Source organism: Paroedura picta, chromosome 1 (assembly GCF_049243985.1).
Source record: "Paroedura picta isolate Pp20150507F chromosome 1, Ppicta_v3.0, whole genome shotgun sequence".
In the NCBI taxonomy this organism is placed as follows: Eukaryota; Metazoa; Chordata; class Lepidosauria; order Squamata; family Gekkonidae; genus Paroedura; species Paroedura picta.
This window is the reverse complement of record NC_135369.1, coordinates 175,655,542-175,899,334: the sequence shown is the minus strand read 5'-3', so window position 1 is coordinate 175,899,334 and position 243,793 is coordinate 175,655,542. Positions and strand designations below refer to the sequence as shown.

The following is a 243,793-nucleotide window of genomic DNA, read 5'->3' as shown; positions in this document are numbered from 1 at the left end:
TTTTCCAGAGCCCTGGGTGGAGTCTGCACGGAGCTTTTATCCCAATCCCAGGTCGATTCAGTCCTGGCCATCACCACTGAATGCGATTTCCATTTTGATTTTGTCCAATTTAAATTTTACCTCTACAACAAGCATGATAGATCTAGAGTGACCCTATGTTTATCCTGCAATATCCTAGAGTGGTTTAACTCTCAATATTTGAAGAATTGGATTGAGAAAGCATGAGAAAGCATGCGGAGCTCTCCCTGCTTCGAATTTCTTGCTGACTCCGCGGTAGAGAAGCCAAGAGAAGCCTGATTGGCCAAGGCTGTCCAGGTGACAAGCTTGCCTTAAAGGGGAAGCCCTAATTTTTTTCAGCAGAAGCTCCCAGAAGCCCTAACTTCTGTTGGTAGAGATTTGCGTCTTGGTTTTTTTCCTCCCTCCTCTGCTTTCTCCAGTCCTCTCCTCCCCCCCCCCCTTCAAGAAAAGAAAGAGGCTCCGGCTGTGCTTGGCTCCCCCCTCCCCTTCTGAACTCCCCTAACTACATGCAGAACACTTTTCTGTTTCAATGGGGAGGGGGGGCAAAGAGAAAGACCTGAGTTCAAATCGATCTGGATTCAGCAGGATCCACAATTGAATAAACAAAGTAAGTGCAGACTCTGCCCTAGACTGAGCTGGGAACATTTAAACCAAGTATTCCCCCCCCCCCCCCATGTCGCCAATGGGAGCTATAATGCCTGACGGCTCCTTTTCTGGTGCATGTCAAGTATTTGTAGATACTACACGGGGCCAGGTAGGGCTCTTGCCCAGAACTGCTCTGATAAGCTGCTGGAGAATTTTTATGAAGTTCCTCATCCACGGCTTCTACCAGAGTGGAAGGATCTTCCCCGAGTTAGTGTGTGTGGCTGCAAGAAACTTTTTAGACAATATATTCATTTAAAAAACAATAGTGTTAAAACGACTTTCGGACCACCATGTAGACAAGTTACCATTAGAGTTACACATGGTTCCACTCCCTGACCACTCTTAGTTGTGGTAGCCCTTTAATAGCTGTTCCCACTGCCCCGTGGCCTCAAAAAGGTTGGGGATCCCTGATTAAGACTGCCATTCTCCCAGCTGAGCTATTTGGGTTGGAACAAGCTATAATGGCTACGTAGTAGAGTTTTTTGTTTGTTTGTTTAACATTAGTCAGAGGGGTTTGAAATTTGAATTTTTACTGCTGAATTACTCCTGGTGCTCTGTGTCAAATGCATGAAACCACATCCTAAATGGAGAGCCACAGTTTGGCCAGCCCTGCTCTATAAGAGCCAGCTTGGTGTAGTGGTTAGGAGAGTGGACTTCTAATCTGGCGAGCTGGGTTTGATTCCCCACGCCCCCACATGCATCCAGCTGAGTGACCTTGGGCTTCTGACTTGGCAGTAATATCAGGGCTCCCTCAGCCTCACCTCCCTCACAGGGTGTCTGTTGTGGGGAGAGGAAAGAGAGGGCAACTGTAAGCCGCTTTGAGCCTCCTTCGGGTAGAGAAAAGCGGCATATAAGAACCAACTCTTCAGTAATATCAGGGCTCTCTCAGCCTCACCTCCCTCACAGGGCGCTACTGCTTCGGGTAGAGAAAAGCAGCATAGAAGAACCAACTCCTCCTCCTCCTCCTCCTCCTCACATTCACCTTCCCTTTCCTCTCCCCACAACAGGCACCCTGTGAGGGAGGTGAGGCTGAGAGAGCCCTGATATCACTGAAGCAGAAGAAGAGTTGGTTCTTATATGCCGCTTTTCTGTACCCGAAGGAGGCTCAAAGCGGCTTACAGTCGCCTTCCCCTCCTCTCCCCACAACAGGCACCCTGTGAGGGAGGTGAGGCTGAGAGAGCCCCTTCATGGACTAAAAATCCCCATGGGCCCCTGCCAACAAATGCTGGCAGGGACTCATGGGAACTGTAGTCCATGGACATCTGGAGGACTATAGTTTGACTACCCCTGATATAATCCACAGTCCCATTCCCTTCCTGAACAGTTCCATTATAATATAACCCTGCTACTTTTAACCTTTTAGGGGTATGAGACCAAAACATTGGTAGTGTGGAGCTTTTATTGTAATGGGGTGGGGGACAAGATATGGAATAGTTCCCTTGAAAATAACATTGTAGCATGTTCCCCTTTGCTATAAAAAACAATGAAACACACCCCCTGCCATTGTGATTCATATCTTGTAGAATGAATTTCTAAGATGAATAAGTTGTTTTTATACCCTGCTTTTCACTACCTGAAGGAGTCTCAAAGTGGCTCACAGTTGCTTTCCTTTCTTCTCCCCACAACAGGTGCCCTGTGAGGGAGGTGGGGCTGAGTGACAGGATTGCTCTGTGAGAGCAGCTCTAACAGGACTGTGACTAGCCCAAGGTCACCAGGTGGCTGTGGAGAAGCAGGGAATCAAATCCAATTCTCCAAAGTAGAGGCTGCCACTCTTAACCACGCTGATTTTAGATGACAAGGGAGAAGTGGCAGGTACTGAATGCTGAGAGTAAAGGGCGACATTCTGTGGAAAATTTCAGACACTCTCAGAAAATTTCAGAAAATCTCAGACAAATTTCAGTGTGTACTATGGTTCAAGCCATAGTACACACGCACGCACATAAAGAGATAATAAATATTCATATGCGGTCGCTATTCCCTTTTATTGTTTTATACTGTCACACACAGATGAGAGCTGACTTGATGCTTCCCTGCTGAACCATCTGAATTACTCTGAGGAGAACTGTTTATTATAGGTGCATCATCGGTGTATTGGTATGTACATTTACTTCAGTTCTCCCCTGCTTTTCTCCTCAGTGGGAGTCTAAGGAGGCCTATACTGTTGTCTTTTCCTCTGTCTAATCCTTGCATCTGCCCAAGTGAGGTAGGTCAGGTTGAAGAAGAGCTGATTTTTTTGTACCCTGCTTTTGACTATCTGAAGGAGTCTCAAAGCGGCTCACAATCACCTGCCCTTCCTCTCCCCACAATGGACACGCTGGGAGGGAGGTGAGGCTGAGAGAGCTCTGAGAGAACTGTGGATGGACTACCCAGCTGGCTTCCTGAGAAAGAGGAGGGAATCAATCCTGGTTCTCCAGATTAGATGCTGTTAACCACTACACCTAGCTTACCCACCACAACAAACTTGCTGCCCTTCCTCTCCCCACAATGGACACACTGGGAGGGAGGTGAGGCTGAGAGAGCTCTGAGAGAACTGTGGGTGGACTACCCAGCTGGCTTCCTGAGGACGAGGAGGGAATCAAACCTGGTTCTCCAGATTAGATGCAGTTAACCACTACACCTAGCTTACCCACCGCAACAAACTTGCTGAGAGCGTGTGACCCGCACGAGAAAATCAAAGATTTATTCAAGGCATGAACTTTTGAATGCAAGCACTCTTCCTCAGTCTAAGAACTGCCTACATGACAGTGGGAATATATAGCAAAAATTAATTCTGGTACATTAGTAAACTGTGTCACACATCCAAATGATATGATCATTCATAGCCAAAACAGCCTATTTTATTTTATTGCTTATTTTATTGTGCTACTTCAGACCCACACGGCTACTCATTTGAATCTGACCGGCATGAGGTCACTCAGAGACGATCTGTGATCCAGTGGAGATCTGAATAATCTCCCAGATCCTAGTTGATATTTATTTTATAATTACATTTGTATGCCGCCTCTCCCAGTCCTGCTGTCTCGTGGCTGTGGCCACTATCCCACGCTGCCTGTTACCCATTTGGACTTCGTCATACCCGTTTGCATTTTGTATTAAAGACTGTAGCCCTTTGTGCCTGTTGTCCCTTTGAGCCATTGAGTTGATTGCTGACCTCCCACGATTAAATCAGTGTGCGTTTTTGTAAATAGGGAGTTAACCTTTTGTGGCCAGAGAGCCATTCAATGGCCCTTCATCAGGATTCTCTCCTACCATGCATAAACTAGGTGATCCGGCCTCCTTTCGGATGTTGACTTTTAAACCTAGAACTTCCTGTAAAACTTTTCACTGTAAGAATGTATTCCCCCCCCCAAACTCTGTTTTATCAAGAGTTTAGAAATGTGACACAGGACTTATCCCTCCCCCCTCCCCCTACACTTTTTTGGTGATGCCAAAAAAAAAATATTGCTAAAATGCTACCTGCACTGAGATTATTTCTCCACTAGGTGGCGCGCGAAGTGTTTGGAAACTTTGGGGCTTGGCGATGAGTGGAAAACAGCTGGGATATGGGAAAATTGACTTTTACTGCGTGTGAAAAACAACAGCGACAAATGGTTTGATCTCGGAGTTAAGTAATATACCAACATGGAAAAAAGCAACGGCCACGAGAGTAAAAGGCTATCTTGTAAAAAGCCCTTGCTCTTTACTGGAAGTATTTATCTGCTGCTTTTCTATCGCCTCTTGGTAGCCGCTGATTGCGACAAACGGATATTTAAAACAGCAGCAGCTATTGAGCAAAAACAATTTCTGGAAATTCATCATCTTGTCAGTCCAAGAAAAATCTATCTCGAGAGAGGTCCCGAAAGCCAAGTAGAAAGAAAGAAAATTCCGCATCATCGGAGCTGCAGGTGTAAAGGCTCTTCTCCCGATGTTCATACCGATAAAATTGATGAGAGTTAAGTCAGGACCAGATTTGATAAACTGATCGGGAAGGGTCTGTGTCTTTAGGCATGATTTCAGTAAGGAGAATTGCTTTAAAAATTGTCTCTCTATTTGCTAGATGTCAAAGGCATCATTCAGGATTTGGGGGCCTTTCTTCTTTAGGCAATTCTTACCTGGAACAGCTTGATACTGTTTTAATCAGTCATTACCTGTGTCTGGTTTGTGATCAGCCAACTTACATACAGTGGCACCCTTGTGTTCAGGGGGCGTGTGTGTTTTCTTTCTCCTTCTCTTGTTTTTACAATTTTTAGGCAGAAGGGTAGTGAACTTGTGCTCTCCAGAGGCAACAGGGCAACCAGTTTTCGGCTAAGCTTCAGAGGATGGCAAGGAGCAAAACCCAAGCCCACCTTTCTGTCTTTTGAAGTAAATGAAGGCGAACATCTGTCACCTTGCTTCCCTGAGGTAAATGGGTGATTTCCGCAGACTTCACATTCTCTGTCTTTCTCTAACACACAGGCCTAGTTGCTCTGTGAGGTGACTGGCCTGTGTCTGGGATGTCACGGACGTACATTATGGAATGATCTTCTGAACCGTGTTCCCGCTCATAGAAAACTAGCACGTCAGGGGCAAACTTGCCGAGATTCTAGAAGCCCTGTGAAAGGATCCTCCAGCACAGAGTGGTAGAAGGTTTGATTTGAAGCCATAGTGAAGGGAGATTCACATTCTCCCTGCGGCTGTTCCCCTCCATCTCATCCCCCCCCCCACCCCCAGTTCCTTTTTGCCAGTACCTTTTTGCCCTGGTGTGGCCTGGAACAAGTAGCAGCTCTAGGGGAGGGGGAAATTTTCAGATCAGGCATGGAAAACCGCTCCACCCTGTCATGTGATGGCGCAAATCAGAGTTGTCTCCTCCCGAAATTGCATTCTGGAGATCCCTTGCTGGAGCTCATCCCATTTAATCCTCAAATCAAAACTAGGATTCCTCCCCTCGACATCCAGTTATTTATGTTCAGGGATTCCCCCCCCCCCCAGTGAGGATTATTTCGGTCATATACGGCCTCCACCTGTAGCCCGAAGCTCAAACTCCGCACTGACTTCCTCAGTGAGAACAGAGTCCGACTAATTGACTCCAGATTTCAGTCAAAAACGACCTGCGGTTGCTGGGTCCTGATCGCTTTCCCACAGGATCAGGGTCCTTATTTGCACAGTAAACGTTCCCCATTTGCTGTACAGTTTGCTTGTTTTTCTTTGAAGGCTGCACTCTGTTGTACAGGCTGCAACACACACACACACCCCTCCCCGTGGAACACAACGATCCAAATTGCAGTTGCTGGTCATTTGTTCAGGGCGGTATAATTCTTATCCCAGCAGGAGCATTCCGTGGAGTTGTGGGATGTGTCTTGAATGTCGTCCTGCAAGAGTTGCTGCCGTTTTTTTGGAGAACCTCTTTGTTTTTGTTCAAAGCGCCCCTGGGCAACAGGACGACCTGTCTTCCACACCCTCCCCTCTTGCTTATCCAGGGGTGGCCAAACTGTGGCTGGCCAGATGTTCATGGACCACAATTACCAGAAGCCCCTGCCAGCATGACCAGTTGGGCAGGGGCTCATGGTAATTGTAGTCTATGGGCACCTGGAGAGTCACAGTTTGGCTACCCCTGCATTATATAATCCTTTTAATTTACCTTATTTTTTTTTCAAGTTCTTGGAGGGCATTTTGGGCACGGGAAAGACAGTAGAGACTCTCTGCCCCCCCCCCCCAAGGCTATTCGTCCCTCTGTTGTGTGTTGGTCACAGCTGACATATGGCAGTGTATGGCAACATAGGCAAGAGACAAACAGAGGTGATTTGCTATCGCCTCCCTCTGTGTAGAAATCCTAGATTTCCTTGGTGGTCTCCATCTAAGTATTACCCAGGGCTGACCCTGCTCCACTTCTGAGATCGGGTCCATCCCTACATGACCTTAAAACATATCACACTTAAAGGTCACAGAATCACACTTAAAGGTCACACATATCACACTTAAAGGTCACATAGAGTTGGAAGGGACCTCTTGGGTCATCTAATCCAGGGGTAGTCAACCTGTGGTCCTCCAGATGTCATTGGACTACAATTCCCATGAGCCCCTGCCAGTATTTGCTGGCAGGGGCTCATGGGAATTGTAGTCCATGGACATCTGGAGGACCACAGGTTGACTACCCCCGATCTAGTCCAACCCCCTGCACTATGCAGGACACTCACATCCCAATTGCTCATCTACTGTAACCTGCCACCCCTTGGTCTTCACAGAATCAGCCTCTCCGTCATTTGAAGGTATCATAATGGGCAGAGGAGGTCTGCAATCTGTTGCGGTGCAGAAAGGCTAGTTTTCTTTCCCGCCCAGCGATTATCTCGAGTGCTCCAACTACACACTCCCAGGTAGAGATAGTGGCACGCTTCCGGTTGGCCAGCCTTGTGCTTCTGCCCATAATCTTTTGACTGGAATGCATCACGTGCTCAGGAGCACTCTCTACACAGAGAAGCATCCCTTTGCTCAAGGTGATATGCCCTGCTGGTTCTTGTAGAGGAATACAAGTACACAGCCTGTGTTGGTCTGGAACAGAGGCTGGATAGCCATCTGACGGAGAGGCTGATTCTGTGAAGGCTCAAGAGGGTGGCAGGTTACAGTGGATGAGCAATAGGGTTGTGAGTGTCCTGCATAGTGCAGGGGGTTGGACTAGATGACCCAGGAGGCTCCTTCCAACTCTGTTATTCTATGATTCTATGGAATGTGCCTTTGATGTCTCCAAAGGACTTCCTTCCACTTTGTATCCTGCTGTTCGTTGTTACGGCAGCAAAAGCCGCAGAACTGTATAGTCAAACATAATGTTGTGGGTGAAACATCCAAAGATTCATGGGGCCTCAAATGCCCACTCTCATCTATAAATGTCCAAGATAATAGCCTGATAAGAATAAGTGTGACCTCATTCAGTGAGAAGTTTGGGGACTGTGAAAGACATTGCAAACTTCAGCTCCCCATTAGCATGCAAAGTGCTTTGTGACTCTGGCCTTCCTGCCAATCTCATTTTTCAGATTAAAAAAAAAATGTGCCACGGACCAGGGTTGAGGACCTGGACCTAGGCTGTACATAACCTTCCATTTACTGCAGCTTTTTTCGACTTTTTTACCACTGAGAAACTCTTTCAGGCTTTGAGAAACACCAGAAGTGGCATGATTGTGCAGAATATGGTTGGGATGCATAGCTGTGGACACGCCCACCCGGGGCTCCACCCCTTCCCGCCCCCATCATTGGCCATTTTGGGAGGGGATGCAGACTGACATGACCATATAAATATTTAAGAACTTTTTGAAATATGAAAAGTTAATTAACTCTCACCCATTCGGGAAACCTCTCCAGGGCCGTCCAGATACCCCAGGGGTTCACGGAACCCTGGTTGAGAAAACCTGATCTACTGCATCACACAGATTGGGGACATCCAGGTGGGCTGGCTTATTCCCCTTTGTGTGACCCCGAAGATGGAGTCTAGGGTGCAACCCTTTGCTGCAGCCACAGCTGCTGTGAATGCAGAGATATTTCCAGCGGCAAAGAACATCCACACAGATATTTGCCCCTGTGTTTTCCTTGCCCCCAGGTGTCTATGGCTGACATAGACACCTGGGCCTATTCTGCACACAATAGAAAATGCCCTTTCAATGCACTTTAGAAGTAGATTTTGCTGTTCCGCACAGGAAAATCCAGCTACCAAAGCACATTGAAAGTGCATTATCCAATGTGTGCGGAATGGGCTGTGGTCTCAGAGGGCTTTAACCAGACGGTGACCCTAGCCCGGTGGGATACTTTTGCCTGCTGAGATCAGGGCCCTGTGGGACCGCAATCAGTTCTACAGGGCCTATAAGACAGGACTATTCTGCCAGGCCTATGACTGAGGCAAGGTGGGTAACATGTTTAACATCTATTGGCTGGCCTCCCTAGAAGACCTCTGATGAAAATCCACCGGAACATCAAGGGAAGATATACCCCCCCCCCCCAAACAAGGAAAGCTTCCAAAAAACAGGAAAACGGAAGGGTCGCATTTAGATACTTTTAATGAGTGGTGGGAGGGTTTGTTATAGTTGAAATGTAACCTATGATTTAATTTTAATGTATTTATGTGTTTATGATTGGTGTTGCCCACCCTGAGCCCTTTGGGAAGGGGGTTTAGAAAATTAAAGTTATTAACCATGATTATTATTTTGAAAACCAATGATATGGCAGGTGGTAGCTTTAACTTCTTCAGCAATTTTCTTTTGCCTCTATTTAAAGTGCAGCAGAGCGACGGGGAAGAACCGTGCGGAAGTTAAGGCTAAGGAAGTTGTTCCCCTGGAAGCAGGTAAGGACACTTGCTCAGTGCTCCGCCCACAGAGGCCGTGAGGCACGTTCTATGGTTGTTTACGGCAGGGGTAGTCAACCTGTGGTCCTCCAGATGTCCATGGACTACAATTCCCTTGAGCCCCTGCCAGCAAACGCTGGCAGGGGCTCATGGGAATTGTAGTCCATGGACATCTGGAGGACCGCAGGTTGACTACCCCTGGTTTACGGAACAGCTATGAGAATCCGACTTGCGTGGGCCAGCTTGCTGAAGCCAAACAGTGTAGGCCCTCTGGTTAATGGTTGGATGGGAGGTCTTCTGCAAGGACAAGCAGCAGCAAACCTCCTTTGTACATCTCCTGTCTTGGAAACCTCAGGGCAGGGGTAGTCAAACTGCGGCCCTCCAGATATCCACGGACTACAATTACCATGAGCCCCTGCCAGCGAACACCACAGTTTTGACTACCTCTGTCCCAGGGGGTCGCTTTCCACCACCACTGTGCATCTGGGAAGAGAAGCAGAATGGACCAGGATGAAAGGAAGCATAAGGATGGGGGGGGGGAGGGAAGGGGTGGATCCAAAATGGCTCCATGTTAAACTAGTGGTTCTCAACCTTAAGGCCAGTACCCCTTTGGGGGTCGAACGACCCTTTCACGGGGGTTGTGGCAGGGCAAGCAGCTTGGCCAGGGTGGGGGGGCGCCATCGACACAACAGCCTTGCGGGGTAGATCGAGATAGCGTGATAGACAAGAGCCAGAACCGAACTGAGAAACCCCGAAAAAAAAACCCAATTTATATACAGTCTGAACAATGGATCTTCGCGCCATGGGGCAGTTTCGGTTTAATTTCTGTGAAAGAACATTTGCATCATTTTATGGTTGGGGGTCACCACAAGAGGAGGAACTGAATTAAAGGGTCGCGGTGTTAGGAAGGTTGAGAACCACTGGTGTAAACGGAAGGCTACTCTACTGTGGCTGGAGGCTCCACAACCTTTGGGCTGTGGAACGGTTGCCAGCAAGACCCCAAAGGTCATGTGGAAACAGAGGCTAGGTAGTGGTGAGAATCAGGCAGAAGGATTCCCCATTCCAGATACCGAAAGCTCTGCTCTGTTAGAATGGGAAAAGACGAGAGCATTCGCTCCCCCCCTTCCCCCCCCCCCTTCCACTCCTCCAGACACACACCGAAAACGCAGGCACTTTTGCAGCTTAGAAATGGTCTAGCTCCTTCGGGTGGTCCCTGAAATTAGGTTAGAGACTTGAGTTTTTGGCTGCATGTGGGAAAGAATGGAATTACCTGCTTGTTTTCTTTACCATTGCCCCCCCTCCCCTCCCCTTCCCTCCTTGGAATTTCTCTGACTTGGGAGTTCCCGCTTGGAGTCCTGAGTTTTGCTAATGCTGCTAGTGAATTTTCTGGGGTGGGGAACAGGGCAGGATGGTGTGTGGGTGGCTTTCTCAGCCATATAAGAAGAGCCCTGCTGGAGAGCAAACCGAGGGAATCCCCGAGCAGAGCATCCCCTCCTCAGCAGGGGCCGAACACATCTTTTGGGGCAAGAGGGCAGAAGGGCCAGCGGTCCTTCTAGCCTCCAGAGGTATACTGCCTCTGAGCCTGGAGGTTCCATTCTGGAAATGCAACGGCTCTCTCTTTCCTGGCGGCTGGCGGCTGGCCCCTTTGCCGGGCTTTGGCTCTTCCCCCGCCATGGTCACCTGGCTGCCCAGGTGGAGAAGGCTCCATGGCTGCAAATGGGTCAGGAGGAAGCCCTCCCCCCATCTGTCCTTCGGTGCAGGAATGAAGATGAAGATGAGGAGGAAGGTGCCTTCAGTGAGGGTGAAGAGGAAGAGGGAGGGATGGAACCCGCTGGATCCCCCTCACAGGCAGCGGAGTCCTCCAAGAGCAGCAAAGAGATCCAAGGGTGGAGGGGGGGGAGGGAAGGGGGAGGAATCCACATGGGCCCTCCCCGAGTGCTCATCATAAGCCCGGCGGACAAACCCATCCCCTGCACCTTAAAGGAGGCATCTTTAGCCTGGCAGCCCAGATCAGGGCCGAGCGAGGGAGAGGACAGGGGAGGGCAGCCGAGAAAGCGGCAGGAGGAGGAGGAGGAGGAGGAGGAGGTGGGAGACCAAGGAGGGGAGAAGCCAGCCAGCCAGCCGGGCGTGTGCGTGTGTGTGTGTGTGTGTGCGCGCGTCTAGGAAAGGGGTGTGTGCGTGTGTCCTTGCGCTGCTTGCGGCTCATCGGAAGTTCCTGACAATCGCGCAGCACCTTCGCCTCTCCAAAGGCGGAGACAGACACAAATCCACCGAGCGGGCGGAGGAGGCGGAGGAGGCGAGCCCGGCCGGGTGTGTGTGTGCGTGGGGAAGGCAGCGAGAGAGACGAGCGGGCGAGCGAGCGAGAGGCGAGGAGAGCGGAGCGAAGAGGAGAGCTTGATGTCTACGGGACTCGCTCAGAGGCAGCCGAGCGAGCGGGGGCTCAACTTCTCGTGGCCGCGGAGCAGCGCCCTGAAGCGGCGGCAGCACCAGCAGCGGCAGCAGCAGGAGCAGCGCTGGGAGCCGGCTGGCGTCGCCCGAGCGGGACCATCCCCATGGCCGGCCTGCGGTTGGGGCTCTGACTCGGTTCCCCCGCAGCAGCCGCTTGACCTCTCCGCCGCCGCCGCCGCTCCGCCGCACTCAGCGATGTATCCGCTGCTCTCCGCCTGCACTTGCCTGTAAGGAGGAGGACGGCGCATCCCCCCTGGCCCGCGGGACCCTCCTGGGAGCGGCTTGGGAGGGAGGGAGGGGGGGTCCCCACTTGCCCACCCCTTTCTGAGATTTAAAGAGGGTCCCTTCTCCCCTTCTCCCCGTTTCCCAAACCTTCGGAGCCTGTTTTTTTTTTTTGGGAGGGGGGGTGCTAAAAGGTGGGCCGGTGGTTTTGGATAAACTTTTTTTTTTTAACCATTGCACCTCTGACCTGTTTTTTCTTCTTCTTTTCTTTACTCTTTTCCCCTCCTCTCCAGATGTTTACACTTCTTGCTGCTGTGCATCCAGGTACAGGTAAGGGACTTTGGGGGACTCCTCCCTCCTCCCTCCCCCGCCTCCGCTCCTTCTTCCCCGGGGACCGGGAGGATCTTCGCCTCGGTCTCTTGGGACAGGTCCCAAAAGAGCATCTTGTCGCCTCCCCTGGTTTGCCCGCTAGCCCCACGGTGGAGCTTTATGCTGCCCCTGGAGAGTCAGCTCCCTATGGGAGCTCAAGCCCCCCCCCCCCCCCCGTCCCTTGTCCCTTGTCTTGGCCTGGCTTTCCCTGTGTCCGTTTCCGTGCTTGAATCAATGAGCGCCGGAGGATGTCTCTGATTTCCAAGCTCCCCCCCCCCCCCCGACCCCGCTGCCCCTTCCTCACTGCCCCTTCCTCACTGCCTGCCGCGGCGCGGTGGAGGCCGGTCGCCTGCATGAACAGGATCCTCTGGAGTGCATTAGACGGGCTAATGATGTGAGAGGGAGAAATTGGCCTCGGCTGGCAAAATGTTGATGGATGCGCCTGCGGCGGGCGGTCGGGCAGCGGAAGGGTCCCTCCCGGAGGCGCTCGCCGAGGGGGCTTTCCCTTTTACTTTGCAAAAATTAAAAAGAGAGAGAGAGAGAGAGAATCCCATCTTTTGGAAATGCCAGAGCACCTTCATCCACCGGGGTGCGGGTGGGAGGTGGGGAGAGTCTCTTCCCCTCCCCCTGTCCTTCCTGAATCCGAGCCCAATTCCAGGTAGGGTGGGAGGGTGGGTGGGGGAGAGAAATGGGAATCCTGGAAAGCCAACTTGGCAACGTGGGAGGACCCCTCGCCCCCTTCCCGCGCCTCTATCGGTCCGCCCCGCGGAGATAAAGCTACAAGCGAGAGCGAGGGGAGAGAGTTTGGGCCGGGGCAAACGGGGTGTGGGTTTGTGTGTTGTCTAAAATCGGGTGGTATGTTGTTGGGTGGAGACGATCACATTATTTTCCATGACATTCTACTGTTTTGGGAAGAGGAGGGAGGGAGGGAGAAGGGGTGGGTGGGAAGCGAGCGAGCAAAGAATGTGGATTTCTTTTCGCATAGTTGGAACCGGTGTAAACGCAACACGTGCGTCCGGAGACGGACCCGCCCGCGATCTTGCCTCTTTCGGAGTTGGCAGAGCAGGTGCGGCGCTTCCGGAGCGCCCCCCCCCCCGCGCCCCAGTGCAGTGCAATGCAGTGCAGTGCGTCGCCCCCTTGCCCCGCCTGGTCTAGGGTGCCCCACTGCTGCGGGGGAGGGGGATGGCGGTGGGGGGCTCGGGCAGCCGCCTCCCCGCCCGCCCGTTCCCCCCAGATCGCCGCTCCAAACGAGCCTTCGCCCGGAATGCACCTGTCTGCCAGCGTTTCTGTTGCGGTTATTTCATGTCGGGCAGGAACGGATCCCGTACAAACGGATTAAAGCCTCTGAAATCCGAACCCCTTGGCGAGGCCGAGCGCCGCCGAGCGCCGTGCCATGGCCTTGCCTCCCTTGCAAAGGAAGGGGGAAAAAAAGAAGAAGAAAAAAAAAAAGTCGAGTAGGAAAAAATAACAAGGAAAGGGACTGGGAGAGAAAAAGAAGGGGAAAAAAACAGAAAAAGGAGAGAGAGAGAGAGAGAGAGGTCGGATCTTCGGCTGTAAATTACTCTGCGGTTGGAAGGAACAGGCGGCTGCTCTTCTTGCAAAGCGGCACCTTTGGGCCAGGAGAGGAGAAAGAGAATCTCTTTCTTCTTCTCCTTTTTTTTTTTTTTTGGAATTTGTGCGGCAACTGAAGGGAATCAACCCCCCTCCCCATCTCCTCTCTTTCTCTCCCCCTCCCCACTTTCTCTCTCTCCCCCCCCCCCTCCCGTATCCCCTTGTTGCTTTTAGTGAATCAGAAGATTTTGGCTCCCTGCCTGGAAAGCACTTGTTTAAAATCTGATCTCTTACTGCAGCGAGCAGCGGCAGCAGCAGCAGCAGCCCTTACAAAACTGGGGAAGTTATTGGCATTTATACAGTTGGAGCTCAGGGGGCTTTCCAAAGCAATAAAAGAAAGAAGGAGAAGGAGAAGGAAAAAGGGCTCTCCTGCTATTAGAACCGTACTTTAAGTGCTGATTGTGCAACCTTCGTACAGAGGAGACCTGACAGTGGTGTGTGTGTGTGTGTGGTTTCTCTGTAGGGAATAAAGAAGCTGCCAGGCAGGGGTGGCCAAACTGTGGTTCTCCAGATGCCCATGGACTACAATAACCATGAGCCCCTGCCAGCACGCTGGCAGGGGCTCATGGTTATTGTAGTCCATGGACATCTGGAGAGGCAGTGGCACTTCCTCCTTGCTCGGGATGCTGGTGAGGCTGATTCATAGGAAGCCTCGATAGTGGGTGAGCGCTCTGCAGGGCGGTAGCCGAAAGGCACACCTCTGTTGCAGACGTCTGCCTGCCGCGGGACATGGGTTGTAGGAGGGAGGGAGGCAAAGGAAAACAGGAAGGCTCCGTGACCCGGTTTGGTGCCAGGCCTTGCCGGCTTGGGTTTCGTGAGAAAGGAGCCAAGCCAGAGGTTTTTCCGTGACCTGCCTGCGAAGGGCTCCGTAGCTCCGCTGGTGGCACGCCGTGTTTTGCAGAGTAAGGATATGCCAAAACGCCAAAACCGAGCAAGGTCTCCGCCCCAAGGCGTCTGCAGCTGAAAGTTCCGCAGGGAGGGTTGAAGGAAGGGAAGAAGAAGCAAGGGAAGGAATCTGTGTTGAGCTTCGCTCAGTGTATTTAGATAGTTCCGGGAGGCGATGGAGATTAAGGAGTAAAGCTTCAAGGAGAAAGGTGGGTTTGGAGAAGGAATTTGAAGGATGGGAAAGGAGGCCGCGGCTTCCTCCCCCTCCCCCCTTTCGCTTCCTTCTGAGCTTTGTTGGTGGGTAATTTAACAAGAGGCCAGCTATTATGGGTATTAATGTACAAAGCCAAAACATTTGATTAGTCATACTCAAGGGCCTTCAAGTGAGTGTTTATAGTATTAAAGGGAAGACTTGGAGGGAAAAAAATGCGAACGTGTGAAGTTTCAAAACATCACTGTTATGATTGACCATTTTGCAATTGAGTCTGTCTGCATTTTATTTGGACTGGATTACCTGCGGCTCGGAGGGAAGGATTAGCGGTCTTTGATTATAGTGATCAGTTTGGGGAAGAGTTAGCCTTTGGCGAGCAGACGTTAACCAAATGCACCGTTCAGGCCTAATATTTATTTAGGGTGGGATCCACGGTTCCATTTTGCTTTAAGGATCTGCGAGTGGTATCGGAAGGGGAGATTTGTGGCTGCAGAGGATGGGTTTGATTCTCAACGCCTGTTCCCACCAATTCCCGTGTGAATTATAGCCAAGGCAGCCTCTTAAATATTCATGGGAAGGATTTTAGCTCCTGATTGTGTTGCTCGGTGGTTTATTGATCAAAATGATTTCCCACACACACATGTTGGACTGTGATTTTGGCCCTTGTCCGTCAATTCAGCACTTACTCAGACGGGTTTAATTCAGCACTTGATTCAGACTGGTGGAGACTTCAGTCTTGGCCTGCCTCCATCTCGTGAAGAAAACAAGGAGTTAATTATGGTGGGCCTGATCCACCTGGGAGCTGCATCAGACCCTTTGAACCAGCGGTAGTCAACCTGTGGTCCTCCAGATGTCGATGGACTACAATTCCCATGAGCCCCTGCCAGCAAACGCTGGCAGGGGCACATGGGAATTGTAGTCCATCGACATCTGGAGGACCACAGGTTGACTATCCCTGCTTTGAACAGAACAGGGAGTGGGAAAGTCCTGCTGGATTAGGCAGCGGGGGGCTGCTGCATTTCAAAGAATGGAGAAGACCATTTATTGATACGATGCTGCCTTTCTTGCAACTGGGGACCCCAAAGCAGCCTCCGTCATAGCTGTCCTCTACCTTAGCATCGCAACACTCTTGTGAGCTAGATTAAAATATGTGACCAGCCAGGCTTCCATGACGTAGTGGAAATTCAAACTTGGATCTCCTAGATCAGGGATTCCCAGCCATGGTTCCGGGCAGGGGTAGTCAACCTGTGGTCCTCCAGGTGTCCATGGACTACAATTTCCATGAGCCCCTGCCAGCGTTTGCTGGCAGGGGCTCATGGGAATTGTAGTCCATGGACATCTGGAGGACCACAGGTTGACTACCCCTGGTTCCGGGGAACCCTAGGGTTACAAGAGAGTTCCCCAGGGTTTATTTCCCGGAAGGTCAGATGCCCATAGACATCATTAAACATCATTGAAACCCACTTCCCCTGTTGCTTTACAAGCCTAGTGTCTTACTCCACAATGGAAATGTTAAATGATTGATTGATTGATTGATTGATTGATTGATTGATTGATTGGCTGGCTGGCTCCCACATCATACTTCCACGCCCACTTTTCTGAAGGGGCAGGTGACCACTTTCGGAGTCCCTCCATGTTCAAAAGGATGAAAAAGGTTGTCCCAGATCCTAGTCCGACAGCTTAACCCCAACACCCCAGTGGCTCTGTTTTATATTTAGGTTGATACGAACACGAGAAGAGCCTTCTGGTTGGATCAGGCCCAAATTCCATCCGGCTGATTATCCTCTTGCCAACATTGGCCAGCCAGATGTTTCGAGGAAGCCCTCAAGCAGGAAATGAAGGCAACTAGAAAAACACGGCGCTGCTACCGCGGCTCTAGGCTGCCAGCTGCGTGGATGGCTGCATTGTCTGAAGCGGAGAACGGACTGTCAGCAGCTCCAGGATCAATAACCAGAGAGATCGGAATAAGGAGAGAGTCTGTTCTGAAGGCCAGTGCCCTCCGAATCGGAGATCCATGCTCCATCGAAAGGTTTTCATTCATTCGCATTTGGTACGGACAGGTCGTTTAAACCAGGGGTAGTCAGCCTGTGGTCCTCCAGATGTCCACGGGCTACAATTCCCATGAGCCCCTGCCAGCATTTGCTGGCAGGGGCTCATGGGAATTATAGTCCATAAACATCTGGAGGACCACAGGTTGACTACCCCTGGTTTAAACGATCTGGCAGCATGCAAAAGTGAAGCCTGCATGTGTGGCAGGCCCAGCCCAATGGATGTTGGTGCTCTTGCCAGTCTGTGGCTTTTGCATTCCTCTTGTGATGACTTTGGGATGCGGGGAGTTGGTCACCATTCGTCTGGCTTGGTGGGGATGCACAGAGCCAGGCAGGCAAGGAGCTATTGCTGCCTGCCCAGTGGACTGACCTTTGGCTCTCGCTCCCTCTGTTTGCGGACAGAACTGGGGGATAAGGGAAGGCAGGCTGGGCAGGCATCTCTTGGGCTCCAGCACTGCTGGTGGTTGCGTGTTGCTCCTGAGGGTTGCCACTTGGACAACCACCCCACCTGGGCCTGTTTCTTGCTGTGGCTGTTCTGCCCTCCTGGATCTTCCTGGGCTGGTCAGTTTTGCTCCAATAACGTGCAAAAGGGAAGTCAAGATATCTGGACTTGTTGCAGCAGAAACAAGCGCAACATTCCTTTTTTGTAGGTGCAAGGGGGAGAAAACATTTGTTTAACCCAGGCTTTTAATCAAGGGGTTTTATCCTTTCAAGGTTTTATGGACTGCTTATCTGCCTTGTTTTAGGCAGTTCTCTGTTATGTCTTGTCTTCTTCCTTCCTGGTTTGTTTCACTGGCTTTGGCAAGCGCGGTGCAGTGGTTAAGAGCAATGGCTTCTAATCTGGCAAGCTGTGCTTGATTCCCTACTCCTCCTCCACATGTAGCCAGCTGGGTGACCTTGGGCTCACCACAGCTCTTGATAGTGCTGTTTTGACTGAGCAGTCCTGTCAGAAGTCTCTCAGCCCCACCTGTCTCACAGGGTGTTTGTTGTGGGGAGAGGAAGGGAAGTCACTTTGAGACTCCTCCAGGCAGTGAAAAGTGGGGTATGAAAAACAATTCTTCTTCTTTCTTCTTCTTTCTTCTTCTTCTTCTTCTTCTTGTCTAGCAGAAGTGGTTCTCCTATGTGGAGAAAAAGCCATTTCTAAGACTTTGCTCAGTAGTATGGTAGCCCACACGAGTGGCCAAACTGTGGCTTTCCAGATGTCTATGGACTACAATTCCCACGAGCCCCTGCCAGCGTTTGCTGGCAGGGGCTCAAGGGAATTGTAGTCCATGGACATCTGGAGGACCACAGGTTGACTACCCCTGGTTCCGGGGAACCCTAGGTTTTCAAGAGAGTTCCCCAGGGTTTATTTCCCGGAAGGTCAGATGCCCATAGACATCATTAGACATCACTGAAACCCACTTCCCCTGTTGCTTCTTCTTCTTCTCCTTCTCCTTCTTCTCCTCCTTCTTCTTCATTCTTCTTCCTTCTTCTTCCTTCTTCCTTCTTTCTCCCTTTCTTCTTCTTTCTTCCTTCTTCTGTGGAAACATATCCCCCCTAATATTTAGCCTATGTCAGTCAGGAAACCCTTCCAGGGCCGTCAAGAAATCCCATGGTTTCATGTCTCCCCAGTTGAGAATGTCTGACTTAAGAAAGCAACTATCTTCCCTCTCTGTCTTAAAACAACATATTAGATGATACAAAATTTCATAGAGGCGTCGTTGGAGTTAGGAATCCCCACTGGTATGACACGGGAAGGGCTAACTGGGGGAAGTGACTGATTTTGGACGATCCCCTGATCCGAGTGGTGTTTGTTGAAGACGCAGGCCTGCTCTCTTGACTACAGGCGGTGGCTGTTTCTTCTTTTTAAAAAAATCTCCTGCAGTAGTCCCTGTTCCAAGGAGAACATTTTTGGTTTTTCACAGTGGGCAGCCATTTAAAACGATGATTGGACGTCCAGTCAGCTTGGATGATTTAGGCTGTCTGAACAGCTGCGTGCTGGACAGAGCCAGAGTGTGAGCGAGCCATGATCTGTTTTTATTCCCGCAGCCCTTGGGACTTCTGCAATCCCATCAACAAAAGTTTGCAAATGGGAGGGACTATTTCCAGGAATATGCAGCGAGAGGCTGCCTTGTTGGTGGGAGAGAGCCAGCTTGGTGTAGTGGTTAGGAGTGCAGACAGCTGGGTGACCTTGGGCTCACCACGGCCCTGATAAAGCTGTTCTGATCGAGCAGAGATATCAGGGCTCTCTCAGCCTCACCACCCTCGCAGGGTGTCTGTTGTGGGGAGAGGAAAGGGAAGGTGAATGTAAGCCACTTTGAGACTCCTTCGGGTAGAGAAAAACGGCATATAAGAACCAACTCTTCTTCTGCTTCAGTGATATCAGGGCTCTCTCAGCCTCACCTGCCTCACAGGGTGGCTGTTGTGGGGAGAGGATAGGGAAGGTGAATGTAAGCCACTTTGAGACACCTTCCGGTAGAGAAAAACGGCATATAAGAACCAACTCTTCTTCTTCTTCAGTGATATCAGGGCTCTCTCAGCCTCACCTGCCTCACAGGGTGGCTGTTGTGGGGAGAGGATAGGGAAGGTGAATGTAAGCCACTTTGAGACACCTTCCGGTAGAGAAAAACGGCATATAAGAACCAACTCTTCTTCTTCTTCTTCTTCTTCTTCTTCTAAATATTTTTTAAAAATATTTAAAATTTAAAACCAACAAACATAATATAAAGAAACTACAAAAAAGAAAAATTAATTACACATAGCAAAAAATTGTTTTCATATAGGAAAAAAGAAGGAATCCAAAATATTTCTCCCCAGCCCCCTTCATTACATTACAGAGGTTTTGGGACAGTGTCTATAAAGTACAATAAAAATTCCTTCTGTCGTGATACATATGTTGGTCATTTGACATTCCAAAGTTCGTAACAACTTGTTTCTCAACTGAATTTTTAGTTTCTCCATTGCATGTTTTCACCATTATTGCAAACTCACTGTTTCTTTTGGCACATAGATCATATTAGAAAAATATAAACGGGAAAATAATTATACATCATATAATAGAGAATTGAAAATATTTCTCCCCAAAGCCTACTTCATTACACAAAAAGGTATTTTTCCCCCACTGTCCATAAAATACAGTAAAGGTAACTTCTCTTGGGCTACATTTAGATTGAACATGTTACATGTAGAACTCGTTCTTGTTCGCCTTCTTCATTACAATACATTTATATACAATATTTTAAATCATTTTTATTGCCTCCTGCTTGCAGAGTATACACCCCATCTTTCTTCAAATTTCGTAACTGGTCTGTTTCTTAAATATTCTGCACAGCACTAGTGTTGTCATAGACTGTGTTTCAGGAACAAAATGGCAAGGTATAGAAGATGGAAAGGAAGGGACGCTTGGCTCAAATTTAGTTCCCAACCCAACCAGAGTCAATTCTTTTCTTTTTCTTTAAAAAGAGTTTGATTGATAAATGTGATATCAGTAGCCTAGCACAGGCATGATCGAAGGTGGTATTTCGGCTTGTGGTGGTGGAGCAGAATATCTACAGCTGAAATATACTTGCAGTGTGACACTTTTGTTGTCATACAAAAGCATTACTAAGGCCGATTCCGCATGGATGAAAAAGTCTGGGAGGATGTTCATATGGAAGCGGGCTAATCCCTGCTTCCACATGATGTCGCCACCAAGCCAGCCCCCTCCCAGGCCTGGTGCATGTTAGGCCACCGTTTTAAGGGAACACAGATATTTTCTGCATTCCCTTAAGTGCTCCAGGGACCAACAAGGTCTAGTCCAGTGGAGGCCATCTGGACAGGAAGAGCCGGGCCTTGCGAGTCTGGCTCCTCCCTGTCCTATGGAGGCCCAGAGTGGACAAAAAATGCCCCATTCGTGGGGCTGAATGGGACATTTCTATGTGTGCAGGAAAGTGGGATCGCGTTCTTACGCAGTCCCACTTTCCTGCAAAACTCCCCCAGTGTTCCCCCTGCACTGCGGTACCTTTCCGCTGTGGCTGCATCACCCGGGGGGACACATTTCAGTGGCGGACCTGGTCCGCCACCAAAATGTGTCTCTTGTGGGGGATGCAGAAAGCAGCGGACCAGTTCTGCCACCGAAATGTGCTCCCCGTGGGGACACAAGAAGCAATGGAGCATGTTGCTCCTCTGCAACGCACTGGCAGCGCCCCAGAGTGGCGCCATTGGTGCGGAATCGCCCTACCTCTGCAGAATTGCAGCCAATCCACAAATCTCTTTTTAGCATGTTGTTATGGCTCTTGTGGCTTAAAGACAAAGTGCAAATCTAATAGGTGCTGTCTGAGTGCCAGGACTTCCCAAGTCGGAAGGGCTAGTAACAAGATTGCCTTTATGTTTTCACTGATTAGCATTAAAGATCTGGCAAACCAACCCACCCAAAGTAAACCACAGCAAATTAAATGCTTTGGTAGCAGTTCAAGTTAGTGCACAGCAATTCCTCCCCCTTTTAATGTTACAATAAGTTTGGCGGAATCCACAATGACACGCTCTACTGTAGGGGTTCCCAAAGTGGGAAGTACTGCCCCTGGGGGTGGTAGAAGGATCCTGGGGGTGGTGGTGAACAAGTAGGGTGGCAGCAGTGTGATTCTTCTTGCTGTGGCTGCATTTTCCAAGGCGGCTTGCCGTGACCTGCCTTTGAGTAATAACATCCCTGGACTTCTTTGGTGGTCTCCCATCCCAGTGGTGATCAGGGCAAACCCTGCTTAGCTTCCTGAAGGAAATGACAGCTTCAGAATCTGGGCTGGTTGCGATCATATTCTTGCTAAGCTCCTTCTTCAGACTCTGTCTTTCCAAGGCTCCAGAAATTTCTTAACTCAGGACTGGAAACCCTTCCCCCAAAGTCTCCATCTTTGGGAGGGTGGTGGGGTGGTGGTGGTGAACTTCAGCTCATCGAAATGCAAATGCTTGCCCGTCTTTGATGTTTTATGGATGGTTGGGCCACCCCCTCCCCCCTTTCCAGGAGGCTCTCTATCTTAAAATCCCGATAAAATCAGAGTCCAGTAGCACTTTTAAGACCAACACAGAATTATTCAAGGCGTGAGCTTTCGAGTGCAAGCACTAGTCTGAGGAAGAGTGCTTGCACTCGAAAGCTCATGCCGTGAATAAATCTTTGTTGCTCTTTAAGGTGTTACTGGGCTTCGAATTTATTGTGCTACTTCAGACCAGCAGGGCTACTCAATAACATCCCAAGAAACCCTCCTTTTGGGTTCAATTCGCTCTTGTGCTGAGGTCACATACTCACTAAACCCGAGGACAAAATGACAGTGTGGGCGAAGGACAACATCAGGAATCCATTTAGATTCTGTTGTAAACACATAAGGGATAAATACTATCACGGTCTCTGGCAGGCCAGGTGCGACCGGAATACCGCCGTCTACCTGATCCTCTTCCTAACAAATGCAGGAGAGATCTGATATCTGAGGAAATTACAGACTGTCTGAGACTGCCTGAATGACCCCTTATTGACATTCAGTAGCATCACCTTAGGCTGAAGAGCAACATAAAAGGAAGGAGCTTAGGCTGTCATGGTCCGGGTGTTTTTCTTTGTGGTAGTTCCTTCCAGTGATCAGAGTCTAGGAGGAAGTGGGGGATATGGGGGGGGGCGGTGGCAGGGGGCTGCATACTTTTTCTTCCTTGTTCAGAAAGAAAGCTTTGACTTGTGAGAACTCCAGAAGCCATTCCCTTTTTTGCTTCTTTTTGAAGGTTTTGTATTCTCCCTCCAACCCCCGCCGCCATGTTTAATCTGTTTTTTGTTTTTTTTAATTCTCTAACATTAACTCTCCATGTATTTCACAAGAGGGGTAGGGTAGTAATCAGATAGGCCCCCAGTTAGGAACCATGAAGTGGACAAATAAGGAATGAGAAGTAGGATATAAATTTGAAGACATGCACACCTCAGATTTAGACCGTGGAGATAAAAGGCCATTCTCCACAGGGAAAAGAAACATTTGCAGGGTTTTCTGAACTTGAGAGAGGAGACTGGGCAGAGAATCCTTCCCCTTTGTTCAGTAATTCTTAAATTTGCTTCATTGGATCGTAGAAACAGTGGGCTGATACGTAGTTTTAAAAAAAATCCACACTTAGCTCTTCTAAGGAAAAGTGCATTCTTGTAGTAGGTAGCTGACTTGGAGTTTTGTATTTTAGGTAGATGCAGAATTGTGCACTTAAAGCCGTCCCAGTCATACATCTGAAAAGTCAAATTCTGTGTTGTAACATGATTGAAACACATCATCAGTAGAAGACATTACTCTGGATAAGGAGATAGGGGGAGTCGGTTGTCCATTTCTGTGTGATTTGGGATTTGGAAGACAGAGGGAATGAGGTGGGATATGTCAAGGAGATGTTTGGAGGGCTGAAGGCTCCTGTTTTTGTGTGTGTGCAAGCAGGGTCCCAAAATCTCCTGGACAGTATCCTTCCTTTGGAGCCTTCCAAAGCCAGCTTGGTGTAGTGGTTAGGAGCACAGACTTCTAATCTGGCGATCCGGGTTCGATTCTGTGCTCCCCCACATGCAGCCGGCTTGGGCTTCCCATGGCACTGATAGAGCAGTAATATCAGGGCTCTCTCAGCCTCACTCACATCACAGGGTGCCTGTTGTGGGGAGAGGAAAGGGAAGGTGACAGTAAGCCACTTTGAGACTCCTTTGGGTAGCGGAAAGTGGTATATAAGAACCAACTCTTCTTCTTCCTTCTTCTTTCTTCTTCTTCCTTCTTCTTTCTTCTTCTTCTTCTTCTTCTTCTTTCTTCTTCTTCTTGTCTAGCAGAAGTGGTTCTCCTATGTGGAGAAAAAGCCATTTCTAAGACTTTGCTCAGTAGTATGGTAGCCCACACAAGTGGCCAAACTGTGGCTCTCCAGACGTCTATGGACTACAATTCGGCATCGGCACCTTGGTTTTATGTTGTCCTTTCTCAGAAGGTGAGAAAAAAGGAGTGCACATCAAGGCAGAAAGAAAATAGAGAAACAAATTGGTGCAGAGGGAAACAGACTCTTCAATAGTTATACAACCCCCATGTGTTCATGTGCAGCATCCTCAGGAAGAATCTAATGGCCCACAGCAACTTTAACACGTGCTTCATAAATATTTGAAATCTGTTTGGCTTTCTTAATGATGGCAATTTATTTTGTAGTGCACTCTGTACATGCTCTGTGAAAATGTCCAGTGTTTTATGAATTTTTAAAATTATGTATCAAATCTGTTCTATTTTTTCCCCATTAGATCCCCCAGACAAAGCTGCACATGAAACACAATGGAGTTGTATTATTATTAAATATATTCTTTCCCCTTCTGCACCAATTCGTTTCTTCATCTCCTTTCTCACAAGGGCCAATGGCAGGTTTTCGTGAACCCTTGAGGCAATCCTCCAATGCAGCCCCCCTATTGCCAACCCCCTTTATCACTTGTCTTCTCAGGAAAGAAAAGGGAGGGCAGAGGTTCATTGGTACAGCATCTGCTTTATCAGATCTCCCAACTTCCCTCTTCAGTTCTGAGAACTTACCTCTGTGTCTCCTGCTACCCAGAACCTGTCCACTATGGGGACCATTTACTGCTAAGGGCACCCCTGGAGGAATAGCTGCTTGCCAATTGCCAACCTCCTTCCCTTCCTAAGGCTCCCATTTACATGCATGAGATGATGGAGGTCTATGTGGAACAGTGAACCACTACCAGCATACAAAGTTATAAAATATTTATCAAAAAGGAAAAGTTTACAACCATACTTTAAGCACAGCACCAGATTGAGCAAGAGATTCCAAAAGAAATTGGGAAAAAATGAAATCCTTTTGTCCCTCTCATTCAACATGCCCTATCAGATGTTAAAATATAGGACAATCCCCATTAGCTTAAACTGTCACATATCTCTACTTTAAAGCTCTCCAGGTGAAAGCATTGTGGTTAATAGCTGCCTGACAGATCTCAGTTGATAGCTCTGTCTCCCATGATGGAATCTATGCAGAAAGGACTTGTCCCCTTCTTCGCCTGAGTTTTATCACCTCTCCTTTCCCCCACCCTCTGACCAAGTCAAGCTGGATTAAATAAGCATGTCTTGGAAAAGCACCAGGAATTAAAAACTTCCAAATCTCTGATCCCTGCTTGGAAAAAGGAGGGGTTGACCATTCACTTGCCTTTAGCTGGTCTTATTGTCATTTGGATAAAGGTGGGCTGACATGAGCCTGGAAAGTCTCCTCTTCTGCCAAAATACAACTGCCAAAATGCTCATTTCAATGCTCATTTCAAACCACTCATAGCAGAAATGCATTTCTTTACCATCTGATTCAGTATAGGGCAACTTCATATGTCCAGTGCTGTTGTTACTCTTCCATATTTTCTATATCCCTCATTAGTGGCAAAAGAAATGCAGAGTCAGGGTTTCCAAGAGAGAAGCAGTAGATTGTCATGGGGGTGATCTCTCATTTCCTGGTAGATAGGTTGCATGTTGGAGAGAGCCAGTTCTCCTGTATTTGGTTTTCTCTGATCGTGGGCCTTTTTTGGACTGTAGGCTCCCTGTCATTCTGGTCTCTAATACCAGGACCAGTTACTAACCAAGAAAGTGAACCAGAAAGAGGCAAGTTTGGCTTTGTGGCATAAACTGGAGTGTGTCCAGAGGAGGGCTACGAAGACGGTGAGGGATTGGGAGGCTAAGTCATAGGAGGAAAAGTTGAGGCATCTTGGTCTGTTTAGCTTGGAGAGAAGATAACTAAGAGGAGATATGATAACCATCTTCAAGTACTTCAAAGCTGACTTATAGAGGCTGGAGCAAAGGTATTTTCTGTTGCCCCAGAGGGTCGGACCAGAACCAATGGGTTGAAATTAATTCAAAAGAATTTTTGCCTAAACATCTGGAAGACGTTCCTGACAGTTAGAGTGGTTCCTCAGTGGTCAGGCTTCCTTGGGAGGTGGTGGGTTCTCCTCCTTCATAAATTTTTAAACATGTAACAGAAAAGCTGATTCTGTGAACTTAGGCAGACTGTGAATGGGTGGGCAGGAAGGGTTGTGGGCTAGGAACTTGCTTGAAAGAAAGAGAAGTTAAAGCTGTGGTTCTCAACATGATAAAAGAGCAGATTCTATACCACAACGGTTCCCAACCCCTGGTCCGGAGACCGGGATTGGTCCGTGGATCAGTCGGTACCGGGCTGCAGCTCCTCCTTGTCCTCCTCCCGGGCTGCTGCCTTGGGGGCTGCCCTGCCACTCTGCCGCCAGCTTACCTTTGGTGCTCTCCAGCGGCCACCATGGCTGGGGCTCCCCCTTGGTGTGGTACTGCGCAGCTGCTGCTGGCAGCGCCTCCAATGGGTGGTGGGAAGTCAAGGGCGCCGGCGGGAAAGCAAGTGGAGCAGGGGCTCAGGTGGCGGCATCCTTCAGGAAATGACTATCCCCCCCCTCCCTGGGCCTCAGTAAAATTGTCAAGTGTTGACCGTCCCCGGTGATAAAAAGGTTGGGGACCACTGATATGAGTCACGTTGATCTGTGAACTTGGGATCCAGAACCCCATATGCATTCTGAAGTTTGCATACTGTGGGAATCTATGGGAATTTAAGGAAGGTCTTTTGGGGGAGTTGCCCTTTTTGCTGAAACAAACGAAGAAGCCTCCGAACCTGGGTTAGTTTTATAACTAAAAAGAAGAAACTGCTGGATTAGCAGGTCTGTGATGGTTTTATGAGGATGGTGGGAAACATCTCAGGGGCAAACCTGTTGTCAGCCTGCTGGCTTCATCCTGCTTTGGGAATACAAGGGATTGTTTTAGTTGCTATCACTGCTTTGTAAGGAATCTCCCTTATTAATTGTAAGCAATAAATTATTTACACCACCTGATAGATAGAATAACAGCAGCATGTGCCAGATGTCTAAACACAGGAGTGGCCAAACTGTGGCTCTCCAGATGTCCATGGACTACAATTCCCATGAGCCCCTGCCAAACTACCAGACTATGGTCACACCCCGGAAAACCCATGCCAGCCAACCTGAGGGTTACTTGATTAGACTGATTAATCGGTAAAGGCTGGGTAAGGGGCAGCTTAATGTCACAGCCGCGCTTAGGCAAGGGCTTCTTCATACAAGGAACATCACATCACTAAGCTGAATTTGGGATAGGCACGTTCTCACAGCAAGTAAAGGAGAAAAGTACAGTCTTTTTAGAAAAGGAACACTTAATGTAATTCCTGGCATTTCGAACTAACTTCATGTCAACTAGCGTAGTGAGTTGCTAACTTTCAAGCTGCCATTCAAAGGATTGTAGTAATAACTAGGGGCAGAGCCTGTTGCATTCAGGAATACAACGGGTGCTAGATTGGGGTGGGTGGGTATAAGAACTCTGTAGATGGCCTCTCCTTCCTCCCGGGACCTGGAAAGGCTGCAGGATGGAGGCCCCCGGGAAGGGAACTCACTGGCAGGGACAGCTTTCACCCAGGAGGTGAACCTCGGAGGGAAGTGGAAGGAAGACGGGATAGTCAGGGGTGGGGGGTGGAAGGTGATTGGCTGGCCACAGGACAGGCAGGCAAGCCGGTTGGAGGAGGAGGCACTCAGGGGTGGGTGTTAAGCGCTGAGTGGCACTTAAGCCATGAGACACACTCCTCCTACAAGCCCTTACCAGAAATATATTATGTGGAACAGATATTATATATTATGTGGAACAGATCAAAGCACCAGGTCTCTTTATTCAGGCCTTGCAGAAGAGGAGGTCACCTAAGTTGTGGGAAATCCATCCTTAGGGTTGCCTGCTTTGCTTTGGGAAATACCTGGAGATTTTGGGGGTGGACGGAAGGGCCTCAGCAGAGTATAATGCCACAAGAGTCCACCCTTCAAAGCCACCAATTTCTCCGGGGGAACTGATCTCTATTGTCCTGAGGTTGGCTGTAATTAAGGTTGTGAGCTCCGGCAGGCTTCAGCCACTTCGGCGATCACTGAAGGCCGAAGCAGCCAGCACTGCAGCATGGAGGGGATAGGTGCCAGCGGCGTGCCAGCCGTGGCCCGCACACAGGTGCAGAGCTCTGCGCCTGTTTGTGGGTGCCAGCTGGTGCGCTGCCACCAGCACTGCACCGCCACTCTGCGCTGCGGTGCTGGGCCCTTCGGGCTTCAGTGATCACCAAAGCGGCCGAAGTGCACCGAAGCGCACAACCCTAGTTGTAATAGTGCAAAGATCTCCGGGTGTTATATGCACTGTGGCGGCTCTTGCTGGAGAAGACTCTTGAGAGTCCCTTGGACTGCAAGGCGAACAAACCGGTCAGTCCTAGGGGAGATCAGCCCTGACTGCTCCTTAGAAGGCCAGATCCTGCAGATGAAGCTGAAATACTTTGGCCCCCTCATGAGAAGGAAGGACTCCCTGGAGAAGAGCCTAATGCTGGGAGCGACTGAGGGCAAAAGAAGAAAGGGACGACAGAGAATGAGGTGGCTGGATGGAGTCACTGAAGCAGTCAGTGCGAACTTAAATGGACTTGGGGAAATGGTAGAGGACAGGAAGGCCTGGAGGATCATTGTCCATGGGGTCATGATGGGTCGGACACGACTTTGCACCTAACAACAACAACAGCAATCCTGTGTGCTTGTGTTTGTGTTTGCTCACAAAGAAGCCCCCCATTCTATCCAGTGGGGCTTACCCCGAGGAAAGTGTTCTTAGGATTGTAGCCATAGCCCTCTCCCTTCCATCAAAGTCTAATTTTGCTAGGTAGCAACCGAAAGGACAGACCGTGGTCTGACGAAACACGTGAACCGCTGAAATCCCTGCCAGTGAAGGCTTTGAAACAGCTGTTACAATCTGGGGTTTGTCCAGTTCCTATTCGCCCTTCCAAAGTGCTAAAGAGTAGCAGTGGGGAATGTTTTGGAAATCAGAAGTGTGGAAAGATTAAGATATACCAAGCCTGCTCCGTCAGAGGGTAGGAAGGATTGCAAAGTGTGCCAGACATCCACGGTGTGTTACACGTGTTGTAATATTGGGCCTTTCAGATCCACTCAAGCCGGTGATACTCCAGAGCAGGGGTAGTCAACCTGTGGTCCTCCAGGGGTCCATGGACTGCAATTCCCATGAGCCCCTGCCAGCAAATGCTGGCAGGGGCTCATGGGAATTGCAGTCCATGGACCCCTGGAGGACCACAGGTTGACTACCTCTGCTCTAGAGCACACACCACGGTTAAATGGGAGCAGGTGGGCCCCGGAAAGTGGTAGCCGTAGCTTTCTTTTGCCTGTGGGCAAATCTGCTTATATTTAAAAATCCAAAAGTGCTCTAGTAAACACAACATCTGCCCGCTCCCACTTTAATCCATGCTGAAAGAAAGCCTGTTTTGGTAATATGGGGGTATGATTTAATAGGAAGATGAATCAACCAGAGCTCTAATTGGTGGAAGCAAATTTAAAGTGATAGAGGCAGATTTTGATGGGTGGAGATGAGACTGGTTTGGGTTTTTTAAAAGCTTTTTTCATTGTAGTGTCTTTCTTTCTTTCTTTCTTTCTTTCTTTCTTTCTTTCTTTCTTTCTTTCTTTCTTTCTTTCTTTCTTTCGTCCGTCCGTCCGTCCGTCCGTCCGTCCGTCCGTCCGTCCACCTACCCTGCCTGATTTAGTCCAGCCCAAAAGAATAGACTTGGGGCGGGGAAACTGTAAGGGAGAGAATAGCAGGATATATATGAGAACCAGATACAAAATTCTCTTCTGGTTCTGTCTGATGTTACAGGGGAAATATTTAATGATGTAATCTCGGGTTCCTATAAAATAGAATATTTGCTTTAAAACAAAACAAAACTGCTCAATGAGAAAAATGATAAACTGATGTTTCTTTTTGGGTGTAACAGATGGAAGAACAGAGGGGTCCATAAGATAATATTTTTTTCAAGGTTAGGTGTGGTTTGGGTTAGTGCATGTATGAGACAAAGAGAAACTTTTAGGTATCCTTCCTCCATCAGGGTATTGTTCCGCCCTGCTTGTCTGTTACGCTGCCCAAGTTAGTATCGATCCTCTGTAAAAAAAATTATGATTAATGCCTTCTGGTCATGACCTTCCTTTGATCGGCAAGGCTTCCTTCTAGGTGAGATCAGAATAGTAAATAGCTTTGCTGCAATCAATAGATTGATAAACCAGATAGTATTGGCTGGTTGGTTTAGGTTAATGCTTTGTAGAGTTGTATGCGTGCAGGCATAATATACACACTCCAAAACATGAAGCAATGAAAGGGGAGGAATCCTCCAGTTTTTGGATTGTTAGCATTGACCAGCCGGCAGGGAAAGCTGGGCAGGAGGGTAGTTGTACAGCAGAGGGAATTTGGGACAGACACCACTTTCTCTGTGCAACAAACCACAGGGAATGACTGTCAAAGGTACAGGTCTACCCTCGTCCATTTGTGTCTTGTTATTCCAGGGAGAGATCATACAGCAGACTTTGGCAGTATCTAAGCTAAATCATCATCATGTGCCCTTCTATCCCAGCTTGGTTATAGGAAACAAAAGGTGTTGTTATATCATGATAATTTATGTGAGTGAATCCTGTCTGGCAATAATGTCACGACTATTTTGATACCAGAATCTTTCTTAGAAAAACACGGGCCCATTCTGCACACGCTAGATAATGTACTTTCAATGCACTTTAGAAGTAGATTTTCCTGTTCTGCACTTGGTGGAAGAGCTTTGTCTTGTAGTCCCCTTGGAACAAGGGCCTAGTCTGCACACATAGGATAATGCACTTTCAATGTGCTTTGGCAGCTGGATTTTCCTGTGCAGAACAGGAAAATCTACTTCTAAAGTGCATTGAAAGTGCATTATCTCATGTGTGCAGACTAGGCCTAGGGCCTAGTCTGCACACATAGGATAATGCACTTTCAATGTGCTTTGGCAGCTGGATTTTCCTGTGCAGAACAGGAAAATCTACTTCTAAAGTGCATTGAAAGTGCATTATCTCATGTGTGCAGACTAGGCCCTAGGCCGCTTGGATAGGGCCCTGATTAGTTGGAAAGGACTCTCTCTCTCCTCTCTTTCTATACAAAGTTGTATAGGAAGTTGTTTCTCTTCACAATAAAATCTTGTTATTCTTTTAGGCAGCCTGGTGCTAAGCCGCTCTTTGCAAGTTTGCTAGCAGTGAGGAGGATTTTTTCTGGACGACAGACAGGATGGGATGGAATGCTGTGGTCCTTCAGGCTGACAGAGTTTAGACATGCTAACAGGGGCAGCACACCCGGATGGTTAACATAATAAAATAGTTTTACAGTGAAGAGAAACAAACTTTGAAGAGAGAGGAGAGTCCTACAGTCTAACTGTTCTGTTGTCTTAATTTGGTCTGTTGTGGAGGTGAGCAGGGAGGAAGTATGAGAGAACTGAGCAGGAGATGGGGTTTTATATCCTACCTTTTACTACCCGGAGTCTGAAAATGGCTTAAAATCGCCTACCTATGACAAAGGAGCAGGAAGTCTCCAAATAACCAATCAGGACACTAGAGGAGACTATTGGAAATAGATCAGGAGGTTCCTAATCTAACTTTGCTAAATACACATCTCCTCTGATGTAGGACATTCTTCTTATGCTTTTGAATCATGCAAACTGCAGAGCTCGCCTGTTCCCACACGCGTAGCCCTGGTCTCAAACCAGTTAATGATAAGCTCCAGGAATTTTAATTATGTCCAGAAACAGTAGAATCATAGAATCATAGTGTTGGAAGGGACCTCTTGTGTCATCTAGGCCAACCCCCTGCACCATACAGGACACTCACAACCCTATCGCTCATCCAATGTAACCTGCCACCCCCTTGAACCTTCACAGAATCAGCCTCTCTGTCAGATGGCTATGGTCCTTCAGGCTGGCAGTTCAGGCTAGAAAAGAGCAAGCGTCAGTAGGGCCTTGAAGGCAGGATATGGCTTTCATGAATTACCGCTCACAAAAATCTCATTATTGGCCACCACTTTTTCTAGTCTTTAAGGTGCTTCTGGGCTCTTGCTCTTTCCTACAGACACTAGCAAGAGCCTCTTGTGGCGCAGAGTGGTAAGGCAGCCGTCTGAAAGCTTTGCCCATGAGGCTGGGAGTTCAATCCCAGCAGCCGGCTCAAGATTGACTCAGCCTTCCATCCTTCCGAGGTCGGTAAAATGAGTACCCAGCTTGCTGCTGGGGGGGTAAACGGTAATGACTGGAGAAGGCACTGGCAAAACACCCCGTATTGAGTCTGCCATGAAAACGCTAGAGGGCGTCACCCCAAGGGTCAGACATGACTCGGTGCTTGCACAGGGGATACCTTTACCTTTACCTTTACAGACACTAGCACAGTTACCCATCCTGATCAATGTCCAGAAACAATGCTGATAGCTGTTATGGGATCTCAGAGAGTCCGCATGCCTTTAAGGACATGCCTTACCTACAGAGCTGAAAGTATAATCCCTGCCCCTCTGGTTCTGGATAAGGGAACAGTAATGTATCTGAAATAAGTAGATGGACACAGTTCTTTACACAGTTCCCTGGCTGCCCAGTGGAATAAAAGGGAAACGGGAGATACCGTTGCAACCCATTGCACAAGGAAAATAACATCAAGATTCACTCAAAGAGTGCGGTGTGTAAGGGCAAAATTATGCAGTCTTGGCAGGTGGCGTCCTCAAGAAATTTCAAAGCTCCGAACAATGGGGAAAACTGGCCTTCTGTTTCCCTTCACGGTAGCCTGTTTAAGCTCTGCTCAAGCAACAATAAAATAAGAGGGGTAGGACCCAGGGAAGGACCTGACACAGGGCAAGTAAAGAGGCACTGGGATACCAATGTGGAAAATCAAATCTACAGAGCAGACTTTTATGGAGTCTTCAAATTTCCATTGTTCTTGATTCTTTTATATTCAACAAATCCCATTACAATAATTACGGTAACAAGAATCTATCTGGTATATAAATTGGTCATTGCAAAATTAAACAAAAAAAGGGAAAGCAGCCTAGCTCCTTCGTGCTGCTAGGAAGATATCGTGAAGAATGGATTGCAGTTTTCAAACCCGAACATCCTTATGGAAAATGGAATTCTTTTTTTTTGCCCTACAGCAGAAGTTCCATATTTTTGATGGATTCAGGAGGAGCAACTTCCTGTAGTGCGGCGATGGGCAAAGTTTCATTTTACTGAATTTTCATTAGCCTTGACCAACGAGCTGAAGTTGGTGTTTCTGGGGAATGCCCGTGTCCTAGGAAGCTGACTCAGGCAACTGTTTCATGTGCCCAGTCTGGTCTTTGGTGAACAATTCTCACAATTTCCACTGAGAGCGGAATTTCCCGCCACCTGATTTCTCACTTGCCGGCGACTGAGCCTATGACACTTTTAAAATATGCAACTTGTGGAGTGAGGCAATGATGATGATTTGTGTGTGTGTGTAAGAGAGAGAGTATTAGTGCAGCCTGGTCTCTGAGCCAATCAGGTCATCTGCCTTCTTCTCTCTCTTCTGCCTGGCTCCAACTCGGCTTTCCAGGCTAGTGGTCCAACAAGAAGCCTTCTGGTGTTTGATTGATTGATTGATTTTTGCTTTTATTGACTGCCACTCCTGGACCCTGCTGGCTCGTGGTGCTTTACAGTAAAATCATAAAAACCCATGTTTTTATGATTTTAGCAAAATCCAATCTATATCCAGGAATAGTTGGATGTGATTTTTTTAAAAAAAACTTAGATTGTCACATTACAATGCTGCTGCAGCGTAACAGGCAAGACACTAATTTTTAATGGTTAGAGACAGCGATCCACCCCCCACTTCTTTTTTAAAGAAAAGAAGTCAGGTGGTTTGCGGCAGAAAGGGGAAAAGGAAAGGAGAGGGGAGGGAGGATGGTGATGAGGAAGAGGGTACGCACAAACAAATCAAAAGGGCATTCGGGGGGAGGGAAACCGAACACAAGGATTTCTCCATTGGGCAGCCCCAAATTCGAATCTGCCTTTAAAAATGAAATTACTGTAACCGGGGAATCCTTACCTGCAGACTGAGTGAGCATGTAATTTGAGTCTGCGGTTGGAAAGGCAAAACTAGGCGTGGAAACGAACACCAAGTATGGCATCTTAAAAAGTCAAATGTGCAGGCTATCGCTAGTGCTGAAACAATCTCTGCCCCCACCTATCTCACAGGGTGTCTGTTTTGGGAAGAATAATAATAGGCAATTGTAAGCCTTTTTGAGACCTGCTGGGTAACCTTTAGCTAGTCACAGTTCTCTCAGACCCACCTATCTCACAGGGTGTCTGTGGTGGGGAGAGGAAGGGATGGCAATTGTAAGCTGCTTTGAGACTCCTGTGGGTAGTAAAAAGTGGGGTACAAAAAAAAAACAGCTCTTCTTCATAGTGCCACTGAACGCAAACTTTTGTTCTATACCTCCTCTCTTGATGTTCTAGCTGAAATGTGTACACCTCCCCTAGGAAAAAGTACTCGCTCAGTTTATGACCCCTGAGGGATGGTGCGAGATCTTATAGCAAACATCTTGGCAGTGACCCTCTTTTGCATGTTACTGTCCTCTTTTCTCCAAAGGAGAAAAACAAAAGGCGTAATGCGTTTTAATAGCTGAGTAACTTTCCATTGTTTGCAACACCTTCTATCGTCCTTGAAAACAACTGTTTCCTCTGGCTCACTCTGCTTCCTGAAGCAGCATTGTTCTTTCTGCCCACAAGGGCAGAACGTTCAGCAAGAAACCACGGTTTTTACGCTTCTCAAAATGCACTCGGCTGTTTTGACATTTGTTCTATTTTTCAGGGTTACAATGGCTAACCCTTCAATTGAAAAAAATTTTTTTTAGGGATGCAGGTTGGAGAACTATAACCAAGATTCTTAGGGACTGAAATGAACCAATTTAAAATCTGCTGTGCATGGCAAATTAGAAACTCTTATACCCCATGCAGGTTATCTGTTCCACATAATATATTTCTGGTCTCATGGCTTCAGTGCAACTCAGCGCCTAACACCCACTCAGGGTGGCTGTCCCACCCTTGAATGCCTCCTCCAACCAGCTTGCCTGTCTGTCCAGCAGCCAGCCAATCACGGTCCGTCCCCCACTCCTGACCACGCCTCCTGCTTCCACTTTCCACAGAGGCTGAAGATCCCTGCTGCATGAAAGCTGGCCCTGCCAGAGAGGTCCCTGCCAGGGGTATCCAACTTTTCCAGGTCCTGTGGGGAGGGAGAGACCATCCACAAAGTTCTTCTACCCCTCACAATCTAGTGCCCATTGTATTCCTGAATGCAATGGCCTTGACCCCTAGTTGCAGTACAATGCATGCCCAAATCTGCAGTAGGGCAAGAAAAAACTGTAGGACAGTCTTGCCCAACCAGGGTTTCATGAAACCCTAGGGATTCTTGGTGGCCCTGGAAAGATTTCCCAAATGGGTGGGAGTTCATTAAATTTGTATATACTTTTTAAAAATTGTTAATCGAGTGATATGACCATATGGTCATGTCAACCCCCATCCCAAAATGGTCAATGATGTGCCTGGAGGGGGTGGGAAGGGAAGGGGCCCTGGGTGGGTGTGAACACAGCTATGCTTCCCAACCGTATCCTGCATGATAGCGCCACTTCTTGGGTTTCTCAAAGCCTGAAGCCTGAAGAATGTAGGAAAAGGAATATCAAATATTATGGTGTCTCCCTAAGTAGGACTTCAATTACAGGCAAATGGGGTTTGCATTTGCTGAGGCTGAGAGGGGAAAAGATCTTGGGGTCGTTGTAGATAGCTCGGTGATAGTGTCAACCAAGCATGCTCCAGCAGTGGAAAAGGAAAACCCTATGTTAGGGAATATAAGGAAAGGAACCGAAAATAGGATGTCTGATATTATAATGCCCCTGTAGAGCCCTATGGTGTGGTCTCATTTGGAATATTATGTCCAGGTCTGGTTACCGTAGCTCAAAATGGATATTGCTGAGCTGGGGAAAGTATGGAGGAGAGCAATCAAGATGATTAGGGGGTTGGAGCACCTTCCCTGTGAGGAAAGACTGAAGAGTTTAGGACTTACCAGGTTAGAAAAGAGATGACTGAGGGGGGACACGAGAGAGGTTTCTAAAATTATGCATGGTGATGCTTGGGGGGGGGGGGAGCGTTTGAGAGCAATGGCTGTGTCCACATGGCCCAGCCTCGACATACACCCTGTTGGATCCTGCGTCAAGAAATGGAACGTGGATTTTGTTAAACATTTATTGGGTGAAATGACCATATATCAGGGGTAGTCAAACTGCGGCCCTCCAGATGTCCGTGGACTGCAATTCCCAGGAGCCCCTGCCAGCGAATGCTGGCAGGGGCTCCTGGGAATTGTAGTCCATGGACTTCTGGAGGGCCGCAGTTTGACTACCCCTGCCATATATGGTCATGCCGCTCCACCCCCCCCCCCCCCGTTTCCCCAGAATGGCCAATGATAGGCCTGGGAAGGTGAGGGGCCCCGGGTGGGCATGCCCACAGCTATGCTTCCCAACAATATTCTGCACGATCGTACCACTTCTGGGGGTTCTTGAAGCCTAAAGTGTGTTTATCAACCATAAAAATGTTGAGAAAGGCTGGGATAGATCAGCAGACTAAGATCTTGGAGGCCCATGTTTGAATCTCTGTTCTGCTATAGAAGCATGTTAAATTGACTTTGAGTTAGTTACAAATTTACAGACTACCCTACCCCATAGGGTTGTTGTGGTGCAACCTGAAATTGGAGGCGATGAGTGTGTAAGCCACTTTGGGTCCCCCTTGAGAAGAAAAGCAGGGTATAAAGGAAATTAAGAATTTACTGTCGTTCGAAGGTTTGCAAAAGTTCTCTTTTGGCCCGCAAGTGCCGGCGTTCTTATACTTTTCCTCCCATAGGGCCACAGCTTAATCTGTAGTACTTTGTGGAACGGTTTGCTGAGGAGTGCCTTTAGATTTATGAAGCTGCAAAGGGCTCTTATCTCTGTTAGTTTGGAAATCAAAATTGATTAATGCTGGACTGTAAGTTTTTGGATGGAGGGTTTGGGCTCTTCTAGTTTTATTGCTGCTCTGAAGCGGATTCCGCTGTTCCTTAGTTTTTATTTATTTCTGTCGGCCTCTCTCGCAGGGAGTATCCTTAGGCTTCACGAGTGCTGAAAGGAATGGTTGACCTACATTGGGCAAATGTTTCTGCTTTGGTTTTGCCATCTTTCCCCTGTGCTCTACTGTATTTCTACGTGATTTGTTTTGTGCTTCGAAGCTTTCTGTGATTATTTTTTAGTAGGATTTTGGGACAAGCTTTAGTAGGATTTTGGGACAAGCTTCCGGGTGGCCAGTGCCAGAGATTTAAAAATGAGGTATACAGCAGTGGTCCCCAACCTGTGGGCCGCGGCCCGGCGCCGGGCCACAAAGGCCATGGCGCCGGGCCGCGGCTCCCTCTCCCCGCCCCCCCCGCAGTAAAAAACTTCCCAGGCCACAAGCTTGCGGCCCGGGAAGCTTCTTACTGCGGGAGGGCGGGGAGAGGGAATCAGGGCTGGGCTGCGCCCATGTAGGCCGCGCCCGCGCGGCCCGATCAGCGGGCGCGGCCGGGCGTGGCTCGATGCGCGGGCGCGGCCCGATGCCCTGCCGGCCCCCAGCCTAATAAAGGTTCTGGACCACTGGTATACAGTACACCGTTGCTGTACGAAACAGGGAAAGCCACTGCGTAATGACAACAATTCTTGATAAGAGAGGGCCATTCCGCACCTGGAAAATATAGTGAGATACTTACCTTTTGCAGACGCCATATTTTTGGCGTTTCAAACATCATCAGCATCCAGCCTTCCAGCAGTGAACCGGCAGCTACATCCTCCATTTTAAAGCACTAGTTGGGGAATTCACAAAACTGGATTCCTCCAACTATGTAGTGCAAGCACCTAGCAAGCCACACACTAAGGAAATGTGTGGAGACGAAGTAGCATGATCTTTGCCTCCAGCACCCGCCCTTGCACCTGCTTCCCTCTCCCTTCTCCCGGGACGGGCTTTTATTTTTGGTAGCAAACTGCCTGGGGCAACGAATACATGTTGATTCATCCAGGCCAGTGGTTCTCAACCTTCCTAATGCGGCGACCTTTTAATACAGTTCCTCATGTTGTGGTGACCCCCAACCATAAAATTAGGCAAGTGTTCTTTCACAGAAATTAAACCAAAACTGACCAATGGCGTGAAGATCCATTGTTCATGATTGTATATAAATTGAGTTTTTCCCACGGTTTCTGAGTTCAGTTCTGCCTCTTGTCCCACCGTGCCGATCTCGCTCTTTTCCGCTGCTCCAGACAGACGAACACTGTATCTCAATCTACCTTACAAGGCTGTTGTGTAAATTACCCCCCCCCCCCAGCCAAGCTGCTTGCCCTGCCGCGACCTCTGTGAAAGGGTCGCTCGACCCCCAAAGAGGTCTTAACCCCCGGGTTGAGAACCACCGATCCAGGAAGAGCAAAAAAAATTTTCCCCACCAGTTGACACACAAAGCATGCCTCTTAAACCCGCCCTCCCCCAAAGGGAAAAGTTACTTTTCTTAAGCTTTCAAGGCTTATTATTCCAAAAGGGGTGGTGTTAAAATAAGCATTATGCATCTATGATCAGATTGCATAAGCATGGAAATGGAGAAGTTTTACTTAAAAAAAACAAACGCTTGCATCACAGTCCATTTAAAACAAGGAGAAAGATTTTGGGCTGCCTAGAATGATTGACAGGCAGGGGGAGAGTCACGTATATAGAGCGTCCCTATCCTCCGCCATTGCAAGCAGCCATGTGGAGTGCCAGGAAGCACCAAAAAGCAGCAGAAAAAATGCAATTGCGCTGGCGTGACGCTATGTTTTTAGATGTGCAGAATGGCCCACAGTAATGCAGGCTTTCTCAACCAGGGTTTCATGAAACCCTGGGGTTTCCCAACCCAGAGTTGGCAATTTTTTGTGATGTTTAGTTGCATGTTTTCATTTTTAGTTGTTATAGAGAAACAGGACTGAAATGTTTAAATACTACAGAGACAGAGGATTTCATCTTTGTGATGTTTGTGTATATGTGTGTGCTGTGTATGGTAACACATAAAAAAGATGGTAATGCACTAAGCCAGGCTTTCTCAACCAGGGTTTCGTGAAATCCTGGGTTTTCTTGACTGCCCTCGAAGCATTTCCTGAATAGGTGGGAGTGAATTAATTTTTAAATATATTTTTTTAAGTTTGTTAAACATTTATCGGGTGATATTACCATATATGGTCATGTCAACCTTCCTCCCCCTCTAAAACTGGTTACTGGTGGACCTGGAGGGGTGGGAAGGGGAGGGGCCCCGTGTGGGCAAGGTCACAGCTATGCTTCAAAACCATATTCTGCACAATTATACCACTTCTGGGGTATCTCAAAACCTGAAGATTGTTTCAGAGAGTTCTCAGTGATAAAAAAGTTGAGAGAGGCTGGAGTAATGTAAAGCAGTGGTCCCCAACCTTTTTATCACTGGGGTCCACTCAACGTCTTTTACTGAGGCCCAGGGGGGGGGGTGTAGTTTACTCCTCTACTCTCAACCACTGCCCTAACGCTCTCTGATCGCTATGGTAATGTTTAAACATCCCTTCAAAATAAGATACAGATACGCCACAACAATGAACATAAGGAACATTTTATTTTCATGGAAATTTTAACAATGACAATGACAAATCAATGGGAACCCTGAGTTTGTTTCTCTGCAACGAGATAGTCCCATATGGGAGTGATGGGAGACAATGACACCCGAAGTGTGTTGTAAAGGGCCGGGGGGGGGGGGGGAGGCGTCCTTCGGGGTCCACCTCCAATTAGTCGAAGGACCACATGTGGTCCGCAGCCCACAGGTTGGGGATCGCTAATGTAAAGGACTGTGAAGTAGGTGCAACCTGAGTTGGATATGTCCCTAGTGATGAACTATAATAAAACCACAAAGATCACTATTAGGACATGAATGTTATCTAGAGACCTCTAGGCCAGCCCTTTTCAACTTGTTTATCATTGAGAAACCCCAGAAGTGATGCATTTGTGCAGAATATGGTTGGGAAGCATCACTGCGTATATGCTCGCCTAGGGCCCCTCTCCTTCCCACCCCCTCCAAGCCCATCATTGGCCATTTGAGGAGAGGAGGAGCAGTCCGACATGACCATATATGGTCATATCACCCGATAAAACTTTAACAAATTAAAAAAATATCTAAACAATTAAATAACCGCCACCCATTTGGGAAACCCTTCCAGGACCATCAAGAAACCCCAGAGTTCCATGAAACCCTGGTTTGAGAAAGCCTGATCTAGGCTCTTGTGTAGTACTAGGGTCCACTGAGGAGGCAGTTGGTAGTGAAACATGGGCTTTACCGGTTCCTTGTTTGGATTTCCAGGGGCATTCCTACAGTTGTGCAATGCTTTTGTAGAATTGTCATGTTATGTTTGTTCTTTTAAAGTATCGGAGGAATTTTCTCTATATTGTGTGAATTGATATCAAGCCATGTTGTCATTACACAGTAGTTTTTCCTCTTTTGTACAGCTTCAAGGTGGCACCTGGGGATCTCCCACTGTTACAATGGATCTCCAGATGACCAAGAGCAGCTTCTCTGGGCAAAATGGCTGCTTTGGAGGGCGGACTCGACAGCATTGTACCCTACCAGGGTCCCTCCCCTCCCCAAACCCCGCCCTCCTCAGACTCCACCCCCGAAATATTCAGGTATTTCCCAACCCAGAGTTGGCAATCCTATTTTTTTTGTGATGTTTAGTTGTATATGTTTTCACTTTTAGTTGCAGGACTGAAATGTTTAAATACATATTTTATCTTTGTGGTGTGTTACATGAGTGTGTTGTGTATGGTGATGCACTAAACCAGGCTCAGACACGGTTTTGTGAAATCTTGGGTTTTCTTGACGGCCCTGGAAGCGCTTCATGAATGGGTGGCAATTAATTTTAAAATATATTTTAAAAGTTAGTTAAACATAGTTAAAGTTAGTTAAACATTTATTGGGTGAAATGGCCATATATGGTCATGTCAACCAGCCCCCCCCCCCATGGCTGCTGATGGGCCTAGAGGGAGGGGGAAAGGGATGGGTCCTTGGTAGGCGTGTCCACAGCTCTGTTTCCCAACCATATTCTGCAGTTGAGCCACTTCTGTGAATTCTCAAAGCTAGAAGAAAATGTCAGGGCTTTCGCAACAATAAAAAAGTTGAAAAAAGGCTGGAATGAACTATTTAATTGCTCCTTTACCGTTTGCGATTGCATACCTTAGTTAGGGAACAGTGAAGACCCGTGCAGCTAATTTAAGGACATGTTAGCACTTCCTTAATGAAATCATGTCCCTGCAGGGCTGCCCGTTCTGGGTTGGGAAATATGTGGAGACTTTGGGGTTGGAGCTGGGAATGGGTGGGATTTGGGACAGGGAGGGACTTCAGTGAAGTATCTACCCTCCAAAGCAGCTATTTTCTCCAGGAGAGCTGATCTCTGTCTTCTGGAGACAAGCTATATTTCCACGGGATACCCAGGCCACATCTGGGGACTGGCATCCCTATGTCACTGGGCAGTCTTTAAATTAGTGGGATTAAAAAGGAGGACACCAGATATCAGTACAGGCAGTGGTCCCCAACCTTTATTAGGCTGGGGACCGGCAGGGCATCGGGCCACTCCCGCGGGGACCGCGCCTGCGCATCGAGCCGCGCCCGCGAGCCGCGCCCGCGGATCGGGCTGCGCCCGGAAGCCACGCTCGCGGATCGGGCCGCGCCCGCGGATCGGGCCGCGCGGGCGCAGCCCGGCCCTGATTACCTCTCCCCGCCCTCCCGCAGTAAGTAGCTTCCCGGGCCGCAAGCTTGCGGCCGGGGAAATTTTTTACTGCGGGGGGGCGGGGGGCGGGGGGGGGGAGCTGCGGCCCGGCGCCATGGCCTTCGCGGCCCGGAGCTGGGCCGCTGCCCGCAGGTTGGGGACCACTGAGTACAGGGATTGGTTTTAAGAACAAAACTAAATAAATTCCACAAACTATTGATTTTGTTTTTAATCTGAAATTTCAAGGAGGTTCAGTTTTGCTGGTGTAACCCAAGCAGCTTAAACAACGTCAAAAATATATATATTTTTTTTTAATTGAAGAAGGGAGAGAGTTCACATCTATGACAGTGTGGTCCCACCTTGTGACACTTGCATTTATGGAAATAGCTATAACCCGACTTCAACAGCTATTATCTTTGGAACAATATTCAATACATCTTAACAGCAACCAAGAGTTAACAATTCAGGCCTGTTATATTTGGGCAGACCAGGGCCTCAGTCTTTCTGACTTCCGTCCACGCAGTCCCTTGAAGAAGCATCAATTTACAGCTGTGCTGTTAGAAAAACTGTTCTTCACTGACACTCTGGTATCTTTTCATTCATATGGAAGGCATCGGGATACAATTACCTAAAATATTAATAAATAGTTTTTATGCAAACTTCTGAAGGGAGAGGGCTTCTCCCTGCAGCTTCAGGCCTCCAAATCCTTCTGGGGGAAATTGCATATAACATTCATTTCAAATAATCCCAACAGCAATCAAAATCCAGAATAACAGACAATTAATATAAACACAATTCCCCCTTCCAGTTATTAGCATAATAACCTTTCCTACGTAAAATGCGAATAGATATAGTTTTGATACAAAGGCGTGTTTCTGAGGGGAGAGGGCTTCTCCCTGCAGCTTCTGGCCTCCCATCCTTCTGGGGAAATTGCGCCTTTTCTTCCTTATAAGGAATACCCCAACTCTTTAACTCCCCCTAGTGGACTCAGGGTTACACTGACACCAAGTATCTCTTGGAATGGAGGGTGAGGATCGCATTAAGCAGGGGTAGTCAAACCGGCCCTCCAGATGTCCATGGACTACAATTCCCATGAGCCCCTGCCAGCATTTGCTGGCAGGGGCTCGTGGGAATTGTAGTCCATGGACATCTGGAGGGCCGCAGTTTGACTACCCCTGGCATTAAGTATGGGATTCTCTGTCTGCTCCACCCCTTTTCTTATGTTGCGTTGCCTGGGAAGTCCTGCAAATATGGTCCTGAAGAATCATGCTTAGGTCTACCTAGTTTGGGTAGGGTTACCACTTGCCAACCCTTATGAGGGCTGAGTTAGGGCTGCCCTCTATGACAGTGGTCCCCAACCTTTTTATCACCGGGGACCACTCAACGCTTGACAGTTTTACTAAGGCCCGGTGGTGGTGGTGGTGGTTTATTCCTCTACTCTCAACCACTGCCCTAGCGCTCTCTGATCGCTATAGTAATGTTTAAACATCCCTTCAAAATAAGATACAGACACGCCACAACAATGAACATAAGGAACATTTTATTTTCATGGAAATTTTAACTCCTGACAATGACAAATCAATGGGAACCCTGAGCTTGTTTCTCTGCAACGAGATAGTCCCATCTGGGAGTGATGGGAGACAAGGACACCCGAAGTGTGTTGTAAAGGGCCGGGGGGGATGAAGTAAAGGGCTGGGGGGGGGGAGATGGCGTCCTTCGAGGCCCACCTCCAATTAGTCGAAGGACCACATGTGGTCCATGGCCCACAGGTTGGGGATCGCTACTCTATGAGACTGAGGGCAAATTTTATCACACTAAAATATATGAGAAAAACTAAAGCAACAAATACTGACTCCTACAGTTAGCAGAGCTTAACTCTTTCGATGGACCTAGAAGGATTTAGAACTGAACTGTTTAGGACACCAGAGGACCTCTTGAGTGATGGGATAACTGGACATGATCTTCGTGACTGGATTTATAAAATGCAGGGGTGGCCAAATGGTGGCTCTCCTGATGTCCACGAACTACAATTCCCATGAGCCCTTGTGGTAGGGGATATTGTAGCCCATGGACATCTTTCTTTACTTTTTACCATTGAGAAACCCCTTCAGGCTTCGAGAAACATGAGAAGTATTGCAATTGTGCAAAATATGGTTGGGAAGCATCGCTGTGTACATGCTCACCCAGGGCCACTCCCCTTCCTGGCCCATCACTGGCCATTTGAGGGTGGGGTGGGTCAACATGACCATATCTGGTCATAGTATTTGATACATGTTTAACAAATTTTAAAATATACATACAACATTAATTAAATCCCACACATTTGGGAAACACTTCCAGGGTCATCAAGAAACCCTAGGGTTTCATGAAACTCTGGTTAAGAAAGCCTGTCATAAGGTTTCCAAGGCAAGAGGCATTCAGAGGTGGTTTGCCATTGCCTGCCTCCATGTCATGAGCAGTTATTCCTTGATGGTCTCTCATCCTAATATTAACTAGGGCTGGCCCAGCTTAGCTTCTGAGAGCTGATAAGATCAGGTTAGCCTGGGCCATCCAGGCTAGGGCTGATAGCCTGTAGTTTGTTATACAGGAGTCGGCTCTATATGCAATACAGAGCTGCACATGCAGTCCCTGCACACTTATAATCCATATTCCTCTGTGTCATTTCAGGTTGGGGTAAAGGGCATACGGGAAGGTGGGAGACCCTCTTGCCCACACCCCACCATCCCAGTCTGAATCGGGCCTCTGTGGCACTTCAGAATTGAGTTTCTATGGGGAACTTGCCGCTGCTGTCCTTCTGTAAATCTCTGTGTATTCTCCAGCAAGGGAATAGGATTGCCAGCAAGCTATGGGAGACTTGCTTCATTACCTGCAATGCAGTGATGTCACTTCTGGCGTGACCTGGAAGTGATGTCATCACGTAGACTAGGGTGATGTGTAGACCAACCAAATTCCATAGTTTAACTATTTACAAAACATTTTAATATTGGTTTTATTTTCATTGTGAAGTGTTGCGATTGTATTTTTCAAGTTGCCTTGGGTACCTTTGGTTAAAAGGTGGCAAAGAGGCATTAAACACACAACTTTCTTCTCAGCTGGAGTTCAAAGTGGTACAATTCATTCTGCCATTGCAAGAGGGTCCCCTTTGTTCTGCTGTTGGTGTAGATCCAACCTCATTGTTTGCCACTCAGTCAACATCACAGATATATTAAGAAGAAGAGAGCCAGCTTGGTATAGTGGTTAGGAGTGCGGACTTCTAATCTGGCGAGCCGGGTTTGAATCTGTGCTCCCCCACATGTAGCCAGCTGGGTGACGTTGGGCTCACTACAGCACTGAGAAAACTGCTCTGGCGGAGCAGGAATATCAGGGCTCTCTCAGCTTCACCTCCCTCACGGGGGTGTCTGTTGTGGGGAGAGGAAAGGGAAGGCGAATGTAAGCCGCTTTGAGACTCCTTTAGGTAGACAAAAGCGGCTTATAAGAACCAACTTCTTCTTCTTCTATAAGAGTTGGGTTTTATACCCCGCTTTTCACAAGTATACAATTGATAAAGTGGCTAAATTCTTACAAATGGCAATTAAGCTACGTGAATTTAAGAACCAACTGACTGTATTCTGATCTGTCTTATTTTTTATGCCAATAAAGGTTGTTGTTGTAACTCAAAGGAGACTTACAATTGCCTTCCCTCCTTCTCCCCACAACAGACACCTTGTGAGGTAGGTGGGGCTGAGAGAGCTCTGACAGGGCTGCTCTGTGAGAACAGCATTATCAGGACTGTGATAAGCCCAAGGTCACTCAGCTGGCTGCACGTGGAGGAGCAGGGAATCAAACCCAGCTCCCCAGATTAGAAGGTGCCATTCTTTACCGCTACCCCAAGCTGGCTCTTCAGCATAACAGTAGTAGAGTGGGATGCCTTTTTTAAAGCTGAATTTGAGAGAAAACCCTAACATTTATTTCTTTATTTATAATTAAATTTTGATACTGCCCCTCCCAGTATTTACCTGCTCGGGGCAGTTTGCATCATTTAAACACATAATAATTTAAATATCTGAAACAGTTTTAAACAGTTGAAATTACATATAGCCCACACCAGTTAAAAATCTTGATTTCTGTATCCCTCCCATCCTACAGGGGGGGTTGTTGTTCTTAGGGATGGTCTATTTAGGTGGCATCATTAGTCATTTATGGAACCAAAACCCTCAGCAGCTCTGTCAGTGAGTGCCTGCAGAGTAGGCTGCAAGCAGTCCTTGGCCTACATGGGGGCAGGGAGACCGGCCAGAGTGGCGGGCACCCATGGTGAAAGGTGGCAGTGCTCGTCACCTGGTGCAGAGGAAAGAGCCTCTGATTGACCCCCAGTGGGGGAGGAGAGGGCCAATCAGAGGGCTGGCACGTCATCAGGAGTACCCTGTACTTTTTATGTGGCATGATAATAAGTGTTGTGCAAAATTTCAGCTGTGGTGCAGATAATGAAAGGTAGGTTCTCTGTACCTAACTTAAGACAATGTTTAGTTGTACTCTGCTGAATTCAGAGCATGTGGAGAGGGGTACAGACCGAAAAGCAGTCTGTACTGCAGGTGATATAATACATGCATATGAGTTATAGTTTTCTCCTGTGCGGGAGCTTGAAGCCTTCCAAGCTTCTGCTGGGAGGTTTCATTTTCACAAGGAAAGATCTCAAGAGAGCATGTTGGCTCCGACTGTTAGCAAAAGAACTGGTGTCGTTTGAACATTAGCTTCCCACAATTTATGCATTTTGGGCTAAGTGGAAATGAACGCATACAAAGAAGAGGATTTAGAAGGGAAAAAAAAGAGCAGGGAAGATTCATTGTGATTAAACTCTTTGGCTTTGCGCCAATCATTCCTCCAGTGAGCTCGAAAAAAAGTTCTCCTAAGACTCAGTGTTCAGCATTCGCGCACACGGTGGGTGCTGCAGATCTCGGAGAAAGCAGGGCATAGTCGATGCAGGATTATATGCCAGGCGTCGCTAACTAATTGGACAGACCAATCCTGAGTTTGGGGGATTTAAAAATGTCTTTGTTTGTACTAGTCTTTGGGTTGGAGCATTAGAAATGGAGTGCACCACCACGGCAGTACCATCTGGCGAGAAACCCCTGCATAAAGACACTGAGGGACACATCATTAGCCCATTAGGTATCAAGGGCCTGCGAAGTTGAACTCTGACCTTAAAAAGAAAATTGAGGTAAGCCTGAAAATATGTGCTGATTTCCCCAGTTAACATGCTTGCGGTGGAGAGGCGGGGTCGTGTTCCGTGCAGAAATCAATCATCAGTAACTGTTTCGGATTCTTTTCCCCCACTGTGAAATCCTCGAGGATTTCCTCGCAGGAAGAAACGCACAGCGGAATGCATCGGGCTTTGACATCATCGATTCCATTAGTCTCGTGGAAGCAGTGATGTCATGAATTTCCTCTCCCCGGCCCCTGCTATCTAATGCAGCAGACAGGGATGGCAGAAGGGAGGTAGTTTTGACGGGGCTTGAAAATACGGCAGAACTGTTCTGCAGGGAGAAAAACACAAGCTTTGCATTTTTGGTCATTACTCATTCTTGTGCTGAAGGTGTTTTTGGCCTGTCTGGAAAGCTAGTTTACAGGGACATCGTAGACAGATTTGTGGGCTCCATTCAGATCCCACCACAATTTTAAAGCTTTTGAGAGTGTAGAGTATAGAAGGGGTAATGGTCACTTCCCGAATCATATGTCATAATGGCTTTTTGTAGGTAAGTGTTTGTGGACATAAATCTAGGGCAGCCTTTCTCAACTTTTTCACTGTTGAGAAAAACCTTGAGACATTCTTCAAGCTTTGAGAGGGGGCATATATGGTCATATCATCCGATGAATGTTTAATGAATTTTATCAAAAACTAATTCACTCTCACCCATTCAGGAAACTCTTCCAGGACCGTCAAGAAACTCCGAGGTTTCATGGAACCCTGGTTGAGAAAGCCTGATCTCGGGATCTAAAACCTGACCTAGGGAATCCTAGTAGGGATTCAAAGGGGCTTACAAAATAATAAACGCAAACAATATAATTTAAGTTGATGGTTAAAAAGACATGCATGGCACAGTGCTCCCAACATATTGGCCTGGTGCTGAGTTCATTAATTTGGCTCATCCATTAAATGTTTAACAAATATAAATATATCTGTTCCACATAATATATTTCTGGTAAAGGCTTGGAGGAGGAGTGTGTCTCATGGCTTAAGCACTTAAAACACACTCAGGGTAGCTGTTCTTCCCTTGAGTGCCTCCTCCGACAACCGGCTTGCCTGTCTGTCCAGCAGCCAGCCAATCGCCTTCCGTCCTCCACCCCTGATCACCCCCTCCTCCTCCTTCCACTTCCCTTCGAGGCTTGTAGGCTGCTGCGTGAGAGCTGCCCCTGCCGGTGAGTTCCCTAACAGCTGCCTGCAGCGTTTCCAGGTCCTGGGGGGAGGGGACACCCTTCCAGGGTCATCAGAAACCCTGGCTGAGAAAGCTTGCTTTATTGTGTAATGGTTGTTTGAATGATTGTTTGAACAAACTGCCTTACAGTTTTTCCTCCTGCGTTGAACACAATGCATATGGAACATGTTATAAGTCAGCAAATGATTTGTACTCTGACTTGGATAGCCCAGGTGAGCATGATCCCATAAGAGCTCAGTAGCTAAGCTGGGTTGGCTCTGATCATTGCTTGGATGGGAGACCACCAAAGCATACCAGAGGCAGGCGATGGCGAACCATCTCTGAACGTCTCTTTCTTTATAGGGTTGCCATAAATTGGCTGCAATATAATGGCAAAATAAAACAAAATGAAGTATTCTTGGAGAGGAGGGAACGTGGAGAATTCTAACAGCCCACAAGATTTGGCATTAAAACAGTTTCTTGCAGTATAAAAAGCACATTTTAGCATTTGGAAATCCATGGGCTGGATCCAGAATAAAATTTCCACTTGTGCAAGGCAAAGCATCAGTCAAACCCAATGTTCCTGCCTTCCCCCCTGCCATTGCAACCCCATTGATCTCTCCGCAGGGCTCCCCTTGGGGAACGCCAAATGCAAATCTGGGTTCTACAACAGGAAGTGGGAACGGGTGGAAATGACCTCCTTTTCCATTCGTGGAATATTTAGTCTGGATCCAGCCTCATATCTCAAAACATTTGTTACTGGAGAATGTAAAATGTAGAAATAGGCTTTTTTATTTTCATGTTTGTTTTTTAATTTAGAATATAGTCATCTATGAGTTCCATGTAGATAATGTTTCAATGTAAACCGGCCAGAGCTGCAAAGAATGGGCGGTATAAAAATCCAAATAAATGAATGAATGAATGAATGAATGAATAAATAAATATTAACAAAGAGAAAACAAACTAACAACCATGTTAAAATTACAAAGGATTAAGCTTGTCATTGTGTTATACAGATGAGTAGAGTAGAAAGTCCTCCTCACTCTGACTTCACAGCACCAAATAATTTGTTTAATATACCTAACTTCCTTTCTTAAGATAGTCCATATAATAGCTCCATTGTTCTTCATATTCTTCCGCTGGCCTTCTATTAATCATACTGGTAAGTTTAGCCATTTTTGATAGTTCAGCTACTTTGTCCAACCACTGAGGATTAGATGGATTCCCGATCGCTTTCCAGTTCTTCGCCCATACCAACCTTGCTGCTGTTGTAGCACAAAAGAAAAGGATCCTTGTTGTGTTCGGCAAAGTGTCCGGGTGTACACTTAATAACAGACTAGCTTTTTTGAGTGGGAATCTAAGCTTAAATATTTCCTGTAATATCATATGTATAGAAATATCCTTATTTAAGAAGAAGAAGAAGAGTTGGTTCTTATATGCCGCTTTTCCCTACCCGAAGGAGGCTCAAAGCGGCTTACATTCGCCTTCCCTTTTCTCTCCCATTCCTCTCCCCACAACAGACACCCTGTGGGGTGGGTGAGGCTGAGAGAGCACTGATATCACTGCCCGGTCAGAACAATTTTATCAGTGCCGTGGAGAGCCCAAGGTCACCCAGCTGGTTGCATGTGGAGGAGTGCAGAATCGAACCTGGCATGCCAGATTAGAAGTCCGCACTCTAACCACTACACCAAACTGGCTCTCTTAAGCCTGCCTAGGTTGAAAGATGGAACGTGGAAAAGCAAGGATGTAAACCTGACTGCCAAATGTAGATTAGCTAGATTGATCATATTTCCAATAGCCGCTTATGTTTGTGAATGTTGGACGATGAAAAAATTGGCCAAGAGAAGAATCGATTAATTTGAATTCTGGTGTTGGAGAAGGCTTCTGTGGATTCCATGGACGGCAGAAGTCTCGAACAAGGAAATACTACAGCGGATAAAATCACGAAACTCCGGCTCACTTACTTTGGCCATATCATGCGATCCAACTCAGTGGAGAAAGCAGTTATGCTAGGACTGGTCAGTGGAAAAAGGAAACCAGGCCGACAGAGGGCATGGTGGTTGGACGCGATAGGAAAGGACATCAGCCAGAATATTGTTTGCTTGATGGAGGCACTGCGGGATTGGGGATCATGGCGCTGGCTTTGCCATGGGATAGCCAAGAGTCGGACATGACTGAATGGCTGTCGACAACAACAACAACAGGTTGAAACAGAGAAGACAAAGACTGTGTTCCTTTTACCACCCCCCAAAATTGCAGGATCCATTACAAATATCTGAAATTGGGGCTTATTATGACCTCTTTGTTTTTGACACTTGTTTTTTTAAAACACACTTCTAAGCTTAGAATGCACCCTCCCCTCCCTCCCCTCTCAGAAGGACAGACAGTCTCCAGGTATTTCCCCCCTTAGAAGGACAGCCACGAGCCTCATGGGAGTAGCGGGATATAAATCTAATAAATAAATAATAAATAAATAATAAGATGCCAAGAACAAAGCTGCAAGCTCTGGTTCAAATGACTGAAGTCACTCCACTGCACTGCCCCAAGGGGGGGAAACAGGTCTGCAGGGAGAGGGGGGGGGGTGAGGCTGCAATTTGCATCTTATGGGCGGTACAAGATGCTTGATCTTTGTTTCTTCTGTTTGGGATTTGACTGTGTACGCTGGATGAAGGATCAGATTTATAGCGGCGGTTCCTCAAGATAAGGCTCTGCACATTAACGGCAGCGTCGCTGGGGCGATTTGCCTGACCGCTCGGCTCTGAAAGGCTCCAGGTGCTAATCCTGATGAAATACGATGGCACTTTACAGTAAGAACGTGTAAATCAGTGTCTGCTAGCGAACACTTCCAGGGATTGATGCTCACAGAGGATTAATTTTATTTTATTTCTCTGGATTTATAGACTGCCTGCGCCGCTGGGGCAGACTCAGAGGAGTGAACAGCATATGCCCAGTGCTTCTAGATTAGGCTATCTCAACCAAGGTTTCAGAAAATCCTGGGGTTTCTTCACAGCCTTGGAAGGGTTTCCTGAATGGATGGGAGCTAATTGATATGTTGTAAAATGTGTTAAGCGTTTATTGGGCGATATGACCATATATGATCATGTTGACCTGTTCTCTCCTCTTAAAATGGCCAGTGAAGGGCCTGGAGGAGGGTGGGAAGGGGAGGAGCCCCAGATGGGCATGTCCACAGCTCTGCTTCCTTATTCTGCACGATTGCGCAGCTTCTGGGTTTTTTCAAAGCCTGGGTAATGTTTCAGGGGTTTCTCAATGGTAAATAATGTTGAGTAAGGTTGTTCTAGAGCAGTGGTTCTCAACCTTACTAATGCCACGACCCTTGAATCCAGTTCCTCGTGTTGTGGTGACCCCCAACCATAAAATCATGCAAGTGTTCTTTCACAGCAATTAAACTGAAACTGACCTATGGCATGAAGATCCATTGTTCATGATTGTATATAAATTGGTTATAAATTGTATATAATTTGGTGGGCGCCTTCAGGAGGAGTGGTAACAGTGGCGGTCCCACCCCCTCCTGGCCAAGCTGCTGGCCCTGCTGCTACCCTTTCCAAAGAGTTGTCCGACCCCCGAAAGGGGTCCCTACCCCAAGGTTGAGAACTACTGTTCTGGGGTGTGCAGGGGCTCTGATGGAGTGTCATTTCATTGTGTGGATAGGGAACTGCGGGTGACATTGCTCCTTTCCTCTCATGTCAGAGGGGGGGGAGCTGCTCTCAGAGATGGCCCTGAGTCTCCAGTTACGAGGTTGCTGTGATTGTGTGGTTGGGTCAAAAGTTCTGAGAAAATGGCTGAACATCAATCAGTTCCACAAATGTTTTCAATGCATGCTGTTGGCAGAGAAACATATTGGACTGGATCCAATGGATCAGTTCCACTAGTTTGAGGCACTTTCCTTGGGAGGAACAAGCCTTTGCCTGTGGGAAGAGGCATCTTGCATTGGTGGAGGGCACCTTGCCAGCAGAGCAAAATGGATCTGCTGCTTCCAGACCAAGGCTCTTCCCGGTGTTTCTTCTCAAAGTTAAACTTCAGCGAGGCGATCTCCTCAATCTCACCCATTTCTCAAGAAAGGGGAGAACAAACTGGGTCCGGTAGAAGATAGTGTCCATGCGTCCTATTTCCCTTCCGGGTTTCCATTCAGTGCCCCAATTCATTCGTGAATTCAACTCCCCAGTTAATTCCTGGATTCCTGTAAATTCTGCCTTCTTTTGGTGGGGCCTCTGCTGGATTTGCAACATGGGTGTTGTTGTGTCTGTAGACTTGTCGAGGACCGAGCTTGAGGTCCGAGGCAGGATCATAATCCTTGGAATGCTATTGGCCGGCATGTGGTCAGATCCTGACTGCTGGATCCAGTCAGTTCAAAGTGAAACAGACCAATAGGACACGCTGGCGGGAAAATCTTTTGTTTTACATTGGATATACGTTGGGGTTCCTAGAATCATAGAATAATGGGGTTGGAAGGGACCTCCTGGGTCATCTAGTCCAACCCCCTGCACTATGCAGGACACTCACAACCCTATCGCTCATCCACTCTAACCTGCCACCCCCTTGAACCTTCACAAAATCAGCCTCTCCGTCAGATGGCTATACAGCCTCTGTTTAAACATTTCCAAAGATGGAGAACCAACCACCTCCTGAGGAAGCCTGTTCCACTGAGGAACCGCTCTAAGTGATAGGAACTTCTTCCGGATGTTTAGACAGAATTTCCTTTGAATTAATTTCATTCCATTGGTTCTGGTCCGTCCCTCTGGGGCAAGGGAGAACAACTCTGCTCCATCCTATGCCAGCCTTTTAAATAATTGAAGATGGTTATCAGATCCCTTCTCAGTCGCCTCCACTCCAGGCTAAACAGACCAAGCTCCCCCAATCTTTCTTCATACGTCTTGTTCTCCAAACCCCTCACCGTCTTTGTTGCCCTCCTCTGCTCCAGTTTGTCTACATCCCTCTTCAACTGGGGTGCCCGCAGTTGGTATCCTTGTAGCATTGGCTTTTACGGGCCCCTCCCAAGGGTTCAGGTCTTTATGTCTTGAAGGAACACCGCAGTGACATTGTTCGTTTGACAATGACGGGGGAAGGGAGAACATGTCAGGGTGGCCTCTGCCAGAATTGGAGCCATCAGATTAAGGGGGTTAATGAGATTAAACGAGGCTGTGATTTTTATCAAGGAATGAAAGTAAGGTTAACCGCAGGTCAAGGTGAAATTCTTGCACACCCGCTCCTTCTCCCTCTCTCTGCACTGTTTGTGTACACAAACCATCAGATTATGTTTATTGCCACAGGGACCTGCTCCAGAAACCTCCTTGCTACTGGCTCTGTGCAAAAGGCATAGGTTCAGAGACCCGTGTGCCAAGTGCATACTGAACAGATGTCTATGTGCTGCCGGTTAGCCACCTGCAACACAGAGCGTGGATTATATGTTTTATTTAGCTGGAGCGTGTTGAAAGGAAGCCCCGTGAAGGGCCAAGCATGTGGCATAGCGCTCAGCAATGCTTACAACTCTTTCTGCGCTATCTTTATCACTCTCATATGCGGGAATTCATCCCTCTCCCGCAATCCTGCAAAGGATTTCGGTGCCTTGCACGTCATTTGGATTCCTAAGAACTTCAGCATTTATTTAATAAATAAATAAATGCATTTCTTCAAGTGGAAGTTGATAGCTCCCATAATTGTGGTAGGGATGCAGCTGCTTTGGAGGGTGGACGCCATAGCATTATACTCCACTGAAGTCCCTCCCCACCCCAAATCTCACCCACTCCTGGCTCCACCCCTGAAGTCTCCAGTTATTTTCCGGGAAAAACTGGGAACCTCTAGCCAGCACCTTTTTGGCACTTGAAATGCACATGTGGAGGGGCATAAGAAACACGCACTTCTTGGCTGAATCTGCACAGAGTTTTTATTCCAATCCCAGGTCAATTCAGTCCCTGCTGTCTACACTGAATGCAATTTCCATTTTGATTGGGGGCAATTTAAATTTTCCCTCTGCAACAAGCATGATTGATCCAGAGTGACCCTACCTTTCCCCCGCGATATCCTGGAGTGGATATAAACCTTAATATTTGAAAAATCGGCACGAGAAAGCATGCAGCTGTCTCCTTTCCCCGAAATACCTTGCTGCCGAGCCGCTAACGCGGTAGAAAAGCCCTGAGTGGCCAGGGCGTCAGTTCCTTGTTCCCAGGTTGCAAGGCTTCCCTTAAGGGGAAGCCCTAACTTCTCTCAGCAAAAGCACCAGAAGCTCTAACTTCTCTCAACAGAGATTTTCCTCTTGGATTTATTCCCCCTCCTCTGCTGTCTTCTATCCTCTCCCCCCCCCCCCGGTCCTTCAAGATAAGAAAGAGACTCCAGATATTGGGGTGCATTTTAAAAATGGCGGCACAGAAGAACCTCAGGTGCATGAGTCTATGAGAGACCAGCTTGGCAAGGAATGTTTGTGCATGAGGACGAAATGTCTGGAGGGAGAGCAGATAACAAACTACAGGCAGAAAAGCCCCCGTCCCCCTTCCCAGAGTTCTGAACATTTCCTGAACAATCTCCATTCCAGAAATTTTAGTATCTGGTGCTCGGAGGGTTTTTTTCTTCTTCTGGGGAGTGTATTATCAGGTCAGCCTTCTGCAGTATTTATGGTGGGACTTCCCCTTGCGCTTTGCTTTTCCCTGCCTTCTCGTTGGAAGCATGTTGCTCCGAGATGCTTTTGCCAGTAATGCAAACCAGGTGCTTTCCCTTGCTGGAGCTTGACAGCCTGCCACTTGTACAGCTGGCTCCAGACGCAGCGTATTCGGGTGAGGTGCATTGGGTTGGGGTGGTCGCGAGGGATCCAGCTGCTTGATGAATGCACGGCCGACGCTATTTGGCTTGCGTGTTCTGTTTAGTACCTGGCACAACCAGACTGGCGTAGCTTTTAAAATATTAGACGGGCCACTAATGAGTCTGACTTGCCAGCTCTGGGTTACCGTGAGATTGAAAGACCTTGTTTAGGCTTCAGGCAGGTTGTGTGTGAGAGTGTGTGAATGTGTGTGTGTGAATGTGTGAATGTGTGTGTGTGGGTTCCCAGCTCCAGGACCAGGGCAGGGGGGTATCCTAATATTTAGGAGAGAACAGCATCTGCCTGTTGCAGCCATGTTATACGTGTGATCTATGGGCCCATTGGAGAACGTTCCTTCCATGCAGTTTAGAAGTAGATCGTCCTGTTCTGCACAGGAAAATCCCAAACCACATTGAAAGTGTGCAAACCACATTGAAAGCTCCCAACCAAATTGAAAGTGTGCAAAATGTCCAATGGGCCCTAGACGGGATGGGATTCAGATATTGGGGTGCATTTCTGGCTCCTGCTGGTGAGCAAACTGGGTAACCCACTGTGAACCCTTTCTGTTTTCAATTGATTGGGTGCCTTCTTTCCCCGCATAGGGTTCCTAGATTGCGGCATTTGCAAATTCCAAATGGACAGTACACACTGCATTCCCAAAGCATCCTGTGGACCAAATGGAGCATAGTCCCCTTGGCTGGGGGACTTGCCAGGATACAGGTTCTTCGCCTTTCTGACAAAGCCAGAATTCCTGCCAAGAGACCTCCACCATCACCTAGCGGCCAGCCACTTCCAGCTGCCAGGGCTCTTTGTGCTGGCCCCAGTGCTCCTCTCTAGACAGAAGAGATCACTTCCCCTGGAGAAAATGGCCACTCATTATGCTCTGCTGAAGTCCCTCCCTGCCCAAATCCCCAGAGTCTCCATGTATTTCTCAACCCAGAGCTGGCAAACCTAACTACATGTAGGTGCTTCCGTATTGTGGGAGAGAGTACGAACCGAGCAGTTTCATGCGGGTGGGCAACTGGCAAGTTAATCTGCAGAGAAAGTTTCTGGAGCCAGGAGGAGGGGGCTCCCAGTCCCAATAGTTCTGACAGCACCACAAAGAGCCCTGTGGCTTTCACTAAGGTTGACAAACCAGGTGTTGGCTCGAGGTCTCCAGGCAACAGAAATCAGATCACCTGGAGCAAATGTATGGGGGACTCTATGACCATTTATGCACTGGGAACTTCACTGCCCCATCACCTATGCAGGAGCACAAATTGGGGGCAGATGAGGCACACCGGGCCAAAAGCTCCCCTGTGTGGGTGCAGGAAGAGGTGGGCCAACCTGCCATGACTAAAACTCCAGCCTGCAGCCCGGCATGAAACCTCCAGTGCATAAACGGTCTATGGCATTATATCCCATCAAAGTCCATTCTCTCCCCAACCCCTGCCCTTCTCAGACTCCATTCCCAAATTCTCCAGGTATTTCCCAACCCAGTCCAGGAGACCACCTAAGGGCACCTGTTGGAGACTGAATGGGAAGAGAAAAGGGGTGAACCAGGTCCCGCCACTGGCACTGCCGAGCTGAATAGCCCTAACTAGAAAAATTCAACCGATTGGCTAATAAAAAGATTTAATCTTTTTTGTTTATAATTATTCCAATTTATCCTGTAGATATTGCCTTCATATCAGTGGTGCACAAACATAAACCAGAACGGGTTCCAGATAAACAAACGTTTTTAAAATCTTTTTGAATAGCCCATTTTCAAAGTTGCTTTCTTCCTCAGTGGTTTTTATCCCTCGGGCTCAATTTGTCTTGGAGGTTTCTTTACTGCTCTATGGCTGTGCAAGCCCCATATCCGGAACCCGTTCTGGTTCATGTTTGCACACCACAGAGATGAAGGCAATATCTACAGAATAAATTGGAATAATTATAAACAAAAAAGATTAAAGGTAAAGGTATCCCCTGTGCAAGCACCGAGTCATGTCTGACCCTTGGGGTGACGCCCTCTAGCGTTTTCATGGCAGACTCAATACGGGGTGGTTTGCCAGTGCCTTCCCCAGTCATTACCATTTACCCCCCAGCAAGCTGGGTACTTACATCTTTTTATTAGCCAATTGGTTGAATTTTTCTAGTTTGGCCAGCCAGCCCTCTTTTGAACTGAATAGCCCTGGCAGTGCCGGTTTCTAGAATCTCTGAGCCCGCTCAGCTTGACTTGCTCCTGGGCCAGTTGGACTTCCCTGCCCGGCCCTGAGGCCAGTTTGCGTGGGCATTTTCTGGCCAGCTTTGTACTTCCTCGCCTGGCACGATGCCAGTGGCTGGACAGGCCCCCTACACCTGGACAGCGGCGTATAAAACTTTGCTGTTTGAACGCCGGAGTTTTAGAATCTCTTGGCTATTTTGGATCGACTTTCTGTGTGCCAGGGCTCTTGGGGGCTGGCAGGTGAGCAAGTTTTGCTTGTCCAGTGTTGGCCCTATTGCCAGGCATTAAATTGCTTTGAGAGAGAGTTTCTAATTATAACCCTCAAATTGGAGGCCTGGAGGCCTACCCTGCCTCTGGCATCAGAGCCCCTTGGGTCATGTGTTGTGACCCACTGAGGGAGAAAGACGAATGTTCCGTATTGGGGGCGTGTGTGTGTGAGAATGGAATATGAGAAATGTTCAGGAGATGACTTTTTATATTGTCACCAGCTTCTACTGTGCGTAAAGTGTTGGTTCTTCAATCAATTTACAATTGGCTGTGGGGATTAGTTATAGCGTGGGAAGATAGCTTTTTTTTTTTTTTGCCGCCAGGGTGTGCGTTATATTTTAATGGGGTTATAATAATTGTTTTATGCGGGGTTTCATTCTGTAACCCTCCGTGAGATGGTTTGCTGATAGTGGTGAGTAACAAATCCAATTTAACAACAACAACAACATTTCCTTATATCTGGGATTCCCAACTGGGGCTCCATGTGTACTTGCCAGGGGCCCCCTGGCATTCCTCCTACAGGCCTGCCTTAATGGACTCATAGAATCATAGAGTTGGAAGGGACCTCCTGGGTCATCTAGTCCAACTTTATGCAGGACACTCTCAACCCTATCGCTCATCCCCTGTAACCTGCCACCCCCTTGAACCTACACAGAATCAGCCTGTCCGTCAGATGGCTATGCAGCTTCTGTTTAAAAATCTCCAAAGATGGAGAACCCACCACCTCTTGAGGAAGCCTGTTCCACTGAGAAACCCCTCTTACTGTCAGGAGTCAGCCACAAGCTATTCCTGGCAGTGCCATGAAAGCAAGGAACCACCTATTCTCCTTGTGTGGTCACCATGGCTGGATACCTACTCCTGCCTCAAACCTCCTCCTTTCTCTCCCCCATCTTGGGGTGTGGCAGGGAGGTGTGGCCAGATGACATCACTCCTGGCCCAGTTCCGGGCTCCTTGAAGCCTGACCGATATTTCAGGGGCTCCTTCACGATCAAAAGGTTGAAAAAGGCCGCCTTATATCTTTGCTCTTGTGCAGCTGATCTGAGTTTAACTCTGTTGTAATTTCTTCTGTATCCTTCATGTTTAGTTTTGTGGCTGTTCACCCAGGAGGCATAATGTTCAGGCTGTAGGTCACGGGTGTGCCAAGCTTCAGGGATGTCATTTATCCATTTCCCCGGGAGAGGTTTTAAAGAAGAAAAAAAAAAAACCCTGGCACTTCTCAGGAAGGTTTGGAAATCGCAATCAGTTAATGAATATTTCAGCTTGCACCGTTTAAGGTTCGGCAAGGAATGTGTTTGCTCATAAATGTACTAACTGTCAAAAAGAGAAGTTAGCTTTAGGAGAATGTTGCATTAAGTTCACATATTTTTTAACCTTCCCAGGACTGGAATGACTCCAGCAAAGTCGATTCTTGATGGATAGAACTTGACATATTCTTAAAAAAAAAATAATCACACAAATCTAGGACCTTTCGCTTGGCATCTCTTTCGTTTTCTGGAAACGGTTCTTGCGACTCTGACATGGTGAAAATCACCAGGGGACCGTTGAGTGGGAAAGATTCTACATTTTTTCCCTTGGAGGGGGGTATCCTTCATGCTTCTCTTAAAAGTTCTGCAGCTAAGTAAACCCCACTAAGCTACTTGCTCTGTTCCCAGCCCGTTTCTCCTCTGAGGCTACTTTCTCGGTTGGTAGGGTTGCCAGGTTCTAGCCTGGCCATGTGATGTTTAATCTTCTCATTGCCTTCCAGATGTTTTTCCCATGCAATAGATGCACTGTTGTTACTCACTTGTTGCTCAGGATCCAGTTGTCGGCCTTCCAGGTGACACGTCTGTTGAAGGAGCATCATGTTTTCCCAACACTCTTTAACGGCAAGACTTTGACGCAGGGAAAATATTTATTTATTTATTTAGATTTAGATTTAGATTTATCCCCCCCAGTCCCGAAACCAGTCTGGCTCGTGGCTGTTTACAAAGAATAAAATAGTTTACAAGAATAAAATAGTACAGTACAATATAAGAAAAATACAATATAACCCCCTAAACAAAAATAAATAAACAACAATAAACAGCAATAAACCTTGATGGTGGGAAGACAATTTAAACCTCTCCCCCCATCAGTCCCCAATAGCCACCATCATCCTCGGGAGAGAAGCTATGCCCAGTTGTCAAAGGCAGTGCCTCTACAAACCTCCACAGGGGCCTATATAGGGAGGGACCCAATCTTCATGGCCTGTCCTCAACCAAATGCCTGGCGGAAGAGCTCCGTCTTGCAGGCCCTGTGGAATGTTGGCAGCTCCGTCAGGGTCCTCAGCTCTTCCGAGAGCTTGTTCCACCAGGGGCTCTTGGTCTCTGTAGGTGGCACTTTATGATACCCCTGATGGGGGTCCCAAACCATGGGTTGAAGACCACTGAAACTCAACCCCTCCAAGATGGAGGTCCTGTGGCTGGGCAGGAAGATGACAGATTTGGAAGCGCGTCTACCTACCCTGGCTGGGGTGCAATTTGCCATCTTGCCTTCGGCCAGGAACCTGGGAGTGATCCTGGATGCCTCCCTGTCTGTGGAGGCCTAGGTCACAGGAGTAGCCTGCTTGGCGTTTTCTCATCTTTGCAAGGCAAGGCTACTAGATCCCTATCTGTCCTTGGATTGCTTAGCCACAATCATCCATGCAACCATCACTTCCAGACTGGACTTCTGTAACTCGCTCTACATGGGCCTTTCCTTGTCTTTGACTCGGAAATTGCAGCTGGTACAGAATGCAGTTGCTAGGGTCCTCACAGGAACACCTTGAAGGGCCCATATCCAGCCTGTGCTGAGGCAGCTGCATTGGTTGCCAGTTGCTGCTTGGATCAGGTTCAAGGCCTCTGTGGTCTGGGTCCCACATACCTGCAGGACTGTTTGTCTCCTTATGCCCACCGCAGGATGCTTCGCTCTGCAGGTGCTAATCTGCTAGAGGTCCCTGAACCCAGGGAAGTTCGCCTGGCCTCGGCTAGGGCTAGGCCCTTTTTGGTCCTGGCCTCTACCTGGTGGAATGAGCTCCTGGGAGAACTGAGGGCCCTGACAGTGCTTCTGCAGTGCCTGTAAAATGGAGCTCTTCTGCCAGGTCCTTGGTTGAGGCCAGGGCGAGTTATATTTGGGCTTCTCTGTGAAGCCAGGTCATCAGGCTCCTCATATGCCCTGAGGAACTAGTTTGAAGCATGTGGAGCAGGGGGAGTGTTACTGTCTCCACCATTGGTGGGTGAATTAGTTATCTAATTCTTCAGATATTTCTTAAGAGATTTTAAGGGAATTTTATTGTGGGTTTTATGTGGATTGTTACCCACCATGAGCCACTGCATGGAAGTGGCAGGCTATGAATGGAATGGAATGGAATGGAATGGAATGGAATGGAATGGAATGGAATGAATGAATGAATGAATGAATGAATGAATGAATGAATGAAGAGAAACCAGATGTAATTCCAAAGGATCCCCATTCACCAACTACAGCAAGGGTCACCAAACTATAGCTCTCCAGATGTCCGTAGACTACAATCAACATGACCCCCTTCTGCTAGCAGGGGGTCAATGTAACTGTAGTCCATGGACATCTGGAGAGCCACAGTTTGGCCACTCCTGAGATGCGGCTGGCAATTCTAGCCACAATGTTGGTACTTTTCAGCCCCAGCTGTGCCGATGTTTTTGAAATCTGTCTGCGTAGGGATACCAAGGCATCCAAAGCATCACTGGCAGTCTTCAAGCAAAGGTTGGATACACACTTTTCTTGGATGCTTTAGGATGCTTAGGGCTGATCCTGCGTTGAGCAGGGGGTTGGACTAGATGGCCTGTATGGCCCCTTCCAACTCTATGATTCTATTATTCTAGTTTAATCTGCAACGTGTTGTATATTCCTTCTTGGCACTGTAGACCCAGGGGGTTGGATGGCGTGGATCTAGCGGAGATACATCTTGCATCTCGGACCTTGTGTCTGGGGAATACCTCTTCCATGGGAGAAAGCTGCCTCCACGAGTATAATGGCCCTGCGGTATCCAGTGCAGGGTGCCTTGAATTATCATGTTCTCTAATATGGAGAACTGGGTTTGATTCTCCACTCTTCCACATGAAGCCAGCTGGCTGACCTTGGGCTAGTTACAGTTCTGGCAGAGCTGTTGTCTCCGAGCTCTCTCAGTCCCACTTACCTCACAGGGCACCTGTTGTGGGGAGAGGAAGGGAAAGCAATTGTAAGCCATTTTGAGACTCATGAGGCCTGCTGGATCACCTTGAGCCAGTCACTGTTTTCTCAGAGCCCTCTCAGCCCCAGCTACCCCCCTGGGTGTCTGTTGTGGGGAGAGGAAGGGGTAGGCAATGGTAAGCTGTTTTGCGACTCCTTCGGGTAGTAAAAAGTGAGGTACAAAAACCCAGCTGTTTTTTTTCTTCTCCTCCCCCCCCCCCCATCTGGTTCTAAATATCCAGTTTCACAAAGAGTTTTGGGGAATTCAAAAGCTTACGTATTCTTCTTGTGATCCATACCACTTTGAGAGAGCTGGCTTGAATCTAACAAAACTTGGTTATGTTACTAAATACAGTCAGGCGATGGGATGAGGTGGGAGGATCCCAGAGAAAAGAGTACTTGAAACCTATTTGTTCAACCAAGTTTCTTTAAAGGGATGGCTGTGGTCCCCGATGAATCTTCTGGGGATAATTACTGGTACCTTGGCCCCCAGAACTCTCTTGTCATGGAAAAGATTTCAGAGAAGAGGAGTAAGATCATTGTGTATGCAAGTGCTCATATTTCTGCGCTTGAGTAGGTCTGCGTCCATCTCTGTCTATAAACACTACAGGGGTAGTCAAACTGCAGTCCTCCAGATGTCCATGGATTACAATTCCCATGAGCCCCTGCCATTTGCTTGCAGGGGCTCATGGGAATTGTAGTCCATGGACATCTGGAGGGCCACAGTTTGACTACCCCTGCGCTAGCAGATGGAAGCATGGACATGACTATGGTGTGCAGTGGCTACTGTAACAGATCTGACTTTGGGCAACTACAGCTCCAGACTGTAGGTCAGTTCTACAGGTAGGACTCAGAGCAGCCATCAGCTCTTAGCCCAACCTGTATTTATTTATTACAAAATTGTAGTGATAAAGTTGAATATGACGTGAACAAAACCGAAACTTTGTTCACCTTAAATCAGCCTTTCTCAACATTTTTACCATTGAGAAACCCCTGAAACATTCCTCAGGCTTCAAGAAACCCCAAGAGTTGTGTGATAGTGCTGAATATCGTTGGGAGGCATAGCTGTGGACACGCCCACCTGGGGCCCTTCCCCTTCCCACCCCCTCCAAGCCCATCACTGGCCGTTTTGGGAGGGGGGTTGATGACCATATGGGGTCATATCTCTTGATAAATGTTTAACAAACTTTAAAGTTATATAAAAAAATTAATTAACTTCCACCCATTTGGGAAACCCTAAAAGAAGCGGTCATTGAAGCTTTCCTATAGAATCGCCGAGGGTTGGACACGACTGAACAGATGACATCATCATCTTGGGCCGTCAAGAAACATCAGGTTTTCAAGAAACCCTAGTTGAAAAAGCCTGCCTTAAACCATCCAGTCCTGCTCTGTAAAGATACATGTCTGAAAAGTCCATGCTGTTAGGAAGCTGTTAGTACCAACTCCCAGCATGCTATAATGCTTAGGTTGAGGCTTTTTGCTGCTTTTGTACTACATGGTGTAGTGGTGTAGTGGTAAGGAGTGCGGACTTCTAATCTGGTGAGCCGGGTTCGATTCCTCGCTCCTCCTCCACATGCAGCCAGCTGGTTGACCTTGGGCTCACCACAGCCCTGATATAGCTGTTCTGACTGACCAGTAATATCAGGGCTCTCTCAGCCTCACCCCCCTCACAGGGTGTCTGTTGTGGGGAGAGGAAAGGGAAGGCGACTGTAAGCTGCTATTTGGAATTCATGCTCCTTTTCCCTTGAAGAGGTGGGACCCGGGGATCCCCTGGAATTATAGCTCATCCCCCTTGGAGAAAACAGCTGGAGGGTAGACTTCATAACATTACATTCCACTGAGTTTCTTCCCCGTCCCAAATCCTGCCTGCTCCATTCCCAAAATCTACTGCAGGCTTTCTTAACCAGGGTTTCATGAAACCCTGGGGTTTCCTGAATGGGTGAGAGTATATATATATATATAATTTGTTCAACATTTATTGGGTGAAATGACCATATATGATCATGTTGACCCACCCACCCATCCCAAAGTGCCCAATGATGGGCCTGGAAAGTGGGGAAGGGAGGAGTCCCAGGTGGCTGTGTACACAGCCATGCTTCCCAACCATATTCTGCACAATCACACCACTTTTGGGGCTTCTCGAAACCCGAAGAATGTGTCAGGGGGTTCTTGGTGGTAAAAAAGTGGAGAAAGGCTTGTCTACAGTGATTTCCCAACCCAGAGCTGGCAAACACAGAAATGTAGTAGAATGACAGACGTAACCCTGTTGAACAACAGTGCCTAGGAGTACACCCATCAGTCATGTTTTAGTGGACCTGAATTTAGCATTCATATGAGATGAGATAAGAGCCTCTTGTGGCGCAGAGTGGTAAGGCAGCCGTCTGAAAGCTTTGCCCATGAGGCTGGGAGTTCAATCCCAGCAGCCGGCTCAAGGTTGACTCAGCCTTCCATCCTTCCGAGGTCGGTAAAATGAGTACCCAGCTTGCTGGGGGTAAACGGTCATGACTGGGGAAGGCACTGGCAAACCACCCCGTATTGAGTCTGCCATGAAAACGCTAGAGGGCGTCACCCCAAGGGTCAGACATGACTCGGTGCTTGCACAGGGGATACCTTTACCTTTACCTTTACCTTTATGAGATGAGGAAATTGTGTTTGGTGGTCAAGTACTCATGATATCGTGCTTTGCATCTCTGCCATTCTGCAGTGCTACCTGCACTGTTTTCAGCAGAGAGTTGTGTTTTGAGGAAGCCGCCCTATCTTCCATGCCTCAAGAATGCAGAATTCTCTGATGTGCTAATTTGTAAAGCTCATACAGTTCTGGTGATTCTGCTTGGACCCTGGCTTGGATAGCCCAAGCTAGCCTGATCTTCTCAGAGTCAGCCCTGGCTAGTATTTGGATGGGTGACCTCCAAGAAATACCAAGGTCGTGACGTGGAGGCAGGCAATGGCAGAGCACCCCTGAATTAGTCTTGTCTTGAAAATCCTATTGGGTCCCCATAAGTCAGCTGCGACTTAATGACACTTTCCACCACCAATGGTGCTTGAGGCCATCATCATCATCAGAGTTGGCATTTATACCCTGCTTTATACTACCTGAAGGAGTCAAAGCGACTTACAATCCCCTGCCCTTACTCTCCCTACAATAGATACCCTGTTAGGTAGGTGAGGCTGAAAGAGCTCTAATAGAACTGTGACTGGCCTATGGTCTCCCCGCGGGAACTCATGAATCTCAAAGTGGTTTAAAATGGCCTATCCTTCTTCTCCCCATAGCAGACAACCTGTGAGATAGATTGCGGCTGAAAGAGTTCTGAGAACTGTGACTATCCCAAGGTCACCCAGCAGGCCTCATATGGAGGAGTGAGAATAGTATCCGCTTCTCCATATTAGAAGCTGCTGCTCTTAACCACTGTGCCACGCTGGTTCTCAGAGGTTTCATAAGAGCTTGGTAAGCTACACAAGGTCAACTGAGGGGATGAGGAAGGACCCCTGTCCCAAGTATTGCTGTAGTACTGGGGCAAGGAAAACAAGTTGGAGAATGGAGAACGAATAAGTTGGAGAAAGGAGAATGGATAAGCATGGTTGGTTTCGACTGTCAATAGGGTAACCCACCTACAGGTGGGGTCTGGAGGATGTAATGCTATGGCGACCAACTTTTAAAGCAGCCATTTTCTCCTGGGAAACTGATCTCCATCGGCTGGAGGCCAGTTGTAATTCTGGCCTCTAGCCGATGGAGATCAGTTTCCCAGGAGAAAATGGCTGCTTTGGAAGCTGGTCGCCATAGCATGACATCCTTCTGACGTCTCTCCCCTCCCCACACCACCTCCTCCAAGAAGGGCTCCACCCTCAAAGTCTCCTGGACTTTCCCGACCCAGAGTTGGCAACCCGAATGGCAAACTGTATCAACAAACTGGAGAGACAGCTCATGAAGAACAAGCAATGCGGGTGGCTGCCCCGTCTCTCCTGGGGGAACGTCCCATTACCTCCCGTCAGAGAAAGGGCCCAGGGAATGCTGCATGACATGAATAGACAGTATGGCTTTTTCAATCCAGTTTATTCTTACGTGCTTTCCAATTTCAAAAAGAGAGGGAGAGAGAAATATTAGCGCAGTGATAAATAGGCACTTTGTATATTGGGGGAGAATTTCATGGAGAACTTTGCAGCAGACTTGGAGCTCTGAACATTAGTTTATTCACATTCCGCCTGGCCGGTGTGAAGCGGCACAATTAACTCTTTGCCGTTTTCTGGAATTGGATTGCCTAGGCGCTCTTACTTTGACCCGCACAACAGTGGGCATGTAATCCCTAAATGACCTTGGGGATCGTGGGGATTGAGTCTGTCCCAGTAAATGAGAGGGAGTCCTGTTTTGTTGGCTTTTTAAGTGTATCAGTCTGGACCCCCCCTCCCCGTCTTTGCTTTTTACCATTGTAGTTGCTTTCTGTCTAACATTCTTAGTTGAATAGCCATGTTGGCCTGAAGGAGCACAACAAAATTTGAGTCCAATGGCACCTTAAAGACCAACAAAGATTTATTCAAGGCGTGAGCTTTCGAGTGCATGCACACTTCCCCAGACAATGGGATCATAAACAATGTTCTAGCAAATACTGCCTATTTGTTGTGATGCTGCTTACTAATTTGCTACTAATTTACTTTCTCCTTAAATCTGTATTCTTATGATCCCTGCTCCATTGTCTGAAGAGGTCTATAATTTCAAGGTCATCTTTATATCTCTCTCTTCAGCCCACTGTAGGCAACTTGCTTGCATGGTGTAGTGGTTGAAAGTCTCATGATTCCCCACTCCTCCTCCACATGCAGCCAGCTGGTGACCTTGGGCCAGTCCCAGTTCTCTCAGAGCTCGCTCAGCCCCCACTACCTCACCGGGTGTCTGTCGTGGGGAGAGGAAGGGCAGGCGATTTGTAAACCGCTTGGAGACTCCTTCAGGTAGTGAAAAGCGGGGTATATAAAAAGCTCTTCTTCCTCAACAATATATTGTCATTGTTTGGACCATGAGAAAAGGGGAGAGGGGGAAGTTCTCCTATAGGGTAAAAAGGGTGTTTTAAAATGTGCATGTTTATGATGGACTCTTTGGTCTGTATTCTCCATAGGAATTGCATGTGGTTCTGTAACGGGATATGATTGATTCCACAGATAAGTAACAATATTCTAGTTCTCTTTGTAGAGCATTTGTGATTATTTATTGCTACAGGAATGTCTAGAGTCCTGATTTAAAGGTCAAATGATACACGGCTGCTTCGAGTCTCCTTTGGTTAGTGAAAAGCGGGGTATGAAAAACCATCTTATTTTAATAGCAAGCTTTGATGGTTAAGTGTTATCGTGAAAACGGTGAAAAGAGCTAGATGGACAGCTACTGGGTTGGTAGCAGAGATGCGCCTAGTATCACGTGCAGTTTTTACTTTGGTATATAACACTACTGAGATCTTGCATTTCAGCAGTCTTACATGCTTATGGCAGAAAATAGGGCATCATTCATTCAAGCTGGTTCCTTTCCAAGCCTCCCAGATAGGGATAGCTCCCTCAGACATCCTTCCATGACTGAACAATTTGATCTCCCCAGCGTTGTTGTTATTCATGTTGTGTTGTGATTGTTACTGATAGATTGTGATGTTCTGTTGAAAACTGTATAATGTTATAGACTGTTATAATGTTCCATGTAAATTAGTGCAGTGTTCCATGTCAATTGCCCAGAGCCGTAAAGAATGGGTGGTGTAAAAATCCAAATAAATAAATAAATGGAGTTGCATGGATGTAGTGCTTGGTGGATAGCATTAAATGCTTCCGTACAATTCAGAAGTATCATGACATTTATTTATTTTATTTAGATTTATATCCCGCCACTTCTCCGGAGATTCATGGTGTGGTGGAATACAATAAGACTCAGTTCATTAAAACTCCAATACCCCAAATACCCCCAAACCCCCAATACCTCCCAAACCCCAACTAACCATCCAAATATGGCAGCCAACCCCCCCCCCCCCAAAAAAAAAAAAACACAGCCCACTATCTCATGAGCAGACCATATATGGGTGGGATGCAATGATGTAATTGGTCCAGGCTAAGAAGGAAAGTGGTCCCTCAGATAGGTAGAAATAAGCACCCGCAGTTTTGCTGAAAGCCCATAAGAGACGGAAGAAAAATATTCAGAGGTTTTAAGATTACAGGCTGTATTTTTTTATAAATGGCAACAGGCATGGGAATTTTGTGCCTAAGGCACTTGTTACTTAAGAGATTCATTCATTCATTCATTCATTCATTCATTCATTCATTCATTCATTCATTCATTCATTCATTCATTCATTCCATTGTATTTATATACCGCCCTCCCCTGAAGCTCAGGGCGGTTTACATAAAATGTAAAAAAGTAGATGCAACAGATTTCCCGAAGTCCTGAAATGTAGCATGTAAAATGCAAAAAGATTGAGGAAATAAAAAAGTAAAATCTATATAATCACTTGGGGTGAATGGAAATCACAACAGCTTGTGATTGATTTTCAGTGGCTCTTATGATAATAGGGAGTTGCCTAAGGCCAGTGAATTCTTACGACCACAGGTGCCCTGGGTTGCCCTAGTGGCAAATAATCCCCCCCCCGCAGTTTATTAAAGGGAAAGGGACAGAGAAGCAGAGCTGCTAGCACATTCCTCCCCCCTTCTCCGGAAATGGTAGCACCCATGTTAAAGATCAATGCATATGCACAGAGTCCTGGATCAGGGTGAATAATATGCTGGGATTTTCCTGTACCTTGCTGTTTACTACCTGAAGGAGTCTCAAAGTGGCTTACAATCCCCTGCCCCTTTCTCTCACCACAACAGACACCCTGTGAGGAAGGTAGGGTTAAGAGAGCTCTGAGCGAACTGTGGCTAGCCCAAGGTCACCCAGAAGGCATCATGAGTCTCAAAGCAGCCTTACAATCACTTTCCTTTCCTCTCCCCACAACAGACACCCTGTGAGGGAAGTGAGGCTGAGAAAGTGTCTGAGAACTATGCCTGGCCCAGGGTTACCCGGCTGGCTGCATGTGGAAGAGGAGTGGGGAATCAAACCTTCATTCTCCAGATTAGAGGCCACCACTTTTAACCATGACACCAAGCTGTCTTGGCTTTGGGAACTGTGGGCCCAACTGTTCTATGAGTTGGACCCATGGATGCTGTCGCCATTTTGGAGCTGAACTGAGGTCGTTTCACACCCTTATGCCTTTTCATGTGCTGTTTCAAGACTTGGAAAAAGGAAGACAGGAAAAGATGCTGCACAGGGATGCTGCAGTGCTGTAAGCAGGGGTGGCCAAACTCTGGCTCTCCAGATGTCCATGGACTACAATTCCCACGAGCACCTGCTGGAGAGATGTCCATGGACTCCAATTCCCATGAGCCCCTGCCAGCATTTTAGCCACCCCTGCTGGATAGGGTTGCCAGCTCTGAGGAAATATCTGGAGATTTGAGGGGTGGTGGTGGTGGAAGAGAGTCGGGTTGGGAGAGGATAGGCACTTCAACAAGAAATGATGCTATCAAATCGAGCTTCTAAATCAGCTATGGTCTCAAAGGGAGCTGATCTTGGTCCAGGTGCCACTTTCAGGTTGGCAAACGGGCTAGAAATAATCAAAAACACTGGTTTTACCACAGAGTTTTGGCCTAAAGAGGCGTGATGTCATGTCCGGGTGTTCCCAGAAGTGGCATCGTACCAACACTGCCAAGAGCTGTTATTTTATCTCTGTCCTCCAGTAGGGGGCTGGCAAATCTGTGAGTTAAATGCTGAATCAGGAAAAAAATGATTATATCAATTCCTTAAAGCAGAGGTAGTCAAACTGCAGCCCTCCAGATGTCCATGGACTACGATTTCCATGAGCCCCTGCCAGTTAACACTCACGCCCTGAATAAATCTTTGTTGGTCTTAAAGGTGCTACTGGACTCGAAAGCTCACGCCCTGAATAAATCTTTGTTGGTCTTAAAGGTGCTACTGGACTCTGATTTTATCAGCCTAATTAAAGTACACGGTTGTACTGCAGTTCTCACAACAGCCTGTTAAGGGTTTTATTGCCCTCATTTTGTAGGGGCCAAGAGGGTTTGTGCTTAATAAATGAATGGCAGGAACAAGATTTGAAGGGAGAATTGACAGATGTGCCTCCTAGCTGCTATTTTGCCCCCAGTTTTCCAGGCATTACTCCTACAGCAGTGGTCTCCAACCCCCGGGCCGGGGACCGGTCCCGGTCCGTGGATCAGTTGGTACCGGGCCGCGGCTCCTCCTCGTCCTCCTCCCTGGCTGCTGCCTTGGGGGTTGCCCTGCCACTCTGCCGCTGGGTCACCTTTGGTGCTCTCCAGCGGCCGCCATGGCAGGGGTGACATGGCTTTCCCAGAAATTCGGATGGCTGCTGACATCACTAGACATCACTGGATCCCACTTCCCCTGCTGCTGCCCAGGCCTAGTTGCTTTCTCCACAAAGGAAATGGCAAATGGTTAATTGATTGTTTGATTGGCTGGCTCCCACGTCTTGCGGCCAGTCCTCTGAAGGGGCAGGGCATCACTTCCCGGGTTCCTCGAAGCCTGGGAAATATTCCAGGGGTTCCTCCACGCTCAAAAGGTTGCAAAAGACTATCCTGTAGGTTGCAGCTGAGAAACCATGAAAGCCCAGGAAATGTGGAAGTAACAAAAATGCTCAACTGACATAAAATCCCCGCAACTAATTATTTGAGAGGGAGGCAAGGAGCCTATAATAACATTATTTGATGCATCTGTTTTGTAAAATATTTCAGACAATACTTTCCGAGACTTGCCGGTGATTGCAAGGTTCCTTTGTTGTTTCTTGACTCCCATCAGAGTAAGGCTCCTGGCCCAGGAAAATGGGGTTGGATCTTGTTTGGGGCATTTGATTCTCCACCCCCACTCACCCCCCAAATCAAAGCTCTCTATAGGGTCCACTCCAGGAACGAACTTGCTTATGCCAGGATGGTAACATTGAGAACACTGAACATCTGATTTTGATTGCTGTATTTATAACCAATTGCATCAGGAATTACTGTATTCCATCTTTACTGACTTAAGGGCTACTTCAAGACAAGCTAAATTAAAGGAACTCCTTTAGGATAAAAATAAGTATTTATTCCATTTGTTGTTGTTAGGTGCGAAGTCGTGTCTGACCCATCGCGACCCCATGGACAATGATCCTCCAGGCCTTCTTGTCCTCTACCATTCCCTGGAGTCCATTTAAGTTTATTCCATATTATTGCCAAATATGGAAGACTAGCAATTAAATGTAGAAGTGCCTGGCTAAATACGCACAAAGGTTAGGGTGGATTTATTGAACACGTTAAATATTTGGAACTTTTAATCAATCTTATATAAGTAAACAGAAGAATCTCCCCTCTCTCTCTGAAGGTGTGAATACGCAGCACAGGAAGCTTATACCTGAAATAAAAAAACTTAATTGTTCTTTAAGGTGTTGTGGGTGGGACACCAATCGTGCATGCATTCTCTCTCTCTCTCTCTTTCCCTTTCCCCCCAAAGGAGGAGGGGAGGGTAGGAGCCCTTAGCCAATGGAGGGAAGAGAGGTTTGGCTTTGTAGCTCTCTTGCACGAAAGCTGGGATGCCGTAGTGGCAGCAGACCGGAGAAGAAAGCAGAAGAGAATGATTGCGAGAGCTGGATAAAAGAGGTATTTTAGGGGGAGGGCAGAGGAATATTTCCCCCCCCCCTTTTCCTGAAGCCTAGGACTGGGGGGGACGGGACACATGCAGGGGATTCTGGGAGATCTCTAGCCACCTGGAACCATCGGCTAGCCAATCAGGGGAGGGTGTCAAAAACTCTGCTTTTCTCCCCCAGCCTGTCTAAATTAACCCTTCCAGCAACATACCGGCTGTTCAGGGGGATTCGAGGGGGAAGAGAGTTCCATAATGTTTCTATTTCTGCACTCAAGCGATGTAGAGGGAAAGGGCAGGGTGCCGCTGGGTGTGGTTTGGGGTGCGTGGGATGTGAGGACCTTGTCTTTAAGATTGTCTCTAAGACTCCTTCCTACTTCCACAGAGGGAGGGACTTTTCCCACCCTGTGCAGGAGAAACCATAGCTGACTTCCAGGGCAGACTCCTCACAGGATAATTCTTCACCCCTGCACCCGACCAAAAGACCCTCTTGTGGCGCAGAGTGGTAAGGCAGCAGTCTGAAAGCTCTGCCCATGAGGCTGGGAGTTTGATCCCAGCAGCCGGCTCAAGGTCGACTCAGCCTTCCATCCTTCCGAGGTCGGTAAAATGAGCACCCAGCTTGCTGGGAGGTAAACGGTAATGACTGGGGAAGGCACTGGCAAACCACCCCGTATTGAGTCTGCCATGAAAACGCTAGAGGGTGTCACCCCAAGGGTCAGGCATGACTCAGTGCTTGCACAGGGGATACCTTCACCTTTACCTTTTTGCACCCGACCAAACTTTCAGACTCAGACACACACAGACACACACACACAGAGCTCTTGGGCTTAAGGTGAACCTGATATATATATATGGACAATCCTCGCCACTGAACTGTATGCAAATAAGGGCTTGTGAACTGCACAGTCACAGCCTATTGTAGCCTATCTCTGAACGGACCAATAAACTGCCTTCGCTTAGGACCAATCAGGATCTTTGGCGGGCAATCCAAAAGTCTACATAAGTTTGTGTTGTGCCTGTGTTTCTTGTTTGGAATTGGTGTTGGATTGAATGAAAGAGGTATTTGTTTTGGAAGAACGTTGTGGCCTTCGTTTACTTCAGAACTGTTCGGCTTTAACCAGAGCTTATGTTTTTTCTGAAGCTGATTCCACACAGGTGGAATCCAGGCCCGGCTCCTCCCTGGCCTAAGGTGGCCCAGGACCAGGGCATTCCACACAATTCCACCTTCCTGCAAAATACCCCCCTACACCCCCCCCCATGAGCAGAATTAATCTGCCACCACTTTGTTTCCTGGGTGGGGGGAGGACACATTTTAGCGCTGGAACAGGTCCAGCACTGAAATGAGTTCCCACCCTCCCCTCTCAGTTTCCTGCTCCAAGTAATTCTTTTTAACGGCGTGGTCTGTGTTGTGGCACGACCACAAACCTACCTTGTCAAAGGTGAAATAATTATCTTCTTTAAACTGTCTACAGTCTTTTTGGGATCAGGCAGGCAAAATGCAACCCCCTATTTTCTAGAGGTAGGGCATGAACTGGGAAAGAGGGGTAGGTGGGTGGGTGATGGGCGGCCTTCTCTTGATCATACGGGGGTCTGAGCGCTCTGTTTTAAAGCCAACCATTAGCACAAAATGTCTTTTTGGGCTTCAGGGATCATGCTCAGCACCTCAGAAATCCACCCAGACAGAAATAAACTGCAAAAGAACGCACATTCCAAAAATGGGGGGGGGGGATGCTGTGTCATTCTGGCATTTCTCCAAAGCAATGTGGCAGTATTGATATTAATTAAAAATACATCTGTGTTGTGGCATTACCGTATAGCAATGCAGAATTTTAAAAAACATTAATTTTGGGGCGTGGGGTGGAAGAAAGTTTCAGTCCAGGAGAGGACTGCTGTGTTGTGATTGGTGGCTTGCTGTGATTGACAAGGCAAGGAGCAGAGGGAGAAGTTCATTTTGCTTTCCCTTGCCAGGAGGCGAAAAGCCATGACGGGGCAGAGGGAAACCATGGGAGGGGATTTACCCTCCCGCATTTGCAAGCAGGAAGCCACTTGTGTCTTACCTCTCTGCGGAAAAGGTCTACTATTTCCTTGTTTGTGACTTGTATGCATTTTTTCTTTTTTGTGACCGCTCATTGTCGTTCGGGCATTGCTGGACATGACCTCCCAGACTCCCGGCAAAGGGAGCTTTATAGAATCCCAGACTTCCTGTTTCCAGATAGTTAAATATAGGCTGGCCCAAGCTCCATATCTAGCTACTTTGGAAAATTAATAAACAGAGAGGGGGCTTCACTCAGGCTAGATGCTCAGCCCTGCCCACAGCTGTCCTGGAAGGCCGCTATAGAAAAATCCCCCTGTGTCCCGGTGCTTGTGGCCAGTTTTGCTACACTGTTCCATTTATAATGCTATTAAGAAGCAACTTCATCCAACCAATTTTAGACAGATTTCCAAGTCTCCCTTCAAAGGACAATATTAAGAAACTTCTTAATGATGAAAACCGACAAACTACTCCATGCACTGCTAAATTTTGTGCCGCTGCCATTAAACTGCGTGGTATATATATGTAGGATGAAATCATGAAACTCCAGTTCACTTACCTTGGCCATACCATGCGAACCAACTCATTGCAAGAAGCAATTATGCTAGGATTGGTCACCGTTGAAAGGAAACCAGACCGACAAAGAATGTGATGGTTGGACAGGATAAAAATGAACCCTGGCCAAAGCATTATGCAAGGAAAAGAAGTGGGGCAAGATTGAACAATGTGGCATGGACATCTCTCCAGCAGGGGCTCATGGGAATTGTAGTCCATGGACATCTGGAGAGCCACAGTTTGGCCACCCCTGCACTACACAATGTTGGCCCTCAAAGTTGCACAGCTGAGTTCTTGAGGCAGGGGTGGGGAGTAGATGAAACTCATGGAATGAGAGCCGTGTCTCCAGCAGGGATGCTGCTGCCCATCCCCTATTCTCAGGAGGCTTCTCTCTGTCTGGCACCGAGACGGTCGTGGAAACCGATTAAGACAATCCCTCTTGACTTGTTTGGACCAAAGTACCTAAAGAGAAATCCTTCCAAAAGAAAACTGTGCTGAAATGGCCAGGCTTGAACTGTTGCTGGCCCCGGATTCTATCGGTATCAAATGTCTGGATGAAATTAGTACTGCTTTTAGAAACATCTGTTCTAAGAACCTTTTTGCTTGCTCCAATAGTTCTTGATCAGGGCCAGTCTTAGCCAAGGGCTTCGGGGACAGCAGCCCCCCTGACACGGGGCAAAGACGAGAAAGAGCTTTCAGAGTCTTGCTGCTATTTTGCCCTCCTCCCCTCCAAGCTTGGGGCCCATCCTGGGCTTTTGCTTGGGGTCTCATCACCCAGATCTCTCCTGATCCTGCTGTGGAAGTAGAGAAGAAGAAGAAGAAGAGTTGGTTCTTATATGCTGCTTTTCTCTACCCGAAGGAGTCTGAAAGCGGCTTACATTCACCTTCCCTTTCCTCTCCCTACAACAGACACCCTGAGAAGGGAGGTGAGGCTGAGAGAGCCCTGATATTACTGCTCGGTCAGAACAGCTTTATCAGTGTTGTGGCAAGGCCAAGGTCACCCAGCTGGCTGCATGTGGGGGAGGAGTGGGGAATCAAACCCAGTTCTCCAGATTAGAAGTCCTCACTCCTAACCACTACGCCAAGAGGTTGCCTCCACTTGCGCAGAGTGTAGGACATAGTATAGCTTGCCCCTCCACCCCCTTGTAGCCCCTGAACTGTCCTCGGGAGCCAGTTTGCAGAGAGGAGGGGGTGAAATGAAAGATCCTTACCTCCCAACCACTGCATGTGAGGAGGTGCCTTCTATTTCTACAGTGCAGCATTGGCCCTCAAGTCCTCATTTTGTCATTTCTGACCTTCTGCGTGATTAGGTGAAATTATCTCAGAATGAAAATGGGTTTTTTAAGTTAAACGGAATTGCAACATGTCAATGGCACCAGAGCCCCTGGAGCTGAGCCCGTTTGTCAAATCCGCCAATTATGCCTTGTTAATTTGACCTTTCTATTGCCAGAGTCAACGGCAACTTTTATATAGCAACAGAATGATGTGTCATTCAAGAACCAAGTCTCTCCCTCTCTCTGTCTCTCCCTCTCTCTCTCCCCCCTTCTGCCTATCCATCCCTCTGTTTGTCTGCCTATCCATTCAAGACTACAAAAGTGATGAAAGATCAGCTCAGTTGTTCCTAACCTCTGGGTGCTATTCTTTTTCATATCCGGAAAAACTAATAGGCTTAGGTGCAGAAGGCTGAATTATTCCTCGTTACCTAAATTGCTGGTGTTTCCAAATCTGTTCTTGGTCCAAAGTAATAAAATAAAGCAAGTGTTGGGATTGCCTCCTTGATGTGATTGTGACCGAGTCCTTCCAGGGGGTCCATCACATCCTTCATCCTCCAGAGAGTTCTTCCGTTTCTGTCCCCTCTCACATTTCCAAAGTCTGGCAGCTGGAGGCTGGTATGACTCAATAGTCATTCCTCTTCTTCCTGTTCAATTTCAGCTTCATCCCCCTAAGTGCTTTTTACTTAGCGTGCATTAACAAAGACTTTTCCAAGGGAACATCATTGAATTTCACTTACCCAAAAGCACCCCAATCAATTATGTAGTAGAGCAACTCAAATTAGTTTCCAGATTGGCTCCAAGGAGATTCAGAAAAACATCCACAATGATCAGAAATCTTAAGGCCGAATGACACTGCTTATTGTGGTCCGGAGTATTCAATAAAGGGATGGCATTACCACAGCAGACTCATTAGAGATTCTGAGCAATGCATCCGAGTTGTATGGTGTGCCACGCAGAGGGTAAAGTTCTCTTTTAGTTGACCCGGTGTCCTCGTTGTCATTGCTAGGGAATTTGGTACAGAAATCCCGGAGAGAGTGGGAGATTTCAGGCTGTTTATCAGATATGCACTTAACTTAGCCCTTCTCAGTTGGTACAGTTTTCGTGCTCAAACCACATGTAAGGGGAAATAACGCTACCCACAATCCTCCTAATACACATGGTCGCTTTGTTTAAACAGTGCAATTATTGTATAATCCAGCTTTGGTATTCAGATGCATACCTTCAAAAACTCTGATCATGTGTAGCAGACCAGTTAGCCCAGCTTAGCTGGAGTTTGTCAGAGCCTGGTTGTCCATGGTCAGTAGTAGGATGGAAGACCACTGTGGAAGAAGGGTCATGATTAGGTATGGACGTGAACTGGCTCACAAACTAAAATTTGTGGTAACCTTTGACCAGTTTGTGGTTTGCGAAGTGAAAGTCACGGCAGGTCATTTCCGCACCAATCTTGTCTTTATCAATCCAATTTTAGTATATGTGCTGCCGAAAAGCTTCTCAGCCTTTTTTGGCTAAGATCAGATACATGGCAGGTCATTTCCAGACATTCTGTCTCTGCTCAATCATAATGTTTACCAAACTTCAACACAAGGGGGAGTGGCGGTAGGATTCTCTGGCCAGGGAAACACTCTGGTCAGTTTCAAACTAGTCATAGCAGGTTCAAGATATCCCCCTTTGGCAGGGCTCCTGTGTTCCTTTCCTATTTTCTTGTACAGAGTCTGCAAATTCCCCCCTCCTCTGGGCTTGGATTTTTTTTGTGATTCTGCATTTTGAGAGCAGTTCTTTTAAATCTGTAATGCCAATGGCACTGAGTTCTGCTGGGCATTCTGCACATTGTAACTGTAGGGATTTTCTGGTTTGACATTAGTCCTCTTTTTGCTTGCATTTCCACAGTGGCACTGGGTTCTGCTGGGAACTACTACATTGCACTGATTCTGCTGATCTTGCAACCCCCCCCCCCCACAATACCCCACTTGGAGCGTGATTCTGTGCTTCCCATTAGTCTGTTGAGCTGGCATTCCCACAATGGCACTAGGATCTGTTGGATAATAGTATATTGCTGTGGTTCTACTGGTCTTGCACCCCCCCTCGCTTGGACTGTGATTCTGAGCTTCACATCAGTCCTGCTTTTGCTTGAATTGCCACAATGGCACTAGATTCTGCTGGGCACACTTTAATTTCATTGTAGTCCTGAGCATTCTGTACATTGTACTGGTTCTTCTGGGCTTGGACAATGCTCCCTTCTTCAGTTTCTACTGCAGAGATTCTCTGGAACTGATAGGAGACAACCTGGAACCTTACGTATGCGAGATCTGTACATTACAACTGAATTAGTTTCTGTTCCAGTCTTTGGTGTTACAGCTTGGCCATCATGATCAGAAAATACTCACAATGTAGTGTCTCAGTAGTGACAGCTAGCATGGTGTAGTGGTTAAGAGTGGCAGACTCTAATCGGAACAACTGAGTTTGAGTTCTCATTCCTCCACATGCAGCCAGCTGGGTGACCTTGGGGTAGTCATGGTTCCCTTAGAGCTGTTCTTGCAGAGTAGTTCTCTTAGAGCTCTCTCAGCCCCATCTATCTCACATGTTGTTGTTGTGCAGGGAGGAAGGGAAAAGTGTTTGTAAGTTGCCTTGGGACTGCTCTGGGTCGGGAAAAGTAGAGTATATAAAAAGCTTCTTCTTCTTCTTCACTACAGCATCTGGTCGGTATACAGAAGTTTCCAGGTTCTAGTGCCAGCATCTCCAATTAATTAGATCAGGTAGTAGGTGAGCTGAAAGGCCAGATTCCCTGAGAGGCCAGAAATCTGCTGCCAGCTTTAGTAAATAATACTGACCTTGATAGACCAATGGCCTAATTCAATATTGGGAAGCTTCATGTGTTCATATGCTGTGGATGGGAAATGTCAAAGACTGACACAGAGTCACTACGGATTGAAAATGTTCAAAAGTAGATCTGGGAACTGGCCTCCACATGTGACCAAAGCATTCTTTATTGCATACACTGCATCTTTTTACCGTGATCATTTTGTTAGAATTGATTAAATTTTTGTTCCATCCTTCTTCTAAAGCAGTGTTTCCCAACCTGTGGTCAGGACCCGAACATGGGTCTTGAAGCCTGTGAAAGGGGTCATAGGCCAGCTCTCCCTAATAGCTACCCCTGCCCGTTCAATTGCTGTCTTTTGTCTTTTGCAAACCAAGACTTGACCCAGGAAGCAGCATCTTCCATGCCATGCACTAGTTGGTGTTCTTTCTTGACTGCATATACATGCTGATCAAGTAAAGTGTGTCCTGATGGTTGCTAGAAGAAGTTTCTTAGTATCTTAGGAGGAGTTAGAGGGAGTGATAGAGGAGGAGAGAGTGGTCGAATTGTGGAATGTAATTTATATATGCCAAGGCTGTATGTGTCAGAAGGTCTCTTGTTCGGGGTTCATAGTGGGGGCAACTGCACCCTTGGTACGATTCAAATGAGTAGCCGTGTTGGTCTGAAGTAGCACAATAAAACCAGAGTCCAGTAGCACCTTTAAGACCAACAAAGATTTATTCAAGGCGTGAGCTTTCGAGTGCAAGCACCCTTTGTCAGACTGAGATCTTCTTACATGTCAGGGAATATATAGCAAAAATCAATTCTGTTACATCTGTATCACAGGCAAATACAGCCAATGATAATCCTTGGTATGATGTTTGTCTGACTGGCCACTGTAGAAAATGAAACACTGAATTAGATGCATGCCCAAGGTCATAGGTTGCCTAAAGCAGGTGTGGCCAAACTGGTTTTTCCAGATGCCCATGGACTACAGTTACCATCAGCATGCTGGCAGGGGCTTGTGGTCATTGTAGTCCAGGGGCATCTGGAAAGCTACAATTTGGCCACCCCTGGCTTAGAGCAGTGGTCCCCAACTGCCAGTCCGGGGACCGGTAGCGGTCCGTAGATCAGTCAGTACCGGGCCGCGTCTCCTCCTTGTCCCACTCCCTGGCTGCTGCCTTGGAGGCTGCCCTGCCTCTCTGCCGCTGGCTCTCCAGTGGGCCCCATGGCTGGGGCTCCCCCTCGGTGTGGCACTGCACAGCTGCTGCTGGCAGCGCCCCCCAGTGGGCGATGGGAATTCAGGGGCACCAGCAGGAAAGCAAGTGGAACAGGGGCTCAGGCAGCGGCAATGTCCCTCGGCAAACGACTACCCCCCCCCCCGGGCCTCAGTAAAATTGACCGGTCCCTGGTGATAAAAAGGTTGGGGACCACTGGCTTAGAGCACCAAAATCCTTAGTCCAAGCTTGGGTGGGTCACTGAACCAAGCAAATTCGAACTTCTGGGTCACCATATCAAGAAAGAAGCACAGTTTTTTTGTACCCAGCTTTGTACTACCCAAAGGAGTCTCAAAGTGGCTTACAATCACCTTCCCTTCCTTTCCTTCAACAGACACCCTGTGAGGGAGGTGAGGCTGAGAGAGTTCTGAGAGAACTGTGCCTGGCCCAAGGTCACCCAGCTAGCTGCTTGTGGTGGAGAAGTGTCGAATCAAAACTTCTTCTCCAGATTTGAGGCTGCTGATCTTAACCACTACACCCCTCTGCCTCTCGGTTAGGGACTGCTCCTCAAGAGCTCAAGGAGGTCTGCATGAGTTGTCCCCTTCCACCTCACTCATGGGTCTGGTTAGGTTGCGAAGAGGCCGAGTTCACACTACGAGTTTTGTGGCTTTGTGTCAGTTTGAATTCTGGCTCCCAACCTCTAATTTATCAGTCTAGCCACTTAATTTTCTTGCAATCGTATTGTGATGCTGTAACCTGATATACGAAAGGGGGAAATGCTATGATTCCAAAGGGCTTTGTGTGTGGATGTGTGTGTTGTAATAAAGCGCACAAAGAAAACACGTCGTTTTCTAAAGAGGACGCCTCTGTCCCGGTCATGCTAGGGATGGAATCTAACGACTTGGCAGATGACAGATTTTTCAATAAAGGCCGGGAGAGGAAACAGCCAATAATGGTGTGTTACATTTCAACACATGCCTAACAAAATATTACTCTGGTGGTGGTCTTGCCCCTTGCCTAATTGGCAACGTGGACTTTTGCCAAAACCAAGGGGAAAACAACAACAGTGATTAGCTTCCTTTCCGCGACGTTAGTGGTTGATTTTATCAAGGTAATTTTACGTGTTGTTGGAAAATCATGCCGAGAAGTGCCAAAGTCAGTGCAGGGGGTGAAATGCGTTAAGATGTTTTCCCAATGGATCAGAAAGACCCCCACCCCCTTAAATGGAACTTCCTTTCTGCGGTTCAGGGACTTGACAAACCTATCTAAACATCGACATTTGTGTGTGAGGTAAAAGTCATTCCGATATCTTGCCTCAGGGCCTAATTCATGTTATAGCGCATCGAATTGGACATCGCACTCTGCTAGCACTGTGTTTGTCCGTGAACTTTTCAGGGGAATGAAGCCCAAGGGGCCAAAATGCTGTGAGGGGGTGGGCAGCCCCATATCTTACGAAAAAGAAGAGTTGGTTCTTATATGCCGCTTTTCTCTGCCAGAAGGAGTCCCAAAGCGGCTTACATTCAGCTCCTTTCCCACCCTAAGATAATTCCCCTACCACTGAAAATAATACAAAGGAGGAGGAGGAGGAGGCGTGGGTTCTTATATGCCACTTTTCTCTACCCGAAAGAATCTCAAAGTGGCTTCCATTCGCCTTCCCTTTCCTCTTCCCACAACAGACACCCTGTGAGGTGGGTGAGGCTGAGAGAGCCCTGAGATTACTGAAGAAGAAGAGTTGGTTCTTATATGCCACTTTTCTCTACCTGCAGGAGTCTCAAAGCAGCTTCCATTCGCCTTCCCTTTTCTCTCACCACAACAGACACCCTGTGAGGGAGGTGAGGCTGAGAGAGCCCACAGCTTTATAAGTGCTGTGGTGAGCCCAAGGTCACCCAGCAGGCTGCATGAGGAGGAGCGGGAAATCAAACCCGGCTTGCCAGATTTGGCTACGTGACAGAGTCACTGGTGCCAGTAGCTTGCTGTCCACAACCGTTCTACTGTTCAAAGCTGGCAGAAAAAAAAATGTCCAGTTAAACTTCTGTTGGTAACAGTGTGGTTGTAAATAATGTGTGTGTGGGTGTGAGTTGATGTCAAGTTGCAGATGGCTTACAGCAGCAGTGGCCAAACCGTGGCTCTCCAGATGTCCATGTGCTACAATTCCCATGAGCCTCTGCCTGTGGCTCTCCAGATGTCCATGGACTTGTGATCCATGGACATCTGGAGAGCCACCGTTTGGCTACCCGTGAGTTACGGCAACCCCATAGGGTTCCCAAGGCAAGTGATGCAGCAGAGGTGGTTCCTCTGCAGTTTTCCTTGGTGGTCTCCTGTCCAAGCGCTGACCTTGGTTAGCTTCTGAGATCTGGCAAGATAGGGTTATACCAGGGGTGGCCAAACAATGGCTCTCCAGATATCCACGGACTACAATTCCCATGAGCCCCTGCCAGCACATGACAGTTTCAGTGAAGAGTAGACTAGTCGTCCCCCACCCCCCCGATGAGATTTCCAGCTACAGAATTATATCTAGGGTTGTGTTTTCTATTATATTTGGGTAAATCTCTCTTTATACAATTTCTGTTGCTTTACTCTTGACTGAAATTGCCATGCATGATAAGTTTTCTCAATGAAATTCTTGTTTTGTGGCTTTTGAAAGAAGGTTATTTTGCCACCTCTAAAGGCAATATCAGACTGTAATTTGTTTGATTTTTTGCACTTGGATTTTGTATACATTTCACATATTCTACTTGTTATTAAATTGTCTGCCGAGGAAGTCCATCGAAAAACCCATTCAACTGGTGTGTTTTCAATAAAGAGCTACATTTCTCATGGCTTATTTGGAAGCCTCAATTCAGTGTTTTGTTCCTTGGTTTGACTTACCTGGAGAATGGCAACCCTTATTCAAGAGCCATCATAGTTTAGTGGTTAAAGAGCAGCGGACTCTAATCTGGAGAACTGGGTTTGATTCTCCACTCCCCCACGTGCCGTCAGCTGGGTGACCTTGGGCCCTTCCCAGTTCTCTTAGAGCTCTCTCAGCCCTACATGCCTCACAGGGAGTCTGTTGTGGGGAAAGAAAGGAAAATGTTTTTGTAAGCTGCTTTGGGACACGTTCGGGTAGTGAAAAGTGGGATATAAAAAACTAGCTCTTTTTCTTCAACCATATATTGTCATTGGTTTGGACCAGGCCAGGGTTTCTTAACCAGGGTTTCAGGAAACCCTGGGGTTTCTTGACAGCCCTGAAACTGTTTCCCAAATGGGTAGAAGTTAATTTTTATATATTTTTAAAATTTGTTAAACATTTATCAGGTGATATGACTAGATATGGTCATGTTGACCTGTTTTCCCCTCCCAAAATGGCCAATGATGGGCCCGAACGAGGTGGGAAGGGGAGGGGCCCCGAGTGGGCGTGTCCACAGCTCTGCTTCCCAGCCATATTCTGCACGATCGTGCCACTTCTGTGTTTTAGGGTTTCTCAACAGGAAGAAAGTTGAGAAAGGCTGGTTTGGACCATGAGAAAGAAAGGGGGGAGGGAAACTCTCCTGAAGGGTAAAAATAATATATCCTGTGTTTTAAAATCTGTGTGTTTCTGATGGACTCTGTAGTCTGTATTCTCCAGAGGAATTGCATGGTGATTCTGTCATGGGGGATATACAGGATTCAAATAACATTCTAGATCTCTTTACTGTGAGTTTGTGATTCTGTATTGCTTCAGGAATGTCTACGGTCCAGAATTAAAAATCAAATGACACATGGCATTCATTTGCATCTAGACTTCTTCACCACCACCATCACACAACATGACAGAAAAGAGTTGACAGAAAAGTTAGGCAGGGGAAAAACCCTCTTGGAAGCGAATGGATTAAGAAATCTGCATGTCCCACACTGCGGATCGCAGCTTCTAGAGTTATATTTTGGAAAGCAGAAATAAAGAAAATAGGGAAAATCACGCATAATGATGAGCCATTGGGCTCTAAGAACAAAAGATTCCTCAGCCTGCAAGTGGCAAACATATTCTGATGGTATTCATTCCAGCTACAACTAAGGCCAAAATATTGCTTGAAATAAACTGCTGACTATATTGACTCGATTCCAGCCTCCATGCCCTCTAGAAGTTATGTTTTAAGAGCAAATGTTAGGAAAGGGGATAACCATCCCGAGATGCGTTATCACAAAGGCTGGTATAGAAGCCACATAATAAATAAATGAATGCTGAGAGCCAGTTTGGTGTAGTGGTTAGGAGTGCGGACTTCTAACCTGGCGAGCTGGGTTTATTCTGCACTCCCTCACATGCAGCCAGCTGGGTGACCTTGGGCTCGCCACAGCACTGATAAAGCTGTTCTGATCGAGCAGTAATATCAGGGCCCTCTTAGCCTTACCCACCTCACAGGGTGTCTGTTGTGGGTAGAGGAAAGGGAAGGTTATTGGAAGCCGCTTTGAGACTCCTTCGGGTAGAGAAAAGCGGCATATAAGAACCAACTCTTCTTCTTCTTCAGTAGTATCAGGGCTCTCTCAGCCTCCCCTCCTTCACAGGGTGTCTGTTATAGGGAGAGGAAAGGGAAGGTGAATGTAAGCCGCTTTGAGACTCCTTTGGATAGAGAAAAGTGGCATATAAAACCCAATTCTTCTTCTTCTTCTTCTTCTTCTTCTTCTTCTTCTTCTTCTTCTTCTTCTTCTTCTTCTTCTTCTTCTTCTTCTTCTTCTTCTTCTTCTAAAGCATTTTTTCCTGGGAGCATCTTGTCTGTGTAACTCAGCCCCGCCCCCAGTCCAATCTGCATGCGGGACATGTGTGTGGGGGTGTATCACAGGGAGGTATGCCACAAATTACACATTTGCGGTAGTTCAGAAGCCCACCTATTTCCTTTTCATCATTTTATGTGATTTTAATTCTCGGCGTCCCACCAATTCTTTACCCAGCGTGATGAGCACAGGGTCCCCGAGGGAGGGTAATCCAGAATAAACATAGCACTGTTTTCTAAGATGCATATCCAAAATGTTGCCAACTGACCGTCTCCCTTTGTATGCTTTTCATTTTTAAATTAGATGTTTGTCGCCGAAGAGAATGTGGACTTTCGGATACACGTGGAAAATCAAACGCGAGCACGAGACGACGTGAGCAGGAAGCAGCTGAGACTCTATCAGCTGTATAGTAGGACAAGCGGGAAGCATATCCAAGTGCTAGGGAGGCGCATCAGTGCCAAAGGAGAAGATGGGGACAAATATGGTAAGTGTATTTACGGTTATCTAATGTAGCATTGCAGCAAAGAAATTAAAAGATGCTTGCTCTTGGGGAGGAAAGCTATGGCAAATCTAGACAGCATCCTAAAAAGCAGAGACATCACCCTGCCAACAAAAGTGCGTCTAGTCAAGGCCATGGTCTTCCCAGTTGCAATGTATGGCTGTGAAAGTTGGACCATAAGGAAGGCCGAGCGTCACAGAATTGAGGCTTTTGAACTTTGGTGCTGGAGAAGACTCTTGCGAGTCCCTTGGACTGCAAGGCAAACAAACCGGTCAGTCCTAGAGGAGATCAGCTCTGACTGCTCCTTAGAAGGCCAGATCCTGAAGATGAAACTCAAATACTTTGGCCGCCTCATGAGAAGGAAGGACTCCCTGGAGAAGAACCTAATGCTGGGAGCGATCGAGGGCAAAAGAAGAAGGGGATGACAGAGAATGAGGTGGCTGGATGGAGTCACTGAAACAGTCGGTGCGAGCTTAAATGGACTCCAGGGAATGGTAGAGGACAGGAAGGCCTGGAGGATCATTGTCCATGGGGTTGCAATGGGTCGGACACGACTTCGCACCTAACAACAACAACAATGTAGCATTGGTGGTCCCTTGCCATTTGGAGTTTTGCCTGGTGCCTGCCTTACTTTCTTTTAGTCTTCACTCACACTTTTAACAAAGGGGTTCTATCTTTATTAGCTGTCTTTTATACTAGAATCATAGACCATGGAAGGGGCCAGAGAGGCCATCAAATCCACCCCCCTGCTGAATGCAGGAACTGCCTAAAGCATCCAGGAATAGGATCTGTCCAGCCATGGCTTGAAGCCTGCCAGTGAGGAGGAGCTCACCACCTCCTTGGGCAGCCGATTCCTGCCTTGCTTTACTTGCTCCTTTTACTGTTTTCATCTTTTGGTTACCGATGTCAATTGTGTTTTTTAAACATTGTTTCTACTGTCTTAACCATCACCGGCCTTGAGCAGGTCTGAAGAGGCGGCCTATAAGTGTTTTAAGTAAATAAATAGAGAGGTTCAAAGTTTGAGGGTTATGATTGCCTACCTCAGGTGGTGGCTGCAGCTCTCCAAGTATTATAACTGTCTTCAAGGATCGGTTCCCCTGGAGAAGAATGGCTGCCTTGGAAGGTAGTTGAGTTCCCAGCTGTGTGGGCAGAGTGTGAGAAGAGCAGTGTTTGAGAGAGACTTAAGTTTATCATTAATTAATTAATTAATTCATTCATTCATTCATTTGGATTTTTATATCGCCTATTCTTTGCAGCTCTGGGTGATTTGGGTAAAATGTTGGAGAGTCCTCCTTCTGAAGCAGCCGTCTTCTCCCTTGGAACTAACCTCTGTCTCCTGGAGATCATGTGTAAGAGGGAGATCTCTTGCCACCTCCTGGAGGTTGGCAACCCTTGACGGTAGGGTGGAAGGCAGGGCATGAGGTAGTCCACTATCTGAAAGAGGTGGAATTTGAATGAATGGATGAATGTTTTGTTGGACTAATGGACTGGGCAGTTAGGCTATTAAAGCATTTCCTGTTTTTTATGTCAACTACAAAATGAGAATAATATTGACAATGAGGGATGGAGGAATATCTGGAATGATACTCTGAATGCAGCCAGAGCTAAAGCCAGAGTCCTGTTGGTCATGAGTAACTGTTGATTTTTGAGATCCCTGTGAACAATGGGGCTAGGTCCCAGAAGATATCGAGGAGGAAGCATTACCCCTGCTGCTAGAGAAGTCATAAATTAGCCTGAGGTGTTTGCTCTGATTACCAGTTTAGGTAAAACTTTTTCTTCTTGGTGTAGTGGTTAGGAGCAGCAGTTTTTAATATGGAGAGCCAGGTTCAAATCTCCATTCCTCCCCCACATGCAGCCGGCTGGGTGACCTTGGGCTCGCCACAGCACTGATAAAACTGTTCTGACCAAGCAGTGATATCAGGGCTCTCTCAACCTCACCTCCCTCACAGGGTGTCTGTAGTGGGGAGAGGAAAAGGAAGGCGACTGTAAGCCACTTTGAGACTCTTTTGGGTAAAGAAAAGCAGCATATAAGAACCAACTCTTCTTCTTCTTCAGTAATATCAGGGCTCTCTGAGCCTCACCCACCTCACAGGGTGTCTGTTGTGGAGAGAGGAAGGGAAAGCCATTGTAAGCCACTTGGAGACTCCTTCGGATAGAGAAAAGCGGCATATGAGAACAATTCTTCTTCTTCTTCTTCTTCTTCTTCTTCTTCTTCTTCTTCTTCTTCTTCTTCTTCTGCTCAAGTGCTTTCAGAATATATCATATCAGTCTGCTCAACCTGTCTTGGTAGGTATTTTAGAAATGTACCATAAACATGGAGAAGATGAATGTCAGGATATACTAATTGAAAAGTGTCTGCCTATGAATCAGCGAGGCTTTTATTCTGTCCCTCTGAAAGATGTTGTCTTTCACATTCTGTTTGGTAAGGTGCATGCATTCTTTTCCAGAAAAGAATTGTTTAAAAGAAGGAAAAAAAAAGGGGGGGGGGGAGTCCTTAAGGGTCTCTTACACTGATGGTGTAGACAGGTCAGAGAGCAGAATGTGCCTTGAAACACGAGATCCTCACTTCACAGGAGAAAAGAGAGGACATTCTATACCGCTGGTTCATTCTTTGTGTGCAGTTCACTTCCTGGGCTTTTGCTGCTGAAGATAGGGACGGGTCTTATTTGTATTTCCCAGCTGTGAGATCCGGTTTCAAAGTCTCAGGCTTCAATACTCTGCTTAAAAGGTAATTCCGCAGTTCCTGTGTACCAAAGAGAATGGTGTGGTGCTTAATGAAGGTGAGGGCTGGAACAATTAATAGGGAGGCCGGTCCCCAGGTGGGACCTGGAGATCCCTTGGAATTATAGCTCATCTCCAGAATAACGAGATCAGCTCCCCTGAAGAAAACAGCTGCTTTGGTGGGTGGACTCCTTAGCATTGTATTCTACTAGGGCCCCCCCTCCCTGTCCCAAATCCTGCCCAAAGTCTCCAGGTATTTCCCAACCCAGAGCTGGCAATCCTAATTAAGCAGAGGTTGCATTGGCATAATACTGCCCATGACACTGTGGAGTTAAATAGCTAGGGCCTTGGGATAGAACCTCTGGATGAATTATGCTGTAATTGACTTATGCATGTGGCTTCTGCTTTCATCAGGCAGTAGTTTTTGGACACAGGTTATATTAGAAGAAGAAGAAGAAGAAGAAGAAGAAGAAGAAGAAGAAGAAGAAGAAGAAGAAGAAGAAGAAGAAGAAGAAGAAGAAGAGTTGGTTCTTATATGCCGCTTTTCCCTACCCGAAGGAGGCTCAAAGCAGCTTACAGTCGCCTTCCCATTCCTCTCCCCACAACAGACACCCTGTGAGGTGGGTGAGGCTGAGAGACCGCTGATATCACTACTCAGTCAGAACAGTTTTATCAGTGCCGTGGCGAGCCCAAGGTCACCCAGCTGGTTGCATGTGGGGGAGTGCAGAATCGAACCTGGCATGCCAGATTAGAAGTCCGCACTCCTAACTACTACACCAAACTGGCTCTTGGAAGTATCTATGTCAATATTTGTAATGGTTAAGAGCGGAGGCTTCTCATCTGGCGAGCCGGGTTTGATTCCCCGTTCCTCCACATGCAGCCAGCTGGGTGACCTTGGGCTCCTCACAGCCCTGATAGTACTGTTCTCACAGAGCAGTCATGTTAGAGCTCTCTCAGCCCTCCCTACCTCGCAGGGCATTTGTTGTGGAGAGAGTAAGGGAAGGTAATTGTAAGCTGCTTTGAGACTCCTTTGGGCAGTGAAAAGTGTGGTATAAAAACCAACTCTTCTTTTCATAGACTCATAGAGTTGGAAGGGATCTCCTGGGTCATCTAGTCCAACCCCCTGCACTATGCAGGATACTCACAACCCTATCGCTCATCCTCTGTAACCTGCCACCCCCTTGAACCTTCACAGAATCAGCCTCTCTGTCAGATGGCTGATTAAAAAAATTTCCAAAGATGGAGAACCCACCACCTCCTGAGGAAGCCTTCTTCTTCGTCTTCGTCTTCTTCTTCTTCTCCTCCTCCTCCTCCTCCCCCTCCTTGTCATTGTCATCGTCCTCCTCCTCCTCCTCCTCCTCCTGCATCTATGATGTATTACAAACTTATTATACTTTGGGAGGAAGAGGAATTAAATTACAACACCTTCTCCCATCTGTCTGTGGCATTTTCCAGACTGGAGCTGCCTTTCAGGTTTTCCTCATTGTTGCGGCAGTTCCGATGATCGCACTGTCTGTGCAATCCGTTCACGATGACGTGTCCACTCCTGTCATTCCCTGCCAGTCTTTCATCTATTCAGATTCACCCCCGAGGAGTGTTTTTCAGCTTCTCATTTTAATTTTGCACATGCGCTGAAGCGTTGCGGCACGGCGGCTGCCTCGAGGAGACCCCCCTGGCTCGGTTTCTCTTGACTGCACTCCGAGAAGCTCTAGATTCCCCCTCCTCTTGAAGTGGGCTCCCCCACCCATTTATCCAAAGATATTCTGCCCCTGTTTCCTCGGCCTGTTGATATTTGTGAAAAGGAGCTGCACTGAAAGCCCTTCCGTCGCACTAGCTCCACGTCCCGCGCAAATTATGAAAGTGGCTCCAAGTTTGTTTTGCAAAGTGAGCTGTGAGGATCTGTGAAGTTAAAACCGGGGGTTTCCATGCGGGTGAACAGAGCCCGCCTCGCCAGACATGCCTTTTAAATTGACCCTTCGCCTTCAAACCATCTGCGCTATGTGTCCTTTGTCAGATTTACCGGATCTTGCCAAGAACGACTCAGGAGCGTGCTCGATACCAAAACGTATTTGAAAATGGCGCCCAGGGACTTGCTAGTATCTGGTGTTGTGTCTGAATGAAAGAGCAGTAAGGAGGGAAATGATTGGCTGCTGGCCTCCCAATGGGAATGACTGTTTCAGCTTGGTTTCCGTGCGGGCATGCAAATTCTTCTCCTCCGGCATTGATTGTCACAAGCCTAGCCTGGGGGCGGAGATGACCTCCGAGTACTGACAATCACTCTCCGCAGCAGCTCCCGGATCATAGGCCAAGAGAGGGGATGTTTGCAGTTCAGCTGGTTGCTATGTCTGCTTCTCTTCTACCCGGCTCTGGGCTGTCCCCACCCGGTCCCCAATGTCTTCCATCAGATTTGGGTGGGGCTGGATCTGGTAGGATAACTTGTCCCCTTCCCGTTTTGAAAGCAGCAGAAAGGACGTCAGGAGCGATGGTTCAGCGCTGTCAATTAGGAGCTGGGCTTGTTGAACCACAGACGGCCGGACCTCCCAGGATTCTCTGGGTTAAGGGAAGGGCTCAATTACCATCACCTTGGATTCTGTTCTGAAAGGTTCAGCGACCATTGAGAATGTGCCGTCATCCTCTTATTTGAAACATCTGTGTTTTCGGACTTCATTCTCTAATTTGCTTTCATTTAATTTGTGCAGATACACCCGGGGAGGGGGAAAATGCGTTTTCCTAGGAAAGTAAGTTCTATTTTGAATGTTGGCTTTTTGGCAAATCAGCCCAAGTTCTTATAATGTACATTCAAAACGTGGACGGCCGAGTCATTCTGGGAGACGATGATATGTAAACCTGGCAGGAAGCGTTAACCTACTGCTGGGTCCCTGGCACAAGTATCTGTCTTTAAAATCTGTGCTTGCCATGGCTGTCACTCTCCAGGTAGCACCTGATGTTCTTCTGCTATTACCCTTTATCTCCAGACAACTAAGATCAGTTCCCCTGGAAAAAATGGCTGCCTCAGAGGGTGTACTCCATGGCAGTATATTTATTTATTGCAGTGAGGGAGGTGAGGCTGAGAGAGCCCTGATATTACTGAAGAAGAAGAAGAGTTGGTTCTTATATGCCACTTTTCTCTCCCCGAAGGAGGCTCAAAGAGGCTTACAGTCGCCTTCCCTTTCCTCTCCCCTCATCAGACACCCTGTGAGGGAGGTGAGGCTGAGGGAGTCCTGATATTAGAACAGCTGGTTGCATGTGGGGGGGCGGGGAATCAATTCTGGCTTGCCACATTAGAAGCCACCAATACAACAATTAAATAGTTAAAATCAACCAAACCTTACTGATAATACCGTAATTATGTGCCGGTTCTCGTTGGCTAGACCAGTTGAGGGTTTAGCTTGAGATGCTTGTACAAGCGGGATTGAAGAGCTGTCAATATCGCAGAAGGGGAGACCCGCTGGCGCTCAGCTTATTTGCTTGTCCAAACCAGCTTCGACCATAAGTCTGGCAGAAGAGCTCCATCTTGCCGGCCCTGCAGAACTGTGCTAGTCCCGTTAGGGCCCTGATGTTCTCTGGGAGTTCATTCCACCAGGCAGGGGCCAAGGCAGAGGAAGCCCTGGCTCTGGTCGAGGCCAGTTGGACTTTTTTGGGGCCAGGAACTACCAGGCGATTTACGGTATACCCTCCTGAGGTCCTTCCCTTCCTCAAACCCTTCCTTCCCCAGACTCCAACCCGCCAAAATCTCCAGATATTTCCCAACCGAGTGCAGACAACCCTACCCTCATGTGTTACATTTTTAGGGGAAGCACTGTAGTAAAGTAAGCGGAAGCCACATACAACATAAACCCCAGTTCCCTCCATGACACCGTCCATGCAGACCACTTTCCTCTATTTTGAAGGAATATTTTTTTCAGGGGCAAAAGCTGTCCAGGGAATTCAAGGGCCTCGGTCCAACAGGCCTTGCTTGGTATGCGCCAGCAGAGGGAGCTTTGCACCAGAACCTTCTGTGCAGCTCCGCAGGTACAATTCTGTCTATAGTTCTGTCTATGTTGTGGTTTGGAAATGAAGCATTATTAGGGGGGTCATGGCATGGGCCTCTACATTGTGAAAATTGTCCCCCAAAACACTGGTCACTTTGACCCTGTGCTTTTGTTGCTCCAATTCTTAGCACTGTAATGGCCTTCCTTGTATCGTCTCTTCTGGTGCTCCCCCAGTCCGAATTATTACCCCCTAGATAAGCACACCTGGCAGATTATTATGGGGAAATCCTATTCCAAATACTTTTCTTTTCATTTTGTGAAAGTACTTGTGAATAGCCCTGAGCCTACATGGCAGTCTTTTCTCAACTTTCTTGCCATTGAGAAATCTCTGGAACACTGTTTTGGCTTCAAGAAACCCTGGAAGTGGTGCGATCATTCAGAATATGGTTGGGAAGCATAGCTGTGGACACTCCCACCCACAGCACCTCCCCCTCTTTATTTCTCACCCCCTACAAGACCATCATTGGCCATTGGGGTAGGCAGGTTGACATGGCCATATATGGTCATATCACGATAACTGTTTAACAAAATTTAAAAATATATTAAAAATTAATTAACTCCCACACATTTGGGAAACCTTCCAGGGCTGTCAAGAAACATCAGGGTTTCACAGAAGGCTGGCTGAGAAAGCCTGCAGTATGGGGAGGGATGATATAGAAATTAAATATTCTAGTCTATTGTGAAGGTGCAAAATTACAACTTAACACTCTCTTACAAGCACTTAACAGTTTAACTCTCCTCCCTCTTCACCCCAAAGATTGAGCCAGCAAAATTTGCTTAGGTTCCTCAGCCCCAAGGAAATCAGACTGGCTTCAACCAGAGCCAGGGCCTTTCTGATCCTGACTCCGGCCTGGTGGAACGCTCTTCCAAAGGAGATCGGAGCCCTGTGGGACCGCAGATGTTTCTGCAGGGCTTGTAGAACAGAGTTGCTCCATCAGGAAGAATAATAACAATATGAAATTTGTAGACTGCCTCTCCCTATAGGGGCTCGGGATAGTTCACAACAACAAAAATACTCAATAAAATCAGTTACGATGATAACATTTCAGTAAAATATGATCAAATACAATGTAAACCCCATCCCCATCCCCTTTGCCCCTTCCACCAGCTTCCGCCAGCTTGGTGTAGTGGTTAAGAGTGCGGACTCTCAGGGCTATCAGGGCTCTTTCAGCCTCACCTACCCCACAGGGTGTCTGTTGTGGGGAGAGGAATGGGAAGGTGAATGTAAGCTGCTTTGAGCCTCCTTTGGGTAGAAAAAAGAGGCATATAAGAACCAACTCTTCTTCTTCTACCCCAGGCTTGGATGACATCGACATAGGGGGAGCCAAGAAAGAGGGAGAGGGAGGCTCATAGAACTTTGGACTCCCTGCTGGTCTCAGCCAGCAGAACTTTGACAGCTCTGTCAGTGCTTCGATCTCAACAGGCAACTCATTTAATTGGTTGGAGCCTATGGCCTAAAAACACCACTGAATTAAGTTGGCTTCCCTATCAAAGCCCCAGTGATATGTCATCTGGGGCGAATAAGACTCCTGTGCCCCCTCTAGGCAATTAGGACGAAACTGTTTGAAAACGTTTTAGACTTTTATTTATTGTACTCTCTCTCTCTCAATTTTTATTCTCTATATTTCATTATGATGTACCTCAACTTGAGTCTGAAGAGAAAGGGCGGGGAAAAAAATACAACCAACCACGACTTGTTAAGCTTTACCACAGTCTATTTGGTTAACATAGGGTGTTTCCGCACAAGGACCAATGTTTCCAATTAGTCCCACAAAGTGGAAATGCTATTTTTAAAAGTGCAATCTCGGCTTTACGCATACCTGCTTTTCTAGTGGAATCCAGTAGCGTTTCATTGGTTTCCCACAGGTTTCCGGTCTTGCAGAAAGCAATTTTTCCTGTGCTTTGTCCCGCCTCTGGCTGTCAGTCAAAAGAATAGCCAATGGGCGGTTGGTATCATGCACTGGGAAAGCCCCTTTCCCTTTAAGAAAAGTTAAAAAAAAGAAACACGTTGCAACGAATATGCGTTAATTTGCTGCAACGGAGAGCCCCATTTAGTTGGCAGCTGGCGTGTGAGCTGGCGATTCATCGTTGCCACGCTCGCCCGAGTGAAAATAAACCCCCCTCGTGCACGGGCGCGATTTTCGGTTGAAAATTAAGGGAACTGGCAAAGGGGGCTGTGTTGTACTTGGGGACTTAAGGGAGCTTTAAAGCACTGCTGTGGAGGGACTGTAGCTGGAGAAGCCTCGCTGAGTGAATGAAGGCTCGCTGGTTTGTTGCTTTCTGCTCGCTCCAAGAAAAAAAAATGGTGATCGCTTCGCCGGAAGCTCGGAGGAGAGAGCCAGGGGGAGGGACTTTGTTGGAACCGCAACAATGGGAATGCACAGGTCTTTTTCGCTACTGTTGCAGATTGTTTGCAAGAGTGTAGCTCTTTTCGGAGGTTGAATTCACTTTTCCCGATTTCCCTTTAAGCGCTACAACGAATCGCTTTTTGCGGGACTGTTTCAGGAGTGTGGCAGATTGAGTGCGACGTCTTGCGGAACTGCAAATTAGTAGTGTTTACAATTTGCAACCGTTCTGCTACTTTGAATTCGTGCGGAATGGACCATAGTTTGGGAGTAGGGGTGGGGGTATGCATGGCTATATACCTAGTTCTCTGCTGTGATTTAAGCATTCCCAGCAGAATTGCAGGCTGGGAAATGAGATTCCTGTCTCTGAGCAATTTATGAGGAAGTGAGACAATGGAGCCCAGTTGCTGCTCTGGTTTGGAAAATCAATACAAACATGGTTAGTTCGGTGATTCATCGCGCAAAATTGGTCATGTCAGAGACCTGAAGGCAATGCAGTGTTAGCTAGCCCCATTTTAGCAGGGCTGGGCCTTCTTCATACAGTATCAGGGCACCAGGTGTTCTAAACCATGACCTCAGCGGTCCCAAAACAGAATCCCCAAACAAAACATATTGATGCATTCATTTCGAACCCAAGGGAGATTGCAGGATGCTAAGAGGAATAGGAGGGTAAGTCAAAAAGGATTGCAGCGAAGTTGCAGAAACCTTTATTAAACAAAAATATCCAAATGTGAAGCTGTTGTTTCTTGACATATCCTTCACCCAGATCAGCCTTTCTCAACTTTTTAACCATTGAGGAACCCCTGAAACATTCTTCAGGCTTTGAGAAACCCTAAGAGTGGTGAGATTATGCAGAATCTGGTTGGGAAACATAGGTGTGGATTACAGAGTTGAGAAAATGATGGGATAAGAACAGGATAGTATTGAGTTGCAAACGTTTAGTTGGGAAGTGGCTGAAGATGGTGGAGATTTGGGGGAGGGACAGGCAGCTCTGCAGTGATATAATACCATAGAAAAGGGGTGACCAAACTGTGGCTCTCCAGATGTCCGTGGACTACAATTCCCATGAGCCCTTTTATTAGGACCAACCAATTTGATACCACAGTGCCTGTGGAAGCTTTTCAGTTGTTCTTCTGTAACAAGCTAGATGGAATACAGTCTAGGGCTGATTCTGCACTTACATTTTTTCCCTGTTGTCGATCCTGCTGAATTCAGATTGATTTGAACCCAGGTCTTTCTCCTCCCTCCCTATTGAAATGAAACAGAAAGCCTTCTGCACTTGATTGGGGAAGCTCAGAGGGGGGAGGTGACTGGTGGTCACGAAGCTGAACTACCTTTCCTGAACTGGTGGGGTGGGGAGGGGGTGTCGGGTGACTCCAGCCAGCACTAGTGCTTTATTTCTTCTCTTTTGACTTCTGAGCCTGCAGCAGCCTCTCATAGAACGAGGCAAATCTCTGCTGAGAGAAGTGTGGGTTTCTGGAACGCAGCCACTTTAAGACAGGGAGGGAAGCCTTGCAACTAGGAACGAGGAAGTCTTGGAAACTGACGCCCTGGCCAATAAGGGAAGACTGCTTTGCTTCTCAGAGTTGCAGCCACAGAGCAGTAAGTTAACTGGGGGTGGTTTTTCAAATATTGAGGCTTATATCCTCTCCTGGATATTGCGGGGGAAGGGTAGGGTCACCGTGGATCAATCATGCATGTTGCAGAGGAAAAATGTTAAGTGGCCCAAATCATAATGGAAATCAAATTCAGTGTAGACGGGAGGGATTTTTTCAGGCTGGGAATGGATAAAAAGCCCTGTATAGATGTGTCCAACGCCCCTGGTTTCAGGTTGTACCTATTGTGAAATGAAATAAAGTATCCGCCCACCTTAAGGTCACCAAATCAATTCATCCGTCAAACACTGGGCATCATAAGTGACTTTGTGTTTGTTATTCAAAATGCTTTTGCCTGACTTTGTGATCCCCAGTTTGGTGTAGTGGTTAGGAGTGCTGACTTCTAATCTGGCATGCCGAGTTCGATTCTGCACTCCCCCACATGCAGCCAGCTGGGTGACCTTGGGCTCGCCACGGCACTGATAAAACGGCTCTGACCGAGCAGTGATGTCAGGGCTCTCTCAGCCTCACCCACCTCACAGGGTGTCTGTTGTGGGGAGAGGAAAGGCAAGGCGAATGTAAGCCGCTTTGAGCCTCCTTCGGGTAGAGAAAAGCGGCATATAAGAACCAACTCTTCTTCAGTAATATCAGGGCTCTCTCAGCTTCATCTCCCTCACAGGGTGTCTGTTGTGGGGAGAGTGAAGGGAAGGCGACTGTAAGCCACTTTGAGCCTCCTTTGGGTAGAGAAAAGTGGCATAGAAGAACCAACTCTTCTTCTTCTTCATTTGGCACAGGTTGTTGCTAGAGCCTGATCAGCATTGCTAACTGAAGCTGCTGTGTGGGCCAGGGCTGCTTTCACAGGGCCACCATCCATTTTCTCCAAGGAAGCTGATCTTTGCAGCCTGGAAGGGCTCCTCAGGTCCTACCTGAAGGCTGGCATCCCTACAGAGAAGCAAGGCATCCTGCTTTGCAGTTTGGCCTCTTAGCTGCTATGCTACCTCAGCTTTCTATGCAATCCTCCTACGGGTTACAGCTGATGTGCATATAACAGTGTGATCTGTTTCCTATAACATGTAAGGTGTTTTATTTGGGTAAATGTTTGTCCTTAGTTGGTGGACATGTTGCATTATCCAGTATTCATCATGGGACCTCCTGTTTCAATACTGACAATCTTGACTTAGTGCTTCAAAATGAAAATTGTGAATTTAGAAATCTTATAATTTGGAGATATGATTATTTGTTTGAGCATCAATCTGTATTCTTCAGTCTTGAGGGGTTTTTGATGCCATATTTTCAAGGGTAACCACGAGGGCTAGAAACGAATGTATTATTTTGATAAGAGGAAAAATGATAGAAAATGCTTAGTGAAGTTGGATAGAATTGTATTGTGTGTTATTGGTTAATCCAACAACAGGTTTAATTGACTTACACATTTTTTATTCATAGGTCACACATTAGCTGGAGAACAGCCAGCGCGGGGTTAAATTTACACCTATTCTTTTGACAACTAAATTTAACGCTCTGTAACCACTGGGAAAAATCAATCCAGCTGGGGGTGGTATTTAATTGCGTATTTCCCTAGATGGCCACCTTGTGTTGTTATTTTTGACATAGTGATTTTTTCTAAAGGCTTTGCTAATTGCTGTCAGCCTTAAATTCTAAGCAGGATGATATATTTAAAATCTATACAGGGGCAATTCTAGGATTCTTTTAGGACTTATACATATATCTAGCATTCTCTGCAGTCTTTGGAAAGTGGAAAATCACTGCTCTGTGGAATGATTATTCTGTCTTGTCCTAACTCAACACAGAGTCCTCCTAGTGAACAGGCTTTATTGCTCAGGGTGGGAACCTCTTGTGAGGGTGGGAACCTCTTGATGGAGGGAACAAGGTTATGACATAACATGCACTGACATTGTTGCCTCCTTTTTACAGTACAGTATTCAGAATTCTTAGCATTTGTATACTGTAGGGGTCCCCCTCCTTTGGCATTCTGATACAGGATGGTGGGTGCAACAACAAGGTAGCTGCGATAGGAGGTGGCACAGAGGCCAAAATTTCAAGGAACAATGTGTTCAAATTGCAATCAGCAAGTAATTTGGTAAAGTCAAGGCTATTGTTAAGCTGTTGCTGAAGGGCTGTTGTTAAGCTGTAAATCAGTAAACTATGCTTATGTGTTCCTGTGTGGCACCAAGTGGCCACTAGTGAGGTTGCAGTGGAAAGACCAGAAGCTCATACTCTAGGGATTCCTTTGTATAAGGTGGGCTCCTGGCTACTTCCTGCTTCTTCAGCAAGAGAAACTCTCTTCATCTGCTGATGTGTGGGCATGTAGTCTGCCTCCAGCCCAGCCATAGAGGCTTGCAATGTGCTCTTTTTGTAACTACTTTTAAAGTTTTTATACTTTGCTTCAGTAAGGAAACTGAAGCAGATGAATATGATGGTGGAATGAGCTCCCGGAAGAGCTAAGGGCCCTGCTGGAGTTACCAGCTTTCCGCAGGGCCTGTAAGACGGAGCTCTTCCGCCAGGCGTACAGTTGAGGCCAGGGGAAAATTCTGGGGGAGGGGTTTTCCAACTGGTTCCCAAATTCATCTCGGCTCTGGCTCACATTACATTAGATTAGAATAACATCAGATTAATATTAGATTGAGATCAGTGCCCTACCCTGAACAAGGAGGGATTATTAGAGATTATGGTCGCCATTGCATAGTTGGTTAGTATGTGATTGTTATTTTAATGGGGATTTTATTGTGGTTTTATTGTTTTAGAATTGTATGTGGAAACTGACGCGAGACTTCCGAGTGGCAGTACAGAAATCTAATAAATAAATAAATTTATATATAAATAAATATATATATAATCTTTCCTAGTAAAGATTTCTCTCTTTTAAACTTCAAAGTGCTGTGAGTCTGGATCTGTGCCTCATCCACGAAGGTAACTCTGTTACTCTGCAGCTCTGTTTCTCTGGAGGGACTCAGGACCAAGCCAAGTCCAAATGTCCCAACACAATGTGATGTGTAACTCTCAGAGTAAGTCTTCAACAACATCTGGTATAGTGTTTAAAAGTGTTCAGAGTAGGGATGTGAGCCTCCAAGTGGAACCTGGGGATCCCCCAGAATTATAATTTATCTGGAGAAAAATGGTTGCTTAGAAGGTGATCTGTATGGCATTAAACCCTATTGAAATCCCAGAGCTGGTAACTCTAGTTCAGAGTATGGCTCCCAATTCTCTGCTTGTAACAACAACCCTATAGGGGTAGATGATTATTGTTATTGCCATGTTGGGGGTGATTTTGTGTGTGTTGAGATTGAGAAAGAACAGTTTGCTTCAAACAGACTGTTGGGTTCATGGCAGAGGCAAGATTTGAAATAGGAGCTTACTAGCCTGGTGTAGTGATTGTTTGGTTCCCCACTCCTTCTCCACACACAGCCAACTGGGTGACCTTGCGCCAGTCACAGTTTTCTTAGCACTGTTCTCACAGAGCAGTTCTCGCAGAGTTCTCTCAGCTCTACCTTCCCCACCCATCAGCTGTAATCGTAGTAGAGTTTTAGTGAAAGAGTTAGGTTGACTAATTTCATGCTATTGGATCAGTGCTTCCTAATCAAAATTAGGGATGTGTATTTTGCATGTTAGCTTATCGAAACCCAAACAGTAAATTCCGTACTCTTTTGTATAGTTATTAGAACTAATCAAAATTGAAAATAATAATAATTGCCATTCACTTATGGCTGTTGTTCTGGCGCCTGCCCATCTGGCTTACAGTTGTGGAAGGTAAGAGGAGGAGGACAGGGAAGATACCCTATATACTCGCCTATACGCCTAGCTTTCCATTGCCTTTTTTCACACTGAAAAAGCCCTCCTTGGCTTATACGCGGGTATATACGGTGATTGAAATAAAAGCCTGCTCCAGCCAGGCAATCACTGCATTGCCTTTTGCAAATGTGTACTGCAAGCTGAGCTTGCTCTGGCAGCTTGTAGGATATCAGCGGTTTCACTGAGGGACTCTGATCTTTTTTTTTCCTTTTGCCTTCACGTCTTCCTCTTCTTAATCACTTCTTCCAAACTATACTTTTGGTTTCTGGGGGTGGGGTGGGTTGGGTTTTGGGGGTTCTTTGGGATTTACTGTTTCTTTATCCTAGTGTTTCTTCTTTTATCTGAGGGGCAGCACTGTTTGCCTTTTCTTCTTGGGGTTGTGTTTCTTTTAAAAGTTGATCTTTACAGTTCTTTATTTCAGTGTTTTGTTCTGAGGGGTCACTGCAGTTGTAGTTAGAGTTGTCCGTTCTATGAGTTTGTTGTTGTACTTGTTGTAGTTAGTTGCCAACTTCGGGTACTGTTGTTCTGCTCTGGTTTGCTGACTTGGGGAGCACTATTTGGTTCTCCTGCCAGAGCTGTTCTCACAGAGCAGTTCTGTCAGAGCTCTCTCAGGGTATCTGGCATCAAGAGAGGAAGGGAAGGCAATTGTAAGCTGCTTTGCGACTCCTTTGGTTAGTGAAAAGCGGGGTACAAAAACCGGCAGCTATTCATCCTCTTGACTTTTCTGTATTTGTTGGGGGGGGGGGAGACTGGATGGGAGAGCCTGTGATGATGGAGCATTTCCCACCCTTGGCTTATATACGAGTCAATAAATTTGCCCAGATTTTGTGATAAAATTAGGTGCCTCGGCTTATATGCGGCTTATATGCGAGTATATACGGGACTTAGCAGAATTAATTAGAGACATTTACGGAATTAATAGAGACATTTACTTAGCCTTTGTGGGATTGACGATTAAGGCATTAAACCAAAAGCTTTGTGGAGATAGGAAAGTACAGGGACGGATATAAAGTAGGGTTTCCGGGTTGCCCTTGACCCCCGGCCGGCAATGGGTAGAAGGTTTTTCAGATGCAGGCTGGGAAACCCCTGGAGATTTGGGGTTGGAGCTTGGGGTTGGGGACATGGACCACAGTGGGGGGGGGCAATCACGAGTGGTTTAAGGATTCTCAGGGCCCATTGTACCAGAGCCAGTTTTAGGATTTGTGGAGCCTTAGCCATGTACAATTGTGGCAACCAGACTGGAGGTGGAGGGCCCCTTTACACTCTGAGTGTCCTTAAAGAGGGGAAAGGGGAGAGGAGGAGAGAGCCTACGGCCTACAGCCTTGATCCGTTGGGGGGGGGGGAGGCAGTGTGTGGGGACCCAGGAGGCATGGCATTTGGTTGAGACCAGGCATAATCAACAACATCTGCAGGGCCCCTGTTCCCTCCCTCCCAGAAATCCATCAATGCGTTCTGCTCCTGGATCTGTTTTGTACCGTTACCACTGTTAGAATTATCAGTAGCATTAATGTTACGTTTATTTATATGTTATGGATTGTTTCTTGTATCAAGCCAGTTTGGTGTAGTGATTAGGAGTGTGGACTTCTAATCTGGCATGCCAGGTTCGATTCTGCGCTCCCCCACATGCAACCAGCTGGGTGACCTTGGGCTCGCCATGGCGCTGATAAAACTGTTCTGACCGAGCAGGAATATCAGGGCTCTCTCGGCCTCACCCACCCCACAGGGTGTCTGTTGTGGGGAGAGGAAAGGGAAGGCGACTGTAAGCCGCTTTGAGCCTCCTTCGGGTAGGGAAAAGCGGCATATAAGAACCAACTCTTCTTCTTCTTCTGTAAACCACCCTGGGACTCCGGGGAGGGTGGTAGGTAGGTAGGTAGGTAGGTAGGTAGGTAGGTAGGTAGATAGATAGATAGATAGATAGATAGATAGATAGATAGATAGATAGATAGATAGATAGATAGAGCCTCTAGCATGTGCTATGTGTGCTACACGGATAAACCAACCCTGGGTACAATGTCAGAAATTCCACCCTCCAATGCATTCTTTTTCTCCAGGGGGACTGATTTCTGTAGAGTGGAGATGAGCTGTAATTCCGGGGAATGCCCATGTCCCACCTGGAGGATGGCACCCCTAATCTAAAGGTGTACGTTTGTGTGTTGGGGGGGGGGAATGACACCTCATGGTTGTTCTGGGAAGAAATTCCAGGTTTAGGTAGGGATGCCAGTTCCCAGGTAGGACTTGGGCCCCTTGGTTTTACAGCTCATCTCCAGGTGACAGAGATCAGTTCCTCTGGAGAAAATGGCTGCTTTGGGGGGTGAACTCCACAGCATTAGATTCCACGGAGGCCCCTCCCTACCCCAAACCCCGCCCACTCTTGGCTCCACCCCCAAAGTCTCCAGGTATTTCCCAATCCAGAGCTAGCAACCCTAGGTTTAGGAGAGAGCAAGAGAGAAGGGATGGAACGGCTTACAATAGCAGGAGACCTTGCTATATGAATGTTGTTCCCATTTTGTGAGATCCAGAGTATTCCAGATGAAGTCTGAGTATCCATTGCATTATTAATTCATGCTAAGTTGGTTACCAGCCGCAAGCCTGCTCAGCAAAGCTACTGCCAAGCTACTTATTGTCTTTGGTGATTCTTTCTTGCATCTATTTATTCAGATTTTTCTCGGGTAATTTACTGCAGAACTGAAACAAGATTGACTTCCAGATTTGGAATCTGGCAGAAACATTGCATTGTGTAGGCCTTTAGCACAGGGCAACATTTTATACACTCCAGTCAAAACCTCTGTTCCCTTTATTTGGCAGAGGGAGGTCGTTTTTGATATATTTATAACAGGGCCGTTACCCAATTAAAGAAATCCGAATTTAATTGCATGAGTATGTAATTGATTGATTAACGTATTGGCTTGAGACTTGTCGTACATTCCAATTAAGCCTACAAAGGGTCGCTAAAGAATCATACAATTAAATGCAGGAAATTTATTCGTTATACAGTTACGCAAGTAGATGCTGTATTCTGCAGTTAGGCTGCCAACCTCCCAAGTGAAGCCTGGAGTTCTCCCAAAATTACAACTGGTTTCTAGACTGAACAAATCAGGCCCCCTGGTGGAACTCTAGAGTTTAGGGGGGGAAGTCCTAGAGTGGTTGGAGAGAAGAGATGCTCTACGATTTCTGTTTCTGTTATGGTATACCACAGAGACTAGGGCCTCTTCTGCATGATGGAAAAGCTGATGAAAACTTACTAAATGCATCATAGTTTTTCTGATCTCTGCACAGATGAATTAATTTACTCCGCAAAACTGATTTTGCTCTGCATGGTGAACTGCCTCTTTGGTGCTTTAAGCGTCTTTTAAGTGTTGTTTCTGAAAGAAGCTTTTCACCGATTCATTTCTCTCCTGCCACCCTCAGGGCTCTTTTAGTCATGCAGAGAAGCTCCTTGGTTATGCAGATTAGTGACTGCATTAGAGAACAAAGCATGTCACTGAGTTAGTTGGCAAACCTACAAGGGGCAGGGCTATGATTTATTTCATACAGAAAGCATTGCAATGTAGTTTCTCAACAGACTATATTAAATGCAGAACAACGACTGTAGTATAATACAGCGGTCTAAACTGGTTGTTTTTTAAACTGTTTTATTTGGCTCCGTGCAAAATACCTCCAGGAAAAAGTGACTGATGGTCAGTGGCAAAGACATTAAAGGCTACAGGCTGGTTGGAGTTTGAGCGGAACGGGATTATTGTTCACTAGTATCTTCTGCTGGGACTTTAGAATAGACTGTTTACCTGAACACTGAGGGAAAACTGAAGACAGTTTTGAGGTTTGTTTTGTTTTTAAAGTGAGTGATCTGAGGAAGGAAGTATACATTTAAAATTGAATTTTAGTAGAAGAACGTGATCTCACAGGAAGGGGGAGGAGTTGGAGGAACTGACCTTTGACTCAAAGGGATGAGTCATCACATCCTTGTTGAGCTCCCTTCCCAGATATCACTTCCAAGTCTCTAGGAATTTCCCAAGGTGCACCTGGCAACCCTACCCCTATGGCTGCACACATTGTTGGGAATTGTGCTATCATTGTGCTGTAGCACTTATTTGTGACTGATTTTTTCCCCTGTGTGGACATGAAGATTGCTATAGCTCCACAACAGCGCAATAACCCACAAAGCTGGGATGCAGCCTAGGGCTGAGAGAAAGTGGAATGCCTGTTCTTTGCATTTGCGGCTCTGCTACAGACACCTCCCACTGCCAGCATGCATGCCTACTTCCTCCCAACCATCAGAAACATGCGGAGAGAGCGCACATGTTGGCGGTGGGTAAAATCTGCGATTAAACCACCAATGCCACTCTGCAAGTTTTGAGTGGGAGAATTGGGGGCGGGCAATTCCCCTGCTTTATTATTTTTTATTTTATTACCCGCCACTTCCAAGCAGGCTCGTGGTGGGTTACAAGTGTCCGGTTAAAAAAAAAACAAAACCATTAAAACCCATTAAAATGGAAAGAAAAATGCCAATACAGTAGACCAAGAACCTAACAATATAGCAGAGAAACCCCCCTTATTCCCAACCCCTACCTCTAGAGGATGAGCCTCTTGTGGCGCAGAGTGGTAAGGCAGCTGTCTGAAAGCTTTGCCCATGAGGCTGGGAGTTCGATCCCAGCAGCCGGCTCAAGGTTGACTCAGCCTTCCATCCTTCCGAGGTCGGTAAAATGAGGACCCAGCTTGCTGGGGGGTAAACGGTAATGACTGGGGAAGGCACTGGCAAACCACCCCGTATTGAGTCTGCCATGAAAACGCTGGAGGGCGTCACCCCAAGGGTCAGACATGACTTGGTGCTTGCACAGGGGATACCTTTACCTTTACCTTTACCTCTAGAGGGAGGAGGAAGGAGAGATGAGTTAATTAAAGTTGCAGCTTGACACCAGGGGGGGGGCCCAACAATCTTCCCCTACTGCCCCAGACTCAACCGTAGACCTGGCGGAAGAGCTCTGTTTTGCAGGCTCTGCAGAACGTTGAAAGCTCCCGCAGGGCCTGCAGCTCACCTAAAGCAGGAAGGAGGTACCAAAATGGGGATTCACCCAGCTCCAGTGCGGGGGGGGGGTGTCGTCTGGCATCCCTATTTCGTAAGGCAGACCATAGAAGTAAGATGGTTTCTACTTTCCTTTCTTCCAGACACTGTAATTGGTCTCAACTTTTTTTTCTGAATCAATTGGCTTCTTCCTAAGGGTACAGAGGAGAGCGACGAAGATGATCTGGGACCAAGGGACCAAGCCCTATGAAGATAGGTTGAGGGACTTGGGAATGTTCAGCCTGGAGAAAAGGAGGTTGAGAGGGGACATGATAGCCCTCTTTAAGTATTTGAAAGGTTGTCACTTGGAGGAGGGCAGGATGCTGTTTCTGTTGACTGCAGAGGAGAGGACACGCAGTAATGGGTTTAAACTTCAAGTACAACGATATAGGCTAGATATCAGGAAAAAATTTTTTCACAGTCAGAGTAGTTCAGCAGTGGAATAGGCTGCCTAAGGAGGTGGTGAGCTCCCCCTCCCTGGCAGTCTTCAAGCAAAGGTTGGATACACACTTTTCTTGGATGCTTTAGGATGCTTTGGGCTGATCCTGCGTTGATCAGGGGGTTGGACTAGATGGTCTGTATGGCCCCTTCCAACTCTATGATGCTATGATTCTATGATTCCTTTAGATAAAAGAGGAAAACAAGGTATGCCTAGCTCCTAGGGTTTCTTTTCCAGCCTAATGTGCCTTCGAATTTAGGCTGTGTCCGGACGGCTTGTAACTTTGCAAGTTTAAACTTTAAAACCTTTTTGTTTGAGTTGGCTTGCTGCCAGTCTACACCCCCACCCCCCCCACAAGCAGGAAGCAACTGAAGAAGAAAAGCACATTTCAGCTCTTGGGGTTAAATTGGTTCGTCCTTTAAGCCGTGACCCGCGTTAAGCTAATTGATGCCTAGCTTTAAATATAATTCCTGATCAATCAGAATCATTGATTTATTTCCCACCTTCTCTCATTCAGTCCAAGTTCCTAAGCAGTCTGGCTTCCGTCCAAAAACAGCAAGCAGGAGATAACATCGCACAGTGAAACAGAAAGGATGACTTTGCCAATTTAAGACAGCGCTGTCCTGGGGCGGGGTGTGTGTGTGTGTGTGTCAGGAGAGCTGCTAGACTCCACAGGATTTTAGGTAACGAGAATCCCTGGATGCAAACACCAGAAAAGAAGATCTATTGTCTCCGGGCACCATTGAAAGGAGCTTCGCATAAAGACAGTTTAGGAGAGAGGAGCCCTATCGATTTTGTTTGACCTCCAAACAAGCTGCAATCGGTATGATATTTTCCCAGTTGAGGGTCATTCAGGGGCACCAATGATTTCACTTCCACTTCAGCAAATTGTCAGGGTGGACAGAAAGCGGCCTTGGAGGGGTGCAGGAATTGCTCCTCTTTTTTCTGTCCATCCCCCCACCGTCAAGCATTTGGGTCACTTCAGCCTAGCCGTCTCTGTGTGTGTGTTTGGTGAGGGGGGAGAGACACGGTGTAAATAGATAACAGTCGTGTAACTTAATAAAATCAGAGTCCAGTAGCACCTTTAAGACCAACAAAGATCTATTCCAGGCGTGAGCTTTCGAAGGGTGCTTGCACTCGAAAGCTCACGCCTGGAATAAATCTTTGTTGGTCTTAAACAGGGGTAGTCAAACTGCGGCCCTCCAGATGTCCATGGACTACAATTCCCAGAAGCCCCTGCCAGCGTTCGCTTTGTTGGTCTTAAACAGGGGTAGTCTTTGTTGGTTGATCTTTGTTGGTCTTAAACAGGGGTAGTCAAACTGTGGCCCTCCAGATGTCCATGGACTACAATTCCCAGAAGCCCCTGCCAGCGTTCGCTTTGTTGGTCTTAAACAGGGGTAGTCTTTGTTGGTTGATCTTTGTTGGTCTTAAACAGGGGTAGTCAAACTGCAGCCCTCCAGATGTCCATGGACTACAATTCCCAGAAACCCCTGCCAGCGTTCGCTTTGTTGGTCTTAAACAGGGGTAGGCTTTGTTGGTTGATCTTTGTTGGTCTTAAACAGGGGTAGTCAAACTGCGGCCCTCCAGATGTCCATGGACTACAATTCCCAGAAGCCCCTGCCAGTGTTCGCTTTGTTGGTCTTAAACAGGGGTAGTCTTTGTTGGTTGATCTTTGTTGGTCTTAAACAGGGGTAGTCAAACTGCGGCCCTCCAGATGTCCATGGACTACAATTCCCAGGAGCCCCTGCCAGCGTTCGCTTTGTTGGTCTTAAACAGGGGTAGTCTTTGTTGGTTGATCTTTGTTGGTCTTAAACAGGGGTAGTCAAACTGCGGCCCTCCAGATGTCCATGGACTACAATTCCCAGAAGCCCCTGCCAGCGTTCGCTTTGTTGGTCTTAAACAGGGGTAGTCTTTGTTGGTTGATCTTTGTTGGTCTTAAACAGGGGTAGTCAAACTGCGGCCCTCCAGATGTCCATGGACTACAATTCCCAGAAGCCCCTGCCAGCGTTCGCTTTGTTGGTCTTAAACAGGGGTAGTCTTTGTTGGTTGATCTTTGTTGGTCTTAAACAGGGGTAGTCAAACTGCGGCCCTCCAGATGTCCATGGACTACAATTCCCAGAAGCCCCTGCCAGCGTTCGCTTTGTTGGTCTTAAACAGGGGTAGTCTTTGTTGGTTGATCTTTGTTGGTCTTAAACAGGGGTAGTCAAACTGCGGCCCTCCAGATGTCCATGGACTACAATTCCCAGAAGCCCCTGCCAGCATTCGCTGGCCGGGGCTTCTGGGAATTGTAGTCCACGGACATCTGGAGGGCCGCAGTTTGACTACCCCTGGTCTTAAAGGTGCTACCGGATTCTGATTTTATTGTGCTACTTCAGACCAACACGGCTACTCATTTGAGTCATGTAACTTGCCTGTTGCACCATCAGGCCGTGAAAGAACACGGTGGCACTGATCTACTTCGGGGCTCTTGGCCAAGGCCAAACCGAGTCAGCTTCTCAGGGCAATGCTGGTTTTGCCTATCCCGACAGTGGCAGCTGGGGTTAGACAAGATGACTAGGATTTGCTGATCGGGTGGATGCAAGCCAACTGCGTTCTTTCCCCTTTGGGGAGATACTCTTTTGAGTTGGCCATATGGTAGATTCGGCATGTTCCCCCCCCCCCAACACGCCCTTTCTTTGATTATCCCTTTCCTGTGTAAAACAACCCCACTGAGAAACAACTCCCACTGTTATTAAGTCCCCCCCTGACTCAGCCTTCAAGTGGGAAAGGTTTTGTAATTTGCACTTAGTATCCTCCAATTAATTTTTATCCTTGTTGGTAGAGTGGATCTTTCACACACACACACACACACACACACACACACGGTATTATCTAACACGAGAACTTTCAAACAGGATGTCTTGGGACCACGGATGTATTTATCCTCATCTTGTTGTGGGGGTAGTTTAAAAACGAGAAAAATCACCCGGGGATCGGAATATTGCAACAGGCCCCTTATTGCATTACATTCTGGGTGGCTGGGGTTTTCTTTGTGGTTTCTAGATCACTGTAGAGGCTAGAATGCACGCTCTGCCAAGATGACAAGTAGCTTATCTGCTGCAGTGAAGAAGGATTTTGGTCAGCAAATTGAAAAGTCTGTTAGTGGGTTTAGACTTGCAGCATGCTGCGGCGACTGATATTTGAACCAGGAGGGGAACGCAGTGGAATACTTGTGACCTTTGGTGGTTCTTGCTTCAAAACATGGCTCGTTTTCTCCCCAAGCAAAATCCTGTTCCTCGCTGAATAATGAATAGAATTATAAGAGCAGGACAGAAGCCAAAGGTAAATTTGTCTCACCCTGATTCTTACATGGAGAGAAAAAAAACAACAACTCCTGCAATCATGTCCTTGTGTTGGTTAAACCATTCCCCATTATTGTTAAGAATATAAGAAGATGTTTAAGAAGCAGTCTCTTACATAGAAAAAAATAGAAGAAAATGTATATTAATTTTGTAGTAGATTTAGAGTAATTTTGCTGTAACTTTGGTTTGTGGTTAAGAGCTAGGTGTAGTGGTTAGGAGTGTGGACTTAAAATCTGGCAAGCTGGGTTTGATTCCCCGCTCCTCCACGTGCAACCAGCTGGGTAAGAAAAGCAGCATATGAGAACCAACTCTTCTTCTTCTTCTTCTTCTTCTTCTTCTTCTTCTTCTTCTTCTTCTTCTTCTTCTTCTTCTTCTTCTTCTTCTTCTTCTTCTTCTTCTTCTTCTTCTTCTTCTTCTTCTTCTAATTGGTATTTGTAGTTTTTTGAGGGAGATCTACAAAAGAGGAAGAACATAGCTGTTTTTTGTACCCAGCTTTTTACTCCCCGGAAGGTGGCTTACGATTAGGGGTGAGCGATTCGGCCCGGTTTGGCTGCCTCGGTGCTCACCAAAGCCCGAGGCGGCCAGCGCCGCAGTGCAGAGAAGAGAGGCAGTGTTGGTGTCAGTGCGCCAGCTGGCAGCCACATAGAACTCTGCACCTGCGTGTGCGCGCCAGCTGGCACACCGGCACTACTCCTCCTCTCCACACCATGGCGCTGGCTCCTTCGGACTTCGGTGAGTGCCGAGGCAGCTGATCCGGGCCGAAGTGCTTACCCCTACTTACAATTGCCTGCCTACCCTTCCTTTCCCCACAACAGATACTGATGCTAAAGTCCAATGACCAAAATCGGCTCAGGATCCTGGTCCCAAGGAGATCAAACTGGTCTCAACACAACTCAACTTAAAGAACGTTCAGAGCCCCACCACCCTTGCTGCACTTGAAATCCTCCACCTTTTCCCAGGGAAAGTGAGGGACAGGAAAGGTGAAGACAAAGAAACATGGCTTAGCATAGCATAAACCAGGGATGACCAAACTGGTTCTCTAGATGTCTATGGACAACAATTCCCATGAGCCCCTGCCTGCACCCTGCCTCCCACCCCACCAACTGGAGCACTGGGAATTGTAGTCCATGGACATCTGGAGAGCCACAAAGAAGCAGACGAGGTAGGTTGGTTGCTGGGTGAGAAGAAGAAGAAGAAGAAAGAGTTGTTCTTATATGCCGCTTTTCTCTACCTGAAGGAGGCTCAAAGCGGCTTATAGTCGCCTTCCCTTTCCTCTCCCCACAACAGACACCTTGTGAGGTGGGTGAGGCTGAGAGAGCCCTGATATCACTTCTCAGTTCTATCAGTAGGCCGTCGCGAGCCCAAGGTCACCCAGCTGGCTGCATGTGGGGGAGTGCAGAATCGAACCCGGCATGCCAGATTAGAAGTCTGCACTCCTAACCACTACACCAAACAAATACACCAAAAGGAACATCCGAAAACGCTGGCCTCTCTGTTCAACTGTGCCGAGATCCTTTTGAGGGCTGTCTCCTCTGCCCCATGTGAGAGACAAGTATTTATTTATTTATTGAAGATTTTTATACCGCCCTTTCATACGGCTCTGGCCGTTTTACATATAACATGTAACAAATAACTATTATGGGGAATCTTAAGGTGTAATATTTAATCCTGGGTTTTAATGTTCAATTGTTAAATTTAATACTAGTTCATTTAAATTTTATTCTTTCGTTTTATACTTCACATGTATTTTACATTATTGTCATCTGCTCTGAGTTTCTGAAGATAGGGTGGAATGTAGATTCCAAAATAAATATTCATAAATAAAAGGAAAAAACACCGAGTCAGACCACAGGTCCATCAAGGCTGGTGTTGTCTACTCAAATGGGCAACAGCTCTCCGGGGTCTCAGGAAGGGGTTCTAAAAGAACAGTTTACAAAGGCACAATAACATCTGAATTCTCAAAATTGCATATTGCAAATGTAATAGTTACTTCTGCCTTGGCAACGTGATAGCTTTGTATTCACTCATGGTTGCAATTCAGCCTTAGGGACGAGAGAACCCCTGACAGATTGAGCTGTTGCTAAATATCGTTGACCTTTGCACCCTGGAAGTTGCGATTTCCTGCCCGAACATGAAGCACATTAGTAGCACTTAATGTCAGATGCTTTGAAATGGCCATCAGCGTCCATCAGATGTTTGTCCCCTCACTGGATGTTGTTGCGTCCTCAGAGAAGAGGTAGACAAAAGGGAAAGATGCTGGCAAGAGGGTTAGACCTGCGGGTCAGAGTGCTGCTACTGTCTTAAATACTGTAACTTGGGTGGTGGGGGGAATAAGAGGAAGAATGTGGCCACTGGTTTGTCTAGGTCCTTGTTGGCCTACCGACTCTGAGAATAGCTTAGAGAAGTCACAGTTCATACCAGTTAGGGAGAAGGTGAAGGGGAAATAGCTCAGTGGACTTGTCTGTTCTGTACAAAAAAAATTTAGGCTTCAAGGGGTTCTACTAGGATTGTCAGGTCTGGGTTGGGAAAGACCTGGAGACTTTAGTGGTAGAGCTGGGAGTGGGTGGGATTTGGTGGCAGGGAGTAAAATGCTACAGAGTCAGTGGAGTAAAATGCTACGGACTCCACCCTCCAAAGCAGCCCTTTTCTCTAGGGGAACTGATTTCTTTAGTCTGGAGATGAGCTATGATTTCAGGGTATTTGAAAAGTTCACTCATGGAGACCTAGTAATGGGCCTTCTAAGTTTCCTGATAATCACAACCGTTTCAGATAATTATGTTTCAGATAATCACAACCGTAGGTAGGTCCCCTGGTGGGACTTAAGGATCCCCTGGTATTATAGCTCATCTCCAGACTAAAAAAATCAGTTCCCCAAGAGAAAATGCTTCCTCTGGAGAGTGGACTCCATAGCATTATACACCACTGAAGTCCCTTCCCATCCCAAATCCCACCCATTCCTGGTTCCACCCCCAATGTCTCCTGGTATTTCACCAAACCTGAGCAGCCAACCCTAATCGTAGGTACTTGCTAGGACCTAAAAAGTACAGAGATCATACAATTTCTTAGTGATTCTTCAGTTTCTGAACTGAAATATTGTTTTTGTACTGCCTTTATGGGTGATGGTTGCATCAGCTGTTGGTTTAAGATACTACAAAAATGTTGGCCAAGCTTTGGGGAGCATGGGCAGAGAGGTACACTGGACCTAAACCGTGTATGGCCTTAAAGGCAGTTACCAGGACCTTAAGCTTGATCCGGTATTCAACTGGTAACCATAGCAGTTGTTGGAGCACGGGCCAGATGTGGACTTTCCAAGGTGTTCCCATGAAAACCCTGGCTGCCACGTTCTGGACCAGTTGTAGTTTCCAGATCAAGGGTAAGGGAAGGCCCACGTAGAGTGAGTTGCAGAAGTTCAGTCTAGAGGTGAATAGAGGTGGGCAGTACAAAATTATAACTTGCTGTTAGTATGTCATCTAGGTATTTTATTTATTTATTTATTTATTTTTTAATTTAATTTATATTTTTATACCGCCCTTCCCTGCGGCTCTGGGTGGTTTGCATAAAACATTTAGGAACATTCACATAGAACATATTTATATTTATATTTATTTATATTTTTGATTTGTATGCTGCCATTCCCAGGGTCAATGGCCTGTGGCGGCTCACAACAGTTTCAAATATAAAGTATGATCAGAGACAGTATTAATAATTAGAATATAAAGTGGAACCCACCAGCATCATCACACAGAATTAAAAATACAGTGCACACTGCAATTGACTCTAGGACGTAGTCATATAGCAGCATAGGGGTATCAAGATTTCGAGGAGTGACTCAAGATGGCGTTTATGTCATCTCCTAGGGATACTAAAGCATAATGGATGGTACTTTAAAAAAAGATGCTTCATGAATCAAATGAATTGAGTGGAAAGAAAACGAGAGAGAATGTCGTGCTGAGAAACCATTCTGCATGTGTGTAATAGATGGGTAATAGATGTGGATCCTCTAAGGGATTCTCATGAGAACCCCGGCTGCTTTGTTCTGGACCAGTTGTAGTTTCCAAATCAAGAGTAAGGGTAGGCCCGCTTAGGAATATTATATAATAATAAATGCATCTTCCAAAGCTCTTTGGCAGAATAGGACTTTCTTTACACAGGCATCTGCAACATGAAGTTTGAAACCCAAATCCAAGGGGGGATCTTTTGCTACTAGTGCCCTACGTGTCCTTGGAACACTTGGCCACTGTGATCCATGCAACCGTCACCTCCAGGTTAGACTTCTGTAACCCGTTCTATGTGGGCCTACCCTTGTGCTTGACCTAAAAACTGCAGCTGGTGCAGAATGCAGCCACACGGGTCCTCCGCAAGTCATCTTGGAGGGCCCATGTCCAGTTGTTGTTGAGACAGCTGCATTGGTTGCCAGTCTGCTTCCGGAACACGGCCTGGGTCCTACCTACCTGCGGGACCTCTTATCTGCTTATGCCCCCTGCTGGGCTCTCCACTCGATGGTATGAATTTGCTGACGATCCAGGGCCATGGGAAGTATGCCTGGCCTCGATTGAGGCCAGGCCTTTTCGGTCCTGGCCCCTCCCTGGTGGAACGAGCTCCCAGATAAGCTGCGGGCCCTGTTGGAACTCTCTGGGTTCCACAGGGCCTGCAAAACAGAGCTCTTCTGCCAGGCATTTGGTTGAGGCTGGGTGGAAGGACCGGGGTAATAAAACCAGGCTGCTCCCACCCCCTCCGAGGTCAGAATTATGTATTAGAGTATGTCTGCCCCATTAATATTCTGTCCCCTTTTTGGACATTAGCAGCGTTGGCTGCGTGTCTATGTAACCGGCTCATGGAATTGTTACGGGGTAATGTTTTATGCTGCCATCTTTTAGTGACTGGAATTTTATTACTGATTAATTTGGGCTAGGGCTCTTTTGTTTAGAATGTTTTATTCTGTTTTAGGATGTGTAGGGTTTTTATTCATTACACATGAACCGCTACGAGCTAGCATCGCTTGCCCTAACCAAGGCTGTTTTTCATTTTAAATATGTATAAAATACATTGCATGTTCAGCGTTAACCATGTAAAGGTCACGTTCCTGCTTGCCTTCTCTAACCTGAGTAAGAGATCCACGAGAATCTTTCCTGCTGGATAGGGCAACCTTATTTTCAGGATATTTCTCACTTTTCTGGGAGAAGAAGAAAAAAAAGTTACAATGAGCTCCTTTGAGAAAATATACAAACATGCGTATTCCCATTCGTAAAATGAATCATCATAATTTCAACTTTTATTGGAGGGCACAGAGTAATAAAACCTGCTCACCATACAGAGAAAATAACATCTTTTTATATTAGGCACAGCTTGGAATCTGAATGTGACCAAATGCCTTTAAACGCTCAACAAACCCTTCCTGATTAACTCCTGCTTGGAGTGGTCACAAGCAGAACAGTGTGACCTTGGAAGGGGCGAGCTTTTTTGGACTGGGTCTAACCCGGCGTGAGAAGAGATTGATGTGGGAACGAGAATACAGTAGTACTGAAATCTCATCTTTCTTGGAGGAGAGCAAGGCAGTGACTGACCTTCCAAAGATGGATTGGCAAGGTGTTTTTGGGTAAATACAAACCAACTGAACCTCTGGCCAGAACTAGGACCAAACTGAAGAAGAAGAGCCATGATGTTCCCGTAACTTACGACGTCTCTGTTTTCATTATTTATTATATTCTCCTACATCAGCGCTGCCTTGATTAATTTTTTTTTGGTGTCTTGGCACCAAAATGGTACAAAATGATGTGATTCATCAAGCCTTGGAATCTGCCCTGGCTGAACAACCAAGCGCTCCAACCTTAATACATCAAGGTATCTTAAAACATAACAAAATGTTGAAAGTACTTTCCCGAGCAGAGGGTTGCCCGTCTTCATTGGGTGGCTGGAACTTTCTTGGAGTGACAAATGGTCTCCAGGTGACAGACATCAGATCCCCTGGAGGACACGGCTGCTTTGGAAGGTGGACGCCAAAGCGTCATGCCCCACCAAGGTGACACCCCTTCCCAACCCTCACCCTTCCTAGGCTTCACCCCTGAAATCTCCAGATATTTCCCAACCCAAAGCTGGAGGGATGAACAGATTCATCTGGTGGAAAGCCTTCCTCTGGGCTGGGAAATTTCTGGAGACTTTGGGGGTGGAGCTGGGAATGGGTGGGATTTGGGACAGGGAGGAACCTCAGTGGAGTAGAATGCTATGGAGTCCCCCCTCCGAAGCCACCATTTTCTTCAGGGACTTCTGTCACCTGGAGGTGAGCTATAATTTCAGGGGATCCCCAAATCCCACCTGGGGACTGGCATCCCTTCCGGGGGGCTCTCCAGATGTCGGTGGACTACAATTCCCATGAGTCCCTGCCAGTATCTGCAGTATACTGCTATGAAGTCCACCCTCTGAAGCCGCCATTTTCTCCAAGACAATTTATCTCTGTTGCCTGGAATAAGGTTTGGGGAGATGGACCTCCATGTGGTATAATGCTACCTTTTGAAGCAACCCTTCCCACTCCCCACCCAGGACAACAGATCTCAATAATCTGGGGAGTAGCTGTCATGCTGGGAAAGCTCTAGGCCCCATCTGGAGGTTGGCTACCCCAAGTTTTGTGTGCCTGCCGTTCTCTTTAACATATATTGGCTTTGGTCTGCCTATCATGTTGGCGGATTTTGTTGGCTGTTGCTTTCTAATCTGCTGTTCAAATTTAGTTTTAATATTTTAACAGGTATTTTGCAATTTGAGAATCGGAAACCCACTTTGGGGCTTGAAAAGGAAGGAAATCATTTTTTTGAATATGAGTTTACTACTACTACTACTACTACTACTACTACTACTACTAGTAGTAGTAGTAGTAGTAGTAGTAGTATAGTGCCTTCCCCTGAGACTCAGGGCAGTTCACATAGACCAGTGGTCCCCAATCCCTGGTCCGGGGACCAGGACCGGTCCGTGGATCAGTCGGTACTGGGCCCCGGATCCTCCTCGTCCTCCTCCCTCCAAAGCAGCCTCTGGGGCTGCCCTGCCACTCTGCTGCCGGCTCACCTTTGGTACTCTCCAGCGGCCACCATGGCTGGGGCTCCCCCTCAGCGTGGCACTGCGCAGCTGCTGCTGGCAGCTCCCCCCAGTGGGTGGCGGGAAGTCAGGGGCGCCGGCGGGAAAGCAAGTGGAACAGGGGCTTAGGCAGCGGCGACATCCCTCGGCAAAAGACTATCCCCCTGGCCTCAGTAAATAGTCAAGTGTTGACGGTCTCCGGTGATAAAAAGGTTGGGAACCACTGACATAGAACATAAACAATACAATATGGTTGTATGAATAAGTTTTTAGTATGTGGGTTATGCTCTGACCAGGGTAGCCCAGGCTAGTCTGATCTTGCCGGATGTCGGCTGCCAAGCAGGGTCAGTCCTGGTCAGTATTTGCATGGGAGACCACCAAAGAGCACCAGGGTCACTGCGCCGAGGTAGGCAATGGCAAACCACCTCTGAAGGTTTCCCTTCAGGGGTCGCTGTAAGTCAAGCTGCGACTCGACGGCGAAAAAGGAGAGTAAACTATATAGAATCTCTCACTTGTTCATGGCTTGCAGGGCTTTATCACTCCCTATGGATTTGACATAATTTTGGCATAACTCCCTCTTCATTATGTCATGACCATGAAGGTGGCTGCAAGGTCATACGTTGTCGTATTCAACTTTGGGATGGAGAGGAGGAGAGGTATGTGCACGGAGAGAATTCACCCCTTCTCAGGTCTTCTTTGCATGTAGCTCCCAAGCGATTGACAGAACCGTGTCTTTCTCAGCTAACGTAACATCTTTTGCGGTGTTGCGTCCATGACAGCAAACATGTTTTTCATCATTATCTTCATGTGGGAAAATTATGAATGGTGGAGATGACATCTAAGCATGGTTGCAAAAGGGAAACTTTTATTAGCTACTCTGGATTTTCTGCCCAAAGGCATGAACTTAACAGCAAAGTTGGTCTTACATTCTGCACAAAGAAGAAGAGTTGGTTCTTATATGCTGCTTTTCTCTACAGGAAGGAGTCTCAGAGCGGCTTACAGCTGCCTTCCCATTCCTCTCCCCACAACAGACACCCTGTGAGGGGCGTGAGGCTGAGAGGGCCCTGATATTACTGAAGAAGAAGAGTTGGTTCTTATATGCTGCTTTTCTGTACCCAAAGGAGTCTCAAAGGGGCTTACAGCTGCCTTCCCTTCCTCTCCCCACAACAGACACCCTGTGAGGGAAGTGAGGCTAAGAGAGCCCTGATATTACTGCTTGGTCAGAGGAGCTTTCTCAGGACTGTGGCGAGCCCAAGGTCACCCAGCTGGCTGCATGTGGGGGAGCGCAGAATAAACCCGGCTTGCCATATTAGAAGTCCGCACTCCTAACCACCACACCAACCTAATGACAGCTAGACACTACTGGTCCTGCAAGGCGCTGTGTTGAATTTTATAAAGAGAACAATGGTAGACCAGACCAGTGGTCCATTGAGTCCCTGTTTCACATGGTAGCCAACCAGTTGCCCTAGAGCAGAGGAGGCCAAACTGTAGCTCTCCAGATGTCCATGGACTACAATTCCCATGAGCCTGGCTCATGGGAATTGCAGTCCATGGACATCTGGAGAGCTACAGTTTGGCCATCCCTGCCTTAGAGGATCAATGAACAGGGCATATGGCCAGTGGCCTCCCCCTACTGTTGTCTTCTAGGCTTGGTCTTTAGAAGTTTCATATCTCTGAGTGGAGGTTCTCTTTAGTCACCATGGACCTAGCCTTCATGAAGCCAAGGCCTTGTTCCCTGTGAGGGCAGGGTGCAGGATTACATGCCCTGTGGCGGCAGCACTGCTGAATCCCAGGGGCCAGGTTTTGTCTGTAATTGTTTCGTTTTGGGTGACAAATCTGCAAGAACGAACCTCGTTTTTCTATACAGGCGAGCCTGTCCGTGTAGCTCCATCAACTTAGACTGTTAAACAGGAAGACGTTGGGTGGAACGTGAAGCCATATGACGGGGAAGCATCCAAGACTTGCATTTTTCAGTATCCTGTTACCCGCGCCTAATATCTTTTCATTAGTTTTCTGGGTTCCATCCTCCCACTCAAGGGAAATCTTTGAAAGATAATTGGCATCCCCCCCATTAAAAATTTCTCTGGCTACATGTTTTCTTAGCTGAACATTATACATACACACACACACACGAGAGAGAGAGTATTCTCCCTTTCATGTACACATCTGATGAGTTGAGTTTTCTTCTAGGGGGAGTTCTCCGGAGAGTTTTAAACTAAATGCTCCCACAAGACTAAAGCCTGCCAGAAGAATATTCTTCTCTTGTTATGAATAGGGCAAAAATGTCTTTGTAAAACACGGGCATCTGTTTTCCTGCAATACCTTCATAATACTTAAAGCAACAGTACAGCAAAAGTCTAGGTGTCCGCCAAAGAGCAGAACAACGGGCAAAGTTAGAAGAGATAACATTTTTGTATTATTATTATTTCAGTTTATTACCCGCCACTCCCAAGTGGCTCGTGGCGGGTTACAATAGTCTCAATAAAACCCCCAGTAAAACCCCCGACATAAAAACACATAGGCCCATAATCACAACCAAAGATTAAAAAAAACATTTGAACCACTATACATTCCCCCCACTAGAAATCTCATGGAGCAGTGGTTCTCAACCTTCCTAATGCTGCAACCCTCTAATCCAGTTCCTCATGTTGTGGTGACCCCCAACCATAAAATTACGCAAGTGTTCTTTCACAGAAATTAAACTGAAACTGACCAATGGCATGAAGATCCCTTGTTCATGATTGTATATAAATTGGGTTTTTCCCGGGGTTTCTCAGTTCAGTTCTGCCTCTTGTCCCACCAGGACGAATTCGCTCTTTTCTGCTGCTCCAGACAGACAAACGCTCTATCTCGATCTACCCTGCAAGACTGTTGTGTGGATGGAGCGCCCCCGGCCAAGCTGCTTGCCCTGTCGCGACCCCTGTGAAAGGGTCATTCGACCCCCAGGATGAGAACCACTGTCATAGAGAGAGGTGGGAAGGGGGGCAGATGGAACCCACAGCTGCCATACACATTGCTGTATCCTGGAAAGGGGGGAATACAGATCTTCCTTGCCATGCCGGCCTCAACCATAGACCTGGTGAAAGAGCTCTGGTTTGCAGGCCCTGCGGAACACCGGAAGATCCCGCAGAACAAGAACAAAGTTTCTTGTTGTACAAGAACAAAGTTTCTTGTTGTACAAGAACAAAGTTTCAGTCCAGTGGCACTATTAACATCAGCAAAGATTTATTTGAAATTAGATGTTCCGCCCATTCAGACAAATATGGTGACATACCTGATTCTATTATTTTTACAAGTTCCTACTCTGAATCTAATGAAGAAAAACAGCCGTGTGTGGAATAAAATCAGAGTCCAGTGGCATCTTTAAGACAAAGATTTATTCAGGGCGTGAGCTTTCAAGTGCAAGCACTCTTCCTTAGACTGAGAAACCTAAAATTATGGAACAGGCTGTGTTGCCACAAATATAGAATCATAGAGCTGGAAGGGGTCACAGGGGTCATCTAGTCTAACCCCCTTCACAAGGCAGGAATTTCATAGCTGCCCCTAATCCTCCAGTGACCCCCGCTCTATGCCAAGAGGAAATCGATTTGACAGGGAGGAAATTCCCTTCTTGATCTCCAAGTGGTAATCATTATTACCCTGGGCACATAAGAAAAGGCTCATCCCTTTCTGCCTTCCCTTTTACAATCTATTTATTTATATTAGCTTTTATTAACTGCCACTCTCTATGTACACCTGTAGGCTGTCGGCCAGAAAGCTGAAAGGTGGTTGAGGAATATGGGGATAAAAAGTGTCGTCAAGTCACAGCGGATTTATGACAACCTTATGGGGTTTTCAAGACAAGAGCCATTCAGAGATGGTTCGCCATGGCTTGCCTTCACATCATGGCCCTGGTATTCCTTGGAGGTCTCCCATCCAAAGAGTAGCTAGGGCAGACCCTACTTAGCTTCTGAGAGCAGGGCAGAGTCTGCACTTACTTTCTTTATTCCATTGTCAATCCTGTTGAATTCAGATCGCTTTGAACTCGGATCTTCCTCCTCCCCCCCTCCCCATTGAAACAGGAAAGTCTTCGGCACTTGGTTAGGGAGGCTCAGAAGGGGGGGGGGCAAGTCTCTTTCTTTCTTTTCTTGGGGGGGGGGGAGGAGCCAGGCAGGGAGCCTCTTTCTTTTCTTGGAGGGGAGGGGGAGAGGATCGAAAAAGCAGAGGAGGGAGGAAAAATCCAGGACCGACAGAAGTTGAGAGAAGTTAGGGGCTTCTCCTTTAAGGTAAGCTCATCATATGCACAGCTTTGGCCAATCAGGGGTTCTCTACCATGGAGCTTTCTTTCCCAATAGATATTCAGGCTTAAAAGCAATCTCAGATATTGCACAATAAAGGTAGGGTCACTCCGGATCAATCCTTCTTGCTGCAGAAGGAAATTTTTAATCGCCCCAAATCCAAACGGAAATCGCATTCTGTATAGAAGGCAGGGACTGAATCGATCTGGGGTTGGAATAAAAGCTCCGTGCAGTTTACACCCTGGCTAGCCTGGGCTAGCCAGTTCAGTTGAGGAGTATACTGTATTATAAATGAATCCCGGCCTATCCTTTCAGCTCATGTGGATCAAAATTTTGAAGAAGAGTTGGTTCGTATATGCTGCTTTCTTCTACCTGAAGGGGTCTCAAAGCGGCTTACAGTCGCCTTCCCTTTCCTCTCCCCACAACAGACACCCTGTGAGGTGGGTGATGCTGAGAGAGCCCTGATATTACTGAAGAAGTAGAAGAGTTGGTTCTTATATGCCGCTTTTCTCTACCTGAAGGAATCTCAAAGTGGCTTACAGTCGCCTTCCCTTTCCTCTCCCCACAACAGACACCCTATGAAGTGGGTGAGGCTGAGAGAGCCCTGATATTACTGAAGAAGAAGAGTTGGTTCATATATGCCACTTTTCTCTATTGGAAGGAGACTCAAAGCGGATTTCATTTGCCTTCCCTTCTTCTCCCCACAACAGACACCCTGTGAGGTGGGTGAGGCTGAGAGAGCCCTGATATTCCTGCTCGGTCAGAACAGCTTTATCAGTGCTGTGATGAGCCCAAGGTCACCCAGCTGGTTACATGTGGGGGAAACACAGAATCAAACCCGGCTTGCTGGATTAGAAGTCCTAACCACTACCGATTTATTTCAGATTTTTCAGATTTATATGCTGCCTTTCCACAAGGGCTCAGAGTGGTACAATTAATAAAACAAAGTTAAGGCATTTGAACGTTAAAATCGAGGAGGTCACCGCTTTCTCTCTGATGGGAGGAAGGTGGAGTAAAGAGCTAGGATGCTGTTAATTAAGAGGTTTTGTCTGTGTAGGGAGGCAAGTTATTCTGGGTATTTCTAGCGGTCTCAGCTGTAGGCCTGGTGGAAGAGCTCTGTCTTGCAGGCCCTGCAGAACTGTTTTAAATCCCGCAGGGCCCTGATTTCACTCAGAAGTGTGTCCCACAGGCCAACCACAGTGGTGAGAAAGCCCTGGTCCTGGGACAGGAGATCTTGAGCCGATTTTGCATCCTTGATTGAAGATTTCTTGGAGGGGGGACTCTTAGAAGCACTCTTAGAACAGGCCATGAAAGGTAACTTCACTACTGTTTTTGCATTGAGCACAAGGATACCCATAAGTTTATAGCACCAGGTATGTGCAACCCCCCCCCCCCTCAAATTAAACATACCGTTTCAGATTCGGCTAGAAATGATGCGACTAAATCTGAAAGGCATGAATAACTCTTCACCTTTTCAGATTCGGAAAAATCCAAATATTTGGGTTTTTTTTGTTGGCATGGTTCTGCTCGCCCCCCTTCCCAGGCGGCAGGCATCTCTGCTGCCTGAAAAGAGGAGGAACGAGAGCACCCCCCAATCGGCAAAAGTGCCCCACCCATTCCCTTTAAATCCCTCACCAGTGGGGGGGGGGGCGCTTGTCATTATCAGCTGTTCTGTGCATACTCCCCCCATCTTTTCAGATGTTGCCTAAGAAAGCGGGGGGGGGGGGGATGCATTTGAACAGTCTGAATCAAGGTGGCCGAATTGCAATTCTATCACTCTTGAGTCGGTGAGCCAAAAAAGTACTTTTCGGCTTCTTCAAACTGAACGACCCATACCTATTTAGCACTGTTAAAATACCTCACACATCAATTAGCTGCAAAGCAGTCTCCTAGAACTGAGACCAACTTCTCAGGAAAAAACAAAACACCAACTTATCTCACTCAGGTGCTTATATTGATACAGGAAGAGCCATAACCAGCAGCAAACGACAAGACGGCAGGACTAGGCGGGGTGAAGTGGTTAAAGAACAGTGGCCTCTAATCTGAAGAACTACATTTGATTCCCCGCTGTCCACATGCAGCCAGCTGGGTGACCTTGGGCCAGCCACAGTTCCCTCAGAGCTTTCTCAGCCCCACCTACCTCACAGGGTGTCTGTTGGGGGGAACAGGAAAGGAGGGTGACTGTAAGCTGCTGAGACTCATGAGGCCTGCTGTGTGAATTTGGGCCACTCACAGTTCTCTCAGAGCTTGCTCAGCTTCACCTACTCCACAGGGTATCTGTTGGGGAAGAGGAAGAGAAGGAAATTCTAAGTGGATTTGAGACTCATGAAGCCTGTTGGGTGACCTTGGGGCAGTAATAGTTCTCTCAGAGCTCTCTCAGCCCCATCTATCTCACAGGATGTCTGTTGCGGGGAGGAGGGGAAAGGTGTTTGGAAGCTTCTTTGAGACTCCTTCAGGTAGAGAAAAGCTGTATATATATCTATATATAAAAAAACCTCTTCTACTTTTCTTCAATTCCAACTCAGAGTCGGAGGCTTTAAAACACTGACATGTCTGTGTCGAATTCCAGAATTAGCATCACTGTGGCACCAGGGGTAATACTTTGGTTTTTATAGAGTTAAATTGATCCAACAACTGGTGCAACAGATCTTTAAAACTGAGGAAGTAGAGGTGTCCCTGAGCCCTGGGGGCTCATGGGAATTGTAGTCTATGGACATCAGGAGAGCCACCGTTTGGCCACCTCTGCTAGAGGAAGGGCTTTTTTAGGAGCAAGATTCATTATCATGTTGTTTTGGTGGCTCTTTCTCTTTTGAAAAGCACCTTTCACATCAGAGAGGGGAGAGGAAGACAGTGTCTCCTGCCAAGTGCTTTTCCCTTGAAACTCCAGACCCAGCTGTTTTTACCTCTGTGAAGTTTAGTCCCTGAGTTCACTTTGCAGACATTGATCTGGAATTGCAAGAGATGAAAAGCAACCGGGGGACAGCGTCAGCCAAAGGGTTAAACAGTCCATCTTCCCCAGTGCTCATCGGCCTGCCTTCCTGAACCAGAGAAAGACCCTTTAGAGCAGGGGGTCTGCAACCTATGGCCCTAGGGCCAAATGTGGCCCAGTGGGGAAGGCAAATAGGGCTTTGTAAACCAGGAAATGAAATCAGTTAAGGTCAATTGGAAGGGCTGGTGGGACGCTAGAATAACCAGCCTGTGAACAGAATGGCAGACAAACAGGATGAAGAAGCTTATCCAAGATGCTTGACAATAAAGGAAAGGATGGAGGGGGAACAGGTGACAGGGATCCCAGTGCAAACCACATGCAGATTTGTGCAAGCGCATTAAAAACCATGCAATTAATTGCCTGTTATCTCTGTCATCTCGGCTTAGGGTTGCCAGCTCTCGGCTGGGAAATACCTGGAGACTTGGGGGGTGGAGGTGGGATTTGAGACAGGGAAGGACCTCAGTGGTGTATAATGCTATGGAATCTGTTCTTCAAAGTTGCCATTTTCTCCAAGGGGACTGATCTCTGTGGCCTGGAGACAAGCTGTAATTCCAGGGGACGGTGACACCTGAGGACTGGTGTCCCAATCTTGGCTTTTAAATCTATTTGTTCCACAAATAATGCATCATCACTGATTCTAACAGTACGGCCGCCTCCCATCCCTGGCCAGAATCAGGGCCTCGGATGGCCCGCGGTAAGGGAACGCAGATATTTCTGCATTCCCTATGATGCCACAGTCGCCATCCACAGCCCTGCCAGGCCAGCCCCATGCATAATGGACACCATGCATAATGGGTACGCCGCTCTCCCGCCATTGTGTGGAGGGGCCCCCCTGTCCCCCGCTTCCCCCTGCTGCCACCGCATGACACGATGGGCAATTCCAGCCCAGGCATTGTGCATGCGCATACACACTGTCGGGGTATTCTGCAAGTGCTTGGGGATTCCCTCCTCTGTGTACCGCATGGAACCGGCAGCGGCCTAGCGCAGCCGCTGCCGTGCATAATCGGTCTGTGACTGCTTGTGTGAGAGGAGGAGCTCAACGATCCCCGAGGGTCATTTATATAGCGACAAACGCCGAATCGCCATTACCTTTGACCCGAAGCACTGCATCCCATTGTGCTTACTTTTAGGCAGGTGGGTTTGTGACTGTCACGGCCTTGGGGATTTCACGGTGAAGGCTTCTTTTCTAGCATTTTGCCCCATTAAACAGCATTTGGAGCCTTCCGTACCGTGGCTGTTAGCCCTTGTGTTTGTGTGCTGTTGTGTATCCCGCATTCTCTCACACCGATGTTCTTCCGCGCACGTTGCCACCTTCCCTTCTGCCACAGAGTTAATTAGTCCTTGCTAGCGTGAAGGTACGGCTGTAACGTTCCATAGCTCAGTCAAGTGGGAGAAAAGGTGATTTTCATTTCTTTCCAAAACGATTGCATTATTTTATTAGCTCTTTAAAATTTATTTAAATTCTTCACTTAGGAAAAAAAGGGGGGGGAGGGGGAGATCGTATTTTAATTAGTAAGTGTGTCAAAGGAGAGCTGGATTAATTATTGGAAATCACGCCATCCAGATGGTTTTCATTTTCACCGCAGGGAACTGCCATCTTTTTTTTTTAAGGTGATATTTTTCAAATTAAAATCAGGCAGGGCATTACTCATACTTGTTTTAGTTCGAGGGTGAGGTGATGCATCTTGTAGGTTTGAAACTCCACAGCGTTCTTGAGAAAGTTTTGGAACAGCGAGACAAATCGTGTGAATTTTAAAAGAGGCAGGCCTTTTATGCGGTCCTTGTTTAGACGACTGAAACACACCTTTTGACACAAAGTACTGCGGGGGAATGTGCCGCCCTGTTATGTTGCTGGATCTGTAGAACAAAGTTGGGCTAAAGTTGTTATTTATTTGACAATTGGTGCTAAGGCAGTGGGTTGGATTGTCCTTTCAGCTCTTGAGAAATAAATGACACACACCATTGGCAGCAGAGGCTAGTACTGGGTTAAAATTACGTGGAGAATGGTACCGGTCGCTTAAGGAGGTGGTGAGCTCCCCATCATCGGCGGTCTTCAAGCAACGGCTGGACAGATACTTATCAAGGATGTCGGAATCTGATCCTGCATTAGAGCAGGGAGTTGGACTAGATCAGTGGTCCCCAATCCCCAGTCCGGGGACCGGTCCCGGTCCGTGCATCATTCGGCTCCTCGTCCTCCTCCCCGGCTGCTGCCATGGGGGCTGCCCTGCCACTCTGCCGCCGGCTCACCTTTGGTACTCTCCGGTGGCCGCCATGGCTGGGGCTTCTCCTCGGCATGGCACTGCGCAGCTGCTGCTGGCAGCGTCCCCCAGCGGGCGGCAGGAAGTCAGGGGCACCAGCGGGAAAGCAAGTGGAGCAGGGGCTCAGGTGGCGGCGAAGTCCCTCGGCAAAAGACTACCCCCCCCCGGGCCTCAGTATAATTGTCAAATGTTGACCAGTCCCCGGTGATAAAAAGGTTGGGGACCACTGGACTATATGGCCTGTATGGCCCATTTCACTCTATGGTTCTACAATGGGGCGGAACCCAATTGAAGCAACTTGCAGCTGTGCTGAGTCAGACCACTGTTGTATCTTGCTGTAGTGGTTGGGAGTGAGGACTTCTAATCTGGTGAGACGGGTTTGATTCCCTACTCCCCCACATGCAGCCAGCTGGGTGACCTTGGGCTCGCCACAGCGCTGATAAAGCTGTTCTGACCGAGCAGTGATATCAGGGCTCTCTCAGCTTCACCCACCTCACAGGAAGGCGAAGGCGACTGTAAGCCGCTTTGAGGCTCCATCGGGTAGAGAAAAGCGGCATATAAGAACCAACTCTTCTTCTTCTTTGTGCCCTGATATGCCGGATTGGCAGTAGCTCTCCAGGTTTTCTCTCAAGCGAAGGTCTTTCCCAGTACCTGTTACTTGAGATCCTATAAATGGGGATTCTCGAGACCAACAGAATAAGCCTGTCTGTGTACAAACTCTGTGCTCTCCTCTGGCATTGGACTCTACCCTGATTTCTGATTCACCACACCTCTCTTTACACCAGTGGTTCTCAACCTGGGGTTAGGGACCCCTTTGGGGTTTGAACAACCCTTTCACAGGGCAATCAGCTTGGCTGGGAGGCACCATCCACACAATAGCCTTGCTGGGTAGATCGAGATAGAGCGTCCGTCTGTCTGGAGCAGGGGAAAAGAGCGAGATTGGCATGGTGGGACAAGAGGCAGAGCTGAACTGAGAAACCCTGGGGATAAAACCAATTTATAAACAATCATGAACATTGGATCTTCACGCCACTGGTCAGTTTCGGTTTAATTTCAGTGAAAGAACACTTGCATAGTTTTATGGTTGGGGGTCACCACAACATGAGGAACTGCATTAAAGGGCATTGAGTATTAGGAAGGTTGAGAACCACTGTTTTACACCTTTACATAGGGAGACACACCAAAGGCACCCTGGTTACATGACTGCTTTGTATTTATATGTGCTCAAGTACTTCTCAATTATCCGACATACAATCTAGCAAGTATACAGGTAGCCAGTGGGATGGGGGAAGAGCCCAAGCTTCCCAGCACTTTTGGCTTCAGAATATTTATATTCTTGGGATTTCTATGAGGACTGAGCTGCCCTTTTGATTTCTTGGGATTTCCAGTTCTTGAGATTTCTAGTAGGACTCATTAGCACAGCTGCAAATTGCTCCAGTTGGATCCCTCCTCCCCAACTATGAACATTTGGGAGTGAAAAGAAAGATGCAGAGGAGGGTACAAAATGCAAAATGGGAAAAAAAAGAACCGTGCAAAATACCTTTCTCAGTTTTGCGTGTGTGTGTGGTTTTTCAGAAATGTTCTGTTCCTATTATTTATTTAATTTGTATACCACCCTCCCATATGGCTCAGGGCAGTGAACATCATATATGTAAAACAAAAATATAAACTATACTAAAAATTATTTTCATTAAAAATATCCACAACCAATTCACATGCCAATCATTAAAAGATTTAAACCATAATTCACCATTGTCTAGTCCTTAACTTTGGCTCAGTGCAGCTGTTCCCATTTGGCATTTTTGGCTGAAGTTTGGGGGATTCTGGAGGGCCAAACTGATGTTATCAAACCACTGGTCCCAGCGCAAGGCTTGGCGGAAGAACTGCATTTATAGGCCCTGTGGAACTGTGCTATTCTTGGCATCAGGATCTCTTTAACCTCACTGCATGATCCTAGCCTATCAGGAACCAAGAAATGAGCAAGATGACCCAGGCTACCCACCTGAACCTGTAGCTAATCAGAGTTAACTATTGAGTGACTCACTGAAGGAAACAAAGCGATTTTGCCCTCACCTGGGGGAATCATGAAGAGTGGTGACCCTAGGCACATATCATAGGAGGTGGTTTCCAAAAAGGATAAAATTTACAGATATCGGTTGGAGCCATAATTTACAGATCCCATTTAACCACTCAGCTACACTTCATAAAGAGTATAATATAGGTATTTAATATAAGAGTGTATCATCACAGTTCTGACCACTGAGGAAGACCCAGGCGGGTCGAAACGCGTTTGGCCTTCTGTGCTGTTAGTTCTGTATAGTTTTTATGACGTTTTTATTCTGTTTTTAATTGTGCACTATAATAAATAATCAACAAGTTGTACGTCATTTTATTGTACAGCTCAACTTCTGAGTTCCTTCCCGTCTGCTGCAACAGCAGGTCTCTGAGGGTTCTCTCCTGTCACTGCCTGGGCAGGCCTCAGCAGGGTGTCATGACCCCCCTGGTTCATGCCATCCTGTTCCCGAATATTCTTGCATATTTTACTTTCTCAGGCCTCTTCTCACCCAAGGCCATAAAGCAATAAACCTGTCCTCTGAGATGTTCCCTCCCTTCCTGTTCCCAGCGGGCGAGGAGGCCCAACAACTGTATCAATCTCACTGTAAGTGTCCTTGCGGAGACAGCCAAATCTCAACAATGTGCCATCTCCCCGATAAGGCACCTGGCCATCTGGTAGCCTGAGAACAGGACCCCTTTTTGTCTCTCTACCCACTCTCCCGCCGAATCTCCTGAGCACCCCTCCCTTATTTGGCGTACCCTATATCTACCCCACCCGTTTCACTTGTACTTTGTTATTATCAAGATCTTTGCTTAGGAAGATCTTGGCCTGCTTTAGCTTTCTGTGGACTTTGCCTAATAAAGCTCTGCTTTGGAATTTGCAACCGACTGTTGGATTCTTGATGCGCTTTCATTTGGGACTCCACAGGCTGGGCTCAGCCTGATTCCTGACAAATTGATAATAACCACTTCTCCCTGTTAATCCATCCGTTGGTGCGCCTCGCTTCCCATGGCCGCGGCAGCCCCGGAGGACTCAGGGTTAGACATCGTGGAACAGTCCCCGGACGGGGGCCGGCAACGCCTGATCATCCACGTTCCCATCGAAGAGCGGGCGGAGGACGGCGCCACCACGGTACCGTTGACCACCCCTCCAGACGCCGGAGCCGGAGACGCCCCCCCCGACACCGAGGACCACCGATCCCCGCCATGCCAGAGCCCCACGAAGGAGTCTGCGAGTGCGGCGGGGAAATCGCCCCCACCCTCCCTCGAGGAAGAGGACGAGGACCCTCCCAGCGACCCAGGAGATGCGGACCGTCTGGTCGAAATGGGGCGCCAGGTGGGGGTCGACTTCACCAGAGAAGGACCCCAGCAACTTGTCCCGATCGAAGAACTCGAGAGCCTGATGCTACGCGTAGGGGACCAACGACGAGAAAACGAAGCCCTTCGCCGGGCCCTGCGCCAAGCCGAATCCCGTCGGGAGCATTGGAGCGCCCCCCCCGACTCCGAGAGGGAGAAGAGAGGCCGACTCTCCCTTCCCGCATCACTACCAGGCAATCCAGCTGCCCAGGCCACCCGAGCTGCTATGCGCCCCCCTGTGGGCCCCGCTGTCAAGCCCAAACACCACAGCACCCCGTCTCTGGGGTACGGGACTCTAGACACCCTAGGGGGGACCGCGACCACGGGTCTGATCTCGACGTTCGCCCCCCCCAAACACCTGACCTACTCCCGTCCAGCCGGAGCCATGACCTGGCTGGAGGAGGAAGATGTCGACACCGGACCCGAGCTCGAGCCGGGACCCGATCGGGGCGCAGCCTTCGCAGAGATCCCCCCTCACCACGAACCTCGTCGTCGGAGGAGGGATGCCTCACCATCACGTTCCCGGCCGGGGGGCCAGGATCCCGTCACGTTTCTGTCGGGCCCCTGGGGGGAACCCCCGACGAGAACCCCCACTCCCCCGAACCCGGCCCCACCGCCCCGCGATCGTCACCTGGCCGAGGATTGGACTCATCCGACAGCCCCGAGGAGGGGGACCTATGCTCCGCTTGCCGCAGCCGCCCCACCTCCCCAGCCCCAACCTCAGCCGCCGCTCGCCCCGCCGCCCTCGCCGGTCCCCCTGCAGCCACCCAATCAGCCGAACAACGGGGCCGCCCGCGGCGGCCGCCACGACAATCTGGGGGGCCGGAAATTCAAGGTGAAGTTCGATGGTACTTCGGAGAGACTCACCTATTTTTTGATTATGGTGGATGGCTTCTTGGCGGAATGGGGAGATACGTTTACGGACGAGGCCGATTTAGTGCGCACGCTGGGCTGCAACCTAGAGGGCAAGGCAATGGACTGGTGGGTCACCCAGTACGAGAGGGGGACGGCGGCAGCCACCTCCTTAGAATCCTTCAGGGCCGCCCTCCGTACGGCTTTCCGCGACCCTTTCCGTGAACGGAAGGCGACGGAGGCACTAACCAAACTGAAACAACGGGGGAGGCCCCTGATGGACTACGTAATTGACTTTCGGGCCATCTCGGACCGAATCACTACCTTAAACGAAACCCAGGTCATCAACGCCTTCCTGGATGGCCTGGACCGCCCAGTGGCCGACGGAATTTTCAACCGGGGGCCACCTGAGGACGGGGACCTCCAGCAGTGGATCGACGCCGCGGGAGTGATCGAAACAAACCTCGCGAATTACCGTGCCTACCAGCGTCGCCAGGAGGCGGCCCGCCTGCTCCGTTCGTCACGATCCGACAAGACCCCAAGTGCCCCGAAACTGTTGGCCTCGCAGCCTTCCCCGGCCAGTGCGCCAGACAGGGAGAGGCGCAAACAGTCGGGACTCTGCCACGAGTGTGGGGGGAAGGGACACTTCGCTTCGGTGTGCCCAACGCGCCTGGCGAGATCCAAAACCCCCTCCCAGCAGGATAAAGGCCAGCGCCCCTCGGACAAGCGCCCGGCCGACCGCCAACGTCCGTCCGACAAATCGGCGGGAAAGCCCGGAGGGACCCGGGCGCTCCTCGCTCCTGTCTCCCCCGCGACGGAGGCGGAGATTTCCTCCCAAACCAGCCCCGAGTCCTCCCAGTCGGACAGCTCGGGAAACGAGGACGGTCCGTCATGCCGGGCGCCCCTCGGCGGACCCTCCCTGTCGGCACTCCGGCGCCCCCAAGACGAATCCTACCCCCCATCCTCCTCCCGGCGGTACTAATCAACGAGGAGGCCGATACCCGGGTGGAGGTCCAGGTCTGCGTGGACTCCGGCTGTTCTACGTCTCTGGTGACCCCCGGAATCGCACAGGCCCTCGCCGCCCGCCAGGAGGACCTGGCCAAGCCGATATTAATGCGCCAAGTGGACGGCGCTCCAGTTGGGGGGGACGCCATTCGTCACGCCACCAGCGCCCTGGCCCTGAATCTGGGGTCCCACTGGGAACGAATCTCTCTCACGATCGCCCCCGTTGCCGGCTTCTCCATCCTACTCGGCATGGACTGGATGGACCTTCACCGCCCCGAGATCGATTGGGACGAGAAGCGCCTCGTTTTCTCCCACCCGAACTGCAAGCTGCACTTCTGGTATCGGGACCAACCCGACGCGCCGCCCGTGGCCGTCGCGGGGACCGTGGTCCCGTGGTCCGAGAGCCCAGCCATGCTCAACCCCTGGCTGCGGGCGATGGGCCTCTATTCGAACCCCGATGACGCCATCCCGGCCTGCTACCGCGACCTCGCTGAGGCTTTCTCGGAGGAGGATTGCAACCAGCTGCCCCCCCACCGCCCAACAGATTGCGCCATCGAACTGGTGCCGGGGGCCAAGCTCCCGAAGGCCAAACTCTACAACATGAGCCCGGCGGAACTTCGGGAGCTTCGCGCCTTCGTCGACAAGAACCTGGCCCGGGGCTTCATCCGCCCGGCCACCTCGTCCATGGCAGCGCCAGTCCTGTTCGCCAAAAAGAAGGACGGCACCCTCAGGCTTTGCACCGACTACCGAGCGATCAACGCGGTCTCCAGGGTCAACGCCTACCCCCTTCCCCTCATCAAGGACCTGCTCAGCCGCTTGGGGGAGGGGCGCATCTTCACCAAACTGGACTTGCGAGACGCTTATTTCCGGGTCCGCATCGCCGAGGGGGACGAGTGGAAAACGGCTTTCAACACCCCATTGGGACAGTTCGAGTACCTCGTCATGCCGTTCGGGTTAAGCGGCTCTCCGGGCGTGTTCATGAACGTTATCAACGAAGTTTTGCATGATTTGCTGTACCGGGGGGTGGTGGTCTACCTGGATGATGTGTTGATTTATTCCCGGGGGGAGGAGGAACACACAGCTCTCGTCCGAGAAGTCTTACGCCGCCTGGCGAATCACAAGCTGTACGCCAAGCTCCCGAAATGTGAGTTTCACAAACCCCAGGTCGACTTCTTGGGCTACCGGGTTTCGGGGGAGGGAATTGGGATGGACCCCGCAAAGGTCCAAGCAGTCCTCGATTGGGAAATCCCCCGGACCCGTAGGCAGCTTCAATCCTTCCTCGGGTTTGCCAACTTCTATCGTGACTTCCTCCCAGGGTTCTCCAAGGTGACCCTGCCCCTCACCGATCTCCTAAAGACCAAGGGGAAAGGGGCCAGGGACGGCCGTCCGGGGGCGCCACTACCGTGGACCCAGGATTGCACGCAAGCCTTCGAACGCCTCAAGCACCTATTCACCTCCGAGCCCATCCTGGCCCACCCTGAGATCGATAAGCCCTTCGTGGTGCAAGTCGACGCCTCCAACGAGGCGGTCGGGGGGGTTCTCCTCCAAAGGGGGGAGGGGGGCAAGCTCCGGCCCTGTGCCTACCTCTCCCGCAAGTTCTCCCCCACCGAGCGGAACTGGCCCATTTGGGAAAAAGAGGCGGCGGCGGTCAAAACCGCCCTGTCCACTTGGCGGCACTTCCTAGAGGGTTCCCCCGTCCCCTTCGAAGTCTGGACCGACCACAAAAACCTCGAGGCCCTGCGGAAACCCCGCACGCTCAGCGCGAAGCAAATTCGGTGGGCGGACTTTTTCTCCCGATTCGACTTCACCCTCGTCCACATCCCGGGGCGAAAGAATTTCATGGCGGACGCCCTCTCCCGCATGTTTCCGGGGGAACACCGCCCCTCCCGGGTGGACACGGTCTTTACCCCCAAGCAGCTGGGGCTCTTGGCTCAAACCCGCAGCCAGACCAAGGCGGGGCGCCCGGCCCAGGGCCCCCCCCCAGACCCGTCAGGACCCCCCACGGGGCCGCTCTCGATTCCCCTGTCGGAATTCCGCTCGGCCCTGGGCCCGGACCCGCAACTCGCCAACCTCCGTTCGCAGCTTCGTGCCCACGAGGGGGTCTGGTACAAAGGGGATCGCCTGTACGTCCCCGCCTCGATGCGCAAGACAATCCTGGAATTGTGCCACGACAGCAAGGCTGCGGGCCATTTTGGATTCCTGAAAACTTGGGGGCTGCTTCGCCGCCAATTCTGGTGGCCGGGAGCCCGCCGTGACGTGGGAAAATACGTCGCGGGCTGCCCCGTGTGCCTCGCGCACAAGCGGGGGGTGGGTAAACCCCAGGGCCTCCTTAAACCCCTGGAGATCCCCGACCGCCCCTGGGAGATCATCTCCATGGACTTCATCACCGACTTGCCCCCCAGCCAGGGGAAAACGGTGATTTGGGTGGTGGTGGACCAATTTTCGAAGCAGGCCCACTTCGTCCCCTGCCCAGGGCTGCCCACTGCGCAGCGCCTGGCTGAGTTGTTCGTCACCCACGTGGTGCGCCTACATGGTTTCCCCCGCAAGGTGATTAGCGACCGGGGGGCACAGTTCGTCGCCAAGTTCTGGGGGGCCCTCATGGACCTGGCGGGAGTGTCTAGGGGGCTAAGCTCCGCGTATCACCCCGCCACAAATGGTCAAACCGAGAGGGTTAACCAAGTGCTCGAACAGTACCTCCGTTGCTTCCTGACCTACCATCAGGACGACTGGGTTTCCCTCCTGCCCCTCGCTGAGTATGCTTACAACAACGCCCCGCACTCGAGCACGGGGAAGGCCCCCTTTGAAGTGGTTCACGGCTACGCCTCGCCCCCCTTTCCCACTCTCGTGAAACCGCCGGGTGATCCCACAGCCTCCCCGCCTGGGGTGGACGAATGGGCAACCCGGGTGCGGGAGGCCTGGGGGGAGGTAACGGAATCCCTGAAAAAGGCCAAGGCTGATTTCAAGAAGTGGGCTGACCGCAAACGCCAGCGCCCCCCCGCGTATGCGGTGGGGGATGAGGTATACATCTCCACAAAAAACCTCAAAAACAGGCGGCCGTGCAAAAAGCTGAGCTACCAGTTTGTGGGCCCCTTTAAGGTAACCCAAGTGCTGAACGAGGTCACCGTACGGGTGGAACTCCCAAAAACCTACCGCAAGGTTCACCCGGTTTTTCATGTCAGCCTGCTCAAAAAGGCTCCCCCACCTGATAAGTGGCACCCCCAGTCCCGTCCACCTCCCCCCGTCATGGTGGGGGAGGAAACGCACTACGAATTATCCGACATTGTCGATTCTCGCTTTTTCCGCAAGCAACTGCAGTACTTGGTTTCTTGGAAGGGCTTCCCTGACTCTGACAATGAATGGGTGGACGCGGAGGACGTCGCCGCCCCGATTCTCCTCCGCAAATTCCACTCCCGCTTCCCCGATAAACCGGGCCCTACCCCCGTAGCTGCAGGGGCTTGAAGGGGGGGGAGGCCTTAAGGGGGGGCGAGTGTCATGACCCCCCTGGTTCATGCCATCCTGTTCCCGAATATTCTTGCATATTTTACTTTCTCAGGCCTCTTCTCACCCAAGGCCATAAAGCAATAAACCTGTCCTCTGAGATGTTCCCTCCCTTCCTGTTCCCAGCGGGCGAGGAGGCCCAACAACTGTATCAATCTCACTGTAAGTGTCCTTGCGGAGACAGCCAAATCTCAACAATGTGCCATCTCCCCGATAAGGCACCTGGCCATCTGGTAGCCTGAGAACAGGACCCCTTTTTGTCTCTCTACCCACTCTCCCGCCGAATCTCCTGAGCACCCCTCCCTTATTTGGCGTACCCTATATCTACCCCACCCGTTTCACTTGTACTTTGTTATTATCAAGATCTTTGCTTAGGAAGATCTTGGCCTGCTTTAGCTTTCTGTGGACTTTGCCTAATAAAGCTCTGCTTTGGAATTTGCAACCGACTGTTGGATTCTTGATGCGCTTTCATTTGGGACTCCACAGGCTGGGCTCAGCCTGATTCCTGACACAGGGCCTGTTTTTTTTTTAAAGGAAGCCATCATGGGGCCTAGTTGCTGCTTCCTCCACTGCAGCCCACCCGCTGCAGTGGTGGGTGCCTTGCCAACACCTCAGACCAAGGCCGAACTCTGTATAGGAAACAGCCTCCTCGTCCTCCCCACTCTGCTGCTCAGGGGCAGGGAGATGTGGGGGGAACATGATGTCACTTCCCTGAATATTTCCATAGCAGTTCCCTCCAGTTATCCCCAGGCTGCAGGTATAGGTGTTTCCCCATCACTCTGTAAGACATTTGGGGTCCCAGTAGGGAGAAAAAGTGACGTATAAATGAAATAAAGAAATAGACCTTCCTTTTAATGACATCGATCTGAGAGTGATGGTAGCTCACGAGACATTGTGTGTGCAAGCAGTTGATTATTTCCTGGTGGAATGAGCTCCCGGACGAGCTGCCAGCCCTGTCGGGACTCTCTGAGTTCCGCAAGGCCTGCAAAACAGAGCTCTTCCGCCAGGTGTTTGGTTGAGGCTGGGTGGGAGCCCTGGGGCATTTGATCTGGTCACCCCACCCCCCAGCTCCTATTGCAGTGCTGGACTGTGTTGGGGGCCTGTTTCCATCTCCCAGCCAGTACATATTTCATCGATATTAAGATCGATGACCGGAATATGGGGAACTGATCTTTAAAGATATTAAGTATACCGCCATTTTGTACTTGTATTTTGTTGTTATTGTTGTTGTTAGGTGCAAAGTCGTGTCCGACCCCATGGACAATGATCCTCCAGGCCTTCCTGTCCTTTACCATTCCCCGGAGTCCATTTAAGCTCGCACCGACTGCTTCAGTGGCTCCATCCAGCCACCTCATTCTCTGTCGTCCCCTTCTTCTTTTGTCCTCGATCGCTCCCAGTATTACTTGTATTTATATCTGCTTAAATTGTTTTATTGGGATACTTTTAATGGAGATTGACTTTGTCTTGTTTTTGTGAGCCACCACGAGCCAGTTTCTGGGAGCAGTGGTATAGAAATACAGTGATAAATAAAATGAATAAATAAAATTTCCCACGAATGACAGCTTCCCTGTCTCGTCTCCCTGATATGGAGAGTATAAAGGTAAAGGTAAAGGTATCCCCTGTGCAAGCACCGAGTCATGTCTGACCCTTGGGGTGACGCCCTCCAGCGTTTTCATGGCAGACTCAATACGGGGTGGTTTGCCAGTGCCTTCCCCAGTCATTACTGTTTACCCCCCCAGCAAGCTGGGTACTCATTTTACCGACCTCGGAAGGATGGAAGGCTGAGTCGACCTTGAGCCGGCTGCTGGGATTGAACTCCCAGCCTCATGGGCAGAGCTTCAGACTGCATGTCTGCTGCCTTACCACTCTGCGCCACAAGAGGCTCTTATGGAGAGTATATAGGAGGGCATCTCCTTGATTCATTAACTCTGTGACTCGACGAGTAAATGCCTGCTTTTTTCTTCTTCCTTTACAAGCCCAGCTTCTAGTGGAAACAGATACCTTTGGCAGTCAAGTGCGGATCAAAGGGAAAGAGACAGACTTTTACCTTTGCATGAACAGGAAAGGCAAGCTGGTAGGGAAGGTAAGTGTTTTCTATTAATTCATTTGTAATATGAGCGTTACCTTTAGCAGTGACTGCGAACCTCGTAATGATGTGTTCTGAACTTTGCCTGTCAACCCCAAATGAAAAGCAGGTCTCGAGGAATGTGGAATTCTTGAAGCATTCGGGCCTTTCGTTGAAAAGAGAAGAAAAGTAAAGAAAAAGAAACCCCCTTAACCCATAAAATTAAGTACTGCGGCTAACCACTGGGTTTTTTATTACTGATTTCTTTGGGTACACGCAGGTTTCCATTTTACAGTCGCATAAATTGATAAAAGATGTGTGCATCTCTCCAAAACAACGGAATGCTTGCCTTACATGATATAAATCTCTTTTTACCTTGGTGGCTTAAATATATATATATATATATATATATATATATATATATATATATATATATATATATATATATATATATATATATATATATATATATATATATATATATATATATATATATATATATATTTTTTTGGGGGGGGGCGCTCAGAAAACTTTTTAAGGAGTTTGGCAGTGCATTTAAACACAGGAGTAAAATTATAGCGCTATAAAGCTAGTGCTGAAAACGAAACCTCTTCTTAGGTATGGGCAAGGTATTTCTAGCATTACAGGAATATTTTATGACCTCGGATCCCCTCCCTCCTAATGGCACTGTCTCCCTAGCAAGAACATCCTTGAGGGTCTCCGATTCAATTGGGATTCAATTGGGTGTTTGTGTAACTCTTGCCATTCCCCTCCCCCTTCCCCCCTCCTTCCCTGCCGGTGTAAGCCCAGAGTTTGACACAATATGGAAAAGAGCACCTCTCCAGAGGTTATAAGTACAAAGTCAATAGTCTGAAATATTATACAATATTATACAGTGTTTTGTAAGGGATTACATAAATGTATAAAGGCATTGAAATTCCGACATGTTTTATGTTTACTATTTTAATGCCGCAAGGGCCAACCAAAGCAGTCTCTAGATTTGTGTCGTTTTCGATTAATATTTTCATCAGTGGCTGTGCCCTCCTGTTCTTAGTTTCAAAATTTAAAGTTTCCCAATATAAATCTGTATTTCCTTCTATATTCAATTGCAAACCAGTATTAATTGTGGCAAATCTTCAAAAGCCAGCTTGGTATAGTGGTTAGGAGTGTGGACTTCTAATCTGGCGCTCCCCCACATGCAGCCAGCTAGATGACCATGGCCTCGCCACAGCACTGATAAAGTTGTTCTGACCGAGCAGTGATATATTGAACAGCTCAATATCATAAACATTCCTATGGAGGCCGGGGAAATGATGAACTTGGATTATGTTACAGAATATGTGTAGAAGTGATGCATTATGAGCATGCTAAGTGTTATATCAACTGGGGGGGGGGTGGCGGTGGCGTTTGCTTAGGGTTGCCTAGTGAGCTGATAGCAGTGGTGAAGCTTGAGCTGGGCTTGATGCTGAGTCGATTATCCTCTTGGTGTAGTGGCGAGCCAGCGTGGCATAGTGGTTAAGTGTGGCTGGGTGACCTTGGGCTCGCCACAGCACTGATAAAGCTGTTCTGACCGAGCAGTGATATCAGGGCTCTCTCAGCCTCACCTCCCTCACAGAGTGTCTGTTGTGGGGAGAGGAAAGGGAAGGCGACTGTAAGCCGCTTTGAGGCTCCTTCGGGTAGAGAAAAGCGGCATATAAGAACCAACTCTTCTTCTTCTTCAGTAATATCAGGGCTCTCTCAGCCTCACCCACCTCACAGGGGGTCTGTTGTGGGGAGAGGAAAGGGAAGACGAACGTAAGGCACTTTGAGACTTCGGGTAGAGAAAAGCGACATATAAAAGCCAACTCTTCTTCTAACAGTATAAATTGGCCTTTGGCTCCCAGGTACGGGGAAGCTTGCCTCTGGATAGGTTCTCTTTTCCTTGTTGTACTTTCACGTAGAGAAAGTCCTTATCTCGAGAGCGTGACACAGGTAGGAATGTGTTCACTGGCACCTATAAAAAGGGCCCCGTGCAGGTTGGGACGTGGAACTTGACACACTGATGCCGCCATCCTAGCGGAGGGCGAAAATGGCTGGCAGAGGCAGTAATAAGTGAACTGACTTTTGAGCCAACCATGGCACTGCAGAATCGAAAGCCACACTCCCAAATAGAAACCAGGTGCCAGCGCTGGCTTCATTGGGATTGTTATTTAGTTCTGAGAAGGCAGCTGTTTGAGACGGGCCTCGCTGTATTGAATCCTATCCCTCCTCTCCGTGCCAGCTGGCCTAATTGTGGCTTTTAAAGATGATATATACAAGCAGGGATCACCAGCTGCGAACGGATTGCATGTGCGTTATTTTATCTCTTGTTGATTTATGTAAAGATTCACAGAGCGGTGATAACTTTAGGGGGGGGAAATTACGCTCTGAGTGGAAAGAGTGGGTAATTGGGCCGCACGGGTTGTGAGAACGAATCACCGTAGCTGATGTCTCTGCAGGATTTGATCGTAGGACTCTTGGAGGCAGCTCTCCCCCCCCCCCAAAAAAAAGTGCTAAGGATCGAAGGATCCCCTTGTAGACCAAAAGGTTCTGCGGCATGGGAGGTTGCAGGGAAGAGGAGAACTTGCCCCCTGGCTTCTTGCATGGACGGATACCGTTTTCCACATGAAGAAAGGAGGGCGATAATCTGATTTTTGGACCTTCTTCTTCATAATAGCTGCCCCCATGCCATGTAGTATTTTATTCATAAGATAAGAAGAGTTGGTGTTTATACCCCACTTTTCACTACCGCATGATGTAGTAGTTAAGAGCCACAGCTTCTAATCTTGTGAGCTGGGTTTGATTCCCTACTTCTCCACAGGCAGCCATCTGGGTGATCTTGGGTTAGTCACAGCCCTGATAGGGCTGTTCTCACAGAGCAGTCCTGTCAGAATTCTCTCTCTGTAAGGCAGCTCAGTATCATGAACATTCCTATGGAGGCTGGGGAAATGATGAACTTAGGTTATGTTACAGAATATGTGTAGAAGTGATGCATTATGAGCATGCTAAGTGCTGTATCAACTGGGGGGGGGTGGCGGCGGCATTTGCTTAGGGTTGCCTAGTGAGCTGATAGCAGTGGGGAAGTTTGAGCTGGGCTTGATGCTGAATCGATTACCCTCTTAGTGTATTGGCGAGCAAGCATGGCATAGTGGTTAAGACTGGCGGTTTCTAATCTCGCGAGCCGGGTTTGATTCCCCACTCTCTCACATGCAGCCAGCTGGGTGACCTCGGGCTCGTCACAGCACTGCGAAAGCTGTTCTGACCTAGCAGTGATATAAGGTTTTTCTGAGCCTCACCCCCCTCACAGGGTGTCTGTTGTGGGAAGAGGAAAGAGAAGGCAATTATAAGCCGCTTTGAGACCCCTTCGGGCAGTGAAAAGCGGAATATAAGACCAACTCTTCATCTTCTTCTTCGCTGTGCTGTGCTGTGCTATACCAGCTCTTGGATCTGTTGCTAGTGCCATTTCCTTATCATCAGTACTAGAGAAAGGCAAATGTAGTTTTCTGTAAAAAAAACAAAAAAAAACAACCATTTTGTTGTTGGTATGGGCTTGCCATAGCTCTGGACACTTATTTTCGCAAAACACACTTCTGAGGCAGGACATCAGGCGATGACGGGCATGTCCTCATGCGGCTCTAGTGAGGCGGCCAGTGCGGGGCCTCCTCCTCCTCCTCCTCTTTGTCGGCGATGTCAGTGGGCTTGTAGGTGTGCTTGTGATGGCGGACTCACTGCCACTGCCTCCTCTTCCTTGGTGGGCTCCGCAGCCATGGCTGCCTCATCCCCGCAGTGGCCGCCATGGCGTGGTCTCTGCCGCCAGTGGCCCCTCTTCGTTAGTGGCCATGGTGGCCGAGTCGTGGATGGCTGCATGGCTGCCTCTCCAGTGGCAACCCCTCAGACAGGCCCTGCTTGCTGCTGCGGGCGGCTGCTATGACCTGCCACTGCACTCAGTTGGGCAGAGCGGATGAGTGGCACAGAGGCGCTGGCGAGCAGGTGGCATGGAGGACGTGGGCCAATCAGGGTGTGGTGCTGGCCGCACCCTGATTGGCCCTATTCCAACTCGGACACCCCGGACTCTCTCCACCCTCCGGCTGGTTTTGTAAATATTAAGAGAAACCATGAGTAAGATATGCAAGCAATCTTCCATGAAGGTTCAAAGGGGTGGCAGGTTACAGTGGATGAGCGATAGGGTTGTGAGTGTCCTACATTGTGTGGGGGGTTGGACTAGATGACACAAGAGGTCCCTCCCAACTCTATGATTCCATGATTCTAATCCTAAGTAGACAGTCGAGCATATGACTGACGTTCTCTTCCATGCTTAAAACTGGAAATTAAGAGATGAAGTTGTACACTGTGCACATGATTCCCGGTACACTTTAATGCCAAATCACACAAGCAGCCACTGGTACAGATATTTATATACTTACTTCATTTCTACCCCTGCTTCTCTCCCTAATGGAAGAGGTTACTCCTTTTCCCTCTTAGATGGGCCTTTAGCTGTCCCGCGATGCAGAGAGAAAGACCCGAGATGTCTGAAATGGAAAGAATAGCAGATTTTTGTTCAAATCCTCTGTGGGGGAAATCCTTTAATTTCAATAATTAAACCCAAGCCCAGCAAGCCGTTTTAACTTTTTAATACCAGTAGAAGGTTCTGATTTCTTCAATGTGAGGGGTTTTCCCCCATTAAAAAGGGTGTCAAACTATAAAACGGTGAGCTTCCACAAGATATATTCGTTCCTTGTAAATATCACATCTGAATCCTATCTTACCCCTCCCTTTCCCTATCCAGTTGTTGGCAACGTCCAAAAGTAAAAAAATTTGGCCCCAGCCAGAGGGATTCTGTGTGAACATTCTGTTTTGGAAGGAAAGTATTTCAATCCAGACGCTTTGCCCATATTAACAGTTTCTAAAGGGGGGGAGGGGAAGGAACTAATATTAGCGATACCGAAGGTTATGGTTTTAATTAGTATCATAGTTTCAGCTTTTTTTTTTTTTGTGGCCATAGTTTGAGTCATTGCGTGATTTTTTTTTAATATGCGAAAAACTCACTGATCCCTAGATGCAAGTTTGTGCCTGGCTTATGATACAAATATTTAAATCCACCTTGGGAGGGAAAGAAACTCATAAAGCTCTTTTTTTCTCTCCCCCACCCCCTTTTTTTGCAGTCACCCCAGAGTGTTCATTTGCTAATAATGGAACTATGGGCTGCATTCCCCCTTCCCCATTCCCCCTCCCTCCACCTCATTTCCTATCAACTTACTCTGCTCAACCTTTCCTACTACCAGCACCCGCCATCTGGCTCCTTTTTCCTCCACAAACATCTTGGGATTCGTCCCCAGTCGCCACCCAGGTTTCGGCTTTCAATCTCCGTTGCTCGTCATCATCTGCAGACGCGACCGCAAAGGAGAGCAGGTTGTTGGGAGTTCTCCCGTTTTTGGGATGTCTTGAAAGGCCGTTTCAGAAACCGGGTGCGCTGTCTGCCTCGGAGCGAGAGAGGAGCCAGATGAAATAAGCCGGGGTCGCGTGGCACTTCTCAAGCAGCCGCATTGTCCCAAAGAAAAAAATGAACACGAGAATCTGTTTAATGTTTGTTTTTTTCCGCCCCAAAGAGGACACAAAGCAGCTTACAAAATCATTCTCTCCTCCTTTATTTTATGCTCCCTCCAGCAGCTCAGTTTGGCAGATCAGGTTGAGGGTGAGTGTCTTAAGGTCACCCAGCAAGCTTGTGCTGCAAATATTGGATTCAAGCTGGGGTCTCCCATGGCCTAGTCACACACTCTAAATCAGGGGTACTCAAACTGTGGCATTCGATGGCAGGGGCTCATGGGAATTGTAGTCCATGGACATCTGGAGGGCCGCAGTGTGACTACCCGTGCTCTAACCCATCCTTCATCAACTTTTTAACCATTGAGGAAGACCTGAGAAGACCTGAAACATTCTTCAGACTTCAGGAAACCCCAGAAGTTGAGCAATCACGCAGAATATGATTTTAGCAATATTGGATGACAGTTCTCTTAGAAGAGCATTTATTTTGGCTCGGCTAAATATCTTTCCCTCCAGAGTATCCAGAGGCCGCCTTTTGGACATTCCCTTTGCAGAAAGGTTGTGTCCTCATGGCTGTGGTGTACCTGACACTTTATATCACCTATTGATGGAGTGCCCTAGATTTCTCCACTTGCAAAAATCACTAGCTAAATACTGGAGAAAACTGAAATCTACTAGTGTAGACGAGAAGGACACAATGCATAAAATCCTAGGTCAAAGTGATCCGGAGATTATCCGAGAAGTAGACAAGGTATTGTTAACAAAACAGGGCAAATTGCTCATATCTGAACCCTGTACTGGCTAAGAGTGGACCTCTATGAGCCCACCGTGGACCACGCATTGCGGTATGGCTACCTTGCAACATTCATGTGTTGTTGGAGGATTGTGCATGGCGCTTAGTTGTGCTGTTTTGGCTGTACCGTTTAATCTTTTTAAAAACCATTCTGTATTCTGTATTTGAAGCCTCTTTCTCTTTGCCTTCGTCAGGGCTCATTTGCACACCCACCAGCTCGACTGCATCAAGATTTTCATTCTCAGGAATCTGGAATGTAATCTCTCCAGCGCGGCCCCCCCCTCTCCCCCCTCTTCTTTTGGGTTCATTATTGTTTGTCACTTCGCAGCTCGATTTGGCTCTATTATGAAAAGGATTCTAAATCTGTTTATTGTCTGTTTGTGTTCCATGCGTACACACAGCTGGTCGACATTATGGAAGAATGTAGGCCAATCAGCCAACTTCAGCAAAGAGAGCCAGGGTAGACCAGGCTATTAGTTTTAAACATGGGCGGGCGACTCGAGGTCAAGGTTATATTTCATCCAACTGGTGTTGTTTCGCTTATTTACTGCAGAAGACTTTTATCCGGCTTTCCCTCCCATTCTGGGGACTTAAAGCAGCTTACAAAAGGCAAGGAACGTAAAAACACTGTGTGCTAAAGCATGGACATCCCCGCGGGACCCTTCCCTGATACAACTTTGGGCAGGTAATGAGCCACCTGCTTGTCCCAAACTTGTGACGGTGCCCCTGGCCTGGTGCACACAGAGCACTGGAGGCTGAGAAGGAAGGACCAAGCAGCCTTTGGCTCATTCTAAAGGTTTGCTTGAAAAGCAGGACCCAGGTTTTAATTTACCTGCAAAAAGGGAGAGAGAAACGCCCAGTCCTCCAGGCCTTGTTCTGCTGGCACCAGTGCTCCCGGTTTCCTTGTGCCGCTAACCATGCCCAAATTTCAATTAAAAACGCCAATCTCCCTTGCAGTATGAAGAGCAAGACGTTTGCTGCTTCGTTGATTCAATAAAAGTTCCTTTGCTTGCAAAGGATTGAGCCTTCCTACATCGCTGTAGGACTCGGCCACCGTTGGTTAGTCCCGTGGAAACTATGATGGGGGTGTGTGTGTTTGTGTGTTTGTGAACTGCTATCGAGTTGCTTCTGTCTTAAGGCAACCTTGTAAATTAATGACCTCCCTGATGTCCTATTGTTAACAGCCTTGTTCAGGTGTTGCAAACTGGGGCTTCCTCCCCTGAGTCAATCCATCTCATGTTGGGTGTTCCTCATGGCCTCCTGCCTTCAACTTTTCCTAGTCTTTTCCAATGACTCTTATCCTCTAATACAGGGGTAGTCAAACTGCGGCCCTCCAGATGTCCATGGACTACAATTCCCAGGAGGCCCCTGCCAGCGAATGCTGGCAGGGGGCTCCTGGGAATTGTAGTCCATGGACATCTGGAGGGCCGCAGTTTGACCACCCCTGCTCTCATACCTTGCCCAATGCGTGATAGCCTCAGCTGAGTCATTTTAGCTTATAGGAAGACGCAAGGCTTGATTTGATCCAGAACCCTTATGGTTCTAGTCTCCTACAACAGGGGTAGTCAACCTGTGGTCCTCCAGACGTTCATGGGAATTGGACATGTGGAGGACCACAGGTTGACTACCCCTGTCCTACAAGCATGCCCAGAAGGAAAGCAGGAAAGCAGTTCTCACACCCTGATGTAGTAACATACAATGCATTATTGGGGTTTTTTTGGTGAGTCTAGGCTGGAATGCATAATAATTCAATGATTCAATGTCTTCCGGCCATAGTCGGCAAAGCCACGTGGTTTATTTGTGGGTCCGTGGCCTTTTCGAAACCAAGCCTCAGTAACTTAGTTCTTCCAGCAGAGCTCCGGACGTTGACTGCAGTAAATGCAACCGTAGTCCTAAGTTGTAGGCTCTAGAGGCCAAGTGGACTCCCAGTAAGCAAATCCTATCGTGGCTCGAAGGAAGGGGTGATACTTTATTCAGATCCCAGTAGCTCTCTGAAAGATGTGGCATCAGAGGGTTCAGCTAGCCCAGTGGAGGTAAGAGTGGACTGATGAGGGAGCAGAATTATCCATCATGGATCCAGGGATCCATCCCTAAAACCCAAGATGTTGGAGCATCCTCTAAAGAACCATTCAGCCTTAAGATCCCAGGGGCACTTTAGCCTTCTTTGCTTGAGACAGAAGAATGCCTTCATTGAAAACATGGAATGCCAGAGGAGAGCCAATAAATGGCTCTCATAGGCCCTCACTGAAGGGAGGGAGGCTTGGTTCAAATTTCAGACCTTGCACCTGCTCAGCAAGGGCTCCAAGAATGGTCGGAGCAAGTTGTCTGTTTCGGAGCTGTCCGTGGTCCTGCAGATTGCCCTTGCAATCCTTGTCCTGCGACTGACTTTCTTCTGTTCCTTTCATCTTCCCTTTGCTGACCCTTGCTTTTGTTCATCTATAGTTAATCACTACCCTAGTGGCTCCACTTGGTAACTCTAGTCTACCCTTAGTGAACTGCAATAGGTTTGGCTGAGGGGGAGTCACTGGTTCAAATTCACCCACCGAGTGGCACTGAAGAGGGGGGGTTTGAATCGAGATCTCCCATGTCCAAGTCCCACCTGCGACACTGACAGTAGCAACAAGATTCATGCACTGTTCCTTAATAATTCACATTCTGCCTGTAGGGCTTCTTTGTCTGGATAACTTCTTTTAAGAGAGCCAGCTTGGTGTAGTGGTTAGGAGAGTGGACTTCTAGTCTGGCGAATTGGGTTTGATTCCCCGCTCCTCCCCCACATGCAGCCAGCTGGGTGACCTTGGGCTCGCCACAGCACTGATAAAGCTGTTCTGACCTAGCAGTAATATCAGGGCTCTCTCAGCCTCACCCACCTCACAGAGTGTTTATTGTGGGGAGAGGAAAGTGAAGGCGAATGTAAACCACTTTGAGACTCCTTCTGATAGAGAAAAGCAGCGTATAAAAACCAACTTCTTCTTCTTCTTCTTCTTCTTCTTCTTCTTCTTCTTCTTCTTCTTCTTCTTCTTCTTCTTCTTCTTCTTCTTCTTCTTCTTCTTCTTCTTCTTCTTCTTCTTCTTCTTCTTCTTCTTCTTCTTCTTCTTCTTCTTCTTCCCAATATATTTAAAGTTACCAGGGACTTACTACAGTAATGCCAGATGGTGAGGATCTCTGTCATTTTGGTTTGAGTCCAATACCATCGGCTTATAGCCCCCTAAGTCTTGTCACTCTTTAAGGTGCCACTGGTCTCAGATCTAGCTGTTCCACCATAGACCAACACAGCTAACCTCTGCAATTATGCCTGGCCACAACACTCCATTCTTTGCATGTGCCTTTGAACAGACGGGCCATTTTGCATTTCTTCACACAGAAAGCACCTCATCCTTGGGTAGAGTTGCCAGCCTCCGGTGGCACCTGGATATCTTCTGCTATTACAATTGAGAGAAAAATAGCTGCGGTGGAGGGTGGCCTCTATGGCATTATACCCTGCTGAGGTCTCCATACCCCACCTTCCCCAGGCTCTACTGCCAAAATCTCCAAATATTTCTGAACCCAGAGTGGGCAATCCTATCCTTGGGGCACTTTGTCCGTCTGTGATTCATGCCTGTAGTATTCCCCCCCCCAGTTACCACATTACCAAATATTAAAGGCACTGAAGATTAAAATAACAATAAGGTTCCCATATAAGTCTTTTTTGGGTTTTTTTTTTGTGTGTGGGGGGGAGTTTCTCCCAAGAACAGAAATTTATAAGCTTTAGTCACTGGAAAGCAGTAGGTCTGGCAGATATATGCTGATGGATTAATCAGCTGAGAAGGACGGGCACAGTGAGAGCATTGACACAGGAAACAATGAACCGTTAAAATGTCACAATGTTGTTGTTGTTAGTTGTGAAGTTGTGTCCGACCCATCGCGACCCCATGGACAATGATCCTCCAGGCCTTCCTGTCCTCTACCATTCCCCGTTTAAGTTTAAGTTTGCACCAACTGCTTCAGTGACTCTATCCAGCCACCTCATTCTCTGTCGCCCCCTTCTTCTTTTGCCCCCGATCGCTCCCAGCATTAGGCTCTTCTCCAGCATTAGGCTCTTCCTTCTCCTTTTTATTTCAGTGCAGTTACTCCCCTTTCTGCCTTGTCATCTCCTATGGAGGGCCATGAAATGTCTCAGAATCCTTACTTGAGAATCCTTACTTGGGTCTCATCAGAGCTTGGAACCCAAGCAGAATCGATACTTGGATGAGAGACCACAAAGGAAGATTTTGTGGAGTCAGGCACCTCCACTCGCCTCTTGCCTTGAAAACCCCATGGGGGGTGGGTGGGCGGCCATCATAAGTTCCTTGCAACTGGACAACTCACTGTCGATCCCTATTAACCCAAACTAGCCAGCATTGGCAGAGTTCAGAAGTTAAGCAGGGCTGGCCACAATCAGGACTTGAGTGAGTGGCCCCCAAGGGAAAAAGGATCTGCTATGCTGAGGAAAGCACTGGGTTAACCCCCTCTGCTCATGGTTTGCCTTGAGTTGGTTATGACTCAGCCCATGTTACCTTTATCGTAAAGTGGATATGTTTCGAAAGGTGCCTTCGAATGTGCATTGGGATGTGGATATGTTCCCCCTCTTCCATCATTTTCAGGGGGATGTTTGTTACGATGCCCGCCCAAAATGGCAGAGCCTGCGTTTCAACTCCCAGGGTTTTCGGTAAAGGGTATATTTTGGGGATTGGCACTGGAGCGTGCGTTCCCTAACAACAGCCATGCCAAAGTTTCAGCATCCCGGTGCCATTTTCCCGACTCTTGCACAACAACTGGAGGATTTGGCTGTCAATTTTTGTTTTCCCAACAAAGAAAGTCAGTCTAAGAATATTGGACGTCAGAAGGCTAAGGATAAATTCTTTCAACCGGGGGAGCCACAAAACTTGTGTCAAACATTGATCCCGTCAAATTTCTTTGGCATCCTCGAAAGGAACATTGTAGTCACTGGCCTTTGTAAGGAGATGGAGATACTGGATTTGACACTCACGGAGGGGTTGTTGTTGAGAGTTCTGCGTGGCATTCGGCCGTCGACTGCCGGAGGAATCTGCTCCGTTCCTAGCAGGCATTTTGTCTGTTCGTTGAACTGGATTTTGGTATTTCATAAATGGAAAGTATTAATGTGTGTAAACACCGGCCTTTCTGTTGTGGTCGAATTCCAATTTGGTCGAACTGCCAGGTAGATAATTTTTAAATGTTAGAAAATGTCAACTTGACGTGCAGTCGAACGAAAAATGTAAATATTTAAGGTCTCCGCTAAGCTGTTTTATATTATCTTCAGTTCACGCTGCTTTCCAAGCGCTCAGATTTGCCGATAGAGACTGGTAGGGTTGCAGAGGGTAGGAACTGCGCTTGTTCGGTTGAGCCGTGAGCCAAATTCTCCTCTCCTCTCCTCCCCAAATCTCGTATTTCTTTTCTTTCGGTGGAAGGTGCTTCCAGCGATTTTCACCGGGAGCTTTGCTTACGGGCAAAGATGGTTCCGTACATAAGCAAACGCTGACCTCATGCATCAGATCAGCGATACATCTAGAGCAGCACTCAATTTCCTGCTATGGCCAAACAGGTTCCCCAGAAGGGTCCCCAAGCAGGTGTGCAGAGGACAAAAGCCCACCCTGTTTTGGTCCTCCCCTGCCCCCAGCAACTGGTATGTAGTAGGCCATACATTGAACGTGAGTCAGCAGTGCGACTCAGTGGCTAAAAAGGCAAATGGGATTTTGAACTGTATCACACAGAGTATCGTGTCCAGATCACGGGAGGTGATGGTACCGCTTTACTCTGCTCTGATTCGGCCTCACTTGGAGTACTGTGTTCAGTTTTGGGCCCCCCAGTTGAAGAGGGATGTTGACAAACTGGAGCGTGTCCAGAGGAGGGCAACAAAGATGGTGAGGGGTTTGGAGACCAAGACTTATGAAGAAAGGTTGGGGGAGCTTGATCTGTTTAGCCTGGAGAGGAGATGACTTAGAGGGGATCTGGTAACCATCTTCAAGTATTTAAAAGGCTGCCATATGGAGGATGGAGCAGAGTTGTTCTCTCTTGCCCGAGAGGGACAGACCAGAACGAATGGGATGAAATTAATTCAAAAGAAATTCCATCTAAACATCCAGAAGAAGTTCCTGACAGAGCGGTTTCTCAGTGGAACAGGCTTCCTCGGGAGGTGGTGGGTTCTCCATCTTTGGAAATTTTTAAACAGAGGCTGGATAGCTATCTGACAGAGAGGCTGATTCTGCGAAGGCTCAAGGGGGTGGCAGGTTACAGGGGAGGAGCGATAAGGTTGTGAGTGTCCTGCATAGTGCAGGGGGTTGGATTAGAGGGAACTGTCCTTTCTTTGCCCTCATCTGGGTTCTGACCTTAATTGATGCTTTAAGAATTGTTTAGAGACTGAAAGAGCAACAGTTCAGTCCACGAGCACTAAGACTTTGCACCCTGCTGTGCCGTATCCTAAATAGCTCATGGCATGAGCAGCAGATGGCCATTTGATTTATTAATCCCAGGTCCTTCTCCCCGCTTGGCACTCCAAACTGTTCACATTGTTCTCCTCACCTCTGTTTTATCCTCCCAACAACCCAGTGGGGTAGGCTTGGTGGAGAGTGTGTAGTTAGTCCAATGTCTCTCAACTGAGCATTCATTGCAGAGCGAGGAGAAGATGAACCTGGGCTTGCTTGGTGTCGTGGTTAAGAGCGGCGGCTTCTGATCTGTCAAGCTGGGTTTGATTCTCCGCTCCTCCGCATGCAGCCAGCTGGGTGATCTTGGGTTCATCACAGTCCTGATAGTTCTGTTCTCTCAGCCCCACTTCCCTCACAGGGTGTCTGTTGTTGGGAGAAGAAGGGAAGACAATTGTCTCTTTGAGAGTCCTTCAAGCAGTGAAAAGCAGGTTATAAAAACTATTAAAATAAGTCCAAACAGAGAATGTGATATTAAGACCTGTGGAGGCATTAGTCCTATCTCAGCTTTAATCCAGGTTCCTATGTCTGCAACTCGCCCTGCTTGGCAATTAACACCCCCCCCCCTGCACTGCTGCTACCCTCTTTCTACCTATATGTAATGGTTGACGAAATTTCGTTTCACTATTTCTGAAGAAGTGTGCCTGCCCATGAAAGCTCGTATTTTAAATAAAACTTTGTGGGTCTTAAAAGTGACCCTGGACCCAAACTTTGTTCAGCTGCTTCAGACCAACACAGCTCCCCACCTGAATCTGCCATTGCAAGCCTCTGTCTGTAGCAACCGTGGTCTCCCTTGGTGGTCTCTCATCTGAATACTCACCATGGCTGATTCTGCACTTACTTTGTTTATTCCGTTGTGGATCCTGCTGAATTCAGATCGATTTGAACTTGGGTCTTCCTCTATTCCCACCCCCATTGAAACAGAAAGTGTTCTGCACTTGATTGGGGAAGCTCAGAGTGGGGAGGGGAGGCAAGCGCATCAGGAGCCTCTTTCTTTTCTTGAACGGGCTAGGGGGGGAGAGGAATTGGAGACAGCAGAGGAAGGGGAATAAATCCAATAGGAAAATATCTGCTGAGAGAAGTTACGGCTTTCCCTTTAAAGCAGTGGTTCTCAACCTGTCTGTGGGGTCATCTGGTTGGTGGCTGCAGTGGCAGCAGCAAGCAGCAGTGGGTGGCAGCAGTGGTAGCAGGTGTTGGCAGGTGGCGGCAGCGGAGGTGGTGGAGATGTGGCAGCAGCCGGCAACGGAGGAGCCATGGCACTGGCCGCCTCCACACTGCCTCGATAGTTCTGCTCCTGTGTGCCCACTCCTTTGTGCCTGCGCGTGAGAGAGGGTCCCGACCCGCAGGTTGAGAACCACGGGTTTACAGAATCACTGTTTGTGTTGAAGGCTTTCCTCCAAGGGCGTTTTTGCTTCCCTCTGAAGCAGCAAAAAAATGGAAGGGTTTAGCTACATTCATGGCAAACTGGGTGGCAACTTTCAAAGTGGATCCTTCCTCCACTCCTGCCCCCTGTATCTAACAAAGTGTGCAGGCACATGGAAGCTTCTCCCTTGAATAACATTTTCAAGCTTCCATTGGGCTCAGTGTTCCTTTGACCTAGCTTGTTCTGCCGTATGGCTCTCTGTTGAAGGATGCAGTGTCGTTGTAAGTACCTTTGCCTGGACCTTCAGCGGTGCCTACTGTCAAGTTAGCGTGGGCAGGGTTGCGGGTCTTAAAGACAAAAGTGGATTGACCTTACAAAAGCTTCCAGAAGTGACTGTGGACAAAGCTGGAGGATGGGCCTTTGTTCATCAAGTCAACATGAGTCAGAAATGACTTAGAATCATAGAGTTGGAAGGGACCTCCTGGGTCATCTAGTCCCACCCCCTGCACCATGCAGGACACCCACAACCCTATCGCTCATCCCCTGTAACCTGCCACCTCCTTGAGCCTTCACAGAACCAGCCTCTCCGTCAGATGGCTATCCAGCCTCTGCTTACAATTTTCCAGAGATGGAGAACCCATCTTGACGGGACCTCACAAAACAACTAACAAGGGCCACGCTCTGACTCTGGCGCTATGGGCCCTGCAAATCCTTAAACCGTCCCTGATTCCAGAAGATCTCCAGCCTGGAGTCCGGCAGCCCTAATTGTGATGTAATATCCCAGGATTCCTCGGGAAGCCCATTCAGCTGCTGCAGCGCTGCTCTGACGTCTCCGTCGAGCTTTCTGTCAGGACTCCTGACGGTGCTTCTCAGAGGAATCGCCCGGTCCAGAGGAGGCCCGCATTGCTGGAGGAAGAATTCGCATGGTGACTAACGCTTGGCCTCTTCTCCAGCGCTCGCAAGGGCCTGGCTCGTGGCTCTGTGAAGCAGCTGGAGATGCATGGGGCCACGGGAGAATCCCTACGCTCACAGCTTCAGGATTCCTTGGCCTGGAATCAACGCAGCTGAGGACCGAAGAATCTTCGGGCCGTTCTGTGCAATGGCTTCGTTCGGCAAAAAAAAAGAAAAAAAAAGAACGTGGCTTCAGCTCAGCCATCTTTCTCGACAACCCCGCCCCTCCCTGCCATCTGCCAAGAGGTCTGATAGATTTACGAGCTGATATTATAAGGCCTCCCCCCCCCTCCAAGTCCTTTCGACTAACACATTAGATACGATGAGCTCCAGATATTATTTGGTGCACGCAGAAGACGATCGGCTGACGAAACACAGAGGCGGCCTTTTGCACGCGGAAAGTTTGTTGCGCTGAGGGGCAGGTGGGAAAATGTTCTTCCTCTTACGCAGCAAGAAGAGACAGCGCTGTGGTAGGGAAGCCCCCCTAGCGTAAAGCCTCCTGCAAGGGTATGAAGGCTGGCCCCAGCTGGTGTTTCCCATCACCGCAGGATTCTCTGGGGATGGATGCCGGCCTCCAGGTGGGACCTGGCATTCCCCTGAAATTGTAACTCCCACACAACCCAAGCAATCTGTGGAGAGGCTTCTTTCTGCAGATCAGCAGTTTGTCAGGCTGTAGGAGTGCGCAGTTCAAATCGGCCCTCCCCACACAGCCCAACAAGTAGCCTCAGCTGATTCTGGGGAGAGAAGCCTCTTTGTGGGATCAGCTGTGCTGGCCTATTTAGGGGAGTGATTCCAACTGGCCTTCCTCGCACAGCCCAAGTAATCCGTTGTTCGTTGGGCCAAGGCATTTAAATGGATCTAGGTCCCTTTAAATGCCTCCAACCCAAAAGGTTCAGCTTTCCAATATCTTGCCAATCCAAATAACAGTATCGCCTTTGTATTCCGGTGTATCAGCATATACTGATTTTTTTTGTTGTTGTGCGCCAAATCTACCCAAATTTGAACCCCCCCTTTTTTTTTTTTGCATGTCCCTACTGGAGAACCTACTTATGGGAGGTGAGCAAAGCCACAAGTAGACAAAATTGGACTGAAAAACAGGAGCTGAAGAGGAGCCTGAGCAGATTGGGGTGGGGGGGGGAGAGAAGGTTAACTATAATGGCAGCAAATGTTTCAGCAGATTTTCCTTCTATCAGCTCAACCAATGTTTACTACCAGAGAAATAATTAACCAGATGCTCTGCTCAAAGAATCCAATACTGCTTTGTAGCCTTTTTTGGAAGACGCCACTGTTCTGGGCAGAATCTGCACTTTCTTTATTCCATTGTCAATCCTGTTGAATTCAGATCGATTTGAACTCGGGTCTTCTTCTCCCCCCCTCCCCATTGAAACAGAATTGTCTTCTGCACATGGTTAGGGTAGTTCAGAAGGGGGGGAGAGGAGCCAGGCAGGGAGCCTCTTTCTTTTCTTGGAGGAGAGGGGGAGAGGATCGAAGAAGGCAGAGGAGGGAGGAGAAATCCAGGACCGACAGAAGTTGAGAGAAATTAGGGGCTTCTCCTTTAAGGCAAGTTTGTCACATGACCAGGTGTGGCCTATCAGAGGTTCTCTACCACGGAACTTGGTTTCCCAATCCGGATATTGAGCATTAAAAGCACTCTAAGATATCGCACAATAAAAGTGGGGTCACTCCGGATCAATCCTCCTTGCTGCAGAAGGAAAATTTAAATCGCCCAAAATCAAAACAGAAATCGCATTCTGTGTAGAGGGCAGGGACTGAATCGCCCTGGGATTGGAATAAAAGCTCCGTGGCTAGCACACCCTGGAAACACTTTCAACTCCCTTGGCTTCATACTGAACCTGGACCCTCATGCACAGGTGTCCCCACATTTGTTGTACCAATTGTGTTGCGTCCCTCCAGGCTTATCACCTTCTTCCTTGGCACTAGTTTTTATCAAGAAAGGCAGGGCTGTGTTCTCTGTTGGTGGAGCGTAAGGCTGCTCCACTGAAACGAGATCTGCCTGTGTGACGGTGCTACTTCCTTGGGCCGACAACCATTGGTTTCATTTTCCTGCAGTTAAAGCGGTCAGATGTAGAGCTTTTATTTTATGGGCCAAACTTCTGGAAACTGTTGGGTCGGCGGCTGCTTTGTTGAGTTTCTTCACGTCTCCTGCCGTACTCTCCAGCCTGAGAACAGGAAAAACGTGGTAGAACTACGCTGAAATGGTGAACAAGAGTGCAAAGTGTATGGATCTAATAGAAACTGATCTTTCCCCATTATTAAACAAGCATTTTATTTTATTAGTGATGCTGTGCACATTGTAACCATGTGACTTTCAGGGGCGTGGCAGGGAGGCGTGCCCAGCTGGCATTAGTTCCAGGGTTCCTCAAAGCCTGACGAGTATTTCAGGAGTTAATCCATGGTCTAAAGCAGGGGTAGTCAACCTGTGGTCCTCCAGATGTTCATGGACTACGATTCCCATGAGCCCCTGCCAGCGTTCGCTGGCAGGGGCTCATGGGAATTGTAGTCCATGAACATCTGGAGGACCACAGGTTGACTACCCCTGGTCTACAGGTTAAAAAGGGCTAATCTAGATTTATTTATTCATAATATTTATTTATTGTATTTATATACCACCCTCCCCTTGCAGCTCTGGAGGGTTTACAGAGATTTAAATAATGCACACACAAAGTAACACTAACCTGTCGGCATAACGAATCCACCGCAGGCATAAAGAGATCAAAATTCACATCCGTATAGTCAACTGAGAGCACCCGGCTTGACTCACTTCATGATAAAATTCAAAGGCAGCTGCTGCAAGTCTAACCGAATCATCCGAATATTATGCTTACATCTTAAAGTCACAGTAGGCCGATTATAACCATAATATTTCAAGTTAAGACGTTAAACCTAGTTTTTCATGCAACCCTGAGGGATACCGGGAGCCCAAAGTATGAATCCAGGAAGTTTCCCATTGCTGTAAAAGTTTGGATATTTCAAATTGATTATAGGGATATCTGAATAATTTCTGTGTTACAAAACGCCTAAAATCCATAGGCCTGTCCCTCTTGGAAACAAAATTCTACTCCTATAATCTGACATACATGCACATAATTGTCAGGTAGTCATACCCACATACAAGGGCAGATAAAGGCATACACTATACCAGATGAATCACAATCTGGAAAATGGGTTAAATTGAGCTTGGTTTCGAAGTAAGGCAGGTTTAAAAATAATTCTGTAAATAAATTCTAAACAGAGGAGTAGAGTTGGTGGTTTTCTCCCCTGGCTACAGATTTTGGCTAGGTAGGTAGAAAAATGTGGCCAGGAAGTTGTGTTTTTGCAGAATTGTGGCATTGGAAGGAACCTCCAGAGTCATCTACTCCAACCCCCTGCACAATGCAGGAAACTCACAACTACCTACCCACTAACAGTGACTCAAATGTAATGCCCAAATGATCCCCCCCCCTCCGCCTCCCAAAACCCCTGGAATCCCAGGTCAGTCTGGCCTGGAGGAAATTTACCTCCCGACCCCAAAGCGGTGATCAGCATTTCCATGGGCATGCAAGAAAGGGCCACAAGAGCCAGGCCCTGACACAACCCTTCTTGCCCACCCACCCATAACCTGCCTAAGTTCACAGAATTGGCATTTCCGTCAGATGGCTGTCTAGCCTTTCTTAAAAACTTCCCACCTGAGGAAGCCTGTTCCACTGAGGAAACGCTCTGTCACGAACTTCTTCCAAATGTTTAGCCGAAAATTCTTTTGAATTTTCCTCACGTAGTACTGTTGTCAGTATCATGAAAACAGATTTACAGGAGCGCTTGTATACATTTTTATTTTCTTCCCTGCTCTCGTGTTTGATAACCAATTTTGGCCAGTCAGCAAAGAACAAAAACTATTATTTCGCAGAACTGTGTATAATAGTATACTTTGCACTAAAAAAAAAAAAGTGTTTTCCCCATGTAGTTGTTTCCTCACGTTGTACTGTTACCAGCATCGTTAGAACGGCTTTACAGGAGCCGCTGTATACATTTTTTCGGTCTTCCCTGCTCTCATGCTTGAGAGCTACGTTAACAAACAGCACTGGATTTTCAAAAGTGATGCCCAGCTAGACAAACTGCAAATTTTGAAAATTAACTCAGCAACATGGTTCAAGCAATTTAAATATGACCACTGTAGATCCTCTTACCTAATTAAGATTACTAACCACACACTCAGAGCAGCTTTGACATCACTCCGGTTTGAAACGATGCCCACAGAGGTTTTAGCTGGCCGTTTTAACTGTACGCCAAAAAAACAGCGTTTTTGTATCTGTGGTGCACAAGCTCTGGGGGATTTACCCCATTATATATTTGACTGCTTACTTTACACTCAACCCAGGGCCAAATACCTCAATGAGATTTTAAGGGGCTCCTACCTGCCCTCTGTTGCTGAAAAGACAATCTATCTTTTATCTGACCAGGTTGATAAAATAACATATAAAACTGCTTTTTTTGCTTTGGCTGCAAGGAAAATAAGGGCCAACATTGTTAAGGCAAGCTCTTAATACTCTTGCACTTTGTACTCATGTATGCTGCTTCAGTTCTTTGGTCTTAAATGTTATATTTTTATACAGTTCTTTTATTCTATTTTACTGTTTATAAATTTGTATTTTATATTTTGTAAAGGCCTATGGCTATATACAAATAAATGTATCACTATCCTAGATAAGTTGAATACTCACTGATTTTATGACAACATACAATTACCCCCTTATGCCTGGGGTTTCCCGGATTTGTGAAACCCTAAATTGAAGCTGTAGAATTTTGGATCTGCACAGCGGCCAGCCAGTCTGTTAGATATAAGAACAGTTATTCAGTGTTGGTGTTCGGTTAGACAGCTTGGTATAGTGGTTAGGAGTGCGGACTTCTAATCTGGAGAGCCAGGTTTGATTTTGTGCTACCTCACATGCAGCCAGTTCGCTGACCTTGGGCTCGCCACATCACTGATAAAGCTGTTCTGACCAAGTAGTAATATCAGGGCTCTCTCAGCCTCACCTCCCTCACAGGGTGTCTGTTGTGGGGAGAGGAAAGGGAAGGCAACTGTAAGCTACTTTGAGACTCCTTCGGGTAGAGAAAAGCGGCATATAAGAACCAACTCTTCTTCTTCTTCAGTAATATCAGGGCTCTCTCAGCCTCACCTCCCTCACAGGGTGTCTGTTGTGGGGAGAGAAAGGGAAGGCGAATGTAAGCCACTTTGAGACTCCTTCGGGAGAGAACAGTGGCATATAAGAACCCACGCCTCCTCCTCCTCTCCTCCTCCTCCTCCTCCTCTCCTCCTCCTCCTCCTCCTCCTCTCCTCCTCCTCCTCCTTTGTATTATTTTCAGTGGTAGGGGAATTATCTTAGGGTAGGAAAGGAGATGATGAATGCCAGTAACAGAGAACTATCAAATGTGCCACGACTTACTGATTGATTGACTTCCCTGTTTCTTTTGCAGCCAGACGGAGCCAGCAAGGAGTGTGTCTTCATAGAGAAAGTCCTTGAGAACAATTATACTGCGCTGATGTCAGCAAAGTACTCAGGCTGGTACGTTGGCTTCACCAAGAAAGGGAGGCCTCGGAAAGGGCCCAAGACACGAGAGAACCAGCAAGACGTCCATTTTATGAAAAGATACCCAAAGGGTCAAGTGGAATTACAGAAACCTTTCAAGTATACCACAGTGACCAAGAGGACTAAGAGGATACGTCCCACCAACCTCAGTTAAAAGACAGACAAAAGACAGCGTCGTGCGATTAAACTACAAAAGATAAGACTGTACCAGAGAAATATTTTTACACTAAAAAAAAAAAGGGAAAATCTCTATTTTTGTACATTGTGTTTAATTTTTTTTTAAAGACTGGGTTGAAAAAAAATAATGCTGGGGAAGCTGTAAAGGATTTATTGTGACTTGAAGAAGAAATGAATGGCTCTATTTAAATTGACATTTTTTTTTTTGGCTGTGGATTAACCTACAGGTGCTTCTTATTTCTCTTTTGGAACGGACAAAGCCAATCCCCAGAGGGGAGGAGGAAAAAAAGATATATCATCTTTGACCACGAAAAACCAATCGTAAACCAAAGGAAAAACACACACCAAAGTTCTTTCTCCCAAAGTCCCCCTGACCTAGGGTTGCCCCCCTCCCGGTGACGCCTGGAGATCCCCCGGAATGACAACGAATCCCCAGGCCGGAGATCAGTTCCCCTGGAGAAAAATGGCTGCTTTGGAGGGTGGACTCTTGTGGCATTGTCGCCTGCTGAGGTCCCGCCCACTCCACAACCCCGCCCTCCCCAGGCTCCACCCCCTAGAATCTCCGGGTATTTCCAAACCAGGAGCTGTCAACCCTACTCTTGACCCCCTTTGGATAATTCTCTGGTGTTGCAGTGGTCTGTTTGGATTGTCCGCTGCAAGCCCGACCGAGACGAGATGGTGCACGAATCAGTCATTGGGCTTCCGTGGAGAGCTCAATACCTCAGTCCTTTGTAACCTTTCCGACGACGACGACGACGGCAACGACGACATAAGGTGTCACGGCTCTGTGATCCTGCATTGTGCTCAGTTCTGGAGAATGCTGCTACCTTCGAGTGACTTAAGTAAAAAAAAGAAAAGAAAATAAACCTAATACACCAATGATAAGGGAATATTTTAAAACCAGCTCTATTATATATAAATATATATTATATATTATATATATTAGCTATTTATTTCACCTCTCTGTATATTGCAGTTCCACGAACCAAGTATTACTGCCTCAACAATTAAAAAAAAAACAACGTTATTTAAAACACACCGTTACATGTATGACTTGCTGTTCGCACGTTCTCCCTTTCTCTGGCTTTGTACTGAACTTGACCGACAAGCTAAAAATTGCTTAAACTCGAGTAAGAATGTCGGTCTCTGGATTAGAAGTGTGTGTGCACATGGAAGCTTCTACCCAAGCTTGGTGTAGTGGTTAAGAGTGCGGGCTTCTAATCTGGTGAGCCGGGTTTGATTCCCCACTCCCCCACATGCAGCCAGCTGGGTGACCTTGGGCTCGCCACAGCACTGGTAAAGCTTTTCTGACCGAGCAGTGATGTCAGGGCTCTCTCAGCATCACCTCCCTCACAGGGTGTCTGTTGTGGGGAGAGGAAAGGGAAGGCGATTGTAAGCAACTTTGAGACTCCTTCGGGTAGAGAAAGGCGGCATACAAGAACCAACTCTTCTTCTTTAGTCATATCAGAGCTCCCTCAGCCTCACCTCACAGGGTGTCTGTTGTGGTGAGAGGAAATGGAAGGTGACTGTAAATCACTTTGAGACTTCTTTGGGTAAGGAAAAGCGGCATATAAGAACCAACTCTTCTTCTTCAAAATAAAGCTTTGTTGGCCACTGGACGCCAGCTTTGCTTGATTGCTTCAGACCAACATGGCTGCCGACCTGAATCGAAGTTCTCTCGTGCTAGATGAGGGGGAGGTCTAAACCAATCAAAAGCCATTTAGAGTATGGTAGAGTCCTCAGACTCTGCTTGTTTTGGTCCCCTCATTTTGGGAGATCAGCCAGTATCGATAGTGAGGGCCATTCCGCACCAGGATCAATGTAGCAAATTGGTTGCGGAACGAAAAAACGCCATTTTAAATAGTGTAATACGTCGTTATGCATACCTGCCTTTGTAGTGGAATCCAGTTGCGTTTCTATTGTTTCCCACAGGCTTCTGGTCTCAGCAAAAATCGCTAGCCAGGAAGCGATATTGCCGAGCTTTGTCCCGCCCCTGGCCATCAAGCAGCCAATGGGCGGCTGTTATCATGCTCCCCAAAAGCCCTTTTCCCTTTAATGAATGTTAAAAACACACACACACACACATGTTGCAACGAATCTGCGTTGATTCGTTGCAACGGAGAGACCCATTTAGCTAGCAGGTGGTGTTTGAGTTGCCACGCTCCCCCCGAGTGAACCCCCCCCTGCACGGGCGTGATTTTCGGCCGAAAATAGAGTGAAAAATAAAGGGAAAATAAACCAGCAAACGGGGCTGTGTGTTGCTTGGTGCTTTGTGACTTAAAAAAGCTCGGGAGGGACTGCAGCCAGGGAAGCCTCGCTGGGTAAACAAAGGCTTGCCGGTGCGTTGATCTCCGCTCGCTCCGAGAAAAAAAAAATGGCGATCGCTTCGCCGGAAGATCAGAGGAGAGAGCTAGGGGGAGGGACTTTGCAGAAACCACAACAATGGTAACAGACAGAACTTTCCCGCTAGTGTTGCAGATTGGTTGCAAGAGTGTAGCGCTTTCTGGAGGGTGAATCCACTTTTTGGGATTTCCCTGAAAGCGCTACAACGAAGCGCTTTTTGCGGATCGGTTTCAGGAGTGTTGCAGATTGTCAACGACGTTGTGCATCACAGCAAAACAGTAGCGATTTCAATTTGTAACCATTGTGCTATTTTGAACGAGTGCGGAATGGCCCTGATTCTTGACAGTGATTTTTGTCATATGAATGGAAAATTCCACTCGCCTCTTTTACAGGCCTACTTTTAGAGAAAACGGGTTTTCGTTGCTCCAGGCCTCCCACAGTCTAACACTCGGTTGCTACAAGGACTTTTGACTTGGCACGCACCTGGAGTCCTGTACTTGGAATATTAATCCCAGGCGTTCACAGGCCCAATCTAGACTGAGATTGCAGAGAAGGGGGGAGGGGGAGACAGTACTCTCCCCATTTTGGCAGGGGCAGCTCCCTAGAGCTGCTCAGGGTGATAAAATGGCCCAGAGTCCCCTCTTCCCCGTCTCATCTGGGCTTGCCCTTACCTGGGAATTGCACAGAGCCCCCCAATGAGGTCAGATACGAGGATTCCACCTCAGGTGGATCGGCCCATCCAAGGCCGAGAGACAAAGTGACCTATGGGCACTCTTTGCTCGTCAGAGGTGACTTGATCCCTCCACCTGAACTGCCCCAGAGAACTGAAATAATTGCCAGAGCTTTCTTGTAAGCACTTCTCTTAAGAAAATGTGTTCGGGGGTCACATGACAGTAATTACCATCATCTGAAAATGGTGACCTTTTTTTGTTTTTTGTTTGCTGTGCTTTGGAAAGCCCAATAAAAAGCTCACTGGTGTTCTTCAAGCAGCGGCTAGACGGATTGTTCTCCTGGATGCTTGAGGCTGATCTTGCATTGAGCAAGGGGGTTGGATTAGATGGCCTGTCTGGCCCCTTCCCACTCTATGGTTCGTTGGTTCATTGGAAACACATTGACCTGGAGGTAAACACTTAGCTCCAAGAGGAAACAGGTTTCGGACTGGAGCGGAAGTCCAGCGAAAGTGAGATCTGTATAAATCTCCGATCTGTTACTGTATGTAAGCCATGAAGGGGAGTGCACTGGAAGCAGACCTGTACAGAGGACATGAGCAAAGGGACGCCCTGACTAAGCACTTGCCATTAAAAGTTTATGTTCTTTGTTTCAAAATGCACTCTTAGTCGAAAGCTTTTGAAAATAAGCTTTATTTTCCTTAAAGAAAGAAAAAGGCAGAAAGGATCTGTGCTTGCTCGGAGGAATGAAACACACAGCTTGAGCAGTTCTCTTGATAGAGCGAGATTTCACCTGGGAAGTGTGTTCTCCAAAAGCATTTTCGGCTGGATTGTTTTCGATATTTTTATCCCCTTTCTCAGGATTACCCAGATCACGATGCAGCTTGAGTCTCCCCAAAGCTTCAGCAGTAATCTGTATTGGGAACAGGTTTTTACATGTGGATTGTCCCTACACCACAGGGGTGGTGGCCAGTGTGTGTGTGTGTGTGTGTGTGTGTGTGTGAGTGTTGACAAGTTGCCACTGGCTTACACAAACTCAGAATATCAAGACCCTGCATGGTGTTGTGGATAAAGAACAGAGGATCCCGGGTTCGATTCCCTACTCTTCCATGTGCGGCCAACTGAGTGTCCTTGGGCTAGTCACAGTTCTCCTAGGGCTCTTCTCTAACAGCACTTCTGTTAGAGCCCCACCTACCTCATAGGGTGTCCATTGTGGGGAGAGGAAGGGAAAAGTGTTTGTATGCCTCTTGGGACTCCTTTGGATAGTAGTAAGCAGGGAATAAGAAACAAGCTCTTTTCTTCCTCCTTTAAGACCAACACAAGCATGCACGGTGCCACTGGGCTCAAATTTTGTTCTGCTGCTTCCAACCAATACGGCGATCCACCTGAATCTACTTTCCTGATTAAAACCAACAAATACACTAAGTGTGGAAAATGCCACAACTGAAACTGCCACTGCTATTTGGAGTGAGTTTGTCCTAATTTGGAGCAGTCGATTTGTGCCCAAACATTTCCCGGACTTTTGTCCAGTTCAGCTGTTTGGACCATTTACACATAACAGCTGAGCATGGCAGGTATGTCTGTCAGCTGTTAGGTTTAAATGGCTCACAGCCATTGAACTTGTCCATTTCACACATAGTCTTCCAAGCGGAAGGAAGTGAAAGGGTCTGGTGAAATGGCTGTCACTTACCTGACTGTTAGGCTGAAGTAGCTGCAAGCCATTTCACGTGTCCATTTTGCTAGTTAAATGGCTCAAAGCTATTTAACCTTTCCCAGGGAACACCCCCCCACCCTGAACTGTAATTTTTGGGTTTGTCTCCATCCCTAATGTCTGATATTCACATTTGGGTCAAGTTCAGAATTTGATACAGTTACATCTCCAGAAATTGTCTTAAGAATTGTGGCTAAAACTTATTATCTCAGCCCATAGTCTGAATTTGGGATAACAACCTTGAGGACCACCCATCTTTGACTTCCGGAATAAGCATTTTTCTAGTGTTTAAAAATGCTAAGAGCATATTTTATGTTGTTTTCTTTATTTATGGGATTTGTATACCGCCCCACCCAGCACGCCCATTTCTTCACCATGACAGCACTCCTGTATGTCAGTGGTCCCCAACCCCCAGTCTGGAGACCGGGACCGGTCCGTAGATCAGTCGGTACCGCGCCATGGCTCCTCGTCCTCCTCCCTGGCTGCTTACTCGGGGGCTGCCCTGCCACTCTGCTGCTGGCTCACCTTAGGTGCTCTCCGGTGGCCGCCATGGCTGGGGCTCCCCCTCGGCATGACACTGCGCAGCTGCTGCTGGCAGCGTCCCCCAGTGGGCGGCAGGAAGTCAGGGGCACCAGCAGGAAAGCAAGTGGAGCAGGGGCTCAGGCAGCGGCGACATCCCTCAGCAAAAGACTACCCCCCCCCAGGCCTCAGTAAAATTGTAAAGTGCTGACCGTCCCCGGTGATAAAAAGGTTGGGGACCATTGCTGTACGTTATCATCTCTATGTTGCAAATAGCAAGTTAGGCTGAGAGAGAGCTTCTCGCCCCAGATTTCTCACGACAAAAAGTAAGATTTGGACAGAAGATTTAAGGGAATCTTCAACAGTGTTTTACTTCTGCCCGTCACCATTGAACGTAGAAAACAAATACTCCAAATAAGGTCATGTCAGAAGCAGATCCTTCCCCCCCCAAATCTGGCACAGTTTTCAATGCAAACTTTCCCCATGGAACGCAGCCCTACCGAGCTTAAATGTCCTTCTGCAGCTATGGGCTGAAGCTTTTGAGTTCCAATTATTAAGATCAAGGGCTCAAGAGCATAAATCTGGGGGTCTTGTCATAAAGACGGGGAAATAATTGAATCGCATTAGCTATGTGCTCGCAGCCTCCGTAAGGATCCGTAAATATTTGACCTGCTGCTATGTTTGGCATAGACAAACAAAGAGGGAAGGAACATGTCCTGGATATTACTTTTCCATGGAGTCAGGCGTGCCATGACTGCATCACCAAGGTCACGGTTCCCAGTTTGCCTTCCAGAGCTAACTTACGACTCCTTCCCAAATGATGCTTCGATTCCTGATTTCGACACTCCTCGGCATATCAGAAGTTACATTCGCCTGTGACATCTCTGTATAGGGACCCCTTTGAGAGTCAAACAACCCTTTCAAAGGGGTTGCGGCAGGGCAAGCAGCTTGGCCGGGGTGTGTGTGTGTGTGCCATCCACACAACAGCCTTGCGGGGTAGATCAAGATAGAGCGTTCGTCTGTCTGGAGCAGCGGAAAAGAGCAAGATCAGCATGGTGGGATAAGAGGTAGAACAGAACTGAGAAACCCCAGAATAAAACCAATTTATATACACTCGTGAACCATGGATCTTCACACCATTGGTCGGTTTTGGATAATTTCTGTGAAAGAACACTTGCCTAATTTTATGGTTGATCACCACAACATGAGGAACTGTATTAAAGGGTCGCGGCATTAGGAAAGTTGAGAACCACAGGTATAGCCGGTCACATGTTTCGTGAAGTGTGTTGCGTCTGCTTAAAGGCTGCTCTTCAATCAGCTTGATTATATAAACAATAATATGAGGAAGAAGAGCTGGGTTTTTTTGGTACCCTGCTTTTAATTACGCAAAGGAGTCTCAAAGTGGTTTACAATTTCCAACCTTTCCTCTCCTCACCACAGACAACCTGTGAGGTAGGTGGGGATGAGAGAGCTCTGAGAGAACTGTGACTGGCCCAAGGTCACCCAGCTGGCTGCATGGGGAGGAGAAGTGGGGAATCAAGCCCAGTTCTCCAGATCAGAGTCTGCCACTCTTAAACACTGCACCAAGCAGGCTCTCTATGATGTGGTACAAAGGGGTTTTAATGGAGGAGATGTCGCTGTCAAGAATATTTTTCATCTTGCCTTTTCTTCAAGGAGCACAAAGCAGCCTGGGTAGTTCTTCCCTCCCCATCTTATCCTCATAGCAGCCCTGCGTGGTAGGCTAGGCTGAGAGAGGGACTGATTCAAAACTATCCAGCAAGTTTTATAGCGGGGAGAGATTTGAATCCAGGCCTCCCCACCAACCTTTGACCAACAAAGATTTATTCAAGGCGTGAGCTTTCGAGTGCAAGCACTCTTCCTCAGACTATGAACTTCCATCGTGACAGTGGGAATATAAAGCAAAATTTAATCCTGTTAAATGAGTAAACTGTGTCACAACATTCACATACAACCATATGATAATTCTATGCCAAAAGAACCAATCAGTCCCCTCGAATTCAGTTGTTGTTCACCCAAACAAAGCCTTTCCCTCACAGGAATGTTTCACACTTGGGTGAGGATGGATGGTGCCACAAACAAATGGTAAAGTTAAAGCCGTTAATCACTAACATAGTTTTATTTCTCCTATGTTTGTGTGAACTACAACTGAATTCCAGGGGACTGATTGGCTGTTTTAGCATAGAATTATCATATGGCTGTATTGGGATCTGTGACACAGTTTACTAATTTAACAGAATTAATTTTTGCTTTATATTCCCACTGTCACAATGGAAGTTCATAGTCTGAGGAAGAGTGCTTGCACGCACTCGAAAGCTCATGCCTTGAATAAATCTTTGTTGGTCTTAAAGGTGCTACTGGACTCTGATTTTGTTGTCCTGTGAGGTGGGTGAGGCTGAGAAAGCCCTTATATTCCTGCTCGGTCAGAACAGCTTTATCAGTGCTGTGGCGAGCCCAAGCTCACCCAGCTGGCTGCATGTGGAGGAGCGGGGAATCAAACCCGGCTCGCCAGATTAGAAGCCACCGCTCCCAACCACGACACCAAGAAAACATGGATAAAAAAATCAGGAACCTAAATACAATTGAAACAGTTAAAATTATTCCAAACCCTCATAGACTAAAGATTTTAGCTTAACCTTCCCCCTTCCCCCATTCAGGGGTGGGTTATTCTTAGGAAGGGCCCATTCATATGATGTCATTCAGTGGCCTACTGGCCCCAGCCAAAAGCCTGGCGGAAGGACTCTTGTCTTTCAGGTCCTTCGGAACTGGGAGAATTCCTGTAGGGCTCACAGCTCTTGTGGTGGGTCTCTGATGATGTGATGAAAGTGTTTCTTTTCAACTGCGAGGATTCTGAAGAAGTGAGCGAGGCTCAAAGGAACAATCAATGGTGCTGTTTTTCTTCCTCCTTCTAAATTCTGGCCGGGATCTTCCATATAGTTCCTAATAAAGTCCAGAAATGTCTGTCCTACACTGTCCTACACTGGGTTTCTGGTAGTGGTGGGGATCGGAAGTCCCTATCAAGGCCCACCTGACTTATGGTGACCCCATAGGGCAGTGGTTCTCATCCTGGAGGTTGGGAACCCTTTGGGGGTCGAACGACCCTTTCACAGGGGTCGGGGCAGGGCAAGAAGCTGGGCCGGAGGTGGTGGTGACTGCCATCTACACAACAGCCTTGCGGGGTAGATCGAGATGGAGTGTTCATCTGTCTGGAGCAGCAGAAAAGAGCAAGATCGGCATGGTGGGACAAGAGGCAGAACTGAACTGAGAAACCCCGGGGAAATAACCCAATTTATATACAATCATGACCAATGGATCTTCACGCCATTGGTCAGCTTCGGTTTAATTTCTGTGAAAGAACACTTGCATAATTTAATGGTTGGGAGTCACCACAACATGAGGAACTGTATTAAAGGGTCGCGCCATTAGGAAGGTTGAGAACCATTGCTACAGGCCTTTCCGGACAAGAAACAGAGAGGTGGTTTGTTCATTTATTATATTTATATACTGCCCTTCCTTGTAGCTCAGAGAAGGGTACCATTGCTTGGTTCATTGCTTGAACCAGCCCTGGGCTTTCTTGGCGGTCTTCCCTTCTTAATACTCACCAGGGTTGACCCTGATTCGCTTCTGAGATGCGACAAGATCTAGGCTAGTCTGGGCCATCTAGCCCAGGTTTCTGTTGGGTTTAGAGTTTGGGCTCAATGCCTTTTGAAGTCCTCCGCAACTAAGGGAGGATGCTCAATCCAGCCCAGATGAATTGTTTTGGGTTGGGTTTCCTGAAGGATTTTAGGGTGATAGCTTCAAGACTCCAGTCCTAGGCCTGCTTACTTGGGAGAAAGTCTCACTGAACCCCGTGAGTGGGAGCTTCTGAATCCACTGCACTGAATTCAAGCCGATCTTCTGCATGAGGAGGCTTGATCTGATGACAGATGTTTTATGGGAAGATGCCTTTTGGTTGCCAACCTCCAGGTGGTTGCTGGGGATCTGGGATTACAAATGATCTGCAGACAAGGAAATGGCCATTGTGGAAGGTGGACATGATGCTCCACTGAAGGCCCTCGCCTTCCCAAACCCTGCCCTCTTCAGGCTCCACCCCCCAAAATCTCCAGGCATTCCTCAACCCAGAGATGGCCAGCTGAATTAAGTAGAATTATTATTTACTGTGTGGCGTGTGTAGGGTAGCCAGGATCCAAGGATTATCTGGCCCCCATGCAAGGGACATTCAGAGGTGGTTTGCCTTTTCTCCACCTCTAGGTCATGACCCCTAGTGTTCCACCCAAATCTTTGGAGGCCTCCTGTACAAATTCTCGCCAGGGTCAGCCCTGCTTAAGGTCCAAGATCTGATGGGATCAGGCTTGGTTGAGCTATTAGAATGGCATTAGAATGGGCTCTTAGGGCCGGTGGAATGAAATTCCAGGTATACATGAGAAGCCCTGACCTGGGCAGGCCAGGTTGACCCACTCTCACCCAATCATGGAGGCCCTAATTAGTATTTGGATGGGTGACCACCAAGGAAAAACAGGGTCCCCTCTGCAAAAGCAGACAATAGCAAGCCAGTGCACGTCTGTTGCCTTGAAAACAGGGTGGGCAAAGGTTGTCTACAACTTGACAAGCACAAACCGAACCCCCCCCCCGAACCATGTGCAAGATCAGACCCTCAAGCCTTGAAATCGATGGGACTACCGCCCACCCACCCTATTGTGTCCTCGACCACAAAACAAGGTAGCAGCGGCATTGTTTCCTTGTTAAAAGTCTCCCCCCCCCCCCGCCTTGTGTCTGGCTGCTTGTGAGGTGGTCCCCGCCCGGCCTGGCTGAAAAGGCATTTCTTCCCCCCACGGTGTCAGCCACATTGGGAAGGGGAAGAATTCGAGACGGGCCTGTGCTGCATGGCTGATCAAAAGTGCGCTTGGCTTCTACCACCCAGAATGCAATCTCCAAACGGGCTTCCAATTAGCCTGCTCTGCTCATAACATTTTTCATTCCGGAGAGACTGCAGCGTTTCCAGGCCAGTTTTGGAACGGGACGATTTCTTTTTTCTTGTGCATACCTTTATGTGCTTTCCCTTCCCTTAATCTCTCCCCCCCCCCCACACACACACTCTTCACTCACAGAAGCCAAAAGGTCTCCCAGCCAAAAAGGAAATCAAAACCTTTTGTTGGAGGCTTTCCGCAAAGCGCGGAGGGTGGGGTGAAGGGTTGTAAGTGGGATCTTAATTAGCCATTGTAAATAACTGGGGGATGGCGTGGCCTGCAACCATACCACCTTGGGGTGTGAGGGTGCCGGACCACACAAAAGCTGAGCAACCGGCCTCTGCACCGCAGGGGTGAAAGCCGCTGTTAACAAAAGCAAGGGGTGACTATTCATACGCAACGCACTGCTTCGGATTAACTGTAACTACTGGCGGGGAAAGGCAGGGGAAGGGGCTGCGTAGGGGAGGGGGGAGAGGACGCCTTCAGACGGCTGTGGGAGGGGGGGGATCTCGGCTCGGTTGGATAGTCCAGCCCCGAAGAAAACAATTTGCCAAAAGGGGACAAAGGAAAAGAAGGTTGATCCGAAGCCTAGATAGCTTTTCGTGGCTCCGATTTTGATCCAGTGGCAAGATGGATTGTATAAACATGAGGTCCTCCTAGGATAGGGTTGAGAAGAAGAAGAAGAAGAAGAAGAAGAAGAAGGAGGAGGAGGAGGAGGAGGAGGAGGAGGAGGAGGAGGAGGAGGAGGAGGAGGAGGAGTTAGGTCTTATATGTCACTTTCTACTACCCGAAGTAATCTCAAATCGGTTTATAGTCACCTTCCCTTCCTCTCCCCAGAACAGACACCATGTGAGGTAGGTGAGGCGGAGAGAGCTCTCGACAGGCCTGCTCTGTGAGAACAGAACTATCAGGACTGCGACTAGCCCAAGGTCACCCAGCTGGCTGCATGTGGAGGAGCGGGGGATGAAACCCAGCTCGCCAGAATAGAAGCCGCTGCTCTTCACCATTACACCACGCTGGCTTAACCACGACAACTGATTTGCAATGGAGACGTCCCCTCCCCAAACCGTGCTCTCTCTAAACTCCACCACCAAAGCTCCTGGGATTTCCCAACTCAGAGCTAGCAACCCTCTGGCCCTGATCTCATGTATTTCAATGGATTGACATTTTGATCAAGACTGTTCTCAGGCCAGCCAAAAGAAACCCAATTTGCAGGGTGTGATGTCCTGGTTGGCACAGCAAGAGCATGCTCATAGGATCATAGGAATAAAGACGGTGGTGGGTGCTTCTTGCAACCGTTTCTGGTTCGACTCCAATCCCTGTTGGGAAAAGCGAGGGCCCCCTCTGATCCCCCAAAAGGTTAGGCTGCGGATCATGGGACTGGCATGACTAAAATCCTTGGAGGGGGGCGATATAGAAAGGAGGTGAACTGGGCAAGGTTGAGCAGAACCAACCTGGCAGGATCCAACCCACACACAAGGATTTGGCTCTTCCCATTTATTTATTTCCATGCTCTTCTGACTAAAGTCTTGGGCATTAACAGCAATCGGGAATAAGATCATTACCAGAGACACTTACAGGCAGTGATACAGGTATGACCGGAATACAATAACTGATCTTGGACATCAGCAAACACAACAGCGATGCTAAATATCAGTAGACATGCCAAAACCGACTCAACAATAGAAGAACCCCCAGTTTCTGTTTACGAAAACAGACACAGCCTGTCCTCATCGCAACTAAATAGGGCTCTCCATTCAATTTAACTACATGTTAGAAAAAAATTACGACAGCCATGATAATTGCACAGTCCCTCCCCTCCAGAAGGATTTGCAACTTTTGGTAGGATGGGAGACAAACCATATCCTTTATCAAGGGAGAGAGGAGCATTACCCTGAATTCATAACACTTTGGACAGCCCGATGGCCAATGGAGGAAGGAGTCTATGCGTTCGGCATCACAACCAACACTCATCTCCAGAATCAATCTTTGTTGGTCTTCAAGGTGCCCCTGGATTCTAGATTTGTTCTGCTGCTTCAGCCCAGCACGGTGTCCCCCTTAAATCTACCTGCAGCACCTTTCATCCCTGCATCCCTGCAGTTCTGCCCTGGGAATAGAGCTTAAGCAAGACTACGTATGTGCTGTTCTACATTTCGGGACTGTCAAGCAGTTTAGGTAGGGTGGGGAAGATTTTGAATATGGCAGGCCCAGATAAAAGGGAGAACACACTCTGCAGGCTTCTATTTCGACACTCAACTCATCTAAAGTTGAGTTTGGTGTAGTGGTTAAGAGTGTGGACTTCTAATCTGGCGATCCGGGTTTGATTCCCCGCTCCTCCACATGCAGCCAGCTGGGTGACCTTGGGCTAGTCACAGTCCTGATAGTTCTGTTCTCGCAGAGTCCTGTCAAGAGCTCTCTCCACCTCACCTCCCTCACAGGTGAGAGGAAAGGGAAGGCGATTGTAAGCTGCTTTGAGACTCCTCGGGTAGAACCAACTCTTCTTCTTCTAAAGCATAAAGAACGATCTGGATCTAAACTGCAGGAGGTGCATAAGTCGATGGGGGCGTTTGGCTCTTTTTAGTTTGTAGGCACTAATTGTTTCTCCTTCCTCTTCCTTTGGAGCTGACACAGTAGCACAACAGTTGTTGCATGGGGTGTGCTGTCATGCCCTGGGCTTCAGCAGATGAGCCATAGAGGATGTTGTCCTGATGTGTTTGTACTGCCTTGGATGTGTTTGTACTGCCTTGGCCGGATGTGTTTGTACTGCCTTGGCCCCCATCAAAATGGCTCTTTTGCAGAGACAAAGTGTGAGCTGATTTTTTTCCTGGAGTTCTGCGCGTAAGACAAGAGGGGGAAATCACAGTCGAGGAAAGGTAAAAGGTAAAGGTAAAGGTATCCCCTGTGCAAGCACGAGTCATGTCTGACCCTCGGGGTAACGCCCTCTAGCGTTTTCTTGGCAGACTCAATACAGGGTGGTTTGCAGGTGTGAAAAGGAAGAGAGAGGGGGCTCGTGACCACTTAGGAAATAAAATGGAAACCAGCACAGTCATAAGTTAACTCCTCTCTCTGGGAGGAAAGAAACAAGAAGTCTCAGGATCAGAAACTATTTCAGAGTCCAGTGGCGACTTTAAGACCAACAAAGTTTTATTTGTCAGTCTTCAAGGTGCCCCTGGACTCTAAATTTGTTCTGCTGCTTCAGAGCAACACGGCAACCCACTGGGATCAGAAACCGCATAAGCTCCGGCTGTAATGGAAACCATTTAGGGGTGCCCAGTCCCTCCTGACAACTGGCCGGGGGGTGGAGTTACTGGGAGCAGCAGGGAGGCCCAATTCATGTGCAGTGGCATGCCCACGTCACATGCCCATGTGACCTGGAAGTGATGTCATCACTTCCTGGATGTCAAGGCAATGCTCTAGTGGTTTTCAGGAGGAAAGGCAAACAGAGATGATTTGCCGGTGTCTGCCTCTACAAAGCATCCCAGGTGGTCTCCCCTCCAAGTACAAACCAGGGCCAACCCTGCTTCGCTTCGGAGATCTGATGGCTAAATGCATCTAAAGGAGTCTTACAGTGGTGTTCCTTTGGGTTTAGTCCAGGGTGTCCTCATGGGTGGGACATGAGATCAAAATGAGAGGAAGATTGCAGTGCAGGTGGGACAGGGCAGCTTGAGAGAGTTCCAACTTGTATTTTAGAACAAGGTCCGTTCAACCATGTTCCTAATTTGTAAGCGGTCTGTCCAAACACGATCCTTTTCAAAGGAGCTCCAGTAGTGTAGGGGTTCAAGTGTAGTGGCCGGAATTTGCCTAGGGACCCTGGCCCCAAAGAGGTGAAATTGGTCCTGGCTTGTTGCGGGACCTTAAGCTGTTCCACAGAGTCCGTTGAGATAGAGCTGTTCCACCAGCCCTATGGTGGAAGCCAGAAATTACACCCAAAAGATGCTGGCCTCCAAGAGTTGACCCATAGGCACCACTCCATCTACTCCACAGGGCCCCTGGTTAAGTCCACCGTAACTGCTTATGCAGGAAGAAGTGGTCATAGATCTTTTATAATCGAACAGATTGTATTTTAAGACCGAGATGAGATGTTAAAACGGAAACGTATTTAATTATTGTATCTTAAGCCTGTTGTAAGCTGTCGTGAGCTGGGGAATGGCTGGGCAAAAATCTAAAAATAAGTGCTGGGTCAGGATCGGGGAGACTTGAATCCTCATCTTAAACAACTTCACAGGGTTGTTGTGAAGATAAAAAAAGGAGAGGAGGATGGGGAGAAAGGCAGGGTAGAAAGAAAGAAAGAATCAGGCCCATTCCGCACAGGTTTAATGTAGCAGGAGTGTGGCAAATTGTAATTGCTACTAAAATGCAGTTATGCACAACGTCGTACACAATCTGCCACACTCCTGAAACAGTCCCGCTAGAAGCGCTTCATTGTAGCGCTTCCAAGGAAATCCCAAAAAGTGGATTCACCCTCCGGAAAGCGCTACATTCTTGCAACCAATCTGCAAAACTAGCGAAAAAGTTCTGTGCATTACCATTGTTGCGGTTTCAGCAAAGTCCCTCCCCCTGGCTCTCTCCTCTGATCTTCCAGCGAAGCAATCGCCATTTTTTTTTTTTCTGGAGCGAGCAGAGAGCAATGAACTGGTGAGTCTTCATTCACCCAGTGAGGCTTCTCTGGCTGCAGTCCTTCCGCAGAGCTGCTTTAAGTTACCAAGCACAACACAGCCCTGTTTGCTAATTCCCTTTATTTTCGGCCGAAAATCGTGCCCGTGCACGGGGGGGGGGGATTTCTTTTTCACTTGGGGGAGCGTGGCAACGATGAAACGGCAGCTTACACGCCAGCTGCCAGCTAGATGGGTCTCTACGTTAGGCGGAAGCAAGGAATCAAGGCATATTCGTTGCAACGTGTGTTTTTCTTTTTTTAAAAAACATGTTCTTAAAGGCAAAGGGGCTTTTCCGGAGCATGGTAACAACCGCCCATTGGCTGCTCGTTTGATTGATGGCCAGGGGCGGGACAAAGCACGGCAAATAGCGCTTCCTTTCTAGCGATTTTTGCCGAGACCGGAAGCCTGTGGGAAACGATTGAAATGCAACTGGATTCCACTACAAAGGCAGGTATGCATTACGCCGAATTCCACTATTTAAAATTCCGCTTTCTCTTTCCGAAACCAATTTTCCACATTGATCCTGGTGCGGAATGGGCATCAAAGTAGCGTTAGGCCATTTGCAAAACAGCCCACCTTGTAGAATTCCATTCTTCCTGCCCCCAAATGCCATTGACATGTTATCTTGTTTGCAATACACTCCCTTTTTGTGCCTCAGACAGTTCATTTGATTGCCCTGACGCTGTGCTTGTAATGGGAAATGAACAGGGCTTTGATCCCTCTTGCACCTCCATGGTGGCAGCGTTCAGTGTGGTGGCTGCCTTGGTTAGCTCCTGTGGATGCAAACTCGTAATTACTGGATTGCTTGGATGATGCAGATTCCAAGGTCTCCACCACAGGGAGATCATGCGGTGCTGAAGATCAACGGTACTGATTAATATGTGCTGCTTTTGCTTCTGTGCAGTTGGGGGCTTTCATTAGTCAACAGTGTTCGCCATGTGAGTGTTGGGGAGGCTGCGGAGTTTCATTAGTATAAATATTGATACTGGGTGTGTTTAGTCCACTGGAACTCTAGGGGGAGCTGTAATGCATTTTGTCTATTGATCAGTAGTCACTGAACACATCTCTTGTTCCCCCCCTTCCTCTTTTTGTGCTTCCCCTCTGCCTAAGAGCCTCTTGTGGCGCAGAGTGGTAAGGCAGCAGACATGCAGTCTGAAAGCTCTGCCCATGAGGCTGGGAGTTCAATCCCAGCAGCCAGCTTAAAGTTGACTCAGCCTTCCATCCTTCCGAGATCAGTAAAATGAGTACCCAGCTTGCTGGGGGGGGGGGGGGGGACGGTAATGACTGGGGAAGGGAATGGCAAACTACCCCGTATTGAGTCTTTCATGAAAACGCTAGAGGGTGTCACCCCAAGGGTCAGACATGACCCGGTGCTTGCACAGGGGATACCTTTACCTTTACCTCTGCCTGAAATTAAATTCTCATATCCTGAAGATCTTCCTCTTATTGTGAAAGCCTACAGCTAATGCTTTTCATGTTTCAATACACTTTATGGAAAGCAACCCTACATGTGAGGGATTGGATCATTGCCCCAACTATGTTAACTATCTCAACAATGGTACACAATGAGAATACAAAAAACCAAAACCCCAAAATCCACTATGTATTGTAACGTCCATGCTATACTCATAGATGCAAATAGTATCGATGCAAATTTATATATCAAAGTCCATCTGCAAAATGAATGCAAATGAGTTGAAATATGGAAAGGATTTATTTATATTCATTCATTCATTCATTCATTCATTCATTACCCGCCACTCCTGGACTGGCCGGTGTGTGGTGGGCTGCAAGTAAATGTCCCCACAATAAAACATGAGAACCTTCAACTTTTAAAAGCAACAACAGTGGCAGCAAATCTAATCCCCCTGCCCCCCTCCTACCACCCCTAACTCAACAGACCTTCCTCTACATCCCATGCCTCAGGGTGATAAGTGGAGAGGTAGCTATGGCGAGAAGAGCCCATAGGTCTTAATTGCTCTGCCCTCAACCAAATACCTGGCAGAAGAGCTCCATCTTGCAGACCCTGCAGAACTGAGAAGGCTCTTGCAGGATCCTCAGCTCTTCTGGGAGCTCATTCCACCACCTCAGGGCCAGGAGCAAATAGGCTCTGGGCCTGGTCAAGGCCAGGTCGCAGACTAGTCTATTTAACTAGATGGAATGTAATCCTTTGGTCCAGTTGGAGCACACAGCAGAGAAGGAAGGCTTACTGGCCCGCAGAATTAGTATTGTGTCTCTTAAGCTATTGTGATAGTTGCTATTAGATGTACTGGTGCTTTATTATGTATAGTTCTTACGATTTTATATCATTTTGTAAACTGGGCAAAGTGTTTTTTTGACATATGAAGAAGCATCAGTGAAACAGGGAAATATCCGGAATTTCTCTCTGTCTTTCCAGCAATAGCAAGTCTAATAGTCGGCATTTGCAAGTCTGTAAAAGCCAGTGAAGATGTGTATCGTGAGCTGGGTGCATTGCCATGTTTTTAGACACTGTGCCAGAAAAAAATCTGCTTGGATTGTTATTTGCACCTGTTACTTTAATCAGTTCACTGTAATTTGCATGTTCAATATGAACTGATGGCTTTTGATATATACATTTGTACATGGGGACACTTGAACCCACCCCATTTACCAGGCTCCATACCATGGGCAAGCTTCGGGGACCTGGAATCAACTCTCCATGTCACTGTTTGTGAACGAAAAAGATAAGTCATTCTGACAAATAATGCTGCTATCTCCAGTCACCAACCTAAAATCAATGGGAACATCTGCGTTGCACAACAAGTCGAGTCAGCGTTGAGGATCTGCCCATTCTCGGGAGCTGTTAATCAATAGCAAGTTTTCACCCATGGGTTCCGTGTCCGGACAGGTTGCTGTGCCTCTTCATGTGGAATAGGCTGCCTAAGGAGGTGGTGAGCTCCCCCTCACTGGCAGTCTTCAAGCAAAGGTTGGATACACACTTTTCTTGGATGCTTTAGGATGCTTAGAGCTAATCCTGCGTTGAGCAGGGGGTTGGACTAGATGGCCTGTGTGGCCCCTTCCAACTCTATTCTATGATTCTATGACTCTATGATTCTATGTCTGCAAGGCGCCTGTGTAATGGGAGTATTGTGAAGGAGCCAGAAGCAGGACTTTGTGACGGGAGCGCATACCTTTACGGTACGTGCTTCATTAAACACCTTTCCATCCAAGCCAAGAGCTTTGCAAACCAGAACGGAAATCAAAAGCCCTTTTTTTTGGCTGCTCCGCAGCCAGACGAGAAAGGCCTGTCCTGTCTCTCCATATACAGAAGAAAACAAACTTGGAAGAAAGTTCTGGCAACCGGCGGGGCGAGCGTCGGCCCGGCTCGAAGTGTCTGGAATTGGCTTCACTTTAAGTGGCTAACCTTCTGGTAAACAATGCGTAAGTTGCAACGGTGGTGGGGATGGCAGGGGCCGGAGGACTCCGCAGAGAACACCAAATCCAGTGCTCCGCTACTGTTCTCGTCCTGGGGTACGCAGCGGGGCGTCTCTTCAGAGGGCTGCAATGTTGGGGTCACTGTCAATCAAGATAATGGAAGGTTCCTCGGGGACGTTAAGGCAGGGATCGTGGCCAAATCTTTTTTGGAGCTCGTTCGACATTCTTACTTTGCGTTCCACTTGCAGTATCAAGTGTACCACTGTTTACGTCCAGCTGTTCTGCTGGACCACAGCTCCATCAAAGGGAAGGCTACTTCTGGTGGGTTGTTTTTTTTTTTTTAAGTCATAAGAAGACTGCTTTCTGTTTGAAAATCATCAGACCAGAAACGCATCGGGCACGGAGACCTTACATGTTGCTCTGCTGAACCTAGGACCAGAGTTCTGGAATCAATTTATGGAGAACATATTGAGAACACTGTAAGCCAAACATATACCTGTTGCAGAGTTACTCCCCTGAAGTCAGTCCTGATACTCCACTGTATTATCACATTGGTAGCCATGTTGAGCCGCAGTGGAAGAGCGAGGTTTGACTCTAACAGCACCTTAAGGACCAACACAATTTCCAGAGTATAAACTTTCAAGAATCCCAGCTGTGATGAAGGGAACTTTGACTCTTGAAAGCTGATCTTGGTCTTTGTGCTATTGGACTCGGAATCTTGCTCTGCATATTTTCAGTGTAGTGTTGTGTTTCACAGAGATGCCTAGATGCAACTGCAGCCTTTTCTAAAGAGTTGGGTGCCTGAGAGGGTCTGTACTGGGAGTAATTCCCTGAATATGTTTGTTTATTTCTGTCCCATTTTTCTCCTTGGCTTACAACCCTGGTTTCCAAAATCCAAAATGGCTTACAACCCTGGTTTCCCACTCCTGCGTTTTATCCTCCCTATCAATGTGAGATAAGTTATGTTGTGTGTGTGTGCGCGTGTGTGTGTGTGTGAGAGAGAGAGAGACCGAACAACCGACTAACTGACTGACCAACTGACTGACTGAGTAGTCCAAGATCATGGAGAGCCAGCTTGGTGTAGTGGTTAAGAATGGTGGCCTCTGATCTAGAAAGCTGGGTTTGATTCCCCACTCCTCCGCAAAACTGGGTGACTATGGGCCAGTCACAGTCCTGTTAGAGCTGTTCTCACAGAGGAGTTCTGTCAGAGTTCTCTCAGCCCCGCCTCCCTCACAGGGTGCCCATTGTGGGGAGAGGAAGAGAAAGTGGTTGAAAGCCACCTTGAGTCTCCTTTGGGTAGTGAAAAGTGGGGTATAAAACCCAACTCTTCTTCAAATTCTGTAAGTCATGCGGAGGCAGTGATGAACTGGGGCAATTGTTCCAGTTCTTCTTCCTCCTGAAGATCTTAAACTGGCAGAAAAGGCTCTGCTGATTTCCTGAGGAAAGAAAAGAAAGGCCCACAATCCTAAACATTTGAGGATATTTACCATTTAGATTAGACTAAAGCAGTTTAGAATGATACATGTCGTTAATTCCAGATTCTGAGGTAAATTTTCATTTTAATGGCGATGCTATGTTTCCTTTGCGTTTTTACAAGATAAATTAATGGTGTTGATTATTTGTAAGTTGTTGTTACATTACTCCTTCACTGCTAAGCCTTCCTGGAAATGTGGTAAAATATTTCAAATATAGCATTTCAGCTATCTGATGGGAACCACTCCCGGATTAAATAATGCCGTTCTGAATGTTTCCAAAGATAAATATTAATTTTAAAATGTCTCTAATTCAGGTAGGAGTTTTTCTATAGAAAAGAGAGGTTGTGTTTTTTTTTTAAAAAAAAACAGGGAATGAAATTTGCCAGGCCTTGGTGAGTTCATAAAGATAACCTGAACAGGGAAGAATTCATAGGTTCTGGGTGGTAAGTTTCCATCCTTGTCTATCTATCTATGAAGAATAAATGGGAACAATTTCTAATGAGCGATCTCATGAACAATTCCTTTTTGCAGACTCACCAATGCAGGAATATAAAAAGAATTAAGATCTTTCCCTGATATGGGGCTTTCCTGCCCCATATCCTCACCTTTTGTGAGCTGGTAAATTCCTGTTTCTTTGGGGTGTCCTTTCCCCCCCCCCCTCTTCTGCTCAGTCTTGCCTTCGGGCCTAGTAGAAGGTCGCTATAGGAACATCCCCCTCCCACTGAGACAGTGTTACTGTGGGAGTGGAGAAATGCAAACAAGGGAGCAGATACTGCTTCACTGCCCCGCTTATGCAGACATCTGTGGCAATTTGATTGAATACCTCAAAAGGTCTCCAGAACATCAGGACACGGATTGAGCAAAGAGGCGACTAAGCAATGAGATCCCCCCCCCCACCAAGTGGCAATTCAGCTGCCTAAGTTTTGCACCAGCGCCATACAAATCCGATGTTCCAAAGTCATATAGCTGTAAGTAGTAATATAGTTGTAAGTTGTTTTATTTTAGGATCTGTTTTAAATGGTGCTACATTTAATGGCCATACTGTTTTTGGTCTCTTATGATTCCGTTTATAAATAACCTGGGCCGATTCTGCACTTTGTTTTTTCCATTGTGGATCCTGCTGAATACAGATTGATTTGAACTTGGGTCTTCCTCTATCCTCCCCCCCCCTGTTGAAACAGAAAGTGTTCTGTACATGATTGGGGAAGCTCAGAACGGGGAGGAGAGCAAAGCACAACAGGAGTCTCTTTTCTTGAACAGGGTGGTGGTGGTGGTGGTGGTGGTGGATTGGAGACAACAGAGGAGAGGGAAATAACAAGAGGTAAATCTCTGCGGAGAGAAGTTACGGCTTCTGGAGCACAGTCACTTTAATGGAAGCCTTGCAACTGAGAACCAGGAAGTCTTTGAACTGACGCCCTGGCCAATCATGGAAGACTTTTTTGCTTCAAGCATGGAGCAGTGAGTTAATTTGAATATAGCAAAAATTTTACGTATTCCCAGCTCTACCTTTAATATGATGGAGGAAATTTGAAGCATGAGATGTCCACAGGCTTTGCACATTTACTCATGGCGGTTTTTGAAATATTGAGGCTTATATCCACACCAGGATAACGTGGGGGAAAGGTAGGGTCTCCACAAATCAATCATGCATGTTGCAGAGGGAAAATTTAAAGTGCCTAAAATCAAAATCGAAGCCAAATTCAGTGTAGACGGGAGGGATTCATTCAAACTGGGACTGGGTAGAAAGCCTCGTGTAGACTACACCCTGGTCTGAACGACTGTGATAAAGTTTGTGATAAAGTTTGACTGACTGACTTTTCGGTTCTGCATGTGTTTTGCTCTCTCTAGATATCTTTTGATATCAATAAGTTGATTCCTCTTATATCTCTCAGCAGATTTAAACCTGTGTGATATCAAATCAACAAATAGAGGGAGGAACGCATGAACTTACCAGCGAGTAAAATCAGAATGCGGAAAAGCCTGTGGACATCTCATGCTTCAAATTTCCTCCATCATGTTAAAGGTAAAGCTGGGAATACGTTCCACGATGTTCTGCTATTTCCATTTCCATTTCTAATTTGGTGTAGGAACAAAAAATATTGAATTGCCCCAACTTGACCTCTCAAGACTGAAACTGTGGATAAGTCTTTCACAACTTTACTATTCAGAAACCCCTGAAACCTTGTTCAGGTTTTGAGAAATCCCAGAAGTGGCGAGAGCCTGTAGAATGTGGTTGGAAAGCATAGCTGCATACATGCTCACCTGGGCCCCCTTCCCCCGGCCCCTAGGCCCATCATTGGCCATTTTGGGAGACTGACATGACTTTATATCAGCGTTTCTCAACTTTTTTACGATTGAGAATCCTCTGAAATGTAGAAGCCCACCTGGGGCCCCTCTCCTTTCTACCTCTTCCAGGTCCATTATTGGCCATTTGGGGTGTGTCAATGACCATATATGATCATATCACCTGATAAATGTTTAGCAAATTAAAAAAAAAACTCCCATTCTTTTGGGCAACCCTTCAAGGGCCATCAAGAAACCCCAGGGCTTCACAAAACAGTGGTTGAGAAAGCCTGCGATATATGGTCATATCACCTAAGAAATATTTAACAAATTTTTAAAAAATATATGAAAACTTAATTAACTCCTACTGAACTGGAGAAGCCATTCAGGGCCATCACAAAACTCTGGTTGAGAAAGCCTGCTATAAATTAAAAGCTTCCCCCCCCCTGAAGTTTGAATGTTTAGTGAACCTGTAAATGCTGTCTTGCTACGTTTATCTGCATGGAATCTGTTTTGCCTTGGTCCAATTCGGCCTCTTCAAAAGCTTATCTTACATGCCATGCAGCTCAGAGCTCAGAGGTATGCATCATCTCATCTCATTGAGTTCCATGTGACTTATTTGCAACCTAAGACTTATGATGCACTGTGGCAGCCACACTGGGCTGCCGCCGTTCCATTGCGGAGGGGCAAAAAGCCCCGCTGTTCGCCGGGTGCGCATGGGGGAGGGTCTCCCCCGGAATATGCTCGCCACCCTGATGCAACGGCTCTGTGCACACAACATGGGGCTGGAATCTCTGGGATTGTTCCGCAGCCGTGGCAGCAGAGGCGCGGGGGGGGTACGGGGTTCCCACTGCACACTGGTGGGGAGCAGCATGCTGCTCTCTCACCATCATGGGGGTGGAGGGACGCCCCTGTCAGCTCTGCGGAGCCGCGGACCTGGCAGTGGTCAGAGGCGTCTCTGCAGTGATGCTGTAGATCAGGCGGGGAGCCAGGCCCAAAGACCCGGCTTCTCTGATTTTGTACTGGGCTAGCCCAACCTAGCCCACAACAGTATATAAATACAAAAATAAATAAATAAATCAAATAAACCGATGGGGGGAGGGTCACCATTTTGTCTGTGACTTGATGGCGTTTTTGAGCTGAGTTCTTCCTCCCCCCCCTTCTGTTTCCACAAAAGTATGATAATGAGGGATGTGTTAATTAATGTGGATCAAACTTGGCACATTCGGGTGGTAACTAAGACTGTAGACAGAGCATTTATCACGCTAAGGAAAGGCCAGCTCGGTCCTGTATCCTGTTTCTCACTTCAACCAGATGTTGCTTCCGTAGAGTCAATTAGTGGGCCCTGGAAGCAACACTTCTTTCCTTTTTAACCTCCAACCTGCAATTGGTAGAGGAATGTAGACGAACTGGTACACGAATGCAGATGTATACGAACCAATTCAGCTAGAAGAAGAAGAAGAAGAAGAAGAAGAAGAAGAGGAAGAAGAAGAAGAGTTGGTTCTTATATGCAGCTTTTCTCTACCCAAAAGAGGCTCGAAGCGACTTACAGTTGCCTTCCCATTCCTCCCCCCACAACAGACACCCTGTGGGGTGGGTGAGGCTGAGAGAGCCCTGATATCACTGCTCGTTCAGAACAGCTTTATCAGTGCCATGGCAAGCCCAAGGTCACCCAGCTGGTTGCATGTGGGGGAGTGCAGAATCGAACCTGGCATGCCAGATTAGAAGTCTGCACTCCTAACCACTACATCAAACTGGCTCTCTAACAGAGCTCTCTTGCCAATTAAGCCAAAGGCCACCATTATGTGGCAGTGAATTTTGTAAGTGAATAGTACATTAAGAGAAGAAGTGCTTTTGTTTGGTTGGTCCCGAGAAATACTTGTTCATCCAAGGGTGAAAGGAAATAAACGTTCTGTCAGTTCACAAATTCTAAGAGCAACGATGTAATAGATGTGATTATTTACAAATGTCACTTACTTTATTTTGGCAGACCCGGAAGGTTTTTGAAGTCATAGAATCAAATCAAGAAAGACAGCTGGGAAGTGCCATTAATTCGACATTTTGCGGAATGTAATCACAAGGAGATGTGGATTTTCACCGTGAAAACAGTGAGATCCCAGAAATACAACATAAGCATTTTGGGTCCTCTGTTGTTAGGAAGAGCTTTCTGGACTTCTGCTTTGTCCTGTATGGCCTTTAGTTTTCAGTGGCATCCCATATTCTTTTAAAGAAGGGCACATAACTAGGGATGAAGAAGAAGAGTTGGGTTTTATATTCTGCTTTTCTCTACCTGAGGGAGTCAAAGTGGGTTACAAAAGCATTTCCTTCCTGACCTTGGACCATGGGCCAGTCATGGTTCTCAGAGCTCTTAGAAACCGATTCCGCACTTGAGGCTCTACACTGGGCTGCAGGCTGGGATTTGAGTCAGGGCAGGTTGCCCCCTGTCCCTCTTCCTGCTCCTGCATGTGGGGTCATTCGGCCCGGTGATAAAGCTGTTCTGACCGAGCAGTGATATCAGGGCTCTCTCAGACTCACCTCCCTCATCGGGTGTCTGCTGTGGGGAGAGGAAAGGGAAGGCGACTGTAAGCTGCTTTGAGACCCTTTCGGGTAGAGAAAAGTGGCATATAAGAACCAACTCTTCTTCTTCTTCTTCTTCAATAGGGCTGGAAGTCTTGTTAGTCGTACCTCTGTTATGGGACATTACTATTTTAATGATATTTGTATTGTTTTATTGTCATGTATTGTATTTTAACGATGTTGTTTGCTGTCCCAAGATACAATTGAGGGACGGGATATAAATTTTAATCACCACCATCTGACAAATGGCTTTGGTTGTGGCACCGCAATTCAGAAATCTCTCCTGAGAGGGATTTGTCTCTCTCTGACCGTTTACGCACTGGGAACTTCACTGCCCCAGCTCCCATGCAGGAGCACAAATCAGGGGCGAATGAGGCACACCAGGCCAAAAGCTCCCCTATGTGAATGCAGGAAGAGGTGGGCCAACCTGCCACAACTAAAACTCCAGCCTGCAGCCTGGCATGAAACCTCCAGTGCATAAACAGTCTCTCTCTCTCTCTCTCTCTCTCTCTCTCTCTCTCTCTCTCTCTCTCTCTCTCTCTCTCTCTCTCTCTCTCTCTCTCTCTCTCTCGGTAACTTCCACCAACTGGTGAAGACGTTTCTGGGCTAGCCAAAGTCCTGTCAAAGCTGAACTCACAGAGCAGTTCTGTGGGTGACCTTGGGCCAGACATAGTTCTCTCAGAGCTCTCTCAGCCCCACCTCTCTCACAAAGTGTCTGATGTGGGGAGAGGAAGGGAAAGCGACTGGATGCCGCTTTGAAAATCCTTTGAAAAGCCAACTTTTCTTCTTTTTTGTCTTGTTCGGTGTTCCCTCATTAATTCTTACTAGCTCTCCTCCCCATTTGTATATTTGTTTGTGTTTTATATTATACATTTTCAGCACATTTGCATTTAATGTCTGAAATGTTCGAAGCGTTTGAACATTTGCTACCTTGGGACCCTGAACTGGGTGGAAAGGTGGCAAGAGAAAATGTTTTCAATCATGAAGGAATCATTTGTGATTTGGTTTTGGAGTGTCTATTTAAATTATTTCCTGAGGGCAAGGGACAGCCGCACAGCAAAGGGAAGGGAGCTGCTCTGGTCTGAGTGGCTGCTAAGGTCCTCACGGGTTCATCTTGGAGGCCCACATCCAGCCAGTGCTGAGGCAGCTGCATTGGTTACTAGTTACAGCCCGGATCAGGTTCCAGTTTCTGTTTTTGACCTTTAAGGCCATCCGGGGCTTGGGCCCTGCCTATCTGAGGGACCACCTGTCTCCTTAGGTCCCCTGCAGGGCCCTTTGCTCTGCGGGCACTAATCTGTTGGTGGTCCCTGGCCCCAGAGAGATACGCCTGGCTGCAGCTGGGCATGTACACAGTTTTACTGCCCAGTCCTATTCTGCATCCTTGCGCCACTTCAGGGGTTTCTCGAAGCATGAAGAGTGTTTCAGGGTTTTCTCAATGGTAAAAAAATGAGAAAGGCTGTTCTAGCATATATTAATTTATTGTACTTTATATCTCACCTTCCATCCAGGAGCTAGCAGCATTGCTTGTGGAGTTCTGAAGATGACGATGAAAAAGACTTGGTTTTTATACCCTGCTTTTCACTACCCAAAGGAGTCTCAAAGCAGCTTACAATCACCTTTCCTTCCCCTCCCCACAACAGACAACCCTATGAGGTATGTGGGGTTGAGGGAGCTCTGGGAGAACAGTTCTAACAGGACCGTGATTTGCCCAAGGTGACCTGGCTGGTTGCATGTGGAGGAGTGGGGAATCAAACCCGGATGTTGCGTATGCGGACACTAAACCATGATTGCGATTGTCTTATGCAGGGGGTTATAAATGCTGCCAATCGGCAGCCACTATTCCTCGTCTGTTACAGCCAATGAAATGCCTCAGTTATGATCCAATCAAAAGGCCCCACTAAGAACCAATCAGGATGCTTGGCAGGAGACCTACAGTGTATAAAAGAGCATTGTGTTGTGTGTTCATTGGTCAATGCTGAGGATTGTTGTGTTGTGTGTTCATTGGTCAATGCTGAGGATCATTGTGTTGTGTGTTCATTGGTCAAGGATCGTGTTGGGGTTAAAGCACTGATTTGTCAGAGAAACTGCGCCTGTGTTTACTGAATCGACAGATTTAACACCGGCTCTCCAGATTAGAAGCTCCAGATTAGAAGGGCCCTTAACCACAACTCCAAGCTTTTAAACTGCTGTTCAGGGACTGAATAGAACCAACGTCCACCCTGAGGTTTTTAGGATGCTTTTTGCCGCCGATTGGAGGATTTTAAGGGGATGGTTGAGTTGTGTTTTATAATGTGATGGGTTTTATGGGTTTTTATGTATTGGGTTTTTTACAATTGTTAGCCGCCACGAGCCCTTGTGGGAGTGGCGGGATAGAAATGCAATGATAAATAAACAAAGGAAAATAAACATGCTTAAATTCAGTAAGCTGGTTGCGCCATGTGCCCTCCAGCTATATTTTTGGGACCTCTTGTAACATTTGGGCTTCTTTAAACATGTTAAGCAAATTAAAGACTGGCATTGAGCATAGACTTGGAATTATTATTCCAAAAACAGAAGCCAGTCCAGAAGGTTTCAAATAAAATACAAATATTCCTGTTGATCTGTGGGAACTTACAAGTAACTGTAGGAAAGGAGGAGATGAGGTCGGCTGTGTTGTCAGGCTTAAGCAGCCTTCTGAACTTTTTTACCGTTGAGAAGCCCCTGAAACGTTTCTCAGGCTTTGAGAAACCCCAGAAGTGGCGTGATTGTGCAGAATATGGTTGGGAAGCAGAGCTGTGGACACGCCCACCTGGGGCCCCTCCCCTTCCTACCCCCTCCAAGGCCTATCATTGGACATTTTGGGAGAGGGCGGGTTGATATGACCATATATCGGCATATCACTCAATAAATGTTTAGCAAATTTTAAAAATATCTACAAAATAACTAACTGCCCCCCCCCCCCAAATGATTGTCATTGAGGAGATCCAACCAGACTAATTTGACGAGGACCTTGCCCAGCATGTCAGCTGACTCAAGGTAAAGTCAGCTAGCAATTGTGTTGATGAGGAAGTTCTTGGCATACCAAATGGAGAGGGAAAGTCACAAATAAACTGAAGGGAATGAGCACAAACCGGCTCACCAATGAAAATTCATGACACATTTTTCAGGAGCATCAATGTATCAGAGCCATCTCAACCCCTGCTTTCTGCTCCTCACTGCTCAACTATTTCCCGCAAGTAGAAAGGAGGGGTTTAAATAGCTCAGAGCCATTCTAATCTGCTCCATGCAAAAAGCTACGGGAACCGAAAGCAGGGGCCACGAACGGATACAAATGGGTTCGGTCCGCGAACCAACCTCCCAGTTTGTATCTGTTCGTTTCGTGGTTCGGCCTTGGACCATGAACCGAAATGAACTGCAAAAATGCCGTTCCTGCCCATCCCTAGAAAAGAAAGCAGAGGCAAGCAGCAGACGCACGTGGATATTTACAACATTTGGAGATAAAGATGAAAAGCGGAGAATCCATAATGCCTCGATTGTCCCTTGGAAACGAGACCAGGTGGTTCGACATCCCCGGCGAGAAATTCAGATGAGAACTTTGGAATCATCCCTCCCTAATCGGCCGTGCGGGTGAAGGAAGAACTCCGCTCCCTTGATAGTTTTGCCATCTGTACCCAAAAGCTAACAGAGTATAGAAACTCCTCTGTTCTGCGGCCCTGGCTAAACAGGAACTCAGCAGGACGAACGGAATGGGATGGTCCCTTCATCCCATGTCATGCTAGGCACGAGTCCACTTGGGGGAAAGGAGAAGCCCACATTCGGGACGGGAAGGTGTGCCAGGGTGGCCCTCTTGCAACTTCAGGCAATGCGGTCCTGTTTTCCTGAACTTCTTAGCTTCACAGACCACGAGAGAGGCACTTTATTTCCATTGCTTCAAACGGGGGCATCTTTTATATTCCTTCTTTCAGACACCACAGCTCCAGTCTGGCATTTACCTCTGAAGGATGAAAGGGTTGGCAGCAGAGGAAAAAGTCTGATCCACTTACAGCGACTGTCATCACCTCTTGCCCATCCCCCCCCCCGGACCATCTTTGGGATGATGAGTGCAGCAAAGCCCCTTCCGAACTGCAATTGGATTGCATTTTCTAACATTCAACTAAAAGGTTTGCTACTCCCCCCTCCCCCTGGCCCATATTATTGACAGTGTTCTAAATTGCACTGCACTTTCTCTCTCTGAATGTTCTCTGTCTGTGTCACCCTGTGTCTCTGTCCTCCCCTCCTCTTATTGGCAGCCCAGTCATCCCCAAAAGGTCAAAATAAGGGAAATGGATTTAAGCCTCCGTAGGGCTATGTTAAAGTTAAAGATCCAGATGCTTTTGGGTGTCACCGCCTTTATCAATTATCAGGCATGAAATAGAAACGGTGTACATAAAACACAAGAATTACAAGGAGTGTTATGTGCGGAGTTAGCTCCTATACATAAAATATACTCAAGACACTATAGACCTGTAGTCAATTCTGTGGACCAGGAGGCCAGATAAAACAAATGGAGGCCTCTAATGTCCTCAAAGCAAGCCGTGGTCAAGGCAAGCATTTTCAGTATCTAGTAAGTATCATGATCATTGATAAACGTGGTAACGCCGAAACGCATCTGGTCAGTGGAGGCATCTAGCATGCAGGTATGCACTAATTTTATTGAGAGTATGCGATAAGCCTTGGGTTTTTAACTTTAATAAACGTTGTTGTTAGGTGCAAAGTTGTGTCGGACCCATCGCGACCCCATGGACAATGATCCTCCAGGCCTTCCTGCCCTCTACCATTCTCCGGAGTCCATTTAAATTTGCACCGACTGCTTCAGTGACTCCAGCCAGCCACCTTATTCTCTGTTGTCCCCTTCTTCTTTTGCCCTCAATCACTCCCAGCATTAGGCTCTTCTCCAGGGAGTCCTTCCTTCTCATGAGGGGGCCAAAGTATTTGAGTTTCAGCTTCAGGATCTGGCCTTCTAAGGAGCAGTCTGGGCTGATCTCCTCTAGGACTAATAAACATTAGTACTAAATTTTAAAAATTGTGTTCTACTCTACAGAGGCTTAAATTCATTTCCTTTATTTTGACTTTTTGGGTTTCCTGACTTCGATTTCTGCTTTTTGTTTTGCTCACTCATCCCACCCAATGGGGACATCTACACTTTCAAAAGAGCCCTGCCCACAAGGGTCTATTAGAGCTCTAGAAAAATGAATAATCCATTGGGCTCTATCCGGAACAGCTCCTCGAGGTTGGACTTATTAAAGCGAAAAGTCAGATGAAGCGGCGGTTCATAGATATCAATGCACAAAATGAGTGTGCAGCCCCCCCTTTTTTTACAAGTCTCTGAAATCTGGGTTGGATTTGTCTTCTGCATTGTATCTTCGTAAGATCACAGATCCAAAACATCGATGGGCATTATCAAAGGCAAAATTTAACGCCCTCCTCTCAGCAGTACTGCAGGGAAGATTTTCCAGAATCACCATGCAATCCAGTCTAACCCTGCCCCTCCTCTCAGCCTTTAGAAAGCTTCTTTTACCACCAGAGAGCCTCTTGTGGCGCAGAGTGGTAAGGCAGCAGACATGCAGTCTGAAGCTCTGCCCATGAGCCTGGGAGTTCAATCCCAGCAGTCGACTCAGCCTTCCCTCCTTCCAAGGTCGGTAAAATGAGTACCCAGCTTGCTGGGGGGTAAACGGTAATGACTGGGGAAGGTACTGGCAAACCACCCCGTATTGAGTCTGCCAAGAAAACGAGGGTGTCACCCCAAAGGTCAGACATGACCTGGTGCTTGCACAGGGGATACCTTTACCTTTACCTTTTACCCCCTGAGAGTCATCGATTGACATATCTTTTGGACGAGAGGCACAATAGAATCTCATGCATTGTTGAGAAGTTTTGTCACGTCTGTAAACACAGATCACTTTTAACGCTGAGCAATTGCCAACAATGATGTAGCCTTTTTAATAGTCAGGTTTTTATTTTATACTCTTGTTTACTACCATGTTCGACTGACATTTTTTTCTTATTTATAACTGGGCTTTTCTTTGGTATGTTTTAGCCAGACTTTTGCTCACTTCTATAGAATTCAGTATGTTTTTTTATGTTGGAAACTTGCTAGTCTATGACTGTATTAAATAAATTGAATGGAATTGCTTCCAAAAGAGGCGGGTCTCCTTGCTTGGCTTGACGCTGCCTTATATTAAATCCGTCCATTAGTCTATGGCGGTCTACTCAGATGGCAGTAGCTCTCCAGGGTCTCAGGTTAGGGTTGCCAACCTCCAGGTAGTGTCTGGAGGGTGGACACCATAGCAATATACTTCACTATTATAACTCATTTCCAAGCTACAGAGGTCAATTCGCCTGGAGAAAATGGCCACTTTAGGAGGTGGGACCTACAGAATTATATGCCATTTGGAATCCCTGTCCTCCAAAATCTGTGTCTGTCTGGTTCCCTTCAGGGTAGTCAAACTGCAGCCCTCCAGATGTCCATGGACTACAATTCCCATGAGCCCCTGCCAGCATTCTCTGCCAGGGGTTCATGGGAATTGTAGTCCATGGACATCTGGAGGGCCGCAGTTTGACTACCCCTGCTTTAGAAGGACAGTAACAACAACTCTGTTTCAGATGGCTTTTTGTTTTGTTTTGTTACAGTTATTTGCTATCGTGACGCTGTTGGTTTTGGATTCTGGATCTTGCCAGCCTGTGCATCTTGTTTATCTGTGGTTTTGCTCATTTGATGGATGTGCGTATGAGTCAACCGCTGGGTTTTTAGACATGCTTCAAAATCCAAAATGTTCTCGCTAAGATTCATTCCAATATGTAGAGTAATCAAAAAGGGGTCCAAGGTAATAAACCCGTTTTCCAGGAGCTTCCTCAGTGATCACTCCTAAATATAATAAAATAAATATACATCGTTTTAAAAGAGCCTCTTGTGGCGCAGAGTGGTAAGGCAGCAGACATGCTGTCTGAAAGCTCTGCCCATGAGGCTGGGAGTTCGATCCCAGCAGCCGGCTCAAGGTTGACTCAGCCTTCCATCCCTCCGAGGTCGGTAAAATGAGTACCCAGCTTGCTGCTGGGGGGTAAACGGTAATGACTGGGGAAGGCACTGGCAAACCACCCCTTATTGAGTCTGCCATGAAAACGCTAGAGGGCGTCACCCCAAGGGTCAGACATGACCCGGTGCTTGCACAGGGGATACCTTTACCTTTACCTTTTACATCATTTTAGTAACATAATTTTCTGACCAGAATTTTCAATGCGACACAAATTCTTTCATAACATCAATTCATATCATACCTCCGTATACGGATGGCTTATCGCACTCATAATCGTTAGCTTCATAGTATCACATAGGCAATTGAGGTATGTTATGAATTTATGTTACGAAAGAATGGTCTTGTATTGAGGAAGCTCCTTTCGATTTCCTTGGTTTCTTCGTTGGATCTTTGTGAGGCATCGTCAGTTCTTCTTTGGGTTTTTAGATATGGCAATTACTTCTTTGTGGGTCTATTGAATGTTTTAAGTATATTTGGGAATCGGATTTACTTATCTCACTAGTGAATCATTTACATACTGTATAGAAGAGGTACCTATGCCAAAAAACATCAAACCAATGTTCAGTTCTCAACACACTCTGAGTTGAGCTATTCAATACAAAGTTCTTGAATCCTGGGTGCAAACTGCATGGAGCTTTTATTCCAACCCCAGATCGATACAGTCCCTGCCCTCTACACAGAATGTGATTTCCGTTTGGATTTGGGGCGATTTAAATTCCTTCTGCAGCAAGAAGGATTGATCCGGAGTGACCCAACCTTTATTGTGCGATTTCTCAGACTGCTGCTAATCCTGAATATATTCAGAAAATCGCATTGATTTGAATCTGGGCTCTCCTCCGTGGTGGAGGAACCGTGATTGGCTACAGGTGGTCATGTGACAAGCCTGCCTCAAAGGAGAAGCCCCTAAGTTCTCTCAACTTCTGTCGACCTTGGATATTTTGTTTGTGCCTTCTTCGTTCCCCCCCCTTCAAGAAAAGAAAGGATTTTTTCCTCCCTCCTCTGACTTCTTGGATCCTCTCCCCCCTTCAAGAAAATAAACATTTGCCTCCCCCCCTTCTGAGCCTCCCTAACCACGTGCAGAAGACTTTCCTGTTTCAATGGGGAGGGGGGGGAAGAGGAAGACCCGAGTTCAAAGCGATCTGAATTCAACAGGATTGACAATGGAATAAACAAAGTAAGTGCAGACTCTGCCCTGGACTTCTTAAATTCCAGGTAAGTCCTGGAGATCTCTCACATGACTACTGATTTCCAGATGGTTGCAGTCAGTTCCCCTGGAGGAAATGGCTGGTTGGAAGAGGAGACTCTATAGCGTTATAATCCACTGAGGTCTCTCTCCAGGCTCCACACTGCAAGTTTTCAGGAATTTACAAAACCAGTTTCTTTTTGGAGCCCACCTTCTATATATTGTCTAAGACCACCACTCTCAACTATTTTCTTATTCTTCATCAAGAGTCCATTTCCTGTGTGTCAGAAAAAGCTTTAGAAGGTAGGCTCCAAAAAGAAACACTTTAGGAACATTGGTTTGGGGCCACACCAAACCGATTTCTCTTGACCACCCAGCCAAACTTTAGAATTTGTTTTTAGACAAGAGAGCATTGTATAGTATATATTGACCACTGAGGAAGACCCCTGTGAGTCGAAATGCATTTGGTCTGTTCTTCATGTGCGGTTCGATATGCATTGTTTTAACTTTGTTTTTAATATAATATTGGTGCACTTTAATAAAGGGTACCAGCTTGGTGTAGTGGTTAGGAGTGCGGACATCTAATCTGGAGAGCCAGGTTTGAATCTGCATTCTTCCACATGCAGCCAGATGGGTGACCTTGGGCTCACCACAGCACTAATAAAAATGTTCAAGCAATAATATCAGGGCTCTCTCAGCCCCACCTCCCTCACAGGGTGTCTGTTGTGGGGAGAAGAAAGGGAAGGCAACTGTAAGCCATTTTGAGACTCCTTCGAGTAGAGAAGAGCAGCATATAAGAACCAACTCTTCTTCTTCTTCTTCTTCTTCTTCTTCTTCTTCTTCTTCTTCTGCTTCTTCTTCTTCTGCTTCTTCTTCTTCTTCTTTGTAATAATTTTTTAAATATTGTTTTAACATTGTTTTGCAGCTCAACTTTTCCGTTCCTAATCGTATTGCATCCCCCATGTGACCTCTGCAAGGACTTCTCATCAGGGACATTCTTGGAGTTCTGAGATCAGAATGAACACAGATCTCCGGACTCATCTGGGAGAGAATGTTCTTGTGAAAGTCACATGGACTTCATTCTGTAATGAATGGGGCCCCCAAACAACTTGTAATCTGGAGAGCTGGGTTTGCTTCCCCACTTCTCCACTTGGGCCACTCATGGTTCTCACAGTTCTCTTACCCCCACAAAGGGCCTGTCCTGGGGAGAGAAAGGGAAGGCTGCTTGGAGACTACTTCAGGTATTTAAAAGCGGGGTACAAAAAAATCTCTTCCTAAAAAAAACAGAGGCTGTTCAGAAGCGTGCTTTGTGGAAGTCATAGGCGAGAACGCGACCGGAATTAAGCTCCTAAAGATGGGATGCTCAGAGGTCATCTTGGGAGGACAGCTCCCTTCTTTGCAATCTGATTTTCCCGAGCATCTTAAGACATGACTGCTTATAGTTTCTTGAAGCTCAGCTTCAGGTGGGCCGCTGCAAAGCAAGATTTGAGTCCCGTAGCGCCTTACAGAGATGGACAAGATTTCCAGGATATAAGCTTTTGAGAGTCGAAGCTCCCTACCTCAGATACTAGCTCAGACTCTGGAAATCTTGGTTTTTAAGGTGTCCCGGGACTCGAATCCGGCTCCTCAAGCTCTGCTCGTTCTTTTATAAAAAGCACTCTCTTGTTTGCCGTCTGCCTAATTCCTTTGCTCTCCGCTTGTCTAATGGCAGCAAGAACATCGCCTTAGCTGACACCAGAGTGAATATTTGCAGGGGGGAAGGCTCCAGTATATTTTCCTCCTCACGCCTCCCTCCCTCCGTCCCTCCCAGTGGCAAGGGTGGATTTGGGGACTGCTGAATGTGTGCTTGGAAACATGTCCCTTTGAACTCCCAGGCTGGGAGGGCAGAGGGGGGAAAGAAGGGGAGGGGAGGGAAAAACCTTTTCCAGGGAAAAGAGAAATCATCCAAACAAGCAGCTTCCAAAACATCAAGGAGCTGTTATTTTTAACTGCAAAGAGAGAAATTTGGGACGAGGGATGAATGCGAGAGGTTAAAAAATAATCTTCAAGTGACGCACGGTTTTGAAAATTTTTGGAAACGGATTGTTTCCCAACGAGATCTCCCCTTTGTTGAGGATTAGACATAGGCCAATGATTTTTTGGGGAATAGGGTGGGGGTGGGGGTGGGGGTGGGGGGAAGAGAGGGCTCTTGTAAAGGGAATTCATGGGCCACCCCAGGGAGAGCATGAAGTAAGCGTTGGGTGATGTGTTGACTTTAATGCAGGAAAGAAGTCTGCCGCGGAGAGCGACCTTAATCCTATGTCTGTGTTTGGTTTCCACTTGTTTCAAAGCATCCTCTCCCCATGCAAGGTCTAGATGGAAGGAAAGGCGTTGCATGCTGGGTGCCAGGCAGCCATTGCTATGCAGGTAAGCGGCTGCTGGTGAATTCTTACACAAGGGGGATTCCGTCCCTCTTTGGTGTGGCCAGCATGGCGGAATTTATAAGAGCGGCAGATTGTAATCTGGCGAATCAGGATTGGTTCCCCACTCCCCCACATGCAGCCAGCTGGGTGACCTTGGGCTAATCCCAGTTCTCTTAGAGCTGTTCTCACAAAGCAGCTCTGTCAGAGCTTTCTCAGCCCCATGTACTTCACAGGGTGTCTTGGGAGGAGAGGAAAGGGTAGGTGTTTGGAAGCCACTTTGGGACTCTTTTGAGTAGTGAAAAGTGGTTTCTAAAAAAAAACAGCTCTTCTTCTTTTCTGAAGTAATGATCCAGCTGGTCCAAACAGGTTCCCTTTTCCTCTGAGGCTATTGGTACATGGAAAGTTACAGCTGGCTCATGGCAGTGACACGTCTTTTAACAGACGACCTCAAATGTTTCAGCATGTTTTTTACTGTTTGTTTGTTTTATTTATGCTTCCAAGGGAGACTCAAAGCAACCTACATTGGTCTTCTTGCACCCGTTTTAACTTCGCAACAGCCCTGCGAGGTAGGCTAGGCTAGGCTGTCACCTGGCCAGCTTCCTCGGCTGAACGGGGATTCAAACTTGGGTTTCCATATTCCTTGTCCGACTTTCTAACCACTTATGCTACTACCCTGGTGTTGTTCTGTCTTGGCAGCCTTTCTCGACATTTTTACCCTTGAGAAGCACCTGAAATGTTCTTCTGGCTTTGAGAAACCCCAGAAGTGGCATGATTATGCAGAATCTGGCTGGGAAGCACAGCTGTGTCCACGCCCCCCCCCCCAGGGTCCCTCCCCTTCCCACCCCCTCCAGGCCCATCATTGGCCATTTTGGGAGGGGGGCAGTCAACATGGATCCAATGATAACAGCATTTCAAAGCCTGATAGTCATTTAGGAAGAAGCTCAGATACCACATTTAGTAACTATTTCACTCCTCAGTAGATTCTTAATGCAATGAGTGGGCTTGATGAAATGATACCGATTCCCCAAAGTTTGGGTTTGGGAAACTCTTTGGCAGGACCCTTAAATCACCATGTTTAGTAACCAGCACCGCCCTGCTGCTCCCTTGTTCTTATTGCCTTCCTTAGGTAATCGCAGTGCCCCCCCCTGTGGGGTACTGCCCCATTTGGAAACCATGGGTCTAGGATCTAGACCCATTCTGCACGTGTTAGATAATGAGCTTTCAATGCAGTTTAGAAGCAGATTTTCCTGTTCTGCACAGGAAAATCCAGCTGCAAAAGCACACTGTGTTATCCAACATATGCAGAATTTGCAGTAGTCTCGATGGCTATATTGAGAAAGGTTGCCACTTTTCAGTGATAGGTTAATTGTCCACAATACACACAGGCACACAGACAAACTGCCTGTTTTGCTAGCTGGCCTCATTCTAGAGTAATTCAGTTTGCTTTGGATTTCACCACCCTAAATAATTTGGCAGCATTCACATGATTGCTAAATTTCCTGAGGACACTTGGGTCAGAGTCTTTCTCCTAGGTTTCATCTCAGTCCAGGTATTTTATTTCTATCTCATTTTTTTTCCTCCCTGGGGGACCCCAAGCAGTTTAGATTGACAAATAAACTAAAATAAACTAAATAGTCTGAGGATGATGCTTGCACTCGAAAGCTCATGCCTTGAATAAATCTTTGTTGGTCTTAAAGGTGTCACTGGACTCTGATTTTATTGTGTTATTTCAGACCAACAAAGCTACCCACTTGAAAATAAACTAATAGAAATGCTAATAGGCCCACAGAAACAAAAATAACAGTGTAGATTCAGGAATCCATTGCTGGTGTATCCACAGTTAGGCCAAGAGCTAAAAGGTCAAGAGCCCCCTAGCCATGTACCTGTGGCTGTACCCAGGCTTTGATGCTTTCCATAGCCGAATCCACAGATCTGAAATTCAGGGGAAGGGACCATCTCTCTGGATGACACAGATTCCTCCAAGGCATGGACTCCATTTCTTCCAGATGCTCTGTTTGGCAAAGGTATCGGTCTTAGAAATCTCACATTCTTTCTCCTTTGCAAGCAAAGATGGGCCTTAGTGTCTATCAAAGCACCCCAGTCAAGAAGCTTGTTGGCACCTCCAAAGAACCACATATGTGTAGTCAAACATTTCTCAACTTCTTTATGGTTGAGGAACCCCTAAAGCATTCTGCAGGCTCCGAGAAACCCCAGAAGTGGCACGATCGTCCAGAATATGGTTGGGAAGCATAGCTGTGTACACACCCACCTGGGGCCCCTCCCCATCTCACTTCCTCCTGCCCAATCATTGGCCATTTTGGGAGGGAGGGCGGGTAGACACAACCATATATGGCCATATCACCCAACAAACATTGAACGAATTAAAAAATATATGTATAATTAATTGATTCCCACGCATTTGGGAAACCCTTCCAGGACCATCAGAAAACTCCAGGGTTTCCCGAAGGCCTGATTGAGAAAGCCCAGAGTAGTCAGACCCATCAGGCCATGTCTTCCTAACAAATGAGTAAATTAGGCCTCGCGCTGTGCTTTTGATTTACATCCAGGAAAGAGCTTATTCCTCCTACGCAGAACATACTTTTTGCAAGATGAAATCGGCTCGGCACCTCCTGCTCTGAGCCAACAGGTCCTTTGGCTTTTGTGTGATGTCACACAGTTTAGATTGAGCAAGCCGAGCGCAAGGCGATGTGAGCCAGGGACTCGGTGTTTAGTTATGTCAATCTCCAGGAGTTTTCTACCCGTAAACCTATTACTTTAATAAGATCGCATTAGGCCAGAAATGAGAAGGGTTATTTTAATAATCTCGGCTGGCCGGAAACTCTTGAACCACTAAGCGATCTAATCGTATTCTCGTAGAAATGACTCATGTGTAGTTAAAATCATATTAATACTTTTAAAATTAAATTGTCTCAAAAATCAAGAGTAGGTTAAGACCAACAAATTAAAAGGGGGGGGGGGCGGAGAAAAAGAAAAGGTTACGCATTTCATATGCTGCAGTATGACTTGGAAGCTGTGGAATATGCATGATGCCATTCCTTCCTGCACACCACATTTTTGGCGTTATTTAGGGTTCTCAGCTCTGGGTTAGGAAATTCCTGTAGACTTTGGGGGTGGAACAGGGCATGGGAGGGATTTGGGACGAGGAGAGACCTCAGTGGAGTATAATGCTATGGAGTCCACCCTCCATAGCAGCCGCTTTCTCCAGAGGAATTAGTCTGGAGATGAGGTGTAATTCCAGGGGATTCCCAGGTATCACCTGAATCTGCACGGAGCTTTTATTCCAATCTCAGGTCGATTCAGTCCATGCCGTCTACACCAAATGCGATTTCCATTTTGATTTTGAGCAATTTAAATTTCCCCTCTGCAACATGCATGATTGATTCGGAGTGACCCTACCTTTCCCCCCACGATATCCTGGAGTGGATATAACCCTCGATATTTGAAAAATCGGCATGAGTAAGCATGCAGCTCTCTGCTTTTCCCGAACTAACTTGCTGCCTCAAGCCTCCAATGTTGTAGAAAATCCATGACTGGCCAGGGCATCAGTTCAACAGCTTCCTTGTTCCCAGGTTTCAAGACTTCCCTCAAACAGGAAGCCCTAACTTCTCTCGGCAGAAGCTCCAGAAGCCCTAACTTCTCTCGGCAGATGTTTTCCTCTTGGATTTATTTGCCCTTCTCTGCTGTCTCCAATCCTCACCCCCCCTTCAAGAAAAGAAAGAGTCTCCTGCTGCGCTTGGTGACTCTCCCCCCCTTCTGAGCTTCCCTAACCATGTGCAGAACACTTTTCTGTTTCAATGGGGGGGCGGGAATAGAGGAACACCCAAGTTCAAATCGATCTGAATACAGCAGGATCCACAATGGAATAAAAAAAGTAAGTGCAGGATCAGCCCTGGGATCCCCAAGGTGGTTCCCAGAGACCTCCAAAATGCTGATTCTTGAGGTCATGGGGCTTGTTTGGACAAATGTCTATGCAGCCTGAGATGCTGCACTGAAGAGGAGGAAACCAACGGCCATTCCACACGACTTAAATGTAGCAGAAGTCTAACCTTTGGTAAACGCTATTAATTCAGCGTTCCACACGACGTCGTACACAATCTGCAACACTCCTGCAATGCTCCTGCAAAAATCACTTCATTGTAGTGCTTTTCGGGAAATCCAGAAAAGTGGATTCCCCCTTAAAAAAACGCTAGACTCTTGAGAACAACCTGCAACACATCCAAAAAAGACATGTGCGTTCTTAATGTAGCGGTAGAAAGAATGTCCCTCCCTCGCTCTCGCCTCCGAGCTTCCGGAAACGCGATCGCCATTTTTTTCTCCTTAGACCGGCGAAAGCAACGAACGAGCAAGGCTTCTCCGGCTAAAGTCCCTCCACAAAGGTGATTAAGAGTAAAACAAAGCTCCCTACTGCAAGTGTCTTTAAAGTTCCCAAGCACAATACAGCCCCCTGTTCGACACTGCCCGTAATTTCGGGGGGGATTTTTTTTTTTACTTGAAGAGCATGTAAACGATTAAGCTCCAGCTCCTACGCCAGCAAAAAAATTCTTTTTGAGACAATGAATGAACAGATATTCGTTGCGATTGGTGTGTTTTTAAAAAAGAGTTTTTAAAGGGAAAGGGGCTTTTCGGGAGCACAAACACAACAGTTCATTGGCTGTTCTGTTGGAGTGATGGCCAGGGGCAGGAAGAAACGTGGAAAAATATTGCTTCCTTTGTTGCGATTCCAGCGAGACCGGAAACATGTAGGGAATGAATAGACCACTACAGGGACTTCAATATTCCACTAGAATTAAAGGTATGCGGAATGAAGAAATTTCACTATTAAATATAGCGTTTCTGTATACTGAAAACATTCAACAAAATTGGTCCTTTTGCGGAAAGGCCCTAGAAATTTCCCTCCACTTCCATACGTGATGCTCATGACTGGCTCTTCTATGAGGGAAGCTAGGTTCAGGTGGGAAGCCATGTTGGTCTGAAGCAGCAGGCCAAAGTTTGAGTCCAGGGGCACCTTTAAGATGAACAAAGCTTTATTCAAGGGGTAAGCTTTTGTTTGCATGCCCACCAAGCTTGTTATTCCTGCAAAACATCTTCATTAAGCTATACACGAATTTACTGCTCACCCTCCAGCAGCCAGCGTGGTGTAGTGGCTAAGAGCAGGAGACTCTAATCTGTAGAACCGGGTTTGATTCCCCACTCCTCCACATGCAGGCAGCTGGGTGATCTTGAGTCAGTCACAGTTCTCTTAGAGCTGTTCTCACAGAGCAGTTCTGTCTGAACTCTCTCAGCCCCACCTACCTCACAGGGTGTCCATTGTGGGATAGGGAGGGAAAAGAGTTTGTAAGCCACTTTGAGACTCCTTTGTGTAGTGAAAAGCGAGGTATGAAAAATGAAGCGCTTGTTTTATAGATGGGCTGCTACCGTAATACCCACTTCATGTTATTTTGAGAATGTGTGCTTGCACACGAAAGCGTATACCTTGAATAAAGCGTTGTTGGTCTGAAAGGTGCCCCTGGACAAAAACTTTGCTTTATGAGGAAAGTGGAGACAGTCCCAACTGAATTCTTCGGAAGGTGCCAACAAACACGTACTGGTTGCTACATCTTTACAGGCTTGAGGGATGGAAAAAGAGTTGTTTCATATTATTATTATTACTTGTAAAAGAGCCCATTGTAAACAAAATACAATGGGCGCTAGAATGTGGGGGATAGGGAGGGACAGGGCAGCGCGCGGCAAGGAAGCTGGCCTTAGAGAGGGCGGGCGGCGGGGCATCCTCGGCTCCTCGGCGGGCCTTTGGCGGCCATCTTCGATCCAGGCGGGGTTCTTTTCGAGGTCCGTTTTCGGCAGGCACGGGAGTCCCTGCCGGTGGCGCGCAGCGCGGCTCGAAGTTGCTCCCGGCCTGACACGGTGAGAGGCGCGAAGCGCCTCTCGCCGTGTCAGGCCGCCGGGCAGGGAGCCCCCGGCAGCCGCGCTCCGCGTGACTGCCGGGGGTTCCCTTGGGCGGCGGCCTGATGCGGCGAGAGGCGCTTCGTGCCTCTCACCGCGTCAGGCCGGGAGCAACTGCGAGCCGCGCTGTGCGCGGCTCACAGTTGCTGCAGCTGGGAATCAGAGGGACCAATCGGCAGGCGCTTCGCACCTGCCGATTGGTCCCTCCAATTGTCTGTCATGAGGAAGGGTCCAATCCGGACCCTTCCTCATCCCGGACACAGCCCGCCCCAGGAGGGCTTACAGTTTTATTTAGTCCGTGGCGCCCGCGGCGCCACAGGTGGTGTACAGATTATTATTTGTTCCAGCTCCTTGGGCTGGGGTGGTGAGAACCTCAGGGCGTTTCCGCACGCGGAAAATGTAGCTGTACAGCGTCTGAATGTAGTCGGCATGTTCTAGACCCTCCAAATGACGTCGCCTACATCCAGAGGCTGCCCAGCAACAACCTCGCAATTTTGGAATGGAGAAAAGTGGATTCACTGACCTAAAATGTGCAAGACACCGGTGAGCAACCAGCAGGCAACCCGCTGAAGGAACGTATGGAGGGTGAAATGCATGATAGTCTGCTCAGCTTTGTCCTGCCCTCCCACCCGCCTCCCTCTCCCTTGCTCCCGGGCATGGGAGTTTGTTCTTTTTTAAAATGGCACCGTGCGCAGAGCAACACATAGACAGATATGTGTGTAGGCGAGTCCATCAATCCAGATGTTCAGTAATGTAACACAAAGCATGCGCCTCAAATGTTCACGCTTCCCAAAATTAGGAATGATTAGAATATATTAGTGTTTGATGACATTGCTTAGGTTGTTGGTGATCTGCAGCAAGTTCTGTCACAACCCGCCTGGGCACATTATTTTCGAGAACCAAGGTACATGGTGGAGCATCCCTGTATCCTTGCTTATTAACCATTTGAGGGTGGCGCACACGCCATTTTGTGTTTTTCACTTTTAAGTGACTGGGACCCTGTATTCGTTTACCCGCAGCTACAAGAAATGGTGGTGACTGCATGCTCCACGGACTATCGGTATATTATTATTATTATTATTATTATTATTATTATTATTATTATTATTATTATTATTATTATTATTATTATTTAAATTTCTAGCCCGCCACTGCCAAAAAGGCTTGTGGTGGGTTCCCAATAAAATTACCCCTTAAAACTATCCCACAAATCTAAAACATGCACATCAGTCCATACAAAGGTCAAGATACAACAACAACAAAAATCATAACCAACTCCACCCCCCTCCCCCAAATGATCACCCACAGGAATGGACGGGGTTTGATCTCAGTCTGCCAATAGAATAACCCAAGGTGGGGGAGGGTCTAGATCTTCCTCAGAGCATCGGCCCCGACCATAAGCCTGGTGGAAGAGCTCCGTCTTGCAGGCCCTGCAAAAGGCTGAAAGCTCCCACAGGGCCCATAGCTCTTCCGGAAGCTCATTCCAAGAGGCAGGGGCCAGGACCAAAAAGGCCCTGGCCCCGGTTGGGGCCAGACGTGTTTCTCGAGGGCTGGGTACAGTCGGCAAATTAAGACTATTGATAAGGCAGTGCATCATACGGCACAACAGAAACACAATTAAGGCCGCACACCGAGGTGGCCCCACTATGGCTCGCCAGGTGTCCATGGACTACAACTCCCATGAGCCCCTGCCAGCATGTGTGAATTGTAGTCCACGGACATCTGGAGAGCCCCAGTTTGGCCACCCCTGCTCTATGGCATCACATCCCCACTGAGGTCCCTATCTTCCAGTTTGGTGTAGTGGTTAGGAGTGCGGACTTCTAATCTGGCATGCCGGGTTCGATTCTGCACTCGCCCACATGCAGCCAGCTGGGTGACCTTGGGCTCATCACAGCCTGATAGGGCTATTCTGGCTGAACAGTATCAGGGCTCTCTCAGCCTCACCTACTTCATAAGGCAGGGGTAGTCAAACTGCGGCCCTCCAGATGTCCATGGACTACAATTCCCAGAAGCCCCTGCCAGCATTCGCTGGAGGGCCGCAGTTTGACTACCCCTGTCATAAGGTGTCTGTTGTGAGGAGAGGAAAGGGAAGGTATATGTAAGCGGCTTTGAGACTCCTTTGGGTAGAGAAAAGCGAATATAAGAACCAACTCTTCTTTTTCTTCAGTAATATCAGAGCTCTCTCAGCCTCACCCACCTCACAGGGTGTCTGTTGTGGAGAGAGGAAGGGAAGGTAATTGTAAGCTGCTTTGAGCCTCTTTTGGGTAGAGAAAACCGGCATATAAGAATCAACTATTCTTCTTCTTCTTCTTCTTCTTCTTCTTCTTCTTCTTCTTCTTCTTCTTCTTCTTCTTCTTCTTCTTCTTCTTCTTCTTCTTCTTCTCCTCCTCCTTCTTCTCAGGCTGTGCTCCCAAATCTCCAGGAGTTTCTCAAGATGGAGCTGGGAACTCTACCCTTCATCCCTGCCGCAGTGGATGGGGGGACCGGGGAGATCCACCCCTTTTCAAGAGGTCCAGGAACACGTGAGGCCTCTCAAACACTAGGCTGTACTAATGCCGTCCTATTTGTGGTTTCTCTTTTGGAAAAGTCATTTAAGGAAGAAGTCGGCCCATACCTTGCAGCAGGGAATTTCATGCGCTTCACCATGCATTATAAATAAACATTCCTTTCATTCTACCCTAAACTAAATGTCAGCAGTATCGTTGGATGCCCCCCAGTATTTGTAGTGTTGAATCTGTGAGGATTCTTTCCCACTATTCATGCTCTTTTCCCTCACTTTTTTGGGAACTAAAGAAATGCCATGAAAAACCTGGCTGCATTTTTGCCTGGCACACCCCAACAACATATTTTAAATGTCACAAATCTCAATATTTCCTGTGGCAAAGACAGAAAGTTGGTATTCTATCAGCAATTTGCACTTGGAGGGAATCACCTAGTATTCATTGATATTTTGATATATACAGCATGTGGCATACACATTACACAGTGGAGGCGTGTGTGAGAAATCTTTTACATTTAATTACATGAATACAGATTTAAATGGTTTGTGGTATTTGTCTACAGCAGGCTTTCTCAACCAGGGTTTCATGAAACCCTGGAGTTTCTCGGTGGCCCTAGAAGGGCTTCCCGAATGGGTGGGAGTTAACCATTTGTTTATATATTTTAAAAATGGTTAAAGATTTATTGATATGACCATATATGATCATGTTGACTTGTCCCTTCCCTCCCAAAATGGCCATGATGGGCCTGAAGAATGTTACAGAGGTTTCTCAATGGTAAAAAAGTTGAGAAAGGCTGGTCTATGTGTTTGTTCACAGTCTTAAATAATGTGATTTGTAATTAGTGAGAGATTGGGGGTGAGGCAAGTACCTGTGGAGCACTATCAGCAACATTGTGATGTCACTTCCAGGAAAAACCTGGAAATTATGTCTAGATCAGTGGTCCCCAACCCCCGGTCCGGAGAACGGTACTGATTCGTGGATCAGTCGGTACCGGGCTGCACCTTCTCCCTGTCCTCCTCCCTGACTGCTGCCTCGGGGGCTGCCCTGCCACTCTGCCGCCAGCTTACCTTTGGTGCTCTCCAGTGGCCACCATGGCTGGGGCTCCCCCTCAGCGTGGCACTGCGCAGATGCTGCAGGCGGCGGGCGGTCAGGGGCGCCAGGGGGAAAGCAAGTGGAGCAGGGGCTCAGGCGGCAGTGGTGACGTCCCTCGGCAAAAGACTACCCACCCCCCCGGGCCTCAGTAAAATTGTCAAGTGTTGACTGGTCCCCGGTGATAAAAAGGTTGGGGACCACTGCTCTAGATTACTTCCCCCCCACTGACTGCCATGGGGATAGAAGGAAAGGGGAGCCAGTGTGTGTGTGGGGGGGTTCCCTTCTCCTGGCTCTATTTGCAGTGCATGCTTTCCTCTTGCAGAATCTATCCATTAGATCAGCCGTTCTCAATGTGGGCCATTTGACCTCTTGGGGGGCCCTTTGAAGGGAGTCACAGACTGAAAAATGTGAGAAGGGGAGCCCAAACGCTTTATGAAGGCCCTAGTAGCTGAACTAACAAAATACCCTTTTTGTCACGGATTATGTCATGAATTACTAGGAAGTTCAACCTTCGTCAAGGGAAAGAAAAAGAAAGCAGGTAATCCCTTTCTTTGTGTTCTCTTGAACTAATACATTCAAGAAAAACAATGAACACACACACTTCTTTTGCTCAAATGTTCTAGAACAAATGCTGGCAGGGGCTCATGGGAATTGTTAGTCATGGACATCTGGAGGACCACAGGTTGACTACCCCTGTTCTAGAAATCTGTCTTGAGTATATATAAGACAAGATATGTTGAGCTCAGCTAGTTCACTCTTAGCCTAGGCCTTTATTCATCTGGGTTATTATTAAGGTGACCAGATTTTAACCTTGGTAAAGCGGGACACCATTGACCGGGGGGATTCTTGATTAAAAATTTGGTCTATATGAAGCAACAAAAAGTTTCATAGAACGCACAGAACGCAAAAATACGATTGTAATATATATATATTTTAATTTCAACATAAGTACAATTTGCCAGGTACCCCCAGATGTCCCTCCAAAAGTGGGACAATCTGGTCACCTTAGTTATTATGCAAGCAGCCAGCCTACTGCAGGAAGCCCTGGAAGCCCAGAAGATCTCCTAAAAGGGCCAGGGCCAAAAAAAGGTTGAGAATGGCTGCATTAGCTCTTCCACAAACAGAAAGACACTTTCAGTAGTGTAAGATAGACGCTGATACTTCCAGAATCACATCCTTTGTCCTGCTTAGGGTCCCCTGACCAACAAGGAGCTGCTTTTCAGGAGGTTGTATAATAGGAAGGGAGAGGGCAAGAAAGATCCATTCCTTTGGTCTCAACCCAATGAACCGGCTGTGGCCAAAGAGAAAACCAGTCCTTTCCCCCTCACCCAAAGAATTCTGGACTGTCCCCCTCCCCATCCAGCCATGCTCTTTTTTGAAACCATGTCTGATTCTAGGAGGCATCAGGACCTGTGCAAATCTTTACCGATGTCTTCAAAAGCCGGCAATGCTTCTGTACTCGTCTGTATGTTCAATATTCTGCCGGGGGGGGGGGGACACCCTAAAGGGGAAATGAACTTCTGTTGCTAATAAAGTGCGGCTGCAATTGCTGTTCACATGGGCTAATTACCTAATTGGCGTAGCAGTGATACCTCGGCTCCGTGTGAAGGACGATAAATCAGGCCGCTGTTTTCCTTGTACCAAATCTGAGGAGGGGGCCCTCCTAACTAGGCCTCAAAATACTTATGCACACACACAGAGCACACATAAAAGCGGCCATAAAACAGAAGAAGGGGCAGAAAAGCCACAGGGAAGCCAAACACTTTAAAAGAAACAATAGTAAATTAGGTGTTAAGGATATAAAAGCCTGTTTCCTAACAATTTAATTGGGTAGCATGTCTGTTACAGACATTACGGTTCAGGCCTCACGGTTCTAAGTTCACACCGGCTCCCCCGAGAGAAGAGTTGAGCTTTTTATTTATATTTTATTAGCAGCTGATGTTTCGTTGTTGCGTTCAAACACGACCAAGGTGACCATGTAGGCAGTGCTAGGTACAATATATATATATTTTTTTTCTTTGCTTTACTTTTAAAAAGTGGGTTTGCGACAGGGTTTGGTGCACACTGGTGGTATAAGCTTGGTGCCTGCGGGGATGGTTTTAAAGCCAGGCAGAATAATGTTGATTTCTCCCCCTGAGAACAATACATTTAAAAACATGGAAGGAGCCATGTAGCCGAATACGATCACTCACACGTGATTCACATATTGAACAAGTATTGAGCAGAATGGTCTCCAGATCCCATTTTTACCTCCAAAGTAGTGAGACGGGAACAATATTTGGGGAGGGAAGGAACCATCCTCAGTCCTACTTCGTTCCCCCACCCCCACCCCACCCCCGGTTGTTTGAAATTTTTAACTGTCATGAAAGTTTGGGAATATCTAAACCACTGCCAAGGGAAGCATTGTTATGCATCATGCACGCTAGATCTACTTGTACATGCAACACCAGCAAATAAAAGGGGACACTCCCCCCAGCCCACTTTTGGGTTTGTGTGGAATAATGATTGTAAGTAAGGATTAAAGACACACACACACACACACCAGATTGTTATTTTGTCCATGGCCCCTAGGTATGATGAAGCATCCCATTTCTTGTTCTGTGGTGGAGTGGAGGGAACAACACAAAGCAATTTGGTCCTGTGGGGAGTCATTATATATATCAGGCAGCCAGGCTGAAAGTACAAAAAATGAAATATTGTATGGAGCGTTGGATGGCGGAAAATTAGAGACATCTTATTGTAGTGTCAGATGCATGTGCGCTATTATCCATAGGGAATCTCTTCATAAAATGTTAGTTGGACGTGTACATTTAGTGAAACTGCTTTAAATAACTGGCTCCCAGGTTAATTTATGTGGTTTCCTTGCTTGACGTAAAACATCATCAAAGTTTATGAATCCTAATTAGGATTATTTAAAATAATTGTATCAGGTTTTCTTTGCCATGGAGCAAGGAGTGAATCTTTTATGGCTGAGATTCTCTATTTGAATACTGAAGAATATGAAAAAGCAGAAGTTGTTTGCACTCCAGGTTTTTTTTTTTTAAAGAAAAGACCTTTAAGGAGTTTTAAGTAAATAGAGTGAGTACATTAGACCATTTTGTTTTAATGGATTTCAAAATACTCTTCACTGGACTTAAAGTGTTTCCTTAAAATAGTCTCTGCTGGTATGAAGATCTGCAGGGGTTACTCCAATTCTTATTTCTTATTATTCTGATTTTTCTTTCTTATATGCCACTTTTCTCTACCCAAAGGAGTCTCAAAATGGTTTACAATCACCTTCCCTTTCCTCTCCCCACAACAGACACCCTGTGAGGGAGGTGAGGCTGAAAGAGCCCTGATATTACTGAAGAAGAAGAAGAGTTGGTTTTTATATGCTGCTTTTCTCTACCTGAAGGAGACTCAAAGCAGCTTACAGTCGCCTTCCCTTTCCTCTCCCCACAACACACACCCTGTGAGGGAGGTGAGGCTAAGAGAGCCCTGATATTACTGAAGAAGAAGAAGAGTTGGTTTTTATATGCTGCTTTTCTCTACCTGAAGGAGTCTCAAAGCAGCTTACAGTCGCCTTCCCTTTCCTCTCCCCACAACAGACACCCTGTGAGGCGGGTGAGGCTGAAAGAGCCCTGATATTACTGAAGAAGAAGAAGAGTTGGTTTTTATATGCTGCTTTTCTCTACCTGAAGGAGTCTCAAAGCAGCTTACAGTCGCCTTCCCTTTCCTCTCCCCACAACAGACACCCTGTGAGGCGGGTGAGGCTGAGAGAGCCCTGATATTCCTGCTCGGTCAGAACAGCTTTATCAGTGCTGTGGCGAGCCCAAGGTCACCCAGCTGGCTCCATGTTGGGGGAGCGCAGAATCGAACCTGGCAAGATTGAACTTTTAGCCTGGCAAAGTGTTTTTGTCCCTGTGGCATCTCTTAATTCTTTGGGATCAACGGAGCAAAGCACTGCATTGACGGAGTCAAAATTAAATGTTTTTCTTGGAGATATTTTTCTTTGGGCATTAACCATGCATTCTGGAGAGTGGACGCTGTGTGTATATTTTCAGAAGATGGATACTGTGTGTGTAACCCACATTAATAGTTTTACCAGGTGCCTGCAAAGGATGAACAAACTGCTGGTAAATGTTGCTAATGCCTACCAACACTCATCAGGTTAGGGGGCAGAAGCAGGAGGCAAAAATGGATTGCGGATTCTGTGAACTTAGGCAGATTGTGAGTGGGTGGGCAGAAGGCATCAGGTCAGTGCTTGGCTCTTGTGGCTCTTTCTCGCATGCCCAGGGTAATCCCGGTTGCCACTTTGGGGTCAGGAGGCAAATTTCTTCCAGGCCAGACTGGCCAGAGATTCTGGTTTGGGGTGGGAGCATCATCTGGGCAAGGAATTTGGGTCACTGTGGGTGGGCAGGTGGTTGCGAGTTTCCTGCATTCTACAGGGGGATGGATTAGATGACCCTGTAGGTTCCTTCCAGTTCTATGATTCTGAAAAGGAAGATGTGACCTTTGTCACTGCAGAATGACTTCTCTTCTGGCCTGACCCAGGAAGCACTGGCATTGAGCCTGAATGACTGACAAACACCCAGAAACTCCATAGAATTTGGGGGCAAGTGTTAGAGCATTGCTCCCATGCAACGCTGGTGCCTCCAGATTGCAACAGAATTAGGAGCGGCAGCGTCCAGGTGGGATATGGGGATCCCCTCAGAATTATACCTCATCTCCAGACAACAGGGATCAAGTCCCCTTGAGAAAATGGGGGGGGGGCTATGGCATTGTACCCCACTGAGGTCCCTCCCTTCCCCAGACTCCATCTCCAGATCTGCAGGAGTGTCCCAGCCACAGCCTGACAATCCTACCCATTCCTTCTCCTCCCTTGGTGGCTGGGGGGACCCAGCAATTCTAGGAGGAAGTGATGTCACTGGATGGCAATAAAAATTGCTGCCCCCCCAGGAAGTACCTACCTCTTCCTGTCTCCCACCAGTTGCCATGCCAAGCAACCCTGAACATCAGTTTCCTCTGCCAAATCAGTTTAGTTTGTGTAGATGGGGGCATGCCTCAAAGCAGGAGGGGGCAATAATCCACGTAGGCTTTCTCAACCAGGGTTTCATGAAACCCTGGGGTTTCTGGACATCCCTGTAAGGCTTTCCTAAATGGGTGGGAGTTGATTAATCTGTTATATATTGGGAGATATGATCTTATATGGTCATGTTGATCCCCTCCCAGTGATGGGCCTGGAGGGGATGGGAAGGGGAGGGGCCCCAGGTGGGAGTGTCCACAGCTCTGCTTCCCAACCGTATCCTGCATCTTTGTGACACTTCTGGGGTTTCAAAGCCGGAAGAATGTTTCAGGGGTTTCTCAACAGTAAAAAAAAAAAGAAAAAACTTGAGAAAGGCTGGACATAGTGATATATGTTGGTGATAGGGTTGCCAGATCTTGGTTGGAAAATGCCTGAAAATTTGGGGATGGTACCTGGGCTAACCAATTTGGGGATGGTACCTGGGTTCTGCACATGGAATAGAATGCACTCTCAATGTGCTTTTGCAGCTGGATTTTCCTGTGCAGAACAGGGAAATCTACTTTTAAGGTGCATTTAAGGTGCATTAACCCTTGGGTGCAGAAGGGGCCCTAGAGGGGCAGGAATCTGAGTGGGCTACAATGTCATAGAGCCCCCCCTCAAAAGTATCCATCTTCTCCAGGAGAAATGATCCCTTTCATCTGGGGATTTATTTATTTTTGTATTTATTTATTTTCCAATTTGTAATACCACTGCTCCTCCAATGGCCTCGTGGTGGTTCACAGGAATAAAACATTAAAATACAATAAAGCCCTATAAAATCCTCCCTTAAAGGCAGCAAGCGGTCGGATACTCTTCTAATTAATCCCAATGGCCTGTAATTGGGGGGGGGGATCTCCAGGTCCTATCTGGAGGCTGGCATCCCTAATTGGTGAGAAAATGTGCAAGCATTTGTCAGGAGAGCCCAGGCACTTTAGCTGCCTCCAGGAACTCTTTGGGCTTGCAGAGTTGCTTGGGAAGGCCTGGTTGTGACTCTGGCTTGGGAGGAGAATGTTTCCATCACCTACAGGTCAAGAACTAAGAGAACCTGGGTTGGCCACGGATATACTTCATCAAAGTTTCTCCCCCACCCTCACAAAGCTACCGCAGCCTCGGCTGTTGTTGTTGATTTTAAGCCTTTGTGTTTGTTTTTGCAGGGCTGAACGTTCACGCTGGCCGCTGGCCCCTGTGGCCGTCCTCTTGGACTTCTGCTGGAGTTAAGATTTCCAAAGACAGCTGCACAAATATGCCCAAATTCAAACGAGCAGAGGAGCTGGCTCTGTTGACTCTGTTCTTCCAAACCGCCTTTAGGTGTGAATCTGAAAGGATCAGAGATGCAAGTCGAACACTTCTGGACGTCTCTTCATAAAGGGTGGGGTGGGGGGGGCGTGTTTTGACACTGCGCCCTGTTGATTTAAAACCTTCCTTCACTTTCAACCCCGTACGGCTTGAAAAACACGCGCGCGGGCACACGCACATGCATGCGCGCGCACACTTGCAACATTAACCTCTCCTCAGTCCAGCCGGTTTCAGAATTCACGTCTTCCCGCATATCCTTTCCTGTTGGTGTAATAGAGCAGAAATGCTAGAAAACATGGATGAGGACTTTGTAATAGACCAGCAATTGGCATTCCTTGGGCCAGAGAGGTATGAGGAAAGGTTGGGGAAGCTTAGTCTGTTTAGCCTAGAGAGGAGAGGACTGAGAGGGGATCTGATAACCCTCTTCAAGTATTTAAAAGGCTGCCATATGGAGGATGGAGCAGAATTGTCCTCTCTTGCCCCAGAGGGACAGACCAGAACCAATGGGATGAAATTAATTCGAAAGAAATTCCGTCTCAACATCAGGAAGAAGTTCCTGACAGAACGGTTTCGCAGTGGAACAGGCTTCCTCGGGAGGTGGTGGGTTCTCCATCTCTGGAAATTTTTAAACAGAGGCTGGATAGCCATCTGACGGAGAGGCTGATTCTGTGAAGGCTCAGGGGGGTGGCTGGTTACAGTGGATGAGCGATAGGGATGTGAGTGTCCTGCATAGTGCTGGGGGTGGGACTAGATGACACTGAAGGTCCCTTCCAACTCTATCATTCTATGATTCAGAGTTGGCTATTTCAGGGAAGGTTTTCCTGGTGACTAATTTCAATCTGTTGCTAACAGAAAGCAAAGGTTCTGAGGCATAGGTGAATAAGAGACTATTGTAATGGGAAAGACCATCAGCTCACTTGGACACAGGGGTCAACTTTGTTTACCATTCTGTAGTATAACCTCCCGAATCTCCAGGTATTTCCCCACCAATACCTGACATTTGCCCTGAGGGAGGAATTATGCCACCACCTTACAGTCACGCCAGGCAAATTACCAGCTCAACAATTGCAAAAACTGGCATTGAGAAAAGGGATCACGAACCACTTTTCACAGCACTTCTTGTGGTCCTGATTTAAATCTCAGCTCCCCACCCCCACTTCCCAGCTGCTACTTACAGTTTTAAATAGTGCAAGGGATCCCCTTTATAGAGCTCCTTTGTAATGTCTTGTTTCACCTAAAGGGGTAGAATGAAACAACCTGAGAGTCAAAACAACATGCAGAGGCAAGAGAAGCACACAGCTGTCCCAGGAGCTGCTGCTGGAAGAGCAGGCTCAGATGTTCTAGACCAAGGGTAGTCAAACTGCGGCCCTCCAGATGTCCATGGACTACAGTTCCCATGAACCTCTGACAGAGAATGCTGGCAGGGGCTCCTGGGAATTGTAGTCCATGGACATCTGGAGGGCCGCAGTTTGACTACCCCTGTTCTAGACCAACATGCGTGCCTAAAAAGTCAGTTAAGTCTGGCTGCTCAGCTAAGGTCCACCCATCCATCCATCCATCCATCCATCATCTGTCTTTCTGTCTGTCTGTCTATCATCATCACCTGTGTGTCTGTCTATCTATCTATCTTCGTCTGTCTGTCTGTCTATCTATCATCGTCTAACATCTGTCTATCTAATCCTCTTATTCCTTTTATCAATTCCCTTGAGGAAAATGGTTACCGAAATGTGTGTGTGTGTGGGTAGTTTCCACATAATGGCTAATAGCTCTATTATAAGAAACGGGGGTGGGGTGGGGTGGGGGTGTCCCCTCTTTTTTATGTCTTCTCTTTTCATATTCATTATTTCTTCTCTTTTCATTATTTCTCCCTTTTCCCATTGTTTCAGTTGTTTCGCCCTTCCTCCTCCCGGTTCTCTAGGTTGTGCTCTTAGAAGGAACAGAGGCCATTCTGAGGCTAGATGCAGTGACGAAGATGTCAAAAATATTGTCCAATAAGGCCTGTGGCATTCCTGACCCGGCTGAAGTCATACAAGCATGGGACCAGGGTCTATTTTCCCGAGCTAAACAGGATCCACTCTTCCTGTCCCCAATCTGTATTTGGACAGATGTCTCTGTCTCTCAAGAGACAGCAGTGCTACTCAGGTCCTTCCTTGGCCATCTGCTCCCCGTTACCCAAGTGCCACCAGACCAACAATTAGGTGGCAACTGAATCATCTGAGACCTGTAAAATCTAACAAATGGTGGACAAATTCTGGGAAACCAAGAAGTCGTAAAAGGTTGTCACCATTCTGGGTGGCAGGAGCTATGCTTTGTGCCTCTTCCTGTCACCAGAAGATGTGTTGGAAGCCATCCTGGAACGTGGTCTGTTCTGGTCAGAGATCAGTGAAGGCACCCTGAGGAGAAGGAATGTTTGCTTTGTACTGTGTTAGGCTACGTGATGTGTTGAAGGCATAGGGTGGGTGGGGGGCCCCCTACCCACAATCCCGCAAACAGTCAACAAGAAAGGTGAACAGTGCAGCTTTGGACAGAGCAATTCTTCTAAGCCCAAAAACCCCACTAGACTTAGAAGGGTGTGATGTGATAGAGTTGACTTGAGCGATACAAGTCTGGGCCCTAAGGGACCACAGGTCCCAAATTATTGCGGGGACAGGGGCCATAACCCTGCAGGAAAGTTTTCTGGTTTATCAGTAGCCTACATCCCCAAAAAAAGAGCCTCTTGTGGCGCAGAGTGGTAAGGCAGCCGTCTGAAAGCTTTGCCCATAAGGCTGGGAGTTCAATCCCAGCAGCTGGCTCAAGGTTGACTCAGCCTTCCATCCTTCCGAGGTCGGTAAAATGAGTACCCAGCTTGCTGGGGGGTAAACGGTCATGACTGGGGAAGGCACTGGCAAACCACCCCGTATTGAGTCTGCCATGAAAACGCTAGAGGGCGTCACCCCAAGGGTCAGACATGACTCGGTGCTTGCACAGGGGATACCTTTACCTTTACCTTTACATCCCCAAATCTTTGTGTGTCTGGGGGGTGTCTTTCTTTATCTACAAAACAAATCAGAGTACTAGCAGAGTACGATTGTAGCAGGAGCAGCCAGACTGGGGGCCCAGAGTGTCCTTAAAGAAGAGTGCTAGGCTACATGGATAAACCAGCACTTCTAGGGTTCCAGCACAGTGCCTCCCCCCCCCCCACCCCATGGATTAGGGCTATAGACTCCTCACCCTTTCCCCTTCTTTTCGGAGGTTTTTTTCCCCAATCAGCAAACCCCCCCCCCCCCCCTAGCTTTAACCCAAACCTGAATTGACAACATTCTCAGTATCTGTATGTCTGTCCTCTCCTGCATATCCCTCCCCAACAAGGAAGGTTCTTTTGGGGGGGAATTAGGTAGAAGCTCAGGAGATTTCAGAGTGCATTGAATCCACCTCCCCCAGTGTTCTAGAAACATAAAACTCACAGAACATCTTCAGCTGACTCTTCATACTGCAATGGAGGGGGGGATGACGGCAGCAGAACAAGGAAGAGCAAAATCTCAGCAGAACAGAAGCAGAATCAACATCCCCAAGAATTTCTCCAGTAGAAACAGAAGTGGGGGGTCATTTTTGCCAACCCAGAAGAATCGAGGCAATGTGCCTTGAGAAAACCACCTGAAACACAAACCCAAACCAGCATGCAATGACATAAGTAGACATAGATTCAAATGGGCAGCCGTGTTGGTCTGAAGTAGCACAATAGAATCAGAGTCCAGTAGCACCTTTAAGACCAGCAAAGATTTATTCAAGGCGTGAGCTTTCTAATGCAAGCACCCTTCGTCAGACTATGATCTTCTTACAGTAGATATAATATAAGTAGACATAGTAGCGCCAAACCTTGGGAAGTGGGTAGATTAAGGTGACCAGATTTTAACATTGGTAAAGCGGGACACCATTGACTGGGGGGGGCGGTTCTTGATTAAAAATTTGGTCTATATGGAGCAGCAAAAATGTTCACAGAATGCATAGAACACAAAAATAGTATTGTAATATATATATATTTTTACTTGTAACATAAGTACAATTTGCCAGGTGCCCCCAGATGTCCCTCCAAAAGTGGGACAATCTGGTCACCTTAAGGGAGATGCACGTGGCCTGAAGGCCTGAGAAGTAATTAGACCAGGTGGCTCAAAGCCCTAGGAAGTATTAGAAGTGGTGGGTCAAAGGCTTGAGAAGTTAGTAGATGTGGTGGGTCAAAGCCCTGAGATGGGAGTGGAGGTGGTGTCTCAAAAGCACTGAGAGGTAGGGATGTGCAGACGTTTGTAAAGGTGGAGGCTTGCTGAGGTGAATGTCATTCCATGAGGAACTTGCACTGTGATTTAGATGTTGATTGGTTCGTGAAAGAGGTGTTTCGCTATGAGATAGATGTTGGTTCATGAGATAGGTGTTTGCTTATGAGATCGTTGTAGTTCAGGACGGCAGAGGTGGCCATCAGCCAAGCATCAAGGGCACAACCTGTGGGCCACATGCTGGATCACACAGAGAGGAGAAGGAGCTGTGGTTTGGAGGCCAGCACCTTCCCCAACCCTTGAAACAAGGGAATGGCGTGCCCCAGGCTGGCCCCAGGGTGCGGACATTGGTGATGTCCCGGAATGGCTTGAAAACATGCACCATTTGGAAGAGGCTCAACTAGTCACTGGAGCTGATGCTGAGGTCTTCTTCCTCATGCGGGATGGTCATGGAAGAATCATAGAATCATAGAGTTGGAAGGGACTTCCTGGGTCATCTAGGCCAACCCCCTGCACTATGCAGGACACTCACAACCCTATCGCTCATCCCCTGTCACCTGCCACCCCCTTGAGCCTTCACAGAATCAGCCTCTCTGTCAGATGGCTATCCAGTCTCTGTTTAAAAATTTCCAAACCCACCACCTCCCGAGGAAGCCTGTTCCACTGAGAAACCACCCTGACTGTTAGGAACTTCTTCCGGATGTTTAGACGGAATTTCTTTTGAATGACATAGCGTTTACTTTAAATCCTGTGCCACGCTCTTCTGCTCCACCAAACACGCCATCCTAGCACACATGGAGTTCCAGTGGAGGGGCACTGTTAGATCCGTGGGTTCAGAGGTGCACTCTATTGGTCAGTTTCAGTTTAAACTGACCGGATCTGGCAGACGGGATCTAGCCGCATGTCGGGCAATTACATTGTAAGCCACGATCCTGCCTCAGACCTCAAGCCCGGTCCTCATCAGGTCTTCCGGCACAACAGGCATATCCCAGATCAGGGGTAGTCAACCAGATGTCAATGGACTACAATTCCAATGAGAATTGGGAATTGTAGTCCATGGACATCTGGAGGACCACAAGTTGACTACCCCTGCCCCAGATGACGTGCCGGTGTCCTGGCTCATCCCCCTCCCCTGAGCTCTCAAGAGATTCCCAGGTCCCGATCTCCAAATTAATATCATCGACTTGACTCGTGTGAACGTTCATTTTTTATTTTTATTTTTTTGGTCCTTTCCAAAATCAAAACGCTAAGTAACTTTGAAAGTGACTAATCGGGGTACTTGAAATGTAATGATCTGCCTGCTGAAACAAGGAAAATATTATCCGGGCCTCCATATCCCTTTTAAGGTCTGCAGAAACAGCCCGTGATCCCGCTGTGAGCTTGGAGAATTCTGCCTTATTAACAGCTCATTCGTTTGGACGCTCGCCGAAAACCTGAGAGCCGTGCTTTCTCCTGCCAATGTTATCACATTGCTCAGTGATCTCCTTTGCTTCCAACAAGCTGCAAATTTAAGATGCCTCACTGGCTCATCAACTTTGCTTACCCAGCCTCGCTTCCAATTGGCAGAGAAGCACAGACAAGTGACTTGGCAGTGAGCAAAGCTCCGTGTCAACGTCAGATGGCCCCACAGACCCGCACGAAATAAGTCTCGTTGCATGATTAATTCAGCATGCCTTTTTTTTGTTGTTGTTTTAAATGTTATGCATTGGCAAGGCCCATTTATGAAGTCGGAGTCCAGTGGCACCTTGCAGACCAGCAAAGTTTTACTGAAGATGTAGGCTTTTGCATGCACGCACGCTTTTTTCAGAAACGTTGAAATGGAAGTTCCCGGTCTGTACGTGGAGTCCGGCTACGCAAGTGATGTCGAAGAAGAAAAGGGCAAAGTTGTTAAAAATCCAAGGCACGTGATGTCTGTTAACTAAAGCCTGGAACTATGTGGGCAGAACTGGATCATGGCTTGAAATGGGCAAGAGCTGTCATTGGTGTGACACCCGGTCTGGATTCTGGGATATGAAACTGGAAGAAGAAGAAGAAGAGTTGGTTTTTATATGCTGCTTTTCTCTAACTGAAGGAGTCTCAAAGCGGCTTACATTCACCTTCCCTTTCCTCTCCCCACAACAGACACCCTGTGAGGGAGGTGAGGCTGAGAGAGCCCTGATATTACTGAAGAAGAGTTGGTTCTTATATGCTGCTTTTCTCTGCCTGAAGGAGGCTCAAAGTGTCTTCCCTTTCCTCTCCCCACAACAGACACCCTGTGAAGTGGGTGAGGCTGAGAGAGCCCTGATATTACTGCTCAGGCAGAATGGCTTTATCAGTGCTGTGACGAACCCAAGGTCACCCAGCTGGCTGCATGTGGGGGAGTGCAGAATCAAACCCAGTTCACCAGATTAGAAGTCCGCACTCCTAACCACTACACCTAACTGGCTCTCCATGAGCCTTCCTCTCATGGCCTAGGCATTTCAGGCATAGCAATCAATTATTTTTATTTATGAAGTGTATATGCTGCTCTTTAAAGATTTCAGAGCATCAGTCTGATAAAACATCGGGCCAAAATGCCTAAATTATGATCTCAAATGGCTGAAGTCTGCCTTTCTCAACCTTTTTACTGAGAAACCTCTGAAACATTCCTCACGCTTTGAGAAACCCCAGAAGTGGCATGATTGTGTAGAATATGGTTGGGAAGCAGAGTTGTGTACATGCTCATCCAGGGCCCCTCCCCTTCCCACCGCCTCCAGGCCCATCACTGGCCTTTCTGGGAGTGGGGGCAGGTCAGCATGGCCATATATGGTCATATCATCCAATAAATGTTTAACAAATTTTCAAATATACTTGTTCCACATAATATATTTCTGGTGAGGGCTTGGAGGAAGAGCGTATCTCATGGCTTAAGTGCCACTCAGTGCTTAACGCCCACTCAGAGCAGCTGTCCCACCCCTGAGTGCCTCCTCCTCCAACCGGCTTGCCTGTTTGTCTAGTGGCCAGCCAATCACCTTCCGTCCCCCACCCCTGACCACCCCTCCTCCTTCCACTTCCCTTTGAGGCTTGGAGGCTGCAGATCCCTGCTGCATGAAAGTGGTCATACCGCTTTCAGTAGGTGGGGACACCAGCACCTCCTCCTCAGGAACTACCCATCCCACAATGCCGCACAACCAGCATTGCACACTGCCATCAGGGTGATATACCAGAGGGCCAACACCCTAGGGCAGGGGTAGTCAAACTGCGGCCCTCCAGATGTCCATGGACTACAATTCCCATGAGCCCCCTGCCAGCATTTGCATTTGCTGGCAGGGGGCTCATGGGAATTTTAGTCCATGGGCATCTGGAGGGCCGCAGTTTGACTACCCCTGCCCTAGGCTTTGGGGGAAAGCAGAAAACCAAGATCGGTAAGTTTCATCCGTAGACCAAACCAAACATGGGGGGGGGGGGGGGCTCTCTTTTTCAGGTTGAGGGCTGGTCTCGCCTTCTCTGGATCTTTTCAACCAGCATCTGTCAACTCTAGACAAGAGCGTCCAGGAGGGGACCAGAGTAGAGGAGGAAGAGCTGTTTTTTTGTACCCCACTTTTTACTTTTTAGAGCCAGTTTGGTGTAGTGGTTAGGAGTGCGGCCTTCTAATCTGGCAAACCAGGTTCGATTCCCCGCTCCCCCACATGCAGCCAGCTGGGTGACCTTGGGCTCACCACAGCACTGATAAAGCTGTTCTGACTGAGCAGTGATATCAGGGCTCTCTCGGCCTCACCCACCCCACAGGGTGTCTGTTGTTGGGAGAGGAAGGGAAGGCGACTGTAAGCCGCTTTGAGCCTCCTTCGGGTAGGGAAAAGCGGCATATATGAACCAACTCTTCTTCTTCTTCTTCTACTACTACCCAAAGGAGTTTCAAAGTGGCTTACAATTGCTTTCCCTTCCTCTCCCCACAACAGACACATTGTGAGGGAGGTGGGGCAGGGAGAGCTCCTAGAGAACAGTGATTGTCCTTGTGAGTCTCAAAGCGGCTTACAATCGCCTTCCCTTCCTCTCCCCACAACGGACACCCTGTGAGGTAGATAGGGTTGAGAGCGCTCTGCGAGAGCTGTGACTTGCCCAAGGCCACCCGGCTGGCTGCACGTGGAGGAGTGGGGAAGCAAAGCCAGTTCTCCAGATCAGAGGCTGCTGCTCTTCACCACGACACCAAGCCGGCTCTCCACAATCACCCGATGGTGTCAGTGGTTTCTCCTTGTGCCGGACCCCTATTCAGGGTCCGCCTTGGGGGCGAAGTTCCTGCACCACCGAGCCCACAAAACAACGGGCCTAAAAAGATTGCCACAATTCTGAATTAAAATCCTCCCTGACAAAAATACCTTTGCGAACGCAACCGACGAAATCAGGAGGCGCGGTGCCAGTTCGGCTTGACTGTTCGTCTCCAGCAATTTTTGAGGTGATTTTCCGTTCGTGGTGGCAGGTTCTCTGTTGTTCAGCTCCCTTAAAAAAACTAAACAATTATAGACGGTCGGACTTTAGGATGAATTAGCCTGCTTTTGCCGATGGCGAATCAACTCTCTAACCTTCGTGGCAATCCCCAGAGCTTGTAACTCTATCAAGGGCTGAGAGTCCCTTTTTTTAAAAATTTCGCTCTCAATCCACCGGGGACTGGATGGTTGGCTGAAGTCAGAACGACTCCTGCTACGAATGTGTGAAGTCCGACTCCCGCAAGGACATGGCCATGCTCATTTCGCAACACCCTCAAGCCCACGCAGGGTATTTTTCTGTCAGCCTGGCGATCAGGGTGCTGGAATGACCTCCTAGCATTCCATTCGGATTAGGCGATCGCCTGGTTCGTACCCTGCTGTATTCTGTTACTCTGTTATGAAATTGCCTTTGAGCCTCTGAGCAGTCTGGTTGGCTCTGAATTATTTCATACCTGTCAGCAACCTCTGTCCTTGGTGCATATTTGTTTGCAGGTCGTGCTTCGGGACGCTCGCTGGTGGGGGGGGGGGAGGCACGTGTTCCCCCGTTAACATCTTACACGTTCCCCCCCTCCCCGCCGCCCGTTCGTACTTATACGTTATTGGAGGGTCTTTAATGGAGCCATCTGCATGCCAGCGGATACCAAGTGATGGGAATTCTTGGGCGCTAACAGTATGCGTGCATCGCTTTTCCCTGCAAAGAGTTGGACAAGACGTTGGCAGAAACGTTTCTGGCAGACCGAGGGGGTAGGGGAAGCGATTGCAAATGAAGAATAAAACCATTCGTCCGGTTGTGTGTTCTTTTTGCGGCCAAGTCACAGCTGACAGCCAGCTCGGCGTAGTGGTTGGGAATGGCGGCCTCTAATCGGGCGAGCCGGGTTTGATTCCCCGCTCTTCCACATGCAGCCAGCTGGATGACCTCGGGCTAGTCAGAGTCCTGATAGTGCTGTTCTCACTGTCTTAGAGCTTTATCAGCCCCCCCAACCCACCTCACAGGGTGTCTGTTGCGGGGAGAGGAAAGGAAGGTGAATGTAAGCCGCTTTGAGAGTCCTTTGGGTAGAGAAAAGTGGCATAGAAGAACCAACTCTTCTTCTTCAGTAATATCAGGGCTCTCTCAGCCTCACCTCCCCCACAGGGTGTCTGTTGTGGGGAGAGGAAAGGGAAGGCGAATGTAAGCTGCTTTGAGAATCCTTCGGGTAGAGAAAAGTGGCATATAAGAACCAACTCTTCTTCTTCTTCTTCTTCTTCTTCTTCTTCTTCTTCTTCTTCTTCTTCTTCTTCTTCTTCTTCTTCTTCTTCAGTAATATCAGGGCTCTCTCAGCCTCACCTCCCTCACAGGGTGTCTGTTGTGGGGAGAGGAAAGGAAGGTGATTGGAAGCCGCTTTGAGACTCCTCCTTCTGACCAGGTGAGGCTTTCAGGGTATGAGATGTCCAGGGGGGGGTTGCTATTGCCTGCCTCTGTCGAACAGCCCTGGATTTCCTTGGCGGTCTCCCATCTAAATATTGACTGGGCGAACCCTGTTTAGCTTCTGAGATCAAACAATCCTGGGCTAACCAGATAAATCCTGGGCTATCCATATCAGGGCGTTGCCAACCCTTTAACATCCCGGATCTGTTCTTTTTCTGTCTGGAGAACAAACTGGGATGCTTCTGCACACGAGTCTGTTCACATGTGCCACGTGAGAAGAAGAGCTGTCTCTTTATACCATTCTTTTCACTACCCAACGGAGCCCGGAAACGGCTTACAAGCATCTTTCCCTTCTTCTCCTCCACAACAGACATGCTGTGAGGGAGGTGGGGCTGAAAGAGCTCTAACAGAACTGTTCTGCCAGAACAGCTCTTAGAGAACTATGACTAGCCCAAGGTCACCCAGTGGGCTGCATATGGGGGAATCAAACCTGCTGGTTCTCCAGATTACAATGCTCTTAACCACTACACCACATTGGGTCTCTAGTGGTTTGGCAGATGCTTTTCCGTGGTAGAATCTCATGAAATGGCAGCATGTTTCCAAATTTAGGGAATGCAGGGGATTCCTGTCAGCCCCTTTAAATAAATCTTTTCACCACAGGTACACCTTGCCAGTTTCAGAGGCAAAGAGTTCGAATGCTGCTGCAGAAGGAGTGAATTGATCCCTGTCTTGCATGTGTGGATCTTTTCAATGAGATTCAGTCCAGGGTGTGGAAGGACGGATGACAGATGTAAGGCTATGAAAGCAGAATCATTTCCACAATCCCAGATTATAATTATTGATAATTACAAATAGCTGGGTACTCATTTAGGATTGATCCTATGCAATGTTTCCACTTGTGAGAGAGTAAGTAGAAATGCAAGAATGGGCTATGCTAGCCACTTGTGAATCAAATTTATTGTAATCCCATTTATTTTCCTGCTTGCAGAAGCCCGTGTGCACCCAATTTCGGAGCACTGCCATATCCAGGGTGGAAAGCATTTTGTGGAATTGCACATAGTCTATTGATGTTTCTGCTTGCACATCACTAGATCTGTGCATTAATGTATAATTTACTGCAGGGTGAGATAGCATCAATAACAAATTTGAAATAATCTCTAATTAGGTAAAGGTATCCCCTGTGCAAGCACTGGGTCATGTCTGACCCTTGGGGTGACGCCCTCCAGCGTTTTCATGGCAGACTCAATATGGGGTGGTTTGTCAGTGCCTTCCCCAGTCATTACCGTTTACCCCCCAGCAAGCTGGGTACTCATTTTACCGACCTCGGAAGGATGAAAGGCTGAGTCAACCTTGAGCTGGCTGCTGGGATTGAACTCCCAGCCTCATGGGCAGACAGTTTCAGACAGCATTTCTGCTGCCTTACCACCCTGCGCCACAAGAGGCTCTGTAATCTCTAATTACAAAGCCTGTAAAAGCCACTGTGACAGACAGCACTATAAAAGCCAGGTTACAAGTGCTGAAATAAAAGCAACAAGTAAGTGAAGGGTTAAGAATCCGCACTTGGCAGGGAGAGCTGGAGTGATTGGCTGCTCCAAATGCTCTGATTGATCAGCAATAGCTGAGAGGGATTTTATATAGTTGTGTGCTGGCAGGAGTTTATTCTGATTGTGGTTGGGATACTGACAGAACCCGTCTGTGCTTAGCTGAACATCCACACTGAGGAGACATTTTAGTTAAAGGAAAGAATCTTTACTAAAGGCTGAAAGCTGATGTCTGGACAACTGGGGCAGATATTCTGGCAGAGGGAATTTGGGCAGTTAATTGATATTCCCAATTCAAGTCAAAAGGAGAGGGGAGAATTCTTCTAAGGAAAGAAGGAGGAACCCTGACCAGTGGAAGAAGAGATATCAGGTGTGAGGATTTCCCTAGACGTCTGTGAGAGAAAACTTGCTTCAGTTTCCCCAGAAGTCAGAGGAAAACTAGTACATCTAGGAAGGGAAAGTGAAGGTAGTAGTATAAGGTACCTGCTTTCCAGAAACCAGGAGAGTTCAAAGGAACTCACAAATATAAAAACAAACTAGATGTGTTTTGGATGAACACAGTGACTACAAGCTCTCAGGGCTACGAAAACTTAAGAACTAAGAAAAACTTAAAGAAACATAGCCCGTAACAAAGAACTTTTAAACTGTGAAATAACTTATTTGTATTTAAAAGTTCAACCTTCTCATTCCAACTACAACTTTCCTCTTTATAAAATCAAATCTTTGGTTTGTTGGTTGTTAACAATGGTTCAGATAAAGGGTTCAAGTAAAGTGGGCTCTTATAACTTCCCAGAAAGTTCCAGCGCTGAGTAAAGCCAAAAGTCTGTCATTGGCAGGTTAGGACAGTCAGTTTTATTTTATAACTAAGAAACCACATGACAGGGCCTGCTCAGTCTATTAGGGGAAAACACTTGATTTTGGAGGGAAAATTTACCTCAGAGTGGGGAAATACGTGAGGGTCTGTCATGTTTGGTCTTGAGAAGACAGTCTAGAAATTTAATAAATAATTTAATTTAATAAATAATAATAATACATTTTCCCTGGGGGTGTTTATGCATGATGTTGGTGCCAGCTCAGCCCCCTCCTGGCCCTGGCCTGCTTTAGGGCCCCTAATGGCCTGCAGCAAGGCAATGCGGATTTTCCAGCATTCCCTTTTATGTCATGGCTGCCATCGGAGGCCAGACCGGGCCAGGCCCATGCATCTGTGCTACAGTGGCTGGGAGGGGACTCAAAATGCTCCAATTGGCCCATATGGGTTTTTGTTGCTTCTATTTTGCAGGAAGATGGATTGCCTTCTCACACATTCCCACATTCCTGCAATCCCCCCCTCCCCCGCACAACGGAACCTTTCTGCTGCAGCTGCATTTTCCGTGGGGACACATTTCGGCAGTGGAGCTGCTCTGTCGCCTAAACATGTCCCCCACCGGGACACAGAAAACGACAGACCAGCTCTGCCACTGAAATCTCTCCACCATGGGGACTCAAGAAGTGGCGGAGCCAAAACACATCAGCAGCAGCCCGGTGCAACCGCTGCCATGTATAATCGGTCATAGAGAGGAATATTCTGAAGTTTCATGTCTCCCAGGCTTGTGTAAGCCTAATTTGATCACAACATACCAAGACAGGAGGCTTAAGCTCCCCACTATGCTAATTTTCAACTTGGAACGATTTGTGTGTTTGTGCGGGATACTGTTTGCCCCATTGTGGAAACATAACATTGAGTTCCCCAGTGTGTGTACAGAGATCAACAGGGGAAAATATTGCCACCCCAGCCGTTTCAGGTCAGCGAAATGTCATGCTTCAGTCCCATTCCAAACTGGACCTTTGCATACCTGGGAAATTCAGAGCATACCTTTTTTTTTATAACAGAGTTGGAAGGGACCTCCTGGGTCATCTAGTCCAACCCCCTGCACTATGCAGGACACTCACAACCCTATCACTCATCCAGTGTAACTTGCCACCCCCTTGAACCTTCACAGAATCATTCTCTCCGTCTCCATCCTCTGTTTAAAAATTTCCAAAGATGGAGAACCCACCACCGCCTGAGGAAGCCTGTTTCACTGAGAAACCGCTCTAACTGTCAGGAACTTCTTCCGGATGTTTAGATGGAATTTCTTTTGAATTAATTTCATCCTAATGATTCTGGTCCGTCCCTCTGGGGCAAGAGAGAACAACTCTGCTCCATCCTCTATATCAGGGGTAATCAACCTGTGGTCCTCCAGATGTTCATGGACTACAATTCCCATGAACCCCTGCCAGCAAACGCTGGCAGGGGCTCATGGGAATTGTAGTCCATGAACATCTGGAGGACCACAGGTTGACTACCCCTGCTCTATATGGCAGTCTTTTAAATACTTGAAGATAGTTATCAGATCCCCTCTAAGTCGTCTCCTTTCCAGGCTAAACAGACCAAGCTCCCCCAACCTTTCTTCATAGGTCTTGGTCTCCAAACCCCTCACCATCTTTGTTGCTGTTCTCTGGACACGCTCCAGTTTGTCTACATCTCTCTTCAACTGGGGTGCCCAAAACTGAACACAGTTTTGTTCATGCTTACACCCGTCCTCTGGATCCACCGACATCCTTGAGGAAAACATAACATCCAGCTAGACTGCAGAGTTATAAGACTTGGATCCTGTGAACATAAGAATTGTTGGTGCTTGCACCAGAAAGCCAACCAGTGGGAGACTGCAGTTCCCAGGAGGGAATTATTGTAAAGGAGAACAACCCGGGTAATCTTTGGCAACTATGCCCAGCAATTCCCCTTTGTTGCAAGATAAGAACATTTTAAATGTCTCCGCTTGATTGATTTACGCTTGTTCGCCTCTCACAAATTGGCTAAGGGAGGGGGAGGGGGCGGAGAGAAATCTCAGCCTTTTTCATGTACTTTTCTTCGTTTCAGACTTTCCACTTGGACTTGGCTGTGTTGAGAATTTGCCATGCCGCTAGCCGAGAGAAGAGCTATTTATCTTGCAGGGCTCTTCGTGAATTTATTAACTCGTGTTTATGTTATTTATTTTAAGTATTCTCTACAGATGCAGCATATGGCAAACGCTGGCAAGCGTCTTCTCCGCTGCGTCTCAGATCCAGATGCTAATATCATTTCATAACTTGGCCTCCGCCGCTCAAGATCTGTACCCAGAAGATTCTGTTTCGAATTACCATTATGTTTGATATTAATACTAAGCATGCTCACAGCTGTCCTAGATTGCAGTTTCCACCCTCCATGGGATTCGGCTCTCCGACCCTGGACATAACACTCCCCTGCCCTTGCGTCTCTCGAAATGTTTTGCTTCGGGATTCTGAATGTATTGTCTACATCCAGGCCTAAGGAAATGTCACAGGTTTGCAAGAGGACCCCAATGGTGTAGGGGGAGAAAAAGAAAAGAATACAGCTGCTTGGGGAGGGAGAAAGTCAGAGCAGACTGTGTAGGCGCATCAGTGCGTGTGTGAGTGATACATATGCACACACACACACGTGTCATTCGAAATCATCCCCTATGGCCACTTCTCCCGCTCCTACTATCTGAGAGTCCACAAGGAGGAAACCAGCAGTGGGGACTGAGATTTAGAACTTAAAGAGCGTTCAGAGCCCCACCACCCTTTCTGCACTCGAAATCCTCCACCTTTTCCCAGGGAAAGGCTACCAGAGTGAGGGACGGGAAAGGTGAAGACAAAGAAACATGGCTTAGCATAGCATAGACCAGGGATGACCAAACTGGTTCTCTAGATGTCTATGGACGACAGTTCCCATGAAACCTGCCTACCACCCCACCAACTGAAGCACTGGGAATTGTAGTCCATGGACATCTGGAGAGCCACAAAGAAGCAGACGAGGTAGGCTTGTTGCTGGGTGGGTAGGAGACGGAGAAGACGGAGAAGACGACGACGACGACGACGACGAAGACGAAGACGAAGACGAAGACGAAGAAGAAGAAGAAGAAGAAGAAGAAGAAGAAGAAGAAGAAGAAGAAGAAGAGCTGTGTTTTGTACCCTGAAGGAGCCTGCTCTTCCTCTCCCCACAATAGCCCCCCTGTGAGGTAGATGAGGCTGCGAAAGCTGTGAGAGAACTGAGAGTAGTCCAAGGTTACCCAGCTGGCTCCACGCGAAGGAGTGGGGAATCAAACCCAGCCCTCCAGATTAGAGGCAATCACTTTTTTTTTATTACAGATTTTTATTATTATATTAAAATATAACAAAATGTTAATATACAGAAACTTCACTAGTTAGATTATATAAACTGTACTCTACAAACATTCTAGTATAAAACCCCATTCTATCCCTGTAACCCTTATTTTCTTAAATAGTTAAAATAAGGATCCCATTGTTCTTGAAAGACATCTTCAGTTTTTCCGTTAACCATCGATGTCAGTTTGGCCATCTTGGCCAAATCCGCCAGTTTGGTGAACCAGTCCTCTATTGAAGGTAAATCTTATATCTTCCATTTTCTGGCTATAACCACTCTTGCTGCCATCGTCGCATAGAAGAATAAGGTTCTTGTTTGCATTGGGAGGCACTGCAGTGGTATACTTAATAACATATTTTCAGGCTTCAGTGGAAAATTAAGACCCCACATTTTCTGCAATATAGTATGAACTTTAGTCCAATATTTATATACTTTTCCAAATTTCCACCACATATGATAAAAAGAACCCACTTTATCTACACATTTCCAGCATTTATTATTACAATTCTTTGCAAATCCAGCAATTACTTTTGGTGTTACATACCACCTATAAAACATTTTGTACCAGTTCTCTTTAAGTAGTTGACTGTTAGTGAGCTTATGAATTCTAGACCATACATATTCCCATTGTTCTATTGTGACATTCATTTCAATATTTTGCATCCATTTAATCATAGATGGTTTAATCTGTTCCATCTCAGTCTCAAGAGGCCATCACTCTTAACCACTGCACCAAGGTGGAAGAAGAGAAGGAAGAGAAACTTTCCAAGTCTACTGTGTCAGGATTATCCCAGTACCAAATTACATTTTAGGATGTGTCAGAGATGAAGCCCTCTTCCCCAACAGCACACAGAAACATGTTAAATGCCAGGTGATGCCTTTAAATTGATCATCATCACACCCAAAGAGAGGCAAACATTTCTGACGTCAATATTAGGGGCAACTAAAGTCTCCTTACCGAAGCTGAGATTATGTATTCTTCTCTGTCGCTTCCTTGACAAACCCTGCATTTGGTCTGCTTAGTCAAAAGCAAATCTCTTGAGGAGCACAAACTCTTAAATGCTTAATATACTAATTCTGAGGCATGCTTGTTCAGATGCCGACAGTTTATGGTATGCTCAGACCTAGACATGATAAAAGCTCGACATTTTTGGAACGCTCTGCGATGGATCATATTGGAATATTTTTATTAAAAAAATCTTAGAGGCTTTACAACTGGGGGCGTAATCAATAGGCCCCATTAAGTAGAGAGGAGGCATTTAAAATACTTTCATGACATCAATTGTTTTTGTTTTCTCACGGGTTGCTGCTCTTGAGGTAAGATGAGGAAGAGAATTTATTTGGCAGCTGGCAGTGAAAAAGCCAAGACTGCCTTCCATTTGGTAGCAGAATACTGGCAGGAGAGGTTTCCTTAGGTAGTGGCTGGTGTTGTGGTTAGGAACTCCTCCACATGCAGCCAGCTGGGTGACCTTGGGCTCGCCACAGCACTGATAGAGCTGTTCAGATCCGGCAGTACTATCAGGGCTCCCTCAGCCTCACCCACCCCACAGGGTGTCTGTTGTGGGGAGAGGAAGGGAAGGCGAATGTAAGCCACTTTGAGCCTCCTTCGGGTAGAGAAAAGCGGCATATAAGAACCAACTCGTCTTCTTCAATAATATCAGGGCTCTCTCAGCCTCACCCACCTCACAGGGTGTCTGTTGTAGGGAGAGGAAGGGAAGGCGAATGTAAGCCGCTTTGAGCCTCCTTCGGGTAGAGAAAAGCGGCATAGAAGAACCAAGTCCTCCTCCTCCTCCTCCTCCTTCTATGGCAATGTATCCTCATGAAGCCCTTGCCTATTGAGGCAACACTCAGGATTAAACTTTGAGACTCTTTCGGGTAGAGAAAAGCGTCATATAAGAATAAGCTGACCAGATTTTAACATTGGTAAAGCGGGACACCGTTGACGGGGGGGGGGGTCTTGATTAAAAATTTGGTCTATATGGAGCAACAAAAAGTTTCATAGAACGCATAGAATACAAAAATAGTCTTGTAATATATATTTTTTGAATTTCAACATAAGTACAATTTGCCAGGTGCCCCCAGATGTCCCTCCAAAAGTCGGACAATCTGGTCACCTCATATAAGAACCAACTCTTCTTTCTTTTACCTTACCCGGTCCTGCGGATCCAAATCGCAAGCTTTTTTTCACAGGATGGGCAGGTAGAATTGGTTTACCCTACTAGAACAGGTAGCACATGCTACAGGCACCACGGGTCCAGGGGCCCTGTGGTGCTATGCAGTTAGGGGGGCTTCCCACTGAGATTGTTTAGGAGGGGGTTTGTACTTATGAGTGTGAAAGTCCCCCTAATATTGGGGTATTGCTCTCACGCAGCACAAGGAACAGCGCTAGTTGTGCTCTGGCGAGGCCTCACAGATCCTTAAACTGGGTCTGGTGCGATTCCTCCTGCAAGTCCTTAAACTGGGCCTGGAGGGAGGGAGAGATGTGTTTGAGGAAGTGTAGCCGGGCCTCAGTGACTGTAATCAGAAAGATAACAATCGGACAACTCTGTCACTCTCTGATTCGTGTGCCACGTGTTTCCGAATTAATCCTGTCAATCTATGGGGAAATGCCTGAGGGGTCACCTTGTGGAAACGAGAGGCTGTCAGCAAACCCGACAGCCTTATCTCTTGGTCGGAGTAACGCTTTTGCCTGCTGACAAAATTCTTCTGGACGAAATGAAATCAAGCACTCCCCCATTGAAGGCGGAATGTGTTGCAGTCAAGCAAAGCCAGTTCTATGAAGGAAGATTTTTTAAAGATCTTCCTCAGTTCTGTCCTCATTAGAGCTACTCTATGATCTCTTGACCACAGGATTTCTCAGCCTGGGTTTCACAAAACCCTGGGGTTTCCTGGTGGCCCCGGAAGGGTTGCCTGAATGGTTGGGGGAGTTAATTATTTTAAATATATTTTTAAACGTTGTTAAACATTTATTGTGATATGACCATATATGGTCATGTCAACCCTCCCCCCCCCCCATGGCCAATGTTGGGCCTGGAGGGGGTGAGAAAGAGTCCCTGGGTCGGTGTGTAGGCAGCTCTGCTTCCCAACCATATTCAGTATGATTGCACCACTCCTGGGGTTTCTCAAAGTCTGAAGAATGTTTCAGGGGTTTCTCAACGGGAAAAAAGTTCAGAAAGGCTGCTTTACCTTATTTTAACCTTTCTACCTATGCCCGTTTGGGCCCTGGAACATGTCTGAACCCCAAAAAAGAAACAAGTAGTTTGCTTGTGAGTGTAAAACTATGACAAGAGAGATTTGGCGACTGCCTAGTGGATTTTAAAGAAATAATACTTTATAGGTTCTAGGGGAATTACTGGACCGCAATAAAGATACAAAAAATAATTTAGGATCAAAAGAGAGAAGAAAAGTACAGGGCCTGGAAACTCCTTATTACATCACTTAACTATAATAGTTGATCAGGTTTTGGGAACGTTTTCTCTACGGCCATGAATTTAAAGATCCACCTTGCCATCATGTATCTCTGCTTCCAGATGGTTTTTTAAGGAGCTGTTTTGCTCTAGTTCTTCCAACAATACTCGGGTAGAGGACAGAATGCCAAAGGACACCCCCTCCTCCATCATTGGGCCCCTCAACTCGAGAAAGAGGTATCCAAGAAGATCCGTCAGATGAGAGCCAAGAAGGCCCTTAGCCCAGATAAGTTCCTGAATCGAGCTTCTTGTACTAAATCTGTTGTCGTGTGGAAGAATTCTAGCACCTGTTTCCTCTCAGATAAATCAGACAGGGGGAATCTACCCAGTTTGGAAGCAGTGTAAAACCGTTCCGTTTTTAAAAAAAAGGGCAATAGGCTTGATCCGGCCAACTATTGGTCAATTAGCCTCCTATCATCTGTTGGGAAATTATATTCTTCCCTTTCACTCCAAAGATTAGTGGAATGGATTGAGACCAATAAAATCCTGGGCTGGAAACAAATTGGCTTTAGGAGAGGCTTCCCCACTATTGATCGCTGTTTAACTCCCTTTCATCTAGTAGGAAAATATACTGCCAGTCCTGGCGGGAAGCTTTACAACGTAGCCTTTATGGATCTGAAGGCAGCATTCGATTGATTCAGCTGAAGCAAGCTGGGGGAGTTTCTGGTGGGCCTCTCCATTAATCAAAGACTTCTTTGCATCAATTGTACTGCCCAGGTCTGCCCCAGTGTTAAGGGGACAAATCGCAGAGGGTTTTGCCATCGATAGGGGGTGAAGCAAGATTGTCTGCTTGCTCCCCTTTTCCCCCAAGCAACCTGATATCAAGTCTTTCTTCTCAAGTCTTTCTTCATGCCCCTAGATTAGCTTTGAAAGAAATACCCTCGCTGCTGTATGCCCATGACTCAGTTCGAGAGCCAGTGGTTACGAGCATCGGTTTATAATCTGGCGAGCTGGATTTTATTCCTCGCTCCTTCACCTGCAGGCAGCTGGGTGACCTTGGGCTCATCAAAGCACTGATAGTGCTGTTCTCATGGAGCAATCTTGTAAGAGCTCTCTCAGCCCTGCCTACCTCACAGGATGTCTGTTGTAGGGAGAGAAAGGGAAGGTGATTCTAAACAGCATAAAAACCTTCTTCTTCTTCTTCTTCTTCTTCTTCTTCTTCTTCTTCTTCTTCTTCTTCTGCCTGCCATATTTCTTGAAGATCACAAAAGACATGTTCTCTGTTTATACCAGGGCTAGTCAAACTGCGAACACTGCCAGGGGCTCATGGGAATTGTAGTCCATGGACATCTGGAGGGCCGTAGTTTGACTGCCCCTGATGTAGACCATGTGTCCACATAGCCCCTGAGAGTCAGACTGTCAGTAGAATTTTTTTTTATGCTAAAGGAAGGCTGAGCAGAATGGGGATTGGTATGTATGTATGTATGTATGTATGTATGTATGTATGTATGTATGTATGTATGTATGTATGTAAGAGCCTCTTGTGGCGCAGAGTGGTAAGGCAGCCGTCTGAAAGCTTTGCCCATGAGGCTGGGAGTTCGATCCCAGCAGTTGGCTCAAGGTTGACTCAGCCTTCCATCCTTCCGAGGTTGGTAAAATGAGTACCCAGCTTGCTTGCTGGGGGGTAAACAGTAATGACTGGGGAAGGCACTGGCAAACCACCCCGTATTGAGTCTGCCATGAAAACGCTAGAGGGCATCACCCCAAGGGTCATACATGACTCAGTGCTTGCACAGGGGATACCTTTACCTTTACCTTTACCTTTTATGTATGTATGTATTATATAATTTATATACCATCCTCCTGGGCAGCTTGGTGCAATGTACAACGTACATCAACATCAATTAAGCATGGGCATTAAAACCATCAAATCAATCAATAAATCAGAATATTAAAATCTCAACGTCTCAGCAGTTTTCCAGTGCATCTGTCCGAGGACATTCTCCACAGGCAGGATGTCTGGGCGAGGACCATTTGACCTTATTGGGATCACTGGCCCCAGTAACATTTTGAGCTGTCACAGGAGAGAGGGAAGGTGAGAAAATCAAATTCTGCCTGGGGAAATCCTTGCAGCTGCAAAAAATACTGTTTCGGATCCAAAGCCAGGTATTGTACCCTTTTGATCTGCATGAATTCTTCCTATTGTTCAGCTTCATTTTCCAACACTGTCCATCGTTGGATTCACGAATGATACCCAGTGTATTTCACCATCCTTATCCACATGAACACGTGGAACTGCTTTATACAGTCAGATCATTGGTCCATCATGGTCAGTACAAGCTACTCTCAAAAGATTCAGGTAGAGGCCTTTCACATCACCCGGGTCTTGGTCATTTTAAACTGGAGATGTCAGGAATTAAACCTGGAGCCTTCTGCATGCAAAACAGAGAGTCTTCCACTGAGCCACACCCCCCCCCCCACTACAAGCATAGCATAATGCTTCGCTGGTATCTTAAGCGTTTTATGAGTTAGATTTCGGACACTGCTGCTGACTTACTGCTATAGACCAAGGGTAGTTAACCTGTGGTCCTCCAGATGTTCATGGACTACAATTCCCATGAGCTCCTGCCAGCGTTTTCTGGCAAGGGCTCATGGGAATTGTAGTCCATGAACATCTGGAGGACCACAGGTGGACTACCCCTGCGTATAGACTGAAGGCTGGACCCACTTGCTGTTGCCCTCATGGAAATGCCAGACAAAGACCATGGTAGCTGCCAGCACTAAATCCAACTTGTATTTTCACTTGTGTTTTTTTGCAACCAATTAGGGGCACTATAATACACGAGGAGGACAGAACTAGGAGTGGCCTGAGACCTTGCTCAAGCCACATTGTGCTAATTTCATTCGTTTCCACTTGCAGATTGTTGGCTCCAAGCCGAAGACTGGATTCAAAGGCTGCACTTAAAGCTTTTTAGCCTGCTTCCCACTGTTTCAGTGGACGCCTGATACTGGGTTATTTAAATGTGCCAGGATCGGATTTCTGAATCAGTTGCTGGCGGCTGATATACAATCGGATTTCCAACTTTCCTGCACTTTACAATGCACCTGTGAATTCGGCCTAATACGTTTATGTGGCTGAAATCTATCCTGGACCACTATAGGGTGGGAGAGGCTGGAGCCTGTTAGCAAGTGTACAATCAGGGAAAAACCCTCCACGGAACGAAGCAAAGGTTTAGTTGCTAAGTACGTGCTCCTTATTCCCATTCCCCATCCCCAACATTCTGATGTTCATAGGAAGACTAGCTGCATGTTCAAAACAGGCCAAGACTTTTTATTGAAACCAATTGCTCTGGAATGCTGGACAATTTTTATTTATAGGGTCATTAAACCAACATATGCATTTGGGTTTAGGAGAGGTGTTACCGCCAGTCTTTAGGTGGCTGGAAATGAATGTCATTTGAAGCTAGGCCAGGGTATCATTTGTCTCCTGCCATTGTTTAAAGGCTGTTTAAATGATACCTGGGGGTTTTGATACACTGGACTTGGATGTGAGCGCTCCTCATCTTTCAGTGGTCCAGCGCTGGAGCATTTTGATTCAGGACAGAAAGAGAAGATGGATATATTTAGGTAGGTAGGTAGGTAGGTAGGTAGGTAGGTAAGTAGATTAATAGGCTTAGGGACAGATTTTTGAAGTATCTACCTTCTCCTATAAACATGCCTACGATGGCCCCTGTTCACTTCCCTCACTCAGAGATTTTATCTCAATTTCTTTACTGACTGAGCTGTGTTTTCTTTTTTGCCGAAGAACTCTGGCTGGCCTACTCCACCACAGTATGATATTTTAGCGGTTGGCTCCACCCAGGAACCTGAAGGAGGCATCAGGAGCCCTCTTTAACTTAAGCAAATGGCACATGAGGCGTTTTTAAATTCAAAAACAACAAAATATTTTATTGAACATATATTTAACACACAAGAGGGGAAAGGGCAGGGGAAACCAGGGGTTGAAAATTTCTGAGGTAATTCAGTATAGATAACTCTAAGGTAAAAACAATACATGCACAGACCTTAGTTCTTACATTTCATGCTAACAATCTCCTTCCCTTCCTTTCCCCACAACAGACACCCTGTGAAGTAGGTGGGGCTAAGAGAGCTCTGAGAGAACTGAGATAACTATGACTGGTCCATCATCCCTAGTTATGTGCCCTTCTTTAAAGGAATACGGGATGCTAGTGAAAGCTAAAAGCAGAAGTCCAGAAAGCTCCTCCTAACAACACAGGACCCAAACTGTATTTCTGGGATTTCACTGTTTTCACGGTGAAAATCCACATTTCCTTGTGATAACATTCCAAAAAATGTCGAATTAATGGCATTTCCCAACTGTCTTTCTTGATTTTATTCTATGACTTTAAGACTCCTTTGGGTAGTAAAAAGCCAGTACAAAAAAAACGTTACTTTTTCTATCATTTTTTAAATGTTCTGTTCATTTAAGTGTACGTGTAAGAATGAAACAAAAAAAGCATCTGAAAGGAAAGCTGCATGTGAAACGTATGTGGCTTTTTCAGTTATTAGAGATTGATTTCCTTCTGCACCAAACATTTCTTCTTCTTCTTCTTCAAATCCTGACTTTGCCACAGTAGTTTGCTGCGTGGCCTTGGGCCAGTCGCATACTTTTGGCCTAACCTACACTACAGGGTTGCTGTGAAGAGAATACGAAGGAGAGGAGAATGAGGTAAGCCACTTGGAGGCTCTGCTGAGGAGAAAGGTGGTGATAAAAAGGTAAAGGTACCCGCTGTGCAAGCACCGGGTCATGTCTGACCCTTGGGGTGACGCCCTCTAGCGTTTTCATGGCAGACTCAATACGGGGTGGTTTGCCAGTGCCTTCCCCAGTCATTACCGTTTACCCCTCAGCAAGCTGGGTACTCATAATAAGTAAAACAATAAATAAAATAAATAAATAAATAAGTAAAACAATTGATAAATAATACATTATGATTACTCCAGACAGATTACCCCTGCCTGAAGATATATTCAGCAGGCCCAGTTAAAACTTGTTTTAAACAAAATCCACCAAGGTATTGATTTATGCTGTTGAGTAGATTAAAAACTTGTTACTAAATTTTTTGAGAAAGAGTTTTACTATATTTTGAAAAGCAAACGAGGACATACTTCCTCATAACTATTTCAAACAAGCCACCCCTATGACAAATTTCACATTAAATACCCTTACTATTCAAGCTTTCATAATTGTTACTAATTAGGAATATTCCTAACTTTCCAACCCCAAAGGGGAACATTTTCATCAGTTTTTTATAAAGAGGCAAAAATAAAATAAAATGAGGGACACATTGTCTAAAAAGAGGACATCTTGTAACTCTGCAGTAGATTACATCAGTGTTAGTTATGAGTTTTTGTTGAAAATTTGTTGCTCAGGATTGTTGGACGATAGGCAGGTTAGAAATTTTAAAAAAATAAAGAAAAAGAATGAACCAGGACAAACCTTGCCCTAAAATAATTGTAAATTCCAAATCTTCTGAACCTCTTGACCACTGGTTCTATTTCCTAGCTGGATCAGCTGCTATCAAGTCTGTTTGAAAGGAAAAGAACAAAATTAGAGTCCAGTGGAACCTTTATGACCAACAAAGTTTTATTCAAGATATGAGCTTTCGTGTGCACGCAGACTTCTTCGGGTACAATGTCACGGAATGCAAGTAATCAGTTCAAACGTATAGGTAGAGTGTGAGAGTAAATTAACCTACAGCATCATGAGAATGGTTCACAGATTCCAGAGATAAATAGGAAAAAAACAGCAATTTGGATTTGTTTGTATTCACTTGAGATTGAATTGCATGGGAAACATTTGGCATACAATAAATGTGTCCACATTAAGAGAATAATGGGCAGAAACAGCCCCCAGTTCCCCATGATCCAAGCAAAGCACAAATGCAGTCCTTCATCCTTGGTAGGATCTGCCCCCAAGCATTGTTGTCTTTGGAGTCAAGATTTTCCTTGACCTCCAAAGTCACCGTAAAATGCAAAAAGTATTTTCTTTAACAGCTAAGGAAAACACTGCCAGACGTTATTTAGTTATTCGGAGCTCCTCAGCCATTCACCTGTGGGCTGAATGTTTTCTAGAGATTGTATCTGTGCTGTTCTCTCTTTGTCGGTAGCTGCCACACGGATTGCTCAAGGCAGGAATAGCTGTTTGTATTGTAATTGGAAAGTAAGGTTGTGTGCGCTTTCCCATTCCTCAGTTGACTACTACTACTGCATATTGAGCTGTCGGTGTTCCGCAGGGCCTGCAAAACGGAGCTCTTCCGCCAGGTTTATGGTTGAGGCCGCGCGCCCCTCCAGGATAGTGTGTGGTATGGTAAGGTGACCAGATTTTAACCTTGGTAAAGCGGGACACCATTGACTGGGGGGGGGGGGGTTCTTGATTAAAAATTTGGTCTTTATGGAGCAACAAAAATTTTCATAGAATGCATAGAACGCAAAAATAGCATTGTAATATATATATATTTACTTGCAACGTAAGTACAATTTGCCAGGTGCCCCCAGATGTCCCTCCAAAAGTGGGACAATCTGGTCACTTTAGTGTATGGCAGCTATGGTTCCATCTACCCCCTCTTCCTACCTCCCTATGAGTTAGTATGGGGAGAAGGGTTAGGTTTTTGTATTTTTTCCACCGTTGTTCTCTTTTATATTATGTTCATTGGATTGTGATGTTTTATGTCTTGGGTTTTAATGGGGTTTTTAACGGGGTTTTGTTCAGACTGATGAAACCCGCCATGAGCCATTGGGAATGGCAGGCAATAAATCAAAGTAGAATGATGATGATGATGATAATAGACATTCTTCTGAGGTTAGATAGCCTTTTTTATTGCCAAGGGACAGGCCACACCCTCACAGATCTTTGTGTTTATGTGTCTTCAGGTGTAGGGCTAAATGTTTTCATTGGCAGGAGCTGTATTCCAACTCATGGCTTGGTGGCACTGTTTTTGGGAATGGGTTTCCACTGGTGATGTGAATTTCTCAAGAAATGCCCTGGGTATTTGAACTGTGATCAGACTGATCCAACGTTGTCCCCATCATTGGATCTTGAGCCATGATTGCTCTGACTGAACATTGTCAGATCTTGTCACTGTTCATTTGAATCGGTCACCATTTTGATCATCTTCGCATCTACAAAGGTTGTGATATTCAGTCTGGTTGCTCTCCACATACGCTTTGGCAGGCTTTCCTACATAGAACTTGCTTAATATGAATAGGAGATCAAGGGCTCTCTGAATCTTGTCTTGTGGTAAATGAAATACCTTTGTTACATGCCTTGTAGCTGTTCAAAGGAGCTCTGTATTCAAGGTATGCCACATGAGAGTTATGCGACCACCTAACAAAGTGAGGTCTTCTGAATCCTATAAGACACTGTAAGAATACACATGCACAAATTATTCTAGATCCAGAAGGGGTTTCCAGTGTTGGCCATTAATGAACACTAAATCAACAGACATACCTAAAAGACAGAAATTACACCTCACACTGTAAGAGTCACTCACTGTAAAATGTAAAAGTGTAAAATGTAACTGCAAAATGAACTACACCAGCTGGGCTGAGAACTGAGCCAGCTGGACTAGGAGAAAAAACCCAGGAGAGAGCTGTTGGGAAGGTGAATGGTTTTTTTGTTTTTGTTTTGGCCTTTCCTAAATTGCTTAATTACTAAAGGTAAAGGTAAAGGTATCCCCTGTGCAAGCACCAGGTCATGCCTGACTCTTGGGGTGATGCCCTCTAGCGTTTTCATGGCAGACTCAATACGGGGTGGTTTGCCAGTGCCTTCCCCAGTCATCACCGTTTACCCCCCAGCAAGCTGGGTACTCATTTTACCGACCTCGGAAGGATGGAAGGCTGAGTCAACCTTGAGCCGGCTGCTGGGATTGAACTCCCAGCCTCATGGGCAGAGCTTTCAGACTGCATAACTGCTGCCTTACCACTCTGCGCCACAAGAGGCTCTAAATTACTAAATTACTAGAGCGCATTAACTGAGGTTGCTTAGACTTTGTGGGTGAGTGGGCGCTTGTAGCCTTCTGGAGAGAGGCGTTTTTGTCTGGGTCTCTTTGGATCTTTGTTGGGTCAGTTGCTCATTGACCAAGGTCTATTTTCCTGGGGCTGATTGCAGGCCCCACCCTCTGCTGTTGCTGCTGGGGGTAGAGACTGTGGGCCTCTGAACTGTAAGGCTCTTCCTAGGTAGAGGTCCAAGCTGAAGAGCAAGATTCAAATAGCTCTTAGCCTGGGGATCTGGCATGGCTCTAGATACTTCTAAACCATTAACCAGTTATGAAGGTAGAAAGCCAGCAGGGTAGTGGGAGCTATCCAGTGTTTTGTAGAGTATGATTACCTGTCACTGGTAGAAATTGTATGAGTGTGTGCTTACTGCATGGAGCTAAGAATCAAACAAGCTAGAAAACATCAGGGAAATTAACTCTCCAAAAGAAGTAATATGGGTAGAAATACTTAGAGCCTCTTGTGGCGCAGAGTGTTAAGGCAGCAGAAATGCTGTCTGAAGCTGTCTGCCCATGAGGCTGGGAGTTCAATCCCAGCAGCCGGCTCAAGGTTGACTCAGCCTTCCATCCTTCCGAGGTCGGTAAAATGAGTACCCAGCTTGCTGGGGGGTAAACGGTAATGACTGGGGAAGTCACTGGCAAACCACCCCGTATTGAGTCTGCCATGAAAACGCTGGAGGGCGTCACCCCAAGGGTCAGATGTCTCGGTGCTTGCACAGGGGATACCTTTACCTTTACCTTACTGGGTCCTTAGGGATACTTAAAAGTGGGGCTGTACTGTCACCCACCTGATCAAACCCTTGAAGTTGTGATCTTGAGATAGTTAGGATCCAACCCAATATTTTAATAATGGGGAAAAGCTGCTAGCATTCTAGAATAATAGAATCAGAGAGTTGGAAGGGACCTCCTGGGTCATCTAATCCAACCCCCTGCACTATGCAGGACACTCACAACCCTATCACTCATCCACTGTAACCTGCCCCCCCTTGAACCTGCATAAAAATTTCCAAAGATGGAAAACCCACCACCTCCCAAGGAAGCCTGTTATTTATATATCTTATTTACATATTCATAGAATGTCTGTCAAATTGCTGCTAATATTCCTTATTCCACTGGATTTCAAGGTTCAAGATGAGGGAAGTACAAATATACACTTTTTAGTTTCTTTGTGAATTTTATATTGTGAGTGTTTTTGTCATCTTTCCTCCTCTCCTTTTCTGTTGCTGATATTCTCAATTCACTAGTTTTTTTGGTTTTTTGTGTGTGTAGCACTGTACACCATCAATGAAAAACTAATTCCAAAAATGACATTGTTTTAATTGGGGAATATTCAGAAAGAGGAAACCAAAGGAAGGAAGGAAGGAAGGAAGGAAGGAAGGAAGGAAGGAAGGAAGAACGAACTGCAGGTTCAGTTTGCACAAGGGAAGAGCAAAATGAAAACTGAGGAAAATGTTCACAACTTGTGAAATTCAGTGACATCTCCACTTAACAACAATATTAACCTTTGATGGCATAGAAGATGCACAGATATTTCTACACTGCCAATCTAATTGTTTCCCACAGTGTTGATTTGCTTGTGTGTGTGTGTGTGTGTGTGTGTGTGTGTGTGTGTGTTTGGATTAGGGGTAGCATTGCTTCTCAGATCACTATGCTGGTGGGCTGTCCAGGTGTAGGGCTGAAAACCTATCATTGGCAGAAGCTATATTCTAACTAATGGCTTGATGGCACTGGGTTTTTTTTTTTTGTGCAACAGGTGAATTTCTCAAGGAATTCCCTGGACATTTGAACTGTGATCAAAATCAAACTGATCCAACGTACCCATCATCGGCTCTAGAACCATGATTGCTCTAACTGAATAGTCAGGAGTCTCACAGCCAACCCTTTGGGATGTGTGCATCTGGTCTGCCATGTTCCTGATCCCCGTTTAATCTGTATCCAATCATTTTGTCATGGTGTGTTTCAGGTCTTGAAGTTTCCTCCTCCTGTTTTATTTCATTTCTTACCCTGGAAACATCCTCCCACCCCATGCAAAGAACCATCAAAAGAAACAAGTTTTTTTTGAGACCGAGGGGGGAAGGAAAAGCCGAAACTTCTTCCCATTAATTTTTTTCTGATGTTTGGTACCCTCTCCCATATTGCAATGCTTCTTTGATCTGGAAGACCCAGGCTTGCTGAATCGGATTGGATCTCAGAACCCCAGTGGGTTGGCCCTGAGTAGCACTTGGAGGAGAAGAAGAAGAAGAAGAAGAAGAAGAAGAAGAAGAAGAAGAAGAAGAAGAAGAAGAGTTTATTCTTATATGCCGCTTTTCTCTACCTGAAGGACTCCCAAAGTGGCTTACAATCGCCTTCCCTTTCGTCTCTCCACAACAGACACCCTGTGAGGTGGGTGAGGCTTAGATAGCCCTGATATCACTGCCCAGTCAGAACAGCTTTATCAGTGCTGTGGCAAGCCCAAGGTCACCCAGCTGGTTGCATGTGGAGGAGCGAGGAATCAAACCCACTTTACCAGATTAGAAGTCCGCACTCCTAACCACTACACCAAGCTGGCTCTGGATGAAAGTCCCACCAAAGAAATCCAGGGTTACTCTGCAAAGGCAGACAATGGTGAACCATAACCCTCTGGAGCAAGAGAGAACAACTCTGCTCCATCCTCTATATGGCAGCCTCTTAAATACTTGAAGATGGCTATTAGATGTCCTCTCAGTCGTCTCCTCTCTAGATGTCCACTTCCAGCCCATGTCTTGCTGGCATAATAGCTCTTCTGTTCCCAGAGAGGGAAAGCAACTTGTGGTGAACTCTTCGTGACCACTGCTTGCATCAGCATCAGCTGTCCTTGGAGGACTCCTGTGTGAAAGCCATATGCACAATTTTATAGTTCTGTCAGAAGCATTGCACTAAAACTTTGGCAACGTAGGGGCATAGAAAATTGGATCGAGATCTTGATCGTGATTTTTTTTTTTTATATCTAAACACAACTCTGATCTTGACCACTCAGTGTTGATTTGCTTGTTTTTGTGAGAACCGCAGAAGGGGATTACTGCGATTTGGTCAATCCCCCCGGTTCGTTTTGGGTTCTTTTTGGTTCTAGAGAAAGGCTGCAAGTGAAAGGACTATTTAGAATCTTTCTTAGCCATTGATTCCACATCAGAATAAAAGCCACCCTCCAATTATTTTGACCATATAGGGTAGCGTCCATTCCACATTCTTTGATTTCAAAATTCCTCTAAAGGATCACACCACTTATGAGCATCTCTCTGACCGAATCTTATCTGTTTCTCTTTTCTCAGCCACTTTACTTTTAACTAGAGAATGGGTGATTCAGCTCAGATAAGCCCCCAAACAAATCAATGCTGATTTGAGTGCTTTTTTGGGCGTATCCCAGCTGAATCAAACATCCTGTCAATCTAAATCAGCCAAATGACAGAAGCCTGAATTGAGTCGGCCTTGATTCAAATGGTTCGGAATTTGGGCACTGAGAAGGACCCCACCCTCGATGTTTGCTGTGGTCTTTAAATGTCCTACCCCCAGACCCTTCCCAGACTGTGGAGAGCCCACTCCCCGCAGCGTGGGAGTAGGGGAAAGAACAGTGGCTCTTTAAATGCCCCGGTAGACTCTTCTGCAAAGCCTGAAATATTAGTTCAGGGGCTCCTCCACAGTCAAAAGGTCGAAAAAGGATGCTCTGTGTAACTTAACCTGGATAGCCCAGGCAAACCCAGTCCCATGAGATCTTGGAAGCGAAGCAGGATGCGCCCTGGCTAGCTCTTGGAAAGGAGACTATCAGGGTCATGATATAAGGATAAGCAACCGCAAACCAACACTGAACATCTCTTGTCTGGCTGCTTGCCTTGGGCGGTTGCGGAGGCATCAGGGGGGCCCACACCACAGGGCCAGCGGCCCTCCACATCAACCGGCCCACCTGCCACGAGCGCGTTGAGCAGGTAGGGCAACAGCATTGTCATCGGGGGGGGGGGGTGCATCACTAGCAGCTGTTGCATTCCTTAGTGCAACGGGCTTTCTGCCTAGTACAATAAATAAACAAGAAACATGTCCTATTTATCTTCTACAAAGTACTCAAGGTGAGATATAACCTCAGCAAGTCTATGAATGACTTCATACAGATTTCGAATCTAGGATTCTGAGAGGCGCCTCTAGTTTTTCTTTGAATCAGGCAGTCTGTACTTTGCACAGACATTTTCAAACATGTGTTGTGGTCCAATCCAAGGGCTTGAGATTCATTCCAAGGGCTTGTATTTTTCCTTCTGCATTCCCTTCTCAGCTGACCCGCACAAGAATTTCACACTGATGTTACTGTTTCAGCGTCGCTTGCCAGAAAGGGGCCATAAATGTTCTGGAAAAGAACAGAAAATTGAATTCCCCAATTGTTCACTTATGGGATAAACCAGCAGAGGGAGCCCTTAGTATCTAATGAGCTAAAAGAAGCATATTTGCATTGCCCGTGGAGCGTAACCCTATAAGGGGGACAAGACAGTCCAGGATTATGGTATTAAAAACAGGTCATTAGCATGTGCAGTGGCTATCCGAGTTTATTTCCAAGAAAAAGAAATAAGTTTTGTAGTCATTGCTCTGTAAAGACAACGTCTGGAGCAGGGGTAGTCAAACTGCGGCCCTCCAGATGTCCATGGACTACAATTCCCAGAAGCCCCTGCCAGCATTCGCTGGCAGGGGCTTCTGGGAATTGTAGTCCATGGACATCTGGAGGGCCGCAGTTTGACTACCCCTGGTCTGGAGCAACAAGAAGGAATTTGGTTCTTTTTTTGAAGGTTGTGTTGAAGTAAAGATTTAAGGCTGTAAGTAAACACCTTACTACTAGGCGTATATAAAATGGTTTCATTCAGCTATCAGTAAAACCAAACCAAAATACAGTTTGGGAAATTCCTGGTGGCACTTAGGCAGGGTGGGATACGGGAATGGGACCGAACAGGCCTTCTCAGCCAAGGTTTCATGAAACCCTGGGGTTTCTCGATGGCTCTGGAAGGATTTTTCAAATATGTTAAGCATTTATCAGGTGATATGACCATATGAAGTCATGACAATCCACCCACTCTTCCCAAAATGGCCAATGATGGGCCTGGAGGAGATGGGAAAGAGAGGGGTGGGCATGTCCACAGCTTTGCTTCCCAACCATATTGTGCACGAATACACCCTTCTGGGGTATCTCTCAATGGTAAAAAAGCTGAGAAAGGCCAGCTTAGAACCAACTCACAGCTAACCAGTGTTGTGTGTGTGTGTGTGTCTTTCCTCCATGGTCCATAGAAACAGGGTAGCTATTCCTCCATTGGGAGTGTGAGAATGATTTGGATCTCCTCTCCCCCCCCCCCCCCCCCAATTTCAGGAATCACAGGAATAGGGGAAATTTACTGAGAGGAGGGAGGGAAGGAGAAGAAAGTAAACATGATGCTGCTATGTTCTCAGAAGAGACATAGGTATGTTGGGGGTGGGGGTGACGTTCTGTTTCTTGGGCAAAACTCTATGGTAAGAAGCTAATTTGACCACAGAGGTTTTGCCCACAAACTAGAGCATCACCACCAATTTATCTATGTCACTTTGGGGTGATATAACAACATTGCATTTACTTCCTGCTTCTCCCCCCCCCCCGTAAGTTCCCCGCATCCCCCTCTGGCGGATTCAATGGACCAGGCCTATGTAGATTTTGCCCTCCATAGACCAATCAAAGGGCTTCGTTAAGGGCCAATCAGGGCTCTTGGTGGGCTGACTAAAGTGTATATAAGTTTGTGGTTCTTCCTTGTTCCGCATTGTTGCTGTTGGTTGGTGTTACTTCAATGAAAGAGTTGTGTTTTCAGAGTCTGTGCCTGCCAAACTCGCAGACTTAATACAAACAAAGACATCAGAGTGGTAAATTGCAACTCAATATATCCCTAATGAATCCCTCAATCCCTGTCTTTCACTGTGTGCTTTTTAGCAGTAGCCAATCGCAGGACGGAAGGCTGGTGAGAAGGGAACAGTGAGAAAGCAGACTGCAAGAAATCACAGGAATGGGTACACCTGAATTCCTTTCTGTGTGTCCACAAACCATTCGCTCCCCGAATGCAAAATCCAAGGTAAACTGGTAGATGCCTGAAGGTACCTAGTTGTTTTGCTTATCTGTGTAGCTCACATCATTGGTCACTGAGATGTTTGATTTTGCTCATTCAGCGGCTGATTTTATTAATGTTGCTGCTGTTTTTTTTGTTTTTTTTTTATTGCAATGCATCTTGGAAGCCCTGTGGGTTAGTAGGGCGGACAGAAATATTTTCACATATATGACGAATTAAAATGTTAAAGATCTGATTTTGCAGAGAATCAGGTTTGATTTTCAGCAGACCACCTTGGTTCTTAAAATAGTAGAGAAACCTGCCCCCCCCCCAATCAGTGCCTTTAATTTAATTTAGATGGGATGTTGGAAATAGACTCCCTGCTTATTGATATCAGTAAAAAGGGGGAAAGGAAAGTTTTGAAGTTTGACTGTTTGAACTGAAACTTTCTAATTGCTCATCCCCCTTGATTCATATTTATTTAATGAAAACAAAATACATGGTCAGGTGATGTTTCTGAAAAATGAGTCATTTATGACACAACTTCCACCGCAAGTACAGGGCATAGCTGGTCCCCGAGGAAAGCAAATTTCCCTTCACAACTTTCTAGGCCTTTTAAAATATTTGTTGTGATTATGGTACTAATTAGATTCAGCTGTTGCAGGTAATATAACTCCCTGACAGCTTGGGGGAAAAAAATTACATAGGAGAAATAGCAGGCCTTAAAGGTTATGCCGTTCGACTGGCCGAGGTGGTACTTGGAAATGTTTCGGAGAGAATTACTCACTCATCAGTGGGACACTGTGGGACGTACGTTTAGAAATAGATGATTAAGACCTGACCCATACAATAGCCATTTTGCGTGTATCAGTATAAATAGGGGTGTGTGTGTGTGCGTATGTGTGTACAAACAGTTATTTCTGAAATGTTGGACTAGCTTCTATTTTGATCATGACTCTTGCACCTTGCTGTCTGGTTTAATTTTCCCAGCCAGTGAAAAGAGAAAGGGCTGTGCCGGGAAAGAATGACTCTGACAGAATGACCATGACTGTTTCTCAGTGGAACAGGCTTCCTTGGGAGGTGGTGGGTTCTCCATCTTCGGAAATTTTTTAACAGAGGCTGGATAGCCATCTGACGGAGAGGCTGATTCTGCGAAGGCTCAAGGGGGTGGCAGGTTACAGTGGATGAGCGATAGGGTTGTGTCCTGCATAGTGCAGGGGGTTGGACTAGATGACCCAGGAGGTCCCTTCCAACTGTATGATTCTATGATAGACTTGCCAACCTCCAGCTGGTGGCTGGAGAGCTCCCACTACTAGAAGTGATCTCCAGGCCACGAGATCAGATCCCCTGGAGAAAATGGCCACTCCGGCAGTATATCGTATGGCATTATACCCCATCGAAGTCCCTCCCGTCCCCCAGTCCTGGCCTTCTCAGGCTCCACCTCCCAAATCTCGAGGTATTTCCCAACCTGGAGCTGACAATTCCAGACTCTGAAGATTTGTGCCTGAAAATGGACTGAATCTATCAATGCTGAATGTCAAATCTTTTCGGCATAATTTTGGTCTAAGTTTTGCCTCAGAGCTTGAAGTTTGTATTAATTATAGTTGTGAATATCTCTATCTCTATCTCTATCTCTATCTCTATCTCTATCTCTATCTCTATCTCTATCTCTATCTCTATCTCTATCTCTATCTCTATCTCTATCTCTATCTCTATCTCTATCTCTATCTCTATCTCTATCTCTATCTCTATCTCTATCCCTATCTCATTTGTAGTGACCCCATATGGTTTTCAAGGCAACTTTCTTCCTAGTTTAGTTTTAATTGTATTCCAACCTTTCTTGACTTTTTGACCATGGTGATGATGATGATGTCATCTGTTCAGTCGTGTCCGACCCTCGGCGATTCTATAGGAAAGTCTCCGCCATGCGCCCCTGTCTCTGACTGCTTCTTTCAGTTGGTTCATGGTCATCCCTGTATCGGCTTTGATTGTGTGGAGCCAGCGGATCCTTTGCTGACCACGTTTCCTTTTGCCACTGACCGAGCACTAATGATTTTTCTAGCGAGTTTGATCGCATGATGTGGCCAAAGTAAGTGAGCTTTAGCTGTAATATCTTGACTTCTAATGACATAGTTGGTTTGCTCCTCTCTAAAACCACGGAGAACACCTTAAAACATTCTTCATGCTTTGAGAAACCCCTGAAGTGGAAGGATCATACAGAATATGGTTTGGAAGCTATGCTGTGCACACGATCAGCTGGGGCCCGTTCCCCTTCCCAGCCCCATCATTGGTCATTTGGGGGGGGGGTGGACAGAGCAACATGACCATATACAATCGTATCACTTGATAAATGTTTAACAAATTTAACACACACACACACACAAACATATTAGAAATACATGATTAAGACCTGACCCACACAATGACCATTTTGTGTGTATCCATATAAATGTGTGTGTTAATTAATATATATTAATTCCCACCCATTCGGGAAACCGTTCCAAGTCTGTCAAGAAACCCCAGGGTTCATGAAACCCTGGTTGAGAAACCCTGCTGTATTCTATTAGCCCAGCCAGGGACCGCCCACTTGTTTCTGTCTGACATTGATCTATAGTAAATCCAAATACAGTTTTCATGGAAATTAACATTTCAGGTGCCCAAATACATTTTCACTGTGATCACAATTTTTCTAACATGCCCTGTTTGTATGTCCTCTGATGTTTTGAATTAGAGCTAATTAGCCCAAGGGCAGTATATTTAAAACATACGGTTGGCGAAAGCCACTTCAATTCATTACAACATTATGGAATTTCACTATGACAACAATCCAGATGAGAAAAATAAACAGATATTTTGATTTCCCACCCCCCCTCCCCCCTAACACACAGGGAGTTCAAGCATATTCCAGCAGTTTGATCTGGACATTGCAGAAGGAAGAACGAATATGTTCCCCAACCCCCCCAAACCTTTAATTTTTAAAACTTCTGCATTACTGTTTTTGCCCTATTTCTTCTGCACACTCATTTGAGTGGGAGAATTTCAAAAATTAATTAGCACAAGCCATTTGCTGCTAATAGTCATTACTGTTGGGGAGCTGTCCTAAGCAGGTCTACTCGGAAATAAGGTCAGTTTTGCCCAGCCTCTTATCTGGGAGACAGGAATGTGAAGGATTACAGCCTCCCCTAGAAGTAAATAAAATGCCTAACAAACAGTTCCCACACTCCACACTATGGCACAGAGAGATGCCCATCTTGCCGCATCCTACTGCTGAAGACGCCGGCCACAGTGACTGGGGAAACGTCAGGCACTAAAATTACCAAACTATGGCCACAAAGCGTGGAAAACCCACAACCAGTTGACTCTGGTGGCGAAAGCCTTTGACAGTTCATCAGTATTTGGGTCCTTGTTTTGTAAAGACATTTAGAGATCCTTGGGGTGCTATCTAACTCCAGGGATTTCCCCCCTACACCCACCCACCCACACTATTCTCAGTGCAAGGGATCTGAGGATTGCTTCTAAGCTGAATTCACATTAGGAACCTTACATCATATGGCTGAGGTCCTCTGGATTCAGTCATTAAGGGCTGTTTGATCTAGACAAACTCTTCAAAGGGACATTGAAAATATCCCTCTGATTGTATTTCCTGTATTGATCAAACATACCAGGCTGCCAGAGGTGTTTCATATACTGGCGGGGGGCAGGGGTAGGGGTAGGGGTGGAGG

The 243,793-nt window shown here is 47.3% G+C and overlaps 1 protein-coding gene and 1 long non-coding RNA gene across 5 annotated transcripts; both read left to right on the top strand.

Moving 5' to 3' along the window:
* Positions 1-11,062: 11,062 nt before the first annotated feature.
* On the top strand, positions 11,063-156,613 carry FGF18 (fibroblast growth factor 18). 2 transcript variants are annotated; one of them, XM_077312858.1, is made up of 6 exons: positions 11,063-11,619; positions 11,908-11,944; positions 40,118-40,294; positions 83,763-83,943; positions 134,628-134,734; positions 155,310-156,613. In XM_077312858.1, exons 1-6 carry the CDS (start codon positions 11,342-11,344, stop codon positions 155,574-155,576), a joined length of 1,047 nt encoding a protein of 348 aa, XP_077168973.1. In that variant the 5' UTR covers positions 11,063-11,341; the 3' UTR covers positions 155,577-156,613. The 2 variants fall into 2 exon arrangements, with proteins under 2 accessions (XP_077168973.1, XP_077168983.1); XM_077312868.1 differs by lacking the exon at positions 40,118-40,294.
* A 16,761-nt stretch (positions 156,614-173,374) lies between these two features.
* Positions 173,375-188,330, top strand: LOC143821054 (uncharacterized). Of its 3 annotated transcripts, none has more exons than XR_013225661.1 (4): positions 173,375-173,871; positions 177,247-177,374; positions 184,156-184,350; positions 186,860-188,330. It is a non-coding gene; the product is annotated as an uncharacterized LOC143821054 (long non-coding RNA). The 3 variants fall into 3 exon arrangements; XR_013225656.1 differs by having other exon boundaries at positions 173,375-173,882; XR_013225681.1 differs by lacking the exons at positions 173,375-173,871; positions 177,247-177,374 and adding an exon at positions 182,309-182,435.
* The last annotated feature ends 55,463 nt before the right edge of the window (positions 188,331-243,793 follow it).

Coding starts and splice junctions, on each gene's coding strand:
- FGF18 (XM_077312858.1), top strand. CDS start 11,342: ATGTCTACGGGACTCGCTCAGAGGCAGCCGAGCGAGCGGGGGCTCAAC. Junction 40,295..83,762: donor TCCACCCCCGAAATATTCAG/GTATTTCCCAAC, acceptor TTTTTAAATTAG/ATGTTTGTCGCCGAAGAGAA. Junction 83,944..134,627: donor AGAAGATGGGGACAAATATG/GTAAGTGTATTT, acceptor TTCCTTTACAAG/CCCAGCTTCTAGTGGAAACA.